Raw genomic sequence first — 274,015 nt, forward strand, 5'->3', positions numbered from 1 at the left:
CAATACGCAACACATGCACTCACGAAACAAAACACAAAGCAGCTATACACCTTATTGTTTTCGACATTAAATACTTTCTTTTCGGCTTAAATCTATACATTCAAGATTTCTTCTAACACAAATAAGTATAGATAAGGAAATCAGCTGTAACAGATTTGACCTACATAGAGCTGTCCTCACAACTAAAGGGAACACTTACAACAAAGCACTCACTATTCCACAACACATGGATAAAATGACTTTGGCAGAGTCACTTTCAACATGCAAACTTTCAGGGACCAAATGAATTGAATCCAACCCTGGTACTTAATAGTTTTAAGGGTAGATAGTACAGTTCAAAGTTCCAAGCAAGTGTGGATAGGATCCAGGCCCACTGCCAGCCTAGGCAAAGGGAAGGAAATATATCCCCCAAGCTTTTATGGACAATTTAAACTCTGTGAATTGACGAACAAAACATAGAGCCACCATGACCAAATTACACTTATTTTAGTGAAATTTTATTAACTTAAACATAAAAACTTATAACACTGACTGGGAGGACAGGGAAACCCACACCGAAACACACCTAATCCGTACCGCCAGGGTGTCACCTCAAAGTTCAAACCAGCTAACATGCTGGGGAGAGCTGAAGGGTGTCAACAACCCATATCCTTAAAAACTTGTTTGTATTTGTACGTTCAAACTTTCTTGTAAACTCGCTCATCCAATTTAAAAAAATCTATTTAATCTTTTCGTTAAATTCGTGTTCTAGGACGGGCAATTAATCTAGTCTTATATATAAACACCCACATTTGTCTGTGTGTCCCAGCTGCAAAACAAGAGGTCGAAAGTTCGAAACTCGCGCCGTCATTAAAATTTTTATATATACCGTTTTGGTATTTTTATGTTCAAACTTTCTTTAAAACTCGCCCATCGCAATCTTTTTACTTTTGTTTTACTTTTATCTTGAAAATTTATCACTCCCACCCTAAAACGAGCAATTGCTAGCCTTTATATATTGATACCCACATTTGTCTTTCTATCTGTCAGGCTGCCAAACAAGAGGTCGCAATTTTTTAAACACCTTTTTGTATTTTTAAATTCAAACTTTCTTTAAACTCGCTCATCCCATTATTTTTTAAATACTTTTTATATAAAAAAAAATTATGATGAAACTTACTTTTATTGCTCCCCTCCTACGACAGGCAATTGAGCTAAATACAAATAAATACTAATTAGTTGCTAATTAAATCGATGGATAGCAGGTAAAATCTAGCATTGGTCCAGCAGTCAGCTGAAAGCCCAAGTTTGGACGGTTCTGTGTCAGAGAGAGAGAGAGAGAGAGAGAGAGAGAGAGAGGGAGGGAGGGAGGAAGGGAGGAAGGGAGAACGAGAGCGTTTTTACCCTAAGGGCTACATGGTATCACTTACAAATCGTTGTTGCTATTTGTTTTAAAATTCTGATAGAATCCATCGCCTTTCCTTGGTATGTTTATAAATCATTTGCTAAATGTTGGGTTTATTCAAGCATGATCCGTGCTTCTTCTTCCTCATAAAACGCTCAAAAAAAAGCAACTGTTTATTGTTCACGTATTATTCTTTCAAAATATATGACTAAGCCCCTCCCCCTCATTTTCAATACGTTTGGAAAGGAGAGTGTGGTGTTTCAAATGCACTACAAGTCGTGAATCATGATTTCTAATAAAATTATAGTCCATCTCCCAGACGAAAACTAAAAGAAAAAAACCAGTACTATGTCAATGCAAACTAAATTAAATGGAGGAAAAAGAAGAATTCTTACATATAGAACTAGGACGAATAATGCCTATGTACGTATGGCCGGTAACATGAGAAAGTAGCGGGCAACAAATTGTTGGTTTAGTGTGTATGCTATGTAAAGTCTTTAAACATGATAATTGCTATTGATCAAATAAGATGAAGATTTAATCTCCTTAGCTGATATATCTAGCTGAGATTAAGCCTTGAAAACTCGCGCAGTACAAGGCAGATTTTTAACAAAAAAAAAATACACACACATTCATTAATGTGGATAGTCACTTTATGTTGATTGGAAAACATAGTTCTTGTTTATATCAAATGAGAAGAAACATTAGCCTTAGCTGTTAAATGTCGTCTGCAAAAGTCTCAGCCGAATGCTGTAAATACGCCTGTCGATTATAAGTCTGGCTAACAGCGCTCCCCCCCCCCCCCCGCCCCATGTTTGTTTGGATTTACGCTAGCTGATTTACATTTTGATCAGACCGTTTACTTTCCATACATTTCATTTAATACCACATCATTTGGAATATGAGCTGATCATTCCATTTTGTTCTTCAGACTATTTCAACTAATGCCAGATCATATGGAATCTAAATACATCATTTCATTTTTTGGGTTAAATCATTTTATTTTAGACAACATAATTTCATTTAATACAACGTCATTTGGAAGCAGATTTCATCAATCCGTTTTGTTCTTTAAATCATTTTATTTAATACCACTTCATTTGGAATCTGAATTGATCATTTCATTTGTTGGGTTAAATCATTTCATTTCAGACTACGTAGTTTCATTTAATAATACGTCATTTGGATTCAGAATCCATCAATCCCTTTTGTTGCTTAAATCATTTTATTTAATGCGAGATCATTTGGAATTTAAATTCATGATTTCATTTGTTGAGTTAAATCATTTCATTTTAGACTACATCATTTCATTTAATAGCACGTCATTTGGAAGCAGATATCATCATTCCGTTTTGTTCTTTAAATAATTTTATTTAATACCAGATCATTTCATTTAACGCCACATCATTTGGAATCTGAATTCATTGTTTCATTTTTGGGGTTCAATCATTTCATTTCATGCTACATCTTTTTATATTACACAACATCGTTTGGAATCTGAATTCATCATTCCGTTTGTTGGGTTAAATCATTTCATTTCACTCTACATCATTTTATTTAATATCAGGTCATTTGGAATCTAAATTCATCATTCGGTTTTGTTCGTTAAATCATTTCATGTGACACCACATTATTTGGAAGCTGGATTTATCATTTCATTTGCTAGGTTAAATCACTTGATTTCATACTACATGATTTGATTCCTTATGTTAGACAAAACTCGTTTCACGAGGATATATAGTGTAACTATCGACCAAAGTCTATTCATTACTGCAAGTTCCATTATAACATTTGTGCCTAGAACCAAGATTTCCTGGTGAAAGAAAATTACACAAAAGCAGAGTTCCGATACTCAGACATCTTCCAGAACAAATGACAAAATGAATAAGATCTTTACTGATGCATATATATATTCACGTCCTTTTCCAATCATGTGCCGATAACATGTAGAATACGGATATTTACTTAATCGATTATAACATCCCCGCTGGGAACCAAAACAACTTCATATATATGAAATACCATCCTCTAGGTAATAGCATATTTGAAATCCGGTGTGCTGTATAAATCAATAAAATTCATACTGCTCGTGCTTTTCATGTTCGTTCACTTGCAGTCATATTGAGTATATTGCAATTAAAATTTCAGAGAGCAATTTTGTTCTTCAGTTAAAATTATCCGAATTTTGATTATCCGGATTATTAGCTTTTTTGTTTACATCATTATGCCATGAAATTTTAACTTTTTTAATGTCTACATACATCTCAATATAACTAATTTCCTAACATAGAACAAAGTAATAAAAATCCTATCAAGTATAATATCATGCAGTCATAATTATAACGATTTTATGAATAGAAACATTATCTTCTCCAAATAACAACTTGATTCCTTCAAATGTACCAACGACCTTCATGGTGAAAAGGATTTCCATGACTTGGAAATACGACCATTTGCTTTCCTTTAGACTGTCGATGCTTTGTAACTATCCCTGCTATTCTTCAGCAATAACAAGATTTTCAAATTAGCTGCTGCGGTGCAATATTTGATGTCATCATTTTCTGGTAGAACAAAGTAAACACTGTTAATTGTTTCATATTATTTTGAGCCGTTTGTGGATATTATTGATTTTGGCTTTTAAAACCATATCTAATAGTACATCTTTCTTAAAGTAAATGAGAAATTATTAGATATGAAATTTATTAAACGATTTGAATAATTATATATGACATATTGTATTATGCAAAGTATTTCATTAACTTTATATGGAATCAACACGAGTCTAAGTTGCTAACTTTCGGCACTTTACTCAATAAATGCCTCTTTGCGACGTTGCAAAGTTTTACGCCATACTGTGTTGTATGATTTCTTTAGGATACGATATTGAGAACTTTCTATAGATTTGCCTTATGTTGTGTATTACAATATAAGACAAATATAAAAGTATATCTATGAAAGGGAGAAAAGACGACAAAGTCAACCAAGTAATGATTGAGCAGCAATGTGAATGAGAATATTGATTTATGTGTAAACTAATAAAAGACTTATGAAAGGAAAACTTACCAGCAGTCGTCATCACAACTTACTGTCTGGTACAGGTAATCAGAAAGAGCTTCTTTCTGGAAAGTATACATTATACGCAAAGAGAATATTCAATAGTTCGATTTCAAAGAGTCTCTAATTTCAAATTAACTCTGTCACTTTAGTATTTTCAAATCACGCTCTTATTACGAGTTGGTTTGGAAATGCATGCCTGCATCAATAACTGCTAAACAATCATGTTTATATCTTCCTTGTTTTTGTTTTCTTAAGAAGAATTTAATAATGTCCATTGTACCGTTCTAAGAACTAAACTATTGTAATAGCGAATTCCATTCATTCATTACAATATATACTGTCAATAGTTTCATACAAACCTTTTCCTTCAAAAACGTCTCTGATATCTTTATATGTTTGTGAAAAGTAAGCATATAAAACTTGTCAGTTAGCGCTAAACCTGAAATCATCGTAATTTAGAGACTATTCATTTCTTACTTCATAAAATTAATCTTCCAAATGTCTGAACACTCAACCGATTCACAAGCAACCATTCAGGAAAAAGTGAAATATATGAAATAATATTTGCTTGGCGAAACTACGTGCATGAAGCCTGATCGGTACCAGTTAATACAGAAAGTCAATGTTATCAGAGTAATACATGATTATGTGAAAAGGTGAAGAAGTTCTACATTAGATAACAGTGATAAAGCATTTTAACAGTTATACAAGTATTATGTTTTCCTCCAAATCGTAATCACAGTTGCAAAACTTAACATCGTGTATCTATTTTTTCGATTACAGGATTTTAGAACTGTCATTGCGTTCAATGATAATGTGTCCAAGACTTTAAAAAAAATTCGAAGCCAGTTGTCACTTATGCAACGACTATAAAGTTATTGACATTTTCTCACATTTGGCGTAAAAAAAATTGTAAAAGATTTTTTTTATAGAAGAAACACAGTCACCTTCCATCATCGGGCATATTGCAAATGCAATATCGCCTCTTTTTGGGAGCCAGTGGAGGAATGTCTTCGCTGCAAGAAATTTTATTTAAATTTTCAAGTGTCATTAGAACATCTAAAGAAACAGTTACAACTGAAAACACAATACATGCAAATACATTCATATGATGCAAAAAAGACGCTGTACATATTAAACATTGTACTAGTTGCAGCGATAGCGTCTGTACCAACTGAGGTCATTTTATGCTAAAGATTTTAGGGGCACTACTTATTTGTTTTACTTCGCAAAATAGTATCAATGTGTTTTATTTGTTTATCGTACCTGATAATCTTGTTTACTGGCTTGTTTACTGGATAAATAAAATATATTAGATTGAATTAGTCTTTCATTGTTACATTGAGTTGTCTTGAGTGACAACAAGAGAGAGAGAGAGAGAGAGAGAGAGAGAGAATAAAACAAAGATTAAATAACCACTTAATTATCATGCCTTGATGTTGATATATGGTTTATCTTACCTTGCTAGTGCGGGTCCTTAGAGCATAGTACTTCAGTGTGCTGGAAACGTATAATGTTATAATTTAAAATAGCACAAAAGTTTATATCATGTTTGAAATTCAGCACAATCGCTGTGACAATATTTTCGTCAAACTGCTGACAGAAAATATTCTTTTTTTTTCACTCTCGTCGTAATGTCATTTACATTACTCGACTTCATAAATCACTATGATTGTATCATGTGTTTTATTCTATGTGAGATTTTGAAAGATAAAATTAGCAATGCATTCATGGGTCATGATATATCACAACATGCTGATGTTAGTACACAGGTAATTATATTTTATTTACATCAGGCGAATCGTATACAAATGCATAAGGCATTTTTGAACAATCGTGCCACTTGTAGGACATTTTAGAACAGGCTCACTCTGATCCCTGTCATAGCAAGAATCGAAATGTTATTTAAATTTATCGATTCCATTATACTGTTATTTACAACTAATACGGTCATATTTTTCTTATAAATCTCGTAAATGATATGCACCGTTTTGTGAAAGCGAATATTGTTTCACAGTCAATATTCTTCAAAATCTGATCGTGACCTTAGGTAGGAAAAGACGCTTGAATTTTGTTAAGAAATGAGACATAAGACTCTAAACTGATTTATGTATTTGCACCAATTTTCCCCAAAATGATATATACGTAGACAGATAACGCTACGAGGAAACTTTCACTGTTGTCATATTGATATTCTTTCATTAAATATCTAAAACGCAAACAAATATAATATCTTAACTTTTCGCCTGCCTCTGAAAGTTTTAATTGTCCTGAAGTATTCCGAAGAAAACGTACACCTCCATTTCTTTGGGAATTTCGGCGTATAAAGTCTACCGCTTCGGAGGGTGTCATGTAGGTCAGAAATGGTTCTTTGGAATATATTAAAATAAAGTCCGCTTCGTCGTACTTAAGGGTCAGCCAGTGCTCTGAATCTGCTGGATGTATAATAAATATTCTCGAAGAATATTCTGACTGGATGTTGCTGACAAATTCGTCCGGTGACAACCAGTGTATGACAGAAGCATGTATTCTAATTGAATAATATGCCTCTCCAGTACAGCCTCGATCACCTCAATGAAGTAAAAACCCTCTTGATTTCTCAGTGCCTCTACTGGTGAAATTACTCCAAGTGCTGGATTTTGGGCCATTCCTATCCACAGCAGATCAGCCACCAAGTCCATTTCCTCTATTGTTACTGGAAAAACATCATCATCGGTTGGCCCAAGCGCATTGTTAATGCAACAAAGGCCACAATAATTAGCTGCACTTTGGCACTGAATCACATACCCGTCTATATTGCGAGATACCACCTGGCGCCGACGATTAAGCTCAGCAGTTCTAAATAAAATATCATGGGCACATTTAATATTATGTTTTATAGTCTCAATGTCTGCTGATGACAAGTCATGGAATGACTTAAGAATATCTCTGAAATCATCTTGTAGTCTTTGAAGACGACTATCTCTCGCATCTCTGTTTAAGTTGTTGGTCTGTGTGAGCAAAGAATCTAAGCTGTCTGAAGTCGCATGCTTTCCGTGATCCAGTTTGGGTATCTCTTCACTGACTGGTAAAATGAATGACTCCGTTGGATTTTGAAACAGATCATCCACTTGTTCATTCGTCAATGGGACGTCCTAGTACCGGCAATGATAAGGAAGGTTCGCTTTCAAAGAGTATTGATATTGAAATGATAGCTGCCCATGTTCATTTCAACAAGAGGAACCTCCGAATGCCTTCATTTGTTTCTCCATGACACGTTTGTTGCAAAGCTGATTTTGTTGGTGTATTAATAATCTAAAGACAAACATGTGAGTTGTTGGCAACATCTGATTTAAGAAATAATGATCTCGTTTTAGAGAACTGAATCGTTGTTCCAATATCTGACAATCGATGATTCCCGAAAATTCCCTCAAATGGGAAATGTTTCGCAGGCTTTCAACTTCTTCTCTAGTATTTCCCTCGTGGAACCAATCAGAAAGAGCATAATGCTCATTTGATTCACTGGTTGGATTTATATCGTGATCTTCTGACCCTAAGTTATGCTGGAGAGATATTTCAAATATAGGTTCTTTATTTTTTGACAGCGCAATGTTCTTATCATGTGGTGAAGCCAACCTACCCTCATTGGGATGAAAGAAGTTACTCTGTGTTTTGTTGCCATGACTCGCGATTAAATGTTCAATGCTTGCGATTGTGATATATGGTCGGTACTTGAAAGATCCCAATAGATCAACATAGTCCCGTGGGCTTTCAGAACGCAGCAATGATTTGATTGCATACACAATTCCGTGAGGACACGCTCCCAATACCCAACCACCTAAAATATGGAAACAGGTGATAATGTATTAATAATTGAATTATTGCTCTTGTTAAATACTTACTGATATAATAGTATAAATTGCCCATTCAAACATATTAGTTTTCTGGATCAATTAGATCATAAATAAAATATTGTAGAACTAGCATAAATACTTACGATAAGAATAAATAGCGAATCATAAATGCCTATGTATATTTATAAATACGTTTCTAATAATATACTGTCCTGAATTAACCAAAATTAATTATTTTTATGTCAAACGTTAAACGATTGATATTAGGGTTTTATTTCCTTCAAATTAGTATTTCCGTACGAAAATAATGCAAAGATGGTCTTTTAAGAATATTGCGTCATTTCGAGACAGTTTTTATTAAATCAAAGTAACATTTTAAACTTAAGTAAAATAAACCAACAAAAATGCATATCATATTCCATAAGATAAATTTCAGTTTTAAGAATCTTCTCAGAGAAATAATTTAGTCGTTCCTTGCAGTTTTTTAAAACATGGTTGTTAAAACTATCCGCACCTAAAGATACATCAGCAGCTTTGCTAAAATGATTACCAAAATATATGCATTATTATCATGTACAATAATTACTGTTTATAGATGAAAGAATGATTTTATAAGGCCTGTAACAATTATCATGCTACAAACTGGCATGTGTGTGTGTGTGTGTTGTGTGTGTGTGTGTCTATATGTGTGTGAGAGAGAGAGATTTGGTTGTTAACGTAACTTTGACAATTATTCAGTTATATTGCTATGATGTCTGCAGAGTAACAGTTTATAGTGATGTCTAGCACTATGTCATCATTCCGCAGACATATATCATGATGTCCAACCCACTCACATTAGAATGACACCATGCCGACGAACCCTAACACTGTTAGTACATTTGTGATAAGTCTTTGGTATTATTCGGCCGGGGTTCGAACCCTAGCCCTACCGCATCCGAGGCTGAGGCTGAGGCTCTAACAACTAGGATACCGGAGCGGTCAATTTATACATTCAGTCATCAACGTAGAAAGTATGAAATGTTAACATGTAATGTAGTTAGTGCTATAGCATCTACACACGACAATATGCAATAACGATATTATGTTACCTGTTAATATATTATTCTTTTTGGTTTGAGTCGAGTTCTGCTGTGATTATTGAATTTCTTTAAATTCGTAAGAGCGAAAGAGGAGTACATGCAAAGACAATTTAGTATTTGCTTACCAGATGTGCCAAACACCTTCTCATACGCCAAGTCAAACTGGCCTTTAGAAACTGACTTTTCCCTCATTCTTAAGATCATGTCCGTAGCAGAACCTTCCGGACGGATTCCCATTTGTCTACAAAGTCGTCTAATAACAGACACCTGCTAATCCAATTACAGCGTAAGAAATAAATTAGTATTTAACATTGAATCGTTGAAAATAACAAGCAAACTGTTTTCGGAATTTTATGGATTGGGGTATTGCCTATAAGAAGGTTCATTGGCCAATCTGTTTAGTCCATATTCAATGTATTTATATTCAATGAAGTAGGAAAAGGGTAGCATGTATAATGCCTCCTTAGAGATATTTATTTCTTTTATAATACCACGTTGACCATTTTTGTCCACAAACGTACGTCCAAAGGAATGTCAATCAAACTGTAAACATCATTCAGTTAATAATTTCACAGCGGTGGCAACAAAACGTGATTGAAATAGTGTGGATAATATATACAACATGATCATTTAACAATTTACCTTTCTTCGAGCACAGCTAAAGCAAATGTTACGCATGTGTTTGTGTTTTATGCAATATTCTACTGAACATAACTATACTGTTTTAACCGCAAAATAATAAAGTAGTTTATTTTAAAATAGTTGTGTCATTGAATATTGTTATTGAATTATATTTCTTAGTTAAAACTTGGAAAAAGGGTAAGGCAATAAAGGTGGGATAATGACAGGGTGGGAGTCATTTACACACTTAAGTCATAAAATGGGCTAGTTTAAATTAGGTTCATAAAGTACCGGGGTTTACTTGATCATAACAAATGGAAACTTGCCGTAGCAGAAGAGTCCTAAAGCACCACATGTATAGTAAAGTATATTTCCAATATTTCTTATTACAAATCCCAACATTGTTGTGTTTCATTTTAAAAATCTTTTCGTTTTATCCTCACAGACTGACATATATTCAAGAGAACAAAAATGTAAAACTTACGTTTGGTACAGCTACTCTTGACATCCAATGAACTTTAAGATGGCTTCTAACTTTAACTAATATGGCCGGCTTGAACTTGTAGGCTGGGCACAGTGGACAATGGTAAGATTTGCAGTCACCTTTGCAACATTAATTACACGTTCTCAGTTAATGTTCCAAGTGATTAGGTGGCGAAAAGCAATAAGTCACATTTGCTTCCATTTTGATTAGTTTCACAATGAACGTTTGAGAAGTAGAAAATTGGAAAAATGAAAGTCGGAAATCAATTTTAAAAAATTAAAGGCTAGTAGCAGCAACATAGTAGAACTGAACTCAGATAATGAGATGATTGCTGTTAATGAATGAGACAAGGCCACGTGCGATTGGAGTTTGAGACAGCTAAATTTCGATAGACTTAAAGCCAATGCAACCATGGTATTACGGAGTTAAAAATATTAACATCCAACAAAAATGTTTTGGTATGAACTTGTGCTGTGGCACGTAGTGGTAAGAAGGTCGTGGTTCTGAGCGCAGATGTATCGCTTCAAAGAATCGAGTTTAGGTACCGTAGATAGTAAACTGGCCTTGTGAGCAAGGATTTAGGAAATAAAGCTGCTAAATTGCAATACCTTAAGTTGAAGAAATGTGAAATGATATATATGGAGATATTGTGACGTGTACAGATTTGTAAGAAACGAAATATATATATATATATATATATATATATATATATATATATATATATATATATATATATATATATATATATGACTCAGGCTTTTACAAAGAGAAATATATAAATTGGTTCTGAGCACGGATGCAAAAATTGATACGGTACTTTACAGGTCAGATGCATGAATCTTTTGATGTGAGTGAAAGAACATGAAAAGCAGGAACAGTGTGAAGATTGTTGATTTATTCCGGACACAGATTTTCAAATATGTTATTCAAGATTTTACTTAGAGCATGGTATTTCATATTTGAAGTTGTTTCGGTTCCCAGAGGGGATGTTATCATCGATGAAGTAAATGTCCGTATTCTGCATGTTATCGGCACATGCTTGTGAAAAGGACGTGAATTTATATGCGGCAGTAAAGATCTTATTCATTTTGTCATTTGTTCTGAAAGATGTATAAATATCAGAACTCTACGTTTATAGAATTTTCTTTTTACCAGGAATGGTTGGTTCTAGGCACAGATGTTATAATGGAACATGCAGTAAAGAATAGACTTTGGTCGATTGATACCCTCATGGTACGATTTGTGTCTAAAATAAGGATAAGTCCTTTCATTTACTGGTGATTAGTATCAGATGGTTATTGTAAACAATAGTATTACTGATGCTTATTTTGGCATCAACTTACGCTGTGAAAGGCAGTGGTAAGAAGATAGTGGTTTTGAGCGCAGATGCAGCGCTTCAAAGAAACGGGTGTAGGTACCTTGATTTCATAGTGGAACTGTCAAAATTGAAAATGTCCAGAAACCGTTAGTCGAAAACCTGGAAGGTCAGGATGACCCTAATTTTGGCACTTACAGGAAAAGGCGGTTTTATATTTTATCCTGATTAGTTACGCTAAATAAGGGGCATGTTTCCCACACGAAATTTCCTAGCTGTAAGTATTCCCCTGCCCCCATCGAAAAATCTAGTTAGTCTAATCTTTGCTGCAAGAGTAAAGGTACAGATGACACCGAGAGTCAATATGTAAGAAATTCTCCCGTAAGACATTTGTCCAAAAGACCAGATGTCTGGAAGGTCGACGGACACAATTTTGGCGCTATAAACGAACAACACTTGAAAGCACAAGGGGTATTTGCGTTAATTTCATCAAATTCGTTGATACCAATATAATGATTTGCTTCCATTATTTGATAACGTGTGCATGAATTTAGTTGTTTAAATTCGTATAACAGTTCTTCTGATATGAATAAAACTCTGTGTGTGTGTGTGTGTGTGTGTGTGATTTGGATTTTAACATAGCTTTAAAAAAATTTCAGTCATTTCGCCACGATGCATGCAGTGTGGCAGTTCATAGTGATGTCTATCACTGGGTCATCATGCCGCAGACATGTAGCATGATGCCCCACCCAATCACATTATCCAGATACCAGGCCGACCAGTCCTAGCACTAACCTCTTAATGCTGAGCGCCAAGCGAGGCAGCTGTTAGTATAGTCATATACGGATGGTTCCAACGACATTTCTGATATTTCATCACGATAATAATTATCTTTTATCGTAACATCCGCTGATTCACAATAATCAAGTATATTTTCGTTTTTGATTCTCCATGAACCCCATGATTCATCAGTACATATGAAACTTTCTAACAGCGCTGAATGTTTTTTATCGATATAAAATGAATCCGTAGCAACTCTAACTGCGTCACGAGGAAATTTATTTATCATCGATAGTAAATTTATAGAGACATAAGCAAGCATCGAAGATCTTAAATGAGTATACTGAGGAGATTCTCCATCAATGTAACTAACAATGTTCCAAATTTTTTTCCATCCGGTAGGTAAATATTTTCTCTATTACAAAATATTTTTCTCGCAGCGGTATCAGCGATTATAAAATCTAATTCAGCATCATCCATGATTAATCGTGAATGATGTCGTCGGTGAACGTATGCTCCACCTTGAGTGAATTTACCAATTATTTTTCTACCGAGATCTTTTGCTGTTTTTTCATTATATGAATCATGTTCAGTTGGTAACCAAACATTAGTTTGTTTTTGATACGATATAATCGCCTCACTAACTGAGCACGATGTTAACATTAAACAATGAAGCATATGTCTCAGTAATGCTATATGAACGCAGCGTCGCTCAGAGAAATGTCTACCAAACCAAATATAGCAAATGCTATGGAGATTTTTAGCAAATTCAAATGATACTACACGAGCGAATCCTGTCAATGGAAAATCAGGTAACGGACTATTAACTGATACTCGTGTCATTTCATTTGTGGGATGTCCGAATTTTTTAAAGTATTCAGCACATTCACCCATTCCTAGAAAACTTCCTGGATAACACGCTACCATATCAACGTATATCACATCGCTGTAATTGTATTTAGTATTCCACAAATCACCATGTCCGTATTCGATACAACTCATTCGGACATCATTGATAAATTCCCCGCGTGTTGGTTTCCACGAGGTTTTTTTTCTCGAGGGGCATGAGCAGCAACCGATGGAACCGTAAAACAATTAACTAATAATTGTTCAGAGTTCATAGAATATTTTTCCGCGAGTTTTTTCATCTCATCATGTAAGGATTCTTTTCGGTATAAATCACCATTAGGTCTTACAAATTGATCATATTCATTTTCAGAGCTCTTAAATAACCATACTGACACTGGATCGGATTTACTTATTTTGTAAATAAAATTAAATATATTTTTATTAGGAGAATTTTCTGACGAATACAATTTCACAACATGATTTCGTGGAAATATTGTTAACGAGGATGTCCACGCATGTGCATTGTGATCAATAATTGTAATTGGTGTTCCCTTTGATTTATTTACTGATTTGTATAAAATTTCCCCCGATAAAGTTTTTACTACCATAGGGAATTTTAATTTACTCGATAATTCAGCGACATCATTTATTGATGCTCCTTTGTCCGCGACTGATTCAGCCCATGTGATTATTTTTTAACGTCTTAAATCCGTTAAACCCGATCCACGTTTCGTATTTGCAAAGTATTCCATCACTCGTTCGGCCACACAATTTAACGAAGAAAATTTCATCGGAGCAAGATCTCCAACATTGGGTTTATCATTAAGTTGGTAAATTCCATAAACAGCTGCTGTTACAGGATACGATCGCTCGTAATATGGTTTATCAATGCCAGTCAATAACCCGGGTTTAGAATCACCACTTAAAATAACAGTTTTTTCCAGCTAACTACAGGATCACGTTTATCACGAATAACCCTTACATCATTATCAATCATTTGCGCGATAAATTTTATTCTGAAGATAAATTTCTTACCATAACTACCTATATAATTAATAATTGTTTTCGCTCGTGCATCATTCATTGTATTATCAATGACAGTATTGTTTACAATTTTCCACGTAGACCATACATGAGATGCTCCATCATCATAAAACTCTTTTTTGGCATTATTGACGTCAGTTAGATCGTGTTCGGTATCATCAAGATCAAATATATTCATATTATATTTTAGACAAATATCTAACATAATAATGAATCAATGCAAATGGTTAATGGTTGGTTTGCTGGATTATTGTAGAAAATCCTGCAGATGAGAATTCTGCGGGCAGCATTTATAGTGCATTCGTCGAGGTTGCTCAGGACCGATATCATGCATGCGGTGAGGTGCTAGAGTCCGAGGAAAAACACGATTAGGCCCAGACTGCGGTGGAAAACGATACACAGAACTCAAAAGACATTATGACAAAAAATAACGATAATGATAAAATTATCAAGCGCGAAGAGGATTATCTAAATAGGTTCTCAGACAAATTATAATTTAAACAAATAGTATTCCTATAATGAGCAGAGAATACGCAAAGCATCCAATCTCTAAAAACTACGAAGCATCTTGTAATGGCACGGTTAGACATTGCAAATTGAAAAAACCAGTTGGTGTAGTTAATAATCGTGGTTATTTAATATTTAACTCTGGAATAAAAAGTTATTCATGTCACCGTTTTATATGCGAGTGTTTCTTCAGATTAATCAAAGACGGCCTTGTGATTGATCATATTGACGTAAATAAATTAAATAATTCCATATGGAAGAACTGGTGGTAATGATAAAAGTGCCAAAGCGGTTAAATCCATAAATATGGAAACTGGAGAAGAAATAATATTTCAGTCAATGTATCCGGCTTGTAAATATTTTAATATTAATCGGGCTTCAGTATATAGAGTTGCAGAGAATATAAATAAATAAACATTTTCATATCGGTTTGGAAGTTGGATTTCGTTTTCTTATATTCCTCTGGTATTATATTAAGATTGAATAACTATCATTTTTCCTCAAATTATATTATTTTTATTTCATTTTAAATAAATAATATTCAGTATATTATATATGCAGAATAATGAATAACGAAAATATTAATGATATAATTGATGCTATTGAAAGATTAAAAATTAATGGAATGAAAATGTCCTATGAATTGATCATTGAAAAAATTGTTTCTGATTGTGAAACACTAGAACAGAATAAACACGAAGGAAGATATATTCTACCAGGCGAATACAGATTTACAAAGAAAATTCAATCTGCAATGTATCAATCATTGGCTGCCGTAGATGAAACACAAATAAAAGAATTTGTCTATTTATCTCGAGCAATTGAAAAAATTAGATCAGAGTTATCTCATGAATACGAAGCAAAAAATAATTAATACTCGTGTGAGACAATTAAGAAAAATATTAGATAATGACGAAATGTAAAATTTAATTTTTACTGAAATATTATTGATTTTGACCACCAACTACCGTGAAAAACAAAAAAATAATAATTCCAGTGAAAAAATAATAATTTTTTTTTTGATGATCTTACAAGTAAATTAATACTTAATACTTCATTTCTTAGATCCAATAAATTTCCAGACTGATCTGTTAATCTGAAATTCATTCTTGATAACAAACGATTATATCATCGTTGATAAACCGGATTGATTGGTTCTTGTATGAGTAAAAATCTAGGTGGTTCTTTTGGTGAAAATGAATAAAGAATAAATCCCTGCTGAGCTTGATTTGATATTGCTGTGTCAGTTTTGTAACTGCCGTCGACAATATCACATGTAAGATTAACAGCGACTATGGTTGTTATATTTACTGTTTCTGGTGAAATATGCCGTCCACCTCCCGATGGATCATTATTATGTCTAAGGATAGCTGCATGCGGTGGTAGTGATTTTCTCCACGCGGCTAGTAATTCAGAAAATAACTTATCAATGACATCATTGACGGATTTTCTTAAATCGTCTATGTTATATCCGGGAAATTTATAATCTGGTAGCGACGCCGTTGTCAGCGAATACGCGTCTAAAAATTTTTATTTGATGTTTAAATTTTTAATATTAATTATTTCCTGAATTAATCGCTGATTAAAAATTTCCATGTCGGATGCGAGCTGATTTAATATTTCTACGCGTTTGATGATCTCGTTGCATGAACCCGATTTATTAAAAACACATTCTTGAAAATATTGTCGTAGTAGCTGTAGTTGTCCTTTATGTTCTTGATTAATTTCTTTAAACCATTCAATAATTTCAATTAGTTCAACAGATGAACTTCTCATTGATGATTCTGTTCGATATTCAAAATTCCACAGTATATTGTCTTTATCTCTGAAGTAAATTTCACTTGAAGTTGCATTTTTCATATCAAATAAATATTCTTTGTATGATGGATAAATATCGTGATATGATTGTTTGTCCGTAGTATAATCAGATTTTTTTGGTTCTGGTGGTTGTGGTGGTGTTGATGGTTGAATTTCAGGCCATCCTAGAACAGTTCTTATCGTGGATTGATAAATATCTACAGCGTAGTCGGGTGATTCTACCTCGATGACCAAAGTCAACGTTGGTTCATGAACAGATATTTTTATTTTAGATTCTTTCCCGGTGATATTTTTTATTCTGCTTGATAATTCATCATTGATTTCTTCGACTTGATAACTACCGGTTGGTAATCCAACGACGATCCAATCTGGAGTGCCGTCTGGTTTATTTGTATTAGCAAATACAAATGAATTATTTGATAGTAATTCACCAAATGATTTTGATCTGATGTTTGGCCAACTCTAATACACTCGTAATTGTGCTAGCGCGATTTCATCCACTGGAATTGCAGTTGGAAAACTAATACTAAATTCTGGTTTAGTCGAAATTGCCGAGATCATCGTGATCCTGTGCGGGATTGTGTTTGTCGCGATCTGCTGGAGTAATTCCGCCATTATTAATATTTGTATCTTTAATAACAACCTGATTGTATATTTTAATCATTGACGAAAATTCAAAATCAAATATAACTCCATCGCTGAGACTCGCCGATAACAACGAGGATAATTTCGAGTATGCGACCGTCGTTGTATGTAATTTCATTATGTAATCGGATAATTTTTCATTCGTACAGGAACATATTTTTTTGCAATGATATTAAGAACACCTGCAATCGTTGCTGAAATACAAATAGTTACAGCTACCGGTGCCATCATTGTCACCGCGGATAATATTATGCCGGTTCCAGCAACAGCTGCGGATACTGAATAAACAATTACATCAACGATAACCAATCGTCGTCGATATTTTTTTATTTTTATCGTGTACACGTCAATGATATTTTTTAACGATGTTTGCCATTCACGCGCTTGATTGTATCTATATTGAGATGCATCGTTCATTTATTATTTTATCTACGTAAATAATTGAGGTGATTCAGCTATAAATTCCATACACCAACAGAACGATGTTGGATTTGTTATCTTATCAGTTTCTAGTGTAAATGTTTCTTCAATTCCCTTATTTAATACAACAGTTAAAAATCCGAGAAACCTGTCACTGGGATGTCGCCAGGTATATTCTGTAGTAATTATTCTGAATCTCACAGAACTAAAAACATCTAATCTGTATACGCCAGTGATCGATGCAGTGTATTTGAAATTATTATTTTCTTGTGTCCATGTTGAGGATCCAGTCGATGTCGTGTATACGATGTTGTTGACCTGTGACGAGGTTCTTCGGGGTGGAATTTTAATAAGACCAGTTTTTTCAATAATTCCAGGAATCGGTACTCGAAATTCCTTCTAACATGTCAATGTTGGTCTTAATATCAGCGAGTCTTATACTAATATTAGATGGAACACCGAAGAATTTATTAATAGTTTCGTCGGTTTTTCTAAGATTTCCTTGAAGATTTGTAAATTCATTTCAGGTTTTTCCAAGGTTTTCTTGAAGATTTGTGAAATCATTCACGTGGTTGTTATACTCGGTCCGTCGAATTATATCATTCAATTTAATATTACTCGTTTTTAATTTTCCATGCTGGTCCTGAAAAATAACAACCTCATCTGGATCCATTCCAGATAATTCTAAAAGATTATTAATTTCATCTTTTGTTGCATACTTTGACAAATCTACGTAGGCAAGTTTTTTATAACATTAGTGATAGGAGAGATCTTCCGTAAATATCAACCATTATTTATCAGTGATTGATTTAATTTCCTGCACGACTTTATGATATGGTTTATTATTTTGATAATGCATGAAGAACATTAATTGCTTCACGACTGCATATTGGCGGATCGGTTAATGTTTGTGTTGGTAACGTTGAATACCAAATTGGAGTATTTGATTGTTTGCATATTTTAGAAATTCCCGTGGTGGTGCTAATCCGTACGAGTCTTAATAAATAATTTCACGTGGATTTATCGCGTAAGCAACCCCGTGAGTCCCTGGACCATCCATCTTATCAAGATTTTTGATACCGGTTTCATTATGATTTGGTTGTTCCGGTAACTGATCTCGCATTAAAACACCTCTGAAGCATTTTATTTTTAATTTTTTAGCTGTATCAATTAAATCAAGATTTGACATCGGTGTGATACTTAGCGGCGCTTTGGATACCATGATGCTGGGGTTCCTGGTGGTCTTAGACCCTTTCCGTACCACGATGGCGGGGTTCCTGGTAGTCTTACTCCGGATCCCTTTTTTTATTTTGATATTTTCCTCCTGTTTTTTTTCTGCTACTTTACTACCAAGATATCCAACACCGCCTAATGCAGCCGCCTTTCCTATGGCTGGAGCAACAGCAGCCATTTTTGCAATTAATGATGGTAATAAAGCGAAGAGGGGAAATATTCCACCTGTTTTAATCATATCCTTGATAGCACTCGGGGAAAGATCAATTTGAATTCCAGTATTTGCCGATTTCGCCTTATTAAAATTTTTTATTTAGTTTTAATTAGCGATAATTTATTTGGACCACCACGGGAAATCTGATCATGTTTTAATGTTATTTTTGTTCCACAGATTTTTGTTGTTTTTGATTGAAGTTTTTTCACCTGACCCGGAGTCAGAGTCACACTAACATAACTGTATGGCATTTTATAATAAAAACGATTGATTTAAATTAATCTCGCATTTTTTCCACTGGAGCATCAACGACTCTCATTCGTCCACCAATACCCTCGAGAAGCATCGTTCTATTGCTAAGTATAACAGCAACTGCTCTAAATTAATCAGGATTCGAATTATTTATTTTAGCTCGGAAATGTATATCAACGACAGATTGGTAAATCCATTTAATATGTTCTAGTGAAAAATAATAAATTGGATATAATGTTGTAAAATCTAACTGTGATATTTGTAAACCAGTATCTGGGTTTTGATCACGTCCCATAAAATTCATTAAACGATAATATGCACGTGATACATAATTATTCTCAAAATTTAATGATATTTCCTCAGATGGTTCTTGATGTCCATTTATTCTCAATGATACTTCAGTGGCACCAAAATTGTCAAATATCATTGGACTTCTTTCTTGATGATTTAATCGGTTAACATTTTGAAAAGCAATAAAGATATGTCTTGGTGCAGAAACACCTTGCTGTGATGATATATGCCAAGTAAAAATATTATTTACACTACTAGTGATACTATCAGTAATTGTTGTTAACCACGATAATATTGATTTACCACCTTGATCCATAAAAGAAAGTATTTTTTGCTCTTCAACGATTGATGGAGTCATTACCGGCATCCATAGTGTAAGTTTAGATAATACTACTTTACCATCACCAATAATACCAGGGCTTTTCCAGATAGCATCATTGATATTACCTTTTCGATGAAGAACAACTGTGTGTTTAGCTCCAAAAATAACCTTTCTGACATTTCTGCAAAATCCAAAAATGTGAGATAATGGAATTACACATGAGAACTTTCTACGATCACCTTTTAACATCATTTTACGCGGAACAAATCCTAAATTATAAAAAGGGTTTTGAAGATACGGCATCAAAAAATCAGCAGCTGGTTTAGTTATCGTTGTTTCAAATTGTATGTTACTCGTGGCAGCTTTATCCATTTGCATATATAAATGTGGATGATGATCAGCATAGTTAGAATTATCCTTGGCAAACATCATACTCGGACCAGCTGATCTAGTATAATCATCTGAATATCTCGCTAGACCAATAATCCTTGTAGCAACGTCGACATTATCATGAATTGACTCAATTTCTTTTCCATCAATCATGTATATTGCACTTTTAAATAATGCCATAATACCATTATTGACAAAACCAACTGTTTCAGTGGATAAGACGTATATTAGCGGCGACGTTTCTTACAATTTCACCTGCAACTTCAATGAATGCTTCACAGGGTAGAAAATATCTGCTTGTATCCTGAACTCGTAGTTCAATTCGTCCCTCTTGATTTGGTGATATTGCATCATATGAATAATGTTGATAATCGCGCATTGATTCATCTTTACGTGCCGGTGCATCCATTTCAAAAGCTGGGTCGGACATTCGTTTAAACATTTTATTATAAATGTGTTATCTTCTAAAACGAAGACCACTTCCTGATATTAGACTCTTATTTATTTGTTCGGTTCCTTGATTTATCAACTCTGCTAGTTTTTGATTTGCTGCCTCATGATTTATCAACTCTGCTAGTTTTTGATTTGCTGCCTCATGATTTATCAACTCTGCTAGTTTTTGATTTGCTGCCTCATGATTTATCAACTCTGCTAGTTTTTGATTTGCTGCCTCATTTATTACCTTGCTAGCATCAATAGGCATCATCGAGGTGCTAGGCAATTTGACCGGTTGTTTTTTTCGGCGTATTAACTTTTCTATTCAATCTTTGACGGTATGAAACACTTTACTAGCAGCATCACCAATAGCAGTAGTGGCTTTAACACGAATAAAATCCATTGCCTTCATTGACAATTGTTTCGCGATAGGTGCTGCTTTAGGAGCTATCCTCGTGATAAAACCTTTAACATCATCACGGATTCCACTTCCGTAAGTAATTTCATATACTGGTAACCGCGAGTTCATTACTCGAATAGGTGTGGGTTTACGATGGTTTTCGTGTACAATCATTTTATTTAATTATTTATTTATTTAACAACTAGTCACTGTAATCATCAACAGTTTCATCAATGAGATTTCGATAAACACTAATATCCGTGATACCGCCTTGAAATAATCGCCGACAAATATCAGTTGCTTCATTAATTATTTCTGATGAGTTATTTCCAGCTCGTTTTCCTCCAATAAGAAATTCTAATCGTGACACAGCATTGACAATATTATCAGGACAAACAGAATTATTTCCTAAACCACTACCAGTAGCACCAGAAGATTGTGATGGTGTAGATTCAGCATCATAGTCTAGAGATTTTAAATCTTTTAAATGCTGGATCTTCTGGATCAAAATCCAATTTTCTAGAGGCAAAATATACTAAAGGAATCCAATCACTATATCCTATTTTATTAACAAATCCTGGTCTTAGATAATTCTTTCTAAAACGATAACCGTGCGCAGCAATATTAACTAATTTATCCCGATCTTCAAAAGTATCAAGAGCATCGTCGGTAAACATCGTCATAGGAAATGATAATTCTTGTTGTTCTGTTTGTTCAGATGGAGATTGTTGTTGTTCTGTTTGTTCAGGTGGAGATTGTTGTTGTGGTTGTTGTGAATATCTATTTATTGCATCAGAAAATGCCATGTATCTAGGATCAGTTGATCTAACCTGACCAAGTCTCAAATGTATACGAAATATCCACTTGTTCCATTTTTCAAGATCTATAACATCATTATGATACTCTGATTTTAAAAATTTCCTTCGTTGATCATAACTCCACGCGGCAAAATTACCTAATTCATTTAGATTTCTAAATAATTTTATATTATTAATACTATCTACGGTAAATTTTTCTTTCATATCAATCCTAGCCCTGGTTTGTTTTGTTTCTTGTATGAGATCTGTATCATCATCATCAGGTGTAAGATCTGTATCATCATCCTTAAGTATTTCTTCAATAGGTTGAGCTTGAGCTTAAGGTTGAGCTTGAGGTTGAGCTTGAGTTTGAAATGTAGCTATATCAACTGGAAGATTTCGTAAAATCCCTTTTACTTTCTTAGTTCTCAATGAGGTTTTTTCAGCTTGCACTGCGGTTTTTTCAGCCTGCGCTGCGTTTTTTTCTAATACTGGAAGAATACCCTTTTTTCATCCCTCAGGATCTTTAATATTTCCCAATATAACTCTTTCAGTAGTCGTTGTAATGGGTTTAAATAATAATTCAGATGATTCTGCTAAATCTTCCAGTGTTTCCCCTCGTGTTTGTATTTTTCGTCTGACAGAATCTCTTACGGGAAGATATTTCTTTATTGCTTCTAGTCGCTCTCGTGCTAATCTAACAGAATGTGCTTCTCCAACATTCATTATTATTATATTAATAATAATTTTAATTTATAGAAGACGATAAATTTACACGATCCTCGAATAAGATATCGAATCGGACCTCATAAAATATTCTGATAAAATGAATGGCAGCAGGGCGGGTGCGTCTTCGACTTAGTACCAATTAATGCTAATTATTTTTTACAATTCCAGGGTATGACAATTCCAGGGAAACCTATCAGAGGCTGTTCGCCCGCCCTGCTGCTCTGCCTGTCACAGTTAGATGAGCATTGGAGATCAAATGCGTAACTTGGGCTGCAAATGAGTTGCCGACTTGGCTTACGTATTTACGTGTGTCTGATACAGAGGTAAATATCTAAAAATCTAAATGGTTGAGGGGTGATGAAAAAAGTACGCTAATTTGTTATAGTACTAGTGAACTTTATTCATGCATAAGGCACATACTGATTCTTTTAGCTGCCTTGTCAGAGAAAAATATTCAAAATAGCTATTTCTTGTCAAAAATGAATGTAAAATTTAGGGGTTGGTGGCAGTGTTGGTTCAGTATAAAAACCACCAGTTGCATCAGGAATTAACCTGATTACTGCAGTCAAAATCTCACATGTATGCTTTCTTCAAAAATCATGAGTTTGTTTTTATTTGTATCTTCAGTGTATAATTATTCTCATTTTCTGTGATTGGTCATTGTCGGATGAAAATTCACCAGATAAATTGTCCAGTGAGACTTTTCTGGTATAACGGTACCAATTGCTCAAGTCCAGGTGGGCTGCGCTTATGGACTCACGGTACTAATTCCACTCCAATGGTAAACATATGGAAACACTATCATATTCAAAATTCAATAACTTAAAATATATGGGTGCTGATAATGACACCTATAATTTTTTGTGCACATCTAACCTTGGTGCAAGCTTATGTGTGGAGAACACCATATGACCCGCGGCAATTTGTTTACATACATGTGCATGAAACACGTGTTATTGATTCTGCACCAAATGAATCAGGTGCTACTTTCAGTATTGAGTACTCCTGAGTCAAGCCTGTAAAAATGCTAAAGTTGCATCAGTAGAAATTTGTCAATATTTTTTTTACATTACATATAGGATAAGCTCTCAAAAGATATTTTTCCTCAAATTTTAATTTTCATTATTAACCAATTATGGACCACCAAACCTGTAAATACTCTATTATTTCTTCACCCATTTCTAGACTGCTTCACAGTTCTTCCGTATAATTAGTACCGTGTGTCCTTATGGTGTAGGAGCATTGAATTCAAAATTAAAGAGCAACACTAGCTGTGATTGGTGCATTATGTAAGAGTTGTACTTTCTCTTAGGCTTAAAAAAAGTTGAGCCTCTTGGCAACATGTGAGTTTATGTTAATTTCTATTTATGTCATATTTTGTATTTTTTATGATTTTTTTTTTTAAATATGGTACACATGGCTGAAAATGTGCCTGTTGTGACTAGATAACTCTTACCCCTGTCTAGTTCCAGTGGAGTTATCTCTCTTAAATGCAATGGAGTACCTGGTTATGTCATTGTCAAATTGACAATCTAACACTGCTCTCTAGAAAATTGTGTGACATGCACGCTAAAGTAGGATAGAAAATATACTTATTTCCCCCAAACATTAGCATTAAGGTCTACAGAAAAACAATTGGTACCGTGATACCTTTGGACCTACGAGTTTGAAACGTGATTTTAAATCCGCACCAAAGAGTCGGGTGCTAATTTCAGTAATTAATGTTCCAAACTCAAGACTATTAAAGGCCTAAAATTCCAGCAATAAAATGATGTCTCTATTTCTTTCAGTACAACTAGTATAAACTCTCAAAAGATTCTTGTTAATCAAATGTAACTTTTATTATCAACCAATCCCATCCACTAAATATAGTCTATATTAATCAACTTTTTCCAGACTGGCTCGCATTTTTCGATACAGCTTGTATCGTGTATCCTGAACTAGGGAATGGCATCAATCGGTGTGGCTTGCGGCTGTTTTTCAAGAAATTTGTGTACCCTGTATGGTATGTGCATCGTAATAAGTGATTTAATGGAATCGTACTCCGCAGGAATTTTAAAGCCGGTATCAGGTCATGTGACAGATCAAAAAGACCCATTTGCACAATTTTTAGAGCGACTGTTATCACGGTACTTAATGTTGTTATCAGTACATATTAAAATCGTTGTTATTGCTGCATTGTTACAGATTGTGAAGTTTTCTCTTGACTTTCCCACTGTCTATTCCTGTATAAAAAAAAAAAAAAATATGTCAATCCAATCGCGTAAATGTATAGAAAACCCGCTGCTGCTCGAGATTACCATACCAGGGGGAACAACTTAATATAATCGCGGTATTGGCCTAACTTAGTGGGCAGGGTTAGTTTTTATGTACAAATGTAATGCCGCAATCAGCGACCTAGTATATAAAAAATCAAATACTCAGGTGAGGTTAAAAAAAGTTCCATATTTTTGGATACCTATATTAAAACAAAGCATATGAATATTATCCACTTGACTAAAGAAGTCGATGGCAGTTCATAGCAGAAGTTTATGCACCCCAACCCAAAATTTCTTCCGAAGGTCATTTTTGACACCATGTGATGCTCACAGTGCAAACACAAGCGCTTTTCCTACATGACAAATCTGCAAAACTGTGTGTACCAAACAAGCTGATGCAACTGAAAATAGTTGTCATCCAAGCCGTTTTTGAGATATTCTACTTGCCCCAAACCCTAGTCCTACAATGCAAGACATATCACATGTTTTTGTTTTAGTGCTATGTCTTGCTATCCAAATAACGGCATTGTATAGCATGTTCCAATGTCGTTGACATCGGAATGAGTAATCAAAGTTTCAGGAACATCTCACACACTTAGCAGCCTATATCGACACTCTTCCACTAATTTATATGTAATTAATATACTTACTGTGCTGTCTATATCCTGGCGGAATGAAAATATGATACTAGTAAATGGATGCATTTTCACGTTCGGTTGACAGACATTTGAATTTATTGCAATGCAACACTAGTCGAGGTATACCGAAGTAAGTTCAAGTAGGTTCATGTTGCGGATATGTTTCTTGAACAAAATGGATCATTACTTACAGTTCTAATAGGCATAATATATTTTTTATTTGTTTCATTAGAGAATAATATTTCAAATTAACCCGATTTTGGCATTCCCGGCTTTCATTGCCGTCCAGCCAACTGAAATGTAACCCAACGAAACTTGAAAACGGGTCCATTCTTTTGTGAAAATTTGAATTTATTAGAGAAAAAACATCAGAGTAAGTAAAGTCTGACTAAAACATTATGACTTTACTTTGTAGAAAAGTGTCGTTAGTTTAGTTGTCACTTGTATGAAATATTCCTGTAAAATTTGACTTTTGTAACAATGTTAGTCGACATCAAAACACGCTACACAGCGCCGTTAGTTAGGCTGTAAGACCTTGACACCCACAACATAAATATCAGTGTCGAGGTCTTACATGTAGGACTACCCAAAACCTATGTGTTTACCGCAACGGGAGGCTAGCTGACTTGGTATTTCACTATCAACATACTGCAGAATAACTGTGGAAGGTGTACATGCCTGACATCAATTTCAAGAACAACACAAGCCCGAAACACCCAGTTCACAAATTTATCCATATCTTCAAATAGTAAACAATAATAACTGAAAAGGTCACACCATAGCCTTAGTTAAGAAATTTGCTAGGGGCCAATTTATGAAACTGGATCCTGCCACCTTAAGTATGGTAACATGCACATATTAGAATAAACATAAATTTCAACTTACCAATAAGATGAAATGTTGACACTTGCATTTGCTAAATATTTCAAAACAAAAATAGGATGCATTGATTAAATTGAATACACTTTATCAGTTAAACTCCACGATAACAGTAGAGATTTAAAAAAAATATAACTCTGAATTTTAAGTGCAATGTGTGCAAACAAGGGCAAACAAATCTTTATATATAAATGAATCTATTATTATTATTATTATTACATTATTATTATCATTTTATTACTAAAATGTTACAGATTTAAAAAATGTTTAATATTGCTTTCCTATTTATGTAGGATAAGTAGCATCATAAGCAACATTTTGTCAATTTTAGTCCATATTGGCTACCATGGAATGAAATTCCAATCTTAACCTTGTAAGGACATGAACGTTGACATTGGTATAAGATCTATAACCATCAAACATCAGATGATACACTGAATATATTTTATGAACTTGACCAATGCAAGTATAGTAAGTTTGACAAGAGTTTTGCACATGATAATAAATAGAATTCGTGTACAAAAAAGTGATGTTCCTTATTTTTCGATGTAGAGTTACCAAAAATGTTCACATTTTTTAAGTAAGGTGCTCTGACAGATTCTTCCTGGCTACAGATTTACATTTGTAAACATCAGATAGATGGTGCGTGTTCAAACTTATTTGGGAAATCCTGTTTGCCACATTAATACATGACCCACATAAAATTTCTACTCAGAAAGGTTTACGTTTACAAAATAGATAGAAAATTGCATATTGCCATTTTGTTTTTACAAAATTTAATAATTGTTGGTGAGAAAATACAATGATTGATGCATAAGCATGGGCACCCGCAGCACAAGTCAAGGGGGTCACATGACCCCCTAACAAGTTTAATCATGTAAATGAAGCTGAAAATATATCACAAAATTCTATTCAAAACACTTAGTAAATAATAGCTGTAGTTTCAGACTGCTTACTATACTAACTCTCCTGGCCGTGACTGACTGACACCCCCCCCCGCAAAAAAATTCTGCGGGCGCCTATGTGCATAAGCTTTTTTATTGTCATTACAGTATCTATTGGTGTTTATTAACAAATGAACAAAGGACTTCACAGACCATACCTTTAAATATTATCATTAATTGGTTCTCCTTATTAAGTCCGTCACCGTAACAAAACACCACGTGCATTTTAAAATTAGTTCTGAAGACCTTTGATGTTTTCTTATCCAGCAAAAATTACATCTCAGTACATGCTAAAGTGAAGACCACAGACCATTGGTCAACTAGTCTTATTGTTTCATTATAGTCATACAAACAAAATATAATAACCTAGTCATTTTCTATCGTATATATGAAAGTCACGGATTCCGTTAAATCGATTCGTATATATACATATACTTTCTTTTAAGTACTTGTTCTGTTTTGACTTGGATATAGTTAACATTTTATTGCAAATCTATTCCATGATATACCCCACTATTATATTTATTGCAGAGTTAGAATAACAAGTAATGTGTATGATCGCTTCATAACAGCTGCTGTATGGACAATGACTTTAATAACACAGTGACAAATTTTCATTCCCTAAAGGGAGCCTCATTTCCCTACTGGCAGCCTCGCTGATTTGACCTCTTCTGTCGATTCTTGCACTCAGCCTGGTTTCAGCTGGAATAACCCAAAGGCTAAGCTTGTTTAATTACAATGTAAATAACACTGCTTAGCCAAGTGGTTGTTGTGACAATGTACATCATAATTAAAACAAGAATGAATTGTTGATTTAGCGGTGTTTATTGGTAATGGAATATAGTAGGGTAATAATACATGAGGGTTATCACAATCATCAGGTAACAGTGTTTTTTTGTGTGCAAACACTACAAATAAAAACCACCCTGAATAAATAGTCTTGTACACTGACAAAATTTTGATCTCATCTCTCTCTCTCACACACAGACATAAGCGGTCGCAGCCACTCGCATTAACTAAAGCATGATTTCAAGTTCTTTATTTTTTATTGCAATTTGATAATGAGTTTATTGTTATTGTAAAAATACAAGTTGCACTTAATTTCTTGACAGTGTGGTCTCGTATCGTTGCATTCAGTTTACCAATAAATAATACCCATAACTAATACATGTTCAAACCATCTTAATCATTTTGCCAACATTACATAACAGCTGCATATGCTCTAAATGCAGATGAGCTTGTGCGCTTGAGACATAATTATCTCTCTCTCTCTCTCTCTAATAACAGCAAAAACCTTGGAGTACTTTTGTTTTTATTGTAATTAGATTTTTGAGTTGAGAGCAGAATGAGACAGAAAATATACATTTACTTTTTATGTTTGTACCGTTAGGTTGTCGAGTAGCGTGTGTTCCATAGAACTTGTTTAGGTATGATCTCTTTATTTTTCGTACATGGTCAGCACCACCAAGTGATAACTACTTATTTTACATATAATTTTGTGTAAACTGAAATTAATAATTATTTTTTCGTGTACGAAAAATAACATGAAATACGGTATGGAACTATTTATATATCTTAACTGAGCAGTTTGTAATTTTGTCAAGATTTGTCTTTTAGTTTATTTGAACCAACACTCTTCTTTTGTGGGAAGTGCCTTCTCATGTATGATGTATTAATGGAATACATATAACTATAGTAGTTTTCATACTTACAAGCAAATTCTATCCATGTCCTATTTATGCATACATTTAAGGTTTATTTAAGATAAGTAGGATATGGCAGTGACTGGTATTAACAATGAAGGAATGGGAGAAATAATATTTACAGAAGTATATGTGGCAAAACAGAAGAAGAAAAGCAGTAAAATATAGACAAGCAAATAAGTCATTTTATAACATGTATTTCAGGATCGTTTTGGAATTTTATATGCTATAAACAATCCAGTGGTCCCCATCTTATATGGTCACCCCTTATGCACTGGAAAAGTAATAAGAAAGGTGACCTTTCAAAAGGGGACTATATTTCTGAGAAGCATATCTATGTGTATGTAGTATGAAGCTGTATGTAAGTTCAAAGCATTTAATATCATCATTTAAAAGTAACATTAATTATTAAAATTGTCTTCAGAATAGATTTATTTCTGGTGTTATTAAGTTATTGATTCTTGAGAGTGAAATGCAAGTGGAATATTGTTGGCATGTTCCTGGCAGAACAATTCAGAATCATCATTTAAATCATGGTACAAACATCACTTGGCATTTGGAATCATTCTTTTTCCATTAAATCCATTTTCCCACTGTTGCAACCACTGCAGAATATTCTCCTTATCTTTTACGATGTTTTTCTAAATAGTCTTTCCAACACCAAATTTGTCTGAAAGAACTCTTCCAACTTTGTTAAGTTAAATAAGTACTTTTTCATAGGAAGTAATAATTTTCTGTTTACGTGATGACGTATTAAAGTTTTTTAAAAATTTATTCCTGTGTTGCCAGCTGTACGGTACTGCAATTTAATGATATAGACAAAACTTTTGTAAAGTAGACAAAATGGATTGTTTATAAAGGAGGTGATACTGTCACATGATTTTTCAGTTTTCATTGGGTACCCTATTTTGTTCAATGTTAATTTCTCTTTGTCATGTATCCACAAAAGCTGTACTTGGCCTATAACCATGACAATTTGTGATCATCAAGGAGAAGAACTCAACAGCTGTGTGAAGCCCCAAACTCTATCACACTTTCAATATGGAACGATGGCCATCGGGTTACATGCATGCATGTAATATGACTGACAGTAGTCGGGCGAGGTTGACTGGAAGAAGAGTGATGTTTGCCACATGCATTGTATGCAAAAGCCCAATGTGTATGAAAATTGTAACATTCATTGTGTCTTGCTTAGTCCTCATCCAACAAGTTATTTTGGTGCAATAGCTCAATAGAATCTCAATGCCATGATCTAGCTCATGAAATGCAATATCAAATGGCCTCATATAAATAAATTTCCCACAAATTATATTGGCCCTAGATATTTCATTAGCAGATTTTTAAGTTAATAATTTAAAACTTTTCATTTATTACATACAGTATGTGATATTTGACTATACCACACTTATTCCCTGTTAAACCTAATTCCATTACCAATGGCCCTTAACATACCCACTCTTATGACAGCAACAGGAAACATCTGGGGCTTGGCAATCTAATTAATCAAGACCTGTATTGAATGTGTATGTGCATAGATATATATATATCTTTCACAAGTATGAAGTTAAAAATGATTTTGCAAACTTCAGGAACATTTTAATTTATGTATTGTTTAATTGTTGTTATTGGATTGATCTAGATTTTTTTAAGGAGAAAATTTAAGGGCAGGTAGCGTATTTTTTGTTTTTGCACAATGCCGATACATGCACATTATCCCAATGCTAAAGAACCACCAGGTAAGAAATACATATATATATATATATATATATATATATATGTATATGTATATATATATATATATATATATATATATATCAGGGCTCGAATTTAACACAAATTTCTTTGTAGCCAGAAGGACTAGTATATTGAGAAATTTACTAGTCCTGCCAAATCTTTACTAGTCCTGTTCACAAAACAATGTCACACAGCTTTCATGTACATTTACCGATTCAATTTTAAAGTTCAAACAACCCGCAACAAAACTAGATGTTTTCTGTGTGTTTGGTTTTGTGAATTGCGTACACCAGTTATACCACATAACGTTCCTTTCCTTATTATAATTCAACCATTAGCTGTCTTTTGTCCATTTCTTCTGAAACTTTCCATTATACTTTTCCCTATCATTAGAATTATTCCTCATCATTCTCATTCAACTTTTGCTTTTTTGTTGGTGGCTGAACACCTTCTATCAAATGTTAACATTTTGCCTATCTTATTAGGAGGGAATTGTGCCTTGTTTTGAAATACGAATTGTTATAGTTTAGCTGACGTGAATTATTTAAAGCAAGAAAAGGAATGGCACTATGTTCTTTATATAAGAAAGTCAGAGCAAGAAACACATTTCAAAACACGTGTCTTTGCCCCATCCCACAATTAAATGGCATCTCCCTAACAAAGACCTAACTTCAGCAAATGTTCTGCATGATCAAAGCAGTGGCTATTGTAAACACTGTTATAAAATATTAGCATCAGAGGATAGTGTTTGTTTCAGCTTGGAAAAGGTGTGTTCCCATCAAACGAAGCCATCTGACACTTGGCGCATTGTATTTAACGGCTCCAATTACGGTATCTTAAATCGTAAGTTTGGTAATTGTTCCTAATTAATCGAACCTCAGTGTATTGTTGAAATTAATAATAAGGCGGAAAATTTTCAGATCTTAGATGCCCATGCTCAGAGATTTTAATTCCCAACAAAATGTACGGCATTCTGCTTGGATATCTCCACGTGTATTCAGTTATTTGTTCATTCTTGTATAAAAACTATTCTTATCATTATATAAAAAGTAGTTGTATGGAAAGGATGTGTCAATAACGTAGTCATAATAGATTGATCTAATTCTTATAATTATTTCGATGGAAATGTAAAATATGTAGTTTCCTGTTTGTGACTGTTGAAGTGTTTGGGTAGCGAGCAAAAAAAAAAAAAGAACCATAAACAAAAAAACATGCAAACTAATTTCTTTGAATAGTTTTTACCGTGTTCTTTTGTGTGGTATACTGCTTTGTAGTTTGTTACTGTGGTCGTGTGAATAAAGTGTGATACCACATCATTTTTTTCATTTAATTCATTATCAGATTAATTAGGATCAATTACCAAACTTCCGTTGTTAATGACGGGACCATAATTTGTGCAGTTAAGTGAAATGCACACAATCGGATAGATTCTTGTTATAGAAATGCACCTTTCCAAGGCAGAAATTGACTTCATCCTCTCATGCTAATATTTTATGACTGTGTTTAACAAATATAGTCCATGCAGCGAAATCAGCCCACTACACTACTAAGATCATGGAAAGTTCCAGCTGCAAAGAGCTCTTCAAGATTACTAACAAGCTAATGTCAAGGAACAAATGTACACCACTTCCATCTACATTCACTCCAGTTGACCTTCTGGAAATGTTTGCAAATTTCTTCCGTGACAAAGTACAAACCATTAGAGATATGCTTGACACCACAATTTTAATTGACTCATCGTCACCATACAGTTGAGATACAGAATTTTAGCAGTAACCGTTAGAGCATTTGAACTTGTCTCTGTGGATTTTGTACGTACAATCGTGATGAAGAGTGCACCAGTCATGTGAACTTGATCCAATTCCATCATCATTGCTGCTTGAGTGCTTAGATCCAGTATTGCCTTCACTAACTGATGTTATTAATACCTCTCTCTCATCCAGGGAATTCCCATCATTTTTGAAAACTGCCATTGTAAAGCCTCTGCTGAAGAAACCAACACTCGCCCTTGCCACAGCACTGAAACTACTCTTCTAAAAGTAGTTAATGACATTCTCTCTGCTTTGGATAGCGGAAAGATTACAGTCCTCACCCTCCTTGATTTGTCTGCAGCATTTGGCACAATAGACCATGATATATTACTTCACTATCTCCAGCATGTATTTGGCATTCATGATACAGCCTTACTGTGGTTCAAGTCCTACTTGGTCAACAGAACACAAATTGTATCTCCAGCCCAGTTAATGTATGTTGTGGTGTTCCACAGGGGTCTGTTCTTGGATCTGTTCTCTTCATTCTGTACACTCAGTCGCTCTCAAATGTCATAGATCATCATCTAGTGTCTCACCAATTGTATGCTGATGACACCCAAACATACAAATCTAGCCACCCAACTAAAGTTGATGCTACATCCAGGGTGTAGAGAGGTGCATTTCTGATGTGAAATCATGGATGACATGTAACAAGCTGCAGATGAATGATGATAAAACTGAGGCCATTCTGATCACAACACAAAGACTTTCTCATTCGCATCCTTTACCTCAAACAATAAATATCAGCAACACCAACATTAAATTCATACAATCAGTATGAAATCTAGGTGCTACTCTGGACAGTACTCTCACATTGCACCAACATGTCATGAACATATGCAAGGCTGCATATCTTGAGCTGAGATGCATCAGCTCAATTCACAAATATCGTAATCATCTCATTATATGTTTTTTATCTTATAGGTGTTGTCTAATGTTGTAAAGTGCTTAGAGCTTCTAAAGATTAGGCGCTATACAAAGACCTCATTATTATTATTATTATTTACAATGGCCACTGCTTTGATTCTACAGAAAATCTGCTAAGTCAAGTGTTTTTTAGGAATAGCATAAACAAATGCAGACTATTGATAACCGAAACTTACCAGCCCTTCGGACTATTAACATTATGAAAGTTACTAGTCCGACAGAGGAAATCTGCTAGCCTCAGGCTAGCAGACTATCACTAATTTTGAGCCATATATATATATATATATATATATATATATATATATATATATATATATATATATATATATATTTGGATATATTTGAAGTCCAAATCAGGAACTTCCTCCTTAGGGTGAAGTCATACCAAAGACTTATAATAATGAAATAATAGTACTTACAGATACATCACTAGGCACTCTGCATTATGAGGTTAGTGTTAGGACTGGTCAGCCTGGTGTCGGGATAATGTGACCGAGTGGGACATGCTACATGTCTGCAGTATGATGCCCCGGTGCTAGACATCACTATAAACTGCAGACATTGTAGTGATATGACTGAAAAATTGTAAAGCTATGTTAAAAATCCAAATCACATACACATAAAATGTCCAGCTAGTTGACAGCATTAAATAGAACTGTTTTTCAATTGCATTTCTAGAAAAGTTGACAAGTAAATGTCCTGCAGAACAATTCTAGTTTATAATGACTCTAATAGTGATTTTAAATAATATTGACCATATTATGAAATGGAGTTAGTATCAAAACCTCACAAAACATTTAAAAGTCAGTTTTTAAATGAAATTATAAATATTGGTAACCAAAATTAAATTAAATCAATTTTATTTATATATTTATTTACCAGATAAATATATATTTGCAATTTTTTAAATTTCATTCATTTTAAAAATATGCTTAGCATCAATTTTTGTTTCTTTCGTGTTTAAATTTTTTAAAATCTTGACCCTCATTAAAATATTTAGTGAAGTGAATTTTTTTGATTTACATTAATATATAGTGAATTTATTTGATTTACATTAATATATAGTGAATTTATTTGATTTACATTAATATATAGTGAATTTATTTGATTTACATTAATATATAGTGAATTTATTTGATTTACATTAATGTATAGTGAATTTATTTGATTTACATTAATGTATATTGAATTTATTTGATTTACATTAATGTATAGTGAATTTATTTGATTGACAATAATATATAGTGAATTTATTTGATTTACATGAATATATAGTGATAAAGTGTGAAACTTGGTAGCATCATTTGTTACTCTTTTCAAAAGAAGAAACATACATAGACCTTAGTGACTATATTGAGGCATTCCTTTTTTGCTAATAAATATAAGGTATGTCTTGTAAACATACCAGTATAAATGAATCTCAGGCACATCTTGTAAACATGCCAGTGTAACTGAAAATCTCTGGCGTATCTGGTAAACCAACCACTATAACCGAATTTCGAGCATGTCTTGTAGACATTCCAATATGACTGAATTTCAGGTACGTCTTGTAAACATGCCAGTATATGGAATCTCGGGAAAAACTGAATCTGTTATATCTCGTAAACATGCCAGTATAAATGAAACTTGGGCATGTCTTGTAAAAATGCCAGTATAAATGAATCTCTGTCATTTTTTGTACTTGCACTAGTATAATTGACTCTCTGTATGTCTTGTAAACATACCGATATAAATGAATCTGACATGTCTTTTAAACATACCAGTATAACTGAATCTTTGGCATGTCTTGTAAACATGCCAATATAACTGAGTGTCGGGCATGTCTTGTAAACATACCAGTATAACTGAATTTCCAATGTCTGCTATATTATAAGGTAGTAAGTACATACATGTATATTCATATTGTTTTCATAACTGAAAAGTCCAAAGAATCTTTACAGTATTTTCCAGATGCAAAATATATCCATTGAATGAGTGGTATCTTGACTTGGATGTCTGAAAAAATTTGAACACTAGCAAATGTCCTTTTCTTGCAACTTTTCCCTGAATCAGAAGCCTATGACACAAAGTTTGATTGGTGTTCAACAATACATGTTCACAGTGACATGAAAAAAACTTTAAGAGATGAGGCAGATGTTTTATTTATCAAACCTGTGCTGTGACCCTCTAATAATAAGTAGTCTAAAAGAGGTCCAGTTTCTTTGTGTCATAATAAAATGAGTGCAGATTGAATATTATGTCTACCAAAGGGGTGCCTTCAGGTTGAACATTATGTCTACCAAGGGGGTGCCTTCAGATTGAATATTATGTCTACCAAAGGGGTGCCATCAGATTGAATATTATGTCTACCAAGGGGGGTGCCTTTACCAAAGGGGGGTGCCTTCAGATTGAATATTATATCTATCAAGGGGGTGTCTTTAGATTATGTCTTCCAAAGGTGTGCCTTCAGATTGAATATTATGTCTACCAAGGGGGTGCCTTTAGATTGAATATTATGTATACCAAGGGGGGTGTCTTCAAATTGAATATTATGTCTACCAAGGGGGTGCCTTCAGATTGAATATTATGTCTACCAAGGGGGTGTCTTCAGATTGAATATTATGTCTACGGGGGGGGGGGGGGCCTAACTGTCTAATTTAGTCTTTGTATACACCCTGACTGTGTCATTTTACCAAGTGATTTCATGTATGTAGATTTATGTCATTGCACAAGCATTAAAGACTGGAGTCCATACAGACATTTCACTATAGCATTCATAGTTTATTATATTGCCATGCAGCTTATTCAGTGCCATTCTTTTCAACAGGTGTGTTGTTTGTCATGGTCCATGGAATCAACAGTTGTGTTGTTTGCCTTGGTCCATGGAAGCCAAATAATCTATAATTGCAAACCAAGTAAACATTTTAAGTGACAGTAATCCACATACCTCTTTTGATATTGATAATATTTTTACAAATTGTATTTACTATCTAATTTTCAGTACAATATCTGATAATCTTGTACATGATGCTAATTTTCATGCAATCATTGCTTCCTGACATGCTTGAAGCCCATATATAGAGGACATGATTGAAAATAGATGATTCGATATGGAGTTTAAAAGCTGTTTTGAAGATTCTTGCTTATCATGTTAAGTGAGGAATTAATCTTATCACATATACTTGATGTATAAACAAGTATATATGATATCATGAACTCTACAGCGAATGATAGATGACAGTGTGTTAGTTTGGTAAAACAATTCCTGTCACGTTGAATCAGCTGTTGAGTGGGATGGATGATGAAGTACGTTTATTTTGTATAAGCACTTGACTAGCATGATCACATCATACTCCAGGAAGTGAATGTTCACTTAAGTATTACACTAAAGGAAGACTTAAATATTACTTGAACAAACTCAAATCAATAATGCTTGGTTTTTATTAAAAAAGGTATGCTTTTTGATGAAATTGTAAAAGTATGCAGAAAAAGTAAAAATTTGCATCCATTCACAAGATATAAGCACTAGAACAACAATTTGTATGAAGTGAGAACTGGTCTCATGCAGCCTGTCTATGTAAACATATTTGTTGGACCATTTCTAAGCTAATGAACTGTATTGGAAATTGAATTTTGACGGCAAGGTTTATGTCATGGGCTTGGCAAAGATCAAAAGTAATGCTTTGTATATAAGAGAAGCAGTTTGCTGGCAACAAAATAAACATTTTAAAAAATGATCAAATAATTCATTTATCAGTTTCGAATATAAAATCATTGTCATATTTTTGTGTACATGTTTATGTATATAGATTAAGATATTACTTAAGATGGATAGTTTTTTTTATACATATTCCTTTATATCCTTCAAAGCATTTTTATTGATCATCTATAAATCCGGAATTGTAATCACATTTACAAACATTTTCCATCACAAAGTTTGATCTGTTGCCAGTAAGCCGTTTTCTCTTTTGCAGATTGGGCTGTAGATGAGCAGAAATAATTGCTTTTGAGCCAGCACAGAATGATCAGATCATGATTGGCAGTTTCCAGAAGAACTTAGATCCTGTTTCTTGAAAAACATTGCAACACATTCAGAGTGCCTATTTATGGAAATAATCGGTTATCAGTTTCAAATATAATTTGACAACAATATGGGGGATTCAGCTGTAATTCTGGCACAGATTCGAGCAGCCATTGATTGCAAAGACTCAAAAGGCTTACAAAATACAATCATTGTGGAAAGGTTCGCAGATATTGACTCTTATTGGGAACTTGTGTCCATGCTTGGAAGATGTATTACATTGGAGCATTTAAAAACCAGCTCAGAATTCTTTGCCACAAGTAGAGATTGTTTGATGTACCTCATAGCTAATGGAAATGCCAAAGAACTTTTGTTGGCTTTGTTGGAACAAATTGATGAGACTACTGAAGATGTGAAATTTAAAGTTTACATGCAGCTTCTTCAGACTGCTTTGCTGAAATTGTCTGTCAGACGATTGTATTCACTTGAGCTGGTTCTTTTAAGCCTGTCAGATCACATTCTTCACCTACCATGTCTTGATGATGGCTCAAAAATTGGGGAAGAAAAAGTGGAAATGGAAGATGAAGAAAAGGACGACAGGAAGACTATATCTCCAGAAGAAATTAGAATTTCAGACCTTATAAAGGCATATCTTGAATTTCTTCATCCATTTGTATATGAAGTTTCTATTGCACACAGACATGCATACAAAGGAGATAATCTTCTGGGACAGATAACTCTGTTAGTTACACATTTAATCTGTGTTGTAGGTCAGCCTTTAATACAATTTGATCTGTCTAATTGTCGGAGTGAAAAATTTTGTATATGTACAAGTAGATCATGTGCTCAAGCAATTGTACAGGATATTACAGCACTGAGACCAAATATTCAGTCACTCTTAGAGGATTTGATTCATTTCAACACTTCCTTGGAAAGAAAGCAACAAATTAGACAGGCTTCAAGACAAGGAAATACCATTAAAAATGATGATAGTGATGATAATGGTGATATTGAAAATGAAGAGGAGATAATTCCTGTGCTGGCGTTGTCCAATCTTTCATACCTACTCCATGTAGAAAAGCTTGGAATGGCATCATTTCCATGTGTTTACACTGATACGTACTTGCTGCAGTTTAATTTGTCATTTGTGTCATGCCTACTGTTAAACAAAAATCTGCATGTCATTCAAAAAGGAGTTAGCCTATTGCAAGTCAGAGTTATCAAAGTTTTACCAGGGATACTTGACCATTATGAGCTTGAATTTCCTGACTGGTTTATTGTTCTTGATGCTTTAACTCAAGTGATGACTGGTTGTGCATCTAAAGCAATTCGACAAGCTTGTGTCAGACTTTTGCCTCCATTCATTGACATCTTCACCTCCAAGGGAAGATACAAGATATTTGAGAAAATATTCAAGACTTATTGTCATTCTGGTGTGATTGGATATGGGATACAGTTATTCAAAAATCAAATCGAAAAAGAGTTGAGAAGTTCCAGTCCCAATGATCAGTTTCTAGGTTCTTCAATGTACAAAATTTTGAGTGAGGTTGCCAGTCTGCCAGATGGAGCAAAAACACGGTTATTGGATCATTCTGATCAGCTGATTTCTGTCCTTAACCTTGTTCGCTATTTACTTCTGTGTGATCCTCCATCCCAAAACATTACAGGTATTTGGAGTAGGTATGGAGAACTTGAACAAGCTTTTCTATACCCTCTAAGGCAGTGTTTGGATGTGACAAAGGGAACTTTCCATATGGAACTTAAGGATGTCCAACATGGTCAAACCCAGAAAATATCAGAGGTTGAATTTGGCATCAGTGTTGGGGGTCAGATGTTGCCTGGAATGACAAAGGAGGAGAAGATGAATATGTTGAATTTGGCTTTGAGAACATTTGACATAATGGAATCAGTTCTTTGCAGGGTTTTTGAAATTGCTGATCAGCAGAGAAAGGCAATAAAAAATGTCATTAACACATAGCATGTTTAATCCTTGAAATACATGAATTCTCAATGACTGATTTAATTTGATGTTTCCAGTTATTACTTCCAGTTCATGTTTGACTGCAGGAACTTTTTTAAATTACTGTATTTATCGATTTAAAGCAATAAAATGAGGTTTACTGCCTCGTGCTCAGTGTCCAAACCTTTCCTGTTCTGGCCACTCTATAAAGTTTTTTCCATTTTAGTGAATAGGGCAAATTTCAGATCAGATCTCTTGTTACTTTCACAGTTGTGATCAAGGAGTTCTCTAAAAGGTTTAGCACTTGCCAAAACTCTTACAGATAGTGAAAGGGGTGGTCTGCTGCCCCCCCCCCCATTTTGACCCGTGTTGTCTGCTTCTGTCTATAAGCAAACAAATCAGGACTTTTTTCTGCAGTCCCCATGCAGCCCCTCCCCCAACCCCACTCTTTCCTGTTTGCAGACATGTCATATTCAGGGTTAGGCACTCACCTGGAGCTGAAGCGACTGATTCTTCAAGGTTTGTGGTCCTGGGAAGAAGCTAACCTTGACATGAACAAGTTGGAAATGATAGCCTTGTTCTTAGGCCTTTAGGGGTGCATCCATCAAATAACTGGTTGCTGAGTGATGGTCTTGGATGACAACACATGAGTGGTAACATACCTCAAGAGACAAGGAGGCACACATGTAACTTTTCTGTGCAGAGGTTTGGAACCTTCACTGGGCAGTTTGTCACATTTCCAGCAGGAAGAATATTTTGGCAGAAAATCTGTCTAGGAAATGGAAAGGGGTCCTCATGGAATTTTAGCCAACTCCCTGTTCCAACTTTGGGGAACTCCTTTGGTGGACTTGTTTGCCACTAAGCTAAACAACAAGCTCCCCTATTATGTTTCTCCAATTCTCAACTCAACCAGAGGGCCTTGGCAGTGGACTCTTTTAGCCTGAAGTGAGATTGTCTGTTTGCATATACCTCTCACCTTTCAGGAAGATGCCACAGGTCCTACACAAAGTCAGGCACTCCACTGCTCAGATCATTTTGATTGTGTTTCTGTGGCCTCAGATATTGTAGCTCAGTGATCTTCTTGAACTGCCATTGGACTATCCAAGGACCTTACCTCAGAAGAGGGACCTCCTGTCACAGCACAGAAAATCTCCTACACAACAACCCAAAGATTGTCCACCTTCACACTTGACTTATCTCAAACGATCTCTCAGCAATGTCACGTTTTCAATCAAAATTACCATTCCAGGAGAAGATGAACATCTAGGGTGTATGATACAAAATGGAGAATCTTTTTATGATTGTTATAGAATAAAATATGTCAATCCTTACTGTCTCTCAGTGAGCACAGTAGCTGATATTCTTCACTCCCTTTTGAAAAGAAACAATGCTCAGTTTCTACTATTAAGGGCTATCAGGCATCCATTCCCAACACTAACATTTTCAGAATACCTGGCTATCGGGACAGATTCTCACTTAGCAGACCTGATCATTATTTTGAACTGCAAAGGCAGTGTCTTGCAGTGTCACTCTAATGCCTGTAATCTTTCTTGTGTCTTGTGGCCACATAATAAAATCCCTCTATGAATGTTTGGTGAAGCTTCTCTGAGAACCTTACGCTCAAGATGGTTTTCTTGCTCGCCGTAATGCAGTAGCAAGCTTCTTTCCCTATCATTAGAGGTTTCAGGCAAGGCTTTATTATGTTCAGTCAGTTTCTTTCCATTGCTAACCAGTTTTTGTAGAAAAACACCAGCTTCCATCGGTTACTCCCCAGTCTCAGCCATATCTGTGCTGGGGATGATATGGGTAGACTTTGATGTCCAATTAAGGTTCTACCTTTTTCTTTGCAGCCTCTAAACGGAGAACGAACTCTAGGAAGTGTCTGTTCCTCCCCATTAAGGTGCAGCTGATATTTCAGCCTTAATAATTTCTAGGTGGATTACATTAACTATCAAGAGAACTTTGTCCCTTACCAATAGGGACCTTTCTTTCATGGAAATCGAAGTCCATGAGGTTCAAACCATTTTTGTCTCATGGGCCTATCCAGCTCATTCATCTTTGGAAGATGTGATGTAAGCTACATTTTGGCAGCCTTGCACTACTCTTTCCTCTTTTTACTTTCGTGTGTTAGCCCAAGAAAAGCAAGAAATTTCCTCACTGGGCCCATTCTTTGCTTCTAAACCATGCAGATTCCATCCTGCATTAGTTTTTTCTCTTCAGTAATAGTGAGTATTCCTTATTTGTTTTTATTCACTAGTTGGGGGATCATCAGCCTTCCACCAGACTGATTAATTCAGCTATGCATTAGCAACAGGTATGTTATAACTGATATTAAAATATTGTTTGGGCTGATGGGTTAAACTTCACTCCTCCGTCCAAACACTAATGTCCCACTAAATAGACTGCGCCCATGAAAAGAATTAAAGAGTAGCAATATGTATGGGCAATATGTGTGAGGTTCCCCATGAGGGTAATCCAGTGTTCTGGATTCTTCTGGTTCACCCTGCTGGAAGGACAAATTGTTCATCATACAGCTGGGGTATTTTCCTCCTGGAAAAGTACCAACTATGCAGTACATTGTAGCAACAGGTTATTAGTTTACACCCCACCCACCCCAACTAACCACTCCGGTGGCCTAGTGGTTAGAGTGTCCACCTCAGATGTGGGAGGTCGTGGGTTCGATCCCCGGCTGAGTCATACCAAAGACTTACAAAAATGGTACTAACAGCTGCCTCACTTGGCACTCAGCATCAAGAGGTTATTGTTAGGACTGGTCAGCCTGGTGTCAGGATAGTGTGACTGGGTGGAAAATCATGCTACATGTCTGCAACATGATTCCCCAATGCTAGACATCGCTATAAACTGCCACATTGCAGACAGCATAGTGATATGACTGAAAAAATGTTAAAGCTACATTAAAAATCCAAATCACACACAATCCCAACTATAGGTATAGTCTACACACATATGAAAATTGACTGTTACATAGTCTCTTATAACATGAAAATAGATATTTAATTTGATCATACATGATAAAAAGGACCAATGAATAATTACAGAATACCATAAAAATTGCATATCTCACAAGTATGTGAACACACATAAATTTGATGGGTTTGTTGTAATGTTGTCTCCTGACACTGCAACATTGTACCATGTAAACATTAGCAGACCAATGTATAGTTCTGAATGATGGGGAATTACATTCAGGGTATGTTTCTTAACTTGACAGTAAAGGTCAGTGATGTCTGAGTTATCATCAGTATCTGTTAACACAATTACTTATGCAGCATACCTCTTTTGGTATTGTAAATACACCATAAAAGCCCAGTGCAAGCATGGTTATTCAAGGGAAATTGCTAATGGTGTCAGATTTTCTTGATTTTGATCATTGGGTCAGATGGACAGAGTTTAAACATTGGTGTACTATAACTCTCAGTTAACTTCCAAACTCGAGTATAAAGTGTCCACATAACTGGTGAGTGTGGATGTTAAATATTTGTTTTTAAAATTATAATTATTTGTTGTTTTGTGTTGGCTGATTATGTCCAAGGTGATAATATAACACTTATGCTATTGCATTAGGACCTCACATTTAATCTTTTTCTTTTGCAAGGGCTGTCATGTATCAGCCAAGTACACGAAATGAAAACAAGTTAAAATGTAAAGTATTGCATGGTACCAGCCATTTAGTAAATATTGTGTGCTCCTGATAGAAGCATGGCTACATGATATTTACTTGTCATATATTAGAAAATTGGATCTGACAGATGCTAGTGTTTTAGTGTTATACATGTTAAACATGTCAATTAAAGAAGTATTTCTTCTATCAGTACTTGTCAAGCTAACTTGGTATGAAAGATTTTATGTTTGTGCATTCTAAATAAAGCGTAAAATATGTACTATACTTCAAATTGTTTTTTTTATAGTTCACTTAGTCTGCCTCCACCCCCTTGCTCATGATCATTCCAAAGTTAAATTTCAGCACTTACCTTTACATTGCTTTTCTCCCTTCATTTCACAATAAGAGAAAATGAATTATCTTCTAATCTGTAAGATCTATGCCTTTTTCTGTCACTTCCAGGCTATCACAAACACAGTAGGTAGTGTGCTAATATATTCACTCATAAAAAATATGAAGTGATATCACTGCACATAAAAAGGACTATAAATAATGCTGTGGATGTCCTGGACTTCCTGATTTAGGAAATTAATGGAACACTTCCTGATTTAGGAAATTAATGGAACACCAGTCTGTCTTCCATTTGCTAATATCTACTTTGTTTTTAAAACCTGACACAATTAATATCAATCAAATTTCTAAATATATCCATACATAAAAAAGACAGGCAAGTTTGTACTTTTGCATCCAAAATATCTACTGTAGCTAACAATAATAAAGTTATAAATAATTTAAAAGCAGAATAGTTTGTTAGAAAAAGCTTGGCAAATGATGACTAAAATTTACAGAACGCTTTGTCATGTAAATGACTATAGATACAGATATTGTAGCTCTGCCATAGAAAAAAGGCAGCCATAACTAAAACTAAAGAGAACTCTAAACCACATTTTCATGACATGATCTGCCATTAATTGCTGAAGACTGTTTACAAATGATTTTTGTTGTCTGTTTGATACGGTTTCTGCCACTTAAGGAAAATAGAAGATAAATGAAGTCCTTGCAAATGAGAAATCCTGATGATTACTAGTGATCAATGGCTTAAAGATTATTGTCAAAGTGTATTGGTAGCAATATTATATATTCTAGTGAAAGTAATGGAATCAACTCTAGGTTTTGAGTAGAGGAATCCCATGAATTTATTAATCTTGATTGATCAGATTGATAACAAAGAGTTCCAGTATTTCTTATCCTTATGATTACCAAATAATACTCGCTTGCCACATACATGTAGTTGGTACACTTGACATACAGTGTGTGAATTTTCCTTTTCCAACCGTTTGGGATTTTTGAAAACTATCTGTATCAGTATTTTGGTGTACATTTTTCAAACTGATTGCCCAATGGACATTGGAGGGAAAAGTATTGTCTGTCGAAAAATAGTCAATTTAGCCCACAGGAGCACGTTACAAAAAAAAATTAAGGGAAAATTTCAATGTATAGAGGGCCACCCCCAGGCAAAACCTGTAACTGTCATGCCACCCATATGACAAGCATGGTTTAAATGTTAACCCATGGGAGCAAATAACCTCACCTCTGTTCTAAGAAGAATTTCTGCACCAAGTAATCAACCCATCACATGAATATTCAACAACTGAAATGCTACTTTTTCTGCTGTACACAATACAGCATTAATAGTAGTGAAATTGACACACTTTAAGTGGAAACAATGTAAACATTTGCATCAAAATCACTGTATGTGGTGTCTACCTGAGTGAACTATGTGACATCACACAGGAATTACCAGTAGTGAAAATAATGTCTGTGATAAATGTTCTGTTCATTTTGAAGGACAGTTGCTCTTTGAATTATAAGTTGTAATCTACTTTTAAATATTACTGGTTTTAGAGCTGAACATTATTAATTCAACTAGCATCTGGGACATTGTTTTTACATGTGACAGTGGAAATGTGCAGAGTCTGAGCCAGAATAAACAAATTTATTTCTTCTTTCTCTATGAACTTTCCATTAATTAAAAACTGTGACAACATAATCTTGCCAAGGCTTGCAAAAGCTGAAAATTACTTGCTTAATAAATTCAGTATTAAATCATTACCCATTAGAGTTCCCTATTTAGAAGTTGTGTCAAACTGCAACCAGCACAGACCCTGATCTGTGTTGTGCCTGCAGTTCAGGACTTTACTGTTTGTTATAATGTTTAGTCCTTAGAGACTGCATTGAGACAAATCTGCTGGTGCATTATATGAGGGCAGATCTGGTCTATGTATTTTCCAACTGGACTTGCCTTTATGTGTGTTTGTGTGCGTGTGTGTGTGTGTATATATATATATATATATATATATTCATTCCCCCAGAATTAATAAAAATTAAATTCAGATTGTATTATCTTAACATGTGTTAAATGGATGCCACTTGCCTACCTATGTTTCAGTATTATGATGTCAAGCCTTGTTTGTTTTTACGTCTTCAGGTTTGGTTTTATGGTGTCACTGCATCCATAGGTAATAGCCACATCCCTATATACAAACTGTGTGAAACATATCTTGGAATGAAAAATAAATTTCATTAGATTCAAACCTGTGTATGCTAGAAAGACCATCTAAAAGTGGTTCTAATGCACAGGTGGTTTGTGATTTAAATATAAATTGGACCTATACAATTTTAACCTTTATACTGTACATACAGAGCACATTACAGATGCAGTTTGTCACTGTTGCAGTTTTAATGACTATTTATCACTTTGAATTATTTATTTTTTTCCATCTGTTTTTCAGTTTCTGGAAGGTTGGTGAGATCACTGATTGGAGTCAGACACCTCACACAGGAGGCTAGAAGGAGTGTCCCAGTCAAAGAGACACCTAAAGATACAAGGTCAGTTCAAGGTTGATTGATCCCTTATCTGAAGACACAATGTAGAGAAGATATTTATTTCTCAATCATAAATTAATTTTTGTTAAAAGAAGTAACAGGACACTCTTAAGATACCTTTTTCCGATATTTGCATAATGGATATATATATATATATATATATATATATATATCTATATATATATATATATATATATATATATATATATATATATATATATATATATATATATATATAAATCATATTTTCCAGTGTGAAACATGAGTGGATGATATCTGTATCTTTCAGCAAATTCAAGCACAGCACACAAAGTGGCAAACACTTGATAATCACATTATTCTTAAACAGTAATCAAGATAAACGTTAATATTCATCAGTGGTATTGCATAGCTGCCAACCCTCACGAATTTGGTGTGAATTTCACGACTTTTTCAGCGATTCACGGATTCACGCCGCAAGTCAAAAATTCACGAATTCTCCAATCCTCAATTATTTTAAATCTTTAATAAAATAACCGATTTCCCGTTAAGCGCTAGTCGTGATATTCGCAGTTGCCGAAACGGTCCGGTACTGCTGGTCGCGATATTAGTAGATCTACAGCCGATTAGTACAGCTGGCCCGGTAGCATGCATTTTAGCCTATTTTAATCTTTATGTATAAGAGTAGTTTTACAAATGCGTTGGGCCTAACCGGAATTTTGCTCCGCGCATGCGTCACCAACACTGATTTGAGTTACGGTTCAGCATCTCATGTACGATTTAGAAAATGTCTTCACCACCAAGAAAAAAGAAATGTATTACTCAAAAAGTGAAGTTTAATTTGGAATATATCAAAAATTGGCCGTGCATTCTGCCATTAAACATTGATATTCATCATGCTTTTTGCACTCGGTGTGCCATCGCAGAGACGATGTGAGGAAGTATGTCGGTTGCAAAAAACACGAAGAAGTTGGGAAAATTAAAAATTCGCAGGTTTCAGCTCTGGAATATTTTAAACAATTGGCGGAAGAAATGCAGGCTACCAACGCAGAAGCATTATTTGTGAGTTTTCTTGTCGAACACAATCTACCTTTATCAGCTGGAGACCATGCTAAACATTTGTTCTGACAAATGTTGCCGGACTCGAAAATCGATTCCAAATTTTCCTGTGGAAGGACCAAAAGTGATGCAGCTCATCTGCATTCCTCACAGCAAAAGTGACAGCGAAAGAGTATTTTCTCTAGTGAGGAAAAATAAGACTTTAGGGCCTCCTTATCTGCAGAAAATTTGTCAGTAATTTTAGTCGCCAAGATCAACCAGCCGGCAAGAAGTCTGAACTGTTTAGAAAACAAATTCACGATCAAGCAGTTGAGGCAGTTCAAGTCTGCCACAGTGTCATGTCTTGATAAATAAATCTTTCTACATATATGTAGTGTTTTAGTTTTATATTGATATAGTGTAGTATTGACGGTCAGAGTGGATGGGATTATGGACGTTTCGGCCCAGGACATTTCGCCCCACTTCAATGGACATTTCGCCCCATTTCAATGGACATTTCGCCCCACATGGTATACGGACGTTTCGGCCCAGGACATTTCGCTCCCCATCAATGGAAATATCGGATATTATAGAAATTCACAAGCATTACACCATTGTCTTCATTTTACTTTAAGGGCCTACTGTTGAGATTTAATTTCATGCCCCATAATCCCATCACTCTCATTCATTTCAATTACATTCAGCGTGCCGTTATATCAGACAATATTTTCCTTTTTCTTTTTCATTTATGTAATAAGACTGATCAGAAAATTAATATATCGTTTACAGTGATCATTTTCTATACGGCAGTATTTTTATTTTCGCTGTTACACAAACTAATGAAAACCACTTTTACCGTTTGTAGGAAATTGGCATATCGCCACTTATCAATCATGCTGTTCGTTTACCCAATCAGCGAGCGTAAATTAGACACAACTTAAAAGAGGGCTTTGTAATTATAACAGTCAATATCAAGCTCGTATATATGGAGTTAGGTTTATTCCTTTCGCGAAACATAAAAATTACGATGATTAAAGACTTGTAGTCGCCCGCAAAATAGCTTTTTTTTTAAAATGTTGAACTTTACTCATTTTTTTCAAGCTCAGGTTAATTGGCTTTTTATCTCCTGCCATTTATTGGCATTGTTACTTTGAATTTTGTAAAACTAGCTATAAATTGGGTCCTAATTACTCGACTGAACTGCTGACAGAAACAATCCAAATTAATGTATTTCATTTCTATGGCCCGATCATTATACATTACATCTTTTCAAAGCTGTGCACAGAATAGCCCGACATATCGCGAGCAAGGAAAACATTGGGGTGGGGGGCGAGGAATGTTAATTGTAATTAACAATGAAGAGATATAAAAATGGTTTCAGAGATTTATATTTTTGAAATATGAAGCATGTATTTGCATTTTTAAATCAACACGCATCACTAATCAAAATTACATCTCATGACAAGGTATAGGTGTCAAATTATGATGTGCAAAAGTATACTTCTGAACAGTAACTATCTATGATTTTATTTATTTTTTAAATGCATGTAAGTAAAACATCAGCTACTACTATACGAAACTGAAATACAAATATACATATTATCTCTACTGAAGTATGTTTGCAACATATGGACAACGCAAAAGGCACGTGTATATAAAATATGTCCAGTTTTGGAAAGCAATACTCCGTCCAGCTTTACTGTTGCTATGTCTAACACGGGCCATACAATTTGGCACAGCATTTAAGCAAGGTGTTCGTGCTGATTTGGTGGTTTCCATACTTCTCCCATAACTTGACAAGGCGACCCTGAACTTTTGTTGTCTGTTTCTTTTGATGCCGTCTTATCTTCCCCTCTTGCAATAGACGAACTACAGATCCAATTTCTCTGGCTTCCTTTTAAAGTAAAGTTATGAGGAGATAGAAAGGCAAATTTCCCTTTCTTGCTCTCCTGTTCATACGATTATGCCACCCTTCCACATCATTATTGGTTCGGATGCTTCTGTCATAATCTGACCAGGAGTCAACAGTCCATATGTCATTGTGAATCCAGGTGTCTTCCACATATCGTAGGAATGACTGCACATTCACTGCCTCTGGATCAATTCTTCGTTGTAATTCTGCAAATGACAAAACTATATCCAGCACTAGATATTAATTTCCTTTTTCCTCGAGTGGATCCTGTGGCTACTACTTCAAAGGTTTTACGATCCACAGAATCCACTGGCACTTTTCCATAAACAGTTTAATTCCTAACTGACCTAAAGAAAGGAGAAAAATCGTGATTATCAAAAAACAAATATTTTACATGAACAAAAAATATGCATCAGTAAAATAACACATGTTTACAAGATACCTAACAAGATTGAGTAAAAGATGATCATTCTCTGATTAGAAGATAGACTCTATAATGATTTATGTACATCAATATTACTGAAATAAATTGTTGCAATTTTCTGTGCTTTCTTGTCCGCTTCGATTTTTAACTTCTTCTTCTTCTGGTGTCAAAGATCTGTGTGGGCGCTCAACGTCAAATGAAGAGATATCGGCTGCAAGTGTTGATGCAGCATCATTGTTGACCATAAACTCGTTCACTTGTTGACTTCTATCCAGCCTGTAATTAGAAATATGTCTGAACTTGTCAGAAAATGTTGAAAACATACAAGCAAATATATAGAAAACCAAGTTTAACTATACGAATATGGTATTTACACATAAAGACATATGCAAGCACCCATACGATTCTAATAAATAAAATAACATTCACCTTGTCGAAATATCATCTTTATTGATAGAAATCGACGTCGAATTTCTTGTGCTCTCCATCTGCTCCCGTGCTGTACCGGTATACATTTCAAATCTGTCTGATGTATTTGGTGTGCCGCTTAAGTCCATTTCGACATCGTAGCCATCTGCCTGTAAACAGTATTAATATTAAAACATTATAAAAGTGCACATAAGAACGCTTACTAGAATGGAATGTCGTGTAGCCCAAGAAAAACAACGAAATATTTGATACAAGAAAAATTATTTTTACTAATCTTCCAGCATTTGTGATATGGAGAAAGTAGGCAGCGATCCACGTTTTGTTCGCAATTTGTATTTAACCATAGCTTAAGTACATCGAATGCGAATGGGAACCAGCTACTGTAGCATGTCTTTATTCTTAAAATATTTTGTTTGTAATGAAATCTTACCTCAGGTTTAGAACTGCACAGGTCGCACACAAACTGAAAAGATATCTTTTTACGTCTAAGGAGACCATACTTGTAGCTTGATAAACCTGTAAATAGAAACCATTTCTTAGTATCATTTAGTTAATTCTATCGACGTCTTATGATAATATTTATTTTGAAAGACATTGGATATACTGAAACAAGAACAATAACATGCGAGAAAAGGTCAGTAGATACATAAAATTATTATAAAAAATGTAATTGAATGATCGTAATGTGATGTAGAAATAAATAAATAAATGAACTTACCAGTATTTCCACATGCTCTGTGTTGCCATAGGCCGCAAATATCGCAATCTATGGCTTGCTGACGACGGGTAACTGGTTTTCTGCAGTAAATGCATGAAGACATTGTTCGATCTATTGATTTACATGATATTAAAACAACTAGTACCAAGAAAAGGAAAGACTGCAATTTATAGAGCCACTGATAAAATTCGATGCAAACACGTGCACGAGCTTCTATACCAAACGATCTGTCGGACAATGCACTTGAAGAATCATAATTTTTATCCTAAAACTCAGATTTTGATATACTAAGATCAAACGTTTATTTATATGTCATTGTTTTTGTTATTAGTGAACGCCATAACATCTGTGCTAAATTGTAATTTCCTTTTCATAAAAGCTTACACGACTTACTCAAAACCCTGGCTGCAGCTTAAATACCTTGATACCACATTTAGTAGATCATTTAAATATGAAGATCAAAGAAGTTACCTGGCTGTAATTAAGTCCTATTAACACTTGCTGGGAGCAATAGTGAACGCCAGAACATTTTTTCTTTATGGCACCAGACAGATGTACCCCTACTTATAAAAAATAAAGTTGTTTTATATGTGTATGTTTTCCCCAAAGGTATGTCGTTTGTTTACTTTATAAAAGATTTTTGAACAAAAAATTTCAAAATTTTGTCGGGGTATTTATGTATTTCCCTAGTGTAATCTATAGGGTTGTTCATCCTAGTCCGGTTTTTGTCACCTTACTCGAAATCCCTCCACATAATTTCAAGTTGACCTTGGCTAGAGGAAGGGACAGCCACTAAATCAAATTATCCATGTTTTATTATTATATTTTCTTATTAGATACAATCCATCCAATGATAATTTGTCATTGTTTTATTATTTTAAATTTAATTTGGGATTTTTATTTTAAATTTAATTTGGAATTTGGGCGAATAAACGGTGTATTATATTTAAACAACAAATAAACCATATTGTTTTGTATGATTGATGTGTGTCGTTTCTCGCATTACCATTATACTGAGACAGGCTGTACTCGAGTGAGGGTTCACACTTTATTTAATTGTACTTCTCCCGACTGGAGCAGGCCGTCTCTTTAACCATTTAGAATAATGCCAAAGAAATCAGATCACAAGGGACACTTAATTATATTTTTGATCATTTTAAAGTAAATTGAAGAACGTGGTGTAATGCTAATGAATTTCTATAAATGTCCGATATTTCCATTAATGTGGGGCAAAATGTCCTGGGCCGAAACGTCCATGTACCATGTGGGGCGAAATGTCCATTGAAGTGGGCCGAAATGTCCATTGAAGTGGGGCAAAATGTCTTGGGCCGAAACGTCCAGGTACCAGTGGATGGAGTGGTCAGAGTGGATGGAGTTATTGTCATGGTATTTTTCATGAATTCTTGTCCAAATTCACGACTTTTTATCCCTATTTTCACTAATTGTGAGCCTGGAAGGTTGGCAGCTATGGTATTGTAGAGAATATAAAATCACTGATTAGTCGCTTTGCCAGTTATATGATATTAAATATAATAATTGAATATCAGATCTTAGCTGGTGAAATCTTACACTCATATATATTGAAGTGATACATAAATACTCCAGGCATTGATTGGGTACATTTAATCCAAATAAGACTGAATCCAACCTGATGTCATAAAATTTGAAATAATAACCAAATACATGAATGAAACAAAGTTAACATACCAGAGGGTTATTCAGCAGAAATATTTTGGCATTATACTTTGGTGAAGGCTTAGCTAATGAAGCCACTTGGCATCCACATATTAAATATATTGTGAAAAAATGCTCAGGTCACTTATTTTATCAATTTTTATATTGCAGTGACCACAATTCAATTGTATAGGAGAAAGAACTCCCCAAAAAATGTTGATTTATAGCGGTTACATTCAGAGATGCATCTCCTGCACAACTATGTGATAAAACAAAGTTAAAAACCCAATTACTCTCACCATTACAAGAATAAATTGATACATTTTAAAGTTTATAAGAGACTAACTCAGTATCTTGAAGAAGTGATATGACCTTTAGGTCATGAAAATGAAATCTATTGCAGTCAGCAAATGTCATTAAACCTTAAGTGTGTAGAATAACATTATTCACCTTTTGTTTTTGCCCTCAGATTCAGGCATGGAATTTATTACAGGTAGAAGTTATAAATATTTCTTCATTACATAATTTCAAAGCCTACCTGTACTGAGTAAGAGAAATCACTACAAACTAGTATTATATTAGTGATTGAATGTGCATGCTAGGCTAAGAACAAAAAGTGTAGTACAGTGTGACCCTGCTATAGTGCGCTCTGTTATAACGCGAATTCAGATATAACGCGGTCGTGGCATGGCTCCCAAAATTTTATATACATGTATTTTTCTTGTACACAAAAAAAAAAACTCTTAAAAAGTTTGAAAAAAATCCCTGTAAAAAGCTGCTTATCATTTTGGGGAAGAGATCGCGTATGAATAATACACGATGATTGTGGTTTGGCTCCTGAAATTTTATATGTATTTTTCTTTCTTCTTAAAAGTAAGAACAAGAAAAACACATAAAAGGTTTATTCTGGGATCGCGTAGGTCTTCGCCAATGTCGCAAACTTGGATCGTTTTTCCTTATTGGCTGCAAAACATACCATGTGGCTTTTTTATTTGTTGGCGACATTTTTGGCTGTTTAAACTTTTATGTACAACCATTGGTTTGGAGTGCAGAAATTCAGAGGCCCCATGAAAGGAAGCCACAAACTGGATACAAAATGCACTGAAATTTATCTATTGTTACATAAACAAATTCTTTGTCCATACTGACAAACCATCTAAACAGTGCATTGTTATATCATAATCCGCTTATCCTGACATCTAGCTTGAGTTCTGTATGTTGTGAAATATCTGCCTTTTTGTTGTTGACATTTCTGGTAACGGAGATCAACCGGACGAGGCATTGTCTCGTAATCTATCTTTCATCATATTTTCGACCGCTCGCTAGTAATTAATATATTTACAAAGACTGACATTTGTATGTGGATGGAAGTAAAATTCCTCTTCGTTTCACTCAGAATTATATCCTTCAGAACACTCACGTTTTCTGTAATAATCCCTGTCATCAGAACACCTGCATCTCTATTGTCCATTGACCCTTTGTTAATTTTCAGACATATGCTTGGAAGGCAGCATCTTGCTGCTACCACAAATGTAAAAAAAAAAAATTAAAAAATTACTTATTGGTTTATTCATTAGGCATGGAGGGATAGCAACTAGAATAGTCTAAACGACGGCCAATTCCTTTATAAAAATGTACCCAGATGATGAAATAGTTTGCTGAAATTTCAAAGGAAACAGATTACCTTTGAAGCACCGACTGTTATGAAAACATACTCAGCAAATGGAAAAATACATCTCAGTCATGTAATACAATTATTTGATGTTGCCGCCACAATAAGAAATGGGCATTCGTATGGTTCTCCAAAGCTGTCCTTTAGCGGTGACTAGCGCATGCAGTCTTCATCAAAGAAAGCCGACTTCAATCTTTCAATAACAGCAAAGAACTTTTCTTCAAAGGAAGTCAGTACCAAACTTAAATAAAAGTGATGGAATCTGATGGATTTTGCATTTTCCAACATGACTGGAACATGTTAACTGTGCTGTGAAAGTTTCCTTTTTGTAGGGAAAAAGTCTATGCTTACGAATGCTACCAACGGCGGCTTAAAAGGCAAACTAACTTTTACCAACTTGGAACGTACTTTAAAGTAAATGTGTTTCGTCATTCGTTACGTGATTGTGCTATGTTTTTCCACAGAATTCAGACCAATATGACCTGTTATAAAATTAATGAATATTTCAAAGCTGTGTGTGTGCATATTTTCAATGGAATCACTTGTATTGTGGATTCAATGTATATGATGAGGTTCACAGGTGAGTACACGGTGTTGATACTTTATTCATGCTATACATTAAACATTTATATATAAACAGGATTCATGTATATGTATCAATTTATGGTTCTCTAAATAAAGTAAACTATTTTATTATGTCTTCTCTGTTTTCACTACAGGTGTATTTCTCATTTAATATGCATCAGTTTAAGTTGGTAACTGTGCCAATGAAGCACGTATTTTACCGCCCACATTTATTATCCACCCCACCCCACCCAATTTTTTAGGGTATACATTTTCTTCAGCTGACTTGGTTGCATATAACACGGTTCGGTCTATAACGTGGTCGGGTTTTATGGCTCCCAACTACCATGTTATAGCGGGGTTATGCTGTACATACTAATCTGTCCTAATGATCACTATACTTAGTGGTCACCTGTTCACAATGGCCATTTTTATTTCACCCTGGCATATTTCTTATATAAATGTTACAGCAGCGGAATGAAAGTCACCTTTTGTGCCAGTGTGACAGGTATAGTTGGATATCTTCATTTATTTGCCTGTGAATTTAAGCTATATATAAAAAAATGTCTTGAGTTTGAGAAGAGATATAAGATATGTCCCTTGTCATTATGGTCAGGGGTCATCCAGTATTTAGATCTTGTCTATAAAGGTAGGTGAAGATTTTGGTTCTTAGGTCACAAAAAATAGTCATAAATTGCTTCTTTTGAATTCCTCAAGCTTTCTGCTGAATCACCCAAATCATCTGTACTTGCATTTGACAAATTTTCTGAAGCAAATGTGGTTTAATTTAAACTGTAAGCATGTATAGTATTCATACCACACATGCTCGCTTATAAGTGATGCCCAACTGTAAACAACATTGACCCTGATCTGTTGTTGCATAATGCACTGGCATATCAACTAACAAACTGTATAGACCCAAATCTGTCAGTACGTTATGCAATTGCAAATCTGGCTCTGTGGAGTTTGTAATTTGACTCCACTTAAAAGCAAGATTTTACAGCATATGTTTTTGATTGAGTTCATTACTAACTTTTTTTTTACACAATAGTTTTGTAGTGTGTGGAAGAATGTGTCAAAATTTAGTGTCACCTTGGATCAATTGTTATTCAGTTTCAGTCAGCCACCACCTCAGACAGTACAAGCTGATGATGAAAGAGAGGACACTGAATACCAAACTAAACAGAGGATTCTGAAGGCAGCTCTGCCATTTATTCATACATATGGCTGGACAAAACATGCAATAGCCAAAGGTAAGCATTAGATCTTAGATCTTTGTCTTGAATTAATATTTTGTGTATTTGATTTTCAGTACAATAAACATTATCCACAAACCCAATTTGTTATTAAATGTAACAAGAGAAGCAAATAAAACCATGTTCACCCAGGTAAATGAAAGTCAGGAAATTTTCATTTTTCAGGAAAGGATGGGAAAAGTCAGAGAATTTTATGACATGTCAGGGAAAGCTGAAATTATTAGTCCAAAGAGACGGAGAATTTCAATAGGATGAGGATGTGTTTTGTAATTTGTTCTTGAATCAGTGCAAAATGTTTTCAATAACTGCAGTAGATTTTTGGTTGCTTGCACCTAATTCAAAGTCAGGTATTCTTACAAAACAGAGAAACATATAGCTGTGTATCATCATGATGACCAACACAGAATTTTCAACTACAGTGTGACGCCGCTATAACACGGTAGTTGGGAGCCATAAAACCCGACTGCGTAATATACCGAACCATATTATATGCAACCAGGTCAGTTAGCTGAAGAAAATGTACCCTCCCCCCACCACAAAAAAAGTATGTGTGTGTGTGGGGTGTGGGTAATAAATGCGGGCGGTAAAATACATGCTTTGTCGGCACAGTTACCATCTTGAATTGATGCATATTAAATGAAAAATACACCTGTAGTGAAAACAGAGAAGACATAATATAATAGTTTACTTTATTTAGAGAACCATGAATTGGTACATATACGTGAATCCTGTTTATATATAAATGTCTAATGTATAGCATGAAAAGTATCAACACTGTGTACTGACCTGCGAACCTCATCATATACATTGAATCCACAATATAAGTGATTCCATCGAAAATATGAACACATAGCTTTAAAATATTCATTAATTTTGTAGCAGGTCATATTGGTCTGAATTCAGTCGATAAACATAGCACAATCACGTAACGAATGACGAATCACATTTACTTTAACGTACTTTCCAAGTCAGTAAAAGTTAGTTTGCGTTTTAAGCCGCCGAAAGTTTTTCCCTACAAAAAGTAAACTTTCACAGCACAGTTAACGTATTCCAGTCACGTTGGAAAATGCAAAAATCCATCAGATACCATCACTTTTATTTAAGTTTGGTACTGACTTCCTTTGAAGAAAAGTTCTTTGCTGTTATTGAAAGATTGAAGTTGGCTTTCTTTGATGAAGGGTGCATGCGCTATTGAAGTCGCCGCTAAAGGACAGCTTTGGAGAACCAAACGAATGCCCATTTCTTATTGTGGCGGCAACATCAAATAATTGTATTGCATTATTGAGACTGGTATTTTTTCCATTTGCTGAGTACTTTTTCATAACAGTCGGTGCTTCAAAGGTAATCTGTTTCCTTTGAAATTTCAGCAAACTATTTCATCTGGGTACATTTTTTATAAAGGAATTGGCCGTCATTTAGACTATTCTCATTACTGTCCCTCCATGCCTACTGAATAAACCAATAAGTAATGTGTATTTTTTTATTTTTTTTAACTTTTGTGGTAGCAGCATGATGCTGCCTTCCACGCATGTGTCTGAAAATTAACAAAGGGTCAATGGACAATAGAGACACAGGTGTTCTGATGACAGGGATTATTACAGAAAACGTGAGCGTTCTGAAGGATATAATTCTGAGTGAAATGAAGAGGAATTTTACTTACCATCCACATACAAATGTCAGTCTTTGTAAATATATTAATTACTAGCGAGCGGCCGAAAATCCGATGAAAGATAGATTACGAGACAATGCCTCGTCTGGTTGATCTCCATTACCAGAAATGTCAACAACAAAAAAACAGATATTTCACAACATACAGAACTCATCCTAGATGTCATGATAAGCGGATTATATAACAATGCACTGTTTAGATGGATTGTCAGTATGGACAGAGGATTTGTTTATGTAACAATAGATAAATTTCAGTGCATTTTATATCCAGTTTGTGGCTTCCTTTCATGGGGCCTCTGAATTTCTGCACTCCAAACCAATGGTTGTATATAAAAGTTTAAACAGCCAACAATGTTGCCAACAAATAAAAAAAGCCACATGGTAGTTTTGCAGCCAATAAGGAAAATCGATCCAAGTTTGCGACATTGGTGAAGACCTACACGATCCCAGAATAAACTTTTTATGCGTTTATTCTTCTTACTTTAAAGAAGAAAAAAAATATACTTTTTGTGTACGAGAAAAATACATATAAAATTTCAGGAGCCAAGCCACGATTGCCTTGCATTAATCATACGCGATCTCTTCCCCAAAATGATAAGCAACTTTTTTACGGTTTTTTTCATACTTCTTAAGAATTTTTTTTGTGCACAAGAAAATAAATGTATATGAAATTTCGGGAGCCACGCCACGACCGCGTAATGTTTGAATTCGCATTATAACAGAACATGCTATAGCGGGGTTTACACTGTAATTAGGTTTTCTTTGTTGTATTTTCACGAAATGTGTCTCATATTAGTTCTTTATTTCAACTGGATGGGTGATACTAGTATATTTTTTTTCTTTTGTAGTAATCTTTTTAAATACATGTATACTTGGCTTGATTCTTGCATAGTTCATATTGCAAAAATAGTTTTACTCGATGAAAAGGCAGCTTAGCTTTAAGAAAATTATGTTGTAAGTTTTTGAACCTTATATTATTGACAAGATTCTGCTTAATTTATATGCACTTTGTTTACATTCTGTATCTGACTGATCTTGTTTTAGGAATTTAAATGCATTATCTCAATATGGGACAAGATGGCCGCTATCGCTTAACCGGCTTGAAGCAGCTGTTCCGTTTTTTAGTGCCGTTTTCATAATATTTGTGCTTGTTGCCTGTTTTCATCTTCGTTATTGTGTTCATTATGTATTGGCTGTTAAATTTTTATGTGTTTCTATGAGATATATCTTGTTTTCGAAACAAGAACAATTAGACTTTTTCTCAGCTGTCTTGCTCCACTGTTTTTTAACAAAGCACCATCACGTGATACTCGCCAGTCAACCCGTTTATGCTACAATAGACCCTCATTAATTACTTTAAATGATCACTCCTTGACTCTCCACACTACATTGTGCTCTAGACTAAACGAACTGAGACTACATTCATCATTACCTAAATGTAAACAGAAGCAAAAAAAGAGACGTTGTTTCAAAGCTGGCCAGTGTAGAACAGGAAGAAGAATCCCAGTTATCTCCCTTATTTTGGCACAACCATTTTAAAACAATTTGACCGTTAATTTAGATAACCTAATTCAAATCCCTATTAATTCGTCAACCTTTGTGTCAACTATCCAAGAAATACCTCTGCGCATTGCATTATTCAATGCCCAATCAGTAGGACCACCGGAAAAGCGCACAAAAATAGTTAATTTTATCAACGACCAGAATGTTGACATATTTTTCCTGACAGAAACGTGGCTAAAAACATCAGGCGATGAGCCCAAGTGTGCGGATCTAACACCCACTGGTTACTCCATCAAGTCATTCCCCTATAATTCTCGCGGAGGTGGAATTGCTGTCATCACAAAGAACTCCATGATAAAAGTTAACATCTTAACTACACCACAACATTTGAACTAGTCCAAACCACACTCACACTGGAGCAAGGTCAGTCCATTTTTTCTGCCTGTACCGTCCTCCTCCTAGTAGAAAATACAAGCTGGCTGACTCTCTCTTTTTGGAGCAGTTTCCGAATCTCCTGGACTGTGTAACATCGATAGATGGCAACCTGATTATTCTTGGAGATTTCAACTTTCACTTTGACTGTCCCGGAAACTCAAATACATCAAAACTCATAGATTCCATTAATGTTTTCAACCTCAAACAGTTACCCAACCCACCCATAAACATGGTCACATTTTAGACTGGATTCTTCATAGATCTGATGATAACATTCTACGGTCCTCCCTGGTATCCCATGACCTTGCATCAGATCACCTCTGCATTATATGCCATCTTGACATATCAGTCTCTAATCCTCCACCTTTATCTGCTACTAAGAGAAACCTCCATATGATAAATAGAACCAAACTAATGCACGACATCCAAGCTAACCTAACAACTTGCTTACCTCCTACCGCAGAACAATTCGATATCTGTCTGCGTTCATTGATTGACAAACATGCCCCAGCTACCAAGTGCAGAGTATCAGTTCAAAAGTGTTCTCTGTGGTATAGCAGTGTTAGGGACCAGCTTCGCACTGCTAAAAGAGACTGCTGTAAAGCTGAGAGGCTCTGGGTTTCCACCAGACTCACTATTCATAAGCAAATCTATGAAGTCGCTAAGAAGAATGTCACAGATATAGTCCATGCAGCGAAATCAGCCCACTACACTACTGAGATCATGGAAAGTTCCAGCTGCAAAGAGCTCTTCGACATTACTAACAAGCTAATCTCAAGGAACAAATCAACACCATTTCCAACTACCTTCTCTCCAGTTGACCTTCCGGACATGTTTGCAAATTTCTTCCGTGACAATTTCAATTGACTCATCGTCACCATACAGTTGGGATACAGAATTTGAGCGGCAACCATTAGCAGCATTTGAACCTATCTATATGGATTTCATACGTACAATCATGATGAAGAGTGCACCAAAGTCAAGTGAACTTGATCCAATTCCAACATCACTGCTGCTTGAGTGCTTAGATCCAGTATTGCCTTCGCTAACTGATGTTATTAATACCTCTCTCTCATTCGGGGAATTCCCATCATTTTTGAAAACTGCCATTGTAAAGCCTGTGCTGAAGAAACCAACACTAGACCATAATGATTTAAAGAACTACCGCCCAGTTTCTAATCTCCCGTTCATATCAAAAATCTTAGAAAAGGTTGTTCTATCCCAGCTTGTATGTCATCTAAATTCAAACAGTCTTTTTAGCAATGTACAATCTGCATATCACCCTTGCCACAGTACTGAAACTACTCTTCTAAAAGTAGTTAATGACATTCTCTCTGCGTTGGATAGCGGAAAGATTACAGTCCTCACCCTCCTTGATTTGTTTGCAGCATTTGACACAATAGATCATGATATATTACTTCACCGTCTCTAACATGTATTTGGCATTCATGATACAGCCTTACTGTGCCAGTGTGGTTCAAGTCCTACTTGTCAACAGGACACAAATTGTATCTGCAAATGGAATACACTCCAGCCCAGTTGATCTATGTTGTGGTGTTCCACAGGGGTCTGTTCTTGGAGCTGTTTTCTTCATTCTGTACACTCAGTCGCTCTCAAGTGTCATAGATCATCCAGTGTCTCACCAATTGTACACTGATGACACCTAAATATACAAATCTAGCCACCCAACTGAAGTTGATGCTACCATCCAAGGTGTAGAGAGGTGCATTTCTGATGTGAAATCATGGATGACATGTAACAAGCTGCAGATGAATGATGATAAAACTGAGCCAATTCTAATCACAACACAAAGACTTTCTCATTTACATCCTTTACCTCAAACAATAAATATCAGCAACACCAACATTAATTTCACACAATCAGGATGAAACCATGGTGTTACTCTGGACAGTACTCTCACATTGCACCAACATGTCATGAACATATGGGGACCCCGAGTGGCCGAGTGGTGTAAAGCGCTGTCCATTACGGATCAGTGCCATCTCACCTCTGTCTGCATGGGTTCGAGTCTCGGATTCAGCCAATGTGGGTATGTGAGAAAGCTTGCCAGTAGCTTCTTGTGGGTTGGTGGTTCTTTCCGGGGTTTTCCTGGGTTCTTCCTCCTCCATTAATTCTGGCCGCCATGTATAGCCTATTGTGTGCTGAAAAATGGCGCTAAACCCTACAACAACAACAACAACATGAACATATGCAAGGCTGCATATCTTGAGCTGAGGCGCATCAGCTCAGTTCACAAATACCTTTCAGCTGATGCCACTAAAAGACTTGGGTATTCATTAGTACTTTCAAGACTGGACTATTGTAACTCAATTCTGTCTGGTTCATTTCAATATCTACTACACAAAGTTCAAAACACAGCTGCTCGGATCATACTTAGAGTACCACAATCAGAGCACACCTGCCCGCTGCTCTTTACCCTACACTGGCTATCCATTCAATCCAGAATCAAACACAAAATTTGTTCTCTGTGCTACGTTTCACTGTCGGAGTCTAGTCCAACATACCTATCCAACCTCACTCATGTGTACACACCAGCAAGATACTTACGCTCCTCTTCTGACAATCGTATACTCATTATTCCACTATGAAAACAAATTCGTATGGACAGCGTTCTTTTGCATACCAGGGCCCTGCAATGTGGAATGAATTGCCCACTGAACTTAGACACAAAGACACAGTGATCACATTCAAGAGGGCTCTCAAAACTCACTTATTTTGACTGCAAGAACAAACTTAAAGACCTAATAATGTTTCCTACCTGAAATATTCTCAGCATGTTTTTCATTTTTTAATGTTTTTCTAATTTCATGGTGTTTGTTTTTGTAATTATATTATTATATGTTTTTTATCTTATAGGTGTCGTCTAATGTTGTAAAGTGCTTAGAGCTTCTAAAGATTAGGTGCTATACAAAGTCCTCATTATTATTATTATTATTATTAATACAGTCCATCTTTATGAATGCTTGTTCAATGCAGATAATGTTAATTTGATTTACTATAAATGTAGTTACATAATTAAAAACTAATTTCATCATCGTTTTGTTACACTGCAAAATCATTAGCATTATAAATATATAAATGTATGTGTGCTGGAATCATACTTGTCATCACCATATGGTGTGCCATAGGGTAGCTGCTTAACAGTGAGCATAGCAAACTTAAACAATGTACATCAAGTCATACTTGTATGAAATTAATAGGAAAATAATTTATTTTTCTGATAAGTTGTGATTATTATAATCATTATGTATTTATTCTGCCGATAGACGAGATGCAACTATAGCATTGGTAAAATTTGACCTGGTACTCACCATTTGCTTTTCTTGTCACATGAAAACACAAATCTTGCAACCTGCACATCAGTGACATCAGAGGTCCAATAGTCACGTGATATCAACAATAAACCCATTTCCAATGTTGCTGTACAAAATATAAAAATTTTAAATTTAAGTCATTTGCTGTTTGTAAAAAAATGAAAGTGACACATAATTCTCAATATATTAGTCTGAGAACAATGACCAGAAACCTGTCACTGTCGCAGCAACTTGGAGAAAGTCATATTCATCAAGAAAAGAACATGTGTCAGTGATAGTTTTGTTGTATCATTTGACTACAGCATTGAAATGTGAACTCTGCTTAATGAATCTTGCTTTATCAGAAACCTTTGAGTTTCATTGGATTATGGTAAGTATAAACAAAATATGAAAGTTTAAACACTGATTCTTGTAATATGCATTTATATATACTATGCCTTATTCATCAAACAAAAGAAGTTTAATTTGCATACTTGGAGCAGTCACTGCTGATATGCTGTAGTGAACACTGAAGGCAAGGTGAAACCACTGCTTGGTTAAGAAACACCTTGCTACTGGCTGTGGAAGATACGTGACCGATGATTACATGACATTTATATTGGATATTTGATGGGGGGAAATTAGAATGGCTGTTGTGACGAGGTGACCACTGAACTCAGGTGACTATTAGGACAGGTTTGACTGTACTTCTTAAAAAGGTTTGTACAGTATCATCCAGGTCTTTGATAAGTTGAATTATGAATGAGGTCTATGTATATATAGTGAAACTCCTCTAAACAAAATCTTTAGTGTACCAGAATCCGCTCAGGACCAGATTCTTTTTTTTAATATCATTTCTTTTCCAATAGACTGAAACCCCTCAAATCCAAATAGTGAAACAAATTTTGACAATCTTATGCTTAAAACCCCCCATAAAAGCAAAACCCAATTCAAACTTGGAAATATATTTGTATTTTAGCTGCTAAATTCATGACACAAACTAGAACATTAATTACATTTAGCAAATACTGTAGCAGGCTGATCTATGAGACAATGACCCAGAAAATGTCTCAGTGGCATGCAAGGTTAAAAAATGCTCGACATGTGCACCAACACAGATTAAGCTGACAGTAGGTAACTCTGAAATCATTGCATCGTACAAAAGAGCCAGCTTTTAAGGTGAATTATTAAGAACTAAATGCTTGTAGGTAAGCCACATTAGTTAAAGAAAGATGTAAGAAAAAAACATTGTTCCAAGCCTTATTCAGGTCAGGCTCTTGAACTGTACATTTTAAGAAATATATGGAATATTTTTACATTGTGGAGTATCATTCATAATTCTAATGGACTTAAAGTAAAATTATAAAAGTACCTATCTCATTTCTCATATTTTTCTTGTGACAAGGACTGTATTTCTATGTGTAAGAACTGTATTTATTCATTTGACAGGATGTGATTTTCAAACAATTCATTAAATACATGTATTGAAAAAGTTTTTTATTTGAAGTACTGTTATACAGACCAACACTGATGTTCTCATAATTTAATTTTAAATCTCTCTCATCTCTCAATTTACAAAATTGCATTGAAATTATTTTTTTTTTTACATCTGCAAACCTCAGTAAACCTAAAACTTTTGAAAAACCAAGAACTTTCTTGGGGGACAAAGGGTTTTTGGTTTAGAGGGGTTTCACTGTATATTATTCCTTTATCTTTCAAAAGGGAGTCCGGAGTGGCCTAGTGGTCAAAATGCTCACTGTTATGGATCACTGCCATCTCACCTCTGTCTGTGTGGGTTTGAGTCTCTGGCTCAGCCAATGTGAGTACATGTGAAAGCTTGCCAGTAGCTTCTCATGGGTCAGTGGTTCTTTCCAGGGTTTTCCGGGTTCTTCCTGCACCATTTATACTGGCTGCCATGTATAGCCTATCTTGTGCTGAAAAATGGCATAAACCCTATTACAACAACAAAAGTATCTTTCAAAAGAGTTCTTATTTGAAAATAGTAAAACATGTAACAAAAGAAAAAATATGGTATATTGGTTTAGGGATAATGTACTTTGTAGTCCTAACACTAACCTATTGATGCTGAGTGCCAAGCGAGGCAGCTGTTAGTACCATTTTTGTAAGTCTTTGGTATGACTCTGCCAGGGATTGAACCCACGACCTCCTGCATCCGAGGTTGTTAGAAATGAAAATCTCATTGATATTATGTTGCCCAAGCAGTCTTGACTTGACAAGGTTCAACACTGCCTAACCTATCAAGTGTGTTACATTTGCAGATGTTTATAAAATAACACTAATTGTGTTTCTTTGTGTAGGTGCTGAGGCTGAGGGCATGCCTGGTGTGGCCCATGGCCTGTTCCAGCGGGGTGGGGTGGAACTTGTATTCTGCTTCTATCGAGATTGTAACCAGAGGCTGGTAGAGCAAATGTCTGCTAGAGTCAGACAGCAGCAGGAACAGAAAGACAGGTCTAGAACTTGATAGAAATCTCTAATCTTAAGCTCAATGTATTTGATAAGTGCATTGTCAGTGATGAGTCCATTCCGAATGATAACATCATTCCCAATGAAATGTCAATTCTTAAAGATAAGCCCATTCTCAGTGATAAGCTTATTCCTAATGATAAATCCATTCTTGATAATGAGCCCATTCTCATTGATAAGCCGATTCCTAATGATGAATCCATTCTTGATAATGAGCCCATTCTAACTGATAAGCACATTCGCAATGAAAAGCCCATTTGTAATGATAAGCCCATTCTCAACAGTAAAGAAATGCCCTTTCTTAATGAATTACTCATTCTCAATGATAAACCTTCTCTCAACAATAAGCCCATTTTCTTTGAAATGCCCATTTTTAATGAATAGCTCATTCTCAGTGAAAAGCCCATTCTAAATAATAAGCCCATTCTCAAAGATAAGCCATTCCAAGTATTAAGAAAATTCTCCAAGAACAACCCCATTCCTAATAATAAGCATATTTTTATTGTCCATTCTCAATAATTAGCCCATTCCTCATTTTTAAAATGAAGTTTAATTTTGCAAAGTATATTAATAGAAGGTTCTTTTCTTATGCTCAGGAGAACCACTTGTCCTCACATCCTGACCAGATAAAATTGGCTTTGCTAAGGAAGACTAGTACTTGTTCATCCCTGGCCAAGTAGTTGCAGTTTCGCACCCTGAGAATACATCTGTGTCCATTTCATACCCTTAAATAGAGTCCAATTCATTTCAACATTGCCTAACATCTAGTATAGGTCACATTGGTTACATTTGGCAATTTTGCTTTTTTGTCAGTCCATAGCAAAAGCAGTCTTTGCTTTTTACTCAGTTACCTGATGCAAGCTTGATGTTAAATAGCTCAAGCTCACGAAATATTGATATGAGATAAGACAGTGGGTTAAAAATCTTGGTCCCATATATAAATCTATAAATACAGGCTTTGTTTTTTAAATCGATGAATCAGTTTTATGCAAGACCCCAATTTCTTAATAAAATTTGCATTTACAGTGCAAATTTTATTAGGTAATATGAACATTGTGTTGATGTGGCTAAATTTTACTTCTCAACAGTCTGTACACATCTTGATAAGTTAGACGTGTGATAAGGGTAAGAGAATGTCAAACTTTGTGTTATTTTATTTCATCAGTGTTACACTGGCCCAGGTCACAATGGAATTCTGAAGACTATTGCTTTACTGATACATTTTATAGTGAGGACACCACAAGTTATTTCTATAGGAATACATTTTTGTTAGACAAGAAAAATTATGCTAACATTCAAAAGAAGGATGTAAGTATCTCAGCCGATTCCCAGGTTTCACATAATGTATGCCACCATAACCTATTTAGAAAGCACATGATTTAGAGACAACAGCTTGTTGGCCTTAGTTTAAGTGGGGTCATGACATAATTGTCTTCCATCACTTTTGGCCAATCAAGAATTTTGGCATTGATCATCACCCTTGAGTAGTTCTCTACAAATGGAGATTTGACAGAAATTGATTACTGTGTACAAATGTTAATGATATTTCCAGTGTGAAAAGTAATTACATACTATTAAAAATATATGCTGGTGTCTTCACTTTGACATGATGATGTATTAATAAAACTGCACAGTCATGAAAATACATGTACCTGGGCAGACTGTAACACTGATCTGATGAAAAATCACAAAACTGGACATTTTCTGGCTTTTAGCATCCCACGTATGTAACTTATAAGCTATGTGAGAGATCATGGAAAGTCAAAACTTCTCCACATGAAAATCATATCTAGATTTTTTTAAAATAAAGAAATCTTGGACTAGGTGCAAAAGAACAATTTCTCAAATTATAAACCTTGTTTCTTATTATATATTTATCTAAGGTGAGATGTATTAGAATCATTTTAAAATTACTGATTTGACTCATCAGAGGATAATGTTTTTATGGTTTTGATCCTTTTTAGTATCAAGTTTGTATCAGGTGCCTGACACTTAAACATTGCAGCAGCTATGAGGTGAATACAACTACCCCACTATTCTTCAAGAAGGACAAGAATATCTTTCATGTCACCTCAAAGCTCATGAGAGAGATGCCTGTCTTCATTGTCATCACATCATTCCTTGGTATCATGTGTGACTTCCGTGTGTCACTATTAATATCATCATCTCATATCATGATGGACATAACATCAGATTTGGAGAAAGTTAAAACTATGCATAGGGAGATCAGGTCACTACTTGACAAGCAAGTGGTGGAGAACGTTAAAAAACTGAACTTTTTGGTGTTTATTCCAGACTCTTTCTAGTGTGAATGGCCAGTGGAAAGCTCAGATTGAGCATTGACCTCAACTGTCACAAGAAATACATTGCCACTCTGAAATTCCAGATGGAAATTGCTTAACCAGTCTAGATTTTCCTTCACGAGGATGAATTTGCTATATATTTTGCCTTGACTAATGCATATTTATACATCCCTAGTCACAAGTTAGGTATGCCTTCCTCAAAAAAATATACCAATTTCTTACGCTCAACACAGCTCCATGGGCATTCTCAAAATTGATAAGCTGGGTCATCACCCCATTCTGATCATCTTTGTCAACAGTGACTGTGATGTATCTAGATGAAATGCTCTGAAGCACATGATAAATTCTATTCTGGTGATTGGCAGGAATGTTCTTTACCTAGGCTTTTTTAGTCAACTGATGGTCTGGATATATATTTTATCACCATTCTCAATATTGTCAGTAATTGTCAATTGTTGAACTTAAGTTAGTTTCCAGCTGAATTTGGATTACATGTACAAAAAAGAGAGGCCAGTAGCTTTTCATGGGTTGGTGGTTCTTCCCGGGGTTTGACAAGGTTCTTCCTCCACCAGTTATATTAGCTGCCATGTATAGCCTATCTTGTGCTGAAAAATGCCGTTAAACCCTACAACAACATTATTCCCATGTCATTTGTGCAGCAAAGTTTGGTTCTTGGTAGGAGTCCCTTTGGATGAGACCAAACCAGAAATTAGAGGATGTACAATGCCATTCATACAGTTGGGGAACCCAACTGTTGCCATATTAAGTGGCAAGTAGGATTCAGAATGATTACCTTTTCATGTCTGGATGGACCCTTTTATAATGTTGAACAACTCAGTGCTTTTATCCTACCTTCTTGGGAGACCAAATCACCTGAACTATGCTTTCTGATTTAAAATTGTCTGCACTGGTGGTCCCTAAATGGTCCAATCATCAGTCAATCTTTCATCGGTTTCATGCACTTTGGGTAAGCCTAGTAATTTTTTTTGCAACAAGGTTAAATCACAAACTGCCCACCTTTGACTCACTAGTCCAAGACTTAGAAGCTTTTAGCAAAGGACACAGTATCAATCAGTTAGGTGCAGATTTGGGTCTTTGCCAACCCTCCACCTTTTATGGTTTTAGAACCAAAAATAATATGAAAATTGAGAGGTAAAAACTGCAAACTTAATCTGATAGTCCCTCTCAGATGGGACATGCCTCTAGTCAATAGCCTACTCTGTTTAGCAATTGAAATGCCTACAAAATCCTGGAAAAGCTGTGCCTATTAAGGCAGCCATGGTCACATATGTATTTCATCCCTGTCTGGACCAGCTCCTCCTTCATGCCTGGCTCTTGTTGGGATAGCTCTACAAAGAAGGAATTTCAGCCTTTGTAGAGAGAATGTCACGAGCTAGAAGGCCCTCCACGCTAAAGACATACAAGTCAAAAGTGGTGTGTGTTCAAGGACTGGTGCCCAATCAGTATTATCATCTCTATGAGTTCTTCAGTCCCTCAGCTAGCTGATAGTTTTCCCTGGATGTTCGAGTTAATAAAGTTAGCCCCAGTTACCATCAAAGGCTTCCCTGCCATTATTTCCAATACTTTCGAACATCACAGCAAAAGAGATATTGGTCATGATAAAGATGTTAGCCAATTTTGACTTGAATAGGCCAAAATCACTCACCCTGTTTTCTAAATGAACTGATCATGCATTTTCACGTGGCTCAGTTCACATTAATTCAAGCCTTCATATAAGACATGCTTTCTGATAGCCATAGGTTTAACATGCAGGGTGAATGAGTTTTATGCCCTTTTAATGGACCCAGCCTATGTTCAGTCCAAATAAGATGGTTTTATGGTCCTAATGATGCAGTTAGGCTTTGTAAATAAGAATTGTCTGCCATCAGAGAGTCATCTTACTCAGTCAAGAAATTGAGTTGAAACCATGTTAGCAAGTAGCCATTGGAACTTTAATGATAAACCTTCCAATTTTACACAATTTTAGCAAATATTTACTTGTTATGTGTATTTGATTTAATTTAATTGTTTGTTTGTTAGTTTTAATTTTTATTTATTTATTCCATTACATGTTAAAGTAATGTAATTTTGTGTACTGGAATTTGACATTTTCCAGAAATTAGTTTGACCTGACTTTTTCATAAACACCTATTATTAGAACTTTGTATCTTATTACTGACCTAGTTCCTGCCTTGATTCAGAGTTGGAGTTAACAACTTCTTTTTTTATATTTTTGTAAAAAATTCATTCTTTATATGGGATTGATAAGAGTGAAATCAAGGCTGAATGGGAGTATGTAATGTTAAGCATTTGAAGCTTCGATCTTGTTCTAGAAAGTGTTTCCGTGACTCTCATACGGGTATCTATTTTGCATCTTACTTAGACTGTATAATTGTTTTCTTGAAATGAACCAGCCAGTTGGGCTTTTAAACACTTTGACATCAAGGTGGTGTTTTTTTTCTTCTGTTGCGACCAGGTGGAGTTGGATTGTAAGAGATCAATTCTTTTCACTGGGAATATTAAAGTGCTCGTACAGAATTATAGGACAAAGACATTTATTGAAATTTTATTCAGAATTCAAACACTGGAATTTTATTATTTGTTTTTTCAACAAGAACTGTTGACACTTCAGTGCTATACTGACTACAGTATACATCATTGCCTTCCATTTTAAATTTTTGTTGGGACTCAAACTCAAATTCATTAGAACATTTTATTACTAGGACTTGTGATTTTTAATTCTTGGATTATTTTTGGATTTGATTCTTAAGACCATAAGTTTTTTTCCTCATTTTTACCTTGTTTTTCTACAGAAATTATTTGTAAAATTTTACAAAGCTTCTTGTTTTCACTCTTTTCTTGTTGCGTTTATTAAGAGCCTAAACGTAACATACTATAGTTACCTTTTTGAGATAATAAGCCCATCTTCTACTTTTTGACAATTTGATAGGCTAGCCCCCTGGTCTTGTGATGGGTGAAATATGTTACTGGGGGTATACCAGTTTGATTTGCCGAGCTTTGATGTAGTTATTTTGATAAAATATTTCATCAGCTGAAGAAAACTGTCTCAAGTTGATTAAACATGGAGCTATGTCAGGCTATGTTGTGAGGATTAGGCACATTTGTATTGAAAGTCAAATTTGAATAACATTAGAAGTAATTAGTATTCTTAGAATTTTCAACCAGTGTTTATTACACTGTTTTGGTGGTTCGTTTATCTCTTCAGATTTCATCCAATAGAGCAGGTGAAATCAATTCACTTTGGCTGACTTATTTTTTGGATATAACCTTGGATTGTCTACAGTTACTGTAATTTTTAGATCCTTGCATCATGAAACAATGTAGCATTAGGATTTGATTTAAATCAGTGAAAAATTTCTTTAGTTTTAATGAGTAATAATTGAGATGGGCTATTTAGGACTCTCTTCATTGCTCGAATTCAGAGCAACATATACACTACTGCACAAGAAATGCACATATCTTTTCTTCCTATTTGCAGATTACTTTAAATGCAGTCATTTTAATGAAGAAAGTTATACATATGTGTGCACAAACTTTCAAATTTCATATTTTTTTAGGTACAAGTTATTTAATCTGCTTTCAAGACAGATGGAATAAAACATTCAAGTTATAATTGTTAGTAATTAAAGTTATAATAGTTTGTAACTAAAGTTAGCTTCCTTGTAAAAGAATAAAAATGTAAACTTTTTATTTTGTGTCAGTTTTACAAACGGTTCTAATAACTTATTGCAGATAACAAATGTAAAGTTTGTTCCTATTGGATGAAAATTGATCACATGATATTAACTATACTACTGTACATGCTGTTTTATACTACTATACATGCTCTTTTATACTACTGTAATGCTCTTCTTGTCGAATTTTATGACAATGATTGCCAGATACAGACTTATTCATTTCAGTAGATGACATCATGTCACACACATTATTTGTTGCAAAATTTCTTGTGTTTATGAAGAATGTAGTGACCTTTCCATATCAGATATAGAGTGGTCCATATCAGCAGATGACATCACATCACATTATGTACCCACTTCATAAGTAGTTATAGCTTGAATATTGTTATTATATTGCCCTCTTCATAAGTAATTATAGCTAAAATATTGTGATATTGCCCTCTTCATAAGTAATTATAGCTAAAATATTATGATATTGCCCTCTTTATAACTAGTTATAGCTAAAATATTATATTGCCCTCTTCATAAGTAATTATTGCTAAAGTATTATGATATTGCCCTCTATTTAAGTAACTATTGCTAAAATATTATGATATTGCCCTCTTCATAAGTAATCATTGCTACAGTATGATGATATTGCCCTCTTCATAATTATTGCTACAATATTATGATATTGCCCTCTTCATGAATAATTGTTGCAATGATATTATGAAATTGCCCTCTTCATAAATAATTATTGCTACAATATGATATTGCCCTCTTTTTAAATAACTATTGCTAAAATAGTATGATATTGCCCTCTTCATAAGTAATTATTGCTAAAATATTATTATATTGCCCTCTTCATAAGTAATTATTGCTACAATATTATGATATTGCCCTCTTTTTAAGTAATTATTGCCTCAGTATTATAATATTGCCCTCTTCATAAGTAATTATTGCTAAATTATTACCATACTGTTTATGAGTCAGATATTTAACTTCGGTAGCATTTGAAATAGGGGAAACAGGAGAACCCAGAGATAACAATGAGCATAAATAGGCAGATCTTATCCTTGCATGTGCCAAATATGGTAAAACCCATGAATGTAAAGATGCAAAGTGAGTGTGTTACCACTGTATTATCCAGGCCCTAATACCAAATGGATTGCTCATGAGGTAATAATATGTGGAGGTGAACTTCAAAATGTTATGTAAGCTTTCCCAGAAACTGGTCTACAGTGACATTCTTTTCTATTCAGAAGTTATTTGACAATTTTATTTATGATTAAGAAAATGGCCATTTAATTTTACATTTGAAATGACTTGTTACTTGTTGCAGTATGCCAAGCATAAGTGGATTAATTCAAGGTGCAGTTGAACAGAGGTTGAGGATGAACATACATTACATAGACATATGGCAACAGGTTAGTTTGTGTTAATATGCATCCAGTGTCCAAAATCAGATGAAACATACTTTATATGGACAAATGGCAACAGGTTAGTTTGTGTTAATATGCATCCAGTGTCCAAAATCAGACGAAACATACTTTATATGGACATATGGAAGCAGGTTAGTTTGTGTTAATATGCATCCATTGTCCAAAAACAGACCAAACATACTTTATATGGACATATGGAAGCAGGTTAGTTTGTGTTAGTATGCATCCATTGTCCAAAAACAGACCAAACATACTTGATAGTACTTTCTGAAGAAGTCTATAACTTTTTTCAGAAATGACTACTCTAAAAAGTAGGATAGCTTTTTTTGACTAGAGCAGTCATCCAGGTAAATTCCATGTCATCCAGTAACTCAGATAATTGTGCTTATTGTGCTTTTTTTGATTGTTTCCATAGTTATGTACAGTATTGTGTTACAATTCTGTATTCTTAATTCATTCGGCCCCAGAGATTTTTGTCGTTTTTGCCTGAAATGTGCGTAGGAACGAGATTTGGGGTGCTATTTCTGAATACATCGTAATACAGCAGTTTTCAATGGATTATCCATGAGAATAATGCCTAGTTGTATTAGAAACATCAATTTCCATTGGTTATTTTGCTTGCGCATGAGCAGAAGGGTAAAAGTTGGAGTTCTTTTTTTTTTTTTATGCTTAATAGACCCATCATTTTCGTATGGAGACCGCAATTTATTCCAAATGCCCACCTTATCCTAGTTTTTGCAAAGGTTCACCTGTCTGTGTGCAGTTAAGATAGATATGCCTTAGATCTGAGGCCAAAAGGTCTAAAATCCGGACACAAAATCGCATTCCGATCTCGAGCGAATTTTGGGTGGAAAAAAAACGGGTCCAAAAAATGAGCTTTTTCTAACTGTATTTTGTAGTGCAACTAGAACTTCCAGATTATTTGATATCATTTTAGAGCTATATCTGTCTGCTTTTTTTTAATACCATCCACGTTGGTCTATCTTAAATGGCCTTGATGCTGCAGGCTTTGAAGTAGGGTACAGCCTCATCACGCCTACAGACGGGATCGGGGCCGAATCGGTTAAACTAAGTAACAGAAAGGAGCAAAACCAACAAGTTTGGTAAACTTAACATGTAATTTAATTCTAAGTTATAAAATGAAAACTTACAGTCTTATGAATTGAATCCAAAATAGTCCAAAAAGGTTTTACACAATTCCAAAATAATCGGATGTCTAAATGAATTACTGGTCCTCGAATGGGCTGATGTGCTGGCAGTCTTGATATATCATAATGGCATTGTCCACATCTCCTTTGAATAAATTCACAATAGTCCCAGAATAATATTTTAGTCGGAGTGAAAAGCACTTTGTAATTCAAATGAATAATCCAAACCAACGATTTATTCTCATATTATATCTAAGCTCAACATTAAACACATCTGTGTTTGTATGGTATTTTAGTTTTTTCATTACTTCATTCTTGATTAGGACTATTTACTGGACAAAGACATTTAAAATGAGATGGTTGCTAGGATTGATGCATTGCATGGCTATCTGATAGACAAGTTTTAAATGGAGCACTGGGTAATGATCCTAGATTGGATATAATGTTATTCATTGATGAAGACCAATTCTTATATTGATAATAATAATATTATTGTTATATCTTTCAGACTCCAAATAGGTTATTTCAGTTTCAAACAGTATACAGATTACGTGTGAGAATGTTGTGAAAATGGATAGAGAATCTTTTATATACCATTTTTACCAAGACCACGTCAGTTGGAAGTGAGAGTCAGTTTTCCACATTTTATATTTTATTTGCGCCAGCAGTTGTCTAAGGTTTTGGTATCAGGTTTTCATTTGCATATATTTCTTAAACCCCTTGATAGATTCTCCATGACAAGAATTATTATGAGGCTAAAATAGCTCATCCTACAACATGCTTAGTTGCCCATTTGATCTTTTCATCAGGTCATAATTGTGTAAAATTTTCCCAGAAGATTTTGGTTAAAGTTGTTTCATTTGTTTATATTTCATAAACCTCTTGTTAAACACTTATCATACTTGGAATGAGTCATTTGAAGCTAAGACAGTTCATTCTTCAGCTCTCCTATGACCTTGGAGTTTGGAGTTATAGAACATTTGCATTCAGGTCTTGCCAAAAAAAAGAATTATTGCTTTTATTTCCAGACCCATTTGTAGATTTTCTATAAACTTGGAATGAATCATTATTAACCTAAAATAATTAATTCCATGATATATTTTTGCCATTTTGACCTTGGGTTCAAGAACAGTTTTTCTACAGCATGCTCATTCGACCATTTGACCTTTGCTGTCAAAGTCACATGTTTTACAGTAATGCTTGGATCATGAGCTCCATTTGGAGGATTCGGACCTCAAGTTATACCTGACCATGACACAAGTAGGGCCATAATCATCTATCAAACAATGGTTACATTTTGTATTTAGGTCATTTCAGGCACTATGATGGGGCATCCATGAAACATGAACTTATTTCTAGTTTATGTGATATGTAATTTGAAAAAGTCTAATAATATTGAAGTCCATGAGTTGCTAGCAGCATATGTATGTTAGTCAAATTTCATAAATGTGACAAACACCAGTTTGGATGCTTTATAATAAAATTTTGTGTTATTTATTGTCATTTATGTGCGACTTTGCTTGTTGCATTGCCTCTTGTGATGCAGTATTTAGCCACTCCATCATTAAGGTAGTGTCCAGCTGATAATATGATGTCCAAGATGATGAAGTAAATCATGATGTTTTTATTCTAGCTGTTAAGATCATTTATTTCACTAATTAATGAGGACATAAATAAAATTCATGCATTCATCAATCAATCATCTCTTATTTAAAATATCTAAAAAGATATCCTTATTAATAATGATCTTTATTTCAGCAGCAACCATTAGCAGAATTTGAACCTGTCTCTATGGATTTAATACATACAATCGTGATGAAGAGTGCACCAAAATCATGTGAACTTGATCTAATTCTAACATCACTGCTGCTTGAGTGCTTAGATCCAGCATTGCTTTCACTAACTGATGTTATTAATACCTCTCTCTCATCCAGGGAATTCCCATCATTTTTGAAAACTGCCATTGTAAAGCCTCTGCTGAAGAAACCAACACTCGCCCTTGCCACAGTACTGAAACTACTCTTCTAAAAGTAGTTAATGACATTCTCTCTGCGTTGGATAGCTGAAAGATTACAGACCTCACCCTCCTTGATTTTTCTGCAGCATTTGACACAATATACCATGATATATTACTTCACCGTCTCCAGCTTGTATTTGGCATTCATGATACAGCCTTACTGTGGTTCAAGTCCTACTTGGTCAACAGGACACAAATTGTATCTGCAAATGGAATACACTCCAGCCCAGTTGATCTGTGTTGTGGTGTTCTACAGGGGTCTGTTCTTGGACCTGTTCTCTTCATTGTGTACACTCAGTCGCTCTCAAGTGTCAGAGATCATCATCCAGTGTCTCACCAATTGTACGCTGATGACACCCAAATATACAAATCTAGCCACCCAACTGAAGTTGATGCTACCCTCCAAGGTGTAGAGAGGTGCATTTCTGATGTGAAGTCATGGATGACATGTAACAAGCTGCAGATGAATGATGATAAAACTGAGGCCATTCTGATCACAACACAAAGACTTTCTCATTCACATCCTTTACCTCAAACAATAAATATCACTAGTACTTTCAAGACTGGACTATTGTAATTCAATTCTGTCTGGTTCATCTCAATATCTACTTCAGAAACTTCAAAAAGTTCAAAACACAGCTGCTCAGATCATACTTAGAGTACCACGATCAGATCACACCTCCCCGCTGCTCTGTACCCTACACTGGCTATCCATTCGATCCAGAATCAAACATAAAATTTGTTCTCTGTGCTACTTTTCTCTGATGGACTCCAGTCCAACATACCTATCTGACCTTACCCATATGTACACACCAGCAAGATATTTACACTTCTCTTCTGACCATCGTATACTCATTATTCCCACTATGAAAACAAAGTCATATGGACAACACTTTTTTACATACCAGGGCCAAGCAATGTGGAATGAATTTCCCACTGAACTTAGACACAAAGACACAGTGATCCCATTCAAGAGTGCTCTTAGAACTCACTTATTTCGACTGCAAGAACAAACTTAAATACCTAATAATGTTCTCTACCTTAAAGCATGTTTTTATGTTTTCTAATTTCATGGTGTTTGTTTTCTGTAATAATATCATTATATATGTTGTTTTTTTGGTTTTTGTTTATGTTATAGGTGTTGTCTAATGTTGTAAAGCAGTAGAACTTCTAAAGGTTAGGTACGATACTCCATTCGATTAGATACCCACCCAGACAACCATCCCACCAAAATAGCTATAAATAAGTGTAAAGTTGTCTTCAAACCCAAAATCATACCTATCACACCAAGTGGCAAAGTAATCCTTGAACTAAGAGAAAAGATACCTCTACTAAAAAAACAGGTAACAAACAATACAGACCAGAACAAATCACCATGGTTACAAAAACCATCAAGGATTAACATTGACGCTACCAAATTAGGCAATAAAGAAGGACAAGAAAACTTACTAAAACCTGTACTGGTAAACGAAATCAACCAAAAATACCCGGACTATGTTAAAATATATACCGATGGATCAAAAACAAACAACCCACCAAGAACAGCAGCAGCAATAGTCATCCCTGAATTCAATATACAAACGGGATCCAGATTACCTGACTATTGCTCCATTTACACCACTGAATTCTGGGCTATACTTGAATCACTACAATGGATCAAAGACAACCAAATACCTAAAGCAGTCATTATAAGCAATTCCCTAAGCGTTATCAAATCGATCCAAAATCGCAACACACACTCTAAGGAACAATTCCTCGACAGAGCATGCCAATTAATCGACGATGTCACCACAGCACATCAATTAGTCGAGCTCATGTGGATACCGTCACACATTGGAATCTCTGGCAACGAAACAGCAGACAAAGTTGCAAAAACCAAACTAGGAGATCAATACTCTATCAAGCTTAACTATAGCTCTACAGAAGCAATAAGCTTCACACAAACATATATAGACCAAACATGGCAAGATTTTGGAACTCCTCCACAAAAGGGAAAAATCACCATGAAACCCAAAAACACGTAGATAGGAACATACAGCTACCTAAGGGTACCTATTTAGAACAGAAAACCATAAACAGGATAATAACTGGAAAAACTAAACTAGCAAGCAGTTTTGGAAGGTTTATAGGACCCAAACCAGCAACCATTAACTGCTTTAACTGCCACACCACCGAAGATCTACACCACGTATTCAATATATGCCCAAAATATCAACCCGCTCGGAAAATATTTGTCAAAAACCAAAAAGAGATTGGATTACCACACACGTACCCAGAGTTACTTATGGACAAACAATCAGCATATAAAAATATAAATCAATTCATAGACTCAGCAGGACTTAGGAACAAAATATAATTACTATCCCCACAAAACCAAAAGACCCAGTAACTAGCTAAATAAATGTAGAAGCCACCACATAAAAAACCATAACATATCATTCAATTTTAAAAAAGTATTAATAAATAATTCACTTACGAAGCACCTATAAAAAACTAAGGAAACCGCAAAATCGGATGTCCTAGATGTCCTTAACGAACCGAGTAATCAGCTAGGATTCCTGTCCTAGATGTCTTTAACGAACCATGTAATCGGCTAGGACTCCGGTCTCTTGCTAAATAAAGTATAAATAACATTCAATCTCTAAAAACATCAATTAATAAATAACTTAAAGAGGTAATATCTAAAAACTTATAAATAACATAACGTAGGAAACACACCCTAAACACCTCGACTAGTAATACCATAATAACCTTGAAAATCTCTCTTCATACATGATATCTACTAAGAACCTCTATAAACAGCATAGAACATCCTCCCTCCTTTTAGAACATTTTGAAGAAGAAAAAAAAAAAAAATCTCGAAAAAAAACAAAAAGGCAAATGCAACAAGAAACCAGCGATGTAAAGCAAGCAGGACCGTTCCCGAGCTCTCCTTCCCACTAATGACAGCCAACCATTCAACTGTAGGGACCTTTATGGACCCACAGATTGAGGCCAAACTATCAGGGTTCCTTGAATCCATAAAAGCCTGGGGGAGGTGGCACCATCCCCTTCCCCAGGAACAACTAGCAGGCTGCGGTGCTGTCAGAAAAAAGTGGCACATGCACAATTGTGCGAACGCTACTATAATTAAACTCAACAACAACAAGGTGCTATACAAAGTCCTCATTATTATTATTATTATTATTATTATTTATGCTTAGACAGTGCATTTATGACGTGACATTTTCATGATGATGAACTTTGTGTGACACTTTTCACTACTTTTCAGGCTATGGCTATTCAGGCTCTCCCACAGAATGCCCCAGAGGCTTTGTCCAACCTTGCTGCTTTAGTGGATGACATCTGGCACTATGCTGGTGATCAGTCAACAGATGTAAGTAATACTTCAGGTTTGCCATTTATTATTGCTAATGAAGATAATACTGTTCCAAAAGTTCAACACTGGGCTTCAGAAAAGAGGTATGCCTTATTAGGGCCACACATTGAGACTCACCTTTTCTGTCCATCCATTCATGTTTCTTATAATAACTCTCAAGTCCTAACATATAATTGGAAGCCGTTTGGTAGGTGGATTGCATTACATGTTGACTTAAACATTTTGCCTTTCAGCTCCAATTTTGACATTTTAAAATCTCTCCATCTCAGTAGATCCTTACGTATATTGGCTGATTAGGACAGTCACCACTAACATAGCATTGAAACACAACTGCTTTCTGACTTACATTATACAATCCATGGAATGGAGTTCAGTAGTAGCCTTTTCATACCTTTTACCTCAAAGGCCTTTCATTTCAAAGGGCATCTTTTGACCTGGTACAACCTAAACCTGCAACACAACAGGCTAGCTTCCTAGGTCAATCAGCAGCATTGAGTGAATTTTTTTTTCTCAACAGCATCAATGCATAAACAATATACTATCCTTGGACTGTATGTCACAATGTATCTCCCCCATGTAAAATGAAGTTCTCTACTCATCATTTAATAACCACTTTTATGCAAAATTACTCTGTTTATTTGTATATTGTCTACTTGGGTCTAATTTGGTGATTACGCTTAAGTGTGTCATGTAGTGAAGTTTGTTACATTGAATTCTGATTGTGGTTATCATTTGTTCCAGTCATGGGTTAACAATAACCACCAATCAGAACCTATTATAGCTTATTCCATGTGTGGCACACACAAAGTATTGGCAAAGCAACAGAGAAATGTCATGCAAAAGTGGTTGTTCATTGATATGTAAAGTACACTAATCATATTCATGGGGAGCAAATTTGGAATGTTTCTTTTTATGCTGAGATGTTTATTCAATGCTTGAACATGCTGACATGAATAAAATGAACACGGAATTGTAGAGGGGATAGATTTCAAACTGCACGAGTTTGTCACCTTGCGTAAATTTTTACATGGTAAGTTGGTGTTGTCAATAGTTTTCCTTCTTCATTAACAAAAGTTAGTGTCTGTGTCTATAGCAGTTGTTTTGCATCTGCAGGAAGTACAGTGTGATGGATTTTGTTGGTATTCATCCTTACTCGCACACACTGACTTATTCTGGATGAGATTTTCCTCACACGAGGAGGTTGCACCATTTCTTCTGTTTTGAAGATAACACCTTAATGTCTTCCAAGTTCAAGTAAAGACATGAAATTGGTAATAAGTTTGTTTTAAAGCATTGCAGTGCAAAACAAAGGGCATGAGGTCTAGATGAGTCATGCATATGATCAAGCCTGAAATGACCTAAAAGGTTGAATTAAAATCACTGTCAGGTAGTCTGTTTGAAAGTATTTTTGCTATATTGTCATGGATGAGAATAGCATTTAAGCAGAAATACATACAATATGTCAACACTTGCACCACCTACCATGGACAGACCTTCTAAAGATGAAAAGACCATCTAGCAAGCCAATATGTGTATCAATAATTTATTGTACTATTATCATTGGCCGTGTATTGTAAATTTTATTGGTATGCAGCACATGTGTATCATTTCACCCATAATTGTAATAATTTTATTTTTGTTTGAAAACTGGTGACATTAGTTTTGAAACATTAGTAAGACTGGTGGGTAACATTGCTGATAAGACAAAAATTGTCCTTCTGCTTAAAAAGTTGTACTTGATAATATTCTTTTGTTTAGGAAATGCATCTAACTGTATAAAGATCACATACTATAGACAAGTTCCAATTCATTTGGAATGTTTTTGGACATGTGGGATTAAATAAGCTTCTTTCATGCTCTCCTTTCAGTTTAACTGGTACACAAAGCGAGCCTGTCTAGCAGGTGTATATAAAAGTACAGAAATCTATATGCTTCAAGACAAGTCAGAGGATTTCCAAAACACATGGGAATTTCTTAACAGACGAATGGAGAATCTGAAAAATTTTGGAAAGTTTTCTAGAAGTGTAAGAAGGACATTTTTTTTTTTTTAATTGCATTTTTTTTCAGTGTTCATTGGAATTCCATATCATTCTGTCTTTCTGTCAATGCATTTAGTCCCCCAAGTTTAATGGATTGTCATGAAATTTGGTAATGTGGTTATCACCTTGTGCTGTGCATATCATCACCTTGTGCTGAGCATATCATCACATCACTGAGCATTACTAGTTATTGCCATTTTTGACTTGCAGATGAAATGAAATGTATGGCCAAATATTGTGAATGCAGCTAATCTAACATTTTTTATTGGATCACCGTATAACTTGGTAAGCATTGTGATTATCAGACAATGCACATGTCTACAAATCACTTTGCTCCAGCTATTTTTGTTACAGATATTGCCTGTTAACAGTTGTTGCAGTTTTCATTCTGCAGCTGAATGCAGAGTATTACAAAATCTTATGAATGCAGCAAGTCTGGCATTTTTGGGTGGATCACTATGAAACTTCAGGGGTCAAGCTAGACTGGAATTTTAGGGAGAAGTGACTTCTCCTTTTGGATAGAACAGGGAGAAGTGAGACCAAAGCAAGAAACGTGTCATATATATATATATATATATATATATATATATATTGCTGTTTTTCTTATTTTTTCTAATTTTATGTATGTCCTCTATTTCTCAGCATGCATTTACACAGTTTTAAGCAATACCTTATTTTCAAGTTGAAAAATTTATGTTATATGTTTATTATCAACACATTTTGTATGTGCATAAAAATTACTATATTCATACCCATTCTATTCATACTTGTAGTCTTATATGTGTGTTTGGATTGAGGTAAATGCATTGTATTTTGGCCATATGACTAAAAGAAAGCACAGCAGAAACTATACAATGTAATTAATTGTAACTGATGTAATTGCAAGTTAATGCTTAATAAACTACCACTTACTTATTTTATTTTATTTTCTAAAAGCTTTGTTCAAAATTGCAGTCAGAAAGATTTCTAGCATACTTTGAAACAACCCCTAATACATGTACATAGGAATAGATTCACAAGTGACTTCAGACCATACTCTTCATTCTGATTTCATTGTTCCCGATAAAACATTACTGTAACTGTTCATAGGCAACACACTGAAGCATTAAAGTTGATATATAACTAAACTGGTTCCTTTTTTCTCCAACCGAACACATACAGGACAACATATTGCACCATATGTGTTCATCTATTTTTAAGAAAGAGGGATTTTCGTAATATAACTACTCACTTAGTTACAAAAATTCATTAATAGGACTGCATATGTATGGTTTTATTATTTGTCTATCTGCTGGTAGTAACAGTATGCATTGGTAAATAGCATTTGCTTCACTAATTTATATATTTTTAGTATTTTCTTGAAAATGAAGATGGTATGTGAGAAAACAACCTTGACCATACAGCATTTTTTTGAATTCCACACCATAGTATTGTCCCATGTTTCTGACCTACATTATCAAATATTTAGGCTAAATCTTCTATCACATAATAGTTAAACTTTGTTTTCATTAAATTATATATTTTCCTGAATCTCTTTGCCCAATTATTTACGAGTACAGACAGTCTAATGAAGTGGTATATCATAGACACAGCGATGTCCACCATTACAGGTTCACTTAAGTTTCAAACTGATTTTATAAACAAAATAGGCAAATATGGCCATTAAAATCTCTATTTTTTAAAAATGGAATAAATAAGAAAACGCTTTTCACCGTTTATATTTTTTTAAAAACAAATTATTATTTACATATTGATGTTTAAATTTCAAACAGTATTTGGTATATTTTCATCATAGTACAGTAGGCCAACTTCAGGAAGTCAAGCAGTGATATCTTGCTCCAAAAAGGGCTAATGGTCAGTTAGCTATTAAAACACGCCTGTGAATGTGCAAGAATTTGTTTGTTGGCATAAGCTAATTGGTATTAACACCTCATAAATACATTTCGCCATGGATTACAACACTGCCAGAACTTCCTGGCTACAGTGAGGAGGCATCTCAGAAGTCATTAGCTATAGCCAGTCATTTTATGTCTGAAATATCAGAGGGTGAAGTAGTTTTTGCTTTCCTAACAGAAGAAAGCAAAGTTTACATTTTACAGGCAACTTTGTCGCCTACTTTGCCTGGTAGTGTGACCTCCGAAACTTGATTCACCACTCCCTTGATAACCCGCAAACCCACTTATAATGTGGGGTCATTTGTTGATTCTATTTTTTGTACACTTGAAAATTAAAAAAATTGGCCACTATTTATTGAACTTGATGAAAATTGCTATCAAAATTGCCAACTGTTACCTTGAGATATTGCTTGTTATAGCATTGAAAACGGTACATAGGACCTGGAAATTTGAATCCAGATTTTGAAATTCTTAGCTTTTAATAAGAAGTCATATGTTAAATTTTCTTTCCAAACAACATTCTTAGTACACTGTAAGTAGCAATATTCAATCAGTGAAAATGTCCCTAACACCTACTGGATGCAGCTATGTCCATGAGCATTTCTCTGAGATCTTAATAAAGTGTTGACTGTCTTGATATATGACTTGCGGAAGTATTTTTTGTATTGTTGCACTGAATTAAAAGCTCACCTGAGTTGTATTATCATGTTAATTACATTTTTTTTGTATCAAACAAAAGAGGCGGAATAAAAGAAAAGTTAAAATGCATGCAAATCCCACCTGCATAAGAGCTAGTGGCCTTGGTCTTATGTCAGGTCAACTCAATTCAGTTGATCAAACGGGTCTTATAAATATTATTGTGTCCATGCAGCAGGAAAGTGGCCTTATAAGAGTAGTGTCCATTCTAGAGTGGGGTCAGACAGATGTGAGTAATAACTACAAACAGGAATATCATAAGGTTATGGACTTAAAGTGATAAAACTTATATCCACATTATTCGAAATAATTATGACAATTGATCAATAATGGTGCAAAACCACCTTGTCAGTAAAATCTTGCCACAAACTCACTTTTACTATCTCAGCCCATTGATTATTTTTTCCCACTCTCTGCAGTTGTGTGTATATTGACAATGTTCTTTTGAATCTTTCTGATATCAAATTTCTTGGTAGTGACCCAAAGACTCCTCTCCTTTTCATTTTGTCAAACTGCTTTCACTTATAATTCTTAACTCAAAATGTCAAATAACATTTGCACTTTTTGCAACCACTTATTCCTTCATTCACTAGTTTTAGTTATTACGTGAGCTGCAGTGTTTTACAAAAGAAGTGAGAATGTCACATGTCTTTTTTTGTCTGGTATCCTTTCAAGATTTTTAGTGTAGCATTAACAGTTGTAGTCATATCGGTATTCTGTCACGTTCCACCCAGTTACATTATCCTGACACCAGGCCGACCAGTTCTAAATCTAACCTCTTAATGCTGTGCACCAAGTCAGGCAACTGTAGTACCATTTTTATAAGTCTTTTATATGACATGGTCGGGATTTGTACCCATGACCACCTGCATCTGAGGCAGATGCTCTAACCACTTAGATCACTAGAGCAGTCCATGTAACCATTATTTGACTGCATGCGAGCGGTAAGTTTGACATTTTTTACACTAATGTGCTGGTTGTATTAGAGTGATGGCCATCCTTGAGGTACTTTTGAAAAGAGTGTTATGTTTGATTGCATATTTATCCAAGGCACATCAAATAGTCATGTAATTAATTCCAAACCAGTAACTCATGAGAGGTGTGACACATTGAAATCATTTGTTTACTGTCATTCATAGATTTCCATGTGTCATGCAAATCAACAAAGAATGCACAGTTCAACTAATCAGGACATAAGTTGCAGTTTTTGAAATAATGCAAGCACCTTGTATCAGAAATTATGGATCTCGATTTTTTTCTATATAATGTGAGCACCAAAATTGAAATGCGTTTTCCTTAACTGTCCAATTGCACCCAGTCAGAAATCATGGGCATTCCTTGGTTATGACCTTACTGCCTCCTGGTGACAGTTGTTGTTGGGGTTTAACGCCATTTTCAGCACACGATACTTACATGGCGGCCAGTATTAATGGTGGAGGAAGAACCCGGGAAAACCCCAGAATGAACCATGACCCATGAGAAGCTACTGGCAAGCTTTCTCACATATGCACATTGGTTGAATCCGAGACTCGAACCCACACAGACAGAGGTGAGATGGCAGTGATCCATAACGGAGAGTGCTTTAAACCACTCAGCCACTTAGGGCTCCTCCTGGTGACAGGGTTAGCTCCTGAATTTCATGATTGATTTTTCTAAAATATTTTAAAATGATTATCAGGTTTGAACTAATTATGGTAAATAAAATATTGGAATAAATTAAATTTTATTTTTATTTCATTCACTCTTATATTTACAGAACTGCAAGATCAACAGGGTGCTATTCATAGCAAGGGAATACTTTTTTACATTACAAACTAACATGAAAAAAATTAATAAAGTACAGTATATACCAATGAAGAACATGTGAGTGAACAATTTGATTTTTCTAAAATAATTTTTATCTAAATCAGAATAGTCTTACTACGGGCCCGTGGTTCATTATTTTTGAGTCCAGTGCTCATAAGTCAGTTGATTCTGTAATTATAGTGTAATTAATATGATATATATCGTGTATGGAGCACAGACTTTATGTATTTGGTCCATGGTGTTGAAGATGTTGGACCACCCTGATCTAAATCAGTATCAGATTTGAATTTTTAACCATTTTAGCTCTCAGACATTGTTTTTTTGTAAACAGTACAAATGAATTTTTCTTTCTTTATAGGTTCAAGAGAACAGTGTTGTAATCACAGAGGGACTTTATGGAATGTGCATCTTGGTATGTAAACAGAAACATTTTTTGCTCTTTAAATTCCTTCTATCCATTCCCTATTGTTTTGAGGCTGTCATCCATAATTAGAGTCATCAGTGACAAAGTTGGCCCATCTCTATGGTAATCATATTGTTTGTCTGTCTGCCCATCAGCAGTTTGATTTCTACAGTATAAATTGACTGAAATGTGTTGGATTGTAACGAGATTTGGTGTGCACCTTTTTATTGATAAGATCTCAAAAGAATTTGCTTTCCAGTTGTCAGTGTCACCATTTAGAAGACTAGTAAGCCATGATATGGGTGATTCTCCTGACTTTGGTATCTGCAGTTTAAATTTACCAAGGTTTGTTGGATTTCAACCAGATTCATATATAACAAGATAATGAGATTTTGAAAGAATTCAATTCCCAGCATACCATGACCTCATTTACAAGAGTTATGTTGTTGTTGTTGTAGGGTTTAATGCCATTTTTCAGCACACAATAGGCTATACATGGCGGCCAGTATTAATGGTGGAGGAAGAACCTGGGAAAACCCCGGAAAGAACCACCAACCCACGAGAAGCTACTGGCAAGCTTTCTCACATACCCACATTAGCCAAATCCGAGACTTGAACCCAAGCAGACAGAGGTCAAGAGTTATTATATATATATATATATATATATATATATATATATATACAGTGTGACCTCGCTATAGCGCACTCCGTTATAACACAAATTCGGATACAACGCGGTTGTGGTGTGCTCCCGAAATTTCATATACATGTACACAAACAAATTCTTTCTTAAATGTAGAAAAATAATAACTTTATTATCATTTTGGGGAAGAGACTGCATATGAATAACACAAGCCATGGCAAGGCTCCTGAAATTTTGTATGTATTTTTCGCGTACACAAAAAAGTAGTTTTTTCTTCTTAAAAGTACGAAAAATAATGCATAAAAAATTTATTCCTTGATGGCGTAGGTCTTTGCCAATGTCACAGATTTGGATTGTTTTCCTTATTGGTGGCAAAACATACCATGTGGTGAATTTTTTTATTGGTGATGTTGGCTGTTTCAACTTTTATATACAACCATTGGTTTGGAGTGCAGAAATTCAGAGGCCTCATGAAAGGAAGCCGCAAACTGGATATAAAATGCACTGAAATTTATCTATTTTTACATAAACAAATTCTTTGTCCACATTGACAAACCATCTAAACAGTGGATTGTTATGTTATAATCCGCTTATCATGATACTAGCATGAGTACTGTATTTTGTGAAATATCCGTTTTTTGTTGTTGACATTTATGGTAATGGAGATCAACCGGACGAGTATTATCTTGTAATCTATCAACAGATTTTCAGCCGCTTGCTAGTAATTAATATATTTACAAAGACTGATATTTGTATGTGGATGGTAAGTAAAATTCCTCTTCTTTTCACTCAGAATTAAATCCTTCAGAACACTCACATTTTCTGTAATAATCCCTGTCATCAAACCAGGACACCTGCATCTCTATCGTCCGTTGACCCTTTGTTAATTTTCAGACGCATGCGTGGAAGGCAGCATCATGCTGCTACCACAAATGTAAAAAAAAAATTAAAAATTAAAAAATAAAAATTACATCTTACTTATTGGTTTATTCAGTAGGCATGGAAAGACAGTAACTAGAATAGTCCAAACGACCACCAATTCCTTTCTAAAAATGTACCCAGATAAAATAGTTTGCTGAAATTTCAAAGGAAACAGATTACCTTTGAAGCACCGATTGTTATGAAAATGTACTCAGCAAATGGAGAAAAAATCGGTCTCAATCATGCAGTACAGTTATTTGATGTTGCCGCTGCAATAAGAAATGGGCATTTGTTTGGTTTGCCAAAGCTGTCCTTTAGCAGTGACTTCAATAATGCATGCACCCTTCATCAAAGAAAGCCAACTACAATCTTTCAATAAAAACAAAGAACTTTTCATCAAAGGAAGTCTGTACCAGACTTAAATGAAAGTGATTGAATCTGATGGATTTTTGCATTTTCCAGAGTGACTGAAACACGTTAACTGTGCCACGAAAGTTTTCTTTTTGTAGGGAAAAGGTTTATGCTTACGAATGCTACCAATGGCGGCTTAAAACGCAAACTAACTTTTACCGACTTGGGACGTACTGAAAAGTAAACGTGCTTCGTCATTCATTATGTGATTGTGCTACATTTTTCCACTGAATTCAGACCAATATAACCTGTGACAAAATTATTGAATATTTTTTAAGCTGTGTGTGTGCATATTTTCGATGGAATCACTTGTATTGTGGATTTGGTATATATGATGAGGTTCGCGGGTGAGTACACGGTGTTGATACTATTCATGCTATACATTAGACATGTATATATAAACAGTATTCAGGTATATGTACCAATTCGTGGTTCTCTAAATAAAGTAAACTGTTATATATATGTCTTCTCTGTTTTCACTACAGGTGTATTTCTCATTTAATTTGCATCGATTTAAGATGGTAACTGTGCCGATGAAGCACATATTTTACCGCCCGCATTTATTACCTACACCCCCTTCCCGCATTTTTTTTTTTGGTACATGCATAATTTTCTTGAGCTAACTGACTTGTTTGCTTATAACATGGTTTGGCCTATAACGCGGTTGGGTTCTTTGGCTCCCAACTACCGTGTTATAGCAGGGTCATGCTATATATATATATATATATATATATATATATATGCCTTGATTGAGTGTAATTTCTAGAACTCTACAACATTGTTTAGGAGTTATAGCACTTGATTTTTCCATCCGCCTAGCTTTGACTTCAGCAGCATAAATTTATTGATTTTTTTTACTTTCTACTAAATTCAGCATGCTTGTTAATATTGATAATAACTTCAGTTAGTTTAATTTCTGTCATCCCACAGCATGCTGTATGGAAGTTATGGCCCTTGGATTGTCTGTCCTCTGACTTTGGTTTCTGCAGATTACTTGGCCAGTAATTGTTGAATTTCAAGCAAATTTAATGTGCAATTTTATATAGATGAAACCTTGAAAAGAATTTTCTTCCCAAGATTCCACTATCTCTTTTAGAGGTGTTTTGGTCCCTGATTGATTCTCTGAATGACTTAGGGTTCTGAAGCAATACTTTACCAAGGATTGTTGGATTTCAACCAGATTTGGTGTGCTGCATTATAGTGACAAGAGCTTTAAGTTCAATTTCCAGCATTCAATGGCTCGATATGGAGGAGTTATGACCCTTGAATGCCTATTGTGCTAAATATTTTTCCCAACACAAGATGTCCTGTTAAAGGCCCTGCCAAGCAAATTATAGTGGAAATCTTTGTGATGCTCTAATAAATGCCAGCTCTAGAATAATCTGAACACATTTGACTCCCAATGTTTCCATTTGTAGCAATACAGTAAAACTTTTACAAGCGACCTCTGCTATGAGTGACCACCTGTTATTTCTGATCACATTCATAAGGCACGGATTGATTTTATTATATAAACGCTCTGTTGTGAGCGACCACCTGCTGAACGTGACCAGTAATCGTGATGTCTTGGCAAAATATGCATTTTGATACTGCTTTATTTAATCCCAGTAACAACAACTGCTCATACCATTCTAATTTTTTAACAAATAGGCTGTCTACCGATATTTAACAGTTTGTAGGGATGTTTATAGGGTTTTATAGTTTCTGTTGTGAACCAGACTAAAGTACATGTAGATTATTTCTAGTCTGGTTCCCAGCTTCATATGCTCCTTGCGTTGTTATCTGCTATTCATATAGGTGAGAGCTACGCAGATAGCATATGAAGCAGGGAACCAAACTAATTATTCCCACACTTAGCCTGCTTCCCGGCCTTATCATAGATAATGAGTAGAACCCAGCATCCCTATGAACGACTGGATCACAAGAACATAGACACCACTGACCTATATGTAATCAATTGTCAAAACAACTGCTTACTTTTATGATTGTTCTGATAAAAAATAAACATTAAAAGAATAATAATAATAATTATTAAGAAAAAAAGAAGGGTATTGTGGCTACCAGTGATAGATGCTAATCCGTAAACCAGGCTAATGTACATGTCACGAATTGCCATTGTATTGCCGAAATTGACTTAGTGGTTGCGTGTATTGTTTGTCTTTATAGTTAATCCATATTACTCAGGGGTGAATAAGGTCATTGTTTATTAAACAAGCAAGAGAGAATCACTTGCGGGATTCATTTGATAGTGTTCAAGACTTGTGATATTTGTTGTTTTTTCCCCTGATGTTAAGTGATTACATCTCAATCAAAGCTGTCATATATTCAAATTGGTGCAACCAGGTTTTCGCTTTGTTACCAAGTTAATCCCTGTATGTCTTCTTTGACTGAAGCTGTTTAGTTTTGTCTCTGAGTAAATAGTTCTGTTTCTGGATGAAATAATTGTTTCTTTTTATTTCATGAATTGTTAGATATACAATGCACATGTTTAGATTGTTCATATTTTCCCAAAGCCCAGTCAAAACTGTCTTTACATTCGATATTACCAGCACTAATAATGTTAACACCTAGAACCTTAATAACAATGGACTAACCTCCAACTAAAAAGAGACCACTCGCAGAAAAGCAGTTTAAATGTTGGCAAAACAAATTTAGGTTGTTATAAAAGAAGAAAGTAATTCAGAAATGATGTCATGTGCTAAAATATGTGATCTTCAAATTTAAATGTGATTTCATGTTTAATGATAGAAGTATATCTTTATTGCTATATAATTTTGTTCTTCGATGAGTGCATACAACATTTTAGCAAGAACTATTAATAAAGAATAGAATATACGTACATTGATTATGGTTATTTTTCTTTAAATTGTTCTGAAACTGGACTTTGGAAACTGGTCTTTATGTACAAACCTACTATGAGAGACCACCAGTTTTGAGAGACTGTTTTTTTGTTGGCAGAAGTGGCAGTCTCTCATAACAGGCTTTACTGCATATTGAATCTTAACAAGAAGTATAGTTGGACCTAAGATTACTCATTGGGCTGGCATCTGTCATTTAGTCAAATGGCATAGCTGTTGGCCAAGAAATCTGGTTTAAAGGATGGTTTAAAATTTCTTCCATTTCTTTCTGTTTGTTATGTGGACAGTTGTTTGATGGTTTTGTTGATGTTACGGTTCATAGTTTTAGTCACAGTGGCCATATTTGCTAACAGATTTGTGATATTTGTACAAAATCTTGATACCAGCTTACTTTCTATCTTATTCGGTCATATTCAGATTAACTGTTTTTGAGAAGTTATTTAAGGTTTATTTTGGTTAAATTATGTTGTGCACATTTTGAGAAATTATTCAATGATTTCTTTTATTAGTTGTCATGATAATATTTGATTCTAAATAAGCATCATTTGCATCAGATTGAAAGGCCTTCATGTTGGAACACTGTCTGTCAAATTAGTCAGTTCTATTAAGCAGTTTATTTTAGAATTCAGAAATCATTTAAGGTTTATACTAAATTTGGTAGTGGTAGCCATTCATGGCAGAGCTGCATCATTTGTATAATTTTAAAAGGCTTTCAAAATGCTTTCCATTCAAATTTGTTCAAATTTTTTGTAAAGGTTTTTGAGAAGAAATCATTTCAAGTTTTTGTTGAGCTTCACTGGTCATAGACCAGAAGAGCTTATGGCATGGTTTGTTGTCTGTTATCCTTGACAGATGACTGTCCTTTGATGTCCATCTATCTTTGGTCAGCTTGAAAATCTTATTACTACTCCTTCTGAATGGATGGTCATACCAACATGGGGTTTTCAGTAAGAGATTTTTCTTTTATCTACTTGGTCCCAAACAAAATCATGTGATCTGATATTCAGTATGACTGCTATGGCAGCCATCTTGAGAATCTGAACTCCAGAACAGAACAATAATATTTATATAATATGCTGTCTAGTTCATTCTAAATGAAAATTCTGCTGCCTGGACAGCCAATATGGCAACCAGTTTCCACACCATAACTTAAATTATCCATCCTTTACAGTTAACAAAATTAATGAATGTTTTTGCATTTGGGTCAAGGAAGGAACCTATTGATTTCAAGGTCAGGGTCAAAGATCAAGGTAATAATGATTGAAAAAATACACTTTTTATCTGCACATGAACATTAGTTTCAGGCCAAGACCAAGCTTCGTGGATTTTTTACTACTGTAAGGAAGAAGCCAGCTGAATTTTGGGTAAGAAGGTCATAGGTCAAGGTAACTGCAATGGAAAGAAGAAACATTCCTTTTGCATGCCTGTAATAACTTCAGTTCTAGACCAAATCCATTGACCAAAGTTTATAGAGAGCTTGGACTTGAGATATGAAAGAAGTCTATTGATTTTGTTGTCAAAAGGTCAAAGGTCAAGGCCATTGTTGCTAAACAAATGGGTTTTGCAAAATAACTCTTGTTCTGGAGTAAAGTTGAGGTCGTTGAGATCCATTAGTGAATAACCTTGACCCAGTAAGTGCCTACATAAAGTAGGATTCAACATGGAAGTAAGCACATAATGTACCATTCATGGTACTCTTGTTCAGTATTAATTTTGTCAGTCAAGATCATGCATTCTATAAACTCTAAGTCTTGTAATAAGTTAGTATTATAAATTTTGCAGTATACCACAATTAAGCGAAGCAGATTTAATGAAGATCGTAATGATGATAATGTTTCCAGCCATATTTCGTAAGAAACTTGCATAGTTAAGTACATGTTCTGTGACAGCTTTCCGTGATCATTTCAGTTGAGTACAAATGTTCTGTTTTAAATTATATTTTCAGGCACGAAACATCCTTGGAATTAATGCAAGAACCAGATGAAAAGTGATGTTAATTTATTAAAAAAACTCAAACTCAGACTTTAAGTTTGGAAATGAGCAACACACATTTTATATGTATATATATTTACTTGAATTCAAACAACTGTATTAGTTTAAACCAAATATGTTGAAAATGTGTGAATACAATGTATAAATTTACACCACATTTGCAAATTTTATGCAATTTTTGTTTGTTATTTCTGCTTTACTCTTTATATAGTATATTTGTCTTCAAGCATATAATGAATTTTTTTAATGGAAATTTCATATTTAAATCAAGAACTGGAATTATGTTTTAACTATGACAAATATGCCTTGTAATTTGAGAACAGTTTTTCTCTTTCACTGCATTGTATCACATATGCTGAGGAGAAATATTTGACACATTAACCATAATAAGCTCTTAAACAAAATTCCAGGAATATTGATCAGTAATAAAGATATATAAAACCTTGTATTTGATAGAAATTATCCTAATGGGATGCAAGGACTCGAACAAGGTAAGAACTAAGCCATGTGGCTTTCAGACTGGGTGTAAGTAAGAACTGGGAGGGGATGGGGAAAACCTTGGCATCAAAAGTTAACAATGCAGATAGTTTATGATCCAGATATAAAACATGATTTTATTACATATAGAAAAGAGTTATTATATGGTTTATATATCAGTAGAAATTTTGCCTAGACTTTTAATTAACACAGTCTGATTAATGAGTCATTCAGCAAGATGTTTTTTCTGCCAATTAAAGGTAATTTCCTTCAACTTGTACCGTTTTGAAAACATTTGTCTGCAAAGCGTAGCTGAGATATTCTAATGTGCAACAAATATGTTTATGTAAGGTTTATTAAGTAATAAATAAATGTTTACTTGGGTGTGCAGAATGTTAGGACCATCTTGAACCACTACACCCTTAACTTTTAATCTGGGTATATTGGGTTCAGGACAGGCTTACAATTTCATGCACCCTCATAAACATGCAACTACCGGTATTGCACCATAATATGAAATATTATCGAGACAAAAGATCCTATATATTTTCTTTCAAAATTCAGACAGATATCAGTATTTAATGAAATAAAAACATGGTACAATCAAAAACAAAAAGAAATTTGGTTTTATATTTTATAATCCCATCTCAAAAACATATCAGTCTGTGCATGATTGTATAACACCATGCTGACATTCAAGGAAAGATCCATTTAATCCAAACAGGATTCTTGCAATTGACAACATAGGATTGTTGTGCAATAGAAAGCAGTTAATTTTTTGGTCAGGTAATCAAGGAGACTTAATTCATAAAGTCATTCTTTTACTGCCATTTGATAGAATAATTTATTATATATTTTAGTTCCTTTTAAATGACTTGAAAAAGTATGTTTAAATGCAATAGTAATCTTAAGGTTCAGTCTGAGGACCAGGGCCCCGAGTGGTCTAGAGCGCTCTCCATTATGGATCACTGCCATCTCACCTCCGTCTGCATGGGTTCGAGTCTAGGTTTCGGCCAATGTGGGTATGTGAGAAAGCTTGCCAGTAGCTTCTTGTGATTAGGTGGTTCTTCCTGGGGTTTTCCCGGGTTCTTCCTCCACCATCATTACTGGCTGCCATGCATAGCCTATCGTGTGCTGAAAAATGACATTAAAGCCCACAACAACAACAAGAACAGTCAGAGGACCAAATTTTGTATCATTGGTAGTGTGTTTGTTGAGATTTTCATAAGTTACTGTCAAACCTACTCAAAAAGCCACCTCTGTAAGATTGCCACATGTTTCTGGATCCAGCCTAACATTCTTCTTAAAATTAACTTGCAAAATTAACATCAATTTTACGACTGGTTTTAGCCAGTCCTAAAGGCGTTTGTTCTGTACGTGTATATGTTTCACTATATATAAAAGTATTTTATGTTATGATTTAGGCCATCTGTCAGTTCATTTCTCAGACATTATACATTTATTCCCAATCTTGTTCATTCTGCACAATAACTTCAAACTTTTTAAATAGCATGCCTCAATTTTGAGATCAAAAGTCAAGGTCACTCATTGAATTAATAAAAGATTTCTGTACAGTAACTTTAATTATGTATCATAGACATACACTGAAACTTGTGGATGGCACAAGAAGCTTATTCATTTGTGGGTCAAAAGATAAAAGGGCAAAGTCATATAAATATAAAATAATTTATGCACAAAAGCTTTTGTTCTTGACCAGGCACCTTTACCAAAGTTTGTGGATGGTTTATACCTTTGTTATAAAACAATCCAATTGATTTTGGAGTAAAAGGTCAAATTTAAATTTAAGAAGAAAATTTACTTAGAGTCTATGTATTTTTACCAAAGTCTGTGGACAGCTTGTAGGTAAGGAATGGGCCTATCAGTTTATGGATTAAAAGGTCAGAAGTTAAGGTCATAGAATAAAAATGGGTTTTGCACAATAATTTTGGTTCAAGAGTAAAACTTCCTTGACCAAACACCAGGCTGGCTTGTACTTAGGGTAAGATAGAATCTTATACATTTTGGAGTCAAAGTCAAGCCTTTGCAGTGATTTATAAATCCACTTGCCTGACTCCTGGGACAAGCTTGAATTCAGTTCAGCAAGCTCAAGTTTTGCAAAGCACTTGTCCATGGGCAAGTCCCAAAAATTGAGAAATGGATGCAAGATAGTATAAATTTTATTTCACATCAATAGTCTGGCTAAAATACATAAAACATTAGTTATTTTACTGACATGGGGCCATGTTCAGTTCCTAATGCTTCATGCTCTGCAAGTTTTATACCTTTGATCTCACCACAGTACATATATCAGCGCGGAGAGGTCTAAAGCGCTCTCCGTTACGGAGAAAAAAAAGCTTGCCGGTAGCTTATCATGGGTCGGTGGTTCTTTCTGGGGGTTTTCCGGGTTCTTCCTCCACCATTAATACTGGCCGCCATGTATAGCCTATCGTGTGCTGAAAAATGGCGTTAAACCCCACAAAAACAAAACATATATCATCACCTTTATTTATTGCTTATATTTAGCTAATTCTTCTTCATAACTGGCTGCGTTTTCTTTCATCTGTTATGCATCATTTCCACCATGTAGTCAATCTCATGGTCAGCCTTGCATTTTGTTACACAGACACAATAATCTGAATATTTACTATTTAAAGCAAGTTTTGACAAATAAATAATAGATAATTATGTTTTAGTATATTGACTATATTTTAATCTTAACATTTGTACATTTTAGGATTTGCTAACATTCAGATCTTAACTTAGCCTTGGGCAGTTTTTCTGACTTCTGACTCTGAGCAATTGTCTTTCAAACACCGTTCTTGTGCATGTTGCAGATTTTATGTTGAATAGATGTTAATTGTTGATAATACAAGATCTTTTTGATTGGTGTGTTTGGAAATAGAAGGCACTCATCCCTAAAGATCAACCACTAGGAAGATTTCATTCAACGCATGATTGTTGTTACCAAAATGTAGCATCCAAAAGTTGTGTTTACAATCTGTTGTTACATGATAATTATAGGAGACTGATACTCAGCAGACATTTCAGTGGACCAAAAATAAGTGTTCTCAAATCATTCTCAAAAGTTGGATTGTCAAATATTTTGATGCATGCTGCCAATGTCAAGGTGACTAGATGGTAGTTGTTAACTATATGGATAATAAATATTCACAAACACTTATGTTGAGTATCAAACAAATCATTACAGACAGTCTAGCTTTCATTTTCACTCTCACTCTCACTTAAAATTTAGCTATTTCCAAACTCTTTCTACCTATCCATTTTTCTCTCTGTGTACTGCACATACAGATCTGCTTTTGCTCTTCTAAATATATCTGGATTCTAACTCTTTTTAATATATATATATATATATATATAACTTTAATTATTGGCGTTTGGTTTTTAGGTGACAAGAAAGATAAAAGGAAAACAAAAATTTAAATAATAATTTCCTTAAAATATAGCATATTTTATTTTATTGTTTTGCTCAGTCATATATTATGTCTGGGGCAAGTTCAAATTTTCATAAGGCAGGTTAAATTTTGTAGCTGGCTTACCCTGGGCAAGATGATTTTAAGTCCTTGGGTCAAGGTCAACAATAACATGAAAACAAAAAATGGTTTCTGCATAACAAGTTTATATCTAGACTACATGCCTTGACCACAGGTCATTTTCCACAAGATTGGTTAGTGAATAATCTCCCAACCATGCCCTACTGTACCTACCTTATATAATCATATATAAGACAAGTCAAACTGCAAACAACAAAGATCCAGATCTGCCATAGCATAATGCACATGCAGATCAGAGTCTGTTTTATTTGTTCTGCTGATTACTCTTAACAAACTGCACAGACCCAGATCTGCCAGTTCATTATGTGACCTGGGACTGTTCTGTTTGGACTTGACTTATAAGCAAGTATACATGGTACATGGGGCTGGCATATAATGTTTTGTTCATGATGCCCTTATTTGGCATAATGGTAAAAATGCATGTTGGCACAATTTATTTTGTGCTTACACATTTTTGTGCTTAGAGCATTGAAAGTTTTTCCTGTATTCTTTCTGGTTAGATGGACATATAATCAGTAGGAGCTTTTATTGACATAATTTTAGGTTTTAAGGGAACTGAAAACAAAACAACTACATTGTTTGCAATCATTATAAAATGCATTCTCTTCATATAATAATAGCGCAGCAAGTCTTGAACATAATTCAGATTCTGATGGAAAATATTACAATAATAACTGATTAATGTGAGGCTGGGAATACTCAGTTAAATCAGAGAGGAAAAACTGTATCTCAGTTCACTGTAAAGATTTTTTAAATATAAATTTCACAAGCGTTGTTAGTGTCCTTCACAAATTCACTGCCTAGTAAAAACATTTTTGTTGATTATCAAGTTTTACACTTAATAGTTTTCTGGTCCCCATTTTCTGGTCAGGTCCCCATTTTCCATTGATTGTTGTTGTTGTTGTTGTGGGGTTTAACGCCATTTTTCAGCACACGATAGGCTATACATGGCGGCCAGCATTAATGGTGGAGGAAGAACCCAGGAAAACCCCGGGAAGAACCACCGACCCACGAGAAGCTACTGGCAAGCTTTCTCACATACCCACATTAGCCGAATCCTAGACTCGAACTCACGCAGACAGAGGTGAGATGGCAGTGATCCGTAACGGAGAGCGCTTTAGACCACTCGGCCACTCGGGGCCCCCATTTTCCATTGAATCACTCAGTATTTTTTTCAAAGAATGTATAATGTCATCTCAATATCAGCATTCAAATGTGTCAGTTTCAGAACTTTTGACAAGTTCTCAAATAAGGCCATAAAAATCTTGTGTTGGCTACTTACCATTGCTACTAAGCTATGGTGTCTGCATATGCCTGATTATACCATTTATTACCTGACATTCCATCTTAAAATCTGTTTTTTTTAAAAAAAATAATCTATGCAAACTCAGGACCTATGCTGTTCACCTATACCCTTTTAAACTTCGATATCCAAGCACTCTTGAACTTGTAATATTTATTAGCCCATGTTTGGAGAAAGCATACATTTCTTCAGTTTGACATAAATTGACCAAACAATAAAAACAAATTACCTACCCTTAAAAAGTCTTCATAGAAAATCTTGAAAAGTACAATAGCAATTAAAGAAAGCAAAAGATAAAAATACTTAGACAAGTGTTTCCTTATCTTGCCTTCTGCAAAGATTGGCTTATTTATAATCAGAGGCTCACAAGCCATTATGAATCCCCTTTGATCCCTTTATTACTTATAACCTCTATATATATCCCACCTTTTGACTAGAACTCTTTAAATTACAATAACAAAGCAATCAACTGACAGCTCTTCGTTGACACATATCAGTCTTAACAGATTACTCAGTATGCATGTCACTGCACAGTTGGAACCTCCTTAGTAAAGTGGTTGACTGGTTTCTATAATGATAGAATGCATAAAATACCATTTTTTCTTCAAATTTTTTAAAATAACTTTGTTTCAAAAGCATAAGATTTCAACTATAAAACAGTTTGTGCATTAGATAGTCTTCAAATGGTATTTTATTCCACTGCCATTAGAACCACATGGCAGGGGTGATGGGCAAGACTGAACCATTAGAACCACGTTTATATGAATTTGACTTCTTGCTGTTGTATTATGCTACAGGTTCAAGTGCTTACAATATCACAAATGACTTTTTTCGAAGAACAAAGCAGTAATTCACGTGTTTGGTAGCTTGGATGGCAAGTGTGGGTCATATACATTCTAGAATACAATTCTTAGGATTCGGTTGCTACAAGGTTTAATGCTATTCATTTCCCCACTTTTATTGCTCCTCATATTTTGATGTATACACTTTCTCCTGAATGTGTGTGTTTTGGATTTTTAACATAGCTTTTTAAAAAATTCAGTCTTATTGCTACGATGTCTGTAATGTGGCAGTTTATAGTGATGTCTAACACTGGGGCTTAATGCCACAGACTTGCCCCACTCTGTCACATTATCCTGACACTAGGCTGACCAATCCTAACACTTACATCTTAAGGATGAGCGCTTAGCGAGGCAGCTGTTAGTATCATCTTATAAGTCTTTGATATGACTTGGCCGGGGTTTGAACCTGGGACCTCTTAAATCCAAGGCGGATGCTGTAACCACTAGGCCACTGGAGCAGTCCCTGTATGTGTAAACTATTGGGAATGCATTGAGGTGACTGATGATATCACTATTTAAATGATTACTGACAAAAGAATCATCAGACTCAAAATAATTATTTTTCGTCATTTATTACATAAATTACAGATTCATTTAAAAGATGTGACTGATAGATCTTGCTTTCAAAAGCATTTTTTACCATTCAGTATTAAACATGCCAAAGCCTTTATCATACTTTCATCTGCCTAGAACTTGCAGCCATCTGACCTGAATACGTTTTAAAAATAATTAAAGTAAAAAGTCCAATTATTGGCACAGAAGAAGGAATTAAATGACTAAGTTAATACAAAATAAAACATCTTGAATTTGGGGGTATTTGTTACAATAATCTGCAAATTACGGTCCTTTAAAATTTTAAAACAGATATTATTCATTACAAATTTGCCAAGTAGCAAATGTTACAAATCCATTCTTCTGCTTTCTAAATAATCTTTTATTGGTCCAACAATACAAATGACAATACCCTTTTATTTAAAAATTATATGCAGTTCAGTATGAATAAATTTTAAAAATAAATGTATAAAATAATCCAATTACTGCCAACAAAGAAAGTATGAGGGGAAACCCTCCAGATGTTACAAAGTAGCTGTTCAAGATAATGCAAGACAGAAAAGTTGGACATTTGGGGGAATATTTTCAAATATTTATGGAAACAGCAATTAGATTTTTTATTGAAAATTTTTAAATTTATAAAAAAAACATTATGGTTAAAAAATTGATCCAAAATGTAGCACACATTACAGATGTATCCTTCTACTTTTAAAACCTTTTTTCTGTTGGTCAAATAGTAAACACGTAAATACCTTTTTCAAAATTCTTCTGGCTAGGAACTAGTTAAAAAAAATGTTAAACCAACCATTGACAATAAGGGGTGGAAATCTCCAAATGTTATTTTAAAAAAATTCTATTTAAATTGTTATTAGGTATCAATTTAAATAGAAATTTTTAAAATAACATTTGGAGACTTCCACGTATATATGCCTTATTGTCAATGGTTGGTCTAACACTTTGGGAATAAGTATTCAGATTAATTAAAATAACTTCTTTTTCAAAATTTAAAATTAAAAAAGATAAATATTATTTATTTAAAAAATTGCCCTGAATAACACATGCCACTGATCTATATTGATTTCTAAATCATTGGGGGTATTAGCCAAACATTAAATATGTCACTGCCCTTGACTGACCTTTGGCATGAATACATTTTAAAATGTTTCAAAACTACTGGCAAAAACATTGGAGTAAATGGAGAAAACTTCCAGATATTACAAAGTAGCTTAGCTGTTCAAGTTGAAATTTGGAAGCAAATATTCAAGTTTGATAAAATTACAAGAAGTTCTTTGTTTATAATTTTAATAAATTTTAAATAAATAAAATATTTATAAAAAATAACATATCCTTCAGGTCTGTAAATCATTACCTAAATTTTCTTCCAAATACTGATGCCAAAGCCTTTTTCTTAATTCTTGGTTAATCTATAAAGTGATGTGATCATAAAATTAATAAATGAGTAATAAAAAGTAATTGATTTCAATGGGAAGCATTTTGAATGTTGGTAGGTAATTTTCTGCATCAGATTAGTAATAAGGTGAAATCTGAGTATTTATCACGATTTTATGAAATATAACTTTTTCCCGAATATTTTGGAAAAGAACTTTATTAAAAACAATACCATATTGTAAAACAAAGTTGCAAAAACCATATATCAACATCTTTCTTTTCAAAATCAAGCTCTGAAAAGTAGCTTATTTATATTTTCCTCCTAAAGTCATTTGTCAAAATTCACAGACTCTCAGAAATTTATGTGGCCATTCATCAACCAATATCTAGTAAAGTTTAGTTCATCATGGAAGTTCCTTGGATGCTCTGAGCTACATATATAATGCCTTCTATGTTTGCTGCTGTTTCGATTCCCTGTGTACTTTTAAGTTCCCTGCTTTTGAAATTATATCCATGTATCAAAGAAGCAAAGGCAGATATGTATATATTGCTCAGTAATTAAACACCAGATCTAGGTGGACTTAGTAATTAACATCAGATCAGGAGGACATAGTAATTAACATCAAATCCAGGAGGCCACTTACCACTGCTCAGTAATTTAACACCAGATCTAGGTGGACTTAGTAATTAGACATCAGATCCAGAAGGGCTTTGTAATTAACATCAGATCCAGGAGGCCACTTACCACTGCTCAGTAATTAAACATCAGATCCAGGTGGACACTTACAATTGCTCAGCAATTAAAGAGCGGATCCAGATGAGCACTTACCATTAATCAGTAATTAAACATCAGACCTAGATGGACACTTCACTTCTACAGCAAGAAAATGGTATTCAACTGAACCTATTGCTATACTATAGACAACAACAGATGTATTAAGTGATATCCTTCTAACTGTTAAAAACTGAAGGCAACAATTTGGAAATTTATGGTCTCCATATTTACGACAAAAAATATAAACAACCATTTTTGTCTTTGTTTCCTTTCTTTTCACCAATTAATTACACAAGTCAGATAACAAAAGACTTATCCCTTATAAATGAAAATGCTAATAACTTGGAGTTGTGATATTGGTAGGTGTCAGCTTTCCAGAGATGCAGTATGTAATACTGCCAATTTTATCTTGAAACAAAAGAAAAAAGAATTCTTAAAGAAACAAGGGTGAGGCAATCATATTTTTTTGAGGGGCAATAAGTAACTTACATTAACAGGTTACATTTTATAATAAATCAAGTCTCTTCATATGCTCATATGTAAATTTATAATGAATGATCCATGACAAATTTCATGCCTTTTTTTCATCTATATATTCCTTACATAATAAAGTAATTTGAATTCAATACACTATTCATATGTAACTAAGGATGCTAAAAATAGAATTGTCAATGAGAAAGCAGTGTGCCATTTTGCACATAATATACAATCAACAAGAATTCTACTTAATTTTTACATGAAGAATACTGCAAATATTGTCATATAAACATAATTAGAGTAGATTAATTTGGTGTATTGTTTCATTCCCAGAAAGGGGCCCCAAGTGGTCTAAAGTGCTCTCTGTTATGGATCACTGCCATCTCACCTCTGTCTGTGTAGGTTCGAGTCTCGGATTCGGCCAATGTGGGTATGTGAGAAAGCTTGCCAGTAGCTTCTCAATGGTCAGTGGTTCTTTCTGGGGTTTTCCCAGGTTCTTCCTCCACCATTATTACTGGCTGCCATGTATACCCTATCGTGTGCTGAAAAATGGTGTTAAATCCTACAACAACAACAAAATCATTCCCAGAAAAAAAAGTAAACTACAAAAACATTAAAAAACAAGATATTAAAGCCTAACAAAGCAAACTGTTAAACAAAAAGAGCAAATTATGATAAACTGGTAGACAAACTACTGAAAAATATGTTCAAAACCTTGAAAATTTATGACACAGTTGAAGGGACATTCATAAATTAATGAAGTATAATGAATAATAAATATATTTTATATTAATTAGCACATTTAAGTTGGATCACTTTTGTCTCTAAATAGTCGGTTCTTACCTGTAGAGACAATTATAATTTAACAAACTAAACATAGGCACTGCCTGAGAAAAGTAATAACTTAAAAAGATTCAATGCCGGTTTAAATTAAATAAATAAATTCTTTAAAACAATAAGGTCAAACCATTCAGCACAAATAATAGTAAAAAAGAAACAAAATGAGAGGAATGACAGAAATGACCAAAATGTTACCTATCACATGTACAGACAATCATTAAATTTGTATAATAATCACATAAAAATGTCTGTATTAATTTGCATCTTTGCATTATCAAACAATAAAAGGGTAGTTCCAGAAACCAGATACTACAGTGTCATTGAAAACTAATATAGCATACAGCACTGCATACAGATCTAGAAAACCAAATTTCATATGGGGCATCATGAATAAAATATTTTCAAGACAGTTAATCCAAGATTATTTTTAACTCCACTAGAGAAAAATTACTTCTAGTGTAAACTTGCAGGTTTTGACTAGACAGATGATCGTTCAGAAGTTGTTTTCATGAGTATAACCAGCCTAGAAACAGTCACTTGTAATGGAAGGAAACTGATCTCAGAATCTGCACACATCAACTGAAACACCTTCTGAAAGAACCACTTTATGAGAAAAAGAAAGTTAATCAAAATCAGTATTTATTAAAGTTGTCAAAACTGCAAATCACCTAGGGAGCACATGTGATGGCATGACAGTATGCAAGGAATATGGAATAAAGAGAGGTATATCAAATATGGAAATGATTATGGAGAATAAACATGCTAATGTCAAAATTAAATCCAAGGACGGAATTTAAAATAAAAAAGTAGTGAGGATAGGCAACAAAGTCTTTGGTAAAAATTAAAGAACATCTTTGGACCAAACTTTGACTGCAAAACTCAATATCTTTTACTCATATTTTAACAAGTCTTTAATCTTAACATTTTAGTGACCTACAAAGTTAGCGAATAACTAATGCACTAAAAAGAAATTATTATTCATAATTTTAACATTACTAATCTACTGCTGCATCTTGTGTCAACAGGAACAAAATGAAGTGTGATCACTTTATACCAGCACCAGTGAAATTCAACATAACATAAATGCTGCCGACAATAAAGGATGTTAAAAGACAATTTTATTACAAAATATCAATCCGAGCATTTCTTCAAATAATATCATCAGGTCCATCTATTGACTTCATTGCATTAATTACTGTATACATGTCACTTATAAGTTGGGTCCAACTGCAAACTGTATAGACCCAGATTTGGTTTGCCATTGAATAAAACAGCAGTATAACTGGGTCTATGCAGTTTGTTAGGAATACAATAATAAGTAGAACCAACAACACAGATCCTGATCTGCTTGCACATTATATCACAGCAGATCATCGTCAAGGTTGTTTTCAGTTGAGTGTTCCTTACAAGCAAGTATATACAGTATATCCTTGATATAAGACGGTGCATATGAAATGGCAGCTACTCATATCCAACCCAACTAACTGTCCATCTGGTTAGACGGGGACATTTATATCCTGTCAGTATTGTAATCAGATAGTTTTGGCAAGCCTAAAATTTTAGCAAAATCGGCTAAAATTGTATACTCAATAAAACTGTGTGATTATCATACAAATACAGTTTGAGATGATTAAATATAAAATCTTTCAAATTTTATGGACAAAACATGGTTGGCTGAAGCTAATGGTGTAACTATCATCACATTCATCGAATAAAAAACAAAAAATCAGCACATACATCTAACTGATGATCTATATTGAGATACATATAAAAGCATCATAGCAAATCATAAACACAAAAATTAAGAGGTGTGTAATAAATATGTTAAAATAAATGCTGCCTTGACTGAAAAACAATTATTTACACAAAACAGCTATAAACTATATCACAAAACAGACCTGAACCCTTTACAACAAGCTTCAGACACAAGTTCTAAAGAACCAATCTTTTTCATTTTGAACTATTTAAATTCATTTACATAACACCATATTGTCTTATTATACATAACATGAAACCCTCTGACAACAGTGTACACTCCAGTCTGTCACTTCATACAATGCTAGCAGATTTGTCTCCAATCTTTGACTATATACAGTGCTGGCAGATCAGTCTATACTGTTTGCTCTATCATCATAGCACAGCTCACTATCTGCTGGTGCATTATGTAGTGAGGAATCTTAACTATGGTACAAGTCACATGGGTCATGTAGGCATTCAACAACATCTATTCCAGTAATAGGTGTCATTTTTTAGAATTTGATTCTACATACTTTTAAGTGGCAAGTATTGACTTCATTTGGATTCATATACATCCATATTCTTTTGGAAGGTCATTATTTAGATACCCTAAGAAGTGTATACAGCAAAATCAGTGATAAAGTACACAGACATTTTTGGATGAAATGAACCTAACGGTGTGATCTAGTACAATACCGACTGAATGTTGTATGATGTGATGTCACAATGAAAGCTATGCATATTGATAAACAAATTCATGCTACCCTCAATTGTGATGATTCCACCTGATGTGCTCTTATTTTGACCCAAGTTTAGTACAGTACATGACCACCATTGTAAAAGTCCATAATGATTGATAATTTTCATATGATAATTTCCTGGTGATAATTAAGGTGCAAAGCATTCAATCATCAGGACTGATTAGACTTTGGTTAAAGAAAATTTTTAAAGAACAATTTATATTTAATTTAAAATGAGTAAAGATGCATACACGACCCATGTGACTTACACTGTAAACTGTTGCTTTGTGAATGGGGTTTAGGAGATGCTATTGAGGGATTCATGTAAATGTATCAACAGCTGTAGTGTTAATGGTACATTATACACACAACCCATGTTTAACAGTCTTCTCTTGAGGCACTAATAAGGCAAGGTTTGCAATGGAGATTTCTGAATCTTTCATCAAAGTATGCAGTCTTCAACTAAATGTGCTACTATACAGAAACTACTTTCTCTATGCTTTGCAAAAACCTTGACCTGTCACATTTGGTGCCCAAAATTATTTGGGTTCTTTCTTACTCAATATGCAAGTCATTCTCAAAGTTTGGTCAAGAATGCTACAGTACACTAGATCAAAATCTATTGTGCAAAACCAAGTTTTCTTAGTCAGAATGGACTCTGAATTTTTACTAAAAAATCAATAGGCCTCTTCCATGTCTTAAGTTCTAGCTCTCAACAAACTCTGGTCAAGGTAAATGTCTAGCATTAAAGCTATTATGCAAATACTATTTTCCTTTCTTCAGCCAATGACCTTGATCTAGGACTGTTTTAACCCAAAATGAGTGGGTTTCATTTCTCACCCAAAGTGTAAGCCGTTCATGAACTTTGGTGAATGGTCATGAAGAGGAATTAAGTTTGAATTCTAAAACCATTTATATATGTTTATTGTATCACCATGGCCTTTGACCTAAAATGGACAGGCTTCTTCCCTACTCTAAGTGCAAGTCATCCATTATATTTAGTCAAGGTCAGTGATGCAAAACATAATAATTGTGCTCAAACAGTGTTTTGTTTTTCAGTTGTAAGTGACTTTGACCTTGGATATTTTGACCCTAAATAAGTGGGCTCTTTCCTTTTTCCTCACCTTAAGTGCAAGCCATCCCAAGTTTGGTCCAGGTTTGTGATGTAGAACGAATGTTAATGTGCATAATCTTTTTTCTTCTTTCAACTATGTTGAGCTTGACTGACACTTTGTCCCAAAATCAATGGCCTTTTTCCTGTTACCAGTGCAAGTCATCCACAAAGTTTGGTCCAGTATGTGATGTAGAGCTTATGTTATTGTGTAAAACCATCTCTCTTTTTTCAGTCAAAGTTAAATGTTAAAGCCTTTGAGAATAGCATTTAAAAACAAATACAAAAAATAAAAATGTAAATGGTAGATTAAAGCTAAGAATGGTAAATGAGATTCTAAATCTGAATCAATGCATTAAACATGAGACATAAGCATTGTTATTTTGGTCAATTTCATGAGGTTAAACCTCATAACAAGTGTACACAGACTATGCCCATATCATGGGTTTGTGCATACAGTACTAGATGAACCAGCTCCCTTTATCTATAATACTTTGCTCTTAAATTTGGAGACACAGCCTATTTCACATTATAATTATCTGACTATAAAAACATACATGGTTTGTGCTTGACACCAATTTAACCCAGAAAGTTAAGCAGTCATGAGATATAAGACATAAATGGTGGTAAGATAATATCAAGCACACATGGAGGTAAGTGATATCAAGCACAGATGGTGGTAAGAAATATCTAGCATACACAGTGGTATATCACACATAAGAGATATTAGGCATATATGGTGGTCAGAGATATCAGTCATACATGATGGTTAGTACCAATACAATCATAATTTGAGTTGGTTGGTTTATAATGGCACTGTCAACACATTATTGCTTATATCATGGTGAGAAAGAGCCAACTGTCTTTCTGAAGGTCATGCCAATGTTTCAGGTGGACTTCTGCATCTCCATTGTATCTTTAAGGCCTGATGGGAGTGAGATGTGTAATGAATATCTGACCAAATGAGGGATGTATATTTATTAAGGCATGTGTCATATTATATTCAATATAATAAATAAAAATAAAAATATCTTGTAAAATGTAATATGATACAAAAACCATCAAATCCATCACCTTTATAAAAAAAAATGCAAATACCTTAGAGATTTCAACCCAAAGGAAAAATTCACTCATGTGTAAGCTACATGAAAATAATTACAAATTATTGCCAAACAATATCAACTATAAAAACATCAGTACATCAAAACAAATATATATATATATATATATATATATATATATATATATATATATATATATATATAACTTAACTAACAATATAAATAAATGAATTTGTGTATAAATTACTAACAATAAAAACCTGGCTACTCCTGGATAACATGTGAGTCCTTGTGCCATTATTACTGTTGGAAGTAGTTTCAAATCAGGGATTTGTCTGCTTGGGGCCAAAAAGTTGCCTCCAATCCCAATCCCCCAAGCTGTCCATTTGTCCAAATCTGAGTGGAAAGATGCCAAACCTTGTTTTAAAATATGATGCATTTTGTTTGGAAAAAAGACCTTGTGTACTATTTAGAATGTGAAGCAAAATTTTCCAGTTTGACCTTTTTACATATAAAAGACCCCATTCCATAGCCACTGGGCCCCATTTTTGATCTTGCAGCAAGTTTCAATGTAACACTGAAACATGTCATTAGAATATTTTGAATTTTTATGAAAAATTGCAGAGACATAAGGGTCCTACAACTCCTACCCAAAATTTCACATCATGTAAAACACTAGAATCAAGCAGAAATACAGATGAAGGAAGTACTGTCAATTGGCTCCTCATCAGACAACGTTAGAATGTAAGTTTTCAACTTCACTAAGCTATGAAGCAAAGATATTAAAACATAATAAATAATGATAGGCTGTCATATTGTCTTCTTTTGCATGCATTATTTGAGTCAGTAAAATTTAAATAAAGAGATTAATGACAAACAAAAATAAGCAAAATATTCCAAATCTTGATGGCATGTGGATTTCTGTTCAAAATTATACCTTTGCTCAATTTTGAAAATCTTTTGTAATCACCTGGATATTTTCAAAAATGTAAACTACTGTATTTCATGTAATTTTTCGTAAACAAAAAAATAATAATTTCAAAGTACAAAAAATTATATGTAAATAAATAATTATGATTGTGTGGCTGTAACCATGTATGAAAAATAAAGGGATCATACCTGAACATGGTCTATGTAACACAAGATACTTGACACCCTAACAGTACAAATGTACAAAATAACCACACAAATTTTGTCTCATTTGCTCTCAACTCAACAACTTGATTGCAATAAAAATAAAAGTACTCAAAAACGCTTTGTTGTTATTAGAGAGAGAAATAGATAGAGAGAAATGGCTGAAATGACAATGTCGCAGTGTGCAAACTCATCTGCATTTAGAGCATACTTTGTAGCTGTTACTGTGTTATGTTGGCAAAATTATTAAGATGGTCAGAACATGTATTAGTTATCAGTATTAGTTATCAGTAAATCTGTATGCAACGATATGAGCCCATGTTGTCAAGAAATTAACTGCAACTTGCAACCTTACAGTAAAAGTAACATCATGATCAAATTGCAATAAACAATAAAAGACCTTCAAAAAATTGTTTTTAGTTAATGCATTTGTTTTAAAATAGAGAGATATGAAACAGAATTGTGTCACTGTGCAAGACCATATTTATTTGAAGAGGTTTTTATTTGTAGCTTTTGGAAAGAGATCGAAAAGAGAGTTTACACATCAATTGTAATCTGTATTTTCAGTTACCTGACGATTGTGATCTTCTCCACCTACTAGGACACTACTATATTCCACTATCAATTAACACATCTAAATCAATGATTCATTCTTTAATTACAATATTCATTGTCAAAACAACCACATGGCTATGCAGTGTTATTTATATGTTAATTAAATAATTTCATAGCTTTGGTTAGTTTACTCCAGTTGAAACCTAATAGAGGGCAAGATTCAATAGAAGAGGTCAAATCAGCAAGGCTACCAATAACAAAATGAGGCTCTCTTAAGAGAAATGGAAATCTGTCAATGTGCTATCAAGGCCATTGTCCATACAGATGTTGTAAGGACAAGCAATCATACACATCAACTTTTATTTGTACTCGCCAATATAGATAATAGAGGGGGGTGTCTTAGAATAGAATCGCAATAAAATGTTAATTATATCCGAGTCAAAATAATACAAACAATTAACAGATAGCATATATATAAATTAATTTAACAAAGTCAGTAACAATAGAAAATTATAAGGTTTTAATAATTATTTTACATGTCTATAAGGAAACAATAAGAGTACTTGAGCAATGGTCTGTGGTCTTGACTTTAGCATGTATTGGGATATGATTTTTGTCAGATGAGAAAACATTGAAGGGCTTCTGAGCACATTGTAAAATGCATAAGTTGTTTTGTTATGGTGATGGACTCAATAAAGAGACCTAATTAGTGATAATATTTAAGGATATGTGATGTAAAGGCCTTGGTCCACTTGTTAAAAAACACCAGTAGAAATTGTAATGATAATAAGAGAGTTTATGCATCAATCACTGTATTTTCTCACCAGTAAAGAGGACAAATAAGAGTAGATTGTTGAATGAGAATAGATTAACAGAAGAACTGCCATTTCAACTAAAGATCATTAAAGGTCTTTCTGTACGATTTTAAGTGGTGATTATTTCATTATTTCTTGATCTCTCATTTCATTTATTCACTATGATACACAAAGTTAAAATATAGATCTGGTCAGTTTTATTTGAAGCTACAAGCAGTTATGTCTTAGTTTGACATACCTATATCATACATGAGTATTTTTTACAAACCATTTGAAATGCGAACTTCTTGAGTCAAATACAAAATCAAAATACACGGTTAAAAAACTAATAAAAGAATAAAATTTTCAGTGACCTGCCCGCACATTGTAGTTTGACATATCTATATCTTATATCTGTATTTTGTCCAAGCATTTGAAATGCAAACTTTTCTTCTTGATTCAAAATATGGGGTTAAAAAATACTACAAAACAATAAAACTACCATAAAACTCACCTTAACTGTATATGATGATGATTGTATTCTCATTAAATTTTGTAAAAACAAAATAGCAATACGGTATTGTTGATCTTGTTTGCAAACATAAATCTTTTTAGTAGAACTTTTATTTACAATAATTTGAAGAAATTTCTGACAAATACAAAGTGCTACATACGAAAAAATATGATACATTTAAATAATTATTTTATGGCTGGATTATGTATGAGAAATTAAAGGGTACAAAAAAATACATGAAATACAGTAAAATCCTTCTTTTCACAAACTATGACTGGATGACCAACAAAACCGCTTCTAAACCTCTTTTATGTAAAGAAACAATTCAGATGCAAATTCCATCAGACAGATATGCTTAATAAAAACACTCCCATAAATAGTATACTTTAGACAACAATAGTAAAATAACAATAAATAAAATCCTTTTCTGAACCATTTGTGAGGTAACAATCAAGTTTGCAGTGTAGATTACATTTGGATAAACATTAGTAAAGTAAATCAATGAAATACAAAGGTGTAACAGCTATTTTCAGCAGGGATCTGGATCTCCCCTTCCCCTATGTGCATCACAAGTATAATTGTCAGCAGCTAAAATGCATGTACAAACCATAGAGTATACAGATATAACACAAGTACAGAGAGTACAGTGTACAGCTACTATACAAGTACAGATAGTACAGTGTACAGTTATTACATAAGTACAAACCATACAGTATGAAGCTATTAGCAAGTACAAACTGTACAGTATACAGCTATTCTACAAGTACAGATAGTACAGTGTACAGTTATGATACATGTACAAACCATACAGCATGCAGCTATTATACATGTACAAACCATACAGTATGCAGCTTTTATACAAGTACAAACTGTACAGTATACATCTATTATACAAGTACAAACTGTACAGTATACAGCTATTATACAACATACAAAACCGAGAGTGTACATGCCTAAAAGTTGTTACAGTTGAGAAAAAAGAGAATAATTATTAATGTGGATATGTATGTTTAGATTATAATATGTGGTACCAAAAAGAAGCTGGATAACCTTTACTTTCAAACAATGTAAAATAGTTGGCCTTAGATACACATCATAATTCGCATCTCACTACATGATAGAATCTGTTTTTTATACTGCATTTTAAAAATCATAAAATATGTACCAATCACTTGAACCCTAAAATATTACAACAATAATAAATATAAAATATATCTACAGGCAGCTTAAGTTCATGAAGCTGGAATGCATATTTAGGTACCACAATATACTCCTCAACATATGCAAGATGATGGAAGTACCATAATTTACTCTCTTATAAATTTAGTCCCACTACAAACTGCACAGACCCAGATATAATGCTGCATAATGTGCTAGCAGATCTGATTCAATGCAGGTTGTTAGTATTATCAATATAGAGTCTGATTTGATGCTGGCTTATGCAACAGCAGGTCAGGGTCTATGATGTTTCCAGTTGGGCTCAACTTATACATGAGTAGGAGGTAGAGAGTGAAAAATATTAACAATATGGGCAAATTCTTGAAAACCTATGTTTCTGAAATAATTCCTAATTTTGGGATGTCTTATGAATAGAACTTTGCATTTAGTTTGCTTTGTACACTTGACTGCATAACAATGCTCCTAAAACTGTACAAAAAGGAAATCTATATTATGTCATTAAAAAATACTGCTAAGAGTACAAACTGTGAACAGTAATGAAACATACCAATAACATATATAGGGATGTGCTGGAATTGCTGTACAATATGTAGAAATCTGAAATCTGAGATTCAAATACAGAAATTGAACAGGGACAAGTTGATGTAGTGATGGAAGTAAAACTTGTGATTCACAGATAGTTTAATCTCCTTCCTGGTATTGTGACAAATTCTGCAACATTTTCTGCTAATCATCTGGTATGAGGGTTCTAAAAGGGTAATCCCACAACTTTGAAGAAATGCCAAAACCTAGAAATAATAATAATAATAATAATAATAATAACCAGAGATAAATAAATATATCTCCACTTTTCCCACTCCATCCCCATGAGTCTACAGTCTGAACTAAAATCAACTGTTAGCATAGTTGACTCAGCTGCACATCAAAAAAGGGCAGTAACTCTTACAAAAACCATAATGTATGTGATTACATAGCCTCCTTCTATGAAGCTTTGAGTCGTCTCCAACAGCCATAATACACATTATCATACAAAAAAAAAATCTAATGTGCTCTTGATCCCCGTGATGGTGGATAAAAGACATAAGACAATAAAAATGAACATTCTTTTATATGAGGTATGATAATGAAATGATAAAAACCAGGATTTAATCAACAATTACATGGCTTGCCTCAATGAAGCTTCTTGTATTTTCCAGAAAACATAATTATCATACAGAAAATAAATTCAGACTGAAGTAATCATCACAATAAAATATTACCCCCTTTTCTCACATTAATTAAGTGGTTTTTTTTGCAATTTTTTAAATTAAATTTTTTAGAACTAAACTTTACTTGGCACAATATTACCAGTATTGTGCTGACATGCCACTAAACCATATCCATGCATACATACTGTAAAAGGGCATGAAAGAACACATTTCTTTTTAAAAATTCATTTTTGTATCAAAGCAGAAAATAGAATGTGAGAAAAAAGAATAATTTTTATATGTCATTTGTTTCTAAAATCTGCTTTAGAAGCTATTGCCCTTGTCAGCCCTCTGAAGTCACATTTGCTAAGTGCAATTAAAAAGGTTGAAATGCAGTAATGCTGTACATATGCATACCACATGTACTCACTTATAAGCAGAGTCATACTGCAAACTGCACAGACCCAGATCTAACAATGCATAATGCACTGGCAAATCAAGGTCTGTGCAGTTTGTTAGGATGTAATCAGCAGAACAAACAACATAGACCCTGATCTGCAGGTACATTATGGTACAGCAAGTCAAGACCTTTGTTGTTTGCAGTTTGACTCAACTTATAAGCAAGTACAGTCAGTATGATTTTATGTGTGGACTCCAATGCTAAAAATGGGGGCAGTACAATAGCTAGTTTGTACAGGCATGCTAATAAAGAAGGCACAATGACTGGTCAATATGCACATCTTTATATTATGGTAGATACTAAGTATCACTAAAATCCAAAATGAACTGCAAGACTAGGTGAGTTCACAAGGTTCTGTCATACAATGCATCCAGCTTAACTTAAACTTACAAATTAGAGGCTCATGTGAGCCTGAAACCACTCACATGGCTGACATGTGCCTAATATCCAAATGCAGAAGCAGCTGGTAACAAATCTTGATCAGTAGGATGCTTTTTGCTGAAATTTCTTCCAATGCTGTTGATTGCAAAAGTTATGAAAACTGTTTCAAGGTTCCCCAGTTGTTTTACTTTCAGCCATATACAATGGTACATCAACATCAAATATATTAGCAGGAAGTAGGTTTTTGAGAAGGAGTTGTGTAAATGTTTTTCTTCTTTTAGTAATGGCAACCATATTTGATGGCAGATCAGCATCATTTATATAAACATGAAAGCCCTTCAAACAAAGATTTTTTTCTGCCAGATTTGGTCAAATTCTAAGCAGCTTTCTTGAAGAATTATTAAAAGGTATGTTTTTCTATTTTGCACCATTATTTGATGGCAAATTGGAAACATATGCAAAAACTTAAAGGTAAATTTGATAAAGATGTTTTACATCAAATTTGATCAAACTCTGTTTAGGAAGTCATTCAAAGGTTTATCTATATTATCATTTTTATCATTAGCTATTTCATCATTTTAATCATTAGCTATTTCATCATTTTTATCATTACCATTCAATGGTGAATCAGCACCATTTGTATAAATTTCAAACCCAACTCAAAAGAGAATTTACTGTAAAAATTTGGTCAAAGTCTAATGAGCAATTTCTTAAATCATTCATACTTTTAAAACTTATTTGTAGTAATGGTGGCTATATCTAACAGTAGATTAGCATCATTTGTATCAATATGAAAAAGCTTTATGGCATTACGATTTTTGCCAAATTTGCTCAAGTTCTGTTGAGTGCTTCTGAAAAGTTTTTATTTTTTATTTTGGTTAAATATTGTAATGTGATTTTTAAGAAGAAGTACTTAAAAGTTTATCTACTTTATTGATAGTGGCCACTGTGGATCAATAGAAGCCATTTTGACTTTATGTCACACATTATAGCCAGCTGAAGTTACAAGAGTCTAACTCTTACAAAACCTTCAGGCCCAAGGTAATTTGTCACTTTGAACATTGACACATAATGACCATAATAGGTATGACACCTCTGTCATACACTGCATTATGCTGCAAACCAAAAAGGGCAATAACTCTGGGTGAAGTGGTTTGTTGAAAATTGCATCTGATGATGACCAAATTTCAGAGATATAATGAAAGCTGTGAGACTAATTGCATTTGCAGGATTCTGTCATACAACACATCATGTTCTAAATCAAAAATGGTACGACCTGTAAGAAATATTGCATGAGTACAGTGACTGATCAATATGTATATTTTCAGATGATGACCTTAATATGTACAGTTTCACATCAATCTATTAAAAACTGCAAGATTGGTTATGTTCACAAGATTCTGTCATACAATGCATGCAGATGCAAACAAAATGTCACTCTCCCAAAATTATTGTAAAATTTAGAACTTTGTTTTATCAATGTAGCAATGGAACTGTTAACAGCATTGGTACAGAATGGAGAAATCCATGCAAAAAAAATGTACTCATGCAATACAATGTTTCCATCTCACTCATGAAATATTTCTACTAAAACAAAATGCATACATCCTCTCTATATGGCTCTATGTTTAAAAGTCCTACAGTATGAAATCATGGTTGAATCTGATGATTTCTGGCCAACAGGTCTCAATGACCTTGATCGTTGTGGTCAAGGTGTACATGTTTGTGTGGTTCTGATCTAAACTTACTGAACAAAAATCATTATTATCTGATTAGACCTAACATAATTTTGACATCTTTTTTTACAACAAAGACTATAATTTTTTTTCATATTATTCCACTACACATAGGTTCTGGAAGTTCTCCTCTAGAAACTGATGTTATTGGTCAAAGCCAAGATCAACAGCCCTCTTCCTTACCTTAGTGTAAGCTTTCCTCAAACTTTGGTGAAGGTATGTAGTTGAGAACTGAAATTGGTGTGCATAAACTGTATATCATCAGTGCAAATTGGCTGCTATGGTTTGCATCTCTGGGAAAGGCAATTTGCTTCCACTGCCTCATCACTAAGTAGTCATTTATGTGCTGATGAACTTATGAATACAGTACTTAAGCTTCACTGTCAGATTCAAAATATTCTAAGTGTTCCAGAAAACATCTTAACTAATGAAACTGAGATACTGACTCTTATCTGCCATCACATAATGTTTGTTTGTTCTACTAACTACTCCTGACAATCTGCACTGACCCAAATCATCTGGTGAGTTATGTACAATATGTATGGTGACTAGTCAAACTCAACATGTGAGATGAGGCTAAAGTTATGGCATGAGAGTAAGTTACTTACCCTTTTGTTGATCATGGAAGTGATGTTTTACATGGTATTTCTTAAGACTTTTAAAGTATCCAAAGCCTGGTGTTCCATGATGTAGGTAATAGTGGGTCAGGTCATAAAACATGTATCCAAAAATCGTGCCAGCAAACAATCCCTGACAAACAGCCTTCGGCCAGAATATTGCAAAGGAGCCATAAATCATAATTGCTAATATGCTTGCTGGTACTGGTGGAAACACGAGCCTATATTTATCCATTGGTGCCTGCACAAAAAAGATACAAGGTATCTATATGCATTTAGAATCATACATGAATACTCATTTCATAAATAATGTTCAAGACAACTTGCTAAAAATAAAAAACCATCAAAAACAGATCTACCTATAAAAAAAGAGCTCTTGAACCATCAACAAATTTAAGTGCTGCTAGCAATGTCATTTTCTACAAAACCACACAAATTTAACCACACAAAATAAATGAATTAAAAATATACTCTGCTATCCATGGATTGTGTTTTTAAATTATGGCAAATGGGTTCTGAGGAATGGTGCCAATTGTATTTAATTTCAGTTACCACCATGAGGTTAATATCTATGAATTCTCACTTTGGTTAACAAAGTCAAGAAAACCAAATGATTTTAGTAAAATATATTTCTTCAATAATACTTACCTGATCATGTGCCTTAGGATAACTATTACTACCTCACAAATCCAGGGTGCCCAGACTAAAACTTTTTAGCTAAAATGCTAATCATTATCAGCCCACCTAGGTGGCTGTACTTTTTATACAGGGATTGGCACCAAACCCATGAAAACTGTGCACTAGAAGGCATGCTCTCTATATGGATGTAACTGTGGGGAGGGTGTATGTGTATTATGATTGGGTAAGTATTAGTGAAGAAACATTTTACTATCAAAAATATGTTTCTTCATCAAATATATTACCTGATCATAATACCTTAGGAGAATATGTAAGATGTGCAAGGTTTTTCATCCTGCAATCTGAGAGAAACCATCTCTCATTCCCTAAGGTATGTGAGACAGCTTCTAGATAACCTGACTGGAGAACAGACTCCATGTGTCAGGGAGTAGCTTTAAAAGAGAAATATTTTCCTTTCTAGAAATCCAGCAGAAGTTGTGATGTGCTCCAGTGAACCTGTCAAATGACCCAAGAATGTAACCTGTTGCACAATTGCTATAGATACCATCAGGTCAGGTTGAGTCTTTGGAGATGAAAGATAAATGCTGGAGAAAGTGGACTTGAATCTCCATCCCACAGAGTGAATTAAGTCAGTTTCAGAACAGTTTTGCTCAGATGCATTGTTTTTAGCAACTGTCCTAATTTCAACAGTTGAAATAATTGCAAATTCATTTGATCAGGGGTTATTTCCCAAAATGCAGAATGAATAACCCAGTTTATTCAGGATGAAAGTGTTTGTGTTGTATATAGTCCTTTCCCTCTTTGAGAGGCAGGAACAGGTGTGATCTCCCTCAACAGTTTAGTCTTTTTTACGTACCATTTCAGAGCTCAGACTGGGCCCTGTAGCCAAGATCTTGAGATGAAGTGTCCAGAGTAGACAGGGATTTCATTACAAAAGTCTGATTCCCCATAAAGAGGACCCTGTTTTTAGCAATGAAAGCTGGCTCCATCTTCAATGATACTGACCCATCTTGTTGGAATTGCACGTGGTCTGGTTCCACTGGTGGTGTATACAAAAAATGTGCTCATTCTGCCTGCCATTATTTATGCAGTGAAAGAAATGCATCTTATGTGAGACATAACCAATGAGGTCCTAATGAGAGCAGTTCAGATGGTGTTTTGTTCAGCCAGGTTAGTATCCATGATAGATTCCACTTTGAGTACAGTGCCAATGTGTCTGGATGCATGTTATTGAAATTGGACAGAAGATTGGATAGGTCTTAGTTCTGTCTGGTATATTCTTTTCCATGATGACAAAAGGTGTCAGTGATCAGGGAACATTAACCTTTGATTGTAATTGGTGCTAAGTGATCAGGGAAAATTAGCCTTTTATTGCAATTGTTGCCAAGCATTTTTCATCAAGTAGCCAAAGTAGGAAGTTAGTTATTTGATGTAACCATACCAGCAGTCAGAGACACTGTGTTCTTTGGACCTTTATGGGCCCACAGATTGAGGCCAAACTATCAGGGTTCACTGAACCCATAAAAGCCAGGGGAAGGTGGCACCATTCCTTTCCCCAGGAACAACTAGCAGGCTGCGGTGCAGTCAGAAAAAAGTGGCACATGCACAATTGTGCGCACGCCACTATAATTAAACTCAACAACAAATTTGCCTTTGTACATTTTAAACTGAAGGGCCATCTAGCTTGAGCAATTCTCTCCACCACTGGTTGTGAGAACTGTTTGAGCTTGTTTACTATGATCCAGATATGCAAATTCATCAACTCTGGGTTGGGATGAAACACCTGTGATCATGGTTGCTTGAGCAGATGAGGGAATATCTCAATTATCCTGGGGATTTCTATTGCGAGATTAATAAGGTCATTAATCCACAATTTTTCACATCTGAATGGAGTAATCTGGATGAGGCAACACTCCAATTCTGTTGCTTTCTGTATTAACTTTGGAATCAGAGAATATCTCTGATTCCGAAGTCAATACAGAAAGCAAGAGAATTGGAGTGTTGCCTCATCCAGATCACTCCATTCAAACAAGCCACTATGCATCTAATCTATTCCAATCTATAGACAGACCATGGGAGTTTGACATTCCACCATGTTGCAACTAGATCAACCACTACTTGATCCCATCAGGAATATATCTGAGTAAATAATGAGGGAATGAAGAGGCCTTCCTTCTGTATTAGTTGATTCTTCTGGGACTGTGAGTCTGCTAATACATTTAGCTGGCCTGGAATATGATTAACTTGGAGATGGATTTGTCACTGAATACACCACTTTATAAAGCCCAAACAAATATGCAAAGGTCTGAGGACTTGGTTCCACCTTGCCATTCAAGATAAGTCACCACCGTGGAGTTGTCTGACAGAAAGAGAACTCCCTTTCTATTTAGATCATCTTCCCAATAAGGAAAAGCTTTCAGAATGATGATCCTGGTGGTGTGGCAACATTCAAGTGGTTTCCAGAATGATGGAACGTGTGCTCACATTGGTGCAGACTGATTAATGAGGTTGTATTTGCAGATGTATGCCCAACATGAGGCAAGAGAGTTAAGTCCAATGGGCAACATCTCTGCCTCCAATCAGACAAAAGAATAATTTCTGATGGGTGCATAAACAGCCGACTGTTAGAACTATGAAGTCCACTGTCACACTGAGCAAATCCCATAGGTGTCAACTTGTATGGTTTGCCCATAATTTGTACGGTCTTTTCCTTGTTCATCAGTATACGGACATACAACCATTTTGTATGGTTTTTCGTACAAAATTTATAATTTAAAAAAAAAAATTGTTGCTTTTTCGTTTTGTGACTGCATCTGGGACTCTGGGCATAATTTTTGTTTTAAGAACTGGAATTCAGTGAGACTAGGGTGGCCCAAAACAATCAATCCAATCATACTCAAAACTGCTTTTCCTTTGATAATGAAACAAGTTTCATTCATGGTTCAACTCCTGTATGTGAAGATCTTGTCTGATATCTGATACTCACTTGGATTTCTAATATTGACTAACTACTTGTGTAGTATGTTTTCTTATTTTATACATTAATCTTTTATTATTCATACTTATTACTATCAAATTCATAAAGTTTGCATCAATTTTCATACTTGTACATAGTGTGGCAGTCATGTTGGTGTAACCGTAATTCATTTGACTTTTCTGTGGGGAGAAAAAGTTGATTTATTAAAATTTTATAACAATATACTAATTGAAAATAAATACTCTACTGATTTTAGCACCGGCATTTTATTGTGCTGTTATAGTTTTGAGTTAAGTTTGTCAGATATGTAATGCAAACCACAGGGGCTCGTATCGTTGCTTACAACTGACCTGTCAAACATGTACTTAATATAATAACTAGTTATTATATAGTACATGCATGACAGGTCAATTGTAAGCAATGATATGAGCCCCTATGATGCAAACAGGAAGATGCATTGCCATAATGACGGACGTAGTACAGACACTGAGTGACATCGTTCTCATGGCTCAAAAATATGCAACACTGCCCATTTATGTCAAGTTTGTGACCAAAATCGGCACACCATATAGCACATTTTCAACTTTTCAAATACCATATACACAATTTTAATAAAAACAATCAATAGCTTATGAGGTATAAACTTCTGGACTACTACTGTGTCAATTTTTTTATTTCTAGATTTCAATTTTTGGAGAATTCCTGGCGTAATATCTTGGAGCTTATGGGGAAGAAATTTTTTTTTTTAACACATTTGTAATCGGGAGATCTTCCTATATCACATGTCAAATCTAAAGTTTTCAATTTTGTTTTTTTAGTTCTCTCTTCAAGTTGAAATATTCCATCCATCAAATGGCTGAGCCTAACTCAAAGAAATGCAAGCCTGAAGTCACTGACTGAGGTTGTGGTAAGTTTCAGGCTCATTGGATTAAAGTCTTCCCTGGCATTGTAGATGTTCTGTATCCAAATTAGGATAATGACATGCTTTTTGTAAAATATGCAGTAAAGACAAAAAGGTGGTGGTGTCGAGCATATATGAACAGTAGGAACACTTCAGGACAAAACTGCATGAAAGAAATTTTGAAATGAAGAAGGGAGCATCCACCCAAAGCTTCTTTGCTTAGCCAAAGCAGGAAGATGATGGTGTTATAAGTAAAAAGAATGAAATAAAGTTTCAGAAATGTAAATAATTATGTGTATATATGTATCAAAAACATTGTGTAGCATTTGCTGTTTTAAAACTGTTGATCTTATATAAAGTATGAATACATTTTTTCATGTAATGTTTTTTGGTCTTTGTAAGGTTTTTATTGGTCTGGCTTACAGGTTTTCATCTCAAGGGGTTGACACCTATGAAATCCAGCAGGCGAAGAAATTATTGGGTCCATAGATTCTACAGTGTAAGCAAAGAGACAACCATTGTACTGATTTTCAGTGCTCATTCCTGATGGAGACATACTCTGTTTAGCTAAATGTTGAACTCCATACCAAGATGGGGAAAATGTTGAAGGTTACTTACAATGTTTCCTTTGCTAATAAAGTAAATCCTGTACCAGTCACATCAGCATGGATACTTATAGTGTAGGGGCTCCGAGTGGCCAAGTGGTCTAAAGTGCTCTCCGTTACTGATCACTGCCGTCTCACCTCTGTCTGTGTGGGTTCTAGTCTAGGATTCGGCCAATGTGGGTATGTGAGAAAGCTTGCCAGTAGCTTCTCGTGGGTTGGTGGTTCTTCCCTGGGTTTTCCCGGGTTCTTCCTCCACCATTAATACTGGACGCCATGCATAGCCTATCGTATGATAAAAAATGGTGTTAAACCTCACAACAACAACACTACAACAACTTATGGTGTCTTTGTCCTTTAATGTGTGCTTCTCCACCTTCTGCTTATGTGCTTAGAACAGTAACACATTGACCTCCAGTCCATACTGAGCAGAAATGACATGTTGATAGATTAGCAACCAGATGAAACTACATATGTAGGATGGTTGTCAGTTCATTTTTCAAACGTTTACAGATCTGGCATTTAGTTTTGTCCATGGTCTAATCTCTAAGACAAATAGAGCAGAAATTATGAACAGGTGTAGCTCTGCACATGTCCTGTTTTATGAACTCAGTGGGCATAGAGAGATAAAGAGTTACTATTGATACTTACAAAGTGGACACTATAATATAAATGAAAGACAATGTTGCCTGTAGAAGAGGCCCACTGACAGCCTATACTGACAAATTCAGTGAAGCTTGACATATAGAAAGAAATGTTAGAACTTCCAAACAAATGATACAGATTTGTGAGGCCTCTATTTTTGACAAGTGCATGCAACAATTCAGCATGAGAAAAAGTAGTAACTGAAGTATTTACCAGATTTGGCACCAATCCCTCTATCAAGTGAGATCACTCTAACTCCCACCTAGGTGGGCAGGTAACTTTTAGACTTTCAGCTAAAAGGTTTTAACCTGAAAGAGCTGAATTTGCAAGGTATTTAAGTAGTTCTCCTAAGGTATTATGATCAGGTATTAGTAACTGAAGAAGAAACAAAACATTAAAATTGAAGAAATTTTCCCAATAAATGGAATCTTGTTCAGTTTATATTAAACTGACAAGTACAAAGTTAAACTTGAATATCTAACCTTATGATGTTGGCCATGTAGCATAAAGTGAAGTTTCATCAATGATGGCCAGCCAGTGGGTGGATGTAGATGAAATATCCAGCGATGAATAATGTACTCTGCTAGAGTCCACAGCAGTATACCCATAACAAATAATACTGGTAATGCAGAGGGAGTAACGGTTATGCCTGTGGGAGAAAATAATCTTGCAGTTAACTGAAATATATTAATTTATCATATATTACTTAATTACTTTAATATATTGTTTTGAAACAACAGAATGAATGGTATGTACTCTAATCTGCTGGCCCATTGAATCTCTCTCTGTACATCCATGTCTACATTGTTTAATGGGATACATGACATCATCTATATGACTAGAGTGAACACAGCATACTGAGGACTTTGTATCATGGTATACTGAGGACTATGTATCATGGTATACTGAGGACTATGTATCATGGGACCCCCACAATATGCAATATGCAGCAGTTCTTTTAAGCAGTTGATTTTTGGAAGATATAGCTGTAACTTACCTCCATTAATGGATTCCATCCAGACTACTGGTTTACTCTGAAGATTACTAACACACCAATGCAACAAAATAAACATGATTGGTGCCCAGTACACAGGCACTAGCCACCAGTAGGACTCCGTAAAAAATTCAGCAAGGTCTGATTTAAATAATCGGATATGTTTATCTGTAGGTTTGTGAACCCATTCAAAATATTTGTCCCCCAGGACAGGAATCTGTTCCACAACTGGTTGAGTCATATCCACCAAGTCAGTCTGAAACACAAATAATGATGGCTATTTCATGTAAAGATATAAAATATTTTCACTCTTTGATTGAAAATTTAAATGACAAACTGCATGTAATCAAAAATGGCAATTTTGGTCATACTCTTGTTGAAAGCATATACATTGTTCATTTGTTCATTGCTACACTTCCACTGTTTCTGACATCATGATGCTGTTTAAATATGGTTCTGCAAGCACAATTAAAAAAAAATTGTATTTGATGATCAAATTAGATTTGTATCTGTAAAACCTGTATGCCCCCAATGCAAATCAAAGAGTTTACGTTCAGAAGTTAGCAACTTTGGAAAACTTATAACTAAAATGATTTTTTTTTACGGGAACATGTGATCAAGTCAGAAGTATATATGCACAAAATTTCATTTGTTTACATACTTAATGTTTATTTTGCTATCAAGGTTTTTGTCTAAATAGTCAGGAAGTTTTGAAAAATGTATTTTAAAAAATTGAAAATTGCCCTAGATCCTAATCAAGTCAACTATATATGTTGATATGTCTACAAAATTGTAATCATCTACCATGATTTGATTTCACTTAATCATGCTAAACAAGGGTATTTGTGAAACTCATGTCCAGCTCCCAAAGTGTTCAAAATTGCGTAAAAAGTAGAAAACTTATTGTAATGGCCTAAAAATCTAATCTGATCATATACATTTGAATGCAAATATATGTATTCATTTCATTTAACTCAAGTACACCTTATTCAATTGTGCTATCAAGGTTTTTGTTAAATAAAAAAAAAAAATTTTTAATAGTAGAGGAATACAAATTACTTTCTGAACTGCTTTCATTGTTATTTAATAGTTTTTAGATAATTTTTGTTTTAGAATAAATTTCAATGATTACATTGATAACCCTTCTCTCTGCACATTACACCTGTCTCCTTTACTGACAGGTTTGTTTTTGTTCACTTTTGGTGCTTTGTAGGACAGCATCATAAGTAGGTTATTGAGTGCCATGGCAATAGGAGTAAAGTGCCATGCCATAGAATGCACCACTGTAGCTGACCCCGGTTGATCTGATTGCATGGCTGACACAAACTATGTGAAAGCAGTGCACTTTCTTTCAGAGTCATTTTCAGAGGGGCATCAAATCAAAAAATGGGTCTAAAAATCAGACAAGGGAACTAAAATGAAATAAAACATTAGTTTTTTTATTCATATGAAATTCTTCTTATTTGGTCATAACTTAATTTACTTTCAAGTTTGAATACATGTGGGGGAGTGCTAAATGTCTGTTTTGCACATTGCCATAATGCCTCATGCTAGCCCTGTCCAATTGCAAGATCTGAGTCTGGCTTGCTAACCACTGAGCCACCATGGTTCCACCTACACTGATTGTTGAATTCCACCAAAATACTGATAGGAAAGTTTCTTATTCCTTCTTACTCCAAAACTCATAAATTACAATGGACCTTAATACATGTCAAACGCAGATCTATATATAACATCTTTCTATATTTAGTAATAGCAGTCATATTTTACAGTAGTTCAGCATCATTTGTAACAATCTAAATTGCTTTCAATTCCAATTGCTTTCTATAAAATTTGGCCAATTTATTAAAAGAAATCATATAAATGTTTTTCTATTTTCAATAACAGTGGCCATGTTTGATGGTAGTTCTGCATTATCTGCAGATTTAAAAGCCTTTTAAGACGTAATATTTTCTGGCAAATTTAGTACATATCTGTAAAGCAGTTACATGTATTAACAAGTCATTTAAAGTTGTTTTTCTTTAATTTTAGCAATGGTAACCATTTCTGGTCATAGACTGGCAGCATCTGTAAAAATTTGATATGTCTTTGTGCTTACATAAAATTTGATCATATTCAGTTCTGTTTTTGAGAAAAAAGTACATTAAAGGTTTTTCGATCTAAAGTAACTATGGTCATATTTAAGATGAGCATATTTAAGATGAGCATCATTTGTATAAAAAAACACAACTGAATGGCCTTTGTGCCAGAATGTTCTTTATCAAAATTTTGATCAAATTCTATTTAGAAGTTATTAAACTTGGTCAAATACTGTTGAGCAATTTTTAAGAAGTCATTTAAAGAATTTTCTATTTTTAGTAATGACAGATGGTGTGATTAGCATAAATTATACAAAATTAAAAGGACATTATACCAGATTGGGATTTTTGGGGCAAATCTGGTCAAATTCTCTCCAGCAGGATTATTGGTGGGCTTTTTAATAAGGCATTTAAAGAATTTTCTATTTTAGTAACAATGGCAATAGTTCAGGCCACAGTACTTTACATCAAATATGGTGAAATTCTGTTCAGTGGTTTTAAAGACGAAATCATTAAACAATTTTTCTGTTTTTTGCAATGGTGGTCAATATTTGATGAAAGATCAGGACAATTTTCTAGAAAGTTAAAAAAGCTTCATGCCAGGATACTTTTATCATATTTGGTCAAATTCTGTTCAGCATCTTGAACCTATAAAGTCATTTAAACACTTTTTTTGTGTATTCTTTTTGTAACAGTGGCTCTATTTAATAGTGGATTGGCATCATGTATGCAAACTTGCAAAGCCTTTATTCCAGGATGCAATGTGCACTGTTTGGTTGAAACTGGTCCAGTGATTTTGTTTGGAGAAGTTGAAAATAGCATTGTTCATGTATAATACTCAATGGACTAAGGGCCATACTGTAAGCTCAGCTGTCTTTACAGTCCGGTGAGCTAGAAAAATAACAAGCAATCACTGAAGACTTGATTGGATGAAATATAAATTTCCTGTTTCTTCATGTATAGTAGTAATCAATAAATAATGATTGTGAAGTACAGCGGTCATTAAAATGCTATTCAAAGGATCAATAATCCAGTATACCATAATATAACAGTAGTCATGTTTATAGATTATATCAGTTTCATTTAACTTCTCCACTCTAATGCTGGACACGTACACAGTTAATAAACAGCAGTGATAAACAAAGCTCAGAAATTATGTTACTTATCTTTTAAGAAGAAGCTTTTATCAATATTTTTGTCAGTTAAAGCACTACTAGTATACACTGTTGCTGACAAATAACTAATAACTGAGGCAGTCAACACTGCTGTCTTACGTTTTTACCTGCTGCTTACACAACACACCTGCATGGCCAACCACATAACTATATAATATGATTCTTGATTACTCAAGATGTCACCTATTACTGATAATTCAACTTGCAATCCATGATATCATGTACTGTGTAATACTGAGGTACTTTATGATACAGGACCACTGCACATACTATTTTATTAGGTTTCCAAATACAGCACTCCCTCACTGTAAGGCCCTTCAATATAGCACAGTTCCTTAGATAAGACTGATATAGTACTGGATCCCATCTCAATATACAGTAACAGAATTATATGAATCTATGTAATTCATTGTAATGTGGTTTCACTGTTAGGTGATATACTCAATAGCTGCCCTGGGCAGCATTTTAATGAGGGATTGCTGTACAGTGTACTCGAGGGTGCACAATATACCTTACTGTGTGACATGTGCATGTTAATATCTATTTAGAAAATAAGAAACTGGTCATACATTGTTAAAATCAAATAAATTTTTATGTCTGTAAATCTTCCCAATTATCTGGTCAAGTGGCAGCACAAGTTTTCTCTATCATGCATTTTTCATTCGTAACTTTTGTCAGGTGACACAGATTAGCATGGCTTTCAATTTACAAGTTTCTGCAAGTATATGCTTGTGCTACCGAGCAACCTATTTAGGCCCTGGTATGTGCGTTGTAATTATGTTCCTGCAGAGGAGGAGGTCAAGGACTTTTTAAGAGGGTGTTATGAGTTTGTATTTTTGGATTTTACCATTTATGCCTTTAGCTTTCTTTGATATCATATATCCTCACTTGTAAGTCGAGTCAAACTGCAAACAATTCAGATCCTGATCTGCTGAAGCAAAATGTGCCAGCAGATCAAGGCCCATGTTGTTTGTTCTACTGATCACTCCTAACAAACTGCACAGACCCAGATCTGCCAGCACATTATGAGACAGCAGATCTGGGTCTGTGCAATTTGCAGTTGGACTCATCTTATAAGTGAGTACATATGATATGCATTTTCAGGTGGAATACCTAAACTTATTCAGCATTATATACCCCAAACTACTCATGTTTTATATCCTTCTTACTCTTCTAAATAAATCAACTAAAACAATTAATTCATATTTGTCAAAAATAATGTACAGTCACCAATTGGAAAACTTTGAAGAAAGCAAGAAAATAAGAGCAAAAAATTTAAAGTTCATTGAATTTTATTCCTAAAATGTGTACATGGATGAACGCTGACCTTTATGCTAAAATGTTTGAGTTACTTGACAGAATGAAAAGTAACCAAGTTTCATTTCTCTTTCTCAGAGAAGATTAGTGATAACCACAGAAAAAGATGCAAAATTTTATAAGTGACTATTACCTAACATATACAATCCTGATTGCTGCATGACATGCTATTAATCTGAAGAAAAAAGTGAACCAAGGTTCATCCCCATACTTAATGCCATATTTACTCACTTATAAATCAAAACTGCAAACAACATAGATTTTAATCTGCTGTCACATAATGCAAAAGCAGATAAGGGTCTATGATGTTATTCTACTGATTACTACTAACAAATTTCATAGACCCAGATCTATTTGCACATTATACAACAGCAGATATGGATCTGTGCCATTTGCAGTTGGACTTGACTTGCATATATGGTACAGCATTTGAGTTTTAAAGCAAAAACAATAAACTACAAACATTTGACCTGTGACCTTCACACTGAAGATGCAAGCCTGACAGCTGAAGTGACTTATTTCAAACAACTTTTGAGCAGATGTGGAGAAGGGAAAATGGGACTCTAGATGCCATAATATTTATTTATGATTTTGACCTTGAATATAAATGGTCCTCCAAAGTGATATATAACACACTTTCCCCAGGCCTATGTGATGCTTGAAATAATTTTATTCTGTTCTGATATTTTTCAATTGAGAGCATACCAAATATGTAAGAAATTTTGGCTTGGAAACAACAAGGAGATGATATTTGTATCCTTTTGTTTGCATTAATTTGTTTCCACACCAAACACTAATGATAGAAGCCAACCAGAATGAGCTGGCAGTTTGGCCTTACAGTGAAATATTCATAAGGTAATTGGTCCACTTGATACAAACTTTTTAAAGTGGTAAGTGCATGCATTATGCATGCAAAATGTGCAGATATAAGTGTCTTATTCACATACCATTAACTGTGACTATACCCATCCCTATTTATATTTTGTTGGCATGGACCAGGCCATAATGAAATGGGAGTCTGATTTTGTCCCAATTTTGAGTGAACCAGTAATAAAATATATTATATTCCGGACTTGATCTGGCCCTGAACTAAGTGGTTCATTAATAACATGTAGCCAGGGCTTGATTTTAGCCTCACAGCCCTAAACTGAATGCATCATTAATAAGAATATATTATATCCAGGCCTTGATCTGGCCGTGATTTAACTGTGTCAGTACTATGATGTAGCCAGGGCTTGATTTAGTCCCAATTTGCATCAGTAATTAAAATATATTGTAAGTGATGCTTGATTTTTCCCTAATTTGAGTCAGTCAGTATTAAGATGCAGTCAGGGCTTGATTTTAAAATTGTATCCAGGGCTTGATTTGGCTCTGATCTAAGTGAGTCAGCTATAAGATGTCGTTGGGGCTTGATCTGGGTCCTAATTTGAGTGGGTCAAAGATGCAGATAAGATTTAATCTGGCTCTGATTTAAATGTGTCATTAATAAGATGTAGTTGGGTCTTGACCAGGAAATGATTTGAATGGGTCAAAGATGCTGATGAGACTTGATCTAGCCCTTATTGGATTGGGTCAGTAAAAAGATGTAACAGCTACTGGGCTTGATTTAGCCATGATCTGAATGTATCAGTAATAAGAACTGTTTTGTTGCTAGGGTTTGATTTTGCCCAGATTTGAATGGGTCAGTAAAACGATGTAGCTCGGGCTTGATCTGGCCTTTATTTATGTGGGATCAGTAACAAGATATAGATGGGGCTTGAATTAGCCCCAGTTTGAGAGGGTCAGTAATAAGATGCAACTGGGACCTGATTTTGAGTAAGTCAATAATTAACACAAAAGATTATCAGTGTAATGTGGCTGACAGCATAAGGTATGCTGTCTCTTTCTGCAAAATTAGGCAAAAATGACCTAGAAGTTTGTATGATTGGAGTTATCTGAGATGCATCCATATTTCAATTTTCTTGAGATTAGGTAAAATATTATCCAAGATAGTATGGGTGTAATGGACAAATGGCTGAGAATAAAATCACAAAGGCATGAAAAGTCTGAAAATTATGTTACATTGACCTATTTATAAAACAGTAGAATTACTCTTCTTGAGATCTATTAACATACAAATTTTTCTTTAAAAGTGTCATGAAGGTTCTCAATCATTTTGTAAGAGTATTTTCCCTGTTGATTCATTTGTTTATTTGTTGGTGAGTTCATTTGCTATGCCAAGATACTGATGGCATAGCAAATGAACACACCAACAAACAAATGAATCAACAGGGAAAATACTCTTACAAAATGATTGAGAACCTTCATGACACTTTTAAAGAAAAAAATATAAAATTAGGGTTGTTAAACTTTTTTTCTCGAAAATTATACATACATTTTTGGAGAATTTAAAACAGAAAATATAGCAGGAAGTAGATTATCTGACAACTCATCAGGAATATGATCTGACATACACACTCAAGTTTCTAAAATAACAAGAAACTCAAAATTACAATGGTTTCAAATTCATGTTACTCATAGAATTTTACCAAAGATATTCATTTCTGTATAAAATAAAATAATCCGATACTGATAAATGAACCTTTTGTAAAAAGTTTTTGGAAACAATACTGCATTTGTTTTGGAATGTAATGTGATAATCAGGCTGTGGAATGATGAGTCCCACTGGATTTGGAATAAAGTGAACATAGATACTGTGCCAAGTGCAAAATCTATTATACACGTATTGGGAGATGCAAGTAGAGATAGAAAATATAAACAACCTTTATATTTTTTTTTCTAGCTAAACACTACAACAGTATATGTAAAAAGAAAGGGGATTTGCCTAGATTAGATAGGTTGAAAGTTTTTTTTAAAGTCCAATATAATCTGGAAAAATATACTGCAATTAAATCTGAAAAGAAAGAAGGATGTATGTTTGATTTGGGAACAGTGGGAACCATTATTCCACAAGTAACTAAGAATGATGTCTTAAAATTCAAATACATTTTGAATAACATTATGTTACAGTGTAAAATGTGTTTGCATCATAAGCATAGCTAACCAAAAATTGTTTCACTGAGTCTAATTTGATGGTAAACTGGAACAAAAAACTACAATATCACAAAGTCTCAGTTACTTAGATGCTGTATGTTTGTATTTGTCGATCTAAAAAGAGATTGTGTACTATATGAATATGTGTGTGTGTTTGTGTTTTCCCTACACTACATAATGTCCCTCAATTATGTGAGATTGTAAGGTGACCTTAGGATGGTTTCTCAACCAAATGGTCAACCTATTATACGGGGACAATTTAAAAAAAATTAAACAGGAGACTTAGACTTCATATAGATGGCTGATCTCTCTGGATCTACATAATTTATATAACAAAACAAATTACTTCAAGCACATTTCCTTAAATGACGAACAAATAGGTTTGATTAGTCAACATCAAGACCAGGCTAGAAAACTTATTTGCTCAATGGTCTAACTCATTAAGCTGTAAATTTTATATCATTCACTCCCAGCTGTATACAGTACACCTCTTCATAAAGGTACCCTCCTGTTTATGTTAACTTCTAGCCAAAAGACACCTATCTATAAAGTGATAAACTTATTTTGGCCAGTAGACAGGTTTCACTGTAATTAGGATAGAACCAAAAATGTTTTCATGGAATTTCATGAAAATCTTCATCTCAAGCAAGTTTAGGATTTTAAAAGTCCTGCTGCATGTTGCCAATCAACATGCAACTGAAAGGAGAAGTTACACTAAAGCAAGAACAAGTCTAAAACAAGAAGCATACTGATATGTAAGCCATGTGAGTGACAAGAACAGAATTTCTCACTGGGCTCAAAAGATTTGGCTGCAGCATTCAAAATTAGCAATAGGAAGTAGCAAATCTACCACCCAAAATTTCAAATTACTAATTTCACTACCAAGAAATTTAAAGACAAAAACTACTTCTGACCAAATTATCAGTCAATTTCAGTAATAAAAAAGACTACTTATTCACAGTAGTAATCTAACTTATGTCATGAAATGTAGACAGTTTATTTTCTGACTCCCTTGATGTGATAGATCTGAGTAAAATTTAAATTACACTGCAATATATACACTGCAGTATAACTGACTAGTGTCAAGAATCATGACAATAAAGTTTCATTCATGTATGTTCACAGCAAACTGACATGCCATACATAAATTTCAGCAAGCCAACACCCATTCTCTGGCCATAGCTAATCTGAATGGTTGGTTATAGCATTTTTCCATTTTATTTTCACTAAAGAGAGCTAAGCAGAGACAGAAATCTTAACAATTTACATAAAATATAGAATTTTACTTCTTTTTTCAGCAAATTGAATAAAATGATTTTTGACACTTTAACTAATCAATTCAATTAGCTATGGGTGGAAGATAGGTATGGTCAGTTAAGCTAAAATGTACCATGGATGAATCATATCTATCTGAGCTTGCATTTCCATTCAGATCTCCCTCTGATGTTATCTGAAAGCAAAAATATAGAAATTGCAAAAATATTAACATTTTTCTTGCAACATAAAAACACACAAATATATGGTTCTATAATATTTTTATAAATCTGGAAAAAAAAGATTCATTGAAGGTTCTTGTAATAAGTTCAACCAATTAATGAAACAGGTACACCTTTATCACACATCAAACAAGAATAGAGAGCATATCATAGGTAGGTACTGTATCAACCAATTTAATTAATTTGTGAGCAAAATAAGGGGGGGGGGGTCTACTCCCATGTCTAACCATGCAATTCCCTATGATTTATATTATTCCCCACCCATCTGGACCATTACCAAAGATTCATACATAAAATTCTATTACTAATATTGTCTGTCTTCTTGCAGTGATTGCATCTTTAAAATTTTATGAAACAATATTAAAAATGTCACTTATATTAAAAGTTTTAACACATCTGACCTATGACCCCTTACCTGAGACTCTGGAGCTATTGATCAACAAAACTTCTAACAAATAAGATCAGTTCTGCAGTCTGAGCTTAAAAAAATGACAACTATATAGTTGAATGGCAATAAAAATGTCCACATTAGCAAGACTGATTCTATGCTGATGTTCAACGTGAAAAGAAGCCAAACATCTATCTCTTACAACTAAAAAATGACAACCTTTATTAAACTGATCTATTAGGATTCTGAAATTTGCTAATCTTTTATTCCAACCCATATATGGGAAACCTTGTATAACACTCTCATTATTCCCATCTCAATTATTGTTCTACTATACTCATATTGTTGATCTTCAGAAGAAAAAAAAATTGCAACATGCATAATATTTTAAACTATAATTACAGCACTCACACACTTCATACATTGTGCACCCAATCAACTGAATTTTCAAAATACCTCACAAATTATCTGCAACAACTGTTGCTTAATATCATGCATGGCTTGGTCCTCAACCACTTAATTTCAGATCAATTCATATTAAAGTCTCTGATTTCCAACCATACTAGAGTCAGTTTTAAAACTAGATGTGAATATTGAGTTCACAACAATTGATGAATATCAGTCACTACTAATGAAATGTGGCTTATCATGCCTCAGTCAAAAGCAATGTTTATGATGTGTCAATGATAGTGGAATATTACAGCTGGATAGCCAACTTTGCTCTGATATTGGAAATTAATGTTCCTACACTGAGAGGATGCCATTAAAAATGAATTTAAAAAAATTAATAACTACAAAATTTCTAGATGTATTATAATTTTTATCTCATCCACAAGGCCAGCAACTCAAACAAGTGTAATCTGCATCATCTGGAAAAATGTGCAGGGAACTGATACTTTACTCTATTAAATGACTTGTAATGACCTTTTATCGTGGCTCAAAATTAGTTTTTTTTTAACAGAGCAAGCAGGATTTGATAGCAGTAATATTTTCGACTAGAAAAGTTAAGCTATGGTTATGTTCAATGTCAATTTTCTTTAGCTGTTTTACTTTTTATTAGTGTTAACAAGGGAATACGGTTAAAGAAAAAGCAATTGTGTTGCGACATGAAAATATGATTTTCATTACTACATGTTCAGACCATTACCAAATTTCAAACTTTCAAACAAAATATATCCATTAAGTCCTTATGGAAGTATGAAGCAGCCAGTAATACATTTCTATAGCATATGTCATAAATAAAGAAGATCCTTTTAGATTAGCAAAACAGTTTGCCGATTGCAATGTGCTGACACAGTTGCTGACATGACAAATTGGTACATCTTTATTGTTTTAGACATGCTGCCAGAGTACAGCAACCTAAGTATGTGAATTTATCGTTATCTCTTCAGTAATGACAACAAAATGCAACTGATAACTTATTTTTTTGGGGGTATAAAAGACATCGCCATCAATAACTTATTTGGTTGCTGCAAAAGATGTCTAGACTGATAACTTACTTTGTCCGTGTAAAAGACATCTCTATCACATATGCATTCGAAATATCTTGACAAGTCAATGGCAGCTTTTTACTTCCATAGGGGTTATAGAAGACTACCAAGAGATTCATTTTAATGTTTAAGTTCTGTGATACATGGTGTTAACATGGTTTCAAATGGTCTTACCCATTTAGTTCCTTTATGTTTAATTGTTTTATGTGATATCAGGGACTTTGACATGTGTACAAGTCCCTGTACTATGTCTGATATGGAATGTTCTTTATATTGTTAATCACAGGTAAGTTTGACTTTTACATGTACTTGGAGTTTTATATGGTACACTTGAAGAATTTTAATTTTTTTATTTTAATTTTTTTTATACAACTGACAGGATATCCATTAGAATTCTTAATTGACATTTGTGTCAATAGGTAGTAACAAATATAAAATTTGATAGTACCATCAATACTAGTAATACACAGAATCAGAACTGCAAAATTTACATCACGGTGGCTTGTATTGTTACTTACAATTTTTACCTGTAAATTATATAGGTAAAAGTACCTTTGATTTATAGGTAAATTACCGGCCCTGTGCCTTACGTGATAACGCGTGTGAATAACACACAATATTAAGTTTCTGATGTACACCCACGCTTACCTTATTATTATTTCTATTTTCCGATTCCAGTTCGCCGATATGGTACTGGTTCAAAATATCGGTTGCTGCTGAGGAATGTTTGTGGTAGTCGTGATTTGTCATTACATGCGTAACGTCCAAGCCGGCATGTTCTTGTAATAATTCTCTGCCACCTGGGTGCTTATTCCCAAAATCTGTAACATCGTAAACCTTCCCCTTATTTATCACACACAAACGGCCACTTCTAGCCTGTAAGCGAACAGACGTTTCCGAAAATTTTCTCATGGTGATACGCACGGCGTCCTGTAACCAACGTCCCGAGGCAATACGTATGCACTCTTTTAGTGTGGCCCTGGTCCGGTTTGGCTTTCTTTGCCACTAACGCTTCTTACAGTTCTTTATATTTTTATAGATCTCACTGTGCAATTAGAACTAGGAGTGCCCTCATCAATGTAAACAATGCATGATATAAATTTAGTGATGATGATTAGGGTAAAGTTTGCACTGCATTGCAAGCTGCCATGTGAACAACCCCTACAGAGCTTTATTTACGGGTCGATAAAGTTTCAATTTCGCAATGACGTGTGGACTAACACGTATATACCTGTTGCCTAGATAATATTGATCAAACAATATTCATGTGAGGACAATTATGACCACGTGATAATGAACATTGCAATCTAAATCGTTATCCTAGTCATTAACACGAGCGAATGTATTGGTGGTAACAGGTGAGCCCTGACAAAAAATGTACACGTGTAGATTTTTATGAAAAGGGAACTAAATAATACTTTCCAAAGTAGCATTGTTTTACTTAGTTCTCAGGCCTAATATATATATGGGTTCTGGAAACTCCCAACGACCAAAACTCGCCCTGTAGTTTTGTTATACAAACGAGGTTCCCAGTCCACTGTAAAATCATAAGGTCAGTACGTGATATTAGTCATGTTTACAATTATTATGGCGACTGGGATGTACACTGCTAATTAACTTTTTAAGCAGGTGAACTTTTGTGGGGAGGGTCATACAAGTAGTACAAAAAATTACCAAAGTGTAATTAACCCGTACATTTAAATGGGTAGACATAAAATGTTTACATTTTAAAAAATAGCGATCATAATATTTAAATACGTCAAACAATATATGTAGCATCCAACTGAATTTACATTATAATTGTATGCCGCCTCATTTTTCGGCCAGCGAATAACAAATTGCAAACTTAAAAATTTCTCGTTGATAAACTTGTACAGTTCGCTTGTTTAAAAATAAATCGGCTGTGCCGCTATTCAAGAGGTGTAACTCTAGAAAATGTCCAGATCTGTTAAAATCTTTCTGCCCAAATAAGTCAGATTTTTACAGTTTTACATTTTGACTAAATCTTTAAATATCCATTTACTTGGTACGCCAGTAATTTTAATCAAAATAATAAAATGCGACTGAACTCTGGCTAATTTGTCGTCATATAAATCGGACCAACCATCAAAGGTTCAGTTTTTGTGGAATGTATATTCTCTGTAAGAGAGGTTCTTGGATTGTATCTTTGGTATTCAAAATGTCAAGGTCAAAATTGCGCTCTTTTTCAAAACAGATTACTTTTATCTATGCATTATGGGATTGCGGACTACATCCAAGATTTACTTATCTCCCCACGATGCTTGCCTGAGTGGGGAGACATAATGTAACCCCGCGACTGGGATTTCCTTCTCTTCGGTCCAAACCCGAACGTAGATTATTTTTCTCATCCAATATTTTCCTTTAAAGTAAAAATAATTCTTCACTAGTGTTCACGTTCAATGTTTACATGCGACGCATGAATATAAATATGTTAATGAAGGCTGTGGTGTGACCGTTGCGTCCGAAGTACACGGTTTATACGCGTGAGCAAAGAAAAATAACAACATGAAACGTCGCATAATAATGAGGTATTATCACATTTAATACCTCATTATTATGCGACGTTTTATGTTGTTATTTTTCTTATATGGATGTTATATGAAATTGACAATAAATAATTAATATTTATTACAAGAAACTGTTTTATTTTCATCAGTTCCAATTTTGAAAAGTTATATTGTAAATAATAAAACGATATTGGCTACTCAGTTCTACAGTAGTTATATTTAGTACAAGCTGTAACGAAGAGTAACATCTTTCTTTAGATTATTCATGGGTAATTAGAGATCTGTGTCATTATCGTATATAACTATTCTTTTCTTTAGAGGCACAGGGGCTCGTTACAAAGAAAATCAAGGGATGGGGGCTCTAACCTGTAATAATATAACACACAGGGGCTCGTTACAAAGAAAATCAAGGGATGGGGGTTCTAACCTGTAATAATATTATTACAGGTTAGAACCCCCATCCCTTGATTTTCTTTGTAACGAGCCCCTGTGTTTAGAGGAGGTAAAACTGTGTGTGACATACTTGTGTTGTCCTTAATATTGATTGAAAAATTACCCCGTGTATAATAGACCCTCCAAAAACGGACTCTAGCGGACAACCATGTGCTAAACTTTCAAGTTCACGGATTCTTTGAAGATTTATTTATCTGTCCTGGAAATATGGCAAGTGCTGCAGTGAAATTTGCTTATGGATTAATGTGTTGACGGATAAATGATTCCTTCTGGCTAGTAAGTGCATTATTTGTCATTAAACAGTGTAGGTAAAAGTTATATTTTAGATTCAACCGGGGCACAATGGATATGCTTAACAAGATTAGAATAAAGCATGTTTTATATAACACTTTTATGGCTGTTGCTGAGTTTTCCGTAGTTGTTAAGAAAGTTGGGAGGCTATGAAGTGTATAGGTCTATAGTCTATGTGCATGGATCAGTGTTTTCTGTTATAGTTCATTTCACACAGCATTGAGAATTTTATCCTATCTGTATCACAATTATTTTTCAGGTCAGCGCCATTAAATGTAGCTAAGAGTTCATAATTTGTTTCACACGAAGTATTTAAAACTAGTCAGGTAGCTTTAGCTACATTTAATGACGCTGACCTGACAATGTACTGAGCTAGGCCTGCATATAGGATAAAATTGGCCATGCTGTGTGGAACGAACTAGCATAATACCAAAAAGCTCGACATCGTATGCGTTTGTGTCTTTGTCTCTCTCGAAATGTTTTTTTTGTGTCACAAACAGTTTCAGCTCCTCCACAGCAAAGAATAGTTATATACGATAGTGACACAGATCTCTAATTACTCATGAATAATAAAACAATATCTTACTCTTCTTTTTATCTTGTACTAAGTATAAATACAGTAGAGCTGAGTAGCCAATATCGTTTATTATTTACAAAAAATAAAACAGTTTCTTGTAATAAATATTAATTATTTATTGTCAATTTCATATAACATCCATATATTAAATGTGATAATACCTCATTACTATGCGACGTTTTATGTTGTTATTTTTATTTGCTTACGCGTATAAACTGTGTACTTCGGACCAACGGTCACACCACAGCCCTCATTAACATATTTTTATTCATGCGCCGCATGTAAACACTGGACGAGAACACTACTGAAGAATTATTTTTACTTTAAAGTAAAATACTGGGTGAGAAAAATAATCTACGTTGGGGTTCGTTACAAACCCCAACATAGATTCTATATACTTCCGAAATTTTCACAACCGTTTTAGTACAACAGCTATATATTTTATTTTTTTGCACACAAAAAAAGGAACAGATGAAACGTATTGCTTCGATAAATTACAATCAAGGCATATATTACAGTGACCTTAGCATGTCATGAAAATAAACATAGTAATTGGACCAAGTGTTTGGAACTATGTTGTTACTCTTGGCAGAAGATCTGTCCTCTGAAATGGTGGGCGTATGGATAATATCCTAAATTGGATTGTAAACAGCCAGAGAGCAGAGCCGCTTACTTTATAGGCGATTGGCCGATAAATCCGCCCCACAACAATGATGATACCGACTGACGATTTAGCGGATGATATCGTCTATTCATTAATACCTGCAAAAATCTACAGCTCATCTTGTCTGCGCACATCGGCGTACATGTTATGCACTTACCGGTATTTCTCGCGGCTGTGGAGCTACTGTTGTCTGAAGGTTTTTTTTGGCTACGTGTTCATTATATTTCCAAAGCAAATCCTCTCTGGAGACTTCTAACTCCAGGTACAATAGCAATCTGTCCTGTGGCCATTATGAATTTCGTGCTAGACAAGGCTGTTACCAAATACCATCAAGTGTCTAAAGTGTACACAGGTTTGTTGCGGGAAGATTTTAATGAACTTTTGAAATCAGACCCTCATATCGTCCATCAGTATTAACACAAATTAGGATTGGGGGTTAGGATTGATTTATTGGACTAAGCGGCGATGGTACTGAGTGATCGAACCATGTCTAAGATCACTTGTTATGAAGTGAGCAAGGTGCGAAGCTGGCGGATACGGAACATTCAGCATTGTGCATACATGTAATATTTTCAAATCAGTCAATGGCTATAATATCAGTGTTGTATTTTTTTCTAGAATGCTACTTATCTTTCGATACATTTATGTGTCTTTTATTCTGATACATATAGTGTTGACCTGATCAATGTCTCTTTTCTTGAAATACGTTTCAACCTGATTTATTTGGGTTCAGTATGTTTGATTTGTTTGTTTGATTTGTATTCAAGTATTTAAATCTTTGAACCACTAAATCATGTTTACGCATACGTTTATACAAAACATAATTATCAACTGCTAGTAACAAAGATGGGAGCAACGTCGAAGTTAAAAATACAGCGTCAGGTAAGAGTGGTGGTGGTTATTCTTCTTTCAAGCAGTTATCGTTTTGTTTGTTTTATGTTTCTGGAAGGCGTTGATATTTTAGTATGTCGTTAGAGCTGCTGCTGATGTGAAGGACGATGGAGAGGAGGAGATTTGATTTATAAGTATGCTACATATAGTAAAGAAAATGGCCCTTAAATCTGCACTGTAATTTTACCTCGTATCCTCACAATGTTTTCTGACATGGGTAAATCAATATTCTCCCTAAATGATTTCAAGTATTTTTAATTGTATTGTTCTATTTACATTAACCGCGACATAGCAAAGTTTCCATCCAAATGTCTCATTACCTCTCTAAAGCTAAAATTTAACATTACTACGTCGACACACTATTTGAATATATTTATGATGATACGAAATTTGTATGACAGGATTATATAGATCTGATCTTTTTATTTTGTCCGCCAATTACACTTCTGAACAATATCCACTAAACTGCTAGCTAGATGGCAGCAACGGACCTAAGATATTTGATCACGGGACCTTTGATCCAGTAGCATGGCTAGAATAGTTGGGCCCCTATCCAAAGCTTGACAATGGGCTCCAGACGAATCTATTGTGTAAAAATAATTCGTAGGCCCCTATGTCTTGCATTCTTTTCCTATATGGTAGGGTACGACCCTGCTTTAATCACTACATGTTGATCATCCGACTATTGATCACTGTGACGTTTGATCAAAGCGCCGTTAGCCGATCATCGAGAAATCAATTGTTAAATTGTTATATTTCATCTGTTTGATCAGCGTAAACTGGACTGTTTAATTGGTATATTCATTCTGATGGACAGTTTTGATTTGTATTAAATACATTCCCTGCTTATGAATTATCGTATGTATAGTGTTTGATGAAAGCGCTGTCTGGTGATCGTTGCTGGCTGATCATTGAGAAGAAGAAACAAAATCTCTGCAAAAATGGAATATTGAAAAGTGGTCGGTAGATCAGATCCTGAGCATACTTGTGCTTGCAACGTAGTCTGCACGCGTGTATGCAAGCGTTTGGAGGTATTAAGACCATGATGGCGGATATTAATGCGAAACGTAATGTGGTTCAAGGACCAATTGCTTCATCCCTGCAAGACCACGTTTTGATGGCTCATCCTAAACGCTCGAAAAATCAATCGGGCTCTGCAGCATCACCAAAATAAGATACAAATGAACGAGGATGCAGGAGACATGTTGGCGCAAAATCCAGCGGACTTCAAATTTAATATCACACACAAATTCATCAGGTTCCTCCTCTTCGACTCTGCCGCCTGAAACAATCGTATCATTGTTATAGGATGCAACGAATTGATTGATGGCCTCTCTAGGGCGGACGTTCTGGTTGGCTGATGGAATGTTTAAAGTTGTTCACGTATTGTTCTTCCAACTATGCACTTTTCATTTCCAGTTCATTGATGGCCGTAATCTGACTGCAATGTACTGTCTTTGGTCAATACTATCCCCATTTACGGCCATCTTTTAACAGCAATCAAACGCCTTATCTCAAATGCTGCTTCTCGTAGTATTCTACTTGACTTTAAAACAACAGTAATGGCAGCTTTCTTCATCTCTGCCAAAGCCTTTCACGTAAGTAAACCTGGAGCTCACACTGAAGGTGAGATACGAGTCGGACGATGCGATACGTGCAAGAATATCAGCACTGGGTTACGTCCCCGTGGACGACGTTGAATAGACTTTGGAACTCTTCGCCGCTTCTCTGCTCGATGGGAGTGGATGATAACAATGGTGCTCCACTCTTACTAGTCAACCGATGGAATAAACAAGATGGAACAGTTAATGATATAGCTCGCATTACCAACGTGGGCGCCGGCAAATAGGGGCAAAGGGGGTGGGGGTGGTGCGCACTTGCCCCTCTCCCCTATGCCTCCATGACAGTGTGACATGTACATTATGTTCTTTAATTAAACTCGATTACATTCGATATGCATTAACAAAAGATTTCGTATATGTTAGTATGAGATCTTTATGGATAGTCTATCGTGTGCTGAATCAGTAACATCTGTTGAATATTAGTAACAGTCGTTGACAATAAATATGAGTTTGAGTCAAATTTTCATTAGTCAATTTATTAAAGAGTTAATTATAATAAAACAAGCATGGATTTCAATTTTACCATTTGAACTAATGACTCTCCCATATAATAAGTACGAAACCATCATTCCGTCAAAGTTCTAAAAAAATACTTTATGCCTGTTTTATATCTGGTTTCGCCTAGTTACGCGAGCGTAGGGCACTACATTAATATACTTGGAGCATACGCATCCATGCATAAATGCACTCCACTAGTAAAGACATTTACCATAAGTTTTGAAAACGTTGCTTGAATGCCACGTGACCAATTAGTTACTTATCGGCAATTTAATCGACCAGTTTTTCTTGCATCGTACCATTTTTACAGCAACTTATTATATCGTTGAAACGTGTGTATATATATATATATATATATATATATATATATATATATATATATATATGACCATAACTATTATGTTATTATTTTTTTGATTCATCGAGAGTGCTATACATGTGAAGCTTACAAAATCTTGTGAGATGTCAATACTAGCACATGTCTGCAATTGATGGACACACGTATGTTTACATTAAAACCCTTAATTAAGACCACCCCTGTTAAAGACCATCCTAAAATATGATCACGTTTTGTCATTATAACCAAATCTTTTGATCTTAATGTGTTAAGTTATTTTAATTTAAATTTAAGAAGATCCCCTGCTCTAAATAAGAGCACGTTATTTCAGCCCCATTGGATAAAATACAACGAAACTGAATATATGACGTAGGTACATTAATTACGTATATGGCAAGCGTCTCAACAAACAAATACCTGGTTTGTTGGAGTGAAAAGGACTTGCTATAAAAATGTGATTATTTGTATTGATATACTGATCAGCTGCAAATGGAAAACATTAAAATGATAACAAATGGCTTCAACTTGTATGTTGAAATGAAAGTTAACTATTACAATATCGCTGTGAATAAGGTGGATTAAACACGCTATGATCTTCATTTTCTGTTTTGAAAGTTAAGAGCATATTGAAATGATTGTTTGCGCTCACGTGATAAAAACATTATGGTTATACTTTTGTCTGTGTTATATAAAACGGATTGATATCTCATATTACACGGCGTAAAGGGTAACATTTATGTGCAGGTTAAATTTTGTATCCTCACAAAACTGTTTCGCTTTCTGCCATTGGCAAATCATTTTCGCCACTAAACGTTTATAATATTTTTTTTTTGAATTTTCTATTCACATGAACTCTAACATGATTTAAGTTTCCTTCTTATACCTGAATACTTCAGTATAGGCTAATGTTGGAGCAAAATAGTGGCGTTACAAAGTCGACGTACTTTCTTCCCTAAAAACGATGACACGAGACTAACGTTATAAATAATGTGGAATATTGCTACAAGTTGTCAACACTCGGTCCTTACACACAGTGCTGACTAGTATTCGATTACGCTCTGAAATCTCTCGTGCATATTTAAGTAGATTAGAGAATGTTAGTAGTTAAACCAATCAATAACTCCAGTAAGAGAATATAAGTTTTGTGTTCACCAACGATAATTTTAAACACAATAACCTTTCTGTTTAGTAAGAGACACTTGTTACAATACCAACTTAATATTCGAAGGACATCGTCAATAAAGCACGTGAAAAGAACGTACATCTAGTACTGTACTAAAATTTAATTCCTTTGAGTATTACCGTTGTCCACGACAGTTTGATATGTTCCTTAATTGAATTCGATTATATTTGATATACGAAGGATTTTGTATATTTTAGTGTGAGATCTTGTGCTGAAATTAGCATTAAACGCCACCAAAAATCAAAACAAAGCAAAAAGCATCAACGTTGAAAGCCCAACTTAACAGCTGTTGAATCTCAATAACAGCCCTTGACAATAAATATGAGTTTGAGTCAAATTTTCATTAGTCATTTTAGGAAAGAGTAAAATATAATTAAAAAAGCATGAGTTTCAATAATACCATTTCAACTAATGACTATCCATAATATAAGTCTAAAACCATCATGCCATCAAAGTTTAAAGAGAAAAACTGTATGACTATTCTATATCTGTTTTCACCTCGTTACAAATTATTTCTTTAAACACATTTTAACTGACCAGTTATATATATATATATATATATATATATATATATATATATATATATATATATATATATGCACACACACACACGCATGCCTGGAAGAGATTTTTCTAGCAAATAAATGCAATAGAGAGAGAGAGAGAGAAAGAGAATCACGCTCAGGCACCATAGCCCATAACGGGAGTGATATAACCGCCCAGATCGCAAAAGTGGCTATAATTTGCCTCCCCCAAGAAGCCATCACAAGTATACTCATAAAATGTTTGTTCCCCAATCCACCAACACAACGCACCCATGACGCACATATACGCATGCAAGCGTTATATGTTGGTTTTAAGTATGATTAAGTTAAAACAGCATCTTGTTATGTGTTGTTACTTTGTTTCGTTTTAGTTTTCATTTTGCAGAGGGTTTCATGTTTCAGTCGGTTGTATGATTTGTTCTTTGCCGTTCTCGTCCGTAAAGTGGTGTGATTTGTGGTTATAAAAGCGGACTAACTAAATATTTATTTTATCATAGCTAGGTGCATTTGTTAATCTCCAAAGGGATCAAAACTCGGTTTTGTGCGGACGTGATTAAAAACACGGTGGGTTATTGTTTATTTTCTGTTTTTAAAATACAAGGCGGGTTAAAGCTGTGTTATGCATGGACTTGTCTGAAAATACGCTGTGATCTTCATTTTCTGTTTTTAAAGTTAAGAGTGTATGGAAATGAGTTTTAAAGTAGTTCAGAGTGTATGGAAATGAGTTATAAAGTTCAGAGTATGGAAATGAGTTTTAAAGTTAAGAGTGTATGGAAATGAGTTTTGCAGTTCAGAACATAATGAAATGAGTTCTTTTTTTTTTGCGCCTACGTGATTAAAATATTATACTTTTTATTTGCAATGCATACAAAGGATTGAACTCTCATATTACACGGGCGTAGAAGCAAACATTTTTGTAGTAATTGAAGTTTTCACTGGATTAAATATATTTCCATGCGAAGAGTCCCACTTAGGTTTCTGAGTACAAACTTATTCGGTTTGAAGTTCCTAAGTATTATTTTTATGTCATATATATTGTTTAACTTCTATATCCCCCCACCCCGTTTTAGATTATCTTATTTAATTGCTTTAAAATGTTATTTTTACGTTTATGTTCTTATACTTAATTTATTTTGTCAGTCCTGTTTTCCTTTGTTCCTGATCTGCTCCTGATGTTTTGGTTGTTCCTGAAGTTGTGCTTGCCTTTGTTTCTTCTATTTCCATTTCTCTTCTAAGTCATCTGGAAGATCTCAAGCCGAATCTGATGACTATCAATATAGGGCAAGTTCTTTATGTTCATATCCCGATCTCGTTTCCGTTAATGTTAGTGTGTCAGTATGTTTTGTCTTCTTATTTGTTGATGGCGAGAGAGTACAGTTCTTTGCCTTTCTTCCCTGTTTCATCTTTATCTTTTCTTTCCTTTCTAGTTGATCTTTTTCCTTCTTTTTTCTGTCTTCTATTCCCGAGTGTTTGTTTTCCGTTTTGTGTTACATGGGGTTTCTTTTTGCTTTCTGCTTTCCTTCTTTTGCATCGCGTGCTTCTTCTGAATTTGCTGTTTACTGAACACATTTGTCTACAAATTATAGTCATTTGAAGAAAAAAATGAGTCTGAAGTGTTATGTTTTAATGGGTAAGAAATGTTCCTGATACAATACTGTTGAAAGTATACAAAAGAATTTGTGACTGTATTTTCCCTTCATTTAATTTACGTACTACTATCATTTGAGGAAGAAATATTCGCTTGGTCGTCCATATTGATTGCACAGAACAGTGTCTTCTTCGCGACGGTAAGGAATTGATGTCCATAAATGACTGCATATATTTCAGGACTAAATACGTCTTACCTAGCACAGGATTGGATAAATATAAAAAAATTAGTTTTAGAAGTAATTGTTGTTATCCCAGCGCTTTTTTTTTCTAATGAAAGTCAACAATACTGTGATACCACCTATCAGTTCGTACGTGCCTCTGTTAGTCCATACGTCCGTACGTACGTATGCACGTATGGGATGCAGTGATCTCCTCTAATTTTTCACACACCGTTCAAGATAAAAGTTTCAAATATTGGTATGATATTTGTCTTTGAAATGTTGAGTCGAACTCTGGCGGTGGGGGTGAAAAATAAAGTAGATTTGTGGCATAACGAATGTCGGAAGAGATCTGATACTTTGTATGTATACAGATGTAAGCCAGACCCAGCAAATTCTTTACAGGGTTTACGATCAATCCCATGGGATATGCTTTTCTGACTGGGGAAAATTTGCCCCTGGGTTGTAACTTGCAAACTATTGAGATCCCCACCTGCAGATCATATATGCACTTCTTTGTCACGAAGGGAATATAATACCCATTCATCTCATATCAGCCACACGAGCATGTCGTGTCGTCCCTGGGGTGGGTTTAATTGCAATAGGCTATGACTTGGAGACTGTTGAGATCTTTGCATTATAACTATATATGTGCTCACTCAATGTTTATAACGAGTTACGTCACACCATCATCTTTATTCTGTGTGTTGTAACCAACTCTCGTCTCGGGGATATACGATGGCTGGCCATCACATATGTATAGTTTTCATGACTGTTTTATGGAAGAAGCTTTTATATAACTATCATTTACAGTTTTTGGCTCCAAACCTGTCATGAAAATGAGGGAGTCTCAAGTTGTTACACAAACAGTATTTATTCACACACGTGCTGAGTACATATCAATAAGCTTCCATGATAAATCCCGGCGCGACCTGCCTCGGGGAGCAGTCCCTATCTAATGTTGCAGCTACTAAGGGGAGCAGTTATTAGTTAGAACTAGCAAGTAAACTACGATATGTCACATCTCCCCTCTTTTAAGATTATATGAACATAAGATTTTGCTTATGAGTAGATATGAAAAACAATGATAAAATTCCACCAATATGAAAACATTAAATACGTAAGCAATGAATTTACTGTCCTTGTATCTGAACTGTCCACTGAAAGAATTTAACCGAATTGATTTATATAATAGGTTACTGTAAACTTGCACAGGATAGTCCTGATTCTAATACTATAGAAAAACCTAAAAGTCCAATTCTAATGCAATAATTCAGAAAACGAATACTAAACAACGCGTTGGCACATTTATAAAAGTCACTTTCTTAGACAAAATCACTGAATCTGGCTGGTTTTCGGACGACTCTCCCACTTAAAGTCCGCACTGGAGTGTTTAGACTGTTTGGCCCATTGGGTACAGCTGGCTTGCTGGGCGTTGGCTGGACTGGGTCACACTGGGTGGTACAATCATCAGATGGTGGCACGGGCTCCATGTTATTGAGAGACTTTGTGCTGGATTCCAAATGACTCCTAACAGGACACTGTGGGGACTCTGTTGCAATATCTGTAGACGTATTTGTCTCGACTGGAATTAGATTCTCAGGGCTTTTTATCCGCTGTACATGGATTCGATTGCGCCTGTATATCCCTTGGGGAGTTTTTACCAAGTAGCTTCTTCGGTCTTTGTCGGCTTGAATAACTACGCCTGGTGTTGACCACTTGTTATCATTTCCATGCCATTTGATTCTGACGCTGTCTCTCTCAGTAATATCTGGCAAATTATGTGTAGTGTAGCGCCGGTTGTAAAAGAATTCATATCTTTGTTTTGTCTTAAGGTCTCTCTGCCTGATGATTTTGAGGTTTGGCCACTTGGGGTTTAACTTCTTTTCAATAATGGGTAATGTGGTCCTCATCTGGCGTCCCATCATCAATTGGGCTGGGCTGGCACCTGTCGCAGCTGTCGGTGTGGCTCTATAAGCCATCAATGCAAGGAATACATCATCCTCCTTAAGTATGGATTTTGCTATTCTGACACCACTTTCTGCCTCACCATTCGCTTGTGGGTAGTGAGGACTGGTAAATACTTGTCTGACGTTGTATTTCTCAGCAAATTCTTTGAATTCTGAGGAAGTGAACTGGGTCCCATTGTCTGAAACTACAATTTCTGGGATTCCCCATCGTACAAATGTGCTCTTTAGCTTTCCAATTACCTGCTGGGAGGTTGTTTTTGTTAGATGCATAATTTCCAAATAGCGTGAAAAGTAGTCAATAGCTACCAGGTATCTTTCTTGTTTGACTTCACAAATATCAATTGCAATTTTCTGCCATGGTCTGTCTGGTACAGAGGTTGTCTTCAATGGCTCCCTCCTCTGTGCTGGCTTCCTAATCTGACAAAATTCACATGTCTCTATTTTGTCTTGGATCTGTCTCGCGATTCCAGGCCACCATACACAACTTTGGGCTCTCTCACGACATTTGACTAATCCCTGATGACCCTCGTGAATGTTATCAAGAATTCCGGGCCTTAAGACTGTAGGTATGATAACTCTGTCCCTGAAGAGAAATAGGTCGTTCTGAATCGAGAGTTCACTGCGTACAGCAAAGTATGGATGTACATCTAGGGGACAGCTATGTTTCTTATCCGGCCATCCATTTTTGGTGAAAGTCATTGCAGTCTGCAGATTGTGGTCACTCCTGTAACCTTCTTTTATTTGTTCTAATTTCATATCGGAAATTGGCCTGCATGCCTCCACTGACTCTATAAAAACTTCCATTTCGTCTTCGTATGTGGCTTCCTGGCCCAGGAGAGGGCTCCGAGAAAGGGTGTCTGGAACTACCAAAAGCTTCCCAGCTACATACTCTGCCTTTGCGTTGAAGCGTCTCAACCGCATCAACATTCGTTGACACCTTAAAGGAGCTTTATCTAAATCATGTGTGTTGATCAATGGCACTAAAGGTTTGTGGTCCGTGTGCAATCTGAACGAGTCCAGCCCAACAAGATATCGTGAAAATTTTTCGCAGGCCCACACACATGCAAGGCACTCCTTCTCTATCTGTGCATATTTAACCTCTGCAGGGGTGAGTGTTCTGGAACAAAAGACAACCGGCTTGAGTTTCTCTCCATGTTGTTGGAATATTGCCCCACCAATTCCATAACTGCTGGCATCAGCGCTGACAACTGTTAACTTGCCAGGGTCATAAAAGGCTAAGACTGGTGTGGATGTCAGCATCTCCTTGACTTTCGCGAAGGCATAATCCTGGTCTGGGCCCCAATACCAGGCTGTGTCTGATTTCAGCAGGTCCATAATTGGTCGCATTATTGTAGACAAGTCTGGGAGAAATCTACCAAGGTAGTTGATCATGCCCATGGTGCGACGAAGCTCACTGATATTTAATGGAGCAGGTAGCTCCTTCACTGAGGCAACCTTTGCTGGACTGGGGAATATGCCATCCGAGCTAATCACGTGACCGAAGAATTCCAGTTTGTTCTTCCTAAATTCACATTTTTCTTTGTTGAGCTTGAGACCACTCCTGCTGAGCTTTTCCAGTACCAATTTTAGGCGTCTGTCATGCTCCTCTAAGGTTCTGCCATAAATGAGTATATCACCCATAATGGCCTCTGCCCCTTCATAGCCAGTCAGCAGCTCTGTCATTTTTCTCTGAAAAATCTCTGAAGCCGACGTAATACCAAATGGAACTCGTTTAAAGCAGAAGCGACCCAGTGGTGTAATAAAGGTGGTCAGTTTTGCACTTTCTGGATGTAAAGGTATTTGATAAAATCCGCTTTCTGCATCAAGTTTGGAGAAGACAGTGGAGCCTATCAGCTTCGGTGATATATCATCTAGAGTAGGGAGCAGATATCGTTCCCGTTTGACAGCCTCATTGAGCTTCTTCAAGTCAACACAAATTCTGACTTAGCCATTTTTCTTAGGGACTGATACCATAGGCGCACACCATTCTGTGGGCTCAGTTACTTCCTTAATGATGCCTTCCTGCTGCATATGGATCAGTTCTTCTTTCACCTTCGACAACAAGGGAAATGGTACACGCCTGGGTGCAGCTATACTGTACGGCCTGGCATCATCCTGGAGAATGATCTTTACTGGCTCACACTTCAACAGGCCAAAGTGCCCAAAGGCTGTTTTGTTGATCTCTTCAACTCTTTTCACAAGACCCAATGCATGTGCAACTGCACGTCCAAGGAGATTATTGGCACGTGGTCCCTTGACGACAAATACCCGAAACTGGTATGATTCATTCTTATAGGTAGTATGTGCCATAAACTCTCTTGAATCCAGAATCCCTCCAGGGCTACACAACTTGGATTCCGATTGTCTCAGCTTTGGTTTTGTTGGAAGAGAGTTGTATGTTGCTTCAGACATAACTGTTGCGTCCGTTCCAGTGTCTATTTTGAAGTGAACTGAGGCGCCACAAATGTTCAAAATCACACGCCATGCCTCCTTATCATCATCACACATAGTTACTGAGCCAAGGAAGAATACTTCTTGGTATTCTGCATAATCTGTAGCTGGTGTTTCATTGAATGTGACCTCATTTACTCTTTTTGAGCGACAGATAATGGCAAAGTGGTCAAGCTTGTTACAACTTCTGCACCGTTTTCCTTCAGCGGGACATCTCTCACCTCTACCATGCCTCCTGTTGCATTTGTGACATGTTTGTTGTGCTGTTGTTTGACCAATCTGATTTAGTTTGCGCCACTGACGCTGTCCATTTCGGTTGGTCGATCCTGGTTTAGTGCTTGATGCCTTGTTCTGTTTAGAGATTTCATCTAAAACTTTGACCGTCTGACTTTGGTCGCGTATCTGACTTTTTACCAGTTCTGACTGTCTCGCTATTTGTATGGCCTTCACTAAGGTAAGGTCGGCCTCCATTTGTAGCTTTTCCGAAACCTCTTTGTCCAGAATTCCAATTACAAGACGATCCCTTATTGCTTCATCCTTTTGTGCGCCAAAGTCACAATGGTCGGCGATTTCATACAGCTTTCTTACAAATTCCTCCACAGACTCTCCTGGTTTTTGACTAAGATGGTGAAAACACGCTCTTTCGTGGATTACATTGCTCTTGGGGACGAAGTAATCATCAAATTTCTGCAAAACTGGGGCGTACTTGTCGGCATCTTCGTCGTTAGCAAACTCAAACGATTTAAATATTTGTTCTGCTTCTTTCCCCATTGCATATATTAGTGAACTTACTTGAACTGCCTCATCTTCCTTATTTAGTTTGGTAGCGATCCTAAAGCGCGCGAAACGCTGTTTCCAATCCGGCCACTCCACTGGCTTCCCAAAGTTAAAGCTCTCCGGTGCCTGGAATTTCGCCATTTTCACTCACTGCAAAAGTTTATATATCCTTTGGAGTCACATCTGACACCATGTCATGAAAATGAGGGAGTCTCAAGTTGTTACACAAACAGTATTTATTCACACACGTGCTGAGTACACATCAATAAGCTTCCATGATAAATCCCGGCGCGCCCTGCCTCCGGGAGCAGTCCCTATCTCATGTTGCAGCTACTAAGGGGAGCAGTTATTAGTTAGAACTAGCAAGTAAACTACGATATGTCACAAAACCCTTACGACAATTGATACTGATAGGAGTGCGAGCTTAAAGTTTGGTTGACTTTTTTAAATCAATTTCGTTCAGATCAAATTAGTCAACGGTAAATGCAGAGGTCGATTTAGCAGCCCGTGACAAGCGAGTTTCACTTGGGCCAGCTGAAATTTCTCGAAGATCGCTAGGCAGTCACATTTTTTTCAATACAGCTCATGTCAATTGTGTCTGATTATCCGATTAGCGATCGTTTCTTGTATAAGCGATCTTTTACTGCTGATATCATGCATGTACAGACTGTCTATTATCGTTGTACTGTGAATGTCGTCATCAGTTAAGTAGCATGCGACACTGTATGTAAACTGCACTTAAAATATTTTTTTTTTTATTGAAATACAATTTTCAGCTAATTGTAGAACGTGTCGCTCTTTTTATTCGGTTATAATGATAATATATTACGATCTGCGATACATATTTATAGAAATAGAGGACATCAAAATCGGAATAATATTATTATACCTAGTGTCCTAGTCCAATTTGTGTAGTTAGTCGTTTATGAACGTGTTGTATCTTTACGGTTGTCAGTGATTTCGGCTTCTTTTTTTTTGCAGTCTATTAAAATTTCTTGCATTTTTACAGTAAACTTGTACCGAAATTTAGTGTAGAAAGCAGGGCCAACTATATTTTTGACGGGTCAGTAGCTTTCTGAGTTGATTAATCTTGTTAGCCAGCCAGAAGAAGAATATATCTAGTCTAACAGTGTCATGACTTTCTTTGAAGAAAAAAATTCAAATAAAAAGTACTTAGCCGCCGTAGCAACTTGTTTGAACGGTGTTGGTGGATATCAAAGTATTTCTTTACGGCGAATGAACACCCCATGCGTCCATTGTTTCATCCTACAAGCCTTGAATTGTTGATACTGTTAAGGTGGCAGGGTACAGTTTCGTAAATTGGCCCCTGTTAACTTAAGGCTATGGTGTGACTTTTTCAACTATTATTGTTTACTATTTATAGATATGGATATATTTGTGAACTATGTGTTTCGGGCTTGTGTTGTTCTTGAAATTGGTGTCAGGCATGTGTAAGAAACACCTGGCGACGCGACCACGAGGCGGACATCACTAAGATGGGTCACACCTGGAGTCAGGTTGAGGGATGGCACAGGACAGAAGCCTCTGGCGATCTTTTGTGGGCAGCCTATACCCCGGCAGGGGTGACGGGCAAAACTGACTGATGTACACCTTCCATATAGTCGGCTGGGAAGAAGAGCTAGCCTCCCATAGCAGTAGACACATGTGTTCAAGGCAAGTAGAATATCTCAAAAACGGCTTGGATGACAACTAATATGAATTGCATCAAGCTTTTTATTAGACAATGTTTTTCAAAATTTTCTTCCAGGGAAATGGCTTGCGTTTGCATTGTGAGCACCATATACTGTCAAAAATGGCCTTTGGATGTGATAAAATGCATGTATAAAATAGGGGTTGGGTGCATAAACTTCTTATGCTATTAACTGCCATTGACTTCTTTGGTCAAGTTAATAATATTCTTATGCTTTGTTTTAATATAGGTATCTAAAAATATGGACCTTTTTGACCTCACTTTTGTATTTGATTTTTTTTAATGATTTTTTTTTTATACTAGGTCGCTGATTGCGGCATTAAATTTGTACATAAAACCTGGCCCCTGCCCCTTTAAGGCCACTAACCCTCAACAACGTATACTTTCGTACGATGCAGTATACCTTAAGTCTCACTGGACAGTTTATCTGATGAATTTTCATCCGACAATGACCTATTGCAGAAAAATGAGAATAATTTTACACTGAAGATACAAATAAAAACAAACTATTGATTTTTGTAGAAAGCATACATGTGAGATTTTGACTGCGGCAATCCGGTTAATTCTTAATGTAACTGGTGGATATTATACTGAACCAACACTGCAACCAACCCCTCTTTTTACAATTATTTTTGACAGGAAAGAGCTATTTTCGATATTTTCCTGTGACAAGGCAGCTAAAAGATTCAGTATATGCCTTATGCATGAATCAAGTTCACTAGTACTATAACAAATTAGCATATTTTTCATCACCCCTCAACCATCTTGATTTTTAGATATTTACCTCTGTAGCAGACACATGCACCGCGCCGGTGGCCTAGTGGTTAGAGCGTCCGCCTTGGATGCGGGAGGTCGTGAGTTCGATCCCCGACCGAGTCATACCAGAGACTTACAAAAATGGTACGAAACAGCTGCCTCGCTTGGCGTTCAGCATTAAGAGGTTAGTGTTAGGACTGGTCGGCCTGGTGTCAGGATAATGTGGCTGGGTGGGACATCATGCTACATGTCTGCGGCATGATGCCCCAATGCTAGACATCACTACAAACTGCCACACTGCAGACATCGTAGCGATATGACTGAACAATCGTTAAAACTACGTAGAAAATCAAAATCAAAATCACATCACATCACAGCAGACAAATGTAAATACGTAAGCTAAGGTGGCAGGGTCCAGTTTCGTAAATTGGCCCCTGTTAACTTAAGGCTATGGTGTGACTTTTTCAGCTATTATTGTTTACTATTTATAGATATGGATATATTTGTGAACTAGGTGTTTCGGGCTTGAGTTGTTCTTGAAATTGATGTCAGGCATGTACGCTGTCCCTAGTTGCTCTGCAGTATATTGATAGTGAAATACCAATAATCGGCTAGGAAGAAGAGCTAGCCTCCCATAGCAGTAGACACGTGGGTTCAAGGCAAGTAGAATATCTCAAAAACGGCTTGGATGACAACTATTCTGAATTACATCAAACTATTTAGTAGAGAATGTTTTTTCAAAATTTTCAACCAGGGAAAGAGCTTGCGTTTGCACTGTGAGCACCACATGCTGTCAAAAATGGCCTTTGGATGTGAAAAATGCATGTATAAAATAGGGGTTGGTGTGCATAAACTTCTTCTGCTATCAACTGCCATTGACTTCTCTGGTCAAGTGAATAATATTCTTATGCTTTGTTTTAATATAGGTATCTAAAAATATGGACCTTTTTGACCTCACTTGTGTATTTGATTTTTTATGATTTTTTATACTAGGTCGCTGATTGCGGCACAGGCACTTGATTCTGTGGAAACTAATGCGTATACTCACTATAGTGTTATATAGTGAGTATATGCATTAGTTTCCACAGAATCAAGTGCCTGTGGATTGCGGTATTAAATTTGTACATAAAAACTGGTCCCTGCACCCTTAAGGAAAAATGATAATTTTTTTTTATGGTGCAGTCAGCCACATCTATTATACTTTTCTGTTTCTTTGTGTATATTTAAATAATTTTTATGCATTAACTTCATTCTATTTCCTTCCTTTTTCCATATATCACTTAGTGTTGTATGTAATGCTCTTTGGAGAGGGAGGTAACTGTGTTTTGTACCTCATTTTGAGAACTGTTTACATCATGACAAAGTAGCATATTTTGGACTTAACTTAGTAAATATGGGAACAAAATGGTAACTATAATGTATTGTCTTGCACTATCTGTAGCTGTCAAGGTTTGCACCCCTATTTTTTATGAATAATATTCACATTTCAATACAGAGACACACAAACAATTGCATAGCATGTCAACATGTATTCTTAAAAGTAATTTTACTCCACAGGAGCAGATAGAATTCAGAGGAATCATAGATAAACATACTGTTGTGAATATTGAATGTCACCAGTGGAACGGTCGTAGAAATAATGATGCATATGGCATATTGCTTGCTATATTTTGGTGAGAAGAATGAAAGTTTTATCACACCAACATAGTTTCTACCTTCATGACCCCACTCTGAAGTTGACACAAGAGATTCATATCTCATACTTGGGTGGTAATAGGAAATGTTTCAGTGTTATGCATATATCTTGAAATTTCTAGGTTCAGTTAACAAAGGGGGAAATGCTTAAAATTAAATGGCAGTTGCATGCATTTGACAATTCACATAGTTTTTCCCCAGAAAGTCTTATGTTTTCACTGAATGTTAAAAGTACATCAATATCACTTGTTTCTTTTCTTTTTGCAGGTCTCAGTTTCCATGGTAAGAGATTAGGATTAATCGGTTAGTCATGCTGAAAGAAACAATAGCTTCAATTTCATCCAGATACTCATTCTGATCTAAGTGCACAAGAGAGTGACTTTGACGGACAGATTTAGCTTCTGCAGGAGTTGTTTTATGGTACGTGCTTATCAAAAGCCAAGCCGGTGAAATGCTTTTTAACTTGAACTGAATTTTCCACTGTAAATATTTATTCTATACCTTATCTTATTATTTACTATGATTTTGTAAACTCCAGAAAACATTAAAATCAGTTGTAAGTAAATTGGTGTCTGAGAAGAAATTTCTCTGTTAAATTGTATTGAGTAATTTGTGTATATATATGGTCAATTTCATTGGTTATGTATCTATGCCTTTATTTGATATGTCACTTTGTAAGTTTTAGGGTCACACACATCAGTATATCAATATTCCAGCATTGTCTAATTGATTAAACTTTGACTTCTCCAGACTAGCCAGACTTGTGTTGCAATTACCACCCCCCACCCCACAACACACACTGACACAGCACTGATGCTGCTATTAGCATCTCCAGAATGATAATGAAAAGTTTGGAACTGCTTCTTTTATATCAGTCTAAAAGTACTTATAAAGCACATAATTTACTTAAATGTGTGATTTCTTTAAGTTTGCTAGAAGAGTTTACAGAAACTTTTCACTTTTGTCACTGGCAACTAACATAGCATTTCTGTCATTCCCTCCTAAAATTTATAACTTCCAGGTCTCTTCTTGACATTCATGAAACATTGTAAAGAAATTTTGATTTTGTACTGATGCTATGGTGGTAAACAAAGACCAGAAGCATTGTAGGTTGCAAACAATTTGAAATCTTCAAAGAAATGCAGTCATAATTCACAATGTAAATAATGCAGTGCTTTTTGCCGCAAAGAGGTAACTTTTTTAAAGGCATAATACCATTTTTAGTTTTGTGCACAAAAAGTTTTCCTTTATACCATTGTACTAAATAATGTCTAAATATGTGATATGTACACAACTTTTGACACAAAGCATTTTCAGCCAAATTCTTAAGGTGGCAGGGTCCAGTTTCGGAAATTGGCCCCTGGCAAATTTCTTAACTTAAGGCTATGGTGTGACTTTTTCAGCTATTATTGTTTACTATTTATAGATATAGATATATTTGTGAACTAGGTGTTTCGGGCTTGTGTTGTTCTTGAAATTGATGCCAGGCATGTACACTTTCCATAGCTGCTCTGCAGTATGTTGATAGTGAAATACCAATAGTCGGCTAGGAAGAAGAGCTAGCCTCCCATAGCAGTAGACACGTGGGTTCAAGGCAAGTAGAATATCTCAAAAACGGCTTGGATGACAACTATTCTGAATTGCATCAAACTATTTAGTAGAGAATGTTTTTCAAAATTTTCAACCAGGGAAAGAGCTTGCGTTTGCACTGTGAGCACCACATGCTGTCAAAAATGGCCTTTGGATGTGAAAAATGCATGTATAAAATAGGGGTTGGGGTGCATAAACTTCTTCTGCTATCAACTGCCATTGACTTCTCTGGTCAAGTGAATAATATTCTTATGCTTTGTTTTAATATAGGTATCTAAAAATATGGACCTTTTTGACCTCACTTGTGTATTTGATTTTTTATGATTTTTTTATACTAGGTCGCTGATTGCAGAATTAAATTTGTACATAAAAACTGGTCCCTGCCCCCTAAGTCGGCTGCTCATTTGCAGCCCGAGTTACGCATTTGATCTCCAATGCTCGTCTAACTGTAACAGGCAGTCACCAACAAGCCGACCCATTTCCAAGCCTAACTCAAAGTAAATCTCAACCACATTACAGATTTAGCTTCTGTGAAGCTATAAATGCTAGGACTGTGATAATTAGGTGCATGTGTTCTACCTTAAAAATTAGGGAGGCAAAATACGAAACTATCAGGTGAGTCCTTGTCACAGTGCTGAAACTAGTTAGGCTTGGAAATGGGTTGGCTTGTTGGTGACTGCATGACACAGTTAGACGTGCATTGGAGATCAAATGCGTAAAATGGGCTGCAAATGAGCAGCCGACTTGGCTTATGTATTTATGCGTCTGTTACAGAGGTAAATATCTAAAACTCTAGATAGTTGAGGGGTGATGAAAAGTATGGTAATTTGTTATAGTACTAGTGAACTTGATTCATGCATAAGGCACATACTGATTCTTTTAGCTGCCTTGTCACAGGAAAATATTGAAAATAGCTCTTTCCTGTCAAAAATGAATGCAAAAAAGAGGGGTTGGTGGCAGTGCTGGTTCAATATAAAATCCACCAGTTGCATTAGGAATGAACCTGATTGCTGCAGTCAAAATCTCACATGTTTGTTTTTATTTGTATCTTCAGTGTAAAATTATTCTCATTTTTCTGCAATAGGTCACTGTCGGATGAAAATTCACCAGATAAACTGTCCAGTCAGACCTTAAGAACTGGTGTCATTTTTTCAGTCTTGTCAAATGTGATTCACTGTGTCATACATCATTTCCTTATTACCTCCATGTCTTGAATCTGTCATAATTGGGTATTCCAAACATACACTTCCTATAGATTTGATAGCACTTAATCACAGTAGAAGAAAGGGAGTTAACTCAACACTGTTAGAATTACCAGGTATTGCTCCCGATACATTCTGCTAATGAACAACAAAAACCTTCATGCAATCTGATTTAATTAAAGTATTTCACATACTTATTCAGTTTCTCAATATTTTCATTACATACTTAGTATATTTTCCTAATTTAATTATGAGTGCCTTAATTTAATGCTTTTACATACATATCTACTCATGATGTAATGTTTCAATGCATAGATTTCATCTTATTTCCAGAAATTTAAGTTAATTGATCGCATTTATTATGTACTGAATGACTGAGATGTCTATTAAAAAAAGTAAATACCAGAAGAAACAAGATTAGACTTTCTATCAAATCTTGTAGGAAGGTATTTTTGTAAATAAGAACATGTTCTTTTTGCAAGGACTCTGCATTAGGATCTTAAAGTAGGGACAAACTGTAATTTACCTGAGAAAAAAAACTGCCTCTTCTGCTTGTTTATCTACATGTACTGAGTTTAAGTCTATGGACCCAGATGCAGATATTGCCTTTGGAAGAGATCCACTTGTTTCATCTACGGCCACTGGGTCATGTTCTCCACTAGAAGTTGGTGAAATTCTCTCATACTTTACCCTAACTGACTGGTTTTGAACAGATATATATTTTCTCTTGGCTGGTTTTTGATCCTACGAGAACACCATTTTCCTTAATGAAAAACAACATACACAAACATTAATCTACTGTTAAATGGCTTCAACGACAAATATCTTCATTTAATGCAACGCCATGAAATAATGTTTCCACTAAAGTAAACCCCACAAACCATTCCAAAACTGTGGCACTAATAAATATATAGTCATTATTAAAGAGAGATAAACGAATAATTACGTCATGAAAACACCTGCTCTCGCAATTGTATCTTGTTTAAACCAGATGGAGCTGACTGTCACATCAAAATCAGCTTTGCTACATTGTTCCAACAAATAAGGCTATACACATTTACAATCCTCCAGATACATGTACATTTCAATGGTAATTTGTCAAGCATTTATTTTTAATGTTACAAATCGACGAGAATGTGCAGGTCAAATACTGTGTAAAGGGATTGTAGCATAAATAAAAACTTAAACAGTAAATGAACCGTTTACTTAATAAGTTTTAAATGGCAACATCGTGGAAAACAATTTATCAGGCAATCTCTATCAAAGATAATTACTTCTTCCATTTGATACAAATCATTTTTCTTATAATTACTTCAGTAACAGACAACAGAATAAATCCAAAATCAAAATCTATCATAAGTTTGGGAATGAAGCCATACTCACGATATACATACCATGAACAAAGGAAAATTGAATGGCCCATACAAACCGGATGTTTTAGTTTTAAAAATTGCGCACATGTATGAAGCAGCATAGCAGACAAAAGCTGATCCAATGAGAAAGTTGCTGTTGAAATTTTGATGTTGTAGATTAAGAAATCCAATATCACGTGTTGGATCATACTGCATGTCCTTAAAGTTCCATTTTCTAGATCGAGATTTTAGATGCTGAATAATACAGTGATGGTTTAAAGTTCTATTTCCTATGCTGACGTTATACAGTACATAATTTGAATTACACAGCGGTGGTTGAAATTTGAATATCATATGTCGAGAATCACTAATTCACACGTTATATGCAACTGTTTGATGAAAGTTCCATTTCATAAGGCGAGTATTTAGATTTCATCTGTTGAATTTCACAGCAAGGAGAAGCAGCCTTCTTGTTTAAAAAATAAACTTGTCCATTCATGACAGCATCCTTTAGCGAAGAAATTCGTAGTAATTCTCGACCTGTATATGGTAACTTTCATACTGTAAATGCATGAAATGTAATGGCGCTTCATAACTGAATACAAAAATGATGTATTTTAATACTCGATATTATTTTGAATTGTTCAAGTGGACGTTGTGTAATGTTACTTTTAACACCAACACATTATTTCACCATATACAAATAACAATTCTGACAAGCTTATTAAAATGTTCATCGCAATTTTAATTCGTGGATTATTCTTGAATTATTTTTGGATTTGATTCTTGAAACCGTAAGTTCTTATCCTTTTTTCATTTTTACAGAATTTTTCCAGGGAAATAAATTGTTTGTTAAATTTTAAAAAGCTTGTTGTTTTCACTCTTTCTGTGTTACTGTTTATTCGAGCCTAAACACGTAACAGTATGTTTTTATGTTATAGGTGTTGTCTAATGTTGTAAAGCGCTTAGAGCTTCTAAAGATTAGGCGCTATACAAAGTCCTCATTATTATTATTGTTATTATTATTTTTATTATCTCCCCCCCCCCATGTCAGTGTAAACTTCAAAGGGGCAGCATTTCAACTCTGTGAAATTGACCGGGGTATCTTAACATGGTCCTCAGAAAGTAAACAGTTGAGCTACCAACCCTAACCGCTTCGTAGGAACCAATTGTTTCAAAGGGAAATTTTTACGCACTGTCGTACACAGATTTTGCACTGTCTAAACCCAATGAAAGGAATTATTTCATTGGGAAAAATTAGGGACAGCTGCCTACGATTTGGCAGAATAAATTAGGGCGTACACTTTAGAGCAATCAGACTTTAAAGTGACGACCTTAGTCGAAATTCTTTAGTCTGAAAATAAAATTTCCTAGAAGAGAAAACTTAGTCTGGTCTCCGTGGAAAGCGTAAAGATATTAGTGCTTTCCTCGTGAAACATGAAAGGGATCAGGTGGTCGTCTTGTAAAATGGCATGTTTAGTGCTAGGACGCACAAGTTCTGAAAGAGAACAGCAGTAAGCTTTCTGAGAGAAAGACGAGACGGTCTGAAGACAGAAGTCCGGGGAAAGAAAGAAGGACGAGGTCAGAATAAAAGGACCAGGAAGACCATGAAGGGGCAAAGCATAGAGCTTAGGAAGGATGAACTAGGAGACGTTGATATACGGTCAAAGTTAAGGAAGGTGATGCAATCAATCGTGGACATTGCGCTATTTTCACGTCTCGTTATGATAATGAAATAAATCCATATTGGACACACCTGTTAATTCTCTTGATGTAATCTAACTTAAATTGGAATTACCGTTTTTAATTTGTTCTAATTAAATGTGTTATTTTCTTGTCTAAGGGGGCTCGTATTACTTTATTTCTCCCCAGTATTCTCGCTCAGTTCTCTGTTGAAATTCCATTCTTCTTTCACTCCCGCCGGGCTTTAATATCGAGGGATGTCATCCTCTAGATACCGCCAGCCAAATCCTATTAACCACCCCTCTTACTAAGAGGGCAACGTTACATAGTTTCAGTAGAATTTATGTGTTTCAGTAGTACGTTGGTGATCTCATGCTGTTATCAGTACGAGTGTTTGTGTGCGTGTACGTAGGTGTGGGTGGGTACCAGTTCGAATTGGTTCACATTTGCTCTTTTCTTTTTAATTTTTCATTTAGTTTTAGTTTATTTACTTTCATTTTTTAAATTTAGGTTTCGCGTCTGAAGAATGACAACTAACGTTCCTATATATCAGTTTTAGATTAGATATTTATTAATGATAATTATAGATTATGCAAAGAAAGTCACCAACATGCTTTTTTTTTGGTTTAAAATATGAAAATACTCTAAATATATTTCATTGAAAAAAGAGTGAAACTGAAAGGAAAGATTAAAAACAATTATGAATGAAACTTTCATCTTTGCCCCTCTAAACAAACAATGTTGCCAGCTGCATTTAACTTTTTTGTTTGTTGATTTTTGAAGCTTCAAAAGTGCCATATCCTAGCATGAGGTAGTTGGTTATATAAGACCCGCGATGACACAACACACATTAAGAATTACAATCACGTATTAGAAATATCGTCTCACCGTCATCCTTCTCTGCGATACCCATTTTCATTTTACATAGGCATCATACGAGGGTAGAGACACACTTTTTTTGAAAAATGTTCCGTCACCCTTTTGCTAGAAATAATGTTTCTTCTTCTATCTGTCCACATACACACACACATTTTTTTAAATTATATTGCAGATCTAGCAAACTCTTGACTTCCCCAACAACAACTAAGAAGAAAATTGAGAAATTGGCAGAGCCCTACTGGAGAATGTGTATTTCCAGAGAATCAAACTGACATAATGCATATGTACAGTAAATCACGTGTCTGGCACAAATAAAGATAGTTTTTATGCCGTTTACTCAGAAAACCTATTTTCATTTATTTATTATTTTTTGTTTGCTAGATGCTGCTGTGGCGTATAGGGCGTTTGAAACAAGATTCTTGCAATTTCTAACTTTCCACAGAAATTCAAAGATCGGAAATGAGACTTAAACCGTCAGAAATATACTTTAGTAAGGACACCATAAAGAATTGTTTTAATTCTCATGGGACAATAGGATCCGTAATAGCAGCAGATGAGGCGAACAGACCTTTTGCTGAAACGTAAATTTTTAAACTAAAACCTCATACGAAAAAAAAAAAAATAAGGTGAATAACGTTAAACCAAAGCCTCTATCTTTACCGAGAGCTTCTCTAATTGGGTTAGTTTATTGTGTTACTTTGTCTTTGTCTTTAGTGTTTTTGTCCACATTTGTATGTTTTTTTTTTGTTTCCCCGCCTGACGTCCCGGGTCGCGCCCCTTCTGCTGCTATAATTAGATCATTATTATATCAATAATGACACCAGGTACGGAATTTTATACAGCTAGATCAGCTAGAGAAAGATTGGAAGCAATCAAAAAGTGTTTGCCTGTTCGTGATTCTCTTAGACAAAAACTTCAAGAACGTCAAGAATCACAAGCAGAATATGCAGAAGGTACAGAAAAAAACATTTAAACCTATCACAAAGGTCACTTAAAGAGTCGCAGAAGCTACTGAAACTCTTATTCAAGCAGTAAACCAAATTGCTGAGCAAACTGAGAAGAGAGCAAGAAGAACTAAACAAACAAAAAGGATTTCAAGAGGTCTTCCAGCTAGAATAGCTCCTGCTCGGCCTCCTCCTGTTGTTGTAGGTGGTACTGAAGGTTGTGGTGAAAAAATGGAACCAAAAAGGATTAAAAGAAAAAAGAAAGGAAGGAAAGGGGTTGGTTGTAAGGAAAAATATTATGAAGAAGTTATACAAGTAATAAAAGAAAAGACTAATATGCGTTTTTTAGGTGCACATGCTTATGGAATTTTTTCTCAAAGATACGATTTTTTAAACACCCAAATATGTTTAAGGTATAAATCGTGTAGCATGGTACAATTGGTTGTATTGTATTAACCGAAATCGTGGTCAAATAGATATGTCTGATCCTATATATATGGGTTATACTGGTCAAATGAATCAAATTCATGAAAGTGTTGAAGAACGAGGAGAACAATTATCAAGAAAGACAAAAAATCAGCCCACTATACTACTAAGATCATGGAAAGTTCCAGCTACAAAGAGCTCTTCGAGATTAATAACAATCTAATGTCAAGGAACAAATCAACACCACTTCCAACTACCTTCTCTCCAGTCGTCCTTCCGGACATGTTTGCAAATTTCTTCCGTGACAAAGTACAAACCATTAGAGATAAGCTTGACACCACAATTTCAATTGACTCGTCGTCACGATACAGTTGGGATACAGAATTTGAGCGGCAACCATTATCAGCATTTGAACCTGTCTCTATGGGTTTTGTACATAAAATCGTGATGAAGAGTGCACCAAAGTAATGTGAACTTGATTCAATTCCAACATCACTGCTGCTTGAGTGCTTAAGATCCAGTATTGCCTTCACTAACTGATGTTATTAATACCTCTCTTTTATCCGGGGAATTCCCATCATTTTTCAAAACTGCCATTGTAAAGCCTCTGCTGAAGAAACCAACACTAGACCATAACGATTTAAAGAATTACCGCCCAGTTTCTAATCACCCATTTATATAAAAAATCTTATAAAGGGTTGTTCTATCACAGCTTGTATCTCATCTAAATTCAGTCTTTTTAGCAACGTACAATCTGCATATCACCCCTGCCACAGTACTGAAACTACTCTTCTAAAAGTAGTTAATGATATTCTCTCTGCGTTGGATAGCGGAAAGATTACAGTCATCACCCTCCTTGATTTGTCTGCAGCATTTGACACAATATACTATGATATATTACTTCACCGTCTCCAGCATGTATTTGGCATTCATGATACAGCCTTACTGTGGTTCAAGTCCTACTTGGTCAACAGGACACAAATTGTATCTGCAAATGGAATACAATCCAGCCTAGTTGATCTATGTTGTAGTGTTCCACAGGGGTCTGTTCTTGGACCTGTTCTCTTCATTCTATACAAACAGCCGCTCTCACGTGTCGTAGATCATCATCCAGTGTCTCACCAATTGTACGCTGATGACACCCAAATATACAAATCTAGCCACCCAACTGAAGTTGATGCTACCATCCAAGGTGTAGAGTGGTGAACCTTTGATGTGAAATCATGGATGACATCGAACAAGCTGCAGATGAATGATGATAAAACAGGCCATTCTGATTACAACACAAAGACTTTCTTATTCACATCCTTTACCTTAAACAATAAATATCATCAACACCAACATTAAATTCACACAATCAGTACGACACCTAGGTGTTACTCTGGACAGTACTCTCACATTGCACCAACATGTCATGAACATATGCAAGGCTGCATATCTCCAGCTGAGACGCATCAGCTCAGTTCGCAAATATCTTTCAGTTGATGCCACTAAAACACTTGTGTGTTCATTAGTACTTTCAAGACTGGACTATTGTAACTCAATTTTGTCTGGTTCATCTCAATATCTACTCCAGAAACTTCAAAACACAGTTGGTCGGATCATACTTAGAGTACCACGATCAGAGCACACCTCCCCGCTGCTCTGTACCTTACACTGGCTATCCATTCGATCCAGACTCAAACACAAAATTTGTTCTCTGTGCTACGTTTCACTGTCGGACTCTAGTCCAACTTTCCTATCCGATCTCACCCATGTGTACACACCAGCAAGATACTTACGCTCCTCTTCTGACAGTCGTATACTCATTATTCCCACTAAGAAAACAAAGTCATATGGACAGCGTTCTTTTGCATACCAAGGCCCAGCAACGTGGAATGAATTGCCCACTGAACTTAGACACAAAGACACAGTGATCACATTCAAGAGGGCTCTCAAAACTCACTTATTTCGACTGCAAGAACAAACTTAAAGACCTAATAATGTTTCCTACCTGAAATATTCTTAGCATGTTTTTTATTTTTTAATGTTTTTCTAACTTCATGGTGTTTGTTTTTTGTAATAATATTATTATATGTTTTTTACCTTATAGGTGTTATCTAATGTTGTAAAGCGCTTAGAGCTTCTAAAGATTAGGCGCTATACAAAGTCCTCATTATTATTATTATTATTATTAAGTGGTTCAAAGAAAATAAAGTTAGAATCTCATGAGTAAGAACCTCCCCAGCAAGAACCTTCTTTTCGACTTCCTCCACCGCAGCAACAAATAGAACGATAACAAAAACAACCAGTCTCCTGGGTCACGAAATCCTCGGCCACAACAAAAAGCACAATCTCCTAAACAAAAAGAGTCAGAAATAATTGATATTAAAAATAAATTTACAACTAAAGGTTTTAACGATATCGGTAATTTAAGATACGATGAATTAGTAAAATTTGCCGCACGGGGATACCGTCAAACTGAAAAATATGTAAAACACAGATATACTGATTCCTGGAAAAATGAAGAGTATTGGGTTAAAGATGTATATTCCATATCTGCTAATAAACCTATCAAATATGATGAATCGCGTTTTATTGATGTTATGCGTGAAGTAGGAAGACAAAAAGAAAAAGATGCGTTTGAATCACTACTATCAGCTGAAAAACCTGATGATCCAGAAGATCCTCCAGGTGATACAGAAAGTAGTTTTCTACTCATGGAAGTGGTCTTATTGCTTGTCCTGACGTGTTCTTTCTGACGCAGATAGATTAGAAATTCTGATCGGAGGAAAATGTGCTGGAAATAATTCGCCGGAAATCATTAATGAAATATCTGATATTTGTCGAAGATTATTTACTGGCGGTATTATGGATATCAATGTTTATCATTCTCTCATTAATAAAATTGCTGATGATTATCACAGCGACTAAAAGCAACTAATTAATCATCATGTAATTTAAAAAAAAATGAATGTACACAATGCACAACGTGGACCTGTAATGGTCAGGGTAGTAAACTCACGATTACCAACTTGCAAAGCGATTTATGGAAATGGACTCGATGATACTGTTATGAGTTTATTCGAAAGGATGGCTCCAAAAGTAATACCGATTGTAAAACAATTAAAAATGAAGGCTATTGAGGCTGTTCGTGATAAAGGTATTAATGCTATTGGTAATCTTACCGGTAAAGCGTTCTCAACAGTCAAGGATAGACTAGCTCGATTAGTACGAAGAAAACCACAACCAGTAAAATTACCTAGCGCTGAAGTTATGCCTGCAAATGTCAGTAAAATAATAATTCAAGCCGCATATAAAAAAAAAAAAACTATCAGAGTTTGCTGCCAGTAATGACTCCAACAATTGCTAAAGAACAAAATTTAATTTCTTGTATGGGTCAAGGCGGTAAATCATTGTTATCATGGTTAACAGTGACCACAGATAGCGTTCAAAGCACCGTTCGAGGTGTATTTACATGGCATGTAGTATCACAACAATGTGTTTCTGCACCGCGTCACATTTTTATCGCTTTGCAAAATAATAATCGATTAAACTCGCAAGAACGTAGCCATATAATATTTGACCAATTCAGGGTTACCGAGGTTTCTTTAAGAATAAATGGCCAACAAGAGCCAGCTGAGGATGTATTGTTAGATTATACTACAAATTATGTAGCATGTGCATATCATCGTTCGATGACATTTATGGGACGTGATCAAAATATAGATACTGGTTTACAAATATCACAATTAGATTTTACAAAATTATACCCAATCTATTACTTTCCGCTGGAGCATCTTGATTTTGCACGACAAACTGTCGTTGACATACAATTCCGAGCTCGCGTAAACGACTTACCCGCTGATGCTGATGGTTACAGGGATATTGCAGTTATTCTTTCAGATAGAGCAATGTTACTTGAAGGTGCTGGTGGAAGAATGCGAGCTATTGACGCACCAGTAGAAAACACGTAATTAAATCACTCATCATATTATAAAAATATCGTATAGTCACGTTAATGTCACTCTGACTCCCGGTCATGTGAAAAAATTACAATCAAAACTTGCAAGTAAATACGGAATAAAGATATCACTAAAAAAAGATCAAATTTCTAGTGGTGGACCAAACAAATTATCATTAACCAAGACTCAACTTAAACATTTTAATAAGCCTTTAGAATATAAAAAAACCGGAGTTCAACTTCATCTTTCTCCGAGCGCTATTAAAGATAGAGTTTAAGTTGGTGGAATATTTCCACTTCTTGCGGCTATACCAGGTTTAATAGCCGCTGCAGCTCTAGCCATCGCAAAAACAGCTGCAGTCGGCGTTTTAAGCGGTACTGCCGGAAAGGTTGGTGGTATGCTTGTTGATAAAATAACAGGAAAAGGATATATAAAAGGGAAGGGGTCTAAGATTACCGGGAACCCCTTATCGGTACGGAACAGGTCTGAGACTTCCAGGAACACATCGCTAATTCCCCCAATGTCTAACTTTGATTTACTTGATGCTGTTAAAAAAATTAAATATAAAAAATTTCATGTGTTTTTATACGTGACCAATTACCAAAACAACGAAACAATTTTGAAACAGGAATCATAAATCTTGATGATAATTCAGGGCCTGGTACTCATTGGGTGGCATATGCAATTTATCCACATGGAATCGTTTATTTCGATTCGTATGTGTTGGCTCCACCAACTGAATTTTTAAAATATATAAACACTATAAAAACTCCAGTCTGGTATTCAACATTACCAGCAGAAACACAAACTGATCCACCGATACGTGGTCGTGAAGTAATTAATGTACTTGACTCTATATCAAAATCTTCCAATGCACCTCATAAAGTCGTGCATGATTATACAAGTAACTGCGTCGTTTTCAACAGATCTTAAAGTATAATGGTTGATGTTGACGGAAGATGATGTTGATTTATCAAATTACGCGACTAAAGATGAACTCGATGATATTATGAACCTTTCTGGAGTTGACGGAGGTGAAGTTATTTTTCAGGATAAATACGGTGTTTTAAAGACGAGCAAGATCAAATGGAATGATATAGTTCGTAGAGTTCTTGGTGCTACTACGGATAACATTCCAGTATTTACTGACGGCGGTAGAATCAGAGACTCAAATATATCATTCGCAACAATTAGAAATGAAATTGCAAGAAGCGTTGCTAATCGTTTGCGGAACACCGGTGATACAATAACAGGCGAACTCAGCATGAACGGGAACAAAATAGTTGTTTTAAGAGATAAAAAGAAAAATATGTAGACACTAAATATAATACAGTAGATACTAAATTATCCATGCTACTAGCTGAGTATGACGCTCACGTAAGCGCGTTTACAAGACTTCGTAGAAACTTCCAAAAACTTAATGAAATCGCAGATGATTTCTTTGGAAGTCCGTTGACTGTTGAAGTAAAACTCGTTGACATTAACACAAAACTCTCTGATACGAAAACAGCTATATCATGTATTGAAACGATTAGAAAAAAAAACTAGAAGATGTCATAAGTGGGATTCCTGAGATCGTTAAAAATATTGAACTGATTACAATTCCCCACAAGCAAATTAACATGGTATATACAGTAGCGTCTAACCAAGCATTATAATCACCACTCAATAAAACCATTAAACATCGCGCTGAGGTTAGGCTCTCAGTACTCGGTGCAGTAACATTTATAATATCTACCACGATTTCAGGGCGTTATTCGTCAGGTGGATCCATGTTAGTGATGTTAGATCAAAACGACGGGGTAACATTTAAAGTGGAACCTGAAGAAGAAAAAGCTCGGCTAGATTTATTATTGGTGTCTTGAATTAGCTAAATTCTAACCTAATAAAAAAAAATAATGAGTATTCAACGCGATGTTGCAGCGCAACTTTATAGATATAATCAAGCACGTGAATGACAAACAAAATTAAATAATATCGTGGACGACAATGTAGTGGAAAAAAGTATCGCAGACGTGTAGTTATTATTGATATAATTGTTTATTCAGCGTCTGCTGTTATTGCTGGAACAGGCGTATTATTATCAACAATAACAATGATGGCACCAGTAGTTGTAACAATTTGTGTTTCAGCTGCAACAACGATTGTCGGTATTCTTAATATCGTTGCCAAAAATATGCACGTGCACAATGCAAAATTGCATGATTATACAAAAAAATTACATACAACAACGCTAGCATACTTCAAATTATCCTCGTTATTATCAACGAGCCTTAGTGATGGAAAAATATCAGAATTTGAGTTCACTTAGATGATCAAAATCTACAAAGAAGCAGTGACCGTGATTGATTTAGAAAATCAGGATTTAAATAACAATGTCAACTCTACTGACATCACCTAGCGAGCTACTACAACAAATCGTAACATATACGAATCCGTCAAAAACAACAATGATATCAGTAACCACTTATCTCTCTTAATAATAATGGAAAATGATTTTTTGTTTATATTTCGTATAGGGAGCAGATTTTTATATTTTATTTGCTACAGAATGTATTGGAAACCAGCAAATATCAAAATATTATGAAAGAGTGTATCCTGTAACCGCGGTTATTTATGGAATTTATCCAATAAATTAATAATTTAAAACCAATGAAATTTTCAAGGCTAAATTGTGTAGCCGAACGAGTAAAGGAAAATTTTACCGTTTCGACTCGTGGAAACGGTCTAATGGATAATAGACGTAAAAGAATAAATGAGTGGGGATAAATAGTTCAAGATACCGATGCGTCTGTCAAAGATGTCGCTGAACTAGGAAAGAAATTAAAACGATACCTGGAGAGATTTTGCACGAATCAGAGTATAAATCAAAAGAAGCTGCGATTTAAATTATTGATCATAATACACATGCATGGACTAATGCAATTTTACCAAGGAGATATGATTTTATTAACAAAATAAGTAAAAACGATCCTGTATCAGTATGGCTGTTTCAAAGTTCTCATGATGAAAACTAGGATCAGTTTGTATGACCTAATGACATTATTTATCGCACAAAAATATATCAATGATGCTGAACGACTACAGAATAATTGTTTTACTGTTTCGTCAGTTGCGTTTCATTTTGCTAAAGAGAAAAATTCATGGACACCAACTCGGTTTGATTTTCTCAATGATATAATATCGAGTTGTGTCGAATAAGGACACGGTGGATGGTGGAATAGTAAATACGATCATAAAGATGTTATTTTAGTTGATATGTTTGCATGTTATGCTGAAAGTTTTCTTGGTATGGGAGAGTGTTCTGTATATTTTAAAAGATTTGGTCATCCCACACACGAAATGACCAGATTATCGATAAACGGACAATTACCGGATATTGACCTGACTGGATTTGCTTGTATAGAATCATTTAAGTTTGCCGAAAATCTTTATCCAATTTGTTAAGCTTGGTTTGGCAAACATTTTTCAGAAAAAATGTGGGTCCCAATAGTTTAATTAAGATATAAGCTTGATGTAAAAATAATATTGCTGACAGTAAGTGAAGCAATTATATCATATCGTCCGCAGAAAGAAGTTTGGTTACCACAACAAAAGAAATAATCTGATGATGAAAATCCTGAAATAACCGATTACGAAAATAAAATCGCAAAAGATATTGGCAGAAAAATAATCAGTAAATTCACCCAAGGAGGATCATATGATCATAAACGACATTGTGCAAGACTGATTATATATGATGCAGAGTTAGATTTTATTAGCGCTGATACAACGGGAAAAAAATACGTTTAAAAGTCGAAGCAATTCTAACTTATCAGACGGAACCAAATTAGGTACAATTGTGAATTATATGGACCTTGAGTCACCACAGTTGACTCATGTAAGATCTTCAATACTCGCGTACGTTTCTATATATCTATTATCGATGATAAATATTATTTCTGAGTTTGCCGTCAGAGTAGCTACATATTCGTTTCATATCAATAAAAAATATTCAGGATTGTTGGAAAAATTTAATATCGGCACTTATACAACATGGGGCGAATGGAGAATAAAACAAGAAAATATACTCGATTATTCGGAATCCACCGATTCTGAAATCAAAGATATTTATTGCCAAAATAACCAAATATCAAAACTGTCATCTGCAGCGTCAGTGTATGATCCCGTAGCTAGACATAAAACAGTTTATCTTAATGGACCAGACAGTTCTGATAAAACAACTCGTGTGATTTAACTATTTCGGAAATTCGATATGGTCGTTTTAACCCCATCGCATAGATTCTCCAGAGAAATGAATGAACGAAGAGTAAAATCTTGTACTTTTCAAAGCTTTTTTTGATGGATAGGAGAAGCGTGGACTCCTGAACGAATTGGCGAAAAATACATTCCAAAGATTATCATTTTAGATTAAATATGTACATTGTCGTTGGAAAAATTAAAAACGTTTCTTGATTGGTTATTAACAAAAAATACTGCTGTAATAACGTGCGGCGCTCATGGTCAACCATCACCTTTTGTTGGATTCTCTCCACCTAAATGGCTGAGGAATTTTGTTGATTATTATGATTATACGCAATGACGATTCATTCATCTCAGGGGTTAACCATCTCTGATACTCGAGCTTGGATCATCAATGATCATATCGAATGGTCAAATTTAGTTTACCTCACAGTGTCTAGAGTTCAAAAAATATCTCAGTTGCAGAGGGTTATCATAAACATCACACAAACCACTGGCGATGTTACTGACAATAATATAATAAGAAAAAAATTAGTTAGCTATGAACAGTGACAAGAACAAAAACAGGCTACTTTGATCTTGACCCTGAATTTATCATAATGCTGAAACAACAGAATAATCACTGTGCGAGCTGTAATACAGTAATGTGGCAATACTCAAGTAATGATCCAAGACAATTTACTGTAGACAGAATTAATAGAAAGTTTGGTCATGCACACGAAAATTTAATGGTGACCTGTCTTGAACGTAACCGATGTCGTAGTGCTAGTTTACAACAGTGAATGCAGTGGTAATTGTGTCTTCGGGAATTACTTTTAATTGGTTGCTTACAAAGCCATGCTGTAGAACAGTTTGTGTGTGTGTGATTTGGATTTTTAACGTAACTTTAACAATTTTTCAGTAATATCACTACGATGTCTGCAGTGTGGCAGTTTATAGTGATGTCTAGCACTTGGGCATCATGTCGAAGATATGTAGCATAATGTCCCACCCAGTCACATTATCCTGACACCAGGCTGACCAGTCCTAACACTAACCTCTTAATGCTGAGCGCCAAGCGAGGCAACTGTTAGTACCATTTTTGTAAGCCTTTTGTACGACTCGGCCGGGTATTGAACCCATGACCTCCCGTTTCCGAGGCGAACTCTCTAACCACTAGGCCACCAGACCGCTTCGCAGTGGAATCTAGTCTGTAAATCGCAGGTCTACCCATGGATCTTACCACGCTTTAAATTTTATGCGTCGTGATACTCTAAATAGGATCAGTCGCTCTTTTCTTACCGCCTTCATATAAATATCTTACAGTAACATTACCTAATACTGGTTGTCTTGAAAAATCCAGTCATTGTATTGGTATATGTTTTTTTTGTAATCGCATTAATGGGTTTCATGGCGGTTGTTCGAGTAATTTCATTATTTAATTCAACTATCACACTTGGTAATCTTGCAACACATTCGTGAGATCTCGTATCTTGAACTATTTTCTTCGCATACTGATATCCATATAAGCGCTCAGCAAGTGTTCGATTAAATCATTCAACAATTGCCTGATCACGATGAATTGCAGTATGTCCTCGTCTGATTTCAACATTGTATTTTCATCAGAGATGATACTGCACCAAGAAATTCTTTGCCAGGATCAACCTGTAATAGGTGTGGCCATCACAAGGGTCCTCGTTGAGAAATTTGCTCAAAAGCAGATACAACTTCAGCAGCTGTTTTAGTTGAGAGTGGTTCTGCTTCTTTATACCTACTTGCAATGACAACGACAGTCAACGCGTATTCATATGTCAATTGACGTCTTCCGATTTTGCTAGTATCGTTGGGTAAAAATAAAATATCAGCCTGATGAACTTCATTAGGAGTGCTGACATCAAAATCTGCATGCTGAATTCGTTTAAGTGGTGGTAGATAAATTTGCCATATTGCCTGTTGTGCTAACCATTTTGCAGCAGCAGAATGTGTAGCATTTGCTTCATCAGCAAGTTTACTAATTGCTGATCTACCCCTCCAATTACCCACTGGACTATAATAAAACGATTCCATTATTTCAATAATTGGTTGCTTAATTACTGGCTCTGAATACTAGTTTACCTTTCATTTGCAGATTTTATTATCTAGCTAATTTCTCTTTAAAAGATAAATCTTTTATGGAATTTAATGCATGAATAAATTCCACATCTGCAATATGTCTCTTTTGTAAATCATTGCTTGTATACACAACATCATGAATATGACACGCTTTATCAATTTTATTTATTCTCCAGGTTTTGGTTATCTTGGTTATCAAGTTTGATATCAAGTCAGGTACCAGGACCGCAATAATTATATCCAGGAAGATGTTTTTCTCCTGGGTATTTAGCCCATGTATTTCCTGGTAATTTTCCTAATGAAGTAGCGATATCACCACCAATTTTACTGGTAGAAATAAAAAATTTATATTTTTTGTGCCACATTTTACACATTTACCTGCAAGTGCGCGTCTTTTATTTTTTGTTATTATTGTTGTCTACATACTCATAGGAGTATGTGCTCTACATTTAACGCAATATAAATTCATATTATTTATTATATTTCTACAACATGGATGTCATTGATTTCTCAGCGACACGAAAACAAGAGCCAGTAAAACATTTCAGAATTACCAAATTCTATCAGAATGATTATAATTGGTCCATCTGGGTCTGGTAAAAACACAATTATTACTTAATTTGATAACTGGATGGCTCAAGTGGGATAAATTATATTTAGTTGCACCATCTGTAGATGATCAAAGATGCTATGATGTTCTTAAAGATTTTGATGAGAATGCAAAATTATTAAATAAAGATGGTGATGACATTATTAATTTTATAACTGATATTGATAAAGCACCATCCATAGATGAATTAGACGGGTTTATTAATAATCTCGTAGTATATGATTATGTGATGCTTGACAAGCAATCAAATCCAGCTAGAATATTTTCCAGAGGCAGACATAAAAATACAGATATAATTTATATCACTCAGAGATATACACAAATAGTGAAAGTAATTAGAAATAACTAACATTTTAGTTGTGTTTAATGGAGGTGATACACATCCTCTGAGAAATAATCATCAAACTTGGTGCAGTGGAGATATGGATATAATCAGATTTAGAAATTTCTTTTCAAAAGCACAAACTGCCCAACTCAGATTTATAAAAATAAATTTACATGATCCAAGATCGCGATATCGTATAGGCCTTGACAGAAAGTTTGGTTGATCTAATTACAGCTGCAGATGAGGTGCAATCTCAATCTGATGTCAGGCTGGTAAATGAAATCAAGCACAATTTTTGTTTAAAACACTAAATAAAAAAATAAAGTAAAAAACTAAACTCCAAGAGAGACTCGCTAAAGTTAGAGGCTTTGGTTTATCGTCAGTGACCTTATTTTTTTTCTTCGTATTAGGTTTTTAGTTTCAAAGTTACGTTTCAGCAAAAGGTCTGTTCACCTCCTCTGCTGCTGTAATGGACAAAATCTATGAAGGAACTATGTTAATCAATAAAATTCTTATGATTTCAATTTGCCAGAAAAACGGAAAGTGGTTCATCACCGATAACTGAAGACTTTGGATTTTCCAGCAGTTGGGGAAATGCTCTGAAAGCGATGTTCAGGTCACGCATATTATACTGGGCAATAAATTTACCACAAAAAATTGCGGTGTGTTGGTCACTGTTAGAGGGAACCCAGACAGCAAATATGCCACAGATGTGTCTTGGAGATGGAGATGTGGAGGGGGAGGGGAAGAAGGGCGAGATTTTGTGATTCGGATGACGAATTTCTCTACTTCGATTCAGATGACATTGTTGATCCAGACAATGACCTGTATGATTGCTTTTGGTAGTGAAACAAAGATAACTGTAACTGCGAATAATAGTTTCTTTTGAGGAAAAATCCACAAATAAATTTGTTGTTGTCCTCATCTGGTAAAAAGAAGTGGCACTCCTTGTTTAGTACATTTCTTTTATGATGCAAAATGGACTGATCCTGTTTAAAACAGTGCATGCATAACTCTCCGATCGACAAATTGAACGGATTTTATTTGCATAAACTGTTGTTCCAGGAGATAATATTGAAATTGGTGAACATGGATCGGATTATTTGTGAACAAGAGACAACTGCACCAACTGTGTACCTGAAATCTTGATGACAAGGTTGTATCAATAAATCGATTAAATTTTGAAATGTCGGATAATGCAAATAATTTTACTGGCTCCTGTTTACATGTTATTTTTATTGTAAAACAGGCATTCAACAATGACAAAACAGTCTGAATATTTTTCTAGTACATAAGTGGTGCCAAGTTTCTAAACGTTTAATCTTTTTAACTCAACCATTCATCAGTCTGCATATATATATCTGTGATATATTTGAACCTTTTATTCATTTTGCGGTATAAAACCAGTCAACAAAGAGATGCAGGTTCATTGATCATTTTATGTGATATACCTTTCCAGAAGAAAACTATTGTCATTTTATGTAGGTACCGTGAGGTAAATGAAATATTTTTAAAACAAAGTATATAAACGATCTGCAAAGTAAGGCTGATAGTTTAATATGTCAATGCATAAAGGAAGGAATGTGCTAATATCTGATAGATAATGTATATTTTTTGTTTAAAGTTTTGACTGGCAATACTTTTTATTTTTGTTTTGCTTTTTATGTATATATTTATTGTTATGCTCTTGAAAATTATGTATTAATTTTTTAAATTTATTTTTCCTTTTAAGCAATTATATATTTGTACCAATATATTTTTCGCTTTAGTGTGTACTTTGTGCAGTATTGCTCAGAAAAACAAATTTAGATTTTCTCACAAATGTGGTAACCTATAGTGCGAAAAGTTTGCAAAGTGTCAGCCTGTAATACACTGACGGAGAGATTACGCATTATTCAATACCCCTACAGTCAACAAAGATGCACTGTTTACATTTACTGCATGTGCATCACTATAGGAGGTTATTGGGATGACGCGGTAGGATTCTATTTTAGCAACAGACATAGGCCAGCCGTTGTCTTCGCCTTCTATGCTGCAAACAGATAGCAACAGGTGTGGTACAAAATCGTATTAGATGCTTTTGCTTTATATTGTTTGCCTTTAAATAATTTTAACACATTATACTAATCATCTCTTGTTTTAGGATTTATGAATTTCACAAAGCAAAAAATGTTAATAGGCATTTTTGGTTAAGAGTTTGTAACAAACCCACTTGGAGTAATTCAGAAGTGCATCGAACGGTTTTCTTACCAAGCATTTTTAATGTGTATGTGACGTACAAAACTAACATTCTTTTAGTCTAACTTTTACAGGAGGCTTTCTCCTTGCTTTCACTAGCTGAACAAAAACATGGTTGTTAAGATAGCTGGTCGCTGGAAAGCAAACATATACAATTTTGCACAACCCACATATTACAAAGTATGGTGCTTTAAAATAAATCTTCAAAGAGAAAAAATCTGAAAAGATAGTTTTACGATGGAAAATTGTCACGTAACAAGAAAGTGGATCTGCTAGTAAACGAAAACAATAAATAAAATTTAACTTACTTGGACAAGAAAGCACAAGATGTGGAAGGATTAGGGCCTAACCGGAAATCGCCTCGGACATTCGCCTCGGCCGAATATCCCGTTTTTCGGTACTATTTGGAAGTATTCGCCTCAGCAAATAATACACGCACAAATGGTTACAAGTAAAATAATTCAATAAATATCGAACTTTAAAAAAAAAAGTTTTTTAATACATAATAATTTAGTTAAAAATAAATTATAATTACACAAACAGTTAACATTTAAAGTTTAAGCTTTGCATACGATAATGAAACAAACGGTACTCTCCGGAGTCGCACCTACTACTCGGTTCGTGCCTGGATCTGGCAAATAGTACATCCAAACACTCGGATTCGGTACTCGGTGAAAATTATCTACTCAGTTAGGCCCTAGGAAGGATTTAGTAGAATATTAATAAATGTGGAAGTATTTCACTCAGCTTTCATCAGTTTAAGGTTAAAATAATGTGATTAGCTGTAATAGATTTAATGACAGAATGAGATAACAAATAAACAACTGATAATACGCAGTTGCTCTGATGTAAAAACGGCGATACAAAGTCACTCTAGTGTGAAAATAAAGTTATAATGACCCAGTTTAGGTACGGTCAAATTTGTCTCCTTATGATACATCCATGATCCACATACCAATCTTCATGTGTGTAATAAGCTTGAAGTAATTTTCAAAATATCGAGGGCAAAATGAACCAGAGAGCTCTATGTCAACTTTGTTCAATTCTGCTTAAATGCATCTAAGGAATACTTTTAAAGGCTTACATATTCTTAAGCAGCTACAGCCATATCTGAAGTCAGATGGGCATGACTGGTGTCAATTGCAAGGTCTTCATGTCATGCTGTTCACTTTCCAATTTTGATCATCAGTTTATGAGAAGAAATTGAAAGATTGTGGGTTTCAATCAAAACGGTGGTCATAGCTGACATTGGTTCGACATCATTTTAAAATATTTGTTCACGTTCAAATTTGTTTAAATTCTGTTGCATGTTTTTTTTTTATAGAAGAATTTGATTATTTTTAAAATGGTGGTCACAGTTACTATTGAATCAACACCATTTTTACAAATTTATTACAAAATTAAAAAGGTCTTTTCACCAGAATGCCTTGTCAAATTTGGTAAATGTCTGCAAGGTTTTCAAAAATAAAGCGTCTTATTGTCGACCATATTTAAGTAACAAACGCCAGTCTAGTGGCAGATTGGCGTTGTCACTTCTACTAGCCTAAATGCTGTTCACTTTCAAATTTGGCTAAATTCCCTTGAGTGGTTTTCGAAAAGAAATTTTTTCAAGGTATTTTTTTAATTGGTGGCCATAGTTATTAGGAATCAATACCATTTTGACATACATACTCCAAAAATTATAAGGCATTCTAGCTCTAGTTCCATCTGATAAATTTGGAAAAATTTCTTTTTAGATTTTTCGTAAATATATCGAGGGCTATATTTAATAGCAGATTGGCGTCATGTTGATAAATTTAAATGCAAATGTACATACATACTACTGCGGCAGGGCACACAATAGATAAAACAATAAAAAAGAACATTCTTTTCTATGATATTAAATCTAAAGTATTATCAGTTGAGAGAGTACTGTTCTTTTCATATTCCTTTTTTGTTTGAAAGCATTGTTGTTACAATCTGCTTAAGAAGCTATTTTCAACTGTCCACTTTAAAAGTCAGATTTTGCTAGGTGAAAATCACAGGATTTGAATAACATTTGAGGTGACAGCCAGTAGTACAAATACGGGCATAGTTAATGTATCAATAATCTTGACTGGCTACTACACCATATAGCCTTAAGTTGAGGGTAACCTATAACAATAAACAAAATATGTGAAGTCATTCATATGGTACATTTACCACTACAAAAACATATTATTCCTCCTTCCATTTACACTTGTCAGAAAGGGTCTTGTAAGTATGCACATAACGTAGAAAAATCTGTGTTCATGAGCTAAACACAAATACATGTACTAAAACTATGTTAGCAGAGCACAAAAAGCAGGTCACAGTGATCTTTGGTTATAAGGGTATAGTACTAACGAAGGTGCAACCAATTATCATGATTAAAAATTGGAACATAAGCAGCACCTAATAAACTTTAAACACACAAATTTCAACAATGTCAGTGTAGTATAAACTACAAATCAAGAAATGTCTTCTTGCAATAACTTAAGTACTTATCAAGATACATCTACATATATATATAAAGTTTAATAGTTCTGAGTACGCTAGTATGCATACAGCATACCAAAACTTCACGTGAACAGGAGTTAAATCCAAAACTTAACTAATGCCAGGTTAAGGTAATATATATGTTATACTGGTGTAATACATGTGCTAATAGAGATATATGTTATGTTGGCATGCTTCAATGGATCATCTGTAATTCCCATATTATCTTTATAAATAATTTTTTATCGAGGGGCCCTGAGTGGCCGAGTGGTCTAAAGCGCTCACCGTTCCAGATCACTGCCATCTCACCTCTATCTGCATGTATCTGAGGCTCACGCTCAGCTAATGTGGGTACGTGAGAAAGCTTGCCAGTAGATTCTTGTGGGTCAGTGGGTCTTCCCAGGGTTCTTCCTCCACTAGTTATACTGGCTGCCATGTATAGCCTATGTTGTGCTGAAAAATGGCATTAAACCATACAACAACAACAATTCTTTATTGACCAGTTATCACAGATCTAAATTCTAATTGGTTAATAAGAGTTCTTTATTGCCCAGTGATCAGACGATCTAAATTTGAATTGGTTAATACAAATTCTTCATTGCCCATTGACCACAGAATCTAAATTCTAATTGGTTAATAATAATATAATAAAGGAGGTCAGTGTCTTGTATTTTTCAGTGAGGATGCACATATGTACATGCTTTATCTGCATTAATGCTGGTGCCAATGTTTGGAGTATTACAAGTCATCCTCTACTTTGTAAAGTGAGCTGATAACAAATGTTTGTCTACTAAAGAATATTCAGCAATTCAGACAAAATAAAAAACTGTATAGTAACTGTTTTTGAAAGACCACTGCTACAAGAAACAACCTTTCCTGCGATACCAGATTTTAAGGCAGATTTTAATAATTATAAAGTGTTTTGACCTCTCATGTCATACATACAGACTTGAAAACCACATTGATTTAGAAAGATGTTTTTTTAAGACAGGTTCCACTGTAACCATAGCTGCCAACCTTCCAGGCTCACAATAATTGAAAATAGGGATAAAAAGTCGTGAATTTTGACATGAATTAGTGAAAAATACCATAACAATAACTCCATCCACTCTGACCGTCAATATTACACTATATTAAGTTCGCAATATAAAACTAAACACTACATATATGCAGAAATATATCTGCATTTCTATTTATTATGGTATTCATAAACTTTACTTGTTCTTGTGGTTATTTATCAAGACATGATACTGTGGCAGACTTGAACTTCCTCAACTGCTAGATCGTAAATTTGTTTTCTAAACAGTTCATACTTCTTGCCTGCTGGTTGATCTTGGTGACTAAAATTGCTGACAAATTTTCTGCAGCTAAGGAGGCCCTAAAGTCTGTCTTATTTTTCCTCACTAGAGAAAATACTATTTTGCTGTGAAAATTTGGAAGCGATTTTCGAGTCCGGGAACACTGGTCAGAACAAATGTTTAGAATGTCTCCAGTTGATAAAGGTAGATTGTGTTCAACACAAAAACTCACAAATAATGCTTCAGCGTTGGTAGCTTGCAGGTCTTTCGCTGATGGCTTAAAATATTCCAGACCTGAAATCTGTGAATTCTTAATTTTCCCAACTTCTACATGATTTTGCAACCGATTTGCTTCTTCACATCGACTCTGCAACCTAGCTACGATGTCGTAGCCTCAACTTGATTAGTTGTGGTTGAGGCTATGAACTGATCCCATGTCATTTATATTCCAAATTAAACTTCACTTTTTGAGCACTACATTTCTTTTTCCTTGGTGGTGAAAACATGTTCAAGATCTTACATGCAACGCTGAATGGTAACTTCAAATCAGTGTTGGTGATGCATGCGGTTAGGCCCCAGTTTCTCTCAAAAGCATTATAAAACTGCTCTTGTACATATAGATTAAAATAGGCTAAAATGCTTGCTACCGGGACAACTGTACTAATTGGCTGTAGTTCTACTAATATCGCGACCAGCCATACCAGACCGTTTCGGCAACTGCGAATATCATGACTAGCGCTTAACGGGAAATTGGTTATTTTATCAAAGTTTAAAATAATTGAGAATTGGAGAATTCGTGAATTTTTGGCTTGAGACGTGAATCTGTGAATTGCTGAAAAAGTCATGAAATTCACACCAAATTCGTGAGGGTTGGCAGCTATGTGTAACTCATCCTATTAATTTGTTACATTATGAAATGCAGTTTGCAATATGTAAGCATTTGTCTCAGTATATTTCAATTATATCATATAACATGTCATATATTTGCACTATGGTCATCTGCTATACTCCCTGTCACTTCTTCCTGGTGAAAAACAATATGGCTTCCAACTGCTTGGGGTATAAGAATAGCCTGTGTATCTCCCACATGTAAGCCATCAGAGCCTTGTAAGAGAGTCTGGTAGGCCACGTTCATTGCAATATCTGTCACCTCATAATTTATTGTATTTCCATCTTCATCTGTTGCAATGACAAGTTGGCTATTTTGTAATGCCCCTTGGAGGTCCAGGTGATCAGTCCCCACCTCAGAGTTTACCATAACCCCATTTTCATCCCTGATAATCAAACTAACTGTGTTGGAAACCTCACGAATTTCAGCATTACCAGTCTCAAGAATATTCTGGTTTTGCTCACTAAGAGTTTCTCCTAAATTGGCTTGGCTTGATTGTATTATTTTCATAGAATGCATTTTTTCCTCATGCCTTTGTAAGTGATGTTTATGTCTGAACACGTAACCACATATGTCACAGCGGAATTTTCCCTCTGTTGTGTGAGCCCGAAAATGAGCTCGACACATAACCTCTGTCTTAAATCTCCATGTGCATCCAGGGTAAGTACATGCGAATGGGCGACTAACATCGTGCACAACTTTGTGTTTTGCAAGTGTTGACTTATCGTTGTAAGCATACCCACATATATCACATAAAACACTACCCTCGTTATGTAGCTGTCTGTGTGCATGTATGGCTGCATTTATTGTTGATGTGAAGCTACACTGCTTACACTGGTAAGCACTTTTCTGACGATGTGTCTTTAAGTGAGTCTGAAGATATGCCTGAGTCTTAAAAGCTTTGCCGCAATCATTGCAAAAATATTTTGCTTCTGCTTTGTGTAGGTGAAGATGTTTTCTTAGATATCTCAAACGACTGAAACTCTTATCACATTTTGAACAAGGAAACTCTCCTGGGAGGTCCTGTTTTTCCACACCTCGGATTTTTTTCCCTTTTGATTTTTCCTTCAACATGAAAGTGTACTCTGACATCCTAATAATTTTCTGGTCCTCACTGGCTGCCTCTGGCCTGACTTCTAAAAACTGCTGTACATTAAGTATGTCAGGATGTTTGTCATGCATGTGACTACATATTGCAGTTTTCCATGTCCCTTTATAGTTACAGTATAGACATTTCAAGACCTGGTTCTTGTATACAAGAGATTTACCGTGATGTGTCTTTGTCAACAAAATGAAGTGAAAATCTGGCATGTTCTCTGTGTCTTTGTGTCTTATAGCAATTTTTGAATATGTTGCTGAACTTGCAGTCACACTAGAATTGTTTACGCTAGTTGGGGAATCATCTATAACACGATTCAACTCCACATTGGTGGGAAGAGATGTGTTGATATGTTCCTTAACATTATTAGAACAATGAAGGACATTTTGCACTCCCTCTTCAAGCATGTGTGTAGATGCTGGGGCAGGTAGGTAATTGCAGGCATCTAAACCTAGAGAGTCCTGTGCAGTCAAAAGCTGGTCAATTGGAGGGTCTACTGTGTGACTAATTGGGGAAATAAATTTTGACTCCATTAATTCATTAGGAGATGAAACTTTTGGACATGAGTCCACAACAACAGGTATTTGTTCTACGACAATATTCACAGACTTGGTTATAGTCCTTCTTGAATTAGCTTGCATTTCTTTTTCATTACAAATGGAAGAATAACTTTTGTTTTTGGAGACTGGGATTACATGCTTTCGTTTATAGTGTTGTTGGAGTGCAATCTGGCGAGTGTAGGAAGTCCCACAGATCTCACAACCCAGCCCCTGTCCTGGACCAATATCTGAAAATGGAAACTGAAATGCTACTCAGTGTATAAACACGTGGTCCAGATGGGTCTGGTATTGCTCACATGGCATACATTAAGTCTACAAGGCATATGTAGTCAAGGCTGGCTTCCAGGGTGGACAGACACCCATGTCTTGATGATTTCCAGCTATTTGGTTAAAAGTGGTGGTGGTACTATGTATTTGACATGTTTGTTAACTGTGTTTCTACTTCAGCTGAATTAGATGGTGCATTGGCATCTTTGTTATGAATGTAAAAGGTATTCATGCTGAGACTCTATCCATCAAATCTGGTCTGATCTGGTCTGGCAGTTTAGGAAAGTCATTCTGTTTTGATACTGCAATGTTCGATCAGAAGTGGACCAATCATTCAAGGGAAGAAGTCAAAAATAGGTTTTCCACTGATAGCTAAGGATGTAAAGGAAACACTATTGCTAAGGTTGACACCACGAACACAGTTTATCAGTGATCTTTACCTGGAAGACAAAACCTTGATTATAATACATGAGTGCCATCAAAGTGAGCAATATAAATATATCACTGAATTCAGAGGCAGAAAGACCTAGAGATGTTCATGTGGTCATTATAAGAGTACATCAAATGAACAACTTCAGCTTTCATTATTGTGTCTGTTTCCTAGTGCAGTTAAATAAGTAGTGCATGTGACCTCGAAATTAAGACATGTTGAGACTTAGGCAAATGTCGTTTGCAAATATGGATTAGTATTTTGGGATTCAATAGCAAATTGACGTAGTTAAGTTGGAACAGTAGCCAAGTGTAAGAAACTGTGATGCCTGGCTTAGTGTTTGGAATAAGTATGTACTGGCAGCCTCCCTTAAGACGTGTAGCAGTTTCGACAGAGCAACGTAAAAGCAATCATCTTCTACCAGCTATATCGTCATTGTTAGATGAACCACCAATATTACAATTTATGCTGAAATAAAGTTCATTTCTTGCTCTTTTTAACCGTTTGTTTGGTTTGTTGATAAAAATAAGTGAATGAACAGTAATTTTCATCTAAAAAAAGCCACAGTTTCACTGTTGGACACAATTCGGTCAGCTGAACGCCTCGCAGTGTAAGCAAGAAATATTGCATTCGCTAGGGAAATTCCATTAAACTCCAAAGTCACCGGGTCAACACCTAAAAATAGCACCACACTGTAGAGCAGGGAACAGCCTTTATTTTCATATAATTTTGAAATATATATGTTTAAATTAAATTTTCTTGGTAATCATTCAAAAAATGGGTTAATTTTTCCAGCTAAATATTTCGGCCATTTTTAAAAATCAATAATGATACCTATATGCGCTGGAAAGCCCAATTTTTGCTGAAGTTAATGACATGCATGGCTTCAAGATCTCATTAAAGGCAGCCAATCGCAAGCATGTAAACAGCAAGGTCATATTCAGATGTCTCAAGTCACACACTGCGAGGTGATTCCAAATGAAATGGCTGACTTCTCCTCGACAAGTGGTCCAGATTTTGGTCTCATTTGTGAGAAATTGCAAAGCACATTGGTAAGTATTGTTTTTCTTGCTTATCCAAACATTTATGAATATTTTTATGCATTTCTTTTATTTTTATTTTAATGGATTAAATAAGATACAATTCTATAAAATATGTGTATACTACAACAGGAAGTTCACAATTACCATGTGTTAACCTATCTTGCATTCCGAGACTGCGAGAGTGATTTAATTTTAATAAATAATAACTACCTATATTGATTTGATGAATTAGTAAAATGAGTGAATAATTAATCATTCTGTTCATAAATATTTTGTGTAGTGCTTGTTTTTTGCTCATTTCCTCACAGTTATTGGACATTTATAAACCGGAAGTTGGTTTCTCTCTTACGATGTATCTCTTCTTTCTGTTGTTTTCATCAAAATATTTTTCTTGGTCAAAGTTTCATTGTTATTTTTAGTTGGTCTCTCTGGGAAATGAACACTTTTATACTATTATCATACACCAATAGTAATTAATCTCTGCATGTCTGTCTGTTTCGTTGCTATATATATAAATAAAAAACACATTTCCATCCTCCCAATGTCATGATTTGGTATTGTGTATAAATATATCAAAACATTTTTTGGTAAAGCAAAACAAAACAAAATGTGCTCACAAAGTTAAAACATTTAAAATTCTACGACCTGAAGATCTCAATCTAGAATATACCCAAAAATATAACTTAAAATTTTGATAATTTTTTTTACAATGTTTAAGTTTCAAACTGGAAGAAAAAATTTCAGTTTCCCAAATCTTGCACTGATACAGGTCTTATAAATTATTAACTGTGCTGTTTTGTACTTTTACAGAGAATGAAGACTTCCACCGTATGTCTAGGCGGTTGATTAAAAAGGACAAAGGAGAAAAATAGCCCTTGAGCATCAAGAGCAAGATGTCATCACCTACAAGTTTTTGATCCAGCTCCATCAGCTTAAAAGTAAATTTCCTGTCACTTCTGATCAAATTAAAGAACTTTTTGAAAACATTTGCTCAGCCTCATGTCAAGATGATTTTAGGCATACAAATTTGCAGAAGGAGATACATCATGCGCCGACAGCTGCTGCAGGAGTAAATTTAAAATCGATTTCTGAATCAGATGTTTTGTTATTTCTTAAAGCTTTCCTGCTGTATTTGTTTTATTGAGATTTTGATATTATGCAAAGCTGACTGGGGATTTTCCAAACAGACATGACATTTTGATATTGAATTTGTTATATAACATGCTTTTTATATTTCAATAAAATTTTGTTATATTTTGTGCAGATTTTACTTTTTTGTGTGGTTGTATGCTGACGTCATGTGAGTTTTGCCCAGGGGGTAGGGATATTTTTTTTAAAAAATTGTTTTAAATCCTTGGAATATAGAATCATTAGATAGATTACAGCAATCTGAACACAATACACCTTAAATTTTAAATTGATAAATAAATGGCCAAGATATTGATTTTTTAATATTTGCAGCTGTATTTGCCGTTGACCAGTTTAGTGAAGATTGTTAATTTGGGGGGTCTGCTACATTGTTATTTCAGAGAACTGAGTTCCCCAAAAAACTGAGCAAAGTCTCTGTATTGAATGTAAGAGATCTCGAAAGTTCCAGACTTAAACTGCAATTAGTTTCAATAATATCAACTACTTAATTTGGCCATTTATGCAATTTGACAAATTTGAAGAAAATCTCGGTATTTTATGAAGAATATTTTTACATATAACTTTTGAACCAGGCGAGGTAGATGTATAATCTTTTTTTTCGTTCTTTTAGTTTTATAAAGATCTAACTATTGGTTATAAAATCCGCACAGAATTTCTAAGCTGAAATTTTGGCTGCCAGTACATAGAATAAGACCTTTCATTAAATTGACAAAATTCAGTCTCAGTCTGATGGACAAACAAGAGCTACATGTCAGTGATATAAAGAATATGGAAAATTATACTCAATGACAACCACTGGTTCTTCTCATCTGGACATTTAGCCACTTCAGGTATGCCCAATATGCTTATGGGAGAGGACTGCAACTTTTGCTGGTGGGACTCCTAATTTTACCAAAATAGTCCTGGACTCCTAGTTTTAAAGTTCTAGCAAGACATCTGCTTTAAATATAATTTAGAAATGAATGTAGTTTTCAATGACACAGGAAAAGGAAACAGAATAGTCTTGAAGATAACATCTTCATATTCAAATAGTGTTTGGGATACTAACTTCAGGCTGGGGCAGCAGGTTTTGTCTAGTTGTCTAGTGAGCTGCCATATAAGTTTGAAAATGTGATGAAAAGTGATATTGTAATGAAGAACAAGAGCTCCAAAGAAAAGACTCTTACTCAGGATGCTAATCTGTAAGATGCTATTAAGTAAGATTACTTGAAAACAAAATCATAATGTTGATCCAGCTAATGCTGCATCTGCTACACCACAGCAAAATAAGACATACCGATAACCTTACAACCTATGAAACTTTTAGCAAATATACCATTGGTACATTTTTACTTACGCAGAGACTTGTGGGACAGGAACTCAACAATATGGTGAAAAACATGTCCACACCAACCGCATTTCAGCTCATCTCTTTGTTCTATGGTATCTGAAGAAAACAAGCAAATATATAAATCGTTATACATATAAAAAAATTTTTTTTTTAAACACCCTTACAAAATACAAGACTTTTTCAGAAGAAAACAGATTTTTCTTACTGCTAAAGAAATCTTATAATCTGTAATGTTGATAGAGTATTTAAGCATTAAAACAAGTCTTGTATCTGCACTACCATCTTTTATATGGATGCTAACATTATTGCAATAAATGTTTTATTTTTAAGTGCTCTTATAATCAATAAAACACTTACAAGCATATATGTGATTTTACTGGCATTAGGAGAACGTGCCATCTACCACATATATGACTTTATAATTTTATTGCTTTTGAAAATTAAAAAATTAGATTATTTCTGAAACTTTTTATCAAATTTTCCAGATATAACATCCTCAATTTTTGTCACTATCCAATCAAATTAAACATATCTGAATTAGGTAGAAATGATATTAATTTATAACATTTCCAAGAAATAATTGATGATGACAGTCTCTAACAACCACAAAACCATTTTATTTTTTTAAAATGTCATTATGATCATCAAAATACATTAATTAGTACAAAAAATTCTGAAGATTTCCCAAGACTTGTAGTACATGAACATATTGCCATAATTTTGTGTCCCAACATTTATGGGTCATAAAAAAATTACTTTTGAAAATAATTATGGGTGTCCTAAGACATGTAATATCCTCAGTATCACAGCAGTATCTGTGTAACAGTAGTAATGAAAAACCTTTAGTTCTAAATTCCTATTACCAGTTTCTAGTGAGTTACTGCAGACGAATACTTAAGAAGAGAATGCAAATACCAAAACATAAAAACTTGAAAATGGCAGAAAAGATTAATTTTTCTTTTACAGCTTCACAAATTACAGTAAACAGCGCTCAAAGAAAAAAAATTTGACACAGGCCCAAGGCTGGTGACATAAACTCACAAAGCCCGACTGAAGTTCCACAAGCACAGACTACAATTTCCACATGCCCAAAATTTGCCTTTTAATATTGTCACACAATGTTGCAATAGCAACAATTTAAACATAAATTCAATAGGGTTCAAAGCGGTTTGAAGGTAATGCAAGTATCATTAGTGTTCATCACTACATTCACTCGGAACTGGATGGTCCTGGTGTTCAAACTTCTCTGCTGGATTCTCTGAGTGAATCCTGGTCAAAACCTAGTTGACATATGTGTTGTCTGCAGTATGTGTAAATAATCAATAGGCCCCCACAACTGAAATGATCATGCTTTGCATTCTATATATGCAGTAAAATCTAAATTCAAAGAAACATTGCCGCTGTTCACAAACCTGTCCAAAATATAATACATATGGCTTAAACATTATCATTCAAGGCAATGATATGAAATAACTTTTATTCTTGTACACACATCTAGCATATCTCTGATTTACCTATAAGGGGCTATTCCACTTCCTGATCCTACTTATACAAATTAACACAATGGGCTCACCCACTGCAGCCTTCAAACATATCTCACTAGCCAGTTAAATAAGTGAAATGGTGGTTTATACCTGGCTTCTTTGCCTTTAATTGGTGCTATTCAAACTTGCCCAAGGGATACTTTTACATCAGCTCCAATCATGACTGGTTACTGTTTATACATGCTACATGTACACATAACAGGAATATACAGAAAGTGTAATTTTCTCTCTCTCTATTTTATAAGATTACTTAACATTCTGTTTTCTCGAAACACAACTGTGTTAGAGGGTCTGGAAGTACAAAATCGTATATTTAGCTTGACTCGCTATGCTTCAATTTGATTAAAATCAGATCTCAATTTCACATAGGACAGTGGTGATCCGAGTTAGATTGAGCCGTGTTATGGCAGGTATGTCAGCATCTTGAAAATACATTCCATAATTTATCAGCGCAATCAAAGTTTCCCCAGGCAAATTTTAACAAAATTGGACAAGCCCGCCAGGTACCTCACTTAGGATACAGGATAAAGTTAGAGAGGCCCTGGGTGATGGGCTATCATATTTTGAGCACTGGTAAAGGTTATAATGTTTCACTGTGGACTGAGATTTTTAAAAGCGAGAAACATTATATCCAAATATATACCCAATTTATTTTTCAAAATGTTTACATGGCCATGGCAATGACATAGGGTATACATGTAGTAAACAGTTTATACTGGAAATATTACTGTCAGAACTTGTATGTAATGGTACTGCACTTTTCAAACAATACATATTTGTATAAATACAACTTAGTATTAAGAAACAAAAAGATAAACCAGGAAGTTTTACCTTCTGATAAAAATGTTAACATACATGTACATCTATAAGTGAATCATAAAAAATTACTTTTATGTGAAAATGTCTTTGTTCAATAACTTAATGACTAGTATTCATTTATTTGGATGGTAAGAAATTGTCTGTAGTCATCAGTTATTTTTATTATTCTGGAATTATTTTGTTGATATGTTTCTCAAAAAAATGCGAATTAAGAATATGTGTATGTTACACTGACTTTGTATGTTTAGTCTAATGTCCACAATGCTAACTAAAACCTTGCTGGCTTCAGTCACAACGGATGGTACTTATCATCAGCTTCAGTATTACTTACAGAACCAGCAACATCAGTTGTTTCCTGGCAATCACTAATAAAATAACCTCTATTTTTGTTTCACAGTTGTGACTCTGTCACTATCAGAATTAACATAATCCAATAAATCAACATCCTCATTGCCAGACCCATATCTCTAGTAACAGTTACACTCATGATTTTTTCAAAATTTCACCAAATAATTCCAATTGCTGAGAGCGGAACTCAAATAAATCAGACATATCCTTTGTAAATACCATGCTTCTAATCCACATATTATTTGTATTATGTCTAAAGAGACATATTTTTCTTTTTCTGACCAGCAAATTTCCACAACAGTCAGAATTTAAAGTGAACAAGAGAGATTTACTTCAAGCGTTATTCAGTTAGTGAACATGTGATAGCTAAAGGATATTTCTAACCTATTTAGCCATAAAAGTACAAAACAATTCTCTTCATGCTTTAATTGCACTGAACAGCTGACCATTTGCATTCCTAGTCACAAGACTACATATATCTCAAAACCTACAAGTCAGTGACATCAGAGATCCAACAGTCAACAGATATCATCCATAAACTATTTCCAAAGTTGTTGTACATAATCAAAATGAAAACACAAATGAAAGTCATGTAATCCATATAGAAAAATGAGAGAACATGTAAACTTCTCAAAATATTTATCCTGTAAACAATGAACAAAAATCTCTAAATGTTGCAGCAACTTGGAGAAATCCAGTTTCACCAAGAAGAGGGCACGTCCATGAGGTAGTCCTGAGATACCAACAAAAAAACACATCGCTGACACATGCTCAGTACTTGATGCATATGCTTTTCTCCACCTAGTCCTGCAACATAAGATGTATCATGATATTTTTGGTTTGGTGCTATGTCTTACTGCCTAAATAATAAAGGAATATCTCACACACTTGGCATCCCATATCGACATTCTTCCACAATTTAAATCTAATTGATTATACTTACTTTGCTCTCTTTATTCTGATGGAATCAAAATCTGACAATAGCAAATGGGCGCATTTTCATGTTGTTAAGCGGGTTGTAATGTGATGAAAGTCAGGGATTCTGAAAATGGATTAGGTTGAAGAATGTTTCGTGCACAAAATGAATATAAATATACTAATACTGAAGAGAGTATTTTGATAGCTTTGTTTTGTTCAAGATAATTATCATCCTTTTAACCCATTTCAGCATTCCCAGCTTCTAATGCATTCTAACCAACTGAAATGTAGGTTAATGAAACTCATGAAACTTGAAAAAATTTCCAATTTGAATTTATTCGAAAAAAGACATCAGAGCAAGAAATGTTAGCCTAAATCAACATGAGTTTAATCTGTGGAAGCTTCAATACGTGCTGCCAAGTGTGTGAATTATTTTTGAAAATCTGGAAGCTCATTCTGATGTCAGTCAACTTTGGAACATGCTAAAAAAAACCATTTTTTGGGCAGTAAAAGTTAAAACGCAAGTAACATAAGATATGTCTTACAATGTAGGACCATTCTCTGTCTTGCTTCAATACCAACAGGTTTCTAATCATTGTTCTTATAATAAATATGCAAAGAATTAAGTGTGGTTCTATGTAAAACAACTTTGGAAATGGTTAACTGTTGATATCACATGACTATTGGACCTCTGATGACATGTAGGTATTGAGCTTTGTGTAGTCACAGGAATGCAGATGACATGTTCCAGTTCAAATTTCATCAAAGCTGTAGTTTTATCTTGTCTTGTTTTATCAGTGGATCAAAGATATAATGAATGCTATACTCCAAATTTCTAAGAAAATAAATCGTATTCCTATTGATTTCATGGAGGTATATCTTGAAAGGTCGTTCAAGTTTGCAAGACCCACTAGTAAGCAGCTACCCTATGCTGACACCGCATGGTGTGGGTGAATTCCAGCTTTTCACAGGCAAATGAGAAATGCAGAAATGTCCCAATATCCACAATGGGGTGGGAAGACTCAGAGGAAACTCAGATTATGCACAGTTGTTTTTTGCTTGCGAGTCTCTATATACAGTTGTTCTCTGCCAGCAATCCAAGGCGAGTAAATATTGTCCCACAACCAAATCTGATGCTACCCTATTTTAATGCGGTTTCATAAACGCACAGTTCCCAAGAGAATGTGTCTCACCAATATCACAACCACATTTGTTTACATGGAAAATGGATGTATCTGGATCGAAAATGAGAATATTTGCCATTTAATAGTACTGTATGTGACAATTTATGCCAATAACTGAAACAGTACTCAGCGCCTACATAACCTCTGTGACTTGCACATAACGGCAGCAAGATGTTGCCCCCCCCTCCATTTTTGTATTTATCAAAAACAATGTCTTACAAGTTACATTGAAAGTACATTCACTTCCACAGGCGCTCGACACAAGCTTGATATTGGAAACAATTCGTGAAATTTGTACATTTCTGAGCCCGTAACTTCAGTTTGGTGCAACTCAACTTTGGAAGTTACTTAGTCCTACATGTAAGACCTTGACCTGATATTCATGATTTGGGCATCTAGGTCTTACTGCCTAAATAACGGTGCTCTGTAACATGTTTTGATGTCAACTAACAGCGTATCAAAATTCAGGAATATCTCACACAACTGGCAGATAATAACGACGATTTTCTACAATGTAAAGTCATAATGTTTTAGTCAGACTTGACTGATTCTAATGTCTTTTTTCTAATAAATACAAATTCTCACCAAGGAAATGACCCTTTTTCAAGTTTTGCTGGGCTACATTTCAGTTGGTTGGAATGCGATGGAAGCTGGGAATGCCAAAATCAGGTTAGGTTAAGTTGAAATATACTTCTTTAACAAAATGACTAAAACTGTTTAGATAGCTTTGTTTTGTTAAAGATTCTTATCATGCTTTTAACCAATTTCAGTATTCCCGACTTCAATTGCATTCCAGTCAACTAAAATGTAGGTCAATGGAACTTGAAAACATGTCTGTGTGGGAATTTGAATTTAGTAGGAAAAAGACATCAGAGTAAATAAAGCCAGACTAAAACATTATAACTTAAATCTGTAGAAAAGCTCCAATATGGGCTGCCAAGTGCGAGATATTTCTGAAAATTTGACTTGTCATTCCGATTTAAAGCCGTAAAACGACATAGGAACACGTAATACAGCACCGTTATTTGGGTAGTGAGACCTAGACGCCCAAAACATAAATATCAGCGTCGAGGTCTTACATGTAGGACTTAGACCAGCAAGTTGTTCTCCACCTTTTTTTTTTTTTTTGTTTGACCGCCGCCAGTCAAACAAAACAAAAAAGGTGGAGAACAACTTGCTGGTCTATGTAGGACTATGAAGTTACAGGTCTCATTTATAATATGAAGACAATGTCCTAAGTCATAACCAGTCACGTGGGGGGGTGATCTGATGTAATTTATTCACTCATTATCATTTTTTCCCCTTCAGATTACTGCTTTTTTTCAACATCAAATTCATGTTGAACACCTGTGTCCTTCCTGTACAAAATCAACCACACCATGAATTCTTTATGAGTTATTTTTACTCACCAGATGCAACTGAGGAAACGATATCCATCTCTGCTGTTCACCTCAAACTATTACATTTTATGCTTATTTATGCACAAACTAGCCAAAGATGTAATAACAAAATGTCGAAGAGCACCACGTTGAAACTTCGCCTGCATACCCAGCACTAGTCCTACCTGTAAGACCCGACGCTGAGAAAACAAAATCAAAATGTGCTATGTCTTACAGGTAGGACTAACCCGGCACCTGAGCCGATGAGACATATGTGAACTGAGAATAGTTTTAGTTCAAATTTTAGATCAAAACAATTTCAAGACACTTTTTCATTTACAAAATACAGCCAAGAGTTCGACTGCAATAAAATGGAGGTCCGACTAATTGTAAAAGTTTTCTAAGGTATTCAGCAAGGAGAAAACACCGACAAACAGATTCATCAGCGCCGCCATTTGCTTAGTAGAGCCCGGATGTAAGAGTAACCTTTCCAAGATATGTTTAAAGGTGGCGCTCTTTAGTTTTGTATTTTACATAGTTAGGATTTTAAAGAAAAAGAATTTCCCCGGCTTTCCTTACTGGTTATACTGGCTATCTAAAAAAGACATTGTATATCTTAGGTATAATTCAAAGAACCTTAAATTCCCTTTATTTCAGTATATGATTGATGGGTGTAATATGGGTTATAGAGTATACAGCTTGGCCTTACTCCAGATGTGCATCTTTCAAAAAAGTGCTAGCTCCATTTGGTCATTTTCACTTCCTGAAATTCAGAGGTAAATTGTATTTTAAAGAAAGAGTCGATAACGTTTTTTTACATTTTATATATTTGGTAATTCATTCATGGCACTTTCAGAAGCTGTTATTATCTAGCCCGGCAAAATTCATTTTCCCTGTTTTAATAGCTGCTATGGATAGTGTACTTTAGACTAATTCACAAGGGAGCATTCATTTTAGTTAGCAGTGTGTTTAAATCATGTTGTTGTTGTTGTATGGTTTAACACCATTTTTCAGCACACGATAGGCTATACATGGCGGCCAGTATTAATAGTGGAGGAAGAACCCGGAAAAAAACCGGAAAGAAGCACCGACCCACGAGAAACTACTGGCAAACTTTCTCACATATCCACATTAGCCGAATCCGAGACTCGAACCCACGCAGACAGAGGTGAGATGGCAGTGATCCGTAACGTAGAGCTCTTTAGACCACTCGGCCCCGTTTAAATCATGTACAATTTCCAAAAGTACAATATCCAAAGAAATATCATCCACATTACATTAATGTAGCATAGACATATGCCACCATTCTCTCCACTGTGCATGTTTTAAATGCAAACAACTTCACCTTAAGCAGCAGAGAGGGTGAACAGACCATAGAATTCCGACAAAATAAATAAAACAAACAAATAAATCATCTCGTAGAAAGGTCCAGATTTTACAAATGAACTTTCCTTGAGATGTTTATTTTTGCAATGACCGATTGTACTAATAAAACCTCAGTTTGAAATAGTAGCTGAAAAAATAAAGTACTCTACGTGTTTATTTATTTCTTGTTTATTTTTTTGACGACCAACGTTGGTAGGTACCCTCTCTGCTGCTCCCCCTGTTACCCAAATATTTTATCAATACCCACACGATATCTTGTTCTTGGATCATGTAAATTTATTGTTATAAATCCATGTGGGGTAGCTTGTGCTCGTGAGAAGAAATTTTTGAATTTAATTATATCCATGTCACCACCACACCAGGTTTGATGAATATTTCGCAACGTGTGTGTGTCTACGCCATTAAACACAACTAAAATGTTGCAGTTGTCTCTGATCACTTTTGGTATTTGTGTATATCGTTGAGTAACATAGATCACGTCTGTATTTTTGTGTCTACCTCGGGAAAATATTCTGGCTGGATTTGATTGTTTATCTAGCATCACATCGTCGTATACAACTAAATTATTAATAAATCCGTCTATGGAATCTACGGATGGTGCTTCATCAATATCGGTTATAAACTCTATAACATCAGTATCTTCATCCAGTAATCGTGCGTTTTCATTGAAATCTTTAAGTACATCATAACATCGTTGATCATCAACGGATGGTGCTACTAAATACAACTTATCCCATTTCAACCATCTCATTATCAGATTAAGTAATAATTGCGTCTTACCCGATCCAGATGGTCCTATGATAATCATTCTGATGGAGTTCGGTAGCGCAGGATGATGCTTAACTGGCTCTCGCTGCCGAGTTGCTGAGAAATCAATTATATCCATATATATTATAACATGAATTTATATTGTTTACGCTGTAGAGTTAAAACTCCAACTATTGATTTAGCTACAGTTATAACAAAAAACAAAAAAATAGCGTACGGTGGAAAATGTTCTATATGCGGTAGAAAGAAATTTTCATTTTTACCTAATAAGCACGGTGGTGATATTGCTAATTTGATGTCAAAGTTTCCAGGTGCTCCATGGGCTAAATACAGCGGAGAAAAACATCTACCAGGATATAATTATTGCGGTCCTGGTACTCGACTTGATATCAGGCTCGATAATCAAGATCAACCAAAACCAGGCGAGGAACCAATAAACGCTATTGATCGAGCTTGTCATGTTCATGATGTAGCTTATAAAAGTAAAAATCTACAAGATAGGCATATTGCAGATGTAAAATTAATTCATTCATTAAATTCTATAAAAAATAAAAATATTAGAGAATCATTAGCTAATTGGTTAGTAAGATCCTCGATGAAAGGTAAATTAGCGATTGGGGCTGGTAATTAATAATGGAATCAATTTATTATTCACCGAGAGGATACTGGAGAGGCAAAGCAGCAATTGATAAACTTGCTGATGCAGCATCGGTTAAACATTCTACTGCTAAAACGTGGTTATCTAAACAAGCAATATGGCAAATTTATCTACCACGTCCTAAACAAATTCAGTACTCGTATTTCGATGTCAGTGTTCCTAATGAAGTTCATCAAGCTGATATTCTGTTTTTACCGCATGATACTGTGCGTGGAAAAACGTACAAGTACGCGCTAACCGTAGTTGATGTTGCAAGTAGATATAAAGAAGCAGAGCCGCTATCAGCGAAAACATCATCTGAAGTAGCCGATGCGTTTGAACGAATTTATCAACGAGGACTTGGACCACAAGGTGGTCTACGATGGCCACAGCTACTACAGGTTGATCCTGGTAAGGAATTTCTTGGTCCAGTATCATCGCTGATGAAACAACATAATACCAAAATACGACGAGGTCATACTGCAATTCACCGTGATCAGGCAATTGTTGAGCGATTTAATCGAACACTTGCTGAACGGTTATTTGGATATCAATACGCGAGGGAATTTATTCAGGATAAAAGATCTCGTGAATGGGTTGCAAGATTACCAAACGTGATAGCTGCATTAAATAATGAGATCACACGAACAACCAACATGAAACCCATTAGCGCGGTCACAAAAAAAAATATACCAACACAACGGAAAGATGCTGGAAAACAAAAAATATTAGGTGATGTTACAGTCAGATATTTATATGAGCCTGGTGAACTTGAAGGTGGTAGCGCGAGAGCGACTGATCCTATTTGGAGTGTTACCACACACAAAATATCTACCGTGACAAGATCCACTGGAAGAAATGTAGGCGTTTCCAGACCTGCAATCTACAGATTAGATTCTGCTGCTCCTCAACGTGGATTTACACGTGAACAACTACAAATAATTCCCGCGGATACACAACTACCGCCGCGATCACTTCGGTGATTTCGATCACTTAACTAGCGCCTCTACGTCGATTACACTCAAGACAGGTTAACATGGTATTTTCTCGTGTATGACCGCGACTATTATCTTTTCTATCTACGGTAAATTGTCTTGAATCATTACTCGAATATCGCCATAACATTATACAATTACAACTGATGCAATGATTGTTCTGCTGCTGTTTTAACTCAATAATAAATTCAACATCAAGATCAAAGTCACGTTTATTTTTTTTGTCAGATTGTTTGTATCCGATTAATTTTTTTCTTATTATATCATCATCGATGATGTTAAATTTATCAACGATTTCAGGAATTATAATTCTACGTAATTGAGATATATTTCTGACCCTCGATACCGCTAAATAAACTAAATTTGACCACTCGATGCGATCGTCTACAATCCAGACTCGTGTATCAGAAATAGTTAATCCCTGAGACGAGTGGATCGTCATAGCGTATCCCAACACCCATGGAGATTTGTCAGCGCGTAATGCATCTTCGACCACACTGATATCAACGGCGACAATATCATTTAATACGAGATTTTGCTTCCTTGACTCTGTCAAGGGTCCTGGAATATCAACATTAATATTCTGTTTTCGTGTATCTGATGGTCTATAACACAACGGTACGGGTAGTTCTGAATATTGTTCTTTATGTAGTTGAAATAACTGTTGTTGTAAAGCGTCTCTGATTATTTTTCTGCTTGCTACGATCAAATCGGTGGGTCTCCATGAGTTCAAAAAATCACTCATTGATGTCTCTGAGATCACTCCACGTAATATTTCACACTGAATTTTGTTTGATTGTAATCTGATTAATTTTTTAAACTCCTTCAAATTTGCATCAAGAGCTCTATGATCATCATCTATTTCTTCGTAATAATCAACGAAATTTTTTAACCAATCATGTGGAGATGGTCCAACAAAAGGCGGAGGTTGACCATGATCGCCACACATTATTATAGCGGTATTTTTCGTCAACAACCAATCAAGAAACATTTTTAATGTATCTAATGACACCGTGCATATCTCGTCCCAAATAATTATTTTAGGTATATATTTTTCTCCCATTCGTTCAGGAGTCCATGTATCCCCGCGCCATCGAAAGAAACTATGATACGTACACGATTGTACTTGCCGCTGTTTCATCTCACGTGCAAGTCTATGTGTGGGTGTCAGCACGATTATATCTGAATTTCTAAAAACATTAATCGCTCGAGTCGTTTTGCCGCATCCACCAGGTCCATTGAGATATACTGTCTTATATCTGGTTATTGGATCACTCAACGATGGTGCCTTCGACATTTCTGATATTTTATTACCCTCACGATAAACATCTCTCACTGGAACATCTGCTGATTCTACATAATTGTGTAATAGTTCCTTTTTTATTCTCCACGAACCCCATCGTTCATCACTACTTGTAAATTTCATAACAGGTTCTAAATATTTACTTGAAATATAAAACGAGTCCGTTGCGACTCTGACTGCGGTCTTGGGAAATCTATTAATCATCGATAATAAATTTATAGAAACATAAGCCAACATGGAAGATCTTAGATGAGTATATTGCGGGGATACGTCATTTATGTAACTAACGATCGTACCTAATTTTGTTCCGTCGGATAAATAAACACTCTCTCGATTTACAAATGTATTTTTCGCCGTTGTATCAGCGATTATAAAATCGTACTCGGCATCATCTAAAATTAATCGTGCGTGATGTCTTTTATAATCATATGCACCACCTTGAGTAAATTTACCTATAATTTTTCTACCGAGATCTTTTGCGGTTTTGAGTTTATTAGGAATATCGTCCTTAAACTCGCTAATAACTTCAGAATCTGACATGGGCAACCAAACTTTGGTCTGTGCATGATATGATATAATTGCCTCACTGACCACCAACGATGTCAGTATCATACAATCTAGCATATATCGCAACAAAACTATAGGTGTCCAACGTTTTTCACAAAAATGTCTGCCAAACCAAACATAACAAATCTTGTGAAGATTTTCGTTAAACTCGAACGACTCAATACAGGCGAATCCAGTCAGATCAAAATCAGGTAATGGTCCATTAATTGCCACTCGCGTCATCTCGTTTGTAGGGTGACCAAATCTTTCAAAGTACGTAGAACAATCTCCGTATCCCAGAAAACTTCCTGGATAACATGCAACCATATGAACCGAAATAACATCATTGTAATTATATTTGGTATTCCATAATCCGCCATGTCCATATTCGACGCAACTTGCGCGTACGTCCTCGAGTAAATCAAATCGTGTTGGTTTCCATGAATTTCGTTCTCTGGCGAAATGAGCCGCAACAGATGGAACGGTAAAACAATTAGTTAGTAATTTGTCAGTATTTTCCGCGTGCTTGCACTGTAAAAACGTCGCAAGATTTTTCATCTCGTCATGGAGGGATTCTGTGCGATATATTTCACCGTTCGGTTTGACAAACTGATCAAATTCACCCTCCTCATTACTTTTGAATAACCATACCGATACAGGATCGGTTTTACTTATTTCGTTAATAAAATCAAACATACTCATATCTGCCACAGAATTATCTGCCCCAGAATTGTCTGCCACAGATAATTCTGTGGGATAAAATCTAACAGTTCGATCACGTGGAAATATTGTTACTGCGTTAGTCCATGCGTGTGCGTTATGATCGATAATATTTATTGGAGCTCCTTTCGATTTATATTTCGACTGGTACAGTACTTCTCCCGTTATTGTTGCTACGGTTATTGGAAATTTTAATATTTTTCCTAACTCAGCAACATCTTTTATTGTAGCACCGGTATCCCTAACTGAATCAGCCCACGAGTTTATTTTTTCACGCCTTAAATCAGTTAATCCATTTCCACGCATCGCGTTTGTAAAGTGTTCTATTACTCGTTCAGCCACACAATTTAACCTTGACAAGGTCAAGGATGATAATTTCATCGGCGCTAGTTTATCAACGTTAGGTTTTTTATTTATCTCATAAATTCCATAAATAACCGCTGTTACAGGATATGCTCGTTCATAATACGGTTTATCAATACCAGTCAATAGACCCGGTCTGGAATTTTTACTTAATATGATAGTTTTATTATTGCCAAGGACAGGATCATATTTGTCACGGATAATCCAACTATCTGTTTCTGTTAATACAATAAATTTTACTCTGAATAAATATTTTTGATTGCCCTCGTATTCAGCGATGTAGTTAATGATAGTTGCCGCTCGCTTGTCATTCATTGTGGCGTCCGTGACAGAGTTGACACTGACTTTGTCAGTGTTGCGTATAATCTTGAACGTTGACCATGTATGAGATGCACCATCCGTGTAAAATTCTTTCTTAGCGTCATGAATTTTCGAGATCAAACTTTTATTTTTCGGATCAACCAGATCTCGTACTGGCAAGTCAGAAGATAATCTGTCAAGGTTGAATTTATACTTAACAGGCCTAGTTTGGGATAATCTCTCAAACTCGTTCATATAATTAAAACAAATATTTAAATAAAGAAAATTATATATATATACAATGTCCCAATGCAGATGGTTGATGATCGGCTCAGTAAATCGATGCAACAAATCCTGTAGAAAGGAATTTTGTTGGATGCACTCACAAAACATACGACGAGGAAGTCTAGGACCAATACCATGTCTACGGTGTGGTATTGGAGTGCGAGGAAAGACAAAATTATGTGGAAAGTGTGGCGGGAAACGGTTCAGAGAACTTAAAAGATATTATGACAAAAAAAATAATAGCGGTGAAAACGCTATAAAATCCGTGGAGGATTATATATCAAGATTTCAGACAAACAATGATTTAAACATATAATATTATTATAATGGAGCAAAATATATTTGTCCCACATCCTGTCATAACAAACTATGAATCAAATATTAATGGTATCATCAGACACTGCAAGTTGAAGAGACAAGTTGGTTGTATTAATAATTTTGGTTATCTAAGGTTCACATGCGAGGGGGGGAAAAAACATTATTTCTGTCATAGATTTACGTATGAATGTTTCTTCGGAGTGATCAATGATGGTCTTGTTATTGATCATATTGACGGGGACACTCAAAACAATAATTTATCCAATTTACAAGCTATCTCTTACAGCGAGAATAATACACGTGGAAATACAGGAAGATATAAGACAATCGGAAAGAGGGCGGTAATTTCTACAAACATAGAAACTGGTGAAGAAATTATGTTTCAGTCTATGAACGCGGCTGCGACATATTTTGATATTAACTCGCGTGTGGTAAAATACGTCGCAGATAATATAACCAGATCTACTTTCTCGAAAAAATATAAGCAGAAAATTATCTTTAAGTATCAATAACTATCATCACCACATTATTAACTATCATCACCACATTATTAACTATCATCACCACATTGAATTAATTTTTTTAATTTATGTCACAGAGATCCTCCATACACTACTGAATTTTTGATTTAAGGGGAGATTACTTTGTGATATAATAGTTTTCTTCGTAGATGGTTGGTTTTTTTATGATTGTAATTAGTCAGTTTAACTAATTACATCGTAACTAATTACATCGTAACTAATTACTCGTAGAAGTATTATTTATGGTTTTTAAATATTTTCCCATCATACAACACATGATAATATTATTGATCCGTAGGAAGCTGTGTGTAAACAGAAACCGTTACTCACTGTAATTGACCTGCAGTTGTGTGTTCACTGAACTTACAATTCTGGAAAGTTCTTTGACTGGTGCATTAATGCCACTATATTATTGATTTTCGGTCTGCTACAAATACAGAAACTGTTATTATCCAGAAACCGCTACAAATACAGAAACTGTTATAAATACAGAAACTGTTATTATTCAGAAATTGTTATAAATACAGAAACCGCTACAAATACAGAAACTATTATTCAGAAACTGTTATAAATGCAGAAACTGTTATAAATACAGAAACCGCTACAAATACAGAAACTATTATTCAGAAACTGTTATAAATGCAGAAACTGTTATAAATACAGAAACCGCTACAAATACAGAAACTATTATTCAGAAACTGTTATGATTCAGAAACCGCTGTTTACTGTAAATATTGGTTCCTTAGCTATATATTAACTTCCGAAACATATGTTCGTAACAATGTTTGATAGCTCGATCAGTATGGTATTGGACTGTGACGCTCGCGGTCCAGGATCGAATCCCCATGGCTGACAATTTGTCGGTGGTGCGCATAATTGCGATTTTTATAATAGTGGGGGGAACCGCAAGAACCCCTCCGCTCAGCAAATTCACAACCACAATATTGACTGGTTGTTGATACATATTTTCGTATCACCCACTGGATTAATTATTGTGGGTGTGATTTTGCTGAGCGTATATGTTTGTACTGTCCTTAGTTAGTACCGTTTCATTCATAATCTGAGCTCGCTAATACACTCGATAGGGGCTCTTCATTCATTGTATATAACCATTTCATTGTATATCATTCATTTCATTGTATATAACCATTTCATTGTATATCATTCATTTCATTGTATATATCCATTTCCTTAGTTAAGTTATATGTTTGTACTCATTCATGATCTGAGCTCGCTAATACACTCGATAGGGGCTCTTCATTCATTGTATATAACCATTTCATTGTATATATCCATTTCCTTAGTTAAGTTATATGTTTGTGCCGTCCAAGCATAATCTGAGCTCGCTAATACACTCGATAGGGGCTCTTCATTCATAATCTGAGCTCGCTAATACACTCGATAGGAGCTCTTCATTCATTGTATATGTTGTGCTGTCCCTGAAACATCCCGACGAACTCGCTAATACACTCGATAGGTGTTCTAGGGATATTTTTTTTATTTTAAAGATTTATATATTATATAATGAACCATGAAAATATCAATGATGTAATTGTTGCTATTAAAAAATTGAAAAAAGATGGAATTAATATATCTGATGAACTAAATCCTGAAAAAATAGTTTCTGACTTTGAGATTTTACAAGAACGTAAAACCCAGGGGACACACACACTATCATCTGAATACAGGCTCATGAAACGGATTCAATCGGCAATGTTTCAGTCGCTAGCTACCGTAGAAGATGATCATGTGAAGGAGTTCGTTCCTCTTTCTACCGCCGTAGAAAAAATTAAGTCGTTATTATCCCACGAGTATGAGGCAAAGAAAACGATTAGTACTCGCATAAGACAATTAAGAAAAATAATGTCAGATCGTGAAACGATCCAGAGTAACCTCGTTACTGATGAAACGATCCAAGGTAACTTCGTTGGTGAAACGATCCAAGGTAACTTCGTTACTGATGATAATGAAAATGAAAGTTTTGGTAACTGGGGTCCAAGTCAACGCTGACCACGTGTATTGGTAGTCAAAATCAAGAAAGTTCTAACCTTGTCAAATTTGTTCCTAATAAATTTTATTTATTATAAATTTTATTTTTACTGAGGATTTATTTTTTTTTACTAAAATCAAGAAAAATGCACAAATTACTTGATTCTGACGGGGTAGTTGGTAGTCAAAATCAAAGAAAAATGCACAAATTACTTGATTTCTGACGGGGTAGTTGGTAGTCAAAATCAGGAAAATTGAGCAATTTCGTTGTATTTTAGTAAAAAAAAAAATAAAAATCTCAGTAAAAATAATATTATTAATAAATAAAATTAATTTATAATAAATAAAATTTGTTAGGAACAATTTGACAAGGTTAGAACTTTCTTGATTTTGACGGGGTAGTTGGTAGTCAAAATCAAGTAGTTCGTGCATTTTTATGTTTCTGAGGGGGTAGTTGGTAGTCAAAATCAAGTAGTTCGTGCATTTTTATGTTTCTGAGGGGGTAGTTGGTAGTCAAAATCAAGTAATTTGTAAAATCAGGAAAATTAATAAATATTATTTTTTTTTGTGATAGAAATTTTAATTTTACTTTCATCGACTAGCTTTTTTAGTTGCCTAGGCCTTAGTTGCCTAGGCCGATTAATTTGTACCAAACACAAATTTGTGCCAGTAATAATAAAATATTTTTTTAAGTTGATCGAATTTGATTCTGATCTCCGTTACAAATGTTCTTCTAACTGTTAAGAAATTCTCGCGTGTAAAAACCCTCCTCCACATGAAGATCTACGACAAAAGTCCTTACGAAGGAAGTCCTTAAGACAAAAGTCCTAGGACTTTACATACAGATTTATCACAAGCTCTTCTTCACGTATGTCAATTAAGCGATTAAGGTGGTCTGTGAGTTTAAAATTGATTCGTGTTAACATATTATTGTGACACCGCAAATACACGGGATTAGTTGGTTCTTGCACGATTAAATTTCCAGGGGGAACTTGTGGTGTGAACGTGTACAGGATGTATCCTTGTTGAGCTTGATTTGATCTTCCGAGATCTATTTGATAGCTGCCATCGATTACGTCACAAACCAGATTGACCGCGACCGTCGGTGTTATATTAACAATCCGCGGGGATACGTGCCTTCCGCCGCCGTGTGGATCATTATCATGTCTAAGAACAGTTGGAGGTGGAATTAATTTTCTCCATGCATCGAGTAGTTTAGAAAAAAACTCGTCGATGACATCATTGATAGATTTTCTTAACTCGGTTACACTATACCCGGGAAATTTATAATTTGGTACATCGGCTTCTGTTAATTTATATTTTTCTAACCATGCTTTTACTTCAGGATTTTCAGGTGATTTTAAAAGACTAACCATCTCCTGAACTATTCGGTTATTAATATATTCCATATCTGATATAAGCTGATTTAATATTTCCACACGCGTGATGATTTTTTCACGCGATGACGCTGATATGTCAAAAATATGTTCGTTAAAATATTGATTTAGTTGATCTAGTTGTTTTTTACACTCTTGATTGATTTCCTGAAAAAATTCAATAATCGTTTCTCGAAAAAAACCCATATGATTTTCTCTTTCTCCCGGATTTTTAAAAAACCATGCCTCAATTTCACCGAAGAAGGAAAAACTGCTAAGCATTGATTTATTTTTTATAATACGTAGGTGTTCCCCGTATGATGGATTAATTTCATGATATGATTGTCTATCCGTGACATAATCAGACTTTTTCGGTTCTGGTGGTATCGGTGTTATCGGTGGTGATATTTCAGGCCATCCTAGCACGGATCTGATTGAAGATTGATAAATATCAACGGCATAATCAGGCGAGTTTATTTCAACCGTCGAGGACAACGTCGGCTCGTGAACGTTTATTGATATTTTTGATTCCTTTCCCGTTATTGATTTTATTCTACGCGCAAATTCCTCACCGATCTCTTCAATCTGGTAACTGCCGGTTGGTATTCCAACAACAACCCAGTCAGGTGTTCCATCGGGTTTGTTGTTGTTAGTAAATACGAGCGAATTATTTGCTGGTGTACCATTAAATGATTTTGATCTGATATTTGGCCAGCTGTAATATACTCGTAATTGTGCTAGTGCTATTTCTTTTACTGGAATTGCAGTAGGAAAATTAACACTAAATTCAGGATTAATTGAACTTACCGAGATCATCGTTATCTTTGGCGGAGTTGTGTTGGTCACGATCTGCTGGAGTAATTCTGTCATTATTGATACTTGTATCTTTAATACCTTCGTCGTATATTTTGGTTATCATTGAAAATTCGAAATCAGATATAATTCCATCACTGAGACTCGCTGATAACAACGAGGATAATTTCGAGTATGCTACCGTCGCTGTATGTAATTTTATTTTGTAATCGGATAACTTTTCGTTCGTACAAGTACATATTTTTTTTGTGATGATGCCAAGCACACCTGCAATAGTTGTTACTGCTGAAATACAAACAGTTACAGCTACTGGTGCCATCGTTGTCAACGCTGATAATATTACACCGGTTCCAGCAACAACAGCGGATACTGAATAAACAATCACATCAACGATAACCAATCGTCGTCGATATTTTTTTACTTTTACTGTATATTGATCAACTTGATCTTTTAGCGCAGCCTGCCATTCACGCGCTTGATTGTATCTGTATTGCGCACCGTCCATATATATTTTTATGCCGTAACCAATTGAGGTGTTTCAGCTACAAATTCCAAACACCACCAGAAGGATGTTGCGGTTAATTTCTTATCATCTGCTTCCAGAATAAATATTTCTTCGGTTCCGATATTTAATACAACAGATACAACCCCGGAAAACCTGTCGGTGGAATGACGCCATGGAAACGTTGTAAATATTTCAAACTTAGCGGCGGAAAACACAGACAGCCTGTACACGCCAGTGACTGTTGCGGTATATTTGATAGTATTATTTTGCTGCGACCATGTTGCAAATCCCGATGATACCGTGTATACGATGTTTGTGATATGCCCTGGAGTTATTGCAGCTGGAATTTTAATCAAATTGGTTTTACTGACAATCTCAGGAATTCCCGCTACGATGTTTTGCTGTCTTTGTTTGATCGTGTCTAGGTTATTTTTGATATCAACGAGTTTCATGTCAATGACGGAAGGAGTTCCAAAGAACTTACTCATGACATCATCGGTCTTTTGAAAATTTCTTCGAAGCCTTAAAAAACCGGTTACGTGAACATCATATTCGGCCCGTAACGTGGATAATTTACCGTCTACGGTGCCATAGTTGACATCGACGTATTTTTTTGTTGCTGCATCTTCGTCAGATGTTGGATCCGCTAAAACTACTATTTTATTTCCGTTCATGCTGAGTTCACCCATCATTGTGTCACCGGTGTTTTTCATACGATTAGCAACACTTTTTGCAATTTCATCTCTGATGGTTTTAAGTGACATACTTGAATCTCTGATTTTGCCGCTATCAGTAAACACTGGAATATTATCTGTAACTGCACCAAGTACTCGCCGGACTATATCATTCCATTTGATATTGCTGGTTTTTAGTTTACCATATCGATCTTGAAAAATAACAACCTCATCTGGATCAACTCCAGCCAGGTTCATAATATCAGCGAGGTCATCTTTAGTCGCATACTTTGACAGATCAACGTCGGATTTTATTTTCTTACTAGTAGAAGATCTTCCGTAAATATCAACCATTATAATAAGATCCGTTGTTTAAAATGCTTTACGCGCAACATATCGGTTGCTTGTATAATCGTGCACGACTTTATGTGGTGGCCTGGATGATTTTGATATAGCGTCGAGTACATTAATTACTTCACGGCCGCATATTGGCGGATCTGTCATTGTTTGTGTTGGTAGCGTTGAATACCAAACTTTGGAACCTCTAGTTGTTGCGTGGAGTGGTGCGACATACTTGATAAATTCAACAGGTGGAGCTAACCCGTACGAATCAAAATAAACAATTCCACGCGGATCAACCGCGTATGATACCCAATGAGTACCGGGTCCGGAACGTTTGTCAAGATTAATGATACCTGTTTCAAGTTTGTTTGGTTGTTTCGGTAATTGATCTCGCATAAAAACACCTCTAAAGGCAGATATTTTTAATTTTTTAGCAGCATCAAGTAAATCAAAATTTGATGATGGAACGTTTAACGAAATGACCCTGGAAGCCTTAGGCCTCTCCCCCAACGAGATCCCGGTAATCTTAGACCGCGTCCCTTTTTTTTGTATCCCTGCCCTGTTGCTTTCTTTAGTGCCATTGCAGCGGCTGTTCCAACAGCACCTAACGCGGCCGCTTTTGCTATGGCTGGAGCAGCCGCAGCTAGTAATGCCGGAATGGCCGCAAATAGTGGGAATATACCACCCGTTTTAACCATGTCTTTGATGGCGCTCGGGGAGAGATGGAATTGAACTCCAGTTTTTGATTCTAGGGCTTTATTGAAATGTTTAATCTGATTATTTGTCAACGATAATTTGTTTGGACCACCACTAATATGATCTCGTTTTAGTGATATTTTAGTTCCGCATTTGTTGGCGGTTTTTGATTGAAGCTTTTTTACCTGACCCGGGGTCAGAGTAACATTAACATGACTATACGACATTTTTATATAAAATATATTTTTCTAAATAACACGATTAAAGATTTTCCACCGGTGCATCAACGACCCTCATTCGACCACTACCACCTTCAAGTAACATGGCTTTGTCGCTAAGTATGACCGCGATCGCTCTGTAAAAGGCACCAGCACCTGGTGGGTTAGTAACATGAGCTCGAAAGTGTATATCAACAACAGATTGTTTGGATAAATCAAGATGTTCTAGTGAAAAATAATAAATCGGATATAGACCTGTAAAATCTAATTGTGATATTTGCAAACCGGTATCTATATTTTGATCACGTCCCATGAATGACATTAAACGATGATATGCGCGCGCTACATGATTTTGTGCATAATTTAACAATATATCCTCGGATGGTTCTTGATGTCCATTTATCCGTAAAGAAACTTCACTAACTCCAAGGTTATCAAATACCATATGTGATTGTTCTTGATCATTTATCCGGTTAATATTTTGTAATGCAATAAAAATATGTCGTGGTGCAGAAACACCCTGTTGTGATGCAATATGCCATGTAAATAAACCATTAATATTGCTTTGAGCAGCATCTGTGGTTACTGTTAACCATGATAGCAATGATTTACCGCCTTGATCCATAAAAGATAGTAATTTTTGTTCCTCAGTAATAGATGGAGTCATTACTGGCATCCACAATGAAAGTTTTGATATATTTACTTTACCCTCAGCAACAGCACCAGCACCTCGCCAGATTGCATCATTATCATCACCTTTTCTTACGAGCACAATTGTGTGTTTAGCTCCAAAGATGACTTTTCTAACATTTCTGCAAAATCCAAAGATGTGAGATAATGGAATTGCACACGAAAAATTTCTATCACCTCCCGACAGCGCTGATCGGCGTGTTGCAAACCCTAAGTTGAAAGTCGGGGCAATATCTTTTATGATTTCAAATTCAGCAGCTGGTCTAGCTTCACGATCGGGGTTGGCAGCTTCTGCCTGTGGATCAACTGCAGTAGCCCTTGGAGTGAATACCTTGGTATACTGATTATGGTTAGCGTTGTCGGTGATATCCTTAGCAAACATCATTGTTGGACCAGCTGATCTTGTAAAGTCGTCAGAATATCTCGCCAGACCAATTATTGTTGTAGCAACATCAACATCCTTCTGAATTGATTCAATATTTTTTCCATCAATCATGTATGTGGCGCTATCAAACAACGCCATAATCCCGTTGTTGACAAAACCAACACGCAAATTAGCAGCATATGGCGTATTAGCTACAACATTCGTTACAAGTCTACCTTCTACTTCAATAAACGCCTCAGCGGGCAAGAAATATCTACTAGTATCATGAACCTGTAATTCGATTCTCCCCCGCTGATTTGGTAGTCTTGCGTCATAAGAATAAAATTGATAATCACGTACTGACTCGTACTTAAGGACAGGTGCCTCCATATCAAATGCTGGGTCTGATTCGCGCCTGAACATTTTTATTATAATTATCATTTTTCCAAATGATGATCATCGTCGACGAAAACCGCTTCCTGCTATTAAATTTGCCGTTATATTTTTTTCTGCTTCTTCAGATATCGCCGCTAGTTTTTGATTTGCAGCCTGATTTATTATTTTACTGACATCTGCGGGCATCACCTCAGTACTTGCCAGTTTCACCGGTGGTTGTTGTTTTCGTCGCAGTAATCGTGCTAGTCTTTCTTTGATCGCCGAGAACGCCTTACCAGCAACATTGACAATTGCTCCAGGAGCTTTATCACGAACAATATCAATAGCCTTCATCGATAATTGTTTTGCAACAGGTGCTACTTTTGGAGCTATCCTCGTGAATAATCCTCGGATGACATCACCAAGTCCATTTCCGTAAATTGCTTCATAGATTGGTAATCGTGAGTTTACCGCTCTAACCTGTGTGGGTTTACGATGATTATCATGCACAATCATCTTATTTTATTTACCATTTATCTAACAACTAGTCATCAACGAGCTCATCAATAAGTTCTCGGTAAACGCCAATATCCATGATACCACCTTGAAATAGTCGCCGACAAATATCAGCTGCTTCATTAATTATTTCTGGTGAATTATTTCCGGCACGTTTTCCTCCTATGAGAACTTCTAACCGTGACACGTCATTGATGATATTATCAGGACATAAACCAGATCCTGTTTTAGGTTCATCTTGAGGTGGTGGTTGCATTACCGGAGTAGGTACTTCAGTGGTGTCCGGGGGTGAGTCACCTTCTCGAAATCCATGTGGTGAACCTGTCGGTGTAAATGTCATTTTCGGTGCAGAAATTTTCTTCGAGAAGGGTGATTTAAGTGACTCTTTAGCCTTTTTAATTTTCGACAGCAACCTTTGCTGTGGCGAAGAAGATTGTTGTTGTTCTATTTGTTGCAGAGGTGGAGGAAGCTGATACTGGGAGGACTCTCCTTGTTTTGGTTGTTCCCATCTCTCTCTAAATCTTTCTACTTCTTCTTTAAGTCTTTTAAATTCTTGACCTCTAGCTTGTTTTTTATTGTAATATACGCGATATATCCATTTAATGAAATTATCATCATTTGTTTTTTCATGACCGGGTTTTAAAATACTAGATTTATTAGATATATTTTTTGATATCAACTCAGGTAATCTCTCTCTTTCAGTGTTTCTAATTTCCTCAACAACTCCTTCGTTAAATCTTGCAATTAATCTTAAGCTCTCTTCTACTGTTTTGGGTTCAGATGCAAGTTTTTTTCTCACATCGGCGACTTCAGTACGAAGTTCTCCAATACGTTCAAGTATTTCCTCACCAACAGGTGGAGGCTGAGCCGCAGCTATGCCAGTTGGAAGGTCTCGTAAAATCTCCCTCGTCTGTTTAGTTCTTCTTGCTATTTTTTTGATACCGGAAGAAGATCTTCTTTGATGACAGTTGTAACTTGTTCAGTAGCTGCAGTGACGGGCTTAAACAGTTTTTTAGTGTCCTCTTCATACTCAACTTTTGCTTCTTGCTGCTCTTGTAGATTTTTTCTAAATGAGTCTTTGACAGGAAGAAATTTTTTAATTGCTTCTAATCGTTCTCGTGCTGTTCTTGCAGTATGAGATTCTGGATGTATCATTTTATTATAACATAATAATTTAATTAATATCAGCAAAAGAGGAGCAGCAGAGAGGGTACCTACCAACGTTGGTCGTCAAAAAAATAAACAAGAAATAAATAAACACGTAGAGTACTTTATTTTTTCAGCTACTATTTCAAACTGAGGTTTTATTAGTACAATCGGTCATTGCAAAAATAAACATCTCAAGGAAAGTTCATTTGTAAAATCTGGACCTTTCTACGAGATGATTTATTTGTTTGTTTTATTTATTTTGTCGGAATTCTATGGTCTGTTCACCCTCTCTGCTGCTCCTTACATACGTCACTCTCTCGAAAGTACATAATAACTGGTGAGCGCCCCCAAAATGACAGTAAAAAAGAAGCAAACTTGTGATCTTGCAGTTAGTTCTACATGAAAATAAACAACTTCATGGTGTTTGAAAGTAATTTTGAATTCGGTTTTAAATACTAGTAAGAAAATATATTTAGACACAAATTAGTATTTAAAAAATGGCTTGTGAAATAAAATTTGTTTTTTGACTGAAAAAAGGCTGTGATGTGTTTTAGCAGCAGAGAGGCGATCAGACCACTTTAGGGAATGGTCACCCTTGTTTTTAGACAAAAAAATAGTGACCCTTCATAGAGGTCAATACCACGTCTACGATTATTGTTTGTCCCAAACAGAATTGTAGACAAGGCCCTCTCTGCTGCTATGTTTTTCTGAATAATCCTGGGAATCTTCATCTGAATCCTGGGAATTTGTTCTATGTTTCAAGTAATATTCAAGTTCTGATGGTGGTTTTTCTATTTTTGGATTTATGTTTTTTCTTTTTCTGTAATATATCATTAAACTTCTGTATCGATCTCCACCGCAATTTTTGCAAATCTGATATAATCCTCTAACGCCGTTGTTACATCCAACACAACTTCGTGGACCAGCATGAGGGTTTTTCTTTATAAGATAATTATGATTTTTGCAATATTCTCCACGACATTTTTTATCACATTTGTTAGTGGTTCCTTGACGCAGCCACGTACAATTGTTCATTATATTAATGATATCTGTTTAATTAAATTTAATTTTATCATCACCCCTACTATCCAAATATTTTATCAAGACCCACACGATATCTTGTTCTAGGATCATGCAAATTTATTGTTATAAATCCATGCGGAGTAGCTTGCGCTCGTGAGAAGAAATTTCTGAATTTATTATAATCCATGTCACCGCTACACCAAGTTTGATGAATATTTCTAAGTGTGTGTGTGTTTACGCCATTAAATACAACCAAAATATTACAATTGTCTCTGATCACTTTTGGTATTTGTGTATATCGTTGAGTAACATAGATCACATCTGCATTTTTATGTCTACCTCGAGAAAATATTCTGGCTGGATTTGATTGTTTATCTAGCATTACATCATCATACACAACTAAATTATTAATAAATCCGTCTAAAACATCAACGGACGGTGCTTCATCAATATCTGTTATAAACTCTATAACATCATTATTTTCGTCCAGTAATCTTGCATTTTCGTTAAAATCTTTTAATACTTCATAACATCGTTGATCATCAACGGATGGTGCTACTAAATATAATTTATCCCATTTCAACCATCTCATTATCAGATTAAGTAATAACTGCGTCTTACCCGATCCAGATGGTCCTATGATAATCATTCTGATGGAATTCGGTAGCGCAGGATGATGCTTAACAGGTTCTCGTTTTCTTGTCGCTGAGAAATCAATTATATCCATATATATTATAACATGAATTTATATTGTTTACGCTGTAGAGTTAAAACTCCAACTACTGATTTAGCTACAGTTATAACAAAAAATAAAAAAATAGCGTATGGTGGAAAATGTTCTGTGTGCGATAGAAAGAAACTTTCATTTTTACCTAATAAGCGCGGTGGTGATATTGCTAATTTGATGTCAAAGTTTCCAGGTACTCCATGGGCTAAATACTCAGGAGAAAAACATCTACCAGGATATAATTATTGCGGTCCTGGTACTCGACTCGATATTAGACTTGATAATCAAGATCAACCAAAACCAGGCGAGGAACCAGTAAACGCTATTGATAAAGCTTGTCATGTTCATGATGTTGCGTATAAGAGTAAAAATCTACAAGACAGGCATATTGCAGATGTGAAATTAATTCATGCATTAAATTCTATAAAAAATAAAAATATTAGAGAATCATTAGCTAATTGGTTAGTAAGATCTGCGATGAAAGGTAAATTAGCGTTTGGGTCTGGTAATGTATAATGGAATTAATTTATTATTCACCAAGAGGATACTGGAAAGGTAAAGCAGCAATTGGTAAACTTGCTGATGCAGCAGCGGTTAAACATTCAACTGCTAAAGCGTGGTTATCCAAACAGGCAATATGGCAAATTTATCTACCACCACCGAAACGAATTCAGTACGCGTATTTCGATGTTAATGTTCCTAATGAAGTTCATCAAGCTGATATTCTGTTTTTACCATATGATACTGTACGCAGAGAAACGTACAAGTACGCGTTAACTGTAGTTGATGTTGCAAGTAGATATAAAGAGGCAGAGCCGCTATCAACGAAAACAGCATCTGAAGTAGCCGATGCGTTTGAACGAATTTATCAACGAGGACCCGGACCACAAGGTGGTCTGCGATGGCCACAGCTACTACAGGTTGATCCTGGTAAGGAATTTCTTGGTCCAGTATCATCGTTGATGAAATGACATAATACCAAAATACGACGAGGTCATACTGCAATTCATCCTGATCAGGAAATTGTTGAGCGATTTAATCGAACACCAGCTGAGCGGTTATTTGGATATCAATACGCTAAGGAATTTATTCAAGATAAAAGATCTCGCGAATGGGTTGCAAGATTACCAATCGTGATAGCTGCATTAAATAATGAGATTACACGAACAACCAACATGAAACCCATTAATGCAATTACAAAAAAAAAAATATACCAACACAACGAAAAGATATTGAAAAACAAAAAATATTGGGTGAAGTTACAGTTAGATACTTATATGAACCGGGTGAACTTGAAGGTGGTAAAGCGAGAGCGACTGATCTTATTTGGAGTGTTACCACACACAAAATATCCACCGTGACAAGATCCTCAGGTAGACCTGCAATCTACAGACTAGATTCGGCTGCTCCTCAACGTGGATTTACACGTGAACAACTACAAATAATCCCCGAGGATACACAACTACCACCGCGATCACTTAACTAGCGCCTCTACGTCGATTACACTCAAGACAGGTCAACATGGTATTTTCTCGTGTATGACCGCGACTATTATCTTTTCTGTCTACGGTAAATTGTCTTGAATCATTACTCGAATACCTCCACAGCATTATACAATTGCAACTTGCGCAATTATTATTCTGCTGCTGTTTTAACTCAATAATAAATTCAACATCAAGATCAAAGTCGCGTTTATTTTTTTAATTTTTTTCTTATTATATCATCATCAATGACGTTAAATTTATTAACGATTTCAGGAATCATAATTCTATGTAATTGAGATATTTTTCTGACCCTCGATACCTCTAAATAGGCTAAATTTGTCCACTCGATACGATCGTCTACAATCCAGACTCGTGTGTCAGAAATAGTTAATCCCTGAGACGAGTGGATCGTCATAGCGTATCCCAACACCCATGGAGATTTGTCAGCGCGTAATGCATCTTCGACCACACTGATATCAACAGCGACAATATCATTTAATACGAGATTTTGATTCTCAGTCTGTCCTGGAATATCAACATTAATATTCTGTTTTCGTGTATCTGATGGTCTATAACATAACGGTACGGGTAATTCTGAATATTTTTCTTTATGTAGTTGAAATAACTGCTGTTGTAAAGCGTCTCTGATTATTTTTCTGCTTGCTACTATCAAATCGTTGGGTCTCCATACATTTAGAAAATCACTCATTGAGGTCTCTGAGATTACTCCGCGTATTATTTCACACTGAATTTTGTTTGATTGTAATCTGATTAATTTTTTAAACTCCTTTAAATTTGCATCGAGAGCTCTATGATCATCATCTATTTCTTCGTAATAATCAACGAAAATTTTTAACCAATCATGTGGAGATGGTCCAACAAAAGGCGGCGGTTGACCATGATCGCCACACATTATTATAGCGGTATTTTTCGTCAGCAACCAATCAAGAAACGTTTTTAATGTATCCAATGACACCGTACATATCTCGTCCCAAATAATTATTTTAGGTATATATTCTTCACCCATTCGTTCAGGAGTCTATGTATCCCCGCGCCACCGAAAGAAACTATGATACGCGCCGATTGTACTTGCCGTTGTTTCATCTCGCATGCAAGTCTATGTGTGGGGGTCAGCACGATCATATTTGAATTTTTAAAAACATTAATTGCTCGAGTTGTTTTGCCGCATCCACCAGGTCCATTGAGATGTACTGTCTTATATCTAGTTATTGGATCACTCAACGATGGCGCTTTCGACATTTCTGATATTTTATTACCCTTACGATAAAAATCTCTCATTGGAACATCTGCTGATTCTGTATAATTGTGTAATATTTCCTTTTTTATTCTCCACGAACCCCATCGTTCATCATTACTTGTGAATTCCATAACAGATTCTAAATATCTACTCGAAATATAAAACGAATCTGTTGCGACTCTGACTGCGGTCTCAGGAAATCTGTTAATCATCGATAACAAATTTATAGAAACATAAGCCAACATGGAAGATCTTAGATGAGTATACTGTGGGGAGATATCATTTATGTAACTAACGATTGTACCTAATTTTGTTCCGTCGGAAAAATAAACACTTTCTCGATCTACAAATATATTTCTCGCTGTTGTATCAGCAATTATAAAATCGTACTCGGCATCATCTAGAATTAATCGTGCGTGATGTCTTTTATGATCATATGCACCACCTTGAGTAAATTTACCTATAATTTTTCTACCGAGATCTTTTGCGGTTTTGAGTTTAATCTCGAGAATTTTAGAAGCTTCTTTGATAATATCATCTTCGGAAACGCCAGGACATTTTTCCTTAAACTCGCTAATAATTTCATCAATACTGATAGAATCTGACATGGGCAACCAAACTTCGGTCTGCGCGTGATATGATATAATCGCCTCACTAACCACCAACGATGTCAGTACCGTACAATCTAGCATATATCGTAATAAAACTATAGGCGCCCAACGTTTTTCACAAAAATGTCTGCCAAACCAAACATAACAAATCTTGTGAAGATTTTCGTTGAGCTCGAATGATTCAACACAAGCGAATCCAGTCAGATCAGAATCAGGTAATGGTCCATTAATTGCCACTCGCGTCATCTCGTTTGTAGGGTGACCAAATCTTTTAAAGTATACAGAACAATCTCCGTATCCTAGAAAACTTCCCGGATAACATGTAACCATATCAACCGAAATAACATCATTGTAATTATATTTGGTATTCCATAATCCACCGTGTCCATATTCGACGCAACATGCGTGTACATCATCAAGTAAATCAAATCGTGTTGGTTTCCATGAATTTCTTTCTCTAGCGAAATGAGCCGCAACAGATGGAACGGTAAAGGAATTAGTTTGTAATTTGTCAGTATTTTCCGCTTGCTTGCACTCTAAAAACTTCTCGGCGATATTTTTCATCTCGTCATGGAGAGATTCTGTTCGATATTTTTCTCCGTTTGGTCTAACAAACTGATCAAATCCACCTTCCTCATTACATTTTAATAACCATACTGATACAAAATCGTTTTTACTTATTTCGTTGATAAAATCAAACATGCCTCCCCCCCATATCTGGGGGGTAAAATCTAACAGTTCGATCACGCGGAAATATTGTTACTGCGCTGGTCCATGCGTGCGCGTTATGATCAATAATATTTATTGAAGCTCCTTTCGATTTATATTTCGATTCATACAGTATTTCTCCCGTTATTGTCGCTACGGTTATTGGAAATATTAATATTTTTCCTAACTCAGCAACATCTTTTATTGTAGCACCGGTATCCTTAACTGAAACAGCCCACGAGTTTATTTTTTCACGTCTTAAATCAGTTAATCCATTTCCACGCATCGCGTTTGTAAAGTGTTCTATTGCTCGTTCGGCTACACAATTTAACCTTGAAAATTTCATGGGTGTCAGTTTATCAACGTTGGGTTTTTTATTTATCTCATAGATTCCATAAATAACCGCTGTTACAGGATACGCTCGCTCATAATACGGTTTGTCAATACCCGTCAACAGACCCGGTCTGGAATTTTTACTTAATATGGCAATTTTATTATTACCAAGGACAGGATCATATTTGTCACGGATAATCCAACTACTTGTTTCTGTTAATACAATAAATTTTACTCTGAAGAAATATTTTTGATTGCCCTCATACTCAGCGATGTAGTTAATGATAGTTGCCGCTCGTTTGTCATTCACTGTAGCGTCCTTGACAGTATTGCGTATAATCTTGAACGTTGACCATGTATGAGATGCACCATCCGTGTAAAATTCTTTCTTGGCGTCATGAATTTTATTGATCAAACTTTTATTTTTCGGATCAACCAGATCTCGTACTGGTAAATCAGAAGATAATCTGTCGAGGTTGAATTTATATTGAGAACGCCTAGTTTGGGATAATCTCTCAAACTCATTCATATAATTAAAACAAATATTTAAATAAAGAATATTATATATACAATGTCTCAATGCAGATGGCTCATGATCGGTTCAGTAAATCGATGCAACAAATCCTGCAGAGGGGAATTTTGTTGGATGCACTTACAAGGCATACGGCGGGGAAGACTAGGACCAATACCGTGTCTGCGATGTGGTATTGGAGTGCGAGGAAAAACAGAATTATGTGGAAAGTGCGGTGGAAAACGGTTCAGAGAACTTAAAAGATATTATGACAAAAAAATAATAATGGTGAAAACGCTATAAAATCCGTGGAGGATTATATATCAAGATTTCAGACAAACAATGATTTAAACAAATAATATTATTATAATGGAGCAAAATATATTTGTCCCACATCCCACAATAACAAACTATGAATCAAATATTAATGGTATCATCAGAAATTGCAGGTTGAAGAGACCAGTTGGTAATGTTACTAATGCTGGTTATCTAATGTTTACTGTTGGGAAGAAACATTATCATTGTCATCGTTTCATCTACGAATGTTTCTTTGGAGTGATCAAAGATGGTCTTGTTATTGATCATATTGACGGGGATCCTCAAAATAATAGTTTATCCAACCTTCGAGTTGTCACACAAAGCGAGAACTCTGCATGTGGTAATACTGGAAGATGTAAGACAGTTTCTAGAAGGGCGGTAAATTCTACAAACACAGAAACTGGCGAAGTAATTATATTTCGTTCGATATGTTCTTCTGCGAAATATTTTGATATTCACTCATATTCAGTACAAAAAGGAGCAGAAAATATATATAAAACCGCTTTCTCAAAAAAATATAAGCAGAAAATCACCTTTCAGTATTGTTAACTATCATCACCACCTCGAATTATATTTTTTTTTTGGTCAGAAATTATCATTGTTATACTACTTATTTTTTGACTATGAAAGGGAGGTAATTTTTTGATCCTCGGTATATGGTCATAATTATCTACGGTTTCTAACTTACAAAAATATACGGTTCGTTTATTTTCTGTTCTATTCGTGAAACATTTAGAACAGCGCACTACACATAGACAGCACATACATTACATCTAAACTACAGAAAACCGACATGTATATTCCAGCTTACTGAGTGCAGAATCCAGCGTCTAGTCTGTATGGATCGTGGCGGGTTAATTTTAGATCTACAGTACAGCACAGGGATCCTGCATGTATTTACTCGATTACAGAAATACGTGTATATAGTGTTTGGAATTAAAAATCAGTTGCATTTTCCTTGTTCAGTGCAGAAATATACATGATATATCTTTTTATACGTATGTGTGATTATGTATTTGTGTGCGTATGTGTGGTTTTTTTTTTTATCGAGTAATATTAACAACTAAATACTCCCTTGACCATGTTCATGGATACAGATTTACGAGTGGGAAATCTCGTAATATATATTTCTCCATTGAACAGTTATAGAGAGGATGGAAAATCTCGTAATAGTCATAGGAAGGATGATAAAATCTAGCAGTTATGTTATAGGAAGGATGAAAAAATCTAGCAGTTAGATGATCTGGACCGGATGTTCTATCATAGATGGCGTGGTATAGTAAATTGGAAATTCCTTAATCCAGCATTATAAATCTAACTTATTTGGTGAGAATATATTGTATAAACGTATTTCTTGAATTCAGAATTGTATTTTGAACAAAAATATTTGAAATTAGTTCCTTTTCAATGATTATTAGCTATATATTAACTTCCGAAACATATGTTTGTAACAAGTTTCGATAGCTCAATCGGTATCGTATTGGACTGTGACGCTCGCGGTCCAGGATCGAATCCCCATGGCTGACAACTGGTCGGTGGTGTGCGCATAATTGCGATTTTTATAATAATTGGGGGCTCCGCCAACCCCCCCCCGCTCATCAAAACTCAACCACATATCATATTTTCGTATCACCCACGGGCTTGATTATTGTGGATGGGGTTTTGCTGAGCGTATATGTTTGTGCCGTCCTTCATTCATTCATTTCATTCATTCATTGTATATATTTCATTTCATACTTAATGAACTTGCTAAAAAACTCGAATAGAAGTTCATTTCATAATATATGTTGTGCCGTCCTTCATTCATAATCTGAGCTCGCTAAGACACTTGAATAGGGGCTCTTCATTCATTGTATATGTTGTGCCGTCCTTGAAACATCCCGACGAACTCGTTAACCACTCGATAGGGGTTCTATAGGGATAAAAAAATTTATTTTAAAGATTTATATGTTATATAATGAACCATGAAAATATCAAAGCCATTATTTCTGCTATTAAAAAACTAGAAGAAAACGGAATTAATATATCTGATGAACTAAATCCTGAAAAAATAATATCTGATTTTGAAACGTTAGAAGAACTTAAAAATGAAAATAAGTATGTTCTATCATCTCAATATAAGTTCATAAAGCGGATTCAGGCAGCTATGTTTCAGTCACTGGCTTTGGTGAGCGATGATCAAGTAAATGAATTTATTTCTCTTTCTGTCGCAGTAGAAAAGGTCAGATCGGGATTATCCAACGAGTACGAAACGAAATAAAACAATCAGTACCCACATAAGATACTTAAGAAAAATTATGTCAGCGGGTAACGACCAAAGCAACCCTGAGTAGTAATATAATTTCCCTCATCATGTATATCACATCAGAATTAATTTACATAAAAAATAAAATATTTCAGAATAATAATAAAATATTTCAGAATAATAATAAAATATTTCAGAATAATAATAAAATATTTTTTTTGTAGTATTTTTGGGAAAACAGATTAATTTGCATAATTTTCAGTACCAATTACCACATCAGAATTAGCAAACTGATTGGTTTGTATAATTTTCAGTATCAATTACCCGATCAGAATTAGCAAACTGACTGATTTGCATAATTTTCAGTACCAATTACCCCATCAGAATTAACAAACTGATTGATTTGTATACTTTTCAGTACCAACCACCCCATCAGATTGATTCATTTCAGAATAATAATAAATTATTTCAGATTATACAAAATTGATTAATTTGTGTAATTTATCCCATCAGTGATTATATTTTATTTATTTTGAAATATTTTTTTAAGTTGTTCGACTTTAATACAGGAGTGTTCATAATTTAGAATCTGATCTCTGCTACAGATGATCTCAATAATATGTTTTTGACGGAGTTCATCTAACTGTTCTTGTGTTTATAAGAAATCCTCGCTTCCGTATTCATCAATAACTAAATTAACGTTAAATTGCTCTGTGTTTTGTGAAAACGCTGTTCTGATGGCGTTTTCAAGTGCTTCTTTGTCATGTATAAAAACCTTCACGTGCTGGTACATTATATAATATTTACTGGATTAATTAAGATTTCACATACAGATTTATCACAAGCTCTTCTCCACGTAAGCGATTAAGGTGGTCTGTGAGCTTAAAATTTATTCGTGTTAACATATTATTGTGACATCGCAGATACACAGGATTAGTTGGTTCTTGCACGATTAAACTTCCAGGGGGAACTTGTGGTGTAAATGTATATAAAATATATCCTTGTTGAGCCTGATTTGATTTTCCGAGATCTATTTGATAGCTGCCATCGACTACGTCAAAAACCAGATTGACCACTATTGTGCTGCTTATATTAACGATTCCCGGAGATACGTGTCTGCCGCCTCCGTGTGGATCATTATTATATCTTAAAACAGTTGGAGGTGGTGCTAGTTTTCTCCATACATTGAGTATTTTAGGAAAATATTCATCAATGACATCATTGACAGATTTTCTCCGAGCGTCCGGGTCATAATCGGGAAATTTGAACGTCGGTATATCAGATTCCTTGATTTTATATTTATCAATTAAAATCTTTTTTGAAGCAGGAGATGATTTTAAAATTAGATCTATAATTTTTTTGTGATTATGTTCTATAGCTTCTGCGATATAATTCAGAATTTCTATTTGTTTGATAATTTCCCCTCGTGTCTCGTGGGATGTTATATCGAAAAGATACTCAGTGAGGCGCTCACGCAGTTTATTTAGTTGATCTTTATGATCAAGATTGGAACTGTCAATAGTTCTTTTAATTTCTTCTTCATTAATATGGTTACGGAATGTACTTTCTGGTAAACCTGAAAATAAGCCACCAACATAACCAATTAAATCATCCAAACTAATATCCCAAGTTCGAAGTCCACGCCACCACCACCAAATACCCATCATTTCAATATCGTGACGAGAGCTATTTGTTGACGTAAAATCAGATTTTTTTGGTTCTGGTGGTCCTTCATACACTGGGGGAACATCCGGCCAACCTAGTACGGATCTTATCGTGGATTGATAGATATCAACGGCATAATCAGGAGAATGTATCTCAACCGTCGAGGACAACGTCGGTTCATGAACATTAATTGATATTTTTGCTTCTTTTCCTGTTATTGATTTTATTCTACGTTGAAATTCCTCATTGATCTCTTCAATCTCATAACTACCAGTGGGTATTCCAACATCTATCCAGTCAGGAGTACCATCTGGTTTGTTCTTGTTAGCAAATACAAGCGAATTATTTGCTGGTGTACCATTAAATGATTTTGATCTGATATTTGGCCAGCTGTAATATACTCGTAATTGAGCCAGTGCTATTTCCTTTACTGGAATTGCAGTAGGAAAGTTAATACTAAATTCAGGATTGGTTGAACTTACCGAGATCATCGTTATCTTTGGTGGAGTTGTATTAGTCACGATCTGCTGGCGTAATTCTGTCATTATTAGTACTTGTATCTTTAATACCGATACCTTCGTCGTATATTTTAGTCATCATTGAAAACTCGAAATCAGATATAATTCCATCACTGAGACTTGCTGATAACAACCAGGATAACTTCGAGTATGCGACCGTCGCTGTATGTAATTTTATCATGTAATCGGATAATTTTTCATTCGTGCAGGTGCATATTTTTTTGCGATGATATTAAGCACACCTGCAATAGTTGTTGCTGCTGAAATACAAATAGTTACAGCTACTGGTACCATCATTGTCACCGCTGATAATATAACACCAGTTCCAGCAACAACAGCGGATACTGAATAAACAATCACGTCCATGATAACTAATCGTCGTCGATATCTTTTTAATTTTACTGTATATTATTCGACTTGATCTTTTAATGCTCACTGCCATTCACGCGCTTGATTGTACCTTTATTGTGCACCGTCCATATATTTTTATACAGTAAATAATTGAGGTGTTTTAGCTACAAATTCCAAACACCACCAGTAAGATGTTGCGTTTAATGTCTTATCAGCTGCTTCCAAAATAAATTCCTCTTCGGTTCCGCTATTTAATATAACAGATACAACCCCGGAAAACTTATCAGTTGAATGGCGCCATGGATACGTTGTAAATATTTCAAATTTTGTAGCACTGAATACAGACAGCGGGTACACGCCAGTGACTGTTGCGGTATATTTGATAGTTTTATTTTGCTGCGACCATGTTGAAAATCCAGATGATACTGTGTATACGATGTTTGTGATATGTCCGGGAGTTATTCCGACTGGAATTTTAATCAGATTGGTTTTGTTAACGATATCAGGAATCCCCGCTACGATGTTCTGCTGTGTTTTTCGATCGTGTCAGTGCTGGTTTTGATATCTTGTTGTGTTTGTTTGATCGTGTCAATGTTGGTTTTGATATCAGAAAGTTTTATGACAACAGTTTGCGGAGAACCCAAAAAATCTTCAGTGGTTTTTTGATGGTTTCTGCGAAATCTTGAAAATGTACCTACGTGAACGTCATACTTAGCCCGTAACGTGGATAATTTATCATCTACGGTACCATAGCTAATGTCAATATACTTTTTCGTTGCAGCATCTTCACCGGAGGTTGGATCTCTTAAAACTACTATTTTATTTCCGTTCATGTTGACTTCACCCGTCATTGTGTCGCCGGTGTTTTTCAAGCGATTATCAACACTTTTTGCAATTTCATCTCTGATGGTTGTAAACGATATACTTGAATCCCTAATTCTGCCGTTGTCAGTAAACACAGGAATATTATCCGTAACTGCACCGAGTACTCGTCGAACTATATCATTCCATCTGATGTTGCTCGTTTTTAGTTTTCCGTAATGATCCTGAAAAATAACAACCTCATCAGAGTCAACTCCAGCCAGGCTCATGATATCAGCGAGTTCATCTTCAGTTGCGTACTTCGACAGATCAACGTCGCCGGACTTTTTCTTAACGCGTGAAGAAGATCTTCCGTAAATATCAACCATTATAATAAGATCTGTTTAAAACGAATCGGTTACTTGTATAATCATGCACGATTTTATGTGGCGGTTTGGATGATTTTGATATAGCGTTAAGTACATTAATTACTTCACGGTCACATATTGGCGGATCTGTCATTGTTTGTGTGGGTAGCGTTGAATACCAAACTTTGGAACCAGAGGTTCTTGCGTGATGTGGTGCGACGTACTTGGTAAATTCAACGGGTGGAGCTAACCCGTATGAATCAAAATAAACAATTCCACGTGGAGCAACCGCGTATGATACCCAATGAGTACCGGGTCCTGAATTTGAGTCGAGATTAATAATACCTGTTTCGAGTTTGTTTGGTTGTTTTGGTAATTGATCTCGCATAAAAACACCTCTAAAGTTTTTTATTTTTAATTTTTTAGCAACATCAAGTAAATCTAAATTTGATGCTGGAACATCTAACGAAGTGATCCTGGGAGCCTCAGACCTCTTCCCCAGCGAGATACCGGTAATCTTAGACCGCGTCCCTTTTTTTTTGTATCCATTTCCTGTTGCTTTCTTTAATGCCATTCCAGCAGCTGTTCCAACAGCACCTAACGCGGCTGCTTTTGCTACGGCTGGAGCAGCAGCAACTATTAACGCTGGAATAGCCGCAAGAAGTGTAAATATACCACCCGTTTTAACCATGTCTTTGATGGCGCTCGGAGAAAGATGAAATTGAACTCCGGTTTTTGATTCTAGGGCTTTATTGAAACGTTTGATCTGATTATTTGTCAACGATAATTTGTTTGGACCACCACCCATCTGATCTCGTTTTAGTGATATTTTAGTTCCGAATTTGCTGGTGGTTTTTGATTGAAGCTTTTTGACCTGACCGGGAGTCAGAGTAACATTAACATGACCATACGACATTTTTATATAAATACTATTTTTCTGAATAATTAAAGATTTTTCACTGGTGCATCAACGACTCTCATTCGACCACTACCGCCTTCAAGTAACATGGCTTTATCGCTGAGTATGACCGCGATTGCTCTGTAGAAGGCACCACCACCTGGTGGGTTAGTAACACGAGCTCGAAAGTGTATATCAACGACAGACTGTTTGGACAAATCAAGATGTTCCAGCGAAAAATAATAAATAGGATATAGACCTGTAAAATCTAATTATGATATTTGCAAACCAGTATCTATATTTTGATCACGTCCCATGAATGACATTAAACGATGATATGCACGCGCTACATGATTTTGATCAAAATTTAACAATATATCTTCAGTTGGTTCTTGATGTCCATTTATTCGCAAGGAAACTTCATTAACTCCAAGATTGTCAAATATCATATGTGAATGTTCTTGATTATTTGTCCGGTCATTATTTTGCAGCGCAATAAAAATATGTCGTGGTGAAGAAACACCCTGTTGTGATGCTATATGCCATGTAAATAAACCATTAACATTACTTTGAATAGCATCTGTGGTTACTGTTAACCATGATAGCAATGATTTACCGCCTCAATCCATAAAAGAAAGTAATTTTTGTTCCTCAGTAATTGATGGAGTCATTACTGGCATCCATAATTAAAGTTTTGATATATTTACTTTACCATCAGCAACACCAGCACCTCGCCAGATTGCATCATTATCATCACCTTTTCTTACGAGCACAATTGTGTGTTTTGCTCCAAATATGACCTTTCTAACATTTCTGCAAAATCCAAAGATGTGAGATAATGGAATTGCACATGAAAAAGTTCTATGATCTCCTGACAACGTCGCTCGACTTGTTGCAAACCCTAAGTTGTAAGTCGCATTAACACTTCCTATAATATCAAAAGCAGCACCTGGTCTGTCTGCGTGCTCAAAGTCAGCCGGTTGTGGATCAGATGCAGTATCTCGTGGTGTCCGTATTTTAATATACTGAACATGATCAGCGTGGTTAATAATATCTTTAGCAAACATCATTGTTGGAACGGCTGATCTTGTGTAATCATCAGAATATCTCGCTAGACCAATTATTGTTGTAGCAACATCAACATCCTTCTGAATCGATTCGATATTTTTTCCATCGATCATATAAGTGGCGCTATCAAACAACGCCATAATTCCGTTGTTGACAAAACCAACACGCAAATTAGCAGCATATGGCGTATTAGCTACAACATTCGTTACAAGTCTACCTTCTACTTCAATAAACGCCTCAGAGGGCAAGAAATATCTACTTGTATCGTGAACCTGTAATTCGATTCTCCCCCGCTGATTTGGTTGTCTTGCGTCATAGGAATAAAACTGATAATCACGTACAGATTCATACTTAAGGACAGGTGCCTCCATATCAAATGCTGTGTCTGTTTCAAGCTTGAACATTTTTATTATAAATACCATTTATCCAAATGATGATCTAAATCATCGTCGACGAAGACCGCTTCCTGCTATTAAATTTGCTGTTATATTTTTTTCTGCTTCTTCAGATAATTCCGCTAGTTTTTTATTTGCAGCCTGATTGGGTCCTTGATCTGCTAACACCGCTAGTTTTTGATTTGCAGCCTGATTTATTATTTTACTTACGTCTGCGGGCATCACCTGAGTACTTGGTAATTTTACTGGTTGTTGTTTTCGTCGCAATAATCGTGCTAGTCTATCTTTGATCGCAGAGAACGCCTTACCAGCAACATTGACAATTGCTCCAGGAGCTTTATCACGAACAATATCGATAGCTTTCATCGATAATTGTTTTGCAACAGGTACTGCTTTTGGAGCTATCCTTGTAAATAATCCCTGAATAACATCACCAAGTCCATCTCCGTAAGTAGCTCTGTAGATTGGTAATCGTGAGTTTACCGCTCTGACCTGTACAGGTTTACGATGATTATTATGTATGATCATCTTATTTTATTTGTTATTTATCTAACAATTAGTCACTATAATCATCAACAAGTTCATCGATAAGTTCTCGGTAAACTTCTTTCACGTTGATCTGGAATTCGTGCTTCATAAGAGTAAAACTGATAATCACGTACCGATTCATCTTTAAGGACAGGTGCCTCCATATCAAATGCTTCATCGGATACGCGCTTGAACATTTTATTATAATTATTTTCGTTTAACATGTTGATTATCGCGTTCGGGAAGTTCCACTCCCTGATATCAAACTTGAAATATTATTCCCTGGTTCACCGAGTCCTTGATCTACTAACGCCGCTAGTTTTTGATTTGCAGCCTGATTTATTATTCTACTGACATCTGCTGGCATCACCTCAGTACTTGGTAATTTTACTGGTGGTTGTTGTTTTCGTCGCATTAATCGTGCTAGTCTATCTTTGATCGCCGAGAACGCCTTACCAGCAACATTGACAATTGCTCCAGGAACTTTATCACGAACAATATCAATAGCTTTCATCGATAATTGTTTTGCAACAGGTGCTACTTTTGGAGCTATCCTTGTAAATAATCCCTGAAAAACATCACCAAGTCCATCTCCGTAAGTAGCTCTGTAGAATGGTAATCGTGAGTTTACCGCTCTGACCTGCACGGGTTTACGATGATTATTATGTATGATCATCTTATTTTATTTGTTATTTATCTAACAACTAGTCATCAACAAGTTCATCGATAAGTTCTCGGTAAACTCCGATATCCATGATACCACCTTGAAATAATCGCCGACAAATATCAGCTGCTTCATTAATTATTTCTGGTGAATTATTTCCGGCACGTTTTCCTCCTATGAGAACTTCTAACCGTGACACATCATTAATGATATTATCAGGACATAAACCAGATCCTGTTTTAGGTTCATCTTGAGGTGTTTTAAATACTGGTGGTTGCATCACCGGATAAAGTACTTCAGTGGTGACCGGGGATATGTCAGGTGAGTTACTTCTTCGAAATCCATGTGGTGAATCTACCGGTGAATATGTCATTGCCGGCGCAGAAATTTTTTTACGTTGTAAAGGTGAATGAAGTTGATACTGGGAGAGTTGTTCTCGTTGTTTTAGTCTCTCTCCATAAAGTCTTTTTATTTCTTCTTTAATAATTTTGTATTCTGGACCTCTAGCTTGGTTTTTGTTGTAATATACGCGATATATATATTTAATAAGATTATCATCATTTACTTTTTCATAACGGGGTTTTAAAATACTAGATTTATTAAATATACTATTTAATATTTTTTCGGGTAATTGTTCTTTTTTAGTATTTCTAATTTCTTCAATAACCCCTTTCCTAAATTTTGCAATCAATTCTACGTTTTTTTTTACTAGTTCGGGTTCAGCTGTATGTTCTTTTTGCACGTCGGCGACTTCAGTATGAAGTTTTCCAATACTTTCAAGTATTTCCTCACCAACAGGTGGAGGTTGAGCCGCAGCTATATCAGTTGGAAGATCTCGTAAAATCTTCTTTGTCTGTTTAGTTCTTCTTGCTATTTTTGTTTGTTCTGCTGTTTGTTTTGATACCGGAAGAAGATCTTCTTTGATGACAATTGCAACTTGTTCAGTAGCTGCAGTGACGGGTTTAAACAGTTTTTTAGTTTCTTCTTCGTACTCAACTTGTGCTTCTTGCTGCGCTTGTAGATTTTTTTTCTAAATGAGTCTCTGACAGGAAGAAATTTTTTAATTGCTTCTAATCGTTCTCGTGCTATTCTTGCAGTATGAGATTCTGGATGTACATTATTTTTAATATAACAATTTTTTAATTGATATCAGCAGAAGGGGTGATGATAAAATTAAATTTAATTAAACAGATATCATTAATATAATGAACAATTGTACGTGGCTGCGTCAAGGAACCACTAACAAATGTGATAAAAAATGTCGTGGAGAATATTGCAAAAAACATAATTATCTTATAAAGAAAAACCCTCATGCTGGTCCACGAAGTTGTGTTGGTTGTAACAACGGCGTTAGAGGATTATATCAGCTTTGCAAAAATTGCTGTGGAGATCGATACAGAAGTTTAATGATATATTACAGAAAAAGAAAAAACATAAATCCAAAAATAGAAAAACCACCATCAGAACTTGAATATTACTTGAAACATAGAACAAATTCCCAGGATTCAGATGAAGATTCCCAGGATTATTCAGAATAACATAGCAGAAGAGAGGGCCTTGTCTATAATTCTGTTTGGGACAAACAATAATCGTAGACGTGGTATTGACCTCTATGAAGGGTCACTATTTTTTTTGTCTAAAAACAAGGGTGACCATTCCCTAAAGTGGTTTGATGGCCCTCTCTGCTGCTGTTTTTCCTATTTCACTAATGTTAAAATTAGGTTAAGCGGTATTTTTTCTTCATTTTTGTAATACTAAACATTATCTATAAATTAAATAATATTTCCAGCACTTCAAAGTACTGGACAAAACCGGCTCAGTTATAGTCTGACTACACCAACCCGTTTGTTTGTCGGGAAAGTCCGTTAAGCAGGAAAGGGTCAGGGGATGCCAGTATTAGTGCCATTCTGATCACAGTCAGGTTAGAAATTATAAATCAATGATTCAATTGACTTAATTCTGTGCATTTTTTTATCACATTAATCGTTTTCGTTATTGAAATCTGTGGGTTTTTTTTTTTTTACAAACAAACGGGGATGTAAAGTCACACTATAGATACACAAGTCAATTTCGGTAATTGATTGATTGATTACTTGGATTTACGTCGCGTGCGCCCAAAAGGGCATGTGCGACGGGTTTATTCCCTCACAGCGTGATGCTAAATGTTCCTGGGGGAAGCAATTAGTGTCACATGCCCCAGTCGTTTATGTGCTCAAGGAGACTGCTAATTTAGCCGGGTATGCGGAGAACTCGCCCCGTGGAGAACTCGCCCTGGGAGAACTCGCCTCAACGTATCTGACGAAGTCGCCCAGAGTGGTTGGAGAAGGTACCCCAATTGGTTGGAGAAGTCACCTCAAAAATTGTCACCCAGATAACCTTTTTAATATTTTTCTTTGAAATAAATAAGTCATTGATCGCAATTTGAATTGTTCAATTACCTAGTTGGGAATATATTTCATCATGGTTTACATTTGCACTGTAATTCAAGGATGTAATGGGGGGGGGGGGGGAGAAATAAGCGAAGATAACAAATTAAGAGAGGTAATAAAAAAAAAACAGTGTTAAACCTCTCACGTAGAAGATTAGCTGATAATGACTATAAAATGTTAGGCAAAGGCCTACAATTTTGTCCCAAACCAAAATGTCACAATAATTTATATTTAAATTAGCTGAAGAAATTTTTAATTTTTCTAGACGTCTAAAATTAAAAGAATTTTTTTAATGATAAAGCATTTAACAATTCAGAAAGTAAATCGAATTCTTTCCATTCTAAAAACATGGGTTATTTAAACAGAATTAAATCATCTTTTACACAACCTAGTGGACGTGATTCATATTTAATTTTATATATATATATATGCGATCACAAAGGAGATATTAATTGGTAATCATAAAGAGGAATATCATAGTAATATTTTTAAGGACGAAATTAACGTCTTTATATAATCTTATTAATGACGACAGTATAATGATTAAAACGGATGATAAGTCAAACACTATTAATATTATGAATCAATAAGATTATGTTGAAGAAGTTGACGTAAATTAAATGATGAAAACTACTACAAACATATTAACGAAGACCCGACAATAGAAATTAAATAACACATTTCAACATGCATTAATGAGATCGTTAAAAAAATAATTCCGTATATGAGGAATTTGATACTTTCCCTCTTAACGTATGTACACCTGAATTCTACATATTACCCAAAACTCATAAAAATCCTGACTATAATTTACCTTTAAATTATTCAGGACGACCCATTATATAAGGTTGTAATTCATATGCTGAAAACCTATAAAAATGTATTGATAGTGTTTTACAACCTTTGATGAAATCACTTCCTTCATACATTAAAGATACTACTACTTTCATTAAAAAGCTGACGTCTATTCCACACCTATCTGATAACTCAATCCTGGTATCATTAGACGTAACATCACTATATACCAACATTCCGCATGCAGATGGTATTGAAGCGTGTATATATTTTCTTGATAACAATCCTAGTAACAGCACACTATCTAGTGAAGATATTTGTAAAATAATAAAACGTATCATGGAAAATAATTATTTTCAATTTAATAATACGAATTACATACAAATAATGGGTACGGCAATGGGTAGTGGTATGTCTCCTTCATACACTTCCCTTTTAATGGGTAAATTAGAACATTATTTTCTTCAAAACGAAAAGTTTAATCCATCTGTTTGGTTCAGATTTTTAGATGATATATTTATGATCTGGAACCATTCAACTGAAGAACTGAAAAAATGTATTGAGCGCTTAAATCATTTTCACCCGACAATTAAATTTACTTATATTGAATCTAGAATGCATGTTTCATTTTTAGATATAAAGATAATAAAATATTAATACCACTATCTCTACAAATATTCATATCAAGGAAACTAATATCCACCAATATCTGGAATATTCTTCATGTCATCCCTTGTCATGTAAAAACGGTATACCATATAACCAGTCCAAAAGTTACCGTGGCATTATTTCAGATGATTGATTGTCAAATACAAAATTCGTTAAATAAATTACAAACATATTTCCAAAATAGAAATTATCCTACACATATAATTGACTCTGCGTTGAACAAAGTCCGTAATCTTACTCAACACGAGGCTTTAAACTCAGTATAATGTAAAAGAGAGAGAGAGAGAGAGAGAGAGAGAGAGAGAGAGATGTAATTCCCTTCATAAAACAATCTGATCCTTCATTATATAATATAGGTCGTATAATTAATAAATAGTAGTCTCCTCAATTTATTAAATAAAACCAGCGCAAAATCACTTTACAAAAATAAACAAATTCTCGTTTATATAAGACCCAAGAATTTGAAAGATTTTTTAATTAGAACTACACAGACAGAAAAGAAGAAGAAAACAATTTTCGTCATCTAAATATAACATACACCGGTGCTCTCAATGTGCAAACATAAGATAAATTATTCCTGTCAGTAGTGCTAATACAAAAGAGGTATTTTCTCTACATGATAACACTAACCGTATATCAACTGATGTGATTTATTTGATAACCTGTAAAAAAATGTAGCATGCAATATGTTGGACAAACACTTCAACAAGTTTCTAAGAGAATGAATAATCATCGCTTTCATATAAAAAGATTATAGAGATCCTCACTTTTCCTCTAATATTTCAACACATTTTAACACCAATAATCACTCTCTACTCGATTTTTCTTTCATGCCAATAGATACTGTGCATGGTGACATGCATATACTCATAAAAGAAACTTATTGGATTCATAAGTTAGATACTTTGTATCCTAATGTACTTAATGCCAATGCACTATATAAAATTGTATCAATTTTTTTATAATTGCTATATTGTATATCTTTTATAACAAAATAAATAAATGTATGACTTTGTTTTATTTTATTATTTTACTAATTCAAGTTTTATTAAAGACTCGTGTATCTGTTAGATCCTGTCATAAATATATATATATATATATATATATATATATATATATATATATATATATATATATATATATATATATATATATATATATATATATATATATATAATTGCGATGATGATGCATATCATTTATGACTTTACGTAATGACGTAATTGTTGTTTTAAAATAAAAGGCATCATCCGTTTCTTTCAAAACATTTCGTGCCTGAAGAAGCATAAATTAAATGCGAAATTATTTGCACAGAATTTTATGCGTATGTGTTTTGTTTTTTATCACAATTATTCCACCCCACACACGTCGTTTTCCATTTCCATCCAGTTTTATCTCCATCCATCAAAGAGCAGACCATTCATTGTAACAGTTGATTTAATTATTTTCAATGGAATTTAATTTTGGCCTCTTATTTTAGTAATATCTAAATTATATCAGCGAGTACCCTTTATAATTAATAGAAACAGAGTTAGAAATACTGAAATGGTTTCACTGAAATACATCTTGGTTATCTGATGGCTACACTCCGTTGCAAAATTTTATAGATTTAATAAGTTATTAAGTTGAAGTAAAACAACAATAAATAAAGCCTTAACAACCATGTGGCGACGTCTCAGAATTAGTATATATTATCCTTGGGGCGAGTTCTCCAGACGATGTGGGGCGACTTCTCCGACCACCATGGGGCGACTTTTCCTGACACCTGGGATGAGTTCTCCCAGGGCGAGTTCTCCATGGGGCGAGTTCTCTATAATTCATTTAGCCGTCAGGTCGTAGGACTATATATCCTTAACGACCTGAATGAAGGGCTTTCATGAGTGGGAATGGGCCCAACACACACTCATGTTAACAAAGAGTTGATTTCAGTCCGTTATTGACTGTACTAGGTGTCGACCCAAGCAGTATGTAACCCCGTTGCGACACGCCAAGTGGAAGCACATTATTTTAATCAATGTTTTTCTTCTAATTAAATATGACTTGACTTCCTACAGTTAAAGCTTCACAGCACACATTAATGCCATTTTTTTTAAATACTCGCAATTTAAGAACAAATCCTGCGCAACTCTACAGTATATGCATGCGCACTTTGAAACTGTTTAATCTGGAATCGGGTCACAATTAATACTTCAGTTCAGTACCCGAATGTAGTTCTAGTCTATTTTTAGAACCTTTTTTCCTCTCTCATTTTGGTGGTGATAGAAGAGTTTTATTTATGCATTTTTGGTAGGGATTTAAAGATAACTGTTTATTCTTGATAATATGAGCTCAGGGTGTTGCTGTCTGTGTGTATTTCGGCGACAGTGCACAGTGAATAATATGGCCTTGGTAATGATCCGGAAGTGAAATCTGTGTTCTATTTACATGCTGCTATGTTGACAGTCCAGCATCTCAAAAAACAGCAGGTCAACCTTTGACAAGAACTTCACCGTGAAGTCATCTTTCAAAGTATTTTAGATTAACATATAATTTGCATTGACTGTCACGTAGTGGAAAGGTCAGTACTGAGAAACAAATGTAGAGAACATATAATAAAATTAATTGTGTTCTATGTCCATCTGTGTGTTCATAAGTTGCTCTCCATCGAGAAGTTAGAAAAGAAAGCGAAAGAATATAATGCGCACATTAAACCATAGTACCGGGAACAAGTTCAAGCTAACGCAGTTTCCAACGCGAATTTCGATAATTTAGTTTTTTTGACATCACAGAAAGAATTTTTTTTTTATATAAAAGAACACACGTTTGTGTGGCTGTTCTTAACATTTTCATAAAGATCTTTATAGGTACGAGGTAATTTACTGTCAGAAATGATTATAATATAAATAGCAAATGCTTCGGAAATATGTAATTTGCTAGTTCATCCAGACTTGCAAAGAATATTTGCCGAAAAATAATACACATAACATACCTACAACTTAAGACCCAAGGCAGGAATTCCTTGTATCCAGACTGATAGTGTAGAGCAGTGTTTCCAAAAATGTTTGGAGGAGTATGCCGATAAGACTGATGTACAAAAAGGGGACCGAGAAAGTTAAAAGTTTGAGGAACATTGATATTGAATATTTCTTTCCTCTGATGGATGCATAAACGTTTTGGTCATCAATTAAATATGTAACATTCCTATAAGTAAATAGATGTGAATGAAGGTTTGTACTTATTTATGTCGGAAGTCGTATCATTTCATTTGTTTTAGATAATGGCTTATTAATATGAGAAAGATTGACTGATAGCCGCAAACTTGACATTGACGACAGCGGATCAGCACTTGCATTATGCACAAAAGCACTCCGTGATTTCTCAACAAATATGAATTCAATTTAATTAAGTCGATTTCGAAAGCATGCTTTAGTTAATAAAACTAGCATATTAAATATAAATATGTGTGTTATAGGTGTGACTTGGGAGCTTTTAAATTTTAAATTTAAATTCTTCAGGCGAATTTATCATTACTTTTCCCCTCACCTTTCACTGACTATTTTAAATTGTCCTACGACGAAAATTTTTGAGGGGATACTTTTTCTTGTGCAAGCGTATGTATTGTACTATGTCGTAGACTTTTTCTTTTTCACTCGTTTTCGAAAAATAAAAAGCTGAAGAAACGTAGATGAAGAGTGTTATTGCTTGCAAGTAAGTAATACTTTTCAAGAAAGTGGCGATTAGATATTTAATCAATCTGATTAAAATCATATCTCCACAGTCCTGTGTGAAGATCTGACAGTGACCTCTTAAGGATCAGTCAGTTAGATGAGGTCATTACATGCTCAGGTTTGCGGGATTAAGCAATATGGCTGAAGAGCATCGATGCGTGCCGAATAATCTGATTCACTTTCGGTTTCTGAAAGATGCATTTCCATTGGCTAATTCAAAGGTCACCAGAACATGACCCCTAAGCGGTCGCTGTCAGATCTTAACGTTGGATAGTGGAGATCTGATATTAACCAGGTTGGATGTTAAATATATTAAGTTTTAGTATGTTGGATAGGCCTAAGTGTTAAAGAAATGTTGGACTTCGTACATACATAGCATGGTTAACTAGAAGAACATCGTTACATTATTTATCCTCATATGTTATTTTTGAAGTCAAACATGCTGGTTATAGTATTGACCATTTTTGTTATCCTTGACTTTGAGATATGGATGAAACAGCTAGAATATGAAAATACTAACTTACATTTCAATAATATAAATTACACAATGGATGTTTTTCATTTCACGTGTTTTTCGCAAACGTTTCCACTATGAAATCTTTCCATATCCAGAGTTTACGAACTTCGTTGTTTCTTTCTTTGCTTCCTATTTCCAACTAATGTGGTGAAGTGGAGTTCGTCAGCTCTGGTGGCATCGGAGGATGCCACGGTGGGATTAAGTGGTCTCTTTAGTATTACTGTTGCTGTTATCATATTAACGCCATTTTTAGAACTTGATAGGCTATATATGGCGGCCGGTATGTTTGGTGGAGTAAGAAACTAGGAAAACTCCGGGAAGAACAACTGACTCGCGGAAGTCTCTCTACGATTTTGATCAAGTTAAGTTTGGACCATCGTGCCACATGCATTCCTGATGTGATTCCACAAAAGGAAAAATTAATAATAATCAATCAATAACTTTAAGAAACCTTTTGACGTGGAAATTAAAACATTCAAATATAAAAAAAAATATTTTTCCACAAATTATAATTTTCAATATAAGTATTTTCGAATTATTAAAAATAAAACGGGAATTTAGTTCATAATTTTATAGCTGAATTTGAAGTAGTTATAGAAATAACTATGGAGCAAATCACCTGATCCAATGAACAAATATTGACTTTTGGTTGGTTAATCCAAAGTGTGGTGAGATCACCACACATCCAAAATCATGCTACATCTTTGAAAGAATACTTTAAATTGCAAGAAGAAATATACACATCATGGAATATATTTTTGTTGGCGTACTTATACATTACTCTGATGAATGTGTCATGGTTCCACTGAAAGCAAACCATGTGCTATTTCCAGTTATTTCATCACAAAATAAAATATTTATAAAGAAAACACAGTAGCACATTGTTTAATAACACTGACGTGGCCTAAGTGGCTAGAGCGTCCGCTGCGGTTTCGGGTGGTCTCGGCTTCGAACCCCGGGCGAGTCACATCAAAGACCTATAAAAATGATGCTAACATCTGCCGCTCTTGGCGCTCAACATTATTAGTTAGTGTTAAGACTGGTCGGCCTGAGTAGTGAAAGGGGGCGCTTTACGGACAATGGGAATTAGCATTAAAAACACCCCTGGGTCACTTTACGGACAAGGGAAATTTAACATGGCGAAAAATCGTGGGTCACTTTACGGACAAGGGAATTGAACATGGCAATAAATCGTGGGTCACTTTACGGACAAGGGGAATTGAACATGGCAATAAATCGTGGGTCACTTTACGGACAAGGGAATTTAACATGGCAATAAATCGTGGGTCACTTTACGGACAAGGGGAATTGAACATGGCAATAAATCGTGGGTCACTTTACGGACAAGGGGAATTGAACATGGGATTTTTTTAAAAAAAATTTAAAAAAATTAAAAAAGGGGTAGGCAATTCAAAGACTATCTCTTTTCGAGAAATATGGCTGGCCCTGAAAAGGGCCTTTGGGTTTTATGTTAATGTATTCATTAACATAAATGGCACCGCATTGGTCTTCTTCTTGTCCTTAGGCTGCGTCTTACTGTTGGTCCGTACATCAGCACTCTTTTCAGGCATCCTTGTCTTTCGACGTAGATCCTACGTATCCACAGGCTGGTGTTTGTCCTGTGGACAACGGTCCACTTGGATCGGACATACATGAGCAAGTCTGTCCGAAACATCATGGAAGACACAAGGGTGGATGACTCAACTGTAGTCCACATCTTGAAGCGACGAGAACAGGTGAATCAATGCATTGAACGGCGCTTATTTATAGGGACAGAAAGGATTGAAACGGATTGAGTTCATTCACCAATCCGAACACGCGTTACAGAATTCAGTCAGCTCGCATCCAATCCGAAGAGAGCAGTCTGTGACGTCACGTAGTCAATATAGATTCGCTAGCGCTTGTGTGCATTCAGTCTATGCGACAGTGATTCAACATGACGGAAACTCAGAAAACGATCCATTGGGGTGCACCAGCAGGGGAGACCGCCCAAGGGAACCCGGACTTACTTTCAGAAGAGGTGAATTGGGATTTTGTGGATTTTCTCTCCTCGCAAGAATTTGTTCCGGAACCTTCGTTACCTTCTTCATTACCGCAAGTGGAGAATTTTAGACAGAGACAGAAAGAAGAATTGGAGAAATTTATACAACGACAAAAGGAAGCGGAACAGGTTTTTCTCCTACAGCAACAGCAACAAGAAGAAGAGGTAAGAAAAAAACAACAGCAAGAAGAAGTAGCAGCAAAGAAACAAGAGGGTGAAAATCAAACGGTCACGGTACTGTTGGACATTTTAGCTGAGTTAAGAAGTCTGAAACAAATGTATCAGACTTCTTTATCACGACCGAAGAGAATACGACCTTCCCGAGCTAAACACGTCAACCCTGTGACTAAGCCTACCGTACCACCCTTAGTGATTTCAACCCAATCATTATCATCATCATCAACATTACGCAGTCCAGAAGTAGGCCTTGGCCGTGGCAAAGGCATAAGGCAGTTAAAGTTGATTGCTTAAACTATCCCTTTCACCATGAAGAAAAAAGGCCCTTTTCAGGGCCACCCACATTTCTCGAAAAGAAATACAATTTCAATTTGCCAATAACTCAAAAAAAAAATAAACCCCACCCATTTTACCCTTATGGTACGTGTCTGTGTATGAGTGCGTCAGTGTACGTTCTTATTTTAAAATCATAACTCAAAGACACTTACCTTTTATCATTCATTTATTCTTTTCTCCATTTTTTTACAATCCAATTCACAACACAACACTTTAATAAAAAGTTCATTGATTTCTTCTTTTCTCCTTGTTTAGTCTCTCTGTTTTTTGAATTTCTTCACCGTCACACTCTTTTCCTCTTCTTCTTTCTCCTCGCTTTCTTCCCTTCTTCTTTTCTTCTCGTGTTTCTTTGCCTCATTTAAATAGAATTGTCTTTTTTCTTCCTCTTCTTCCTCTGAAGAATTACTCTCTTCTTCTGAAGAATTCCTCTTTTCTTCTGACTCCTCTTGTTTCTTTTTTGGGCAATCTGGAGACCAATGTCCTTTTTCTTTACAATAATAACAGGTATCTTGACTTTTGTCTTTTTTATCCCCTGTTTTTTTTCTTTTTTGACGGTCTGGACACTCTGAAGACCAATGCCCTTTCTTCTGACAGATATAGCAAGTATCTTGACTTTTATCTCTAAAGGAAGGAGAGTAGTCCGTAGGCTGGTCTGAAGAGAATTTTCTAATGACCCCTCGCAAAGCTCTGACGAAACGTTCCATCTGGTTAGTCTCTTCCATCGTTGTGCTCGGCTTGAGAGTGAAATGAATAGTGAAAGGACAAGACACACACCCTTTTATATACGCTGGTCTGCTATGACTATAAAGTAGTTTATGGTGTTTGAACTTGAGTCATTTGACTTTTTGCTTTCAAGATGAAACGATCCCATTCATTCGAGAAGAAAGAAGAAGAAAGTAAGAGGCAGAAACGTGATCTCTCGCCTCGTACCAGGGCTGAAATCTTGGCACAAATTCATGCCAGTGATTTTGAAGAGGACATGAGTGAACCAGAATCCAAACCCTCTAAACCAAGTTCATCACCCTTTGTCAACCCTGAAAAGTACTATTCCATTCGAGAGACGGAAAAGCGCTCCTCTAGAAAATTTAGAACCACGGCTTACAAATACACGGTGAAGTTTAAAGATTTCAAGGCTGAAGTGCCGTTAGAGAAAGCAGAAGGGTTCATCACTGAGGTGTGGGATTCTTTGCTCACTGCACTCAAGCGACAATGTCAACCCAAAGAAGACGATCGCTTGAGACTTTCCATACAACACGACGGTTTGAAATCCCCTGTTTGGATCGAGTTTAGCACCCCTGCAGAATTGACTGCTTCCAAAGTCATGGACAAGATTCAACACGTACAACAATCTAATCATCAGTTTGACATCACCGATGGTAAAGCCACACTGGACATGACCCACGTCTCTCCTCCTCAAGGGACAGGACGCAAAAAGATGTTATTGGTGGACGACCTTCGCAACACCAAAAAGAGTCTTGTCCGAATTAACAACCCTCATGACCAGATGTGTTTAGCCCGTGCCATCGTGGTGGGACGAACCTATGCCAACAAGAACGACACGGTAGAATGGAAAAGAACCTGGGACACTATTCAACGTTCCGACCGAGCCAAACAACGAAACGAAGCAGAACTCCTGTTACAACAAGCTGACCTGTCCAAAGACACACCCTGTGGTATTCCTGAGATGCAAAAATTGCAAGATGCCCTAGCTCCACGATACACCTTGAAAGTGCACCCTCAAGAAGTGCGCGGACCTCTGTTGTTTCGAGGCCAAGACTTTAAGGACGGAAAATACATTCACCTTTATCATCACGATGAACATTTCGATACCATTACCAGTATCACTGGATTCCTGAGATACTGTTATTATTGTGAGAAATGTGACCATGGTTATAACAATCGAGAGCAACACAAGCATTGTGGATCGAAATGCTCAGGATGTTTGGCCTCTTCACCCTGTCTGAGCGAAGGGCAAAAACCAGTGCCTTGTTCCACTTGTCTGCGCACGTTTGTCAGCCCTACCTGTTACCAACAACATTTGAAGACGCAAGGTTCACAGAAGAAATGCGCTTGTCAACTCCTGAGATTGTGCCCTACGTGTGGACAAGGCATACGTACCAATAATACCAAGGCACACGTATGTTCAGGAAAGAAAAAATGTCACATTTGTCACCACATCGTGGACTTGGAACACGAATGTTACGTGCAAAAATACCAACCCCCACCAGAGAAAGAGGACGGTCACAAGAAGAAAGGCAATTTCATCTTTTTCGATTTCGAATGCATGCAAGAGACTGGCATTCACATTCCTAATTTCTGCGTGGCTCATCGAGCGTGCGAGAAGTGCATTCAAGAACCTATCTTCAGTCATTGCCCTCACTGCAGCAAGATTCCTGGAGGGCGTGAAAAAATCTTTCGGGGACCAAACACGTTAGCCGATTTTGCCCAATGGGTCTTAGACCCCGTCGACAAGACGTGGAGCCAAGAGGACATCGAACGTTACGGAGATTGTCATCGTCATGCCACGGTGATGGCTCACAATTTCTCCGGATACGATGGACAGTTTCTTCTCAGATATTATACGGAACAAGGCACCGAGCGTCCTAAAGTGACTTTGAACGGAGCCAAAATCATTTTCATGCAAGTGGGACAAGTACAGTTTAAAGATTAGATGAGCTATTTGGCCATGCCTTTGAGTCGAATGCCTAAAACGTTTGGAATGACAGAAATGGCTAAAGGGTACTTTCCACACTTTTTCAATACGGAAGCCAATCAACACGCCGTTCTACCCCATTTACCCGAGGCTCACTATTACGACCCCGACAACATGCGTACCGAACAACGAGAAGCTTTCTACGCTTGGTACCAGATTCACGCCTCGGACCCCTTCGACTTTCAGGAAGAAATGCTAAAATATTGTCGTTCCGACGTGGACATTTTACGGCGTTGCTGTGGAAAATTTCGAGAACTGTTCATGGAACACGGAGGGGTCGATCCTTTGAAAGAAGCTTGCACCATTGCCAAAGCGTGTTCCTTAGTGTATCGACAACGATTCATGCCTGAAAAGACCGTGGCTGTCATCAGTCCTCAAACGACCCACTTTGTCAAACGTCAATACTCGGTCAAAGCCCTACGTTGGTTACATTACTTGTGCGACAAGGAAGACAAGTGGATTCAGCATGCCCGCAACGGAGGGGGCGAAAAGACCATCGGAACGTATTCGGTCGATGGCTGGGACTTAGAAAACCCCAAGATCGTGTACGAGTTTAACGGTTGCTTATTTCACGGATGTCCCGTCTGTTACCCTGACCGTGGCACTAAAAATCAGTTTTTGCAACGAACCATGGAAGACTTGTACCAGGACACTTGTCAGCGACGCCTAAAGTTGGAACAGGAAGGATACCAAGTGGTGGAAATGTGGGAACACGAATACGATCACCGCTTGAAAACCGATCCCGAGTTTAAACGCCTCGTGGAAAGTTACCAGTTCATGGACCCGCTGAACCCGAGGGATAGTTTGTACGGAGGAAGGACCAATGCCACCTGTTTGCTGTACCAAGCCGACGAAGAGAAAGGAGAAGAAATCAAATACTTGGACGTGTGCTCGCTGTATCCCTACGTGTGCAAATATTGTCGCTTTCCTGTAGGGCACCCGCAATTGTTAACGGAACACATCGACCTGAAAAACATTCGACAATACGAAGGCTTGATCAAGTGTAAAGTTTTGCCTCCCACGAACCTATACCATCCCGTCTTACCTCACCATTGTCAAGGCAAATTGATGTTTCCCTTGTGCCGTACTTGTGCCGAAACGTGCAACCAAGACCAACCTTGTCAGCACAGCCAGGAAGAACGTGCCTTGACGGGAACCTGGGTCAGCGTAGAATTGTTCAAAGCTATGGACATGGGATACCAACTGTTAGAAGTGTACGAAATTTGCCACTTTCCCAAGACACAACAATACCGCAAGGGTGACCCCACGCAGAAAGGCATTTTCGCCGACTACGTGGATGCCTTTTTGAAACTGAAGCAAGAAGCCAGCGGCTATCCTTCCTGGTGTCACACTCCCGAAGACCAAATACAATTCAAAGAGAAATACTACGAACAAGAAGGCATCACTTTAGACCACATCGAGAAAAACGAAGGCAGGCGATCGTTTGCCAAAGTGATGTTAAATTGCTTGTGGGGCAAAATGGCACAACGACCGTGTTTACCCAAGACGGAATATTTGACAGAACCTTCCCGCTACTTCCAGATGATTCACGACAAAACCAAATACATGAAACACGTGGACGTCGTTCGAGAGAATTTGATCTTGGTCAATTACGAAGAAGATCTGGACTTTGTGCAAGACGACCCTTTTGGAAATGTCATCATTGCGGCTTACGTGACAGCCCATGCTCGCTTAAAATTGTACGAAGCTTTAGAACTGTTAGAAGAACGCGTCCTGTACTTTGACACGGACAGTTGCATTTACATCCATCACCCGATTCAACATCACCCTAACATCGAAGGAGACCGTTTAGGAGCCTGGACAGACGAGCATCCCGACGACAAGATTCTAAGTTTCGTCAGTGGCGGTCCCAAAAATTACGGCTACGAATACCGGGACAAACAAGGAGAAGTGCACACGACGTGCAAAGTGAAAGGACTGACTCTGAATTATCGTACCAGTCGAGTGGTCAACTTTGGGGTATTGAAAGAAGCCTTGCAATCGGAAGAGGATGGAAACTTTAAAGTGACCACTCACCAACCGAACAAGATTGTACGTTTACCCACTCACCACATCGTCAGTCGACCTTTGGAAAAAGTCTATCAAATCGTGTACCAGAAGCGAGTTCGACTTCCCAATCATTTCACCTTACCGTATGGACACGTTGGTATAAAACATTGGTTGTAAGAGGATAGCCACCCACCAGAAAGATGACTTCACCACAACAAGAATCGAGTGAGAAACCCGATGAGAACTCCAAGTTCAAACCCTACCATTTTCCAGTCTTCTTACCTGACTATTGTGATTGTGCCCGTCGATTGGACACGTTTCAGAAATGGCCTACGGATAGGGAAGGATTACCTTCTTCGCATGTTTTAGCTAGAACAGGATTTGTCTACTTGGGACCTGAGTCAGGATTGGGATACGAGGTACAGTGTTTTGCTTGCGGACTGAAGTTACGAATGGATCTATGTATCTATAAAGATTCAGCTATTCTGGAACATACTCGATGGTCTCCGCACTGCCCTTACCTTTCTATGGCCTTTCCACCCATCACACTACGGTACAATGTTGACGGTACCTTAGAGACGGTACCTTCCAGAACAAGACATAAAAAACGTAAAAAAGGAAAGATGTACAAGCTGGAGACTGCATTGCGACTAGTATAAAAAGGGGGCTATGGTCAAGATCGATAGTTCATTGTGACTACCAAGACCGAGCGAACAAGATGAATACTTTGAAAAAGACATCGTTCCAGTTTGGGGATTGTAAAAAAGCTGTATCTTTCTCTAGTGCGACTAATACTGGATGGATAAGACCCATGCATTGCGACGGAAAATGTCCGGAAGGAAACTGCGATTGTCCATGTGGTTACCATTGTAATTGCGTAACGGAGTTTGCAGACGAGTGCGATTGTGAGCCTTGCGATGGGACCGATGCTGTACCTTGTGACCTGAGCGATGCCGTAAAGCATCATGGGAACTTTAGTGCCCCTATCCCTGTCATGGAAAGTGATGCTGTGCGTGTCAAACCTGTGGGATGCGAAAGCGATGCTGCTCGTCCTCTTGGACATTTTACTGGGTTTCGTTTTAAAGGGGAATGTCGACCTTCACGTTTACCTCCCTACGGATGTCATCCAGCCCTGAGCAAACTCCTACCCATTTCACTCAACCCTCATCGAAACGAACCTGTGAAAAACGAATATTCGTTTCCTGTGCGTTTGTCGGAATACTGCGACTTTGAAAATCGTCTTCAATCGTTCAAAGGAAAATGGCCAAAGTATCTGGGAGGACCGACCCCCGAAGAATTAGCCAGAGCCGGATTTTTCTACTTGGGCGAAGGAGATAAAGTCAAGTGCTTCAGTTGCGATGTGTCACTTCACCACTGGGAACCGCAAGATTCGGCCTACGTAGAACATGCTCGATGGTCACCGAATTGTCATTACTTACCTTTAGTGGGACCGAGACATTGAAGTAACTTCTTACCATAATCATCTGTTCATGGATACTTTACAAGAGAACATTCGTGCTTTGCCTGTGGAGTTGAGAGAACGCATTTACCGAGAGCTGGTCAAAATACAAGTGAAACGTAAAGAACAATTGCATCCGTTACGTCACCGGTGTTTGAACCACTGGTACCTGAAGGCTATACAAGGATTGATTCAATTGAAAGTGTTCCATCGGACAGACATTGATCAACGATCCTCTAGTTTTAAAAAGGATTGGTTTGGTATGGACGATTGTAGTTACATCATTGTAAACGTACTGCATCGAATTCCAGAGGAAGAGTTAACGAATTACCAACATCTTGAACACAATGTCAACTTAGTGAAAGAGGAAACTTCTGAACGAATTGTAATGTGTAGATTAGTGACTCAACGATTTAAATTTGACACTGAAGTGAAACCATGTTTGTGCAAAGAGTACATTTCTTGTGTCAGACCAAAGAGGATTTAGTATGACCTATTCATGGATACTTTGCTAGAGAACATTCGTGCTTTGCCTGTGGAGTTGAGAGAACGCATTTACCGAGAGCTGGTGAAAATACAAGTGAAACGTAAAGAACAATTGCATCCGTTACGTCACCAGATCTTTAACCACTGGTACCTGAATGGTATAAGAGAACTGATTCGTCAGAAATTGTTTCAGTGGTCAGACCTTGTTCAACACTTTGAGTTAGTGAATGATCGAAATGTTCATTATTTTGGTTACTTCGAGATTCATCTACAGCAATACATTGAGGAAGACAAGTTAAAGGATTATCAACATATTTTACGTGGAATCTACTTAGAGGAAGAGGAAACTTCTAAACGAACTCTGAAGTTTCGGTTACAGTATGCAAGATTTAGATTCCCTACTGGAGAACGAAGATCTCTGGCTAGAAAGTACGTGTATTGTTTCCGAAACAAAGAGACTATAAAAACAGGCTGCCATGCCACGACTTATGTCACATGTCATCCAACAGATTCCGTGGAAGGAACTCAATGACCATATTCAAACCGTGGATCATTACCATCGATTATTACAAGAACTGTATCCATTCAATTTGGGACGACAAGTGGTGTGTGTCTTAGTGACTTGTTTTTTGGGATTTCGTTTACCAGCCGATTCTTTGTGGACTCTTTACGATCAGTACTTACCACCTCCATGGCCTTAAATGGTCACGAAAAACTCCTTTTGTTCAAAGCCTGGCGTTTTCATCTGGATACTTCTCGACCTCAACAGGAAAAAAAGATTCGTCAACTTTTAGCGACCCAAGACGTGTATGACGATGTGTGTGTAGCTTGTGACTTACACCCTCATTGGACAGATGTTCGTGATTGGAAAAAGGGGGGTTTTGAGGCTTGGACCCAAGAAGTGGCCCAGTATGCACAAGAGTTGTTCAAGGAAAAAAGTTACTTTTCAACCTGTGTTAGTGACGGTGCCAGAAGAACCTGTCACCGAGAACAACCACTCGCTTCAGGACAGGACTGTCATGGACATTCCTGAAAGGTCATTCCGGGAGGACACTTGTGTGACAATACCTCATGTAGAGACTGTAAGAACATTACACACTGTCCCTAGGACATCTTGGTTACCCAAAACATGTTGTACAGACACTTGTTTATATTTCACTTTGATCACTTTGCTGTGTTTTATATTCCTGTACATCACTATTTGGGTTGTATGTATTTTTGTCTTTCGTGTTCATATTTGAAAAAAACATTCAATAAACGTGTTCTGAAAAAGTATATAAACTCTTGTCTTGTTTGTTTTTTCGTGTCACAAGTGACATTTCTCATACCATGGCTACCTCTGCTGTCTCTGCTCCCTCTTCCTCTACTGTCAAAGTCATCGACGAACACTTAGATCGTGCCAGTTGGGAGGCTTTGTATCTTCGCCATCCCTTTAACATGCTCATTGCTGGACCTAGCGGTTCGGGCAAAACCGAATTCGTCAAACGTTTGATCGAACATAAACATCATTTGATCGATCGGCCCCCTCAACGGATCGTGTGGTGTTACAAAGAGTGGCAATCGGCGTACAGCCTCTTGCGAGAAAGTCAAGGCGATTCCATCGTGTTTGTGGAAGGCATTCCTAAAGAAGACGATGGCATCGTCTCTGACTCCCGTCTAACCCATTTGGTCATTTTCGACGACATGTTAGGAGAAGACGAAGAAGAAATTAAATTGTGGTTCACGCGCAAAGGGCATCACCGTAATGCCAGTGTCGTTTACATCACCCAAAATTTGTTTCAACAAAGTAAAGCCCATCGCACCATCAGTCTCAATGCGCATTACGTGGTCTTGTTTAAAAGCCCTCGAGATAAATCGCAAGTGCAAGTCTTAGCCAAACAGTTAGGAACGCCTTGGCTGACTCAGGCGTACGACGATGCCACTCAAACTCCACACGCCTATTTACTCGTCGATTTGAAACCTACGACCCCCGAGGATTTGCGATTTCGTACCCACTTGTTTCACCACTGGTGCCAAGACGGAGGGCCTGTCCTGTACACGTCTCCGTCCTCGACTTCATTTCACTCCCCATGAAAAAATCTATAAAAACCTCAGACCCTTTTTCGTCTGTCTCACACAGTGTGAACATGACGTCCCTTCAGTCGCATCTTCCCGTCAAATTGATTCGTGCCTTGTATGGCATCAGCCGAGAAAAAGATCCACAAACACGAGCCCGTGTCTTAGAAGCTAGTCTCAAAGAAGTCTTACGATGGTTCACGGTGACGGCACGTCAATTACTCCAAGGAATCATTCAGATTCCTCATCAAACCCAACGCTTTTTCGATCGAAACAAAGTCGCTTTGGTCCAACTGGCCGATCCCCGCATCGACACTCAAACCAAAAAACAAATCATTTTGAAACCTGGAGGGAGCGGTACTCTAGGAGGGGTCATCATTCGCTCACTCTTAAGATGGGATCCTAATGCCCCCAAAGTTATCCCCAAGACAAAAGTCCAACGAAGCCCCAAGAAGAAAAAGAAAAAGACCAAGTCCCCAAGAAGAACTTCTCCAGTGGCGGGACCCTCCTCTTACCAGACACCACCACCATCACCCCGGAAAAAGAAAAGAAGCCCCAAGAAAAAGAAACAGAGAAAAAGTCCTCAAAAAAAGAAAAGTCCACAGAAGAAAACTAGTCGCAAGAGAGGCACTTCGGCCAGGACGCAACCTTACACTCGCAAGCCACGACCTGCCACAACGTCTCCGGCAGCCTCACGTTTGTCCACTTCTCCGTTGATGTCACCAGGAACTGAAGAGTACTTGGAGACGTTGATCACACCAAGAACTTCTCCGTTGATGACCCCCAAAAGAACTTCCCCAGTGGCAGGACCTTCCAATTTAGCAGCAGTGGCTGCTGCTCACAAAGTACCTTCTCCCAAAATCAAAGTTCAAGAAAGATCGGGCATGTTACAAAGTTTACTGGATTTGTCCAAGCAAGAACTGGCTCGATTTAGTCCGTTACGTACCCCTGCACGACGTGTCATGCCTGTCCTCAAACTGATAAAACGTAAAGACAATCAGTGGCGACGCGTTCCAGTATAAAAAAGGCCTGTGACCGAGTAGGGTATCAGTGTTTTTAGGTGCTCCTAAAGACTCAAAGATGTCACCCTCCAGAAAACCCCAAAGAAAGAAAAGGAAAGGACTACCACCACGTTTAGCCAAACATGGGGACCTGTTATCTGTCCTGTCCAAAGCTTCTCCACCCCTACGAAAAAAACTCATTCAAACGGCCTCCAAAGAGGTCATCGATACCGTGTGCGAATGTTGTTTGAACGTTTTGAAAGGCACGATCCCTTTGTCCAAACACCAGAAACAATGCTTAGGCAAACATCGTCACGTTCTTCGGAAAATGGTTCAAAAGAAAATTCCCATTCGTCAAAAAAAGAAGATGTTGGTCCAACGTGGAGGCATTTTACCTCTCTTGTTAGGCCCCATACTGAAAGGAGTCTTGGGAACCATGTTGGGAGGACTGATGGGAGCAAGATAAAAAGGCCTTCGGAAGTCCCAAGATCTCAGAATTCACCCCTGACAACCCCATGGAAGGACGAAAACTAGCTTTAGTGCCTTACAAACGATGGATGGAATACCATCGGTGGCAAGAACAACGCACCCCGCATTTACCTCCCAATCCCAATTTGAGCGAAATGTCCCAGTTACAACACGAATTGCAATCCTTGCTGGATCGCCAAGATTTGTCCGAAACAGAAAAATCGCAAAAGTATGGTCAACTCTTGCAACGACTGCAACTCTTTCACCAGAAAGCTTTAGACGAAACAGCTTTACCCACTCTGAAAGATTTTAAGACCTTGATGAAAAGTCCAGCACCATCACCAGTACCAGTACCACCAGTACCCGTGACCAAGACAGAAAAAGGAAAAGAAGAAGAAGAAGAAGGGTTTCAAACTCCACCAGAAAAAGTACGCAAGTTAACAACACCACCTACCTCCAGAATTGGATGGATTAAAAAGATGATGGCGACCCCTTCTTCCTCACAAGAGAAAAAGAAAGTGAAGACAGAAGTGAAGACAGAAGTGAAACAAGAACCGATATCCCCTGCTCAGTCATCCTCCTCCTCCTCTTCGACACCTATTGCTGGCCGCACACGCAAAGCCTTGCAATCCAAGAAAATACCCCAAGAGAAAAAGAGTAGCCTCTTCCAAGAGTGGGTGCCTTATTAAGACACCAATCAACACAAAAAAATGGAAAAAGTCTTAGCTAGCATTTACTACGATCCCTCCCATCCTGCAGGTTACGCAGGAGTTCAAAAATTGTATCGTGCTGCCAAAACGCGACTGAAAAGTCTCCGTTTACCTCAAGTGCAACGATGGTTACAAGAACAAGCTACCTACACTTTACACAAACCCATTCGACGCAAGTTTGCCAGAAGTCGCACCCGAGTGGAAGGCATCGATCATCAATGGCAAGCCGATTTAGCCGATGTCTCTCATTTGGCCAGCTACAATCGTGGTTACAAATATTTGTTTTGTGTCATCGACGTCTTTTCCAAATTTGCCTGGGTCGTGCCTTTGACTTCCAAATCCAGCAGCGAGTTAGTGCGAGCCCTGCAACGGGTGTTGAAACAAAGCGGTCGTCGCCCTCTTCGATGGCAAACGGACAAAGGCACCGAATTTCTGAACCAAGCTTTCCAAAAAGAATTAAAGAAACGTGACATTCATTTTTTTACCACCGAGAATCCCGAAACCAAAGCCAGCATCGTGGAACGTTTTCAACGCACTTTGAAAGAACGCATGTGGAAATATTTTACGCATCACCACACTCTGAAGTACATCGACATCTTACCGCACCTGGTGCAAGCGTACAACCAATCTTACCATCGAAGCATCGGACGTGCCCCGCAAGACGTGACCCCCGACAACGAAGTGCTGGTGTTCGAGCGCCTGTTCGGTACGTCCCCGACGAGGGCTGTCCCCAAGAAAAGTGGAGAGTTGACCGTAGGAGATTGGGTGCGCATTGGCAAAACCAAACGCACTTTCGACAAAGGTTACTTACCTAACTGGACGACCGAACTGTTTCGCGTCACTGGACGAGTGCATGGCCGTCATCCTGCCGTCTATAAATTGGAAGACATGAACGGAGAAGTACTCAAAGGAACGTTTTATTTGCCCGAGTTACAACGTGTCACCAAAAAAGAAGACGACGTGTACGACATCGAAAGCATTCTCGAACGCAGAACCCGTAAAGTGGGCAAACGACGTGTCAAAGAAGTCAAAGTACGTTGGAAAGGATATCCACCCAGTTTCGATTCTTGGATCGACGCTTCGCAAGTCATCGACTATAAAAAGAAGAAGTGACCATCATGCCCTTTCACACATCAGACGCAGCTACGTCGACCACTCCTTCTTCCCCTAGTTCTTCTGTGCAAGATTTACAAAAACAACCCTTGTGGGTGTGGTGTGGAGAACGTGTGCCTAAAACGCAAATCGTCTTTTTCTGCCAAATCTTCGTGGTGTATTGTGTCATCGGGGCAGCCATCGCCAATTTGAGTTTGCAACAAGGAGACAAACAATTGTGGACCATTTTATTGAGCAGTTGCATCGGTTACCTGCTTCCCAATCCCTCCCTGAAATTCTCCTCGAACGGGAACGTTGTGTCCAGTGCCAGTGCCAGTCACCACTCCAACAACCACAACCAGAACCCCATTTTGGGCGGAGACACGCCTCTGACATCCACTAACCCCTCGGACAGCCACAGAACTCTGGAATTATGAGTCACCAAAACCAATTTTACTTAACTTTACCCAGTGACAGTTCCATGGAGGTGTTTCCCAACAACACGTTGTGCTGTTACACGGCCAAATTACCTCAAGCCATCCCCTTAGATCACGAAGCCCATTGGGAAGTGGCTTTAGTGGAAATAATTCACCCGACCCAAGTCCACAATGTCATTGCCCAGCAAAATACTTTTAAGGTGGAAGTTCATGACAAACAATTGCAAGATGAGTTGGATAAGACTAGTAGCACATATACCAATAAAACCTATAATCAAATCACTAAAACGACCACCTACAACTTTCTGATTAACCCAGGCTATTATTTCAGTGGTCATCATTTGGTCAGCGCCATAGCCTCCAAGTTTAATGGCGTGTTTGGGGAAGCTTTTAAGATTGTCAAGAACAAAAGTGTCACCATGGAGTACCACAAAGTAGCTCGTCGCTTCTTGATGAAATTTGAACGGCCTAAAATCGTGTCCATTCAATTTTGTCCTGAATTGTTTGACATGTTGGGCGGTGACATGGAGCTGAGGAAGAACTTAGAACAAAAAACACCACCCGAATTACCCATCATTTACGACAACGAGACTTTTGGCCAGTATTTTCGTACCCCGGTAGAACTGAACCAAGGACTGAATTTGATCTTTGTGTATTCCGATGTAGTGGAATACAACGTGGTGGGACACACCTTCGTGCCGTTACTGCGTGTCATTCCTTTCAAAGTGGATTCTGCCACGAACGCTGACGAGGAAGGTGGAAACACTTACCACGTCCACCGCGAATTTGTCCATCCTCACTATTTGCCGGTCAGCAAGTCGTATTTGGACACGGTCAACATTACTATAAAAGGAGATTTGGGACAAAATATTCCATTCACCAAAGGAAAAGTCACGGTGAAACTCCATTTTCGAAAACGGTTCTCTCACGATTCGTAAGTAAGTCATGTATCCAGTGTACCAAGGGGTGGCTCGACAGCGAGGACACGGTTTAGGAGACATGTTAAAATCGGCCTTTCGTTCGGTGGCCCCGGTGTTGAAACCGATGGTGACACGCGGATTGCACGCCTTGAAAGATGCGGCACTGACGCAAGGCAAAGAATTTCTCCAAAATGTCATCATCGACAAACAAAACCCTAAAGAAGCCTTCATGAGGGCAGGCAAAAATGTCTTGCTGCAAACGGGCAAAGACATTTTAGGCCGACGAGACACACCTATAAATGCCCTGCACGCTACCGAGTCAGGCATTCAGCAAGGACAAGGCAGAAAGAGACGACGAAGAAGAAAACACCCTTTCACCAGACTTCAAGCGAGAAAGGCCAAGAAAAGAAGAACCGTTCGAGACTTAGACGTTTTCGATTATTGAGAAAGAACAGAACAAAAAAATGATGCACCGAGAGTCTTGCGCCTGTTCCAAGACGGAACTGGATCTGTTTGCCATGCCCCCTACCATGATGACCATGCAAGAATCCCAGTGGGTGGAATTTTACCCCGTCTCCTCACTGATCGATTCCGCTCCCATCGAGTTTGACATCAAAGGACAGCCCGAAGATTATATCGATTTGAATAGCAGTTACTTGTACCTGAAAGTCAAAGTTCTAGATAAGACTGGAAGTGGTATAGAAGGTAACGAGAAAGTAGCTCCGATCAACAATTTCATGCATTCCTTGTTCAGCTCAGTGGACTTGTACTTGAACAACAAACTGGTTAGCAGCAGCATGGATACTTACCCTTACCGTGCCTACCTGGAAAATCTCTTGACGTACGGAATAGATGCCAAGGATACTCATCTCGATGCCTGTGTGGTGTGGCAACCTGACGAAGCGGGCGAATTTGATCAAACAGGTCTTGAACCTGACCCCAAATTAAAAACAACCACCAATGAGGGATTTGTAGAACGAAGAAAGAAAATATTAGATGGAGAGAGTTTAGAACTGATGGATCGTTTGCATTTGGACATGTGGTTGCAAGAGAAATATTTGCTAAACGGAGTGAATATTCGCCTGAGACTGAATCGTAGCAGTGCTGCTTTCCATTTGTTGGCTGATAGTGATGCTACTAGTGGTGGCAATCCTAAAAGCAAAATCGAGGAGGCCAGACTCTACGTACGACGCGTGGAAGTGTTACCTAAAGTAGGCAACGACATCAGTCAAACGTTGAGCAGAACAACCGCCAAGTATCCCATACGACGCGTGGAAGTGAAAACGTTCACCATTCCCGCTAACCTGCAATCCATAACCGAAGATCATCTGTTCCAAGGACAGCTACCCAAGCGTTTAATCCTTGGTATGGTCACGAATTCAGCCTTCAACGGAACCTTCGGTGAAAATCCTTTCAACTTTGAACACTTCAAAGTGTCCAAGATCGAAGTCAGTCGCGATGGCAAGACCTTGTGTACCCGACCTTTCGAACCTAACTTTGAGAAGAAGAATTACTTGAGGTCGTACTTGTCCCTGTACGAAGCCACGGGACAGTTAGGAACCAACACCAGTCACGGCATTACGTACGACGATTATGACGGAGGCTATGCTTTGTGGGCTTTCGATTTCACTCCAGACCAAGGCAGCGACGAGGGACATTTCCACCCTATAAAATCCGGCCAGATGCGTGTGGAACTTCAGTTTGCAGTTAAACTGGACAAGACAGTGAACGTCATCCTGTATGCAGAATTCGATAATACCATAGAAATCAACAGTTTGAGAGAAGTCATTCTAGATTATTAGAAAGCCATGGAAGACTGTTATCCCTCTTTACCTAGTGGAGAAACTTTGGAGATGGAATGTAAGGAGACCGTGGAAGGAGAAGAATCTCAAGACAAAGACGAAGAAGATATCATGATGAAGTCGAGATGGCCAGAACAAGAAGCCCATTTAGTCTGCTGTTTTGCCAAACACTTGGTCGACAAAATGACGAAATTGATCAAGAAAAATTGCTATGGATGTCAAAACGATCATCCCAGTCAAATTCAACACGATAAATGCCTGATGTTGAGTCAAGAAGAAAAATTGGACGAGTATCTGGACGAAGCTTGGAGCCTCATCTCGAACGAAGACGTGTTGCACCAGTGGTATAAAGACTTGCGTGAACATTCTTGTCCACCATTAACCACTCAAGAGATCCATCGTATCGAAGCTCTCCTGAATCAGAGTGAGGAAACAGAACGAATAACCGTTTATTCGTCAGACATTTTCAAGCAAAAAGTCAGGATCGAATTGACGACTTATTATTACCTGTGAAGAAGAAGAAAAAAACACACACAAATCAATGGATACCTGGGAACTTTATTACCTTTTGAACCACAGTTCTTATACGTCTTCTTGGAATCCCGTCGTCTGTGCTAAAGATGAACTCCCTCATCGCAAACCTAAAGACCATCAAGCTTACGTGATCAACACGGACGACAGTCATCTCCCAGGAACCCACTGGGTAGCCGTCTACTTTCCTCAAGAAGGATGTGTGGAATATTTCGATTCGTACGGATTGCCCCCTTTGGAAGACGATATCATCGACTTTATGAGAAGAAATGCTCAGACCACCCGATTCAATAATGTGAAATTACAAGGCACAGATTCCTTGGTGTGTGGACAATATTGTGTGTATTTTCTGCATCATCGCAGCCTGGGCTATTCCTTAGAACATTTAGTGACTCATTTCGATCCTCGTTCTTCTGCTAGAAACGATGTGAAAGTAGATCGATGGTTTTGTGACCATTATGCTTATCTTTTGTCTCAAGCTAGGAAACGTAGTGTCCATCAATGGCCTAATGATTTCCAACAGTGGAAATCACAATTTCATTCACAACGTTGTCAGCCTTGTTTAAAGTAGATTGTATTTGAAGAAAAAAATGTTTGTGATTTGAAAAAAAAGTTTGATGTTATAGTGTTGGATTATTGTTAAAAATGTTGTTGTTTAGTGTTAAGTGATTTTTGAATAAAAATTGTTGTGTTTAGAAAAAATGCCTTTGTCTTTTGTTTAGCTAGAAGAATGTTGGATTGATGCTCTTTCATTTCTTACTATCCCTCTCATGAACGTTGCGGCTCGAAAACCGTGTGGGGGATGTTTTCCTTCACGTCCGCGCTTTCACTTTAAGAACCGGGTTGTTCCCAGTCTAGCCATCCATTGTCGACTCATCCTCCTAAGAAGATGTGCTCCAAACTAGCTAAGCTCAACGAAGCCTACGTGAATCTGCATAGGGTCAGACACAGTCTGATACCGAAACCAGAAGAAATAGAGAATGTGAGAATGTTAAAAATCACTGAAGACCTGATAGAAGAGCTCTTCAGAGAAGAAATGAACAGGGAGAAAGAAGAATGGACAGAGAAGTACAGACTTCAGAGACAGCAGCAACAGCAGCAACAACAGCATCAGCAGCAACAGCAGCAACCTGAAGCTGACAGAGGCTTTGTCGATTGTCGTATCGACACCAAAGAATTCTTCTTCTCTTTCCGAAGAAGCAGACCTATTGCCAGAAAGTCTATCCTCAGAGGACATCGCATTCTTAGAAACTAAAAGAATGCCATAGCAAAAAAAAACAACAAAAAAACAGCCCTTTTCAGGGCTACCCAATACTCTAGAAAAGAAATAACCATCAATTTGCCAATGTGTGTGTGTGTGTAGGTAGAGTAGTGTGAAAATAAACACTAACTCTTTATTAAGATATTGTGAGGGTATGTGTTTGTGTGTTTGTGTTTGTAAGTGATAAAGTAGGTTGGTGTGGATAGTAGATTAAAATGATGTTTCTTTCTTTTTTTGGGCTGTTTGAGGTGTAGATTTGGGGTTAGATTGGATTGCTTTGCATATGTAAATAGTCTATTGAAGTGATTTATAAAAATTTTATAATAGTGATGGGTAGCATAAAAAAGTGAGCGAGTGTTTCTTTTAGGTCCGCGCGTTGTTGTTTTTTTTTTTTTTTTGGTCATGATCTAGGTAAGATGAATTTTATGTTATTAGGGGGATGTTTTCCTTCACGTCCGCGCTTTCAGTATAAATTGAAACTCGTTCGGCAGTCCAGCTACCCTTGTTGATTGATCAACACCAAAAAAAATGAACACGAGACTGGAGAAACTGTTGGAGCTTCATGTGCATCTGGAATATGCCAGGCGCATATTAAATGAACTGGCCGCTGAAGCCATTGTCGAGGAGGGAAGGATAAGAGAGGAGGAAAGAAGAAAAAAAGAAGAGGAGGAGAGAAGATATAAAGAAGAGGAGGAGGAAAAGGAGAGAAGAAAAAATTTCAGAATCCCAGAGAGTGAAAATTGGGATTCTGAAGCGACATATCCTGCCTCTGCTCTCTCCCCCCAAAAGGTAAAAAGTAACTGGGGGATAAGATGTGTATGTGGCGCCAGGCCTGGAAGGTGCCACCATTAACCAGGTGTCCATGAAGTTCCAAACAAAACAGCCCTTTTCAGGGCTACCCAATACTCTAGAAAAGAAATAACTATTAATTTGCCAATGTATGAAGGTAGAGTAGTGTGAATATAAACACTAACTCTTTATTAATAGTGGAAGTGTGTGTTTGTGTGTTTGTGTTTTGTAAATGGTGAAGTAAGTTTGTGTGAATAGTAAATTATGGGTTTCTTAGCGTATGTGAAGAGTATAGTTAGGGTTATATTATATGAAAAAAAGTAGGGGGATGTTTTCCTTCACGTCCGCGCGATGTTGGGTCATCATCTAGGTAAGATCCATTTCATGTTTTAGGGGGATGTTTTCCTTCACGTTCGCGCTTTTCGTATAAGAACCCACAGTATTCGTTGTTCAAACCATTCTGCAAAGAATACAAAGAAGATGGCGTCAAACCACCTTAACAAAATGGAAAAATTGCAAAACGTCATGGACAATTTAGGAATGTTTGAGCAAATGTTGGTTAACCTAAACGAGGATCACTACTCATATAGTCCCCATAGAGTGAAGATGGAGATAAACAATTTAAGAAAAATGAAGGTAATCATTAGTGATCTGTTGAAAGAAATAAAGGAGGAAAAGGAGGATGAAGAGGAAAGGATAAGGATGAGAGAATGGAATGAAAAAATTGAAAAAGAAGAAGAAAATGAAAAGAGGAAGAAAGAAGAGGAGGAAGAGAAGAAGAAAAAAAAGAAAGAGAAGAAGAGTGTAGGAGATAAAATAAGAACTTGGTGGAGGAAAAGAAGAAATTAGAAGAAGAAGAAAACCCAAAGGCCCTTTTCAGGGCCAGCCATATTTCTCGAAAAGAGATAGTCTTTGAATTGCCTACCCCCTTTTTTAAATTTAAATTTAAATTTAAATTTAAAAAAAACTTTTTTTAAAAAAAAAAAAAATCCCATGTTCAATTCCCCTTGTCCGTAAAGTGACCCACGATTTATTGCCATGTTCAATTCCCCTTGTCCGTAAAGTGACCCACGATTTATTGCCATGTTCAATTCCCCTTGTCCGTAAAGTGACCCACGATTTATTGCCATGTTCAATTCCCCTTGTCCGTAAAGTGACCCACGATTTTTCGCCATGTTAAATTTCCCTTGTCCGTAAAGTGACCCAGGGGTGTTTTTAATGCTAATTCCCATTGTCCGTAAAGCGCCCCCTTTCACTACTGGCCTGGTGTCAGGATAATGTGACTGGGTGGGACATCATGCTACATGTCTGCGGCATGATGCCCAAGTGCTAGACATCATTATAAACTGCAAAACTGCATCGTAGCGATATGACTTTAAAATTGTAATAGCTATGTTAAAAAAACAAAAACAAATCACCCCCACTCACACCAACACACTAACACAGACGAATCTTTATCAACATATAAAAAAGTTCAAAACACAGCTGCTTGGATCATACTTAGAGTACCACGATCAGAGCACACCTCCCCGCTGCTCTGTACCCTACACTAGCTATCCATTCGATCCAGAATCAAACACAAAATTTGTTCTCTGTGCTACGTTTTACTGTCGGACTCTAGTCCAACACACATATCCAACCTCACCCATGTGTACACACCAGCAAGATACTTACGCTCCTCTTCTGACAATAGTATACTCATTATTGCCACTATGAAAACAAAGTCATATGGACAGCGTTCTTTTGCATACCAGGGCCCAGCAACGGGGAATGAATTGACTACTGAACTTAGGTACAAAGACACAGTGATCCCATTCAAGAGTGCTATCAAAACTCACTTATTTCGACTGCAAGAACAAACTTAAAGACCTAATAATGTTTCCTACCTTAAATATTCTCAGCATTTTTTTTTCTTTTGTTTTTAATGTTTTCTAATTTCATGGTGTTTGTTTTTGTGATCATATCATTATATTTTTTTTAATCTTATATATGTTGTACAATGTTGTAAAACTCTTTGAGCTTCTAAAGATTAGGCATTATACAAAGTCCTCATTATTATTATTATTATTATTATTATTATTATTACATTTGTATTCATCCAAATGTATGGGATAGAGCAGCAGAGAAGGCGAACAGACCCAAGAATTCCGACAAAAAATAAAACAAAAAAATAAAATCATCTCGTAGAAAGGTCCAGATTTTTACAAATAAACGTTTCCTTGAGATGATTTTATTTTTGTTGAAACCAACCCCATCAATAAAACCTTAGTTCGAAATAGTAGCTGAAAAATAAAGTACTCTACATGTTTATTTACTTTTTGTTTAATTTCCACGGACGACCAACGTTGGTAGGCGCCCTCTCTGCTGCTATTAATTTTTTTAAATTACCACCGTACCAAGTTTGATGAATATTTCTCAACGCGTTCTCGCTGTCGTTTCTCCTCATCTGTTTCATCTTTATTTGTTTCATCTTTATTTGTTTTGTTCTTCAAGTAATATTCAAGTTCTGATGGTGGTTTTTCTATTTTTGGATTTATGTTCTTTCTTTTTCTGTAATATATCATTAAACTTCTGTATCGATCTCCACCGCAATTTTTGCAAATCTGATATAATCCTCTAACGCCGTTGTTACAACCAACACAACTTCGTGGACCAGCATGAGGGTTTTTTGATAAAATGTAATTGTGTTTCTTGCAATATTCTCCACGACATTTTTTATCACATTTGTTAGTGGTTCCTTGACGCAGCCACGCACAGTTGTTCATTATATTAATGATATCTTTTTAATTCAATTTAATTTTATCATCACCCCTTCAGCTGCTATTAATTAAAAAATTGTTATATCAAAATAATGGTACATCCAGAATCTCATACTGCAAGAATAGCACGAGAGAGACTAGAAGCAATTAATAAATTTCTTCCCGTGCGAGATTCATTTAGAAAAAATCTACAAGCGCAGCAAGAAGCACAAGCTGAGTACGAAGAAGACACTAAAAAACTGTTTAAGCCCGTCACTGCAGCTACTGAGAAAGTTACAACAGTCATCAAAGAAGATCTTCTTCCGGTATCAAAACAAACAGCAGAACAAACCGAAAAAATAGCAAGAAGAACTAAACAAACAAAGAAGATTTTACGAGATCTTCCAACTGATATAGCTGGGGTTCAACCTGCAACTTTTGGTGAGGAAATACTTGAAGATATTGGAAGACTTCGTGCTGAAGTCGCCGACGTGCAAAAAGAACATACACCTGAACCCGAACTAGTAGAAAAAAACGTAGAATTGATTGCAAAATTTAGGAAAGGGTTTGCTGAAGAAATTAGAAATACTAAAAAAGAACAATTACCCGAAGTAATATTAAATAGTATATTTAATAAATCTAGTATTTTAAAACCCCGTCATGAAAAAGTAAATGATGATAATCTTATTAAATATATATATCGCGTATATTACAAAAAAACCAAGCTAGAGGTCCAGAATACAAAATTATTAAAGAAGAAATAAAAAGACTTTATGGAGAGAGACTAAAACAACGAGAACAACTCTCCCAGTATCAACTTCATTCACCTTTACAACGTAAAAAAATTTCTGCGCCGGCAATGACATATTCACCGGTAGATTCACCACATGGATTTCGAAGAAGTAACTCACCTGACATACCCCCGGTCACCACTGAAGTACTTTATCCGGTGATGCAACCACCAGTATTTAAAACACCTCAAGATGAACCTAAAACAGGATCTGGTTTATGTCCTGATAATATCATTAATGATGTGTCACGGTTAGAAGTTCTCATAGGAGGAAAACGTGCCGGAAATAATTCACCAGAAATAATTAATGAAGCAGCTGATATTTGTCGGCGATTATTTCAAGGTGGTATCATGGATATCGGAGTTTACCGAGAACTTATCGATGAACTTGTTGATGACTAGTTGTTAGATAAATAACAAATAAAATAAGATGATCATACATAATAATCATCGTAAACCCGTGCAGGTCAGAGCGGTAAACTCACGATTACCATTCTACAGAGCTACTTACGGAGATGGACTTGGTGATGTTTTTCAGGGATTATTTACAAGGATAGCTCCAAAAGTAGCACCTGTTACAAAACAATTATCGATGAAAGCTATTGATATTGTTCGTGATAAAGTTCCTGGAGCAATTGTCAATGTTGCTGGTAAGGCGTTCTCGGCGATCAAAGATAGACTAGCACGATTAATGCGACGAAAACAACAACCACCAGTAAAATTACCAAGTACTGAGGTGATGCCAGCAGATGTCAGTAGAATAATAAATCAGGCTGCAAATCAAAAACTAGCGGCGTTAGTAGATCAAGGACTCGGTGAACCAGGGAATAATATTTCAAGTTTGATATCAGGGAGTGGAACTTCCCGAACGCGATAATCAACATGTTAAACGAAAATAATTATAATAAAATGTTCAAGCGCGTATCCGATGAAGCATTTGATATGGAGGCACCTGTCCTTAAAGATGAATCGGTACGTGATTATCAGTTTTACTCTTATGAAGCACGAATTCCAGATCAACGTGGAAGAATTGAACTACAAGTTCATGACACAAGTAGATACTTTTTATCCGCTGAGGCGTTTATTGAGGTAGAAGGTACAATTGTAAAAACGGATAACACTAATTATGGAAATGCAGTAAAAGTTGGTTTTGTCAACAACGGGATCATGGCACTGTTTGATAGCGCCACTTATATGATCGGTGGAAAAAATATTGAATCAATTCAGAAAGATGTCGACGTTGCTACAACAATAATAGGATTAGCAAGATATTCTGATGATTATACAAGATCAGCAGGTCCTACAATGATGTTTGTGAAAGATAATTCTAATACCCCTGAAAGCAATCAATATATAATAGGAACACCAAAGAAAACTAGTAATGCTGCTCAAGATGCTGATATGGATCCGGTGGTAATGAATCTTAATGAAAATTTAAACTTAGGATTTACAGTACGCAAAAATATGTTGTATCCTGACGATAGAAAATTCTCATGTGCAATTCCACTATCGCATATTTTTGGATTTTGTAGAAATGTTAGAAAGGTCATTTTTGGAGCTAGACACACGGTTATTCTTGTGCGAAAAGGTGATGATAACGATGCTATGTGGAGACCTGCTTGTGATGCTGGTAAAGTAATATTATCGAAATTTTCACTGTGGATGCCGGTAATGACTCCAACGATCGCAGAAGAACAGAAATTAATTTCTTTCATGGACACTGGTGGTAAATCCTTGTTGTCATGGTTAACAACAAGCAGAGATAGTATGCAAACTAACGTTAACGGTCGGTTTACATGGCATATAGCATCACAACATGGTGTTTCTTCACCACGACATATTTTTATTGCGTTTCAGGCCATCAATCGATTAGGTAATCAAGAACGTACTCATATGATATTTGACAAACTAGGTATCACAGATATTTCTTTGCGGATAAACGGACAACAAAAACCAACAGAGAATATACAACTAGATTATGAACAAAATCACTTATCGCGTGTATATCATCGTTTAATGTCATTCATGGGACGTGATCAAAATGTTGATACTGGGTTGCAAATATCAAAATATGATTTTTACAAACTGTATCCGATTTATTATTTTTCATTGGAACATCTTGATTTATCCAAGCAATCTGTCGTTGATATACATCTTAAAGCAAATTAAATACAGGTGGTGTTAATTATAGAGCAATCGCGGTTATACTCAGCGATAAAGCCATGTTACTTGAAGGTGGTAGTGGTCGAATGAGAGTCGTTGATGCACCAGTGGAAAATCTTTAATTATTCAGAAAAATATTATTTATATAAAAATGTCGTATGGTCATGTTAATGTTACTCTGACTCCCGGTCAGGTCAAAAAGCTTCAATCAGAAACCACCAGCAAATTCGGAACTAAAATATCACTAAAACGAGATCAGATTTGTGGTGGTCCAAACAAATTATCGTTGACAAATAATCAGATTAAACATTTCAATAAAGCCCTAGAATCAAAAACTGGAGTTCAATTACATCTTTCTCCGAGCGCTATCAAGGACATGGTTAAAACCGGTGGTATATTTCCGCTTCTTGCGGCTATTCCAGCGTTAATAGCTGCTGCTGCTCTAGCCGTAGCAAAAGCAGCGGCGTTAGGTGCTGTTGGAACAGCTGCTGGAATGGCTCTAAAGAAAGCAACAGGAAAAGGATCCAAAAAAAGGGACGCGGTCTAAGATTACCGTGATCTCGCTGGGGAAGAGGTCTGAGGCTTCCACGTTAGATGTTCCAGCATCAAATTTAGATTTACTTGATGTTGCTAAAAAATTAAAAATAAAAGCCTTTAGAGGTGTTTTTATGCGAGATCAATTACCAAAACAACCGAATAAACTCGAAACAGGTATTATTAATCTCGACTCAAATTCAGGACCCGGTGCTCATTGGGTATCATACGCGGTTGATCCACGTGGAATTGTTTATTTTGATTCATACGGGTTAGCTCCACCCGTTGAATTTATCAAGTATGTTGCACCACTCCACGCAAGAACCTCTGGTTCCAGAATCTGGTATTCAACGCTACCCACACAAATAATGACAGATCCGCCAATATGTGACCGTGAAGTAATTAATGTACTTAACGCTATATCAAAATCATCCAAACCACCACATAAAGTCGTGCATGATTATACAAGCAACCGCTTCGTTGCGCGTAAAGCGTTTTAAACAGATCTTGGATCTTAAAATATAATGGTTGATATTTACGGAAGAAGATCTTCTACCAGTAAGAAAATAAAATCCGACGTTGATCTGTCAAAGTACGTGACTAAAGATGAACTCGCTGATATCATGAACCTGGCTGGAGTTGACCTAGATGAGGTTGTTATTTTCCAGGATCGATATGGTAAATTAAAAACGAGCAACATCAGATGGAATGATATAGTTCGACGAGTACTCGGTGCAGTTACGGATAATATTCCTGTGTTTACTGACAACGGCAAAATCAGAGATTCAAGTGTATCATTTACAACCATCAGATATGAAATTGCAAGAAGCGTTGCTAATCGCGTGAAAAATACCGGTGACACAATGACAGGTGAACTTAGCATGAACGGGAACAAAATAGTAGCTGTAACAACTCCAAAATCTGACAACGATGTCACAAACAAACTATACGTCGACAACGTAGACAGTAAACTATCCATGTTGCTGGCCGAGTATGACGTTCACGTGGGCGCTTTTGCAAGATTTCGCAGAAACCATCAAAAAACCGCAGAAGAATTCTTCGGCACTCCGCACGCTATTGACATAAAACTCGTTGATATCAAAACTAACCTAGACACGATCAAACAAACACAACAAAACATCGTAGCGGGGATTCCTGAGATCGTTAATAAAACCAATTTGATTAAAATTTCAGCTGGAATAACTCCTGCTCATATCACAAACATCGTATACACAGTATCATCGGGATTCGCAACATGGTCGCAGCAAAATAAAACTATCAAATGTACCGCAACAGTCACTGGCGTGTACAGGCTGTCTGTGTTCAGTGCTGCAAAATTTGAAATATTTACAACGTATCCATGGCGTCATTCAACTGATAAGTTTTCCGGGGCTGTATCTGTTATATTAAATAGCGGAACCGAAGAAATATTTATTCTGGAAGCAGCTGATAAGAAATTAACCGCAACATCTTACTGGTGGTGTTTGGAATTTGTAGCTGAAACACCTCAATTGGTTACTGCATAAAAATATATGGACGGTGCACAATACAGGTACAATCAAGCGCGTGAATGGCAGGCAGCGCTAAAAGATCAAGTCGAACAATATACAGTAAAAGTAAAAAGATATCGACGACGATTAGTTATCGTTGATGTGATTGTTTATTCAGTATCCGCTGTTGTTGCTGGAACTGGTGTTATATTATCAGCGGTGACAATGATGGTACCAGTAGCCGTAACTATTTGTATTTCAGGAGCAACAACGATTGCAGGTGTGCTCAATATCATCGCTAAAACAATATGCACCTGCACGAATGAAAAATTATCCGATTACATGATAAGATTACATACAGCGACGGTCGCATACTCGAAGTTATCCTCGTTGTTATCAGCAAGTCTCAGTGATGGAATTATATCTGATTTCGAGTTTTCAATGATGACTAAAATATACGACGAAGGTATCGGTATTAAAGACATAAATACTAATAATGACAGAATTACTCCAGCAGATCGTGACTAATACAACTCCGCCAAAGATAACGATGATCTCGGTAAGTTCGTCTAATCCTGAATTTAGTATTAACTTTCCTACTGCAATTCCAGTGAAGGAAATTGCACTAGCGCAATTACGGGTATATTACAGCTGGCCAAATATCAGATCAAAATCATTTAATGGTACACCAGCAAATAATTTACTTATATTTGCTAATAAGAACAAACCAGATGGTACTCCTGACTGGATTGTTGTTGGAATACCCACTGGTAGTTATGAGATTGAAGAGATCAATGAGGAATTTCAACGTAGAATAAAATGAATAACCGGAAAAGAAGCAAAAATATCAATTAACATTCATGAACCGACGTTGTCCTCGACGGTTGAGATACATTCTCCTGATTACGTCGTTGATATTTATCAATCCACGATAAGATCCGCACTAGGTTGGCCGGATGTTCCTCCAGTGTATGAAGGACCACCAGAACCAACTCGGGTTGATTTTACATCATCGAAAAGTTTTCATCATAATATTAAAATGAATTATACAAGTTTCTGGTGGAATATAGAAAAACGGGTATGGGATAAACGGGATCAATTTCGTGTCGAGCGAACTGGTGAGTACTATTGGCTCTTACACAACGCTGATGGCGGTAATAACCTGTATAATTCATTTTACGATATAAATATCAATAATGTCATTAGTTACATAAATTCAGATCACGAAGAACAACTGGTTAATTTACGTGATAGTTTTCGGGAATATTTGTCTGATTTGACATTTACGCGTGAAGAACATATTAAACGAATAGAAATTTCAAATCATATAGCCGATACTATTGAATATTTTCATAACAGAATCATAAGTTTGGTTTTTGAATCACCGAGCGATCATGATTATAATCCAGATAGATTAAGAAAATCTGTCAATGATGTTATTGATAAATGTTTTCCTAAAATACTCGATGCATGGAGAAAACTAGCACCACTAGCAACTGTTCTCAGACATAATAACGATCCACATGGCGGCGGCAGGCACGTATCTCCGGGAATCGTTAATATAACCAGCACGATCGTGGTCAATCTGGTTTGTGACGTAGTCGATGGCAGCTATCAAATAGATCTCGGTAAATCAAATCAGGCTCAACAAGGATACATCCTATACACGTTCACACCACAAGTTTCCCCTGGCGATTTGATCGTGCAAGTACCAACCAATCCTGTTTATCTACGTACACATAATCAGTATTTGTCACGAATAAATTTTAAGCACAAAGACCACCTTAATCGCTTAATTGACATACGTGGAGAAGAGCTTGTAATAAATCTGTATGTGAAATCTTAATTAATCAAATAAATATTATATAATATACCAGCACGTGATGGTTTTTATACACGACAAAGAAGTACTTGAAAACGCCATCAGAACAGCGTTTTCACAAAACACAGAGCAATTTAACGTTAATTTAGTTATTGATGAATACGGAAGCGAGGATTTCTTATTAACACAAGAACAGTTAGATGAGCTCCGCCGAGAACATATTATCGTGATCATTTGTAACAGAGATCATATTCTAAATTATACACACTCCTGTATTAAACTCGATCAACTTAAAAAATAATATTTCAGAATAAATAAATAAATATAATCACTGATGGGATAAATTACACAAATTAATCAATTTTGTATAATCTGAAATAATTTATTATTATTCTGAAATATTTTGTTTTTTATGAATCAATCTGATGGAGTGATTGCTACTCAAAAGTATACAAATCAATCAGTTTATTAATTCTGATGGGGTAATTGGTACTGAAAATTATACAAATCAATCAGATTTGTAATTTTGATGGGGTGGTTGCTACTCAAAAGTATACAAATCAATCAGTTTTCCAAAAAATATTTTATTATTATTCTGAAATATTTTATTATTATTCTGAAATATTTTATTTTTTATGTAAATTAATTCTGATGTGATATACATGATGAGGGAAACTATATTTTAGACAGGGTTGCTTTGGTCGTTACCCGCTGACATAATTTTTCTTAAGTATCTTATGCGGGTACTGATTGTTTTTTTTTCGTTTCGTACTCGCTGGATAATCCCGATCTGATCTTTTCTACTGCGACAGAAAGAGGAATAAATTCATTTACTTGATACTTGATCATCGTTCACCATAGCCACTGACTGAAACATAGCTGCCTGAATCCGCTTTATAAACTTATATTGAGATGATAGAACATACTTATTTTCATTTTTAAGTTCTTCTAACGTTTCAAAATCAGATATTATTTTTTCAGGATTTAGTTCATCAGATATATTAATTCCGTTTTCTTCTAGTTTTTTAATAGCAGAAATAATGTCTTTGATATTTTCATGGTTCATTATATAATATATAAATCTATCGAGTCTTTAGCGAGTTCGTCGGGATGTTTCAATGAAGAGCCCCTATCGATTCTTTAGCGAGCTCAGATTATGGATGATTGTGGATGACGGGCCCCTATTCGAGTGTCTTAGCGAGCTCAGATTATGAATGAAGGACGGCACAAACATATATTATGAAATGAACTTCTATTTGAGTTTTTTTAGCAAGTTCATTAAGTATGAAATGAAATATATACAATGAATGAATGAGATGAAATAATTGAATAAAGGACGGCACAAACATATACGCTCAGCAAAACCCCACCCACAATAATCAAGCCCGTGGGTGATACGAAAATATGTATCAACCACCGGTTGATATGGTGATTGAGTTTTGCTCAGCGGAGGGGATTTTTGCTGCCGCCCCCAATTATTATAAAAATCGCAACTATGCGCACACCACCGACCAGTTGTCAGCCATGGGGATTCGATCCTGGACCGCGAGCATCACAGTCCAATACGATACCGATTGAGCTATCGAAACTTGTTACAAACATATGTTTCGGAAGTTAATATATAGCTAATAATCATTGAAAAGGAACTAATTTCAAATATTTTTCTCAAAATACAATTCTGAATTCAAGAAATACATTTTCACCAAACAAGTTAGATTTATAAAGCTGGATTAAGGAATTTCCTATTTACTATACCACGCCATCTATGATAGAACATCCGGTCCAGATCATCCAACTGCTAGATTTTTCCATCCTCTCTATTACGAGATTTTCCATTCGTAAATCTGTATCCGTGAACACGGTCAAAGGGAGTATTACTCGATAAATAAATAACCACACATACGTACACAATCTCGCATTATATTTCTGCACTGAACAAGGAAAATGCAACTGATTTTTAATTCCAAACACTATTATACACGTATTTCTGTAATCGAGTAAATACATGCAGGATCCATGTACTGTACATTGGATCTAAAATTAACCCGCCACGATCGATACAGACTAGACGCTGGTTTCTGCACTCAGTAAGCTGAAATGTACATGTCGGTTTTCTGTAGTTTAGATGAAATATATGTGCTGTCTATGTGTTGTGTTGTCCTAATGTTTCACGAATAGAACAGAAAAATACACGAACTGCACATTTTTGTAAGTTAGAAACCGTAGATGATTATGACCATATACCGAGGATCATAAAATTACCTCCCTTTCGTGAGTCAAAAAATAAGTAGTATAATAATGATAATTTCTGACAAAAAAAAAATGAATTTAATTCGAGGTGGTGATGATAGTTAACAATACTGAAAGGTGATTCTCTGTTTATATTTTTTGAGAAAGCGGTTTTATATATATTTTCTGCTACTTTTTGTACTGAATATGAGTGAATATCAAAGTATTTCGCAGCAGAACATATCGAACGAAATATAATTACTTCTCCAGTTTCTGTGTTTGTAGAATTTACCGCCCTTCTAGAAACTGTCTTACATCTTCCAGTATTACCACGTGCAGAGTTCTCGCTTTGTGTGACAACTCGAAGGTTGGATAAACAATTATTTTGAGGATCCCCGTCAACATGAGCAATAACAAGATCATTTTTGATCGCTCCGAAGAAACACTCGTACGTAAATCGATGACAGAGATATCTTTTCTTCCCAACAGTAAATCTAAGATAGTCAGTATTATTAACAACACCAACTGGTCCCTTCAACCTACAGTGTCTGATCACACAATTATGATCTGATTCATAGTTTGTTATGACAGGATGTGGGACAAATATATTTTGCTCCATTATAATAATATTATTTGTTTAAATCATTGTTTGTCTGAAATCTTGATATATAATCCTCCACGGATTTTATAGCGTTTTCACTATTATTATGTTTTTTTGTCATAATATCTTTTAAGTTCTCTGAACCGTTTTGCACCGCACTTTCCACATAATTCTGTTTTTCCTCGCACCCCAACACCACATCGCAGACACGGTATTGGTCCTAGACTTCCTCGCCGTATATTTTGTAAGTGCATCCAGCAAAATTCACCTCTACAGGATTAATACATCGATTTACTGAACCGATCATGAGCCATCTGCATTGAGACATTGTATATATAATATTCTTTATTTAAATATTTGTTTTAATTATATGAACGAGTTTGAGAGATTATCCCAAACTAGGCCTTCTAAATATAAATTCAACCTCGACAGATTATCTCCCGACTTACCAGTACGAGATCTGGTTGATCCGAAAAATAAAAGTTTGATCAATAAAATTCACGACGCCAAGAAAGAATTTTACACGGATGGTGCATCTCATGTATGGTCAACGTTCAAGATTATTCGCAACACTGTCAAGGACGCCACAATGAATGACAAGCGAGCGGCAACTATCATTAACTACATCGCTGAGTATGAGGGCAATCAAAAATATTTCTTCAGAGTAAAATTTATTGTATTAACAGAAACAGGTAGTTGGATTATCCGTGACAAATATGATCCTGTCCTTGGCAATAATAAAATTGCCATATTAAGTAAAAATTCCAGACCGGGTCTGTTGACGGGTATTGACAAACCGTATTATGAGCGAGCGTATCCTGTAACAGCAGTTATTTATGGAATCTATGAGATAAATAAAAAACCCAACGTTGATAAACTGACACCCATGAAATTTTCAAGGTTAAATTGTGTAGCCGAACGAGTAATAGAACACTTTACAAACGCGATGCGTGGAAACGGATTAACTGATTTAAGACGTGAAAAAATAAACGCGTGGGCTGATTCAGTTAAGGATACCGGTGCTACAATAAAAGATGTTGCTGAGTTAGGAAAAATATTAAAATTTCCAATAACCGTAGCGACAATAACGGGAGAAATACTGTACGAATCAAAATATAAATCGAAAGGAGCTTCAATAAATATTATTGATCATAACGCGCACGCATGGACCAGCGCAGTAACAATATTTCCACGTAATCGAACTGTTAGATTTTACCCCCCAGATATGGGGGGAGGCATGTTTGATTTTATCAACGAAATAAGTAAAAACGATCCTGTATCAGTATGGTTATTTAAAAGTAATGAGGAAGGTGGATTTGATCAGTTTGTTAGACCGAATGGTGAAAAATATCGAACAGAATCTCTCCATGACGAGATGAAAAATCTGGCGGAGAAGTGTTTAGAGTGCAAACACGCGGAAAATACCGATAAATTACTAACTAATTGTTTTACCGTTCCATCTGTTGCGCCTCATTTTGCTAGAGAAAGAAATTCATGGAAACCAACACGATTTGATTTACTTGAAGATGTACTCGCAAGTTGCGTCGAATACGGACACGGCGGATTATGGAATACCAAATATAAATACAATGATGTTATTTCGGTTGATATGGTTGCATGTTATCCGGGAAGTTTTCTAGGATACGGAGATTGTTCTGTATACTTTAAAAGATTTGGTCACCCTACAAACGAGATGACGCGAGTGGCAATTAATGGACCATTACCTGATTTTGATCTGACTGGATTCGCTTGTGTTGAATCATTCGAGCTTAACGAAAATCTTCACAAGATTTGTTATATTTGGTTTGGCAGACATTTTTGTGAAAAACGTTGGGTACCTATAGTTTTATTACGATATATACTAGATTGTACGGTACTGACATCTTTGGTGGTTAGTGAGGCGATTATATCATATCACGCGCAGACCGAAGTTTGGTTGCCCATGTCAGATTATATCAGTTTTGATGAAGTTATTGAGGAATTTAAGGAAAAATGTCTTGGTCTTTCCGAAGATGATATTATCAAAGAAGCTTCTAAAATTCTCGAGATTAAACTCAAAACCGCAAAAGATCTCGGTAGAAAAATTATAGGTAAATTTACTCAAGGTGGTGCATATGATCATAAAAGACATCACGCACGATTAATTCTAGATGATGCCGAGTACGATTTTATAATTGCTGATACAACAGCGAGAAATATATTTGTAGATCGAGAAAGTGTTTATTTTTCCGACGGAACAAAATTAGGTACAATCGTTAGTTACATAAATGATATCTCCCCACAGTATACTCATCTAAGATCTTCCATGTTGGCTTATGTTTCTATAAATTTGTTATCGATGATTAACAGATTTCCTGAGACCGCAGTCAGAGTCGCAACAGATTCGTTTTATATTTCGAGTAGATATTTAGAATCTGTTATGGAATTCACAAGTAATGATGAACGATGGGGTTCATGGAGAATAAAAAAAGGAAATATTACACAATTATACAGAATCAGCAGATGTTCCAATGAGAGATGTTTATCGTAAGGGTAATAAAATATCAGAAATGTCGAAAGCGCCATCGTTGAGTGATACAATAACTGGATATAAGACAGAATATCTCAATGGACCTGGTGGATGCGGCAAAACGACTCGAGCAATTAATGTTTTTAAAGATTCAAATATGATCGTGCTGACACCCACACACAGACTTGCTCAGGAGATGAAACAACGGCAAGTAAAATCGTGCACGTATCATAGTTTCTTTCGGTGGCGCGGGGATACATGGACTCCTGAACAAATGGGAGAAAAATATATACCTAAAATAATTATTTGGGACGAGATATGTACGGTGTCATTGAATACATTAAAAACGTTTCTTGATTGGTTGCTGACGAAAAATACCGCTATAATAATCTGTGGCGATCATGGTCAACCGCCGCCTTTTGTTGGACCATCTCCACATGATTGGTTAAAAAATTTCGTTGATTATTACGAAGAAATAGATGATGATCATAGAGCTCTCGATGCAAATTTAAAGGAATTTAAAAAATTAATCAGATTACAATCAAACAAAATTCAGTGTGAAATAATACGCGGAGTAATCTCAGAGACCTCAATGAGTGATTTTCTAAATTTATGGAGACCCAACGATTTGATAGTAGCAAGCAGAAAAATAATCAGAGACGCTTTACAACAGCAGTTATTTCAGCTGCATAAAGAAAAATACTCAGAATTACCCGTACCGTTGTGTTATAGACCATCAGATACACGAAAACAGAATATTAATGTTGATATTCCAGGACAGACTGAGAATCAAAATCTCGTATTAAATGATATTGTCGCTGTTGATATCAGTGTGGTCGAAGATGCATTACGCGCTGACAAATCTCCATGGGTGTTGGGATACGCTATGACGATCCACTCGTCTCAGGGATTAACTATTTCTGACACACGAGTCTGGATTGTAGACGATCGTATCGAGTGGTCAAATTTAGTCTATTTAGCGGTATCAAGGGTGAGAAAAAAATTTCAATTACGGAGAATTATAATTCCTGAAATCGTTAATAAATTTAACGTCATTGATGATGATATAATAAGAAAAAAATTAATCGGATACAAACAATCTGATAAAAAAAATAAACGCGACTTTGATCTTGATGTTGAATTTATTATTGAGTTAAAACAGCAGCAGAATAATAATTGCGCAAGTTGCAATTGTATAATGCTGTGGAGGTATTCGAGTAATGATTCAAGACAATTTACCGTAGACAGAAAAGATAATAGTCGCGGTCACACACGAGAAAATGTGATGTTGACTTGTCTTGAGTGTAATCGACGTTCGTGTGCTGGCACCCTTGGCGCTAGTTAAGTGATCGCGGTGGTAATTGTGTATCCTCTGGAATTATTTGTAATTGTTAACGTGTAAATCCACGTTGAGGAGCAGCCGAATCTAGTCTGTAGATTGCAGGTCTACCTGAGAATCTTGTCACAGTGGATATTTTGTGTGTGGTAACACTCCAAATGGGATCAGTCGCTCTCGCTTTACCACCTTCAAGTTCACCCGGTTCATATACATATCTAACTGTAACATCACCCAATATGTTTTGCTTTTCAATATTCTTTCGTTGTAATGGTATATTGTTTTTGTAATTGCATTAATGGGTTTCATGTTGGTTGTTCGTGTAATCTCATTATTTAATGCAGCTATCACGCTTGGTAATCTTGCAACCCATTCGCGAGATCCTTTATCTTGAATAAATTCCTTAGCGTATTGATATCCAAATAGCCGCTCAGCAAGTGTTCGATTAAATCGCTCAACAAAATTTCCTGATCACGGTGAATTGCAGTATGACCTCGTCGTATTTTGGTATTATGTTGTTTCATTAACGATGATACTGGACCAAGAAATTCCTTACCAGGATCAACCTGTAGTAGCCGTGGCCATCGCAGACCACCTTGTGGTCCGGGTCCTCGTTGATAAATTCGTTCAAACGCATCGGCTACTTCAGATGCTGTTTTCGTTGATAGCGACTCTGCCTCTTTATATCTACTTGCAACATCAACTACAGTTAACGCGTATTTATATGTTTTTCTGCGTACAGTTTCATATGGTAAAAACAGAATATCAGCTTGATGAACTTCATTAGGAACATTAACATCGAAATACGCGTACTGAATTCGTTTCGGTGGTGGTAGATAAATTTGCCATAGTGCCTGTTTGGATAACCACGCTTTAGCAGTAGAATGTTTAACCGCTGCTGCATCAGCAAGTTTACCAATTGCTGCTTTGCCTCTCCAATATCCTCTTGGTGAATAATAAATTAATTCCATTATATATTACCAGACCCAAACGCTAATTTACCTTTCATCTCAGATCTTACTAACCAATTAGCTAATGATTCTCTGATATTTTTATTTTTTTATAGAATGTAATGCATGAATTAATTTCACATCTGCAATATGCTTGTTTTGTAGATTTTTACTTTTATAAGCTACATCATGAACATGACAAGCTTTATCAATAGCGTTTACTGGTTCCTCGCCTGGTTTTGGTTGATCTTGATTATCAAGTCTAATATCGAGTCGAGTACCAGGACCGCAATAATTATATCCTGGTAGATGTTTTTCTCCTGAGTATTTAGCCCATGGAGTACCTGGAAACTTTGACATCAAATTAGCAATATCACCACCGCGCTTATTAGGTAAAAACGAAAATTTCTTTCTACCGCACACAGAACATTTTCCACCATGCGCTATTTTTTTATTTTTTATTGCAACCGTAGGTAAATCAGTAGTTGGAGTTTTAGCTTTACAGCGTAAACAATATAAATTCATGTTATAAAATATATAGATATAATTGATTTCTCAGCGACAAGAAAACGAGAACCTGTTAAGCATCATCCTGCGCTACCGAATTCCATCAGAATGATTATCATAGGACCATCTGGATCGGGTAAGACGCAGTTATTATTTAATCTGATAATGAGATGGTTGAAATGGGATAAATTATATTTAGTAGCACCATCCGTTGATGATCAACGAAGTTATGATGTACTTAAAGATTTCAATGAAAACGCAAGATTACTGGACGAAGATAATGATGTTATAGAGTTTATAACAGATATTGATGAAGCACCGTCCGTTGATGTTTTAGACGGATTTATTAATAATTTAGTTGTGTATAATGATGTGATGCTAGATAAACAATCAAATCCAGCCAGAATATTTTCTCCAGGTAGACATAAAAATACAGATGTGATCTATGTT

The 274,015-nt window shown here is 35.8% G+C and overlaps 6 protein-coding genes across 9 annotated transcripts; 2 read left to right on the forward strand and 4 right to left on the reverse strand.

The window, feature by feature from the left end:
* The first annotated feature begins 24,770 nt into the window (after positions 1–24,770).
* Positions 24,771–94,061, forward strand: LOC149782494 (ubiquinone biosynthesis protein COQ9, mitochondrial-like). The gene is made up of 9 exons (XM_089933917.1): positions 24,771–24,907; positions 46,171–46,267; positions 55,788–55,927; positions 65,169–65,319; positions 72,657–72,741; positions 79,193–79,297; positions 81,169–81,324; positions 86,095–86,148; positions 92,918–94,061. Exons 1-9 carry the CDS (start codon positions 24,850–24,852, stop codon positions 92,954–92,956), a joined length of 885 nt encoding a protein of 294 aa, XP_089790043.1. The 5' UTR covers positions 24,771–24,849; the 3' UTR covers positions 92,957–94,061.
* LOC149782495 (glomulin-like) lies at positions 24,896–43,656 on the forward strand. Its single transcript, XM_089933913.1, has 2 exons — positions 24,896–25,031; positions 37,750–43,656. Exon 2 carries the CDS (start codon positions 37,927–37,929, stop codon positions 39,772–39,774), a length of 1,848 nt encoding a protein of 615 aa, XP_089790039.1. The 5' UTR covers positions 24,896–25,031; positions 37,750–37,926; the 3' UTR covers positions 39,775–43,656.
* Positions 24,941–135,273, reverse strand: LOC149782496 (uncharacterized). 3 transcript variants are annotated; one of them, XM_089933915.1, is made up of 10 exons: positions 134,781–135,273; positions 132,149–132,208; positions 123,159–123,411; positions 122,644–122,810; positions 116,389–116,638; positions 62,869–62,977; positions 62,105–62,187; positions 34,216–34,371; positions 26,684–26,714; positions 24,941–25,127 (listed from the first exon to the last, which is right to left on the reverse strand). In XM_089933915.1, the coding sequence occupies exons 1-8, from the start codon at positions 135,042–135,044 to the stop codon at positions 34,226–34,228; spliced, it is 1,332 nt and encodes a 443-aa protein (XP_089790041.1). In that variant the 5' UTR covers positions 135,045–135,273; the 3' UTR covers positions 24,941–25,127; positions 26,684–26,714; positions 34,216–34,225. The 3 variants fall into 3 exon arrangements, with proteins under 3 accessions (XP_089790041.1, XP_089790040.1, XP_089790042.1); XM_089933914.1 differs by lacking the exon at positions 26,684–26,714 and having other exon boundaries at positions 62,090–62,187; XM_089933916.1 differs by lacking the exons at positions 24,941–25,127; positions 26,684–26,714; positions 34,216–34,371; positions 62,105–62,187; positions 62,869–62,977 and adding an exon at positions 95,601–112,804.
* LOC149782497 (uncharacterized) lies at positions 48,598–51,336 on the reverse strand. The gene is made up of 4 exons (XM_089934885.1): positions 50,765–51,336; positions 50,477–50,562; positions 50,047–50,195; positions 48,598–49,893 (listed from the first exon to the last, which is right to left on the reverse strand). Exons 1-4 carry the CDS (start codon positions 50,865–50,867, stop codon positions 49,710–49,712), a joined length of 522 nt encoding a protein of 173 aa, XP_089791011.1. The 5' UTR covers positions 50,868–51,336; the 3' UTR covers positions 48,598–49,709.
* Positions 135,274–149,443: 14,170 nt separating the features above from the next.
* LOC149782498 (uncharacterized) lies at positions 149,444–150,868 on the reverse strand. The gene has a single exon (XM_089935146.1). It carries the CDS (start codon positions 150,866–150,868, stop codon positions 149,444–149,446), a length of 1,425 nt encoding a protein of 474 aa, XP_089791272.1.
* Positions 150,869–170,974: 20,106 nt separating this feature from the next.
* Positions 170,975–193,624, reverse strand: LOC149782499 (uncharacterized). 2 transcript variants are annotated; one of them, XM_089933919.1, is made up of 4 exons: positions 193,199–193,624; positions 190,631–190,729; positions 186,983–187,072; positions 170,975–182,984 (listed from the first exon to the last, which is right to left on the reverse strand). In XM_089933919.1, exon 4 carries the CDS (start codon positions 182,836–182,838, stop codon positions 181,186–181,188), a length of 1,653 nt encoding a protein of 550 aa, XP_089790045.1. In that variant the 5' UTR covers positions 182,839–182,984; positions 186,983–187,072; positions 190,631–190,729; positions 193,199–193,624; the 3' UTR covers positions 170,975–181,185. The 2 variants fall into 2 exon arrangements, with proteins under 2 accessions (XP_089790045.1, XP_089790044.1); XM_089933918.1 differs by lacking the exon at positions 190,631–190,729.
* Positions 193,625–274,015: the final 80,391 nt, after the last annotated feature.

The sequence above is a fragment of the Sinohyriopsis cumingii genome, chromosome 15, assembly GCF_028554795.1.
Source record: "Sinohyriopsis cumingii isolate HCF-2022 chromosome 15, ASM2855479v2, whole genome shotgun sequence".
In the NCBI taxonomy this organism is placed as follows: domain Eukaryota; kingdom Metazoa; phylum Mollusca; class Bivalvia; order Unionida; family Unionidae; genus Sinohyriopsis; species Sinohyriopsis cumingii.

What these genes read in the sequence shown, in the direction of transcription:
- LOC149782499 (XM_089933918.1), bottom strand. Translation starts at nt 193,226, where the DNA reads ATGGATATCGTTTCCTCAGTTGCATCTG. An exon ending in CGTTTCCTCAGTTGCATCTG is followed by an intron (nt 187,073 to 193,198) that starts GTGAGTAAAAAT and finishes TGTTTTCTTCAG; the next exon opens with ATACCATAGAACAAAGAGAT. An exon ending in CCTGTCCCACAAGTCTCTGC is followed by an intron (nt 182,985 to 186,982) that starts GTAAGTAAAAAT and finishes TTCCATTTTCAG; the next exon opens with ATATTGGTCCAGGACAGGGG.
- LOC149782495 (XM_089933913.1), top strand. Translation starts at nt 37,927, where the DNA reads ATGGGGGATTCAGCTGTAATTCTGGCACAGATTCGAGCAGCCATTGAT.
- LOC149782494 (XM_089933917.1), top strand. Translation starts at nt 24,850, where the DNA reads ATGGCATCAATCGGTGTGGCTTGCGGCTGTTTTTCAAGAAATTTGTGT. An exon ending in AAAACATGCAATAGCCAAAG is followed by an intron (nt 55,928 to 65,168) that starts GTAAGCATTAGA and finishes TTCTTTGTGTAG; the next exon opens with GTGCTGAGGCTGAGGGCATG. An exon ending in ACATAGACATATGGCAACAG is followed by an intron (nt 72,742 to 79,192) that starts GTTAGTTTGTGT and finishes ACTACTTTTCAG; the next exon opens with GCTATGGCTATTCAGGCTCT.
- LOC149782496 (XM_089933914.1), bottom strand. Translation starts at nt 135,044, where the DNA reads ATGAGAAAATTTTCGGAAACGTCTGTTCGCTTACAGGCTAGAAGTGGC. An exon ending in AAAATAGAAATAATAATAAG is followed by an intron (nt 132,209 to 134,780) that starts GTAAGCGTGGGT and finishes TTTTGCTTTCAG; the next exon opens with ATAACATCAGAGGGAGATCT. An exon ending in TGTGACAAGAAAAGCAAATG is followed by an intron (nt 62,188 to 62,868) that starts GTGAGTACCAGG and finishes TCCACATTGCAG; the next exon opens with GGCCCTGGTATGCAAAAGAA.
- LOC149782497 (XM_089934885.1), bottom strand. Translation starts at nt 50,867, where the DNA reads ATGTCTTCATGCATTTACTGCAGAAAACCAGTTACCCGTCGTCAGCAA. An exon ending in CAGAGCATGTGGAAATACTG is followed by an intron (nt 50,563 to 50,764) that starts GTAAGTTCATTT and finishes TTCTATTTACAG; the next exon opens with GTTTATCAAGCTACAAGTAT. An exon ending in TGTGCAGTTCTAAACCTGAG is followed by an intron (nt 50,196 to 50,476) that starts GTAAGATTTCAT and finishes TACTGTTTACAG; the next exon opens with GCAGATGGCTACGATGTCGA.
- LOC149782498 (XM_089935146.1), bottom strand. Translation starts at nt 150,868, where the DNA reads ATGGCGAAATTCCAGGCACCGGAGAGCTTTAACTTTGGGAAGCCAGTG.